This window comes from Pecten maximus, chromosome 2, assembly GCF_902652985.1.
Source record: "Pecten maximus chromosome 2, xPecMax1.1, whole genome shotgun sequence".
NCBI classification, from domain to species: domain Eukaryota; kingdom Metazoa; phylum Mollusca; class Bivalvia; order Pectinida; family Pectinidae; genus Pecten; species Pecten maximus.
In genome coordinates, this window is record NC_047016.1 from 34,336,876 (window position 1) to 34,621,170 (window position 284,295).

Genomic DNA, 284,295 nt, shown 5'->3' on the forward strand with positions numbered 1-284,295 from the left:
ATCCCTAGATTATCATCCATTTACATTATCAGGCCTGGGCGGGGGGAGGAGGCTTTTACTTTATATTTTTTACTAAGAATTTCCTGTAATTGTAAATATGTCTAAATTAATGCATAAAAGCATGTGAAGTGTCCTTATTCCTTCACTGTTTACATTATTTTGGTCATAAATGTTACAGTGAATCCCATTTAGTATGCTACTCTCCCGGAAATGTCGATATTCGCAATGACATGTGATACTCTTTGCAAAATAGGAATATTTCTTTAATCAATACTTGGGGTGGGACATAATAATTCAACCAGCACAGTTTCAAGCTCTGGTTTTCAGCTTTGCATTCAAGTCAAATGCAGTTGCATTTATTTCCACAAAAAGTAAGTAAATTCATAGATATTTGCGTGGTAAAGACAGTACTATGTAATATTACCATAACTTGCTACCAAACATATACTGGAAGACGTGGTCAAAGAAGGTCTACTGTAAAAAAACCTTCTATTATGGTTTATATTTCACATTGATCAGTTGTACCATTTAAAACCAACAGGTTACTTCCCTCATCACTACAGCTAATTTCGATAAAATTGTTTACATTCTATCTTTATATTAATTGCCGAGCATTTGTTTCAACTGTGGACACCTCCATGAAATTCGTGTCTCGGGCGACATTTGTCGGTTATAATTTATTTATCTATTTATTTACGGGTTTTACGTCCGCTATTACGGCCTTACGGCCTTTCAGCTGACGAGTCGCTCGGTTACAAGAATAACACGAGGTAATATAGAAGCCGCCATATTGTTTACGTATCGCTAGGGCAAACTGCGACAGTATGCATGATTTGATTGGTCGATACGAAATTGATAGAACTTCGCCCATTGGTCGACCAATCATTGTACTTCATTTTGGACCAGTCGAAAAAATTACTTCGGTAGGTGAATTTCTTGTTGGAAACCGCTTCATTTTTAAGTGCAAATAATTTTTTTGACACTTAAGTGCAAATCTTTTGCACTTAAGTGTCAAAAGAACATAATGGCCATTTGGCTTTTTTTGCACTTAAGTAGTGTCTGTATTTTATCCTAAAACGGCCGCCCATAGGATCATGCATCTGGTTGAAAACTACTTTACATTAAAATTGGCCGATAATATATCTATGGGGGACAACTCACAGAATTCAAATAGCACATTTCAACCAATTTTATTGCACAAATAAATACAAGAGAATAAGACAAAAGCAGATAAGCCTATCTAAGTTGATTCCTATAAACCGACGAATACATGCATGTATATTGAATTTGAAATAAATCAGGTTTTAATTATGTGATTAAACTTTGGTTAAAATATATTCATTATCATCAAATGATATTATGGGTTACCAGTTGAATGTAATTCTACATTTAAATATCCAAAATAGATAGAAATATCATTTAAAAAGTGTCCCAAAGCAGTATAGATTACCCATAAATAGAAATAATGATTACAATTTTCATAAGGCGCCCCACAGGAACTAGTTGGATCTAGAATAAGATAATAATTACATTTATCACTATTCGAATCGCAGGCATTGTTACGTAATTGACTTAATAATATATTTAATTTTCTGGGATTACAGGTAATGAAAAATTCAGAGATATTTCTTAAAGGTATTTGTATATTTTAAGTCTTTTCTTTAAGGTGCCGAGAAAAGGCGAAGAAGTGATAGAAGGATCAAAGGTTATTCCAAAGGCGCATGACATCCGGAAAGAAACTGAGATCATAAATACGAGTTCTAGATTGAGGAATGTTAAAAATTCTGTTAGTGCGTAGACGAGGGATATCTTGTGTAATAATGAAGGGTTTGATAATATTATACAAATATTCAGGAGTTAAGTGGTCAATCTTTTTGTACATCAGAATTAATTGATATTTAATGCGCCTTACTTTTAATTTTCCAAAACGTGTACGTATCATTATATAATTTAAAATGTGATGTTTCACTTCTTAATTAGACCAGTTATGTTTTTCAAATAAAAGGTCAATGTAGAATATATGGAGAAATACCAGAAAAGAATCTTACAAACCTCAGCGGCCATACATTTAATACGAGTAACATGTACAAAATCAAACTTATATTTTCTTTAAATATCACAGACTGGAGAAGAGCTTGCTTGTAAGAATTGTCTCCCCTGAACTGATGTGCGTAATGTCTGTGTAGTTGAAGACGAAACTTGGCATGCCATAAACCTTATAATCTATTACAATTATTTTGATGGCAAATATTACCCAATGGGATTTTATGGTGAAAAGGGTACCGTATGTGTTTTATCTTTGCTATTCTTGACCCTGTTCACTATATAAACAAGGAGTTATCACTCGAGGTAGAGTTAGTATGATATACACGGGATACATATATAATATAATTATACAGAAGAAAGGTTAAGTGGAAGGTCTCTTTGACTAAAGAAGAAGGTTTGTCAAGAGTGAGAGGAACATTTGATAAAGAGAAAGGAATGTATATAACTGGGGTCAACTTTGTTATATGTTTGTCGGCTATACATATATATAGTAATACAGTTGTCTTCGTATATGTCTGTGTTATATATGCATTATGTGTTGGTGATCCGAAGGTAAAGATTTGCATTTTCTGTCGTAGTTGGACTGTGGTGAAACCATGTATGTAAATGCATTGCGATCCAGGTATTCATATCATCTTATAGACGACTTCCACAATGATCACGTCAGGGTATCGGGCCGACCATCACTGCGCCATTGAAACGTTCGTTTTTCAGAACGCCGATGTGGCTCAGTGGTATAAGCTGCGGGTATTTCTGGCTAGGCGATTGGGTGCCGTAGATCGTGCGTTCGAAGGCCCGGGTTAGGGCACGAGTGAAAAAGTTGTCTTCCTTCGTCATTTGTGTTACTATGTTATATAATATATATGGGATCGATGAAACCCTCTCTCTCTCTCTCTCTCTCTCTCTCTCTCTCTCTCTCTCTCTCTCTGACGGCTATTGTGATATTGTGACGTCATTGATTTCATATCGACTAAGCTGATTTTGCTGAACCTCGTGAGGTAGACTATGTCTTGCGTTTCTTTTTCGGCATAGCTCATGTAAACAGCATCACTGTTAAAACGGCAATTTTAGTGCCCACCATTATATAACGTTATCATCAATTAATTTATATTTATGCAGATTTTTATATAAGCAGTTGTTATTGATAAGTATATATACAAGAGTTATATTATTTGTAGAATTATAAAAGTCGAATTCCAGTGACTCTGACAAAATAAACGTCTGTTAACAGTTTTTTTAGAAGTACCATTTATATAATGTTCTAAGATGAGATATAAATATGTCCACGTGATAACTATCATTATAAAAGTGCATAGGAATATTGCTTTGACTTTGGTGAACAAAATCAACAAAGAGTGCTGTTTTGATGATGATTTACTTATTTATTATTCAAGTGGGAAATAGAGCAGATGTTGGGTTTGTTTAATTAACAGCACAAAAAACACGGACACTTGATTGATAGAGCACTCGGACTGGATTGTGAGTCTATGAGAATACTGGCTTAATACATGTACCTGCCTGGCTCCATAATGGAATGGTTATGTAATGGAACATTCCGCAGATAACTAGCATCGCATTGACTTTTGAAAAAACAGCTGCTTCGATTGCATTTGTTGCACTTCCTGTCTATCAAACAGGATATGGGAAGTAGTTGGTAATTCTGAATAACGAACAATCTATTATACCACCTATGGTATTAGTACAAAATCTCTTATATCACAATATGGTATTACTACAAAATCTCTTATATCACAATATGGTATTAGTACAAAATATCTTATCCCAAAATATGGTATTAGTACAAAATATCTTATACCACAATATGTTAATAGTGCAAAATATCTCATACCACAATATGGTAAAAGTACAAAATATCTTATACCACAATATGGTAATAGTACAAAATATCTTATACCACAATATGGTAATAGTGCAAAATATCTTATACCGCAATATGGTAATAGTACAAAATATCTTATACCACAATATGGTAATAGTGCAAAATATCTTATACCACAATATGGTAATAGTGCAAAAATGCCTTATACCACAACATGGTAATAGTGCAAAAATTCCTTATACCACAATATGGTAATAGTACAAAATATCTTATACCACAATATGGTAATAGTACAAATATCTCATACCACAATATGGTAATAGTGCACAGATCTCTCATACCGCAATATGGTAATAGTACAAAATATCTTATACCACAATATGATAATAGTACAAAATATCTTATACCACAATATGATAATAGTACAAAATATTTTATACCACAATATGGTAATAGTGCAAAATATCTTATACCACAATATGGTAATAGTACAAAATATCTTATACCACAATATGATAATAGTACAAAATATCTTATACCACAATATGATAATAGTACAAAATATTTTATACCACAATATGGTAATAGTGCAAAATATCTTATACCACAATATGGTAATAGTACAAAATATCTTATACCGCAATATGGTAATAGTGCAAAATATCTTATACCGCAATATGGTAATAGTACAAAATATCTTATACCACAATATGGTAATAGTGCAAAATATCTTATACCACAATATGGTAATAGTGCAAAATATCTTATACCACAATATGGTAATAGTACAAAATATCTTATACCGCAATATGGTAATAGTGCAAAATATCTTATAACGCAATATGGTAATAGTGCAAAATATCTTATACCACAATATGGTAATAGTGCAAAATATCTTATACCGCAATATGGTAATAGTACAAAATATCTTATACCGCAATATGGTAATAGTACAAATATCTCATACCACAACATGGTAATAGTGAACAGATCTCTTTTACCACAATATCGTACAGTGCAAAAACCCTTATGCCACAATATGGTAAAAGTGAACAATCTCTTATACAACAATATAGTAATTTTAATATTGTGTTGCATGGTGATAATGATGACGATGATGATGATGATGATGATGACGATGATGACGATGATGATGGCGACGACGACGACGACGACGATGATGCTGATGATGATGATGATGATGATGATGATGATGATGATGATGAGTAAAATATAGTAAAAGTGCAAAAATCCCTTATACCACAATATGGTAATAGTACACGATCTCTTATACCACAATATGGTAACAGTATACAATCTCGTATACCTCAATGTATTATCCGTAACACCATCATTTATTATTCGTAACACCGTCATTTATTGTCCGTAACGCCATCATTTATTATTCGTAACACCATCATTGATTATCCTTTTTTTTCAGAAGATATCTTATAACAAGTTTATAATGTATCGTATATATTTTATAAGAAGTCTGATATAATATAAACTATATAGGATATCTCGAACGACATATCAGATACAAGTGTATATCAACATTTTACTTTATAAGCTCTATTATATACCTTGTATTGTATAAAATCTATCATATATAATAGTTCATACATTTTCAAATAAGATTTGTACATTATGATAGAAAGTTGTTCAGTTATTATTTTGTTTGTTTGGTTTATTGCCACGAGAACAGCCAGATTCATTATGAGACGGAGTCTCTTTGTGGTAGTTGGTGACTACCTCACGGGACAGCATACGGGAGACCCGTTGTATGTCATCCAAAGCAATTAGGGTAAAGTGTCTTGCCCAAGGACACAACCACGACAGCACAGACTGACTCTTTTCTCAGCTTCACTAGAAACACAAACATACACGGGTAAGGAACGTCTTACCACGCACCTCTTCACCTGATCTTACATTTGTTTGATCATAATAAAAAAAAAAAAGAAAAAAAAATTACATTGGATTTCTTTTTTATATAAATCAGAGCAAATCTGAAGGTCATACTCGGTACAAAACTTTAAAAGTGCACATTTCTCTACAACCAAAACTATATTACTGTCTCAAACAATTCTGGTTCTGGTTTCATAACGACAAGCAATTGGGCTCTATAGGGGAGATAAGAGATGGCATTAAGATTATATCATAACACTTTAATAACCACGACCAGATTTACAACATGATCTTTATACAGCATTTGATAAGTAAACAAATATCAACTAAATACTCCAACTAGATCATGTAGGCTGTATTTGTAAGCTAACCAGCGTTGTTTAGCCAATTGCGTAACCTTACAACATCTTAAACTTATTATTATGGACCATAAGATTAACACATGTCCTCCATCTTTATATAAAAAATCTCCATATTAGATTTATCAGTTTTTCTAACCGTCTTATAGTAGGGTCTTTCATTTCTTAATTAATTTGATTACTCTATCCGAACTGTAACAACTAGTTATACAGCTCTACTGAGCGGGGTTGACCTTTTTATTGACATATCTGACATTTTTTGTTTGATCTTTGCAGCTGCGAGTACTAAGTATATTTGTGTTTAATATTTTTATAAACGCTTTTTTCCGACCTTACTGTTTTATATCAGTAACGAGCCATCGTCCAATTACATCCTGCTGTGAAGTGTGATGGGGAGAATTTAATAATTTGTTGATTAAAGGTGGTTTTTATTTCATAAAAAAATCTCTGACATAATTCACTGTCATTATCATATATAGCGATGCATTAGATTAAGGCTCAGTATGATATCGCAGCATTCCTTCAAATATTACAAGTCTACAATCATGAGAATTATTTAATGGGGCGAGTAAAATTTTACTAAAAACTCGTACTACATATCAAATTACAACTCATCAGTAAATCAGCATACTATATATAGGACTTTGGGGACAGACATCTTGACCATTTTTATATCCACGATAGCCAACAATATATTCTTTGTTATTTCTTAACGTTTAAAATGCATTATGGGAGCGAGAAAAAACTTGTCTCTTTAATTAAGATTAACTACCGCTGAGCTCGGTGTTAACCGAGTTTTCTCTGTGGGTTTCACTGAAGACATTTTTGCCAAACAAGACATATTCCCGGTATTTGCCAAAATGCACATGCCGTACGTCCGGTGTTGGGGGGCAGAGGAAACTCGGGTTTAACTCTGTACAGCAAAAAAGCCCAAACCTTTTGGTGCCCAGACGCATCAATTTATTTAGCCACGACTATGCATTGTGGAAATTTTAACTGATTACAATAATGCATGGGATGATTAGTTGATATCACAGTGCTTGAACATTTTACCGAAGGACGATATTGATAAATATGTAACCATGGTAACGTCACGTTAACAGAAACATTGGCCAGTCTTTGGCGGGAGATGAAGGAGTCTTCCATGCCTCCATTGTTTCTTGGCATAACAGTGCGTCATACTTTTTGTGTCAATACATATTTTTGTTGTCGATGATCAAAACAGATTGATATTTTTGTAACCATAAAGCGAGGCGTTGGCTCTTAACTGTATTTTTTTCTTTCCCTTTCTACCAGAACTTTACCCAACATAGCGAATAAATCATTATAATCTGGCCGCTGGTTTGCTTAGAGCCTTTGACCAAATTGGCTAAAATGTGCATATAATTTTAGGATAATACGTCAGCAACCTTGGATACAGGAGCTTACAAGAGAGAAGATGCCGCGGTGGCCGAGTGGTCAATGTGTTTAACACTAGCCCTTCACCTCTGGGTTGCGAGTTTGAAACCCACGAGGGGCAGTTGCCAGGTACTGACCGTAGGCCGGTGGTTTTTCTCCGGGTACTCCGGCTTTCCTCTACCTCCAAAACCTGGCATGTCCTTAAATGACCCTAGCTGTTTATTGGCCGTTAAACAAAATTAACCAAACACTTGCAAGTTATAGATCCATATAATTTCTTTAGACGACGATGTGGCGACAGGCTATCTTAAAAGCGGTATGGAACCGGATATTTGCTGAATTGTCAATTTGAGAACATTTTACCTAATCAGAACGTTGAACCGACAAAATCTTCTTTTTTCAGTAAGTTAATTAGTTTCCCTGGTTAATGCTTGTCAGAATGACCGAATTAAACGTGTCATTGACAACTACAAGTACACTACCATACTGGAATTCTTAAAGACTTTGTACATTTAAATCTTTACTTCTTATCTTAGATTCACTTATCTTCAATTTAAATGTACGCCAACCAGGAGGCCGGAAATTATATCGGTATAAGTTAATTGCAGAAATATAACCATATTTAACTTATAAAGAACAAAAAAATCAGAATTAGTAATGAAAATCTTAATTTTTCGTTTATATGCTGGTATTTCGGAAGTGAGTACAAAAGGACATAACTTTATCAACTTTCTATTTTCTTCGAACAAAATTACTGTCAAATTAAGTTACCAACAGTTACATTTCTGTCTTTATCGAAATCGTTTTGCTTTTTCTTATTTTTCATTTATGTCATTTCTAATAATGAATAGTAGAACGATTTGTCATTTTTAATATATAAGAAAACCATTGAATAAAACAGTAAAACAAACTTGAAGCAGATGGTCAAACTGGAAATGATTAGAGATTTAAGAGGATGTGTGACATTTTATTTGGGCTGCTGTCACGCCTCTATGGTGACATCAACATAACACGCCGACGGAGAGTAACCACTCGTACCAATTACAAATTCACGAGACGACTTCCTAAATAACCTTTATAATGGACAATTTTAAAATAATATTTGTCTTTCGACCAAATTAATTTAAAGCTCACAAAGTTGTCAGTTTCTCGTCACATTGTATGACATCAACGTAACGGGATGCCTGATCATGTACAGCCCATTGTCTGGATTTCCTTCTCACTTCGGTTTCAATACCATTGATACCGGGGTCTTTGTTTAACTCTCATTTAATGCCGGGGAACTACTCAGGAACAACACATAATTACGGAACATTAAATCCCAAACATCTCAATGTAATGGGAAACAAAACAGAACCTGATAACTACCAGCATTACTTAATTTTGTATGAAGAACAAAAATCAGAATTAATAATGAAAATGTTCATTTTTCGTTTATATGCTGGTATTTCGGAAGTGAGTAGGAAAGGGACATAAAAATTTCACGGTACGTTGAGAGAAATTACTGTCTGTAACAGTTTTAATATGAACTAAGGTGTTGGACGATTATTGTCCATCTGTCTGGCAGATTTCGCTCACAGAACGTCTCAATTTTCCTACTTCAATAAAAACAGGAATGTTATTTCACATGATGTCAAATCAGGGAGTATCACCTTCAATTGGCCAATCGTTATATCATAAAAATGACGGCTGTGTTGGAAAATATGACAGTGTTTTAATACTTAGGTCATATTGTTATTCCAAAACAGACAATGTTCTACCGAGAAATACGAACAATCAATCGAATACAAGACATTTGATAAGGGAAATGGAACCTTGCAAATGGCCGTTTTGGTCACAAAGGAAGGCATACAATGGACATGAAATACATGTTTGATAAAACAGCTATTGAGTGGTTTTAAGTTTTTCCTTTGTTTTCTTTCGTTTCGTTTTGTTTGTTTGTTTGTTTGTTGTTGTTGTTGTTGTTGTTGTTGTTTAGAGAATTATTGAAGAAATCGAAAAAGGTAGATAAAAATGATATACGTACATATAGTGCGTATAATTGACATTTTCAACAATATCTTGATAATCTAATTCTATATCGTTAGTAAGTCTGCCATTCGTTCAATGGTGAAAATAAAACAATGAGGCAGGTAATTTTAAAATGGTGAACATTTTTTGTTTTACGATATATATTGGAAACAATTCGTGTTTAGTGTTTATAGAACCAGTTATTTTTAGACAATGCTACTCAATTAGGATAGGAAGACTAATGGATGTGTATGTTTTGAGGCTTTGCAGTCTTATATCTTAAACAAGTAGGGTTCGGTCCGTGGCGATAACAATACAGACTCCTACTGCCTGGCACTGATAAGGACAGGGAGGGGCTATATAATGTCTTATATTAAAAACTACACCTCTCAAGGCTTTAGCTATCAGAAATAAATTTTCTTGATAAACTCTTTTATGTGGAATTTTGAAATGTAGTTTCCTTTCAATTATACATTAAATGTAGCCATAAGGTGATAAATTATTTTACCTAGACGTATACAGGAAGAAATTCTTTGTGCTCGACGCAGAGTAAAGTTTTCAGATATATTGCTCATTTATTGCTCAACTAATTTGCGCATGATATCTTCCTTTTTCACAGAGTTAAAACACCCAATGCTGTTCTAATCATGGATCAACCTTGTGATAAATCTATCAACAAATACCATGTGTTTCTCAATTGTACGATAAAACATGGCCAATATTTTAAGATACAACACTTCAATGTCTATTGTTCTTCTAAACCTATTGTCGGTAAACACACAACACATATGCGATCTTGTAGACAGTTTGAATCAGGCTTCACCAGATATTGCATGGACACCTGCCCAACCGTCTGATAACATAAATCACAAAGTTCATGTTTAATGTCGGTAAAACCATAAACTTGCACTGTTTATAATCTTATACAAATCCGCTTTCCCCCAAAATGGATTTAAAACTAAATCAAAACTGTTGATGTAGACAAAATAAAAACTATATATAACCATTAAAATGGTAATTGATTTGAAGCAAAATATGGTGTTTGATTGGATAACGAAGAATGACTAGACAACAGTGCGAGAAGTTTATTAAATCCTACAAAGAGTGGGTCACGCTGGTTTCAACTGTATTTCACTATATTTAAAACAAATAAAGAATAAAAGTTGCTTTCCAAGTAATTTTGACCTTTACATTAAAACAAATTGGTAAATATAAACATCTAAGGATAAGCGCCAAAATATTTTCAGAATTTTGAGTTTGAGTCCCATCATGATTTTTATGCATTGGCATGAACAAGGATATGCCTTCACGCGGTCGTGGAAATTAAAAACGAAACACACACAAAAAACCTCTAGCTTTACGATATAGTAACTGTACAACGCTAGTATATACTGGGGATTTATCTCCCGTGGACTACTATTTTCTACTTGTACGTACCATACAACTACGATTATGATTAATAGCTAAAAATAATTACTCGTTTTCGTATTTCGAGAAATGTCGTGGTTGAATTGTCAATGCTAAATGCACCCCATTGCTGATTCGTGGGTCCAATACATGTATGTTAGTGTAATAGATTATATCAGATCTTTGTATGAAATTCTACAGTTCCAACCTATCATAACTAAGATATTGACTCATTATTTCTCAAATTTTACCCGAGATTGAACTGTAAAAGTAGACATTAGAATTTGCAAATGCAATAACCGACCTGTACAATTGTGCAGACATAATAAATGATCGAAAATGATATTGTAATTTTACAGTTGGTATAATATATTTGAGAGTGAATCGATATCAAAATTCAACACAAAAATAAGCATAACTGCTCTTGTATTTTAGGAAGCGCCGCCTGTGACACCCAAAAGCTTTGGTCGCATACGATTACAAGTACAGGAAGACATTGTGTAGTCATGGTAGATTAGATGGGAATGGCGTTTGTGTAGATTGACATATCTCTTGCGTATTTTACACGTCAGTAGGATCAATCTGTCAAGAGTATGGCGAAATAACATGTCAACTCCAAATACACATGGCGTATCCTCAGTAGCTGTATGATATCCCTAACAACAATGACGAGTCCTAGAAGGACGAAACAGTTGCATTATGTCCCTAGCGTCACTGACGAATCTTAGAAGGACGAAACAGCTGTATGATGTTCCTAACAACACTAACGAGTCCTAGAAAGACGAAACATCTGTATGATGCAGTTAAATCCATGTTTGGCTCTATTGTATCTAAATATCAATTCTTACTAAAAGTGATAATAACTTGTGTGTTTTTTTGCAATTTTTACAATCATTTGAACGATGTTGTGTTATTTCAACTGTACATCTGTTGGTAAAAAAATAATGAATGACGATGTGTTTTTAATCTGAATTGGTGAAGTGATGAAGCGTGCTATGCTATTTGACCTAGATTGGTAATTTTACACAATGTTACACATTTAGATCAATAATTAGCCATGGTGTTATATGTTATCAACGATGTTTAATAAATTGAGAAGGATGTTTGCTAGTCGGTTTCGTGTTAAAGTTCCAACGTAATGAACGGCATGTGGTTTATTATACAGACATCTGTGGTGTATTATTTTCTCCATATTTGCTAATCAGTGAAATATACACCTTATTATCAGGGAAATGTGGAAAGATCAAAGGGAATTATGATGTGTTAATTTAATCATATGTGCATTCTTTCCTCAAATAACTTGGCTTGTAACGAAAGCAAAATATTTCAAATTCTGGCAATATCGACAAGAATATTCATTCATTTATTCATATCAAAGCAGTACTTTTTCGTTACTTTGTGAAGGATTTGTTTATCGTAATTTATATAATCAAGTGTGATTTATCGCAAAGGAAAAAATGGTGAATTTTATAGTATATATTACACAAGAATATTTTTAAGCAAGACGCAAATATGCCATGATATGGCAAAATAGAAGCGATGTTGGTTCAGAATTATGAGTGCATGTAGTTCATTTTTAAAAATTTAATTCAAGAAATATTTATATTGACCAAACAATGCCATACTATTTTTTCACGTTTGACTCGTTTTTACTTTTGGTTTCCGTAAGTCCCTCCTGCATATCTTGCACACTTTAGGTCCTTTTCACCACTGACGAGTCTTAGAACGACGAAAATGCTGTATGGTGCATATTTCCGTATTCGGCATGTTTGCAATACTTTATATCAATGAATTCTCATGTTAAAGTGTCAATCCACTCTTTTGCCCTTTGTCCACTTCTTCTTAAAGATACTACAAAGTCATGATATTTTTTTTTTTTTATTGAATGTACACAGCTAATGACAGACGTGATATCAATGACGACATTCAAACAGTTCTAGGAAATGTTGATAACTTAAAGACGGAAGAGTCATGGCGACATTTTTACAATTTTGGTACAGAAGTATCTAAAATTAGATGAAAACAGTGATGACAAATACATAGATTGTACGATTAGTTTAATAAAATCACCATCTTCCTTCAATAATATGATTGATTCCGTGCCAAGTTTACAAGGGCATTCACATTTCTATAATATCCTCTCAGCCAAACAAAAACAGCCCCTCCCCCCAGCCTTCGTTTATCTCAGTTAAAAACCCTTAAAAGTATTAATACAGTGACGTCAAGAAGTAAACCTTCATTGTCTATGTTGTAACATAACTTTCAATTTCTTTTCTTGTTGGAAATCTAAAATGTAAACAAATATTGTACAAACAAATGGGTACGGGCACGTAAAAAGTATTTTCTTTGAAAATTCCGACAAAAATATCCTGATGACATTCGCACACGCGAAACTATCACAAAAGCAACCACAGCTCTATGAAATATAACCAGTATTACTCACAACACAAAGTATATCATTCTTGTCCATTACAATTGTTGTGCGATCATGTCATCATCAGCTATCTGACACGTGTTGGTAGGAGTCGAACTCGCTTCTGTCGCTACGACCAGCACTTTTAAAGTACCTGAGAGAACACGAACGGTGCAGTCAGGTTTGTATGCATTACAAGAGTATAAATCACATGGAGTGTAAGTCGTAACAATACAAATGTTTTGAACGCCCCCATACTTAAGTGCAAAGGAGAAATCAAATCTGCTTCTCTTGCACTTCAAAAAGTGGATTGATGTTTTCCACCGTCATATGTAATTGTTCCTTGCCATGTGGGTAGTAGAAGTTGTAGGGTGATATGTAACATTTGGCGATATACAATGGGCACACCTCTTTGTAACAGGCACGTTGAGAGTCTGGTTTATTTTATACTTTCCAAACTTCAACATTATCGTACTCAAAAGTTACTATTGAAACAATTACAGAAAACTTCTTTGATTTTGTTTTTAACTTTCGCAACTATGTTCTTGAGGAACTATCAATTGTTCGATCACAAAAAGAACAATGGCGATAGTTAGAGGGGATATACGCACATCAAATCAAACTAACAAAGATTGGTGATTGTTTGAACTTTCTTTGAGAGGACAATTTGACACTCCTCAGAAACCTAACAGAGTGATTCCTCAGAATTAAGGGAAAGTCAAGTGCGGTATGTACGTAGAAAATCAACTTCAAAAGCACTTTTGTACTTCAAATAGTTATATTCAATGTCTTTGTATTTTTACATTATCTTCGGACAAGCCTGTCGTTGAAGTTTAAGTGTTGGTGCATGAGCTGCCTGGCTACTGTTCCGATGACATGATCAAGTATAGTGGGCGTTTTCCCATATTGTTAATATATCGTTCTCCTTTAGACCTATGCTTCAGTCCACCGATGTTCTTCTTGTTTGATATCCGTTAAGTCATCAATACACCGCCAATATGTTTTTGTTTTCTTTAATATTCCGTTTAAAAATTAAGTTGCGAAATTTGCATCCTTTTTCTTTCAAGGCAGTGGAAAAATTGTCGATGAATTATCGATTAATAATGGATTTTAGTTCAAATATAATTCGACGTGACAATTATCAATCGTGATCTGCCTGTTGACTACAAGCATTAGATCAGCATATTTTTTGTCCAAAGTATAGCTTGGTAATGTATATAACACTAACAAGCCGATCACTCTATAAATATTGGTCTTGTGATGCTTGTAAACAAGTATGGATAAGTTACAGCTATAACATTTTACTAGAGGACCATTGGCCTCAACGGTTACATATTCAAATCAGATTGACCCATTTTGACCCCGCCCATCAGCCCCTTGGGCCAGCCAAGGGCCAATATATGCTTATCAAACTGCCATCCAAAACTGATCAATCTAATCAAGTTTGAATGATTTCCAATTCAACAAAAGTGATTTTCCTCCTCCACAGGGGGAACATGAGATCCCAGGGTCATGAAATTTAGAATTTTAGTAAAACACATTTAGATCCCTCCATATCTTAAGAATACAAAAATGTACATTGTATCTGATTCTACCATATCTGCGCCTTGAGAGGAAGGTTAGGGTTAGGGTTAGGGTTAGGGTTAGGTGATTCACAAATATTGATTGACGTCAGGCCAGGGAAGATTTCTCTGCCAAATTTCATTGAAATTAGTTCATTGGTTTCTGAGAAGAAGTCGAAAATGCAAATTGTTAAGTAGGGACGATCACAATAGGTCACTTAAGACTTCGTCTCAAGTGGCCGAAAAATGCAGATCAACGTCATATCATATGCTTATAGAAAGACTGGTTGATTTTGAATTGTTCCTTTAAATTAAGTTTACTACCAGTTCAGGATCAAAGATCTTCTACACCAGAATTAAATTTATAACATTAATACCAATAAGAAACACGAATTGTGACAACGGTTTCATTTCTTCAGAGTTTCTGATTTATAATTATGTAAAAGTTCGTGATCCACCCAATGCCGGTCTAGTCTATTTTTGACAGAATTAACAGTTGGTGCCGATATTACTTCCTCTGGCAATTTATTCCATATTTTGACTACACGCAGCTCACATGTTATGGGAATAGCATTTTTGAGTTGGCCCCTTGTCCTTTGTTTTTGGACATTGTTGTTACACTGTTGCTGAAATAAATCTCCGCGTTGTGTTATTCAATTGTACACAGTAATAATCCATATCATGTCTGCAGTATAATGCTCAAAAGTAGTAGCTTTGAAAATCCGATTTGTAATAGATTGTGTTGTTAACACTCCTAAACTACCATCGCAAAGTAGAGTCTAATGCAAAACGACGGAAAACTCAAAGCCCACAAAAGGCAATTAAAATTTAAATTGTCATATTTATTTTCATATTCCATACGGAAATTGATATTTGAGACCATGGTTGCTACTTTAAATATATCATAGCAAACCTGCATTGCATGGTTGTCGATGTGTATGATGGGACTTGTGATATTGGGAACAAGCCATTGACCTTAACGAGTATCAAGCAGGATTCTGTAGATAGGAAATTGCCAGATATAATTAAAGACTTTTATTTTGTACTGGGCTAATCTAGAATAAAAAGGCTTACCAAATGTTAAAAAAAGTGATACCATTAATAAGATATTGGGTTACAAGTATCATTATAATCAAAACGTCCGTGTCATAAGATGCTCATTATAATGTCAGATAATGATTAGGCATACAAAAAAAGATCAACTCTATATTGTTTCAACAACATTAAGACTACCGCTCATCGCTCCACTTCCTTAGTGAGAAAATAGTACTACTATTTCACGCCAATATGATCCATCGCCATCAATTCATTCATAACTTGACAGCGGTGAGATACTTGACAAAACATTGAAACAGAACCTTCTTGGTATTGAAGGAGAAACGAGGAACTCTGTGGGTGTAGGGTTACTGCCAGAGACGACCCCCCAAACATGAAGGAAAACACGTCAAAGGAAGTAGGGACTTCTTGTCCCAGGAAACCACACTTCACTTGATTTTCCTGTTTTCAAGGAGGTCAATGTAAAATTGGTTTCAGAAAGATCACGTCAGGATTTCGTCATTCATAAAACAACAATATTCCCCGATTCAATCAGATAGGTATTAAACACTACACACATGATGTCATTACGCCCGCTGTAAGTGGTTGACCAATCAAATTGCAGAAAAAAAACTTTGATCGACATGTATCCATTTATTCGGTCAATGGTAAGCCTCCCACACAATATTAACATGACCATATCATTGATCTCACTATTAACACATATTACGTTCCAAAATAATTTATTTGAAATAGTTGCAGTTAACATGTACCGATAATAACGGAAATATACTTTTATTAAATTTGGAAAAAACAATTGAAATTTGTGATCAGAAAAGTCCTGCTAGGATTCTTCAGTAATATTGGGACAGTGTGGAATCCCATAAGATGGGAAAATTAAAATGGATCTAACATAAATCACATTTCTAAATTTTACTAGCATTAATTGAAGTCTCATTATATCAAAAAATCGTTGAAACATAATGCATATTGCTCTTTTCTGAAGACGGAAATATGAACTACACATACTACTATAAGATTGTGGGATTGATACGAGAGAATTGCTGGCTGTTCTCGCGGGTTTTCTGACGTATTACGTGGATAAAATCACAGCTACGCCATTCATCGTTTGTCTGCGTACACATTATGTGCAGATGTAACAGTCAGATGCAAGGAAATGTGTTTTGTATGCCACATACTCTGCCTGACGGATGTGGATATAGCAATAACCCTCTGATGATGTACTCTGCTTACCCGATGTGATTACATCACAGTGTCTCCGTGACACACTAAATTACAGACGAGATTCAGTACACCACTGTATAATTGTACACTGAAAACTGTCGCCTACTTGCTATTTAACAACTTTTTGTCAGATTGGCTAATCTACACACGCTGTCAAAACATTGGAAAGTTGATAAGACATTTATAGCTAATAATTACTTTAATATTGGGTTAATTTGTATAAAAATAACTGAGAGCGGAAAATTAACGTGTGAAATGGTGCATGTGAACAACGTATTTGAGCTCCGTTCATTATCACAATATCAATGTTATAAAATGTCAGCTTACCGATTAACTATCAATATATTTGTCGTTCATTACACCAGTAAATATTAATGTTAAAAATATCACGAAGTCCTGCTGTAAACGTATTTTTGCGCACTCAAATTTGAGTGCATAACCGACTGTAAACACATAAGCCCATGGATGAATTGATGCACCCACAATGAATAAAAAATAAAGAATATGTAAGAAATGCAAATAATGTAATCATAATTAAATCGAAATGCTTTCAGAAATAAAATCGTTAAAATAAGACTACCGCTAAAATACGTCCATTTACAGTATAAAGCTGGTTTGACAGGAGACGACAGGACACGTTACTATTGCGCAGTTGAGAAACAGGTTGATGAAGATCATGAGAAAGTTTTATGATGACACCATGATCATTTGGAAATATTATTTTCCTCGTGCGATATGAAGTCAGACGTGTTTGTGATTGTGACGTAACCCGAATTTGACTTAGATTTGCATGGCGGGTGTCGTTGTGACCTAGATTTATATGGCGGGTGTCGTCGTGACCTAGATTAATATGACGGGTGTCGTCGTGACCTAGATTTATATTGCGGGTGTCGTCATGACCTAGATTTATATGTCGGGTGTCGTCGTGACCTAGATTTATATGGCGGGTGTCGTCTATGAAGCAGAAGTTGCTTACTCTTCCGGAACACCTGGTTCTATTTTCCTTGTAAGTTTGTAATGGTCATCAAGCAAATCTTCAGTGTTAGTCTGGTATTTACATTTGCCCACGTTTAATAGATTTTGTGTTATAATATATGGTTTCGTTATTTTCTCAGTATTCTCTGCCGTTTTAGATCTTTCTTCCTGTGGGATCTTATGCCATTTTACTTACTAGGACTTGGCACGAATCCCAACCCACGGTCCATAAACAAGTTATATGTATCATATAATACATATATGGATCGTGGGTTTGGAATTTATGCCAGGACCATGTGGTTGTAATCACGTTTTCGTTTTTATTTCCGTTGTTTGCATTTTGGTGTCAGCATCGAGTCTTTATGTGCTGATATTGTGAGATTTACCTACAAAATTTATCACGAATAAGACAATCAAGGATTGAAGATTTGTAGAGAAATCCTAGTTCATTTCAATTGTTTTCTCTCTTCGCTGTTACTTATTTTTATTATAGAAAATAAAGTAATTTTGCTCTTACATATATCCTGTGTACATTCACAATGCAATTTATACTTTTCAATTGTTAAACATAAAGCTAGACAATACGAATGATTCAGCATCGGGCTTCAACTTCAACTTCAACTAATCTTTTATTCCAAAATCACAAAGCAATCCACGAAGTAATTCCATTTGTGAAATCTGCGAAATCAAACTCGTGAACATTACCTACATTGAAGTGATAGATTATATCACGACATCTGCAGAATAACACGGTATGTAAGAGAAAGCTCCTAAAACATGTGTGGTACTCTGTCTGCAAAATGGAATACGGGTAATCAAATGTTTCTTTCTCTTGGCCCTCCTGGGTTCTGGTAATGTAACCTCTGTCTGGGCGGCCATTAGCTAGCTCTGCTGGAAAAAGATGCTGAGCCGGATTATGTAGTTATGTGACAATAAACACGGCCGGTTGTTAGTCTACCACTTGAGACAATGGTATACTATGCATGTATATTTAGCTGTGGGTAATTATAAAGAGATTTGTTGCCCAGTGTTACCTGCCCACTATCTCTCTGTGTGGAGGTAGATCAGAGGATAGGTAAGGGTGAGACACAGCTGATGGGGAACAGATTACAATATCTACATAATATACTACACATATAGACCAATATTTACCTACATGCTAACATCAGTCTACACTAGAACAATGTCCCGTGTTATGACGGAGTTTCAACAAAAAATGTAGTTGTCACGTGATTATTTCAACACAGTTGGTATGTTCTATATCCAAAACTAAATCTATGTTGAAAGATGCGATTTACCTATGGTGGTATGATTTGTACTGTCGTTTGACAAGGCTCTCGAGCTTTGACTTTGCCCTCAACTATTGCACGCCTGATTTGCATGGATCGTTTCACCCTTTCATAATAACAATTAAGAAACATCCCACGCATACCTATTAGGTAGATTGCATTTTCCTTGTTTTTATTTTTTCACACTTCTTATCTCCAGGATTGTGCTAAACATACAGATGAACAGTTTGTAGTATATTTAATATAAATCTTATACATCTGTTTCGCCATTCTCAGTGACGTTGGGGCCAAATTTGGTAAATCTAGAAGGGAAATCATAAACATGAAAATGGGCCTTAAAATGTTAAATGTAAAATGGGGTCATTAATCCAGTCATCTAATCAATGTTGCAAAATGTATATTTTGGATGATTTTAATTCGCAGGTTTACAAGTGTATATTATAGTCTTAACCGTGCCACTGTCCAAAAGACTTGGCATGCAGGGAAGCGGCAAACATCGGGGACGTAGAGTTCACCAGCAGTGTCTGCAACAGCGCTATCTATAATGATGGTACAAAACATATCTAATTGAATAGAACATTTGATTATCAATTTGGAAACCTAACATCAAATAAGAGGCTTATATGATGTACAGAGGCGCGGTGTTCTAGTAGTAGAACGCAGGGCTACTTGGCCAATTTCGAGTTCCGGAACTTTCGCTGCGTTGTATCCTTGAACAAGACACTTTACTCAAGCTCACCAGCAGTGTCTGCCAACGTGCTATCTAAAAGGATGGCACAAGATTTAAAACTGAATAGAGCATTTGAATATCAATTTGGTATAATAACATCACTTCAGAGGCTTAAAAGGATGAAATATCGGTGTTATGTACTTTTATTTATCATACACTTTTCTTTTTTAGTTTCTATCACTATCTTAATATCAACGATCGTATTCAATTGTCTACATATTCCTTTTATTTCAACCAAACACTGTTTCAGTGTAGGCAATATGATTGTTACTTGTTTATACATGTATGTATATAATGTATATCAATATATATTATAAATGCCAGTCTTAAAATCAATGTTATATAAATATCAGACTTAAAATCAATGTTTAACAAGCTTTTAAGAAAAGAAATTAAGGAGCTCCATGGGAGCGTAGAGAAAGGTCCAGAAACGTGCAGCTTATACAAATGGATATAGCATACCGACCAGAGTTCATGGCGGTCTTATGAATGCGACAATGCCATTATAGTTACATATGAAGTCAACAAAGTGGTTGTCATATTATGATAACAATAATAATGCTGACATGAGAGGTTTTGGTAGGATGTATTTATCTGAAACACTTCAACTTCAAGCTGCCCGGATCGTTGACACTGCCACACGAATGAAAGAAGATCTCTATGACCTACTTTGTAGACGGGCCGGGCTAATTATAAAATGGCATTTCCCTAAATTTGCGATTTCCCGGGTCCAATACATTCTCAAAAGTGCGTTACCATTAAATTATTTATGAAAATATTGAAACCACATACGATATAGAAGATTCGTATTGACAATAAAGGATACTTATTAAGTCGGATTTACACATTCGTTGCCTTTTCTATTGGACCATTTGGCCAATAGGTTATATCAATGAGTCCATTCCCCCTGATAGAAGTGTCATTATAAGCTCGGTAGTAGAGGCTAACGTGTGTTTAGTGAGGAGGATGGAAGACCTGTGACTATCTATTTACCGATACTTACGTGACGAGATACATATTACACCCCTTCCCTACTATCCCCTTACTATTTATACCCTATAACAGGCTGTTTACGGGTTTTTGTACCGCGGTTTCCTATCACCTGGTAACCAGGCACGTCTCCCGATCAGGCCGTATATCACAAGTGCCCAGCTCTGAAGACATCTGTCTTTGTACAGAATCAGTATAACACCCCGTAAAATCCGTGTCTCATTTCACAGAAATTACTTAAACCTAAAATTTGTAAGATTTATAAGTCATCCGGAAACACAGTCATTAGGAAATCCTTAACCAGGGATCAGCGGTACATAAGATATACACTGTATGTAATTTCTGAATAAATTCTTATATATCATCAAGAAACGTCGTTGTCACATTGTTCAGGTGAAACAAAATGATTAAAAAATGGCAACTATTCTTAATCCTACTTAACAACAATTGTTTCACAAATAAAAATTAGCAGTATGATGATTTATAACTAGTGCGGCGATAACCAGGCGCTTTCCGAATTACAGCGAAAAAAACTATTTAATTTAACTGATCAAAATCTGTTTAAACATTCTGACTTCACCCAAAAGGACAGTAGAAATTTGAAAGTATCACTGAATGAAATTTAGTGTGAATATTGAGAATCCAGGAATAAAATTTTTGAACATATGATTAATTAAAACTTTTCTTAATAGTGAAGATTTCATAAAATAAAGGCTCGGTTGGTTGTTTTGTTAGAAATGTGTAGCTATTTAGGAATTTTAACAAAACAAGATTGTGGAGCTAAGGGCATAACACACTAGGCAACGACTATACCGAAAACAGTCTGGTTTACAATGGTATACCGAAAAACAGCCTGGTTAACAATGGTATACCGAAAAACAGCCTGGTTAACAATGGTATACCGAAAAACAGCCTGGTTTACAATGGTATACCGAAAAACAGCCTGGTTTACAATGGTATACCGAAAACAGCCTGGTTTACAATGGTATACCGAATATAGTCTGGTTTACAATGGTATACCGGAAACAACCTGGTTTACAATGGTATACCGAAAACAGCCTGGTTTACAATGGTATACCGAATATAGTCTGGTTTACAATGGTATACCGAAAACAGCCTAGTTTACAATGGTATACCGAATATAGTCTGGTTTACAATGGTATACCGAATATAGTCTGGTTTACAATGGTATACCGAAAACAACCTGGTTTACAATGGTTTGGTGAGAATGCCAGTTACCATACTGTAAGAAGATATAGAAATGTGAATTATACTTCCCACTTATGAACAGATGTCTAACGAATCTCTTCACCACTACAGAAAGTTAAAATGTGAGTGAAACAAAGTATGAAATATATGATGTATCAATTATCCGGATTGGTCTCTCCGAAGGAGGATGTGTCTACGAGTGTCCACGAACTCCCTTAATGAGCGTGCTTAAAAAGCACTGTTTGTTTGTATTGTTCTTAACGCCCTCGGAACAGTGAGGATCATGATAGGACTTCGTAATACACAAAACAATGTTAAAACATATACTAAAGCAAAGGACATTCGTCATTTGATACCAAGGATGTATGTTACATAAAACGTGAAACATCTAAATGTTAACTCAGTACAAGCAAATGCTTCAAAAACATCTTGCAATTCCTTAACGAAGCATTAAAACACGTCGTTAAAATCGTCAGTAATTCAAGTAAATTAATCAAATCTTTAAAAGTTCAATGACCCATATTCAAGGCAGAGGTTGCCACAGACATCTAACGAAGACTCGGTATTGACGATAATTGAACACGATACTGGATTTTGTGTTAAATACATATGACACATTTATCTCCTTCTTCTAGGACCATCTACACCCATTCTGGCATTATATCACGCGTCCCAATTTGTTTTATCTATATAACTCTCCTAAAATGATAATTCAGAAAATATTTAATATGTTCCGATGATAAGATGTTCGAGTTATAGCATTGAAACTGACGTTTCGAGATAATACTCAATGCAGACTTCATATTAAAAAAATATATTTTAAAATTATCATGATAAGTTAATCAATTAGACCATCATTTGATGAACATCACTTTTTTTTATCAAAATGTACTTTAACAAGAAAAATGTAAACATTACTGTAACATTGTATATCAACCTTGAACACCTTCATCTTTCTTCTTTCTACTTTCTTTCTTTCTTTCTTTCTTTCTTTCTGCTCCGTCTCTCTGTCTTTTCCACTGTATGTGTTTCCTTGAAACCCGTCCTCATATGGCACTGCTTTTTGCGAGGACGTTAATCCCTGAAAGTCAGTCATGAAAACTAAACAATGTCATCTTTTGAGTATATTAATTGATAGTCATGGCTGATCAGTGTAAAGTGTTATGATATCGTTCATTGTACATCAATCTAACTATCTAACAGTCCCAAACAGATTACCGTAATTGTTCTAAAATTAAAAAAAAATGTATTGCCCCAGTGTTATCATTTTACTTTAACCTAAGGGAATTCCTTTACATAAATTTTCCATATAACATTATTACATTTAAGGGAAGTTTTCCTTACTTAGACTTACTAAGATTCTTACTTAAATCACTCAATAATGCTTTCCTATGGAGCATTCTAAGTAACGGAATTCCGTTAAGAAACTTTGATGAAACCTTGGTCTGATAATAACAACGTTAAACCTTACTAGTATCACAATAAATGGTATATAGAGTCGTATTACTTATACTGTAATCAGGACAACACTATAAATCTATGTCGTACAGGAATACACAAAATGTTATATAACAGTATAGACAGTATGGATCTAGTTTCACTTCCGTCGTGGGATCGTTAATTTATATCCCCATAAATTATTGTAAATGTCCTCAGATAACAAAGAATTTGGAGTGTTACAAATGCTCAGCTGAAATATACACAACTGTACAGACAGATACAAATAATGTCTTCAACTTCAAATATAGATTGGATACTTTAAAATATTAACCTTATAACGACTTTGACGGAGCATGCATTTGGGTGGTACGCAGTATATGGTTTTTATATTATAATTCCAGGCTGTGTGAAGTTAGCTCAACCAAAAATGCATATCACGTGCTTTCACTGGCCACCGAGGGAACTTTTGAATGTTCAGCAGCTCGACATACGACATGCGCGTGACATTCATATTTTGAATGTTCAGTGGCTAGACATACGACATACTGAATCTAAATGTCGTATGTCGTATGTCGTATGTCGAGCCGCTGAACATTCAAAAGTTCATTCGTTGGCCAGTGAAAACACATGATATGAATTTTTTTAATGTTGATTGTCGTATGTCGTATGTTGAGCTAACTTCACACAGCCATAATTTCATGGGAATTGTACAAAAGACGCAAAATATATTAGTATCTAGAATTATATATCCAAAATTAAACTGCGACATAAAGCTGTCTCGTCCTTCTAGGGTTCATCAGTGAGTCTTAGGGCCTAAAGTGTTAATGTCAAGGAGAGGCGACTGAGAGAACTCAAAATGTGTCACAAGAAATGTCAAAGTATGGATAAAAAGATGAAATATCCCCATAATAATAAATTTCCTAACTTTTGATATTGGATTTCGAAAGAACATCAATCATATGTATATATTCCGAGCCGTGTCATTGTTAAAATGAATGAAAACATGAGATGCAGGTTTCATATGCCAATGGGATTATTTCTATAGGAATAGCGTTTTGTCTTTTTTATACAACTAGGGATTCTAGGAGGGCGATTTTAAATGCAGGTCAATCTCTAAGTGAGAAGTTTGCCACTAGTTGGGACACTAAAGAGCTATAAAGGTCAATGTCTCCAAGTTCTTATACCACTCAAAGAATAGGTCTGCACTTTAACGTTGTGCTAACTGTCAAAAGTATTTACAGCGTGACACCATTTTCTTCCTTGTGACATTTAGGAGACGGGAACAACTTGGAATACCTCTACTCTGTTCCAGGTCTGGTCAGATAGGGAACTGATGTACTCGTATCTATGAACACCCCCTGGGAATATTCTAATTCCCTCGGTACTCATTCCCTAATAAAAGCCAATATTTATAATGAGAATACAAAATAGGTATCCATAGGTAATTACAATGCTAACAAATAGCATGAATTTCGACAAACATAAACCCGGCGATAAAGCTGGTCGTGACTGACAGATATGGCTGATTATATAGAGACACGTGTTTTGTTGCAGAAACCGATTCCCTCCTCTCGATGACCAGATCCGTGGAATCCTATACCCGTTTATACCTGTACAGGTAAGGCTTAGATTTACCAGGTGAGAATCTATTTCTCCCTTTACCTGTACTATTGTACTTTTTGTGGTGAAGTGGGCGGTTATGTGATGAGGAATTTGATTGTTTGTCAACAAAATGAATGTGTTTTCCTAAGGTAAATAATCACAAGTAAACGATACCAGTGAACTGGTTTTGTAACATTTAGAGCTGGCTTTTGATGTGTGTGCTTGTGTGGTTAACCTATAGTTAGATTGGCACCTGAATTTAAACGCGTGTGTCGCTATTAGATTGCTATTACGTTGTCTGTTCACAGGAAATGTCAACAGATTATCTATTACCCGCGCGTACATAACCGCTGAGTACACAACCGTCTTTTAGGTTAAGAGTAGGTATGATTGCCTGTCAACCTCGCCAAAAGGTAACAACTGTATTATGTCCATACTCGTCCGACTAAGATCTTAGTGATGTTTATTTCTTTGTCGTCCCTTTGAGGAAGGGGACGCAATCTACCTGTATGTCGTATACTTTGATATTAATCTGACTGAAGTATTGTAAACTGTATACACCTACTGTAGATCTCCGTATTATCACTATTAATAATTAGTGTACTTTAAGGGAAAGTTGTCTTGTCCTTTTCTGTTTTCAAGTACATTGTATATGACAGTGTATCTTGTAAACGTGATTGGTTCTTTATTTTGTATTGTTTAACGTCTTATCAACAGCCATGATTATTTAAGGACGGCTACTCATGAGTACCAGATGCATGCGTGCGGTGAGTGCGTGTGTATCTTAATCTAAACCATATCATTTTATTACATTTCTTTGAATTTCATACATGATATATACATATATGTACATATGAGTATGGACAGGATTCAGAAAAAAATATGCTGGTGTGTATTTTGTGAGGCTGTGGTATGTGTTTGTGTCTTTGTGATTGTGCTGAACTGATATATAGACTGTAAAGTGTTACCTCACTGAAGCATACTGTCGAAGATACCCAGCAGGGCACTCTACCTTAAAGATCCCTGCCCCTGCCCCCTCCGCCCCCCCCCCCCCCCCCCCCCCTACATAGATTTCGTTACTCACCTGATCAACATTACGACAATTTGTTTACCGTACTTACCTTAAATATTTTACTGTTAATCATGTTTAACATAAATACGGTGCAAAAAGTTGCTTCTTTTCAAGAAAGATTTATCATAGCTGTAGTCATTTCGAACAGAAGTTTCAATGCACAGCTTTTGGTAATGGTAATGGGATCTTTAATATCTGTCATCATCGCCAACAGGTTTCGTGCAAGCTATATAAACAATCTACCTGCCCAGGTATACATTTCCATTGTTGTCATATGCAAATTGTATGCTAGCGCTCAATACATGTGCACGTCTTTGTTAAACCCAAAGGTTTAAAGTAATAAAGAATTGAATCGTGCCTGTTAACGACGTTGTTTACCCGTATTTAAAAAGTACTTCGCCGGTATCGTATAATTACGAATCTGTACCGCCTATAGTGAGAATAGTCACACCAAACAGATATACCAGAACACGTGGTGTGGGTATCCGTTGTTGATTTCACACCTCTTTGTGTCTCAGAACCTTGTTAACGTTTTATGACCATTTTATTTCCTTTTCTATAGCTCCTGAAATTAGAAAGTTTGACAGCAAGTGTTGATCGCTGTGAAATATGCCCTGGTTGACCGAAAACCAATATCTTAAATTTCCTTTAATAATTCCGAAACGAAGCAGTTGTTGAGATTTTCAGTCGAAAACCATTGAACAGGAACTTTATTTTCGATTGCATCTTTATGATAATTTTCAAACAGAGATTTGTCTTTGATTGTGTTAAGTAATTACGAGTTCGGCAGTTTTATGAAGAAATCTTTACGTGTTCACGTTGGCAGCCTTATACAGAATATATATAACAGTGTCAAAGCAGAGCGGACAAATTAAATCGTAACCCAAACTGAAAATGGAACAGTAAGATGATCACTCTGAAACAAAAGGAAAGGCAACATTAGGGAGTAGCGAGATATCGACACAAAACGAAACCCAAATTGACCAAGCAGACACCAAACAAACAGCAACATCAAAAACACCGAACCAACAGCAACTCGGTAAACATCAAAACAACAGCAACTCATGAGACGTCAAAACAACAGTAACTCTGGATTTACAAACCAACCGCAACATTGGACACACCGAACCAACAGTAACTCGGGAAACACCAAAACAACAGCAACTCAGCAGACGTCAAAACAAAAGTTACTTATGAGACACCAAGCAACAGAAGCTCGGGAGACGTCAAAACAGCAGTAACTCAGGATACACAAAAATAACAGTAACTCTTGAGACGCCAAATCAACAGCAATTATGGAAAGATCGAAACAACAGTAACTCTGAAAACACCGAAACAAGCATAACTAACCCGAGAGACACCAAAACAACAGCAACAAAATCCAGGAGAAACCATCGATACATAAAGGATACAAACCTTAAACAAACAATAAACTGCTCCTTCTGCAACTTCGCTAGCCAAGGGTGTTCATTACGATACTCTCCTTTTACGAAAAGGATAGTATTGTATTGAACACCCTTGGCTAGCGAATTTGCTCCTTCTGTAAACGATCAGATAAAAGTCATGACAAAATCCATTTTTTTTTTTATATTTACATGTCTCCCTTCGTCAGCTTAGTATATACGCAGCACGGGAATCGGTAACATAATTATGTCGTCGTCTATTTGTGACGTTATCGGAACATCAATTAGACGGCGCAATTTTCTCCTGTTACTCGGTGATCACTGCACAAAAATTTAACTTCAAGTGAGTATTTTGTCAAAAACTAAACTGAATATTGCGGAAATTGGCACATATTTAACTTCTACACGAGGTAAGCTAACAACAAATGGCTGAAGCGTACAGTTCTAAGAGAACATTTGACCACGTCACTACTAAATCTGTGTCAATACACGCTGTAGTTAATCTGAGACGGAAATTTTGGATGGTGAATATATCAATTAATTAAAAACGTAAAAGGTATTTAACAAAAATTTTGAGTTGTTTCTTTTAATGTTGTTAACAATATTAGTGTGTTTACGTAGATTCACTGGAACTAAATTATCTTAGTAACCACGACTGCCGTAGTTACCAACGTCGAAACAAACCATGAATGGTATTTTCTTCGTACTGTATTTGAACGATTTGTTTAATGTAAATATAAGGATGGTACCTCCTTTTGACTGCGTATACGGTAGTATGCCCGTAGTTGACGCGCTAACCATAGGAAATGTTCGTTCGTTGCCAACTGCGGTCATACTACCATATACGCAGTCAAAAGGAGGTACGACCCTTAAGTATCTAAAAAAATAATAATAATAATAAGCTCGTGTCAACAGAAGGGACCTGCGCTACTGATAATCAACTCATAATTTTCACTTAATATTTTAAACCCAATGTCAATTTCTCCAAAATATTTAAGGTATTTTTCTTAAACAGGATGGAACACACCGTTCGGGATGATACACAGGTAACCACCGTGTGTTGTTTTATCTTAATTACATCAAACCACTGTGCTCCTCTCTGTTTTGGGAGTTCAAAATATCAAAAGATGGTAAACAATTGAGCTCATATTTTTCATCTTCGTAAGACGAGAATCTTAGTATATACAGGTACAAAACTGATAAGGTATCTAGGCTAGGATAGACAGCCACATGTTGTATAAACGCTACATATTACAGCACATGCCCGGATTTTCATATTTAAATTACGATAATTTTCTATCTCTTAGAGATAAGCATCAAAACATCTTACACGGGACAGCCTGTTGCTAACTCTAGGGGAGCGTCTCAAAGTCCATTCCCAATGTGTAGCTATGGAAATAGAGCAAGACGAGAATGGACGTTTTTAGAACGTGTTGATAATTCGCACAAGTCGGTTCAAAGGGTAATATTTACTTTTCATATAGCGCGGGGAAGCTTAGAACTGTAACGTATGTTGTTAGTGTGAATCATATCTAGCTCAAGCAGCTGTAGAATGTACGCTCAGGGGTCGCTAGTTCGAGCCAGTGCCGAGAGAATATTTCAGCCTACGGATTCCTATTGCATCGTTAATCGTTGGAGGCGCCTAATGTGAGAGACCATGCATATCGGAGAATTTCTTCCGTGCTATTCGCCTATTGACACTGAAAAGACCAAAATCAACCATTGTAGCACATGTTACATACGTCACTTACTGTTTTGCATACTAAAGGCCGTCGTCGTCATTTGACATCAGACCCCAATTAATATGTTTCATTTAATGTTAAAGTTGAGGGATTTTATTGGGGAATATTGATAAAACCGGGATCTGGTAACCACGAAGAAAATGCATTGTCTAAAACGAGAACAGTCATTACAGAATACGTTTGTAGTATGTCTGTAGTATGTCTGTAGTATGTTTGTAGTATGTTTGTAGAGAAACGACACTTACGAATCGTTTTGTTCCAATTCCTTGCAACGGGAAATGACAGCTTAATCAATACGCATACCTGGTCTTTATATTTCACTACAGTTTACTATGATACATCTCCATATCTATAATTAAATCCAATATTCTCTTAACAATCCAATCTATCTACCGTCTGTCTGGATAGTTTAATTTTATTAAGATTTCAATCTCTGATTTTAAAAACTATTCTTGAAATACAATGTATGTTAGGATCGCGCTTTACTCCTGAGAAGTCGTTCATGATCCTTGACATTCTATGACAACAATACAATCTTACATGTTTCTTTACGTAAGCTATTTTGTGGTATCCATTGTACCGTGTAAGCTATTAGTCGACAAAACTGATGTTTAGCTATTTTCAGAGATCGTACGCACTTGTTCATAAACGATTTGCGTACTGAGATATCCCCCGTAATATATGCTAACGATCATACCATCCACTTCCTCACTGACTCTGTATCCGCTGATGGCCGGCCCCTGATAAGTTGCTACCCTGTAAAAACATCATTTGTGGGACACCCCATCTTATATCAGAACCTTAATGTCACCGCATGCAGAGAGATCACCTGTATTCAGTCAGCTTTTCTGTTCGTTTTATTTCTCAAAATAGTTTTTATAAGATAAGTATTGCAGCTTCCAAACGTTGTTTAAGATTTGAAATTCGTGTTTGACCTATATCCTGTTCCCGACCTGTTTCTGCCATATTAACAGGTGTTATCACTACCAAACCAGCCGTACGAATGAAGATGTAATTTCATGCTAAGAACCACGATTTTTTTTTTTATAAAAAGAACCCCAAAAATTAAACTTTTTAACAAAGATACTCACTGGTAAACAAAGCACTATATCTGGTAGACCATGCAGTGTTCGCCTGGTGTCCCACCTGTTGTCCCACCTGTTGACCCGCCTGGTGTCCCCCATGTAGGCCAGCCTGGTGTCTCACCTGTTGGTCCACCTGATGCCCCACATGTAGGCCCGCCTGGTTTCCCGCCTGGCGTCTCACCTGTTGGCCCGCCTGGTGCCCCCCATGTAGGCCCGCCTGGCGTCTCACCAGTTGGCCCGCCTGGTGCCCCCCATGTAGGCCCGCCTGGTGTCTCATCTGTTGGTCCAACTGGTGTCTCACCTGATGCCCCGCCTGATGCCCCACATGTAGGCCCGCCTGTTATCCCACCTTTTGGCCCACCTGGTGTCTCACCTGATGCCCCGCCTGATGCCCCACATGTAGGCCCGCCTGATGTCTCACCTGTTGGTCCACCTGATGCCCCACATGTAGGTCCGCCTGGTGTCCGGCCTAATGACTTCATAGAAAGGACCTAGGAATCAGTTACCTGTTTGTTCGGTCTATCATCCCGTGAACAACCAGGGTCATTTTGAGGTGGAATATATTTGTAGCAGCTGGTGGCTACCTCAATGAACATCATACGGGACGCTCGTCGCATGCCATCCAGAGTAATTAGGGTAACGCGTCTTTGCTCAAGGAAAAAATTATGACAGCATAGACCGGTACGTTTTTAGCTTCCAGAGAACAGGTAAGAAACGTCGAACCAAGCACCTCGCATCCTTAATCTGAGGTTACGTATAGTAAGTCGACGCCCCAGCCGACTGATGTGTATCGCAGCCCCATTAGTTAAACTGAAGTAATTTGGACCACAGGGACATGTAAACTAGACAAATAATCTAGAAAAAGCATATAGGATGCAAAGTATGTTGCATGCATGTCCCTGTGGATGCATCTTTCGCTAGCCAAAGCTTCTGACTACGTTGAGTGTAAGGTGATCAGAAGCCTTGGATAGCGAAGATACTGTGGTTGTGTAATAATGTGTCTTGTTAGAGATAGGCTTTGTCACCACGCAATTTGTAATAACGACGCAATCTGCAATAAAAATAATCCGTCTTTTTGTTCTGGATGAAATCGGCACCAGACTGAAGATAATTTTTCCTCTGTACATGTTTCAACCTAATTTTAACAAAATTCTTGTATATTACTTAAAATGACATTTGAAAAAAAAAATCACTCTTTGATCATCCTTCTCAATGTATGTATAATATTTTCAGACGTGTTAGGGCTAATCGAAACATCTCGCGGAAATTTCAGACAATTTTAGAAAATCTGTCAAATTCTCCGAGATGTAGCATTGGTTTTACTGCTTTTTAAAACGTTTTAGGGAAAGTGTCGACGATTCCCGTGTGCGATTGTATATCTTATAGGGAACTATTGTGTGATTATGGCTATTTCAAGTCATCTGCCAACAAAGCTAATTACCAATTCGCAAACTTGAATACGAAACTACTTATCGTGTTACGTTTCAGTTAATGGTAAAATTATCTTGGAAACAATTTGAAAATTTCTTATCTTACTTACTTTATTTTATTTTTAATTAGTTTGCTGAACCGCGTCACTTTGAGAAACGGAAATACCTCTGTGATAGGACGCAAATTGAATAAACAAATTGATTAATTTTCACAGGAGGACGGTATAGACACATACATGTAGATGTAGAAGTATTATTCTGTAAACCTAACAAAACTGTTCATATCTGCGTCCATTTAAAACAAATAGTGTTGTCGGTATACTACGTCGAGATTTTTTATTTTTCTTATTTGACATGAGAACTGGGGGCCAATGAAATTCAATGTACGTTTAATGTTATCCATTTTTGACACCAAAACAGAACGCATGGTCAATTGACAGCTAGGTAAAAGTTCAACATGAGGGTGTACTATACCATAAACTTTGAATTACTCCTAGTGTTTCTAAAATCACCCAAAACCAAAATTCTATACTTAATCAATGCATTGCCTATGTGGGTAAAATTTCTCCCGAGTACCTAAAGAGTGGCCACGCCCAGGGGTAAACATTTAAAATACAGTGATAAATATTTACATATCTACTGAGAAGTGTGGTAATATCTGAAACTTGATAACCTATCTTTTGCATGGTAAATATAATGAATATTTATAATTACTTAATATAAATATTTCCTCATCGGGTGATACCTGGGGTCAAAGTTCAGTTATGGTCTGGAATAACCACTTGGAAATGTTAAGCTTTTACATTTGAATTATATCAAGTATTTGTGGATAGACTTTAAATTTAATAATAATAATAATAATAAATACCTAGACTAGTACAGTCTTAAATCTTAAAAAAAAAAAACCTTCTAGGTATTCTATTATTCTACAAATAATTGTGATAATCAATTATAGATATGTGAGCTGGAACAGATATCGCAGTGAAATAACGTCAAATATTTCACTTAAAAAAAATCCATTTGAACTTTGAACTGAAAACCGGGGATATTTTTTGCCATGTGCACGTGATCATACCGTCGTCTTCAGGTAGCTGTGCATTGCAACGCGCAGCCGCGGAAACCGGGTCATCAGCGATTTTCCAGTTCTAGGTTGGTAACTTACATTTCAGGACCAGACAGTGAACAAACAAGGGCCTCTTCTTATTTACATTTAGGACATCAAATTTTGAATTCGCAGGTTTTCTTCTCCTTTGAAGACCATAGTTCCCTTTGCTTTACGTACCGACGAGGTCACTTTCTGTCTGGGCTATGTACAGTACACTGGACGGACGGACGGACTGATACAGTATACTGTGGTCGTCAAGATAACTATGAAATCTCCCGAGTTCATTTCCGGTAACAAAACATCCTCTTTTCTCATCTTCCTTTTAAACAGTATAGGATGTCTTAAGTTCTCTAGAAGTTACTGATTCCACTATAACTGATGTCAAACACCTAATATCGGTCAAAATCATAAGCCAATTACTGATCTGCAGCCTACATGAGGTCATTTCAAGTCTGTGTATTGATAGCCTGCATGAGGTCATTTCAAGTCTGTGTATTGATAGCCTGCATGAGGTCATTTCAAGTCTGTGTATTGATAGCTTGTTTTTCACTCCCCCCCCCCCCCCCGAGATTAATCTCTCGCCTCCTAATATTCCCCCATCCTTTGTATACCTTGATCAAATTCCCACAGGGCTTGGTTCTGCTTGTGATAAAGAGATTCAGGTAAATTTGGATGGCACCCATGGCAGTGTAACAATTTCAAGATGGCTATCTCAATCGTGTTCCAAACCCTCCGACTTGCATTAGATGCTTACACCAATCTATATATATTAACCAACAGCGGATTAGCTGTATTATCTTAAACTTCTGATACTTCAAAGGAAAGTTGATTTTCCAATAGAGCTTGCTGTTTACAATGCCAAAATCCAGGATTTTTGAAAGGGAATATATTTTTTTTTCAGGTGAGTGGGTTGGAGTGGCACTATAATTAATACAGAACTTAACTTTGTGTATTCCTGTCTCTATGAGATGGTAGATGGGGAAGACTGTTTTATTGAAAACAATTTTTCACTGACAGTTAAAGGCAGGGGTTGCTGTTAGCATCCTAATTCACGTCTCTTGAGCAGGAGGGACATACATACATGTATTTCAGCAGCAGTAAAATTGTAAAAATAATTAGTTCCAATTAAACTAGAATGTCTAGCTTTATCTATACAATGTATATGTGTCAACCCAATCATACCATATAGCATGATGGAAGGTTTGTGGTGAAAACTTTTTATTTAAAAAGGACTTGAGGAAATGGATTTGATTGGTTTTGGTCAACAAGAAAAACAAAAATAAACCAGTAGGTAACTATCCTCAACAGAATTGGCAGATCATTAGATATATGTCGCTTAATTCTGGTGAAATTTCAGTCACACAATTACTAAGTATACATATAGGTCACCCCAGGTGAAAGGTCACTTAATTAAGCATATACGTGTAATTATGGCCTATCATAATGGAGGAGTACAAGAATGAAAGAAGGCTACTGACCTCTGATGAAAGGTTAGGCAATCAAATATAGGTCACTAATCTCTGGTAAATGGTCATAAATATAGGTCACTGGCCTCTTAGAAAAAGTGGAGGCAGTTAAATATAGGTCCCTGATCTCTGGTGAAAAGTAAGGCAACTTAGGTCAACAACTTCTAGTGTGGGCCACAGTTGAATATAGGTCACTGTCTCTGGTAAAAGATTATTTAAATCTAGGTCACAGTCTTCTAGTTAAAGGTCAGACAGTTGAATATAGGTCACTGATCTCTTGTAAAAAGTCATAAATCTAGGTCACTGTCATCTATAAAAAAAAAATGCAATTTAATTTATTATAGGTCATTGATCTCTGGTGAAATATTATGCCATTGAATAGAGGTCACCAATCTCTGGTAAAAGGTCATATACATCTAGGTCACTGTCATCTAATTAAAGGTCAGACAATTAAATATAGTTCATTGATCTCTGGTGAAAAGTCAATAGACTACAGCCATTGATATCAAATTGGTTACTTTGGAATTATGAAAGTTATCCATCCATAATGGATACCAGTGAAACATCCATGTCTTTCTATGAGGACTTCCAATTAGTAACTTTTATAAACTGGTTGATAATATACTGTACAGTTTATATGTAGTGGTGACAGCATGGCTCAAAGTGGATATTTTTACCAGCTGGCCTCTTTGGCTACCAAGTCATAAAATCTAGGTGCCAATTGGAAAAGTTAGTTGCCTGGCCTAGTCGTCTTAAATTAAAAAAAAAAGAATTAATTCTTTAGACCAGTATAACATCTCTCTGTAACTTTATCAATTGTACACATCATTTTATCATTGAATGCAATCTTTGAAAGATTAACCAAATCACAAATTTTCCCCTTTTTGTTTGGTGGCCATGCAGGTGCCTTATAGGTCAATAACTGGTCGCCAATGGTGAATTTAAGGTGCATGGCAACTAATATGGGTGCCACCTTGAGCCCTGTGTAACAGGCATTCTATATGGACAGGTGGTCTTTTTAGAGAGTTATCCTGTACATATAGAAAACACCTTTTTGGATATTTTTAGATGGTTGTTTTCAATATTTTGTTGTTATGCGCAGGTGGTGTATTTAGAGAAATGTGTCATTTCTGTTTATAAAAACTCCTTGGATGTTTGTTAGATGGTTGTTATCAGCAGGTGGTCATTGTAGACAGATGGTCTTTATATTAAGGTGATGAAACTGAGTGCTATAATCGGCTTTCATTGACATCAAATCTGCACATCTTTCATCATAAATGTTATCTTGTTTTCCCAGTATATGTATGTTATAAACATCTTCTGATTTTGAATTTAGATGTATTTACAAATTACATCTCACAGAATTGGTAAACCATTGGATTAGTGATGAGAACTACCACAATATAATATTATTTGATATACATGTAGATGATGGCTGATGCAGTATTTCCAGCAAGATAGGCCACATTTCTTGAGCTGTATTTAAAAAAACTGAAGCTCTCGGACAAATGTTTCATGGAAAGTTGTTTGGTAAGATAAAGGTTCTAGTATGTATTTCATAGTTTCCACATTTGTGTAGCTTGGTTACATTAACCTCCGTGGGGTACCGTAGATATGATGGACTCGGCAACATTTCACGGACCATTTCTTGTTCCCAGTCAAACATGCCAACACTGTTGGTAACCACGTTAAATAGAAATGCAGAAAAAATCAAGACTCAGCTTGAAAACATGTTTCTTGTTGGTTTCCAAATGTTTATCATATAGCCGGTGTTTACTGCTTGTGTGTATGAGAGAAAGAGAATGCACGATGCATGTAGTTTAATGTATACAACTGGTGCTCTGATTCGACAGTAGGTAATGTAGTGTGGTCATGTGGTTAGACCCATTAGGACTTCCAATTGACCATTAAATTGGACAGGACAGCGAACTGATTTTTTTTGCTGGACCTTGCTGGACAATACATAAGCTTAAACATTGATATGTTTATCAAAGTTCTGTAGCCTGTGATTATATATACAATGTACATGTTATACAGAAAGGCAGAGTTTGTGTGAAATGTATCATCACATGGTGGCTGGCCCGCCGGAGCAGCATTATTTGTAATCAAGCCTGTCAAACAAAAAATATAACAAACATTTGGAAGGAAATAGAGTAATAAACCTCCAATATTTATCTTGTTTAATGGAGAGGAAAGTTCTAGCATTTTATATAAAAGGGATAGAAAATAAACACCCTTTCTACCCTCTGCCCAAAGCACCATGTTGAAATACCTGTGATATAGATATATATAAAAATACAACAACAAACCAAAACAAAAAGCAAAACAAGTTCTCCTGGGATGCCCTGTGCTAAATATTTCGCACAAAAACAATATGCTGAGATGAAAATCAAATACTATGAAGTTTGTTCCAATGAAATCCAGAGGCCCAGGTTCATATAGTTTTGGACCAGTAGCTTGTCCACATATACATACAATGTGTTCAAAATAATGACTTTGAGGCACTGTCAAGGATGCAAGGGACAAGTGGATTCAAAAGACCCATGGTAATGATGTTACTGCAATGGGTGAGCATCAAGTTTGTGATCACTGTAACCTAACCCAATTTGCAAAGTCAGAAAAATGAAATTTCATCTTCATGAGCTGCAGAATATAACATATTCTTAGAAAAGACCCTATTATGTCATTCCTACTTAGAAGGTTTTACTTATGCTAGATTTATTCTGATTAGTAACAAAGGTGAGTGATACATGCACATTTGACCTTTTGTTTTGCCCTAACCAATCCATTAACATTGAAACGAAACACAACTGATTTAATAAGCTTGAACTCGGTGATGTTTAATTCCTAATGATGAAATTGAGACATTAATAGTTTGGCTATTTTCTATATGTTTGTTTACACTGTTGTATATATGTTTGAACTAATGTGCACTGAAACAAAATCAGACAAAATATAGTTCCATGTTTTTTCTTATTTTGCCAGTATTTCTTTGAACATGGCAGACAGCTTGCCCTTCAGATGGTATAAGAGGCCCAAAGCCCGTCAATTTACTTCTCATTTTTCCGGTGCATAAACCACCTAATATGAGTGCTTTGAAGAGCACCTGTTGTGAGGGTATGTATATATAAATTACATTAATTATACAAAGTAATTAGAATTCTCTGTATCTAGGCTCTTGATCACACATTTGTTAAAGGCATAAATAACAAGAGTTTGATTGAGCCTGATTTATAGGTTTATAGGTGCCTGAGAGAGTCTACTTCTGGGGTTCAAAGAAGTTTTTGATTTTTCAGCAAAGTAAGGATTTATGTGAAACAATATAATCTGGTATAGCCTAAATCTAAACAAGACCAATTGTAACATACCGTATTTGACCTAATAAGGGCGCAGGGCGCGGGTAAATGACAGTGGGGGCGCCCTTATTAAGATTAGTTATTCTGAAGTTTTATGAAACAGACTATACCTTATAGCAGAATACCCAAGGTTGTGGAAACGGTAAAATATTCAGTCATAAAAATATTCCAGATGAAGATATCTATTCATTATCATATATTAAGCTTAAACATCACTTGAACACTCCTGTAAACTTGTAAACCATGCCAGCTGATCTTTAGACCAGAGAACGTGTGTTCCACCATTTATGTTCAAATGGAACTCTTTTGTGTTCTATTTATAGAAACAGGTGATTTCCCAGATCATATCAGACATCGTTTTCTTTGACCAAATAATTGATTTACAATGTCTTTTACTAGCTTTCTGTTCTGAACAAAAGTTATTTATCAACAAGAATGAAGTCTTTACTTTATCTTCAAATAAAGATGGTAAGTTATTATTTGTATGTGTGTTTAGTTTAGGGTGCTGAGAACTTTGCACTGACATGTCATATGTAGCCTGTAGGAATACACAAAATGTGGCAAAAACATGTGTTCCAGTTAGTTAATTTGCTGAAGAAAATTGAACACATAAGTAGTAAAATATTTCACATGAATTATTACTTTTTAACACCATTTTGACACTCAGTCATAGATTTATTTCCTTGAAAAAAGGTAGGGGCGCCCTTATTAGGGTAGGCGCCCTTATTAGGTCAAATACGGTATTTCTTCTTTTAAAAGAACTATTGAAGACATACATGATTACGTTAAAAAGTTACTTTGTTTTTGTTTTGTCCTTTTTTTCCCTTCATACAAATAACATTATCAAAGGTTTTCAGAGGTGAATATTTCTTTTGCAAATGTAATTCTGTTGATTGATAACAACAACACTAGAACTTTGAAATACATGAAACTTGTGCTTGTGCATGGCTTTGTTTTCCTCTAAACACCATTTAAATCTACTACTGTATTGCTACCACAAAAAAAGCTATCAAATATCACCTATGTATTATGATATCCCGTTTAATCTGTACTATATGTTTGTGTCAAAGGAGCCGTATACAGTGTATCTGTATCTATGTAACAGGAAAGGGAAGATACACTGACCAGACCAGGACTCGAACCCTGGACCTTGTGCAGATGTCTAGATGGACACTCACCATTTGAACTACCTGGTCACTGCCATTCAGTCCAGTTCAGTTCTGCTACATTCCTTTCTCCTTCAACAAAATCTTCAACACATTGACCCAAAACCACATCTATGGGTATTTAGTTCAGGCCACCAGATGTAACAGAAGAGGAGAAATCAATAACCAGACTGGGATTTGAACCCGGGACCTCAGATCTCTAGACTCTAACCATTTGTGCTACCTGGCCACTGACACTCAGCCCATTCCAGTTCCACTACATTGTGTATATATATATTATATATATATATATATATACCTAGAAGAGTCCAGCAATGGGAAGAAGCTGCTAGTAAGTTGGTTGTCAAACTTTGTTATTTTTTCCAATATTTACCCACTCCATGTGGATACAAACTTTTTCTCATTATATATATATATTTACATCTCTCCCTTCTTCAGCTTAGTAACATCTGACTGCGAATAAATCAGTGTATAGGCATGAAAATGACAGGCTCAGCGGATTAATAAGTGTTGGAATCAGTAACATATTCATTACGTTGTCTCTTTGTAACGTTATGGAACGTCAGCTATCTAGACGGCACCATTTTGAACGGACTGATCAACACAATTTTAGAGTTTTCTCCTGTTACCCAATGATCTCTTTACAAAAAGCTGACACGCTAACCATAGGAAATGTTTGTTGCCAACTGCGGGCTAACTACTGTATACTCAGTCAAAATGAGGTACAATCGTTAAATGTACATTTTGATGTCAAGGTAATATGCTGCCTTAAGTTAACTTAAATTAATACAAATTTAAAATTGAAGTCCCTAAATTCGGTTCACTATATTTCTTTTAAAGCCTATAACAAATTCCATATACATATACAATAAACTATTTCCTCTGGTTCCATCATTAAAAACAAAATTTGCTGTAGATTGTTTTAAATAAGGATTTGTACTCTTAGTTGTTATTGAAACTGTTTCAATGAAACTAAATAGCATTGTCATATGTCATATGTATTGTATTATTTATTTAATTGGATGAATTATGAGTTTATTTTGTTGTACTGACAAGAATGTCCGACTGAACACTTGTAAACAGAATCAGATGGAGAAGATATCAAAGGAATTTCTACCGATAGGAGTTCCCACCTAGATAGATTTGCAGGACGCTCAGATTAATGGGCTGGTATGGTTAAGTCATTAAATGAATTTAAAAAGAGTGGGGTTTTGGTTTTGTTTATTTGAATTTTCACGGAGGAAACATGTTGCAACTTTAAAAAATCCTTTTCTAAAGTGACAACATGTTAGCAGGGTAGAGTCTTGGCCCTACACTGTGCTGTGCGGTAGGACTAATAGAGATGAATGGCGTAGGAGGAAGCTAAGGGTCAAACTGATAAGAAATGTTTCAATCCAGGCGTGAATTGAATCGCTAACTGTTGTTAGGTCTTCTGTCTCCGGTAGCAATGGATGAAGTAATTTCTATATACATGTAACTCATTGCAATTTTAATTAGTTTGATTTATTTTCCTACGATGGGAAAATTCTGGTCTGCATACATTTGATGGCCATGGAATAATCAGTTTCCTTGATAAATAGCTCAATATATAAGCTGTTTGAAAAAAATAGATAAGCAAAATTGTCTTGAAAAATCATAATTGGTAGATTGTAATGTCCAAACAGTGTAATTTCAAGGCTTCCTGGGATCGATTTATGATTTTACTGCATTTTTAATGTTTTTGAGTCATGATAACAGATTAAAGATATAAAATGAAAAAAATAATTGAGGAGTATTTTATCTCAAGTTTTCACAAATTGGTAACAAACATGAAATGCTCAAACAAAAGATAATAAAAAATATGTGAAAAATATGGCATTTGGTTAACTGTGTGATATAAAGCCTCAACAACTGTTTTTGGTTTGGCCTTGTAGCTTGGTCTCTTTAACAAAATATTAGATATAAGCAGTTTTATTTAAGTGGTATGGTTACATCCGTCCTCTTACAAGGATGTCAAATTATACCGTGACATCCCAACACAAACAAATTATCATTCATCCTCAGCCACTTGTAACCCAAGACATGCTGTTTGTAGTGTGAACAATTTCATAAATTTGACACATAATATGAAACTTATAATGGTTTGGGTGAGGCCAAAACTTGTTAAATCTTTGTGTATCCTCTCTATCTATCAGTTTAATTATCAATAAACAAGTATATTTTTTTATGCATGTATTTTTTTTTCTGGTCTCGTTTTTCTTCCTAGGTTCACAAAACAAGAAGTTTGGTAATCAATGCTTATGGATTATAAAAAAATGATTTAAAAAAAAAATTAAGTATGTTCAAAAGCAGAAAACATATAAGTATTATAGCCTTGGCCTTACTCTAGATAAAACCAAACTTACGATGCACTGTAGCCAGCAATGAAATTGATTATTTATCATTGAGATGAGATTTGACCAGAAGCAAACATCAACATAAATAATTAAGTTGTTGACGGATTTGAAGTACAATGTAACAATATAAAGATGTCCAATGGTACATTTATTTAGTTCCCTCCCTCCCCTTCATCCCTTTTGTCCCCAGCCATTACAGTCCGTGATTAACAAAGGAAATGGGAGCAACAATGGGTTAAACAGCTTCAATTAGTAGGTAGTTAAGTATAATTTGGCTTGTCTGTTTGCTGTTTTGAACATCCTATTGAACTACTGTTGTACGTAATGATACATGTCAATTAGCGTCTGGTATGTATACAACAATTGTTGAATACCCTCTCAAATTTGGACGACCGGATGTCTAATCCTTGTACGGAATTCCTTTGGTACATCTCTCTCCAATGATAAGTGTTATTCTTTTCATGAGAATATTATCATAGGCGTTGTGTTCTCAGTAGAAATTGCAACACAATGCAAAATTTTAGCGAAATCAATTTTTTTCAAATAGAAATATTGGAGATTGCTGTCCAATCTCCATTTAATAGGTCATTTATGATGGCTTTTTTAATGACTTTGTGAAGGAGTTGCTCAATTTTTCATTTTTCTTAAAATGCAAACTTTTCCCACATTTTAAGGTTTATTTAAGTTCTTATTGTTTGAAATGAATATATAAACTTCAAAATGGATAATGTTTTCATGAAAAATTCGATAAAAAAGGAAACTGAAAGTACACAGGTAATTTTCAGAAAAATAATTGTAAATGTTTAGAAAAATAATTGTAAATGTTTTATTTGATTTTCCAGTTCTTTTTAAACAAACTATTAATTTTCATTTTTTAGCACATCAATTAAATACAGTATCCTGGGAGTTGTTGGATTGCCCTGAATTGTAGAACTCTCAATCATGCAGCCTAATGGAAACTTCAGACCATTTTGGTAAGTCTATTTGTTTCATGGTGTCTGCAGTGTTTTCATCAGTTCCTTTTCTTATCCTTTCATGTTATGTAATAATTTTGCCTTGTGAGTTGTTTCCAGATTAGATATTGTTCTTTGTCATTTCATCAGATTGTGGGCTATTCAAATCACCCCTGCATCCGTGGTCTGTCCATCCCTCTGTAGGTCGGCCCCTCCTTCCGTCCCTCTGTAAACAATTCTTGTTATCGTATTTCTCAGAAAGTACTGAAGGGATCTTTCTGATATTTCCTATGTAGGTTCCCCTTGGTCCCTTGTTATGCAAATTTTAGTTTTGGACCAGTCAGAAAGCAACATGGCCGACAGGCAGCCATCTTGGGTTTTGACAAATGAAGTTTGTTATTGCTATTTCTCAGAAAGTACTGAAGGGATCTTGCTCAAATTTCATATGTAGGTTCCCCTTGGTCCCTAGTATTGCATTTTTGTGACCAATCTGAAAACACATGCGCGTTTTTATCCTTAATGAAAGTGATTGCAGGATAGTGATTAAAACGGATTTATCAGTATTTGTTTTTGATTGGATAGCAAGGAAAAGTGACATTTTGCCATTACTGCTAGTAATGTCTGAATAACCAATGCTCTTTATCAGGATGAAATCATAGGTGAAGTTTAGTCCAAGTACCTTTTCTAGAAGTTATTGAAACTATCGTTTAGCTTGGCATAATATTGACAATTGTTATCAACTTGATGAATTTTTCATCGATAAATGAATTGAGAGGTATACAATCGCAATCCATCGATAGTGTGATATGTTGTTGCACCCTTAATTCTAACCAAACTTGCTTAGCATGACCTCTGATTGGCTAATCGACCTTAACATAACTGGCCACCTTTTACTTAACGACAGACAGGCTTTATTGCATAATTCATTAATTCAGATTTTACATTGAATGATCTCACTGCATTTTAATAGGTTTCAAATATTTCTCAATGTAATATAATTTAGACCTGTGCTTTAACGAATTATGATTCTGACAAAACTCTGATCAGCTCCTCCTCCTTCCTTTAGAGCTGTTAATTAGGTTGAGATCTGCACATGAATGAAACTGTAAGACAGCACATTTTATAGTCACCATCCTAAAGATCCCTGCCTTGTTCATCACCATTTCCTTAATTCACTTATCTCTAAAGCCAAAGGAGTACGGTGAATGTTTAAAAGGTCAAAGCATGAAAGGTCATAGGTCAAAGGTCAAAACAAATTGACTTGGTTATGCTGGTGTGATGTTAATACCCGGATATTTAGTGCCTTACTCTTAAAGTCATTACCAAGTTGTGAAAGATATATGGTTAATTTGACAGAATTAAGGAGTTATTTTCGGCTAGAGTAATTTGTACAAGCTGTGAGCTTATTACGATTGACTTATCTGCCCCTGACGTAGCCAGAGGTATTCTGGTACCTCAGGATACCTGACGGCTCACAAGATAAAAAATCGACCTGTGACGTTACAAACATACTGTTAAGCTTAACACAGCTTTAAAAAAAGTCTTACAGGGTATTTATAGTGAATGCAAGAAATGGCAGTTTCCGATATTTTGAAAGGATGGGCAATGAAGTCCTGACAGGAAAAGGTAAATGTTTAAAAAATGTTCCGGAGACGTGTAAGAAAATTGAATTATTTGAAGTTCATTGCTAAATGATCATAATACCCTGGAAATGTAGATTTTCAATTTCAACACATGTTTCCAATTACTTATTTGTATACGATTTGTAAACTGAGAAGGTAATAAAAATAGAATTTGAGCCAAATACATCTCAGATAAGATAATTGTGTCTTTTAGTGAAGATGTATGACCTCTATATAGTCTGAAAACATATTAAAACTCCCAGGAATGCAAAACAAATATTATTTAAAAGCACTTATCTAAAAAACATAGTTCAGGTTTGATGTCTAAGCAAAGTTCACATCATGTCCTAGCATTTTATTAGCCCACCATCATCAGATGATGGGCTATTCCAATGGCCCTGTGTCTGTGGTCCGTGATCTGTCCGTCAGTCCGTCAGTCTGTCAGTCCTTCAGTCTGTTAGTCTGTTGTCAGTCTGTTAGTCAATCCCTTTGTCCATCAATCCATCCATCCCTCCATCGTACGTACCATAAACAATTCTTGTTTTCGCTATTTCTCAAAGTATTAAAGGGATCTTTCTCTAATTTCAATATAATGTAGGTTAATTCCCCTTGGTCCTTAGTTATGCATATTGCATTTTGGGACCGATGGAAAAACAACATGGATGACAGGTGGGTTTCTTACCTTTTGACAATTGAAACTTTTAATCACTATTTCTCAGAAAGTACTAAAGGGATCTTACTCAAATTTCATATGTATGTTTCTCTTAGTTTTTAGTTGTGCATATTGCACTTTGGGACCGATTAGAAAACAACATGGCCGACAGGTGGCCTTCTTGGATTTCGACAATCAAAGTTTGTAACTGCTAGTTCTTCAGTTTCATATTTAAAAGGGAGATTCACAATTTTTGATTTGATTTAGAAGAAAATTTGCAGTAAAACTGCTTAACTACCGCCCCTGACTGGAATCAATGGCTGGGGACTATAAGATTGTGTTGTGTTTGTCCTGACCCCAGCTCCTTTCCCCCTTTAGCTTGTTTGGGCTATATCTCCTCAACTCTAACTTATGTCACTGGAACTTTATACTTGGGGCATATAGTTCACAGGGTCTTCCCCGTAATTTGGTTAAGCTGGGTTCCAGGGACACTCCGATGTGAAAGCTGTGGAGTCCCATTTTATAATCCACTGGAGCCCCATGACATTTCAAAATTGACAAAATCATGGTAAAGCAGTTCAAGTATCTAAGTTGGTCATCAGATATAAAAATGTTGCCTCATGTAATAAAATATAAACAATAAACTCCCAGTGTCAATTGAAATCAACTGTTATTAGCTCACCTGGTCCAAAGGACCAAGGTGAGCTTATGCCATACCGTAGCGTCCGTCGTCTGTCCGTCAACAATTGACTTCTTCTTCATAACCACAGATCAGAATTTGACCAAATTTGGTCAGAAGCATCCCTATGGGGTGGGGACTCAAAATTGTACAAATGGTGGGGCTGACCCCCCCAGGGGTATCAGAGGCAGGGCCAAAAGGGGTCAATTTGGCTCTATTAATATAAACGACTTCTTCTCTGTAACCAAGCAAGGATATTGCTCCTATTTGCCTGATAGCATCACTATGGGTCGGGGATTCAAAATTGTACAAATAGTGGGGCTGACCCCCTGGGGGCCTGAGGGGCGTGCCAAAATGGGTCAATATAGCTATATTGATATCAATGACTTCTTTGAAACCGAGCAATGAATATTGCTCATATTTGCCTGGTACCATCACTATGGGGTGGGGTTTCAAAATTGTACAAATGATGGGGCTAACCCCCAAGGGACCTGAGGGGAGGGGCCAAATGTGGTCATTTGGGCTATATTGATATAAACGACTTCTTCTCTGAAACCGAGCAATGGATATTGCTGTCCGATATTTGCCTGGTAGCATCACTATTGGGTGAGGATTCAAAATTGTACAAATGATGGGGCCCGTGCCAAATATGGTCTATTGGGCTATATTGATATAAATGTCTTCCTCTCTGAAACTGAGCAATGGATATTGCTCATATTAGCCTGGTACTATCACTATTGGGTGGGGATTCAAAATTGTACAAATGATGGGGCTGACCCCCAAGGGGCCTGAGGGGCGGGGCCAAATGTGGTTAATTGGGCTATATTGATATAAACAACTTCTTCTCTGAAACCGAGCAATGGATATACAAATTTTGGGGTCCCCCCCCCCCCCACACAGGGGGCTGAGGGGTGGGGCCAAAAGGGGTCAATTTGGCTAGATTGATATGAACAACTTCTGTGAAACAGCTCATATTTGACTGGTAGCATCCTTTTGGGTAGGGATTCAAAATTTTATAAAGGAAGGAACTGACCCCCGGAGTGCAGAAGGCGGGTCAAAAGGGGTCAATTGGTTTAAACAACTTCTTTTCTGAAACTAAGCAATGGATATCACTCACATGTGTGGTAGCATCCCTATGGGGTTGCACCAAAAGTAAATTTCATTTCATGGATTAATGCATCTTTTGGCATAAAAACCTCATGTACCCATATAAAATGCCTATGATATATACTGACATAGCAATACCAGTGACAAATATACTTAATCATCATTCTTGTTTCATATCTCATGAAATCCAGGTGAGCGATACAGGCCCTCTGGGCCTCTTGTTTCTTCATTGTATGGCAGATTTTGGAATTACAATGCATCCCAAGGATGCACAGACATTTAATTTTGGTGTACTTTATGTTTTTTCTGTGTTTAAGATGCAGGAAACCTGCGTCAGGGAAAACCCTGTGTTCACTAAGGTGAATGAAGTAAACGTTGTCTGACGTACCAAAAAGGTCACTCTGACCTACATTTTGACCTGTAGAAAGTAGGTAGTATATAGATATAAATGTATTTTTATGAGGCATGGAATTCTGAACATTCTATCCTCCGAAGAATTCTTTAAAAAGTTGACGTCTATGAATTAGACCGAAGTTATGGGCCTATACTGCTTCATATTTAGAAGTGTTTCAGTTACATTATAACTGCCTCTTTGTGGAAGAATGTGATTAGAGATTGTTTAACCTTACTTGCATGAGAATCAGGGACCTTTTAATCAAGTTCAGCAAGAGGGTGTAGGATTTCACTAACTTTGTCATTGACAAATTTTGGGTATTTAATCATATATCAGTAATATAATCATTCTTACAATAAAAAGTGATATTATATAATGCAAAAATGATGCATTTCATCAAAGAATTTAAATGTTGCAAAAAATGTATATCTCTCATTGCAGAGTTTGATAGGCGAAAAAGGTGTTTTCATCTTAAAAATATTGTGTCTAGATTTCTTGCTAAAATCTCAATTGTTCACCAGCTGTGTTTTGTACAGAATGGATAAATTATTACCTGTGTTGCATATTTGATTACATGTCACATGCCTGTGCGCCATTGTTAAGCTTGCTACAATGATTGTGAGAAGTTTAAGGGAACACAAGTTGCGTTTTCCAGTCCTGATAAAATTGATAGAAATGTACTGGCACTGCAAGGGTTTGTAGAGAAAACTGGTGTGGGTTCTCACCAGCCTTCTCTAGAAGACTTATGAATGCTCACATATCCCAAACCCCAAACAATGCAGCGAGTACTCACGATTCGTGGTCTGGTTCTGTGGAGGTTCAAGATGAAAGAGGGCGCTCTCCGTCACCACGCGGGACTATATACGAGAGCGCACCTCCAGCTCGTGCACCGAGCGAGTTCCAACCAGGGGAGATCACTCTCCCTGGATTTTCACTACAAGTTCACCATAAGTGTCTATGCCATATGTTCTGTACATAAGGTATAATCAAAATAATTAATTATAGATAGTCAGTTTGTGATGAGCTTCGGTGCCCAGCTATTCATCAGGAAGTTTATGAGAATATATGAGAGCAAATATGCATTGACCAGGCCTGAGGACTTGAACCTGGAACCTCCAAACTGTAGACAGATTAATAAAACCATTTGTGCTACCACAGAGAACTACCGGTGTTCAGCCAGTCCAATGCTACTTACACATGGTCCTAATATAATACTAGGTGTAACGTCTATCTTTGAAATTGCTTTGTTAAGTACACCTCCTGGCCTCTAGGTTGTTGTTTTCTAAAGTTTCGTTCACAGCATTATTTGTAATATTAGATTCTTCAAAAGTAGTAATACAAATTTTTCAAAACTGAATCAATTACTGTTGCTTAAGCTTGCCTGGCCCTCTGCTTGTAGTACTATAAAATGGATTTGATCAGAAAAGCAAAATGGCCGACGGATGGCCATCTTGGATTTTGAGAAGTATTATTGTTTCAGTTTACCAAGCCAACCCCGAGAAAATGTGAAACACCATGTCCTAATAGAGAAATATATCAACTCTTCTAAATAATGGCCCCATGATGCAATTCACAGCCAGATATTAGATTAGATTCTGGCTCTCCTGGCCAGTAAGAACCAGATGACTTTAATTTTTGTTTGATATTTCTCCTGTTTCAGACATCATGCTACCAAGACTTAATTATTTCAACCTAGTTTATTTTTTTCTTGACTTATTAACCGATATAATATGTTGAGGCTTTATCTATAATCTACTCCAATATCCTGAATTACTAAATGACCCAAGTTTTGGTTTGGTGAGAACAAAATGAAGAAAAAACTTTTACTTCCGCAAGTATCTCACGTCAGTCTACAAGTTATTTTGTAACAGAATATCAAATTTCATATATATATTTATATTTTTCTTGAGAAAAATAGTTGATGTGAATTTGAGAAAATATGGTTATAGTTGTGTTTTTGAGTGCCAGGATGTCTCTTAGCTCCCCGATACTGCTGTGTGTACTCCAGCCGATCACCATTGTGTTATATATGACGTAACCAAATATTACAGTTTCAAACTTGCATACAGCCTGAGAATGTTTTGATAAAATCAGTGTCTACACTTTTTCACGCGAGCATGATCTGAGAAATGACATATGGAATAAGCCATCAATTTTGAAAGCTTTTATTTTCCATTTTATATAAAATATCGTAAATCTGCGTATAAAATATGATATTATCCAAAGTATCCAGGGCTTACAGGTCACATGTGATAATTATTATTGTTGACATTCAATTTATGTGGTTATAAGTTAAAACTCCACAGAACTTTAAGATATGACGTGCGATAACCGCTGGGGTTGTGAAGTTTGACAACATACAGGTATTCATTAACGATTAATGCCATAACTCTGGCTGTTTATATATGAACATGTAAAGGAATCGAAAAAATATACTTGTGAGAACTAGGTCTGACTGTGAAGGAAATCATTAAGTAAACTGAAAACTGTGCCAGAAGTTATTTCATGTCTGGGAGATTTTTAATCGCTACCATAGCAAAAATTGAAGAAAAAAATAATAAAATAAAGAAAATGGGTTAATTGCAAAAGATATCATGAAATAATTTCAGCAACAGACCAATAATTCACTGTTTAGTCTAGTATTTAAGTGTGCTACCGGTGAAACTGGGCCGGGACTTTAGGTTTCCTCTCCATCCTCTGGTACAAATGCAAAAGTTTGTCAGCACTCTAGTGAGCGATTCTAGGTTTCCTCTCCATCCTCTGGTACAAATGCAAAAGTTTGTCAGCACTCTAGTGAGCGATTCTGGTCACACTTCACAAAATGGTAAATTATCATAATATCTTGATAGACTTGAGTTTCAGGGTTTCAGGGTTTCTGAGTAAACGTGAAGGTCAAGGACATATGCTTGTTGGTCCTGCCTATATATTCAGGTTCAATTCTTAGCTGACAGATTGCCTTGCGACTTTATCCATGCAGGTACAAAATCTATATTTGAAAAATTTTAGGTTTGATCTTGAACACTCCGTCTGTTGGTACGTACTGCACAAATTGTATTACTTCTGTCTGGAGATCTGACTATAGAGCTATTGGCCAATAGTTTCTCTGGGAATGTGATTGATTATTTATTCACTTTTAATTGACTTCAGTATTTTATTTTAAATTAATTATGATTTTAATAAGATCTTCTAGTGTTTTAAACCTTAAAACTGAAAGCATATTTTTGCCATAATATTCCAACTGTACACAGGTATACTCAGGTGATACAAACTTTTAAGAAGCAGATAAAAATTTCAAAAATTAAGAAATTATCACCCAAGTAAAATTTACTTTGATGTTTTGTGTTAAGCTGATTAGGCTCAGATGAACCAAGTAAACTTTGGAAGAAGATTTATTGATGTAATCAAACATGAGTGGTTTAAACATAGACTTGGATTTGGATATCTGTAGAGATTCTTACCAGTACCTCTTGTAAGTTACGTAATTTTGCTTGGATCATCCGGTTATGAATTACGTAATTTTACCAGAATTGTTATCTCAGGTTGAAGTGTGGGCTTTTTCAGTCTTTTTCTTTGAATTCATAATGTCTGCCAAACAGTTTACAAGGGAAATAATTGCTATGTTGAATCTAATTGGTCACTGACTGATATATCTGCTCCAATCAGGGACACTAAATACAGTTACACTTCTACAGATAGCGGATCTCAAGGCCATGTATTTCAACAGCCAGAGTTTGTAGGCAGGCTTCTCAGCTTTTTGTGGCTGGGTTGATACTGTCAACCTACCAGAAAACATTTCACAAATTGAGGTAAAGTGCATCTTGCCCAGGACACAATCAAAACAGCACAGGAGGGTCTATGATCTCCGCTCTGGTTCTATGCCTGAGGTTATATTATAAACCACTTCCAACTAGCCACTAGCACTTGTTCTTCCATTGTTAGAAAAGTTTTTTTTTTGACAAGTTTTGTATTAATAATTCATTTTCATAAATCCATTTAATTTCACCCAAACAGTCATGGGAATTGGAAGTCGACTATAGATATGTAAACCAGTACAGCAGACATATTTTGTGTAATGAGAATGCCATTATAGCATGTGGGATATTTAAATTTGCTGTTTACATCCATGAAACACTTGTAGTTAAAGAGTTACGAAGCACATATTGCATAATCCAAAATATCCTTAACAGTCAGTTTGAAGGAAGATGAATTAAGAAAGTAATGCTATGTTACATTGATGCAAATCTCTACCATATCTTAATCAGAAAGCGTCAGGCTAATGGACTTTGGGTCGGGTCAGTAAGCGTTGGGCTAATGGACCTCAGGTGACGATTCAAGGTGTGTGGTTCGCACCTTACCCTGGGTGATCTGTGTTTCTCAGGATAGACTGGAGTCTATTGTGGTTATGATTGTGTCTGTGGACCCACTAACCCATGACATGCAATATGCCTCCCATATGTTGTTCAATGAGGTAGTCACCAGCTACTACAAAAGAATTTGCTTCAAAACAGCTCTTGCTGCTCAGCAGCTGGTAAACACAAAAAGCAAACAAATAAACAAAAGCGGAAAGAATCCTTGTTACAGATTGTATCGTGAGTAGTATTAATTTAGCTATCCTTCCCTAATTTCTTGTTTTATATCATTCCCATTTTTTATAGACCTGCTTTGGAAAAAGGTCTTCTTAACAACTTGATTGGTTTATCAGAAACAAGAAATAGAAAAAAAAAAAAAAAAAAAAAATTAATTAAAGCGTCCAAAAACAGAAATCAGGGCAATAATTCAAGCCCCTTGGGCCTCTTGCAATAAACAAAAATCTAATAGGAGACAAATACGAGATAATTTCTATCAGAACTGATAGACATTTACCATATGTTTAATAATAATATGTTTATCAGAAAATTTATCAAAAAGTTTTCCACGCTGTGGTCACTAATGAGACTTGGAGTCGTTAACGTAGGCTCTAACATGTATGTGTTAATATGTATATATAGCACACAGGAAGCTTTGAGTGAGAAAATTTGTGTTTATTAATAAAAACTTACGATAAACAAATTGTTGAGACTAATTGTGTGTGAACAACTCGACCCGTACAAGAGGTCGAGTGACACGATATCACCTCATTCTAGCCATTATGTCACTGAAAATAACTATGTACAGGAGCGGTTTTGTTAGATATGCTTGGGTCTAGTACATGTAGGTCTAGTCAAGGTTGTGATCTATACTTATATATTAATACAATGTACTTTTAATTCACTTGTCATTAACAGATTATGTTCCTGTTAATTGGTGTTATCTAAAAATTGTTTATGATAAACATGTAATGTAAATGTATGTATATATCAATTATTGTAATCCAATTTTTTCCCCAAAACGCCTTTGGTAGTAATGTACATGTAAATATATATATATATATCGTAGTCCCATTCTTTTCTGTTGATGTATTTGGTTGATTGGAAATGATTTTCTTGACTTTAAAAGACCCTCCACCACCACCCACCCCTCTTCATGTCTTCCCAATACAGGGTATCATAACCTTTTCAGCATGAGTATCATTGACATTTCACAAGCATGACAAAACACTTTATCTTAATAAGCAAAAAAATATGAAGTCAAACAAAGTTTGCAGAAAGAAATGACCTTGACACATATTAAAATCCACAGGGGTCATATTTGTTAAAACACTTGAGCAAATTCTTCTGAATAACCAAAAGGCTTAGAATTGCCACGTATTTGAGTGGTATAGGTTTCTTGGATAAATTCTGACATAGTGTGTGGAAAGATAGGATCTTGGCCAATTCTTTGAGCACTCCAACAACTTTTGTTTAACTTGAAAGCTATAAAATCACCAAAGCAGTGAATACATATGAGTGATACAGGTCCATTGGAACTTTACAAGGAAGACAAATGCTGATGTATTGCTCCAAATTATAAATATCTTATGGTCATAAGGAATTAATTTGGTCTTTGATGTCACTTTCCTATGACGTCTCAACCAAGCACAACACTTAACAGTTGTTGATTTCTAACTTTTTGATTGGTTATCATATTCATTAAATTTGTCTGTACACTTGGTTAAACCTAAGAAAAACTTTTTTTTACTGATGCAAAAAAATAATTTCGATATCTTTGTCATTATCTCTAATAAAAAGTAATTCCTATTTATCAAAATTTTTGACTAATTGGAAAGCTTTGATATATTTTACCACAGGTTCACCAATCCTGTCATGGTGTAAGTGCTGAGTACTTAGAAGGTGGCAAGTGTGTGATTATAAGGGGGATCAACGAAGTTCTCTCCGTTTTCATGTTTATGAGACATCTCTGGGAGGTTTCCTGAAGTTGGCCCATCCTATATGTAGTCGTGATCCTTTCCATCACAGTATGGACGATTCTTATGAGAATCAGCCCAGAAAAAGAAACCAAAACTATACACCAAGTGCACACATACTGTTTGAAACATATGTTACATGGTTTGGTTACATGCTACACATCAACAGGAATTAACAGACAACTTGGCCAGATTGGATTTTAAATTTATTTGTATGCTGAAAAAAATAAGTATCTGGATATTTTAAATGAAGGTTAAGCCTCTTCTACTTCTTCTTCTTTAACAATACCCACTATGAAAATCTGGGTGAAATCCTCGTTAAATCAAATCATCAAAATGGTAACTAGGATGGTGACAACCGAACCACTAAGCATTATCAACAAGTATCGAACAAATCTACATGACTTCACATTGTACAAAGAAAGAGAATATTTTCCCACTGACATTATGATGTCGACCATAACACTTACCATGGTTTTCATCTGCCTACATCTCCATCATTAGTCAAAATCTATGATGGAAATTGTGATTATGATAACAAACCCTTGAATACTCTATCAATTAACTTGGACATGTTAACACTGTAGGTAGGGAAGCAGGGATGTTACTATCAAGAAATGGAAAATTAACAATTGTGAAATTGAAATCATGATGCATCATACATACATGTATATACACATGATCTGAATTAATAGCTTGAAATTTGTATTAAATACTTTCATATTTCCAAGCAGCCTGTTACAAGCCCATTTAAATGTAATGTACATGTACATTCACCAACATTCTCAATTTGCCTACAATTCTGCAATAATTCGCCTAGAGGTGGATGTGAATTTGGAGGTTGGGATTTATATATTGTATACATGTACCAAGTATGAAGTTACACAATCTGTATATTTATTTTTAGCATAATCTTAGCAGACCATAACTGTACTTATAAGTTGTGTTTGACATTGGACATCGCTGTTATGATTAGCTAGCTCTGCATGTTAGATATTAAAAGCTAATATGGCCACGGTAGGTACCATGGCCAATATACCCCTGCGTCCTTGTTTATTGGTATTGATTATGATGTCATAGGTTAGCTTTAATAACTGTTTGTGTACCATAAATCCAAAAAGTGTGAAGATTATACCGAGCTTGGCCCAGTAATCCTCCAACACCTAACATGATGATGTAACTGTCCTAAGTCTTTTACCTTTGATCTGCCATTTACAATTGGACCAAGTTAATCATAATGGTCGCCAACACAACTATGGTGTGTCCACTCAGTGTGTCCACTCGGTAAACTGGTAAACAAGAAATCTGACATCACAAACTTGACACACACAATCAAGTTCTGAAAATCTGGCATAGATTTGATGTTTCATTATGGGTAACATCTTCATCGTTCAAGAATTAAATTTTTTAATTGTTATGAAAACCAGTAAGTAGATTTTTAGTGAAATGCAAGTAATAATTTCTGACATATTTTATCTCATGTTCATTTTTGTTCATGTTATGCTTGAAAAATATCTGAGAAAAAAGTTTTTTGAAGCATAATTATAAAACTCAATATATTCATGAAACTAGGATGTCAATAATGAAATATATTGTTGCTACATATGTTTTTTCCTAATTTACTTTGATCAAAGATGAGTGCCAATCAGTGGATTGGTACACTGTCCTGTTGGTAGCTAGTGCATAAAAAATATACCTGCTAACCTATTGCATGATTTGTAAGAGGCGACTACATTTGGGATCTGTTTGCTGCCTAAGACATCCTAAAGTTCTAAAATTGGTAGCTGCTACTCCTGCTTTTAAAACACAGTTTTTGGAGGGACATTATCGGATGAGGTCACCTATTAGATGTCTGTGGCAGTATAATTCAGTGAGGTAGCACTATAGATTCGGCATCTGTTTCACGCTATCACAAGGAGGCAAACATACTATACTGCAGCCTCAAAGGTATGCAGCTCATACACAGCGGAGGTACATGTTAATGAAATATGAACTTTATTTGACAACAGTTGCAAAAAAGTTATTTCAGCTGAAACTGATGACTCTTGTTGGCCTGTAGGATGTAAGTACCCTCATGTGAGTGTCTTACTGTGGGAGGAAACGTCATTGGAAAACCTACATGGTCAGGCAGGTGACCTCCTACCTTTTCATGTCCATTCAGGGAATCAGATCCTGTAGGCTAAGGTGAAAGGCGTGTCTGTTACCTGACTGCCCCCCCCAATCACCCACTATAGCTGTTTATAAGATGTTAAACAATGCCAACTAAACCAATTAAATCCAACTAAAAAGCAGGTCAGACGTATAACAATCTGAATGTTATAAAACTTAAGACTTGGTAGTTTATGTAACTTGTCCAAATATCTTGGTCACTGTGACCTAGTTTATGTAACTTATCCAAATATCTTGGTCACTGTAACCAAAATGTTCTATTTCATTGATTTTTTTTCTGTAAACATGGAAATTTATGCTAATTACGCTGAGTCCTTTTGATCGCCCAAATTTCCCCCACATGTATTATTATGATATAAATTTGCCTAATCTCAAAATTCAAATGGGTGGATTGATTGCGAAAATTACCCCCCACACATATAGTCTAGATATCGAAATCGCAAATTTATCCCCCCCCCCCCCCCCCCCCCCAAAAAAAAATAACCATGTTTACAATATTATTTTGCATTGGTTCTATTTCTTTTTTTGTGAATCTAGATTAGATTGCATGGTCAGCATATAAGTCAAGAATAAATCTGATGTAAATGGTATATGATGAATTTCAGAATTTTGAGGAAAGTGAATGGGGTTTTCCAATATAACATGCTTTCTGAAAAATTTCAATGAGGTTTTCAGCACAAATATTGGATGCTACCTATTTCAATGTGAACTTTCACTCTTTACCTTGTATCTGTATGAGATAATTAACAAAACATGATTAATTATGGAACAGATAAAGATAAGCATGCACCTGATCCATCACTGTTATAGATCATATAGGTAACAATTAACATCAATTTAAGTAGTAGCTGTAGGCTTCATGTACAGTCATTATTGCTATGATTGAGTAATGGATCCGTACTGATATTTTTTCTTTCATTTACTGCTAAAATCATCAATAATACTGAGTAAATTCTTTTGAAATGAGATAAAACTTCCTCATAATGTGTCATAAATTATTATCTTAAAATATAAAATATAAAAATTTGTCATTATCATAATTCTGTCAAAAATAATGTGTAAAATTTGCATAAAACATATCAAATGACAGAGTTCTTGAATATTTGTATGAAAAAGCTTAAAACTGAAGTGTGATTTTGCTGAGAGTTATAAGTGTCTTGTCAAAGAGGTCTTAAATATTCAAGGAAAGCCCTGGATTGCACCTTTATCATATACTTTGTGAATACATTGCAGTTTGATTCAGAAGGACGTTTCACTGAATGAATTTAACAATAATGCAATATTTTTGTTGTAAAGATATCTGAGACATCGAAATTATAATCTAGGATAATGTGAAGGTATTGAAAATAGCATACTTACAACTGACTTATAGAAATATGAAAAGGTAATTAAGGATGTATGTTACCTTAATGAATGTTACCTTATTCTGACTGACATGGGCATTTGGAATGTTGTCATGTTTCAGATGTCAAGGTCATGCAAGATCACCATTACAATATATACTTAAAGAAGTTTTGTCAAACAATGAGACAAAGCTACATCAGGGAGTGCAGTATATGCATTAATATGTGACATTTTCTAGTCTAGTATTTGTTTGTTTGTCTGGCTTATGATCCCATGAACAGCCAGGGTCATTTTGAGACAGGGTCTCATTGTAGTAGTTGGTGACTACCTCACTGAACATCATACAGGGAGGTCTGTTGTATGCCATCCAGAGCAATAAGGGAAAGGTGTCTTGTCCATGGACACATTCTCAGCTTCCCAAGAATCACAGATCTCCATAGGTAGGGATTGTCAAATCATCTGCCTGATCTTCTAATGTTATATAAGACGACACCCTAACCGACGAAGCTATTGTAACCAAGGGAGACTACTCCTACACAGGTATGATGTATCTGCTAGTATTTATCATTCAGAGAATATAAGTATAAGTATAAGTTTATATATTATGTTTTATTATAGGTGAAATTTAACATTCTAGACATTTTGAATTCAGGTTGTGAAATAAAAAGAATTCCTTGCTACTGCCATTTTAGTTTTATTGATAACCTCATTTATATGGTCTGAGTAACAATTAAAGCAAAGTGTTTTTAGTTCAAATCATTCACTTACACTTGTTAATATTGCAAGCACCTGTTATCGCCCGACAACAAGATTACTCACAATGGATTGTGTGAAAGAGATTTAAGAAAGATATGTATATAAGAGATTTATATCTCTGGGGAAATTGTATGCAGTGGATGTTTTTCAATCATAAAAGTGCAATATAATATTTTGCCTCCAGCTGGAGTCTCGGAAACATTTCAATCAAATGGTAGATTTGTGAAGCTTTTATTAATGGACAGATATTGATAATTTAAAACTTATCTGAAAAAAAATTCACATCAATTCTTCAATGGATTCTGAAATAGAATTTAGTTTTTGACTGAAATACTATATTACATCAACTATTGTGATGTAATCTTCAAAGGAAAGTTGGTTTGTGTTATTAACGCTTTTACGATTATTTTATGGTACCAATATAGATTAAAAAGGATGTTTAATCCAAACTGAAATTTAAAAAGCGTAGTTTAATTGGTATAGTATACAAGTGTACATGTATTCAAATCTACGATTTGTGGTAATCTGTCTATCCCAGACAAAACCTTAGATTTGTTGTTAATTCTACCAAATATTTTTTTTGCCAAGTACAATTTTAATGATACATCGATTTTTAATAAGTTGTTCACCATAATTATAACATGATTTATTTGCAGTTGAATTTTTTTTCAAAAAAAAAAAAAAAAAATTAGAATAATTTTATAATTAAATCTCGGAGTGAGACACATTCTCTTCAGGTCAATATTTTAAAAACTAGTTTCTCTTGGTTAAAATTTGTAGTCTTTCCTACCCGTAAGCATTTTAATGTTGTAGCAGGCCTCCATTCACAGTTGGAAGTCCAGGAGTAGGACCCCTGCATATGAAGGATTTTCTACCAGGGCATATCTCACAAATATAATATTTCATTCTCAGTGAAATTATGAAATTTAAAGTCAATTTAACTACTGTATGAAATTTCAGAGATGAATGAATATGTTAATTTCTCCTGGGAGGTTTGTAAATGGATTGGCAAATTTAGAATGTGCCTTAATAGTTACGCAATTTCTCAACAACAGTTCAGAAAAAGACACAAAATATCTAAAGAGTTCTAGTACTATAGGCAAAAATGAGTTCAGCGATGTCTCGTGTTCAGCCATTTTCAGTAAAAATTCAGCAAATAATACTAAACTGTTTATCACTCAAATGATTGTTTAATGTGTTTTCCTTGAATGAAATTCTTTTTAGTGAGGGGTAAATACCTGTGGATTTATTATTTTGTAAAGATTTTTCATAATGTGAATTAACCATTCACCGACTCCTGTAGCGAGATATAGGGAGTAATTGTATTCAGTCCCTGAATCGACAGCATTCAATACTCGTGAATCGACAGCATTCAATATTCGGTTAAATGTCTACATAATAAATAATATTTGATAATGTTGCTGATGTCAAATAACCAAAATGTACTAGATTGCTGTGTGGCAAATATTCATCCCTATTTTCTGAAAGAAGGCAGTTATGAAACTCGATCAATAGAGCAGGCTTTTTGTTGATACAGCTGTGAGAGTTGATATCTCTATTTTGTAAATGTTGAAAATGAAAAAGCAGATTGAGATAAGATGTTTGAATTTAAACTCGGTCACCTTATAGCATGGTATATGTGCTACATCTTTGAAAATTATGAAGATTCATCTATAGAGAAACTAGACTGGTCTGAAGCGAGTGACCAGGTATATAGCTCCACTGGTTAGTGTGTCCATTTACAGATCAAGGTCCTAAGTCTACAGATCAACGGTCCTGAGTCTACAGATGAGAGGTCCCGAGTCTACAGATCAGGGGTCCTGAGTCTACAGATGAGAGGTCCCGAGTCTACAGATCAGAGGTCCTGAGTCTACAGATCAGAGGTCCTGAGTCTACAGATCCGGTCCTGAGTCTACAGATGAGAGGTCCCGAGTCTACAGATGAGAGGTCCCGAGTCTACAGATGAGAGGTCCTGAGTCTACAGATCAGGGGTCCTGAGTCTACAGATGAGAGGTCCCGAGTCTACAGATGAGAGGTCCCGAGTCTACAGATGAGAGGTCCCGAGTCTACAGATGAGAGGTCCCGAGTCTACAGATGAGAGGTCCTGAGTCTACAGATCAGGGGTCCTGAGTCTACAGATCAGAGGTCCCGAGTCTACAGATGAGAGGTCCCGAGTCTACAGATCAGGGGTCCTGAGTCTACAGATGAGAGGTACTGAGTCTACAGATGAGAGGTCCCGAGTCTACAGATGAGAGGTCCCGAGTCTACAGATGAGAGGTCCCAAATCTACAGATGAGAGGTCCTGAGTCTACAGATGAGAGGTCCCGAGTCTACAGATGAGAGGTCCCGAGTCTACAGGTCAGAGGTCCTGAGTCTACAGATCCGGTCCTGAGTCTACAGATGAGAGGTCCCGAGTCTACAGATGAGAGGTCCCGAGTCTAAAGATCAGAGGTCCTGAGTCTACAGATCAGTGGTCCTGAGTCTACAGGTCAGAGATCCCGAGTCTACAGATCAGGGGTCCCGAGTCTACAGATCAGAGGTCCTGAGTCTACAGATCAGAGGTCGTGAGTCTACAGATCAGAGGTCCTGAGTCTACAGATCAGAGGTCCGGAGTCTACAGATGAGAGGTCCCGAGTCTACAGATGAGAGGTCCCGAGTCTACAGATGAGAGGTCCCGAGTCTACAGATGAGAGGTCCCGAGTCTACAGATCAGAGGTCCTGAGTCTACAGATCAGAGGTCCTGAGTCTACAGATCAGAGGTCCCGAGTCTACAGATGAGAGGTCCCGAGTCTACAGATCAGGGGTCCTGAGTCTACAGATGAGAGGTCCCGAGTCTACAGATGAGAGGTCCCAAATCTACAGATGAGAGGTCCTGAGTCTACAGATGAGAGGTCCCGAGTCTACAGATGAAAAGTCCCGAGTCTACAGGTCAGAGGTCCTGAGTCTACAGATCCGGTCCTGAGTCTACAGATGAGAGGTCCCGAGTCTACCGATGAGAGGTCCCGAGTCTACAGATCAGAGGTCCTGAGTCTACAGATCAGGGGTCCTGAGTCTACAGGTCAGAGATCCCGAGTCTACAGATCAGGGGTCCTGAGTCTACAAATGAGAGGTCCTGAGTCTACAGATGAGAGGTCCCGAGTCTACAGATCAGAGGTCCTGAGTCTACAGATCAGGGGTCCTGAGTCTACAGATCAGAGGTCCTGAGTCTACAGATCAGAGGTCCTGAGTCTACAGATCCGGTCCTGAGTCTACAGATCAGAGGTCCCGAGTCTACAGATCAGAGGTCCCGAGTCTACAGATCAGAGGTCCCGAGTCTACAGATCAGAGGTCCCGAGTCTACAGATCAGAGGTCCCGAGTCTACAGATCAGAGGTCCCGAGTCTACAGATCAGAGGTCCCGAGTCTACAGATCAGGGGTCCTGAGTCTACAGATCAGAGGTCCTGAGTCTACAGATCAGAGGTCCTGAGTCTACAGATCAGAGGTCGTGAGTCTACAGATCAGGGGTCCTGAGTCTACAGATCAGAGGTCCGGAGTTCTGGTCTGGTCATCATTCCTTACCTTCTAAAAATGTTTGCAAGTACTTTCTTTCACGGTTTGGAGCTTTCAAATTATTTTGTTGGGACAAACTTTCATGGTTAGCCCATGCAATAATAATATCACAATAATACATACAACAATATTCTCTGCATTTATACTTGTGGTTCTAATTAGCAACCACAAAAATAACGGAAGCTTTATGCCTTAAAACAGAAAGTGGTGTGGGTCTTGTGCGTGTCTTCAGGGTCAAGACTTTTGAAGAAGGCAGAAGTGTAGTGGAGCTGGATTGAACTCCAGTGGCCTGGATGAAGACAAAGTCTGACCTTTACAATTTTCCTGTGACATATCAATACTTCCAGTACTTGTGTAAAGAGGGGACATTTGAATTTTGTTTTAATTCTTATATAAATTATATAAAGCAACATCATTGAGAATTAAAATCATATTGCAAAATGAAAATATTTCAACTATAAGGAAATCAAATGTTTTACTTTGCTTTTGTTCATCAGAGGTCAATTCAAGTTCACAAAAATAAACTGAAATATGAATTTCTCATGTCATTTTTTCATAGAATTCATTAAGTCATTATTTTAGGAGAAAATTCATAGATTCTAGTGTTAAACATGTATGTGTTTTGTCACGATGTTTTAGGGCACATTGAAACAATGTCAAAGGTCAATCATTCCATTCTTAGAACAGCTGCCCATTAGTCTTGTGAGCTTACTTTCTTTTGTTTTGTTTTTATTGGTTCACCAGATGTCACTAGTCTGTTGTTTGCTGGTCAGTATTTGATGTCCAGGTGAGGCAATAAACTTTGTGCTGTTATGCAACAGCACCAAGTCATAAAATTAAAATGTTCAGTCTGGGCTTTGGTCAAGATATTATCAGCAAAATTACTGGATACATGTACTGTACATGTCACTGTGAATAAAGTTATCTGGCAGAGAAGTGACTATCAATATGGTGCTATACAGTTCAAACTTATACAAAGCACAAGGAACCATGGTATATACAAATCACTATGTACATGTAAAATATAAAGTAGTGGTCTGTTTACACAGGTATGATATATACTAGTGGTCTCTCTACACAGGTATGATATATACTAGTGGTCTCTCTACACAGGTATGATATATACTAGTGGTCTGTTTACACAGGTAGGATATATACTAGTGGTCTCTCTACACAGGTATGATATATACTAGTGGTTTCTCTACACAGGTATGATATATACTAGTGGTCTCTCTACACAGGTATGATATATACTAGTGGTCTCTATACACAGGTATGATATATACTAGTGGTCTCTCTACACAGGTATGATATATACTAGTGGTCTCTCTACACAGGTATTATATATACTAGTGGTCTGTTTACACAGGTAGGATATATACTAGTGGTCTGTTTACACAGGTATGATATATACTAGTGGTCTCTCTACCAAGGTATAATATAAACCATTGGTCTTTCTACCAAGGTAAAGTATAAAATTGTGATGTCTCTACACAGGTATGCTACACAGGTCTCTACACAGATAAAGCCTAAACTAGTGGTCTGTTTACACAGGTATGATGTATACTAGTGGTCTGTTTACACAGGTAGAATATGTACTAGTGGTCTCTCTACACAGGTGTGATATATACTAGTGGTCTCTCTACACAGGTATGATATATACTAGTGGTCTCTACACAGGTATGATATATACTAGTGGTCTTTCTACACAGGTATGATGTATACTAGTGGTCTCTCTACACAGGTATGATATATACTAGTGGTCTCTCTACACAGGTAGAATATATACTAGTGGTCTGTTTACACAGGTATGATATATACTAGTGGTCTCTCTACACAGGTATGATGTATACTAGTGGTCTCTCTACACAGGTATGATTTATACTAGTGGTCTCTCTACACAGGTAGAATATATACTAGTGGTCTGTTTACACAGGTATAATATATACTAGTGGTCTCTCTACACAGGTACGATATATACGAGTGGTCTCTACACAGGTATGATATTTACTAGTGGTCTCTCTACACAGGTATGATATATATATACTAGTGGTCTCTCTACACAGGTATGATGTATACTAGTGGTCTCTCTACCCAGGTATGATATATACTAGTGGTCTCTACACAGGTATGATATATACTAGTGGTCTCTACACAGGTATGATATATACTAGTGGTCTGTTTACACAGGTGTGATATATACTAGTGGTCTCTCTACACAGGTGTGATATATACTAGTGGTCTCTCTACACAGGTGTGATATATACTAGTGGTCTCTCTACACAGGTATGATATATACTACTGGTCTCTCTACACAGGTATGATATATACTAGTGGTCTGTTTACACAGGTATGATATATACTTGTGGTCTCTCTACACAGGTATGATGTATACTAGTGGTCTGTTTACACAGGTGTGATATATACTAGTGGTCTCTCTACACAGGTATAAGATACTAGTGGTCTCACTAACCAGGTAAAATATATACAGGTTGAACTCTCTGTCCAGGTAGAATATAAACTAGTGGTTTCTCTACCCAAGTAAATATATACAGATGGTGTCTCAACCCAGGTTAAATAAATAAAAGTGGTTTCTCTAACCAGGTGAAATACATATAAGTTGAATCTCTACCCAGGTAAAATATATACAGGTTGAATCTTTACCCAGGTAAAATACATAGAGGTTGTATCTCTACTATGGCAAAAATATAGAATAGTGGTTTCTCTAGCCAGGTAAAATATATACAGGATGAATATGTTGCCAGGTAAAATACAGGTTGTCTCTCTACCCAGGTAAAATATATGGAAGTAATCACTCTACTGGTCAAATATAAACTGGTGACATTACAAGATAAACTATATATTGGTCACTCTACACAGGTATTCTATACTGATTGCTCTATACAGGTTAACTTTAACTGGTTACTCTATATAGGTAAAAACTATAACTGGTTACTCTACACAGGTAAAACATGTCTACACAGGTAAAACCTGTAACTGGTCACTCAACACAGGTAAAACCTGTAACTAGTCATTCTACACAGGTAAAAACTATAACTGGTTACTCTACACAGGTAAAACATGTCTACACAGGTAAAACCTGTAACTGGTCATTCTACACAGGTAAAAACTTTACTTGTCACTATACACAGGTTATCTATATAATGATAGCTCTATACAGATTAACTATAACTGGTCATTATATAGGTAAAACATTTTAACTGGTCACTCTTCACAGGTAAACTAAATGTTAGTCATTCAGAAAATATTAATTATATATATGCAGGTCACTGAACAATGATCATTTAAAACAATTTCTAACTAGGATATATAATGACTAAGATACAGATGCATGTAAACTTATACTGACCCCTATTCAGTTAAACATAGGCTCCCATACACCTGTATTTTCACAGGTCCCTGTGCACAAGTAGAGCTCTGTATAGCGTCAATCCCCTGTGTGTACTACAATTCAACCTGTCTATAAATGCCACTCAAGGAGTAGAGAAAAGTGACCTTGGTAGGCAGGTATCCTTTATATAAAGTTTATATTTATATACAGGGAACACATGGTACATTGGGAAACAAAACAGGTGACCTTTATATAGAGTTTATATTTATATACAGGGAACACATGGTACATTGGGAAACAAAACAGGTGACCTTTATATAGAGTTTAATATAAATTGTGTCACTGATAGCCAAATTAAATTCTTTGTAAAAATATAACACAGCCAGACTGCATGGTTCCTCTGTACAGGTGCAAAATGGCAAGAGATGAAGTCAGTGAAAATACCTATTGGTCCTGATGTACAGGTAGATAATGAATATACTCTTAATATATAAAAGATCCATTCCTTTGTACACAGGTAACTTTTACATCTTGACCTCTGTAAACAGTTCAAGTCCAGAGTTATACACTGGTTTTTTTTATACATAAGTGAAATATATTATATATCCTGGCCTTTATGTACAGGTATAGGGTCTCCACAGACAAAAACACTACAGAGAATGGAATACTGGTTTCTGTGTGCAGGTAAACTGTTTAGATACATTTTTCTTGTCTATTAATACAGGTAAAGTTTATTGATATGAAGTGGTCTTTATATTCAGAAAAAAAACTATATGAATACATTCTGGCCTCTATATAGAGGTATAAGGTCTGTTCTCATAAATTGACATATACAGGGTAACACATGCTCCCTCCAGTACTAAACTCCCAGCAACACTTTAGAACAGACATGTCATTCAAACTAACAGTACTGCCTACCTCTAACTTGACTCCCCTTTCTTTAAAGGGCCAACAAACTATCAGTGGGAGCACAGACCTAGTTCAGTCTTGTGTGCAGCCTTCGTCAGCCAGTCTGGCACTTTATATGAGCTAATAGTGGAGAAGTTTAATAGTTAGCTGCCTTGGCATGGGAGCCCATCACAGTGTTTAGGGACAGATGGAATAGTTTAAGGCTCTGCTTTTCAGCTGGTGTGTATGTGTGTGCTTTTTTTTTGATTGAATTGATCTGCATAATGATCGTAAATATTTTTTGCCACAAAATCTTACTGTTGGGAAAATTTGTATGCAGTCCAGGAATACACCTGAGTTAAATATATAGTGTCTGGGTGTCGTAGGGCAGCAAGGTTGGAGAAAATTCAGACTTTGGATATACTGAATACTTGACCAGTGGACAAGCAAAGGAGATTACGGCCCATTATACTTGTCCACAAGTGGATCTATGAAGTTTGGGAGCTGATGAAAAAGTGTTACAACTTCAAATACTCAAGGAGATTTGTGATATCTAAATTCTTACAACCCTATCTTCTGTAGGTGAAGACAAGCACACGACAGGATCAAAGTAGCTTTAGTTTAAATCTCCGTGTTTTAATACACTTTTCTGGAGCATGGTGACCTCTGTGGAAATATGAATATAAGTTAAATATAGTTGTGGTCAGTTTTTTCTTTACCTGGGTTAAAATTGAGACAGAGTGTTGCGACTAAATTGGCGTGGAGAATAATAATTTTTATTACCGAGTGTTATCAGGGATCAATTTGACTGCAAGTTGGATTTATATTCAAGTTAAATTGAAAAAAACAACTTGTTATCACTGAGATTTACCTTACAGGAATTTTAACGTGTTATCTGAGGATAGTGTTTTCCTGGTGTTTACCTACAGAAAACAGGTGTTGGATGTGATCGGCGAAAGGAGACCAGGTAAGAATGGCTAATGAGTTGAGTGTTTTTGCGACAGTATTTGTTCTGTGGGAGTGAACTAGGGCAAGTGTAGGTTTTATATACCATATACTCTCTGCTTCTGACATTCGTGTCTTGCATAATGCATTTACCTGTGGTCTAGGGCAGGTAAGAGGTGTTGAAACGGTGTCTGGAGTTGAGCTCTGGTCTGTTGGAGTTTGACGACAGATGCATCGGCTTATTGAATCTTAAGGGTATATCGTTTGTGTCAGCAGTGCATCATGGCTATCACACTGAACTTGACATCTTAACATACAAGTGTATATGTGTAGATGTGACAGAGAATAGCACATGTATTTAAGTATGAAATCATCATAGGTAGAGAAAGTGTCAAATTAATTAATAAAACAGCATCATACATAATAACTGTTTTTGTCCTGGGCTTGTCAATGGGACTTAGGGGCCAAAAAGTGTGAAATCCAGAAGCAAATTACATTTATTTAAGTTAGGAAAATATCAAAACTTGCCTAGAAATATCAAAACTTGCCTTGTCAGGAAATATCAAAACTAGTCTTCCCAGGAAATATCAAAACTTGCCAAGATATATCAAACTTGCCTTTTCGGGAAATATAAAAACTTGCCAAGATATATCAAAACCTGCCTTGTCGGCAAACATCAAAACTTGACAGGAAATATCAAAACTTCTCTGAACAATTAAGATAAAGGAGGGGTGTGCAATAACCCGATAATTTGAATCAAATTATTAGTCACAAAACATTAATGATGCAATACACTTTATATCTCATGGAGTTAATTATTCAAATTAAAACAGTTTAAACTGGTGTTAAATTTGTATCACATTTCTATTTTAAATTGTTTTGAGACATAATAATAATGAATGTGTCAATTGTTCAGACAGCTTGATGTAACACCATCAAAGTTCAATGTGGATTCTTAATGCTGTATTCTCGTTCAGGAAAACGTTAATTATTTTTTGACATGTTGGGTTACAATTTGAAATTGGATGCTGAGAGTAGCTGAGATTTAGTGCTGGATACAGTTGTAGATTTCCCCGATAGTACTTTTTAAGTAATTTTAATTTGTATGGAGACTGCTCACTGAATTGAGACATTAATTGAAGAGATGGGCCAGTAAAGTTGTTGCTGTATCAGTTTACTTTAGCGATAGCTTTCGGGGGAACTAATTTGGTGAAGACTATCAATATAATCGACAGATAACGAATCATTTGGGTGCTTTTGTTTGGGACTTATCTGGTCAAATGTTTGAGGTTTGCATAATTAGCTTTTGGAAGAAATCTGTGTATTTTTGTCTGCTAATCTCAGTCTGACGTTCACACTGACGTGGCAGCCGAGTGAGTGCATTTAGTCCACATCTGTTTGCTGTATATACGAAAAAAGTTAATTACTAACTGTTTTCTGTTCTTCGACTAACCATGTAGTTACCTAACTCTACTGGGAGAACACAGCTTTGTCTCTCTGTCTTTCGCTTTTCTAGTCCTAGGAAAACACCTGCTAGGATACTTCCAGGTACTTCAAGTCTTCAGTACCAAACTGCAAGATGCTTTTCATAATCGGCTAACTTAATTGTACCAAAGAGCCAGAATATCAAGTTCAAATAATGTTATGGATATGATTAGTACCAAATTAATAAGACAGTGAATCTTTACTTAAGTTGAATAAGCAAGAGGCAATAAGGCTTGATGTTAGATTATTACACAATATTCCAATCTGACAGGATTCCAGTGTCAGTGAAGTAAAGACAATAAAGATTTACGTAAGTTGAATAAACAAAAGGCAATAAGTGTTGGATGTTATTTTATTACACAATGGTACCAAAGTAATAAGAGAATAAGTATTTGCATATGTGCTTAATAAGTAATTTAAGTCTGGCAGGACTCTGCGATTGGTAATAAGTGGTAAAAAGTAGTAAGGAAATAAGGCTTTAATGAACCAAATAAGTGATATTCATTGTACAAATAAAAATCTATACAATGATGAATTTTAGCTTTATATGTACCAGCAGCTAAATAAATCTTAGCTCCACAAATATAGACACGAGAAGCGTACAGATATTGACACAATTAGCTTACAACTATGGACTCAAATTTAAATAATAACTCAGAAATAATAAGACATTATTAAAGCTTGTATAAGCTAAATAAGCATTCTATACTAAGCAGTATGGATGTGATGAGACATTTATCTTTAATACGTGTGGTTCTTGTAGAAGGTTTTTTGTGCAGCCACACTATATACAATGTCATTGATGTGAAGTCTCGTTATATTTCTGTGTGTGTAAGATTAAAGACTTCATTACATAGTGTTGTATTGTAGAGATTCTACACTACTCTTCATTCATGTGTTACTCAGACTGAGGTACGGTAGTTGTATTTGAATGCCTGTGGCAGTATTCATTCACAGCTGCACACTGACGTTTGTAAGCTGCACACATTTCCAAGGTTTTTCGGTGATGTGTGTTCCGTTTCAGAGAACATGGAGGCTTTTTGAGCTCCGAGTATAAAATGTAAAATATAGAATATGTTTAAATACTTTTAAATCAAAGAACGTACAAATCGCCAGACTACATGATGTATTAGAATGGAAATTATTGTGTTGTAATTCGAGACAAGTTCATTTCCTCACCTACTTGAGAATGTGAAGATAAGTAAACCAAGTGGTCTCCCCTTCTGGAAGTCTTGTTTTAAGTATAGCGAAAGAAAATGTAATGAGGTCAACTAAGTCATTGGAATAAACAGAAACAATAAATTTTGTTTAAAGAAACCGGATTTGTTTGTATTTATACACATCATTTAGTAATCGCCTTTGGGATGTTGAAGTGCAAGATTTTATATATCTGGGTTTGTAAAAGGGCAACTTTTATTATTAGTTGTACTTAACTAGAACTAGATTGTCTATAGAAGTTGAATTCCTCATGTTTAAGTTGAATTGATCAATGAAGAATTTCCAATTCAAGATAACCCTTATTTTGAACAAGGGGAGATAAGCCAAGTCTTTACCTTAGTAATATAAAGAAGAAATTCAACTAAAAAGTTAGATTTCCTTGGATATATATCTGATTTTAGATATCCTACCTTTCAAGCTAGAAGTCGATCAGCTGGTAGAACATGGACAATTCTAGGCAAAAACACTGACGCTTTTAACCAGTGTTATTACCAGAACCCTGCTACCATTTGGTTTACAGTTGTAACGGTGTTGCAGCTTTAAGATTTTCTTGTTGCTGCAATAACAAACATTGCTGGAAACCTGCCACTAATGTATGTCTGCTGCACCTGGAATAATAACAGTTTATTTACTATAGAGTTTTTTTATCTGCCTACTCTTGTCTTGTGATGGGTATTGTAGTATTCCCAGTGTTACGTTTGTACCAAGTGATACACCTTAGATACTCCATACTTATCACTGGCTTGACATGCAAATCTGACAATTCTGTGACTCCCTGAGTAATAGCATATACAAATTACATACATATTGAATACATCGTGTAGTCTTTTAATTGGTCCCTGAGTTTAGTCTCATCAAAATCTGTTTGTTAATTGGTCCCCGAGTTTGGTCTCATCAAAATCTGTTTGATCCAGTCCCATGGTTGTTCAGGACTCATTGTCCAAGTTTGTCACCCATTGATGCCCTCGAGTCTGGTTCCAGAATGTTCTAGACATGTTTTGAATCTAAATGTCCAAACAAGGTGATCCACACATTGTTCTGCTCCTCATGGTTTTTTTTTGGTCTGGTCTCCAAAATGTTTTAGTTCCTGTATTCGCATTTTGGATCCAGTACCCAACGTTTGGTGAGATCAGTAAAATTTTTGTCTATGCAGAAATAATTTGTCTTTAGTAAAATTGCTCAAAAGTCTATTACCGGTTAGCTTAAATTAATCATTGGTTATTTTAGTTAAACCATATGCAACTATGAGAGAAAGTTATCAATGGACAACATACCTTCTCAGTTCTCAAGAGGATAAAATTACTGAATTAAAGCGCTATTTCTGAGCAATTTACACCACTAAGTAATCTTATAACTTAATATGTTGACAGTTTAATACATGTACAAGGTCAAGCGTTACCAAACCATCCCCTGGCCTCTGTTGGTCGCGTTAATCACCACACCTTTCTGGTGTACAGGTGAGACACTTTGACATTAAAGAGTCGTTACAATTTTCCTCTCCTACCTTATCACACCTACCATCAACACTTCCCTGAATGAAACCCAAACCTGATCAAATTTTCACAGTATACTGCAGATATTTTGATTTTTTGTTTTTTTTTCTGGCCAGTGCTTTACAAAATGGCCAGAATTAAAATCATTCAAGGAACTTGTTCAATTGTGTCTTAATATCTGTTCTGCAGATGAAATTATACAGCAAATTGTTGAAAAAACAAATGCTGAAAATGGTTGATTTTATAGTGTAATGATATTTTTTAGACCTGTCCTTATTTTGCTGTGTCAGACTCAACTAAAATATTCTGTAATTAACATAATGATATATCTAAACATAAACTTAGTTAGAAGCAAGCAGAAACTCTTCTTGGCGACCATATAACAATCAGACTTAATATGACAAGACTTGAAAAACATCATCACCAGACTCCGAAAATTATTGGAGCCAAAAAAGACACCAATGAGACATGGAAACCTTCAGACTGTAATGACTCGGTGACCCGAAACCAGTGAGGCTCAGAAACCAGACCATGGAAACTCAGGAGACCTGACCTGAAGGGTTCAGTTTGAAACCTAAGAGCAATGAGGCTTCATCAAAGACCTGAGAGATATTGGGGCTCAGTTGGAGACAGGAGACCAATGACACACTAACTGGAACCAAAGACATTATAAAACACTTGAGACTATCCAAAGATTTGGACCAGATCAAAGAAATAAGAAAAAAGCGAAGTAACGTTACCAAGTAACATGACCATTAGGGACCTGAGATAAGATCTCGATTAATGACATATTTGACCATGAGATCAAACCATTGGGACTGAATCTGAATGGTAGACTATTGAGAGCAAGTCTCACCATGAAGCTAGAGCAAATGTACCCTGACTTCACTAGATCGCGGAGACGAATCTAGACCATGTTTGAGAATCTGCCCAACATACTAAGCCTGTTACATTTCAGACATAATAAGTATATAAACTCTCATAATATTGACAGAAAGACCTTCTTCAGTGTATATTGGCTGTAGAGAGGGGGTGACAGGTCAGGCCCAAATTGTGATGTATCTGGTATCTCGGCCTTTCATCTTCTCTAAGCTGAATCTCCGGCTTGTGTTTTGAAGAGTTAATGATGTGTATAGGAAATAGACTGTCCTGCACCCCTACATAGTAAAGTGGACCATGCTATTTCAAAAATATTGGGAAATCTGAAAACATGAAAGGGGAGGATTAGATTGTATTTCAGTACAAAAATATGTCATATGTACTATATGTATATTTATATACCTACCGATAATTATACATGTTTACTTATATAAACATTTGAAACTCTATACTTTCAAGGTAGCTTAAGATATCTATTACAAGGAAACCCTGAAAGTTGTAATTTGATATATCATCATTTATAACTCCAGACATTACTTTTACATGTACTTTCCATTTCAAATACATCTGATGTAATGGATTTTAAACTGCAATCAGAATTTGATGAAAATGCACAAGGAATCTGATACTGTTGATGCCTGAACCGTTTTTTTTTTTCTTTTCTTACCACTTTTTCTTGGAATATACTATAATTGAAAATGCAGTTTGGAAATTGATATGGAAATTTTTTTTTTTCAATTGCTGAATTGTCTTACAAGAAATTATATTGAATTTTAATAAGGAATACTTAAACTGTTAGATGTGAAGATGGTTTTATGGTGCATGTTTTCACATTTTTACACAAAAGTCTGTAATAAAAGGAAAAAGAACGGTAATGCTTTCCCAAAAAATTATAATATCAGCCTTTACTTTTATTTCTTCATTTTTTTTTTCAAAATTTCTTGTAATTTCTTAGGGTAATTTTCTTCTATCTAAAACTAATGATAAATTAGACCCTTTGAAAATAACCATTTGTACAGTAAAGTTAAATTCTCTTAAATTCAAAGATCAGGATGTGTTTAAATGTAAAAGATTTAAGACTATCAAAGTTTCGTTGATTTAAACTGATAAGTCATGACCAGGGTGCATGCTCAAGATTTATTGTAACAAGGTAGATATAATGATATAGAAGGGTTACTATCTGGCCTGGTGGTCTGTACACAAAACACTGGCTAATACCTCTGTACATAGACACAACATTACATAAACCTGACTTATGGTAGTCACAGGATGTGGGGCAACACAGAGTTTTATTGAACTATAACTCAAACGTTAAAGGTTTCTGTTCGATGGCTTTTCTATACCTCCAATAAGTCAAATATGTCTTCATAGAACTGCAAACAAACTGCTCAAACAGGCCCGATAGGAAACCCAAATATTGCTTTTGTGGAATTTGTTTTTGATTGGTCAGTATAGGAAATGATTTAGCTCGTTGAATGTGAGTACCGTAGTGTAAATACAGGATATATAACATACAGTACTATTGTATGATGTCATTATGGGAGTCCTAATCATTTTCTAGTCCTATTGATATATGTGTGTTGTGTACTGACAGGCATTGTAAACTTTGTGTCTGGAGGGGGGTATCACATTGGGTTGTTCCCCCACCCTGCTATGGTAATGTCACTAGTGTTGTTTTCGAGCTGGCATTTTGAGGATCGCTGTCTTATAGACATTGTGTGTAATGTTTTAGGATATAAAAGAGCTCACTGAGTTCCCCTGGCAGTCTCCTATAGTTCACTTCACACCACTGATAAAAGGATATATATAAAAATCAGAGTTTTTTTGTCTGTTGATTCATTTGTCCTTCTGTCTGCGAGGCTATAGAGAATTCATTATGTCATCATCATGTTATATAAAAATATCAACAGATATTACCAACATTGAAATAGAATTGTAATTCTAAATCAAAATCAATAAAAGGGTTTACAAGTAGAAACAAAATATAGATTTTCATCGAGACCCTTGAAACGGTGCAGGGAGACAGAGACCAGGAGTTCCAGGGGGCAGAGCGTCTTCTGCTTCATCCACAACATCTGTCACACAAATGCACCACGGTAGATCCGATCTGGGGTAAATCATATTTTCAAAATGAGAACTTTTTTCCAAATAAGAACTTATTATGGTAGTAACATAAACCAGCCTAGTTCTCATTTGATAACCACTTTATTTATTCTGTTATAAGACAAAGATCCCGGCCTTTTAACGCACACATATCATTTAACTATGAGTATTTTTACAGAACTGTCAAGAAATATAGCTGGGCTCGTTATCAGGCATGGACTTGTGTCCAGATATATATTGGTATACCATTCATTTTTCAATAGAAATTATATTTGTCTATACTGTATAGCCAAAATATAGCAAAAGAATGGTGTTTTGGGATACGATATGTGACCAGAAATAGAGAATATCAGTCAGCCCGCAGGTTACGTTAATGTTTTTGAGCTGTGTGTCATAAAACTTCTAATTACCTGATGTAAATTAAACAAACAGGAAGGCACACACATAAATATAACCTAGAGTCAAGGTGTCAGTGTCTTACCTGACATACGACTGACACTATATATAGACTGTTCCTTTATAAAGGTTTTGGCCATGTTAATTGTCTGATTGCATGATGTATAGCTGTGTATATTTATATGTGTTCAATGGCTACAACATTTGTTAGATTAGTGTCAAAGCCGTATAGACCTCACTTTATATTCCGTTGCTCTTTATATAAAAAAACGTTTTATTATTTTATTCCTATTTCACTCAGTTTATAGTTATTTGATGCAATCATGAAGGAATTTGAATCACAATGCTAGGTTTTGTTGCTTGATTTAGGTTTGAATAGAAGAGATATTTTAATTAACAAATTAAAATAATTTGTGAATTAGTGTTGATTTCCCAGGCAAATTAATACAGAGAGTCTTTGTTTACCATAAAGTGTTTGAAATGTATTATTGTCATTATCACAATAATGAATTGTTTGTTTCTAGAAAAACAGTGGAATAGCTTGCATAATTAAATAACATCCTGAGATACAGTTGAGATATCAATCATGTTCAAATTTGTTTGTAAAAAGGAATGTAATTATGTACAGGTAAAAATGTTTGTCAACTTTTGGGTCTATATATAAAATATTCAAATCGCTGTAATCCTACAGTGTACAGATGATGCTCGTTAGGAATTGATGATTATTAATTGATATGAATAATTGATGAATACCATAATAGGAAATTTGTAGGCAGATAAGCTCCTTTTTACCAGTAACTTCAAAACATATATGGGAGATAACTCCATACAGAAAAACTAAAAGTGGAACTCTTCATTATAATTACAGCTGGTGCAGCAGTACATCTTACCTTAATACAATAATTTCTGTGTAGTATTCAAATGTGCGTATTTTGATTGAACTAAAATACCGCCTTAAAGTTTAAATATGTCATATGTAATTAAATTCATTTGAAGACAAAAAACATCTGTCATATATCTTTTAATTCAACAGTATGTTTAATGTATTTGAATGTTTTGATAGATTTACAAATGAGGACTATAAGTGTATCAATTTCAACCATTGTAATATTTCCCAGGACAGAGTATATCCATGTCGAGGATGGTGTCGTACATCAGTGTATCTGTTACAGGATAGATGTCAGGTTTCCTAATTGTCAATAAATACCTGTCCAAGCTACACAGGTGTGATTGGTGTCTCTGTTACACTGCTGTACCTTAACGGTCTGATTAAAATACCAATTAACATACCTATACCAGGTACGAATGCCATTAACCCATTAAAACTTAACTATACTTTTATGGAATTTAATGAAATATTTCAGTTCTTTCCTTTGATCTCTCTTACTGAACTGATCACTATGAAAGAAATTTGAGGAAAAATGAATTTGTATATATATCAGTACTAGCTACTTAAGTAAATACACATACTTAACCCAGGTCAGATGTATTGTACAGTGGTGTCAATTTCACTGAGAGACTTAAAATCAATATTGATTTGAAGTGTAATATCAAATAATCTTCATACAGATATAACTGTCTGTGAGAACCTTAAATAAAGCTTATTATAAATTTTGGACAAAAAGATAGTGATTATCAAACATCTGAGAGTAAATAGACTTTGATCAAAGGTTTCAAATTTCGTGTTACACACTGACCATTCAATTCCATCTCCTCATTATCGCAGGCAGGTGTAAGGGTGGGAGTGGTCAGTGAAGGTAAAGTGATGAGCTACAGATTCCCAGTGGTCAGTTTTAAAGCTAAAACTGACCTCAGGGGGCTATAATCCTTGACAATTAGGACAAAATAAATGGCAAGAAATTTTCAAAAGACCATTGACTATGACCATGTTAGTGGAAGAGAGTGTGTATGTCAGCCATGGGTGGGTTTAAAGGACTTGATAATCCCTTCCCTACCAGAGATTATAATCTGTGTAAAGCTGATATGACTGCCGTCAAAACACCACATGTCATTATGAGGTGTAAATATTGATATCCTGAGTTTCTCACAGAACTCGGAGGACCTGCTGTTTTAGGGGACTAATCATGATGATACCATGTAATTTTCTGGTATAATCTTGTAAAGACCATACTACTCTTACCTTATATACTGTAAATAAAATCTTAATTCTTGAACATCTTGGATTTCTCCATGTTAAAATCTCCATACTATCTCTATGATTTAATTACGACTGAAGTTCAGTTAATATTCAACTATTTCAAATGCTCCCCGTTTGACCCATGCACAATTCAACTCAATTGAAATGTTAACTTGGTAAAACTTAACTGGTTTAATTACACTGATATCTGACCTGATAAGACATAAACCATGCACCAGTTAAAAAGTTAACCAAGTTTGATTATTTTGTTGGGTAGTTGATGTCCTTAATGGCCAGGGACATTACATCTCTATAACCTAGTTACTGGAAATACTGACCTGATCACTACCTGAGCATTTCTAGTATAACTTCATTAACCTTTAACCTGGTTATTAAAGATCACCTTAACCTTTGACCTGGGTGGACTGCCTTAACCTTTAACCTGTTAGGAATACCTTAACCTTTAAACTGGATAAGACTACCTTAACCTTTGACCTGGTAGGACTACCTTAACATTTAACCTGGTAAGACTACATTAACCTTTAACCTGGTAAAACTACCACCTGTATACAACGCAGTTAAAAGTTCTGACTCCACATGGACATTGATTAAGCCCCACACCCTGTACCCTGTCCCTTACCAAACCTTCCCCTGACATTGATTAAGCCCCACACCCTGTACCCTGCCCCTTACCAAACCTTCCCCTGACATTGATTAAGCCCCACACCCTGTACCCTGCCCCTTACCAAACCTTCCCCTGACATTGATTAACCCTTACACCCTGTACCCTGCCCCTTACCAAACCTTCCCCTGACATTGATTAACCCCCACACCCAGTACCCTGTCCCTTACCAAACCTTCCCCTGACATTGATTAAGCCCCACGCCCTGTACCCTGCCCCTTACCAAACCTTCCCCTGACATTGATTAACCCCCACACCTTGTACCCTGCCCCTTACCAAACCTTCCCTTGACATTGATTAAGCCCCACGCCCTGTACCCTGCCCCTTACCAAACCTTCCCCTGACATTGATTAACCCCCACACCTTGTACCCTGTCCCTTACCAAACCTTCCCCTGACATTGATTAAGCCCCACGCCCTGTACCCTGCCCCTTACCAAACCTTCCCCTGACATTGATTAACCCCCACACCTTGTACCCTGCCCCTTACCAAACCTTCCCCTGACATTGATTAACCCCCACACCCTGTACCCTGCCCCTTACCAAACTTTCCCCTGACATTGATTAAGCCCCACACCCAGTACCCTGCCCCTTACCAAACCTTTCCCTGACATTGATTAACCCTTACACCCTGTACCCTGCCCCTTACCAAACCTTCCCCTGACATTGATTAACCCTTACACCCTGTACCCTGCCCCTTACCAAACCTTCCCCTGACATTGATTAACCCCACACCCTGTACCCTGCCCCTTACCAAACCTTCCCCTGACATTGATTAAGCCCCACACCCTGTACCCTGCCCCTTACCAAACCTTCCCCTGACATTGATTAAGCCCCACACCCTGTACCCTGCCCCTTACCAAACCTTCCCCTGACATTGATTAAGCCCCCCACCCTGTACCCTGCCCCTTACCAAACCTTCCCCTGACATTGATTAACCCTTACACCCTGTACCCTGCCCCTTACCAAACCTTCCCCTGACATTGATTAAGCCCCACACCCTGTACCCTGCCCCTTACCAAACCTTCCCCTGACATTGATTAAGCCCCACACCCTGTACCCTGCCCCTTACCAAACCTTCCCCTGACATTGATTAAGCCCCACACCCTGTACCCTGCCCCTTACCAAACCTTCCCCTGACATTGATTATCCCTTACACCCTGTACCCTGCCCCTTACCAAACCTTTCCCTGACATTGATTAACCCTTACACCCTGTACCCTGCCCCTTACCAAACCTTCCCCTGACATTGATTAACCCCCACACCCTGTACCCTGCCCCTTACCAAACCTTCCCCTGACATTGATTAAGCCCCCACACCCTGTACCCTGCCCCTTACCAAACCTTCCCCTGACATTGATTAACCCCTTACACCCTGTACCCTGCCCCTTACCAAACCTTCCCCTGACATTGATTAACCCCCACACCCTGTACCCTGCCCCTTACCAAACCTTCCCCTGACATTGATTAACCCCCACACCCTGTACCCTGCCCCTTACCAAACCTTCCCCTGACATTGATTAAGCCCCCACACCCTGTACCCTGCCCCTTACCAAACCTTCCCCTGACATTGATTAACCCCCACACCCTGTACCCTGCCCCTTACCAAACCTTCCCCTGACATTGATTAAGCCCCACACCCTGTACCCTGCCCCTTACCAAACCTTCCCCTGACATTGATTAACCCCCACACCCTGTACCCTGCCCCTTACCAAACCTTCCCCTGACATTGATTAAGCCCCCACACCCTGTACCCTGCCCCTTACCAAACCTTCCCCTGACATTGATTAAGCCCCACACCCTGTACCCTGCCCCTTACCAAACCTTCCCCTGACATTGATTAACCCCCACACCCTGTACCCTGCCCCTTACCAAACCTTCCCCTGACATTGATTAAGCCCCCCCACCCTGTACCCTGCCCCTTACCAAACCTTCCCCTGACATTGATTAAGCCCCCACACCCTGTACCCTGCCCCTTACCAAACCTTCCCCTGACATTGATTAAGCCCCACACCCTGTACCCTGCCCCTTACCAAACCTTCCCCTGACATTGATTAAGCCCCACACCCTGTACCCTGCCCCTTACCAAACCTTCCCCTGACATTGATTAACCCCCACACCCTGTACCCTGCCCCTTACCAAACCTTCCCCTGACATTGATTAACCCCCACACCCTGTACCCTGCCCCTTACCAAACCTTCCCCTGACATTGATTAAGCCCCCACACCCTGTACCCTGCCCCTTACCAAACCTTCCCCTGACATTGATTAAGCCCCACACCCTGTACCCTGCCCCCTTACCAAACCTTCCCCTGACATTGATTAAGCCCCACACCCTGTACCCTGCCCCTTACCAAACCTTCCCCTGACATTGATTAACCCCCACACCCTGTACCCTGCCCCTTACCAAACCTTCCCCTGACCTTATATCGTTACTAGGTATTTCTACAGATACATCCTCTACCTGTCTCCCTGTTACCTCCCCGTAGATATGTTTGTACAGTTGTTGTCTGGGCACGGTTGGTGTGGTGGACACTGTCTGATGTCCCTGGAGATAGTAGTGTTGGTACGATGGTGTAACAGCCATGTAATCTGCAGTACGTATCACACCAGGGTTTAAGTACCTGTATGTAATAAATACGAGGACAATGATAATGGGATTAGTAACCTGGTGTAATACGAGGGTTATCACTACAAAGACAGATTTTATCAACCCAAACTTTCTCTCAAGTAGTGGATAACTAAGATCAACATGGCAGAGCTTGTTAGGCCAAAACATATAAACATGTGTTTCAGAAATATACCTATCAATCAAAACTGCTTTGAGAATCTACTCTTAAAATTGAAAGAAATTTGACAGATGTTCTTGGAATTTAGAGGTGTCCTTCAAAAACGATACTGAGGGAAAACTAATATCATATATTGAAGATATTACATAGTGTACGAATCTTAGAATTTTATTAAATTTGAAATGTGAAACAATATTTTGTTTGTTTGGCCTTAAGAATGTTTGAAACTAATTTGATTAGGCCAGTAAAACACTATCAGATTGTAGAGATAGTATTGGGGTGTTGTCTTACTAAAGGCCAATAGCTGCTATCGGGAACCTTACAGCAATCTGCTCCTCCAATCACGCAATCATGCTGGCTTTTTTTTAGGAGATATCGGTGACTGTCTGATTTTTTGTGTTTTTCATGTCGGGATGAAAATTGACCCAATGTTTTCATTAAAATTCAAAATATCTGTGTTTGTGATTGAATTCACATCAAAGCACAAATGTAAACAAATAGTCCAGATGTCCTCGTGTCTCGGCAGTTTCTTTATAAGTATATTCCCAGAGTGTTTTTGTTCACATTGAGTTACATGGACTTCATAAACAGAACATTTTTATAATTGCTTTAAATTGCCAAGTAAATAAATGGGTATCAAAAAGGGATCATTTCTGGAACCTGGGGAAACTGATAGGATCCTGGGAATTTCCTGGTAGCATTATAACACAGGAGAAGTAGTTTGTATTTCTGTATTGACTGAGTAAATTTCCCCTTCATAGAGGGATGCCATTCACTGAGAATGACTTACTACATGCATTTTTGCATTAAATAAGTCTTGTGGGTGGTTGGGTGGCACAGTGGTAACACACTTGCCTTTTGCCAAGGCGGCTAGGGTTCGATTCCCCGATCGAATGTGAAAAGGTATGGGGGTCACCTGGCTGACGAGGTTGGTTTTCGCGGGGTACTCCGGTTTCCTCCCACGGTAAGACCCCTTACACATTCCCATTCTGGCCAACAAGCGTGATTTTATTAAGTTGGTATAACTTGTTTCGTAATTGTTGTAAAATAGATAATGTTTACATTAAAGTGTTACTTTCAATATAATAGTGGTTTAACTGGCTGGAGTCTGAATTAATGATGATTTGGTTCTGTTTATGCCGAACATCAAAGTTATAATACTCTAAACAATAGTGCATTTCATGGAATTGAAACAGATCAAGATTAAATGCCGTAAGAAGGTGTCAGTAAAGTCAGGTTTCACTCAGATGAAAAAAATATTAGATAGTACCTTGCTATGTTTCCACCATATGTCCCAAAGAAATTTGGATTCAGGATGGGATTTGGCAGTACACCAAAGAAGATATAACATAAAGCTATGGTGATGATGAAAAAAGGGAACTCGGATCTTGTCCATGGTGGTAATTGAGGTATCATGTGAACTGGGGTATTCTATCAAAGGATTAACTGTATATAAACGAGGGACATTATATATCATGGTTTCACTCTATATGAGAAATTGTTTCTTTCAAGATCTTAATGAAAGTTTCTTTGAGTATGTAAATGCCTCTAATTTGACATATCACCTCTGTACTTGGCAGGTTGTATTCTAGAGTTATTGGATCGGCCCGGTTCCATTGCTATATTTTTTGTTTTCACTGTAAGGTTGGTACACTATATATATAAAGGGGCTCAACATTTTATGCAAAGTGTGCCCCACCAGACGGCTTTATGACAGTGTATTTTTTACACAAACATATTACATAAGGTGCTGTGTGTATACGATAGCAGCCTAACCATTAAATGTCCTCCCGAATTCAACACAATACACACGTATAACATGCTTAAAGCCGACAATGTGGAAACCAGGGTGTGCTGTGTTTACGACTACTGACATATGGTTTAGTTGTGTTTGGGCACACACACGGAGATTTTACAGCTTAACAATGATTGTTAGCCAACAGTTACATATTCTACCTTAGTCTGAACTGAGATCAACCTAACCCACATTCTCAATATCAATATACTTCATTATTAAAGCATATGATAACACGTGGAATAAAAACACATTTTTATGTATGTTAAGCCAGATATATTTAATATTAAAGTTGTGCATGGCATTCCATTCCTAAAAAAAAGTAGATTTGAGCACAGGATAAAAAGGACAGACACATACACAACGCTAGTGTGACTTGCAATTATAGGTAGTAGGATTTGACTGGAACAGTTATAGATATAGGGGCAGTCACCCTGAAATTGAAAATGCAAATGCTTGTAAGATTGTCTTTCCTTGATACTTATCAAGTAAGGTAGATCGACTTACTGTTTATTTGAAATTCAATATTGCACAGAAAGCCGGTGGTATATAGTATGTGTTCTCACAAGGATCCCCCGATGAATGTGTGGGTAATACTACCCCTTACCTATTAAGACATCCGAAGGGGCCGATATTGGACTCCTGTCTACATGGTCCCGGTGTTCGTCCTAATGTGTTCCGTTGTTTATGACCCTTACTGTAGTCTCTTTGCTGTCGTTTAATGACAAAGCAACAAATATTCTTGTTTTGATTTGAAAAGAAAATTTCAGTTGAATGAACAATATATTACATCCTAAATTAGTATATTAAGTTTCTGTATGAATTTATTATTTCAAAACTTAGTTTCTTACTTATTTGCATTGTTCTTGAGTTTGTTACTGTAAATTGCTACATTCAGAATTTTTGTCAATCCTCCGCCTTTTAAAACTGGGCCATGGAAGTTGATTGTGCCTGGGTATCAAGTGGGAAACAGACAGGGCCATTTTGAGGTGGGGTATCAAATTGTAGTAGTAAGTGGCTAGCTCACCGGACAACTTGGATGATGCCTGTATGTCATCTAGAGCAATCCGGGCAAACTTTTTTAGCTTCATGAGAAAGGGTCAAGCCATACACCTCAATTCTTCACCGGATCACACAGGATCATTATAGTCTTAATGTTTTACTGACTGAGCAATAACAATGTTCATGAGAGAAAATGCAATAGGTCAAAGGTCAATGCTATAAGTCAAAGGTAACATGCATATCAATGAGATGTAATACACATTGTACTTAAATGCCAAAAGAAGTGATAATGGGTACAATATGGCAACTAATATCAAAGATATTGGACAAAAAAGGTTAAGACATTGAAATGGGGTGCTACCTGTTAAAAGTCAAGTGAGATAAGCATTGTGAGTCAAAGGTCAAATGCATTGAGATAAAGCAACATAAGTCAAAGGTCAAAGTGCATAAGAGATATCAATGTAATTATTCCACTATTGAAAACAATCAACGGTGATGCAGGCTTTATGATGTGTTAGGATCTTCAGTTGAGAAGATGACACCCAGACGACTATAATGACAGGCTACAATGATACCTAAGGACAGTGATTTAAGATGCTTGTCTATGTTTAGGGCTGTAAGGAACACCTTCGTAAGTGTTTCCGTCAATATCAGATTTTTAATGAGTGTTACATTGGGATACCAGGGATGTTTTAAATCTTTATGAACAGAAACACCAGCTTGCACTGTCAACATCAAAGTGAAATACTTTCTCTGCTCTCTAAGAAATATATATTAAGTACTCTTATCAGTCAATGTTCCTCTACATTTCAAAATAGTACCCCAAGGTTTTGAACCATAAACAGACATAATTGATAATATTACTAACGAGCTGACTTGACTGAAATTTAAAATGCTGCTTCAATGCCCAAACAATTGTTAGGTTGTTTGTACATCTCTAATTAGGTCGACCCTGAAACGGAGATGAATTGGGCCAACACTTATATCAATGGGAGGAAGTGGTTGAAAAAAGGTCTGATCTTTACAGCTCTGAGACTGCTCTCTGTGGTTTACCATGATCTGGATTTAAAAACCATGTCCCTTCCTTCCAGCTCTCAATGCTCACAAAATGTGTCGGTGACAACAATCAGGGCCTGTACTCTTTCTGATTGTGAACAATAAACTCTGCTCATCTCATGTTTACATGTTTGCTAAATGGCATTTCTCATTTGCCTGATATATTTAATGAAGTTGGAGGTCACTTGCATATTTGATGAAATTTAATTACATGCCATTTTGATATTTAATTAGGTGACAAAAAGGGATTGGGATGGGTTTTAATCAATTCACGAATTTTCTCCTGCATCTGTACTCATCACACATCTTACATCTCAGAGGGACACAACTCCAACTGACACCAGCTGAACCCCATTAATTTCAAGTTGAATTAGAACTTTTAAATAATAAAAAAAAATAATTCAATGTTAGATGGATAGGTTTGCTTTTAAGCTGAAGAAAACTGATGAGTCAAGGAACATTCAAACCTTGTATAAATCACTGTGTTCTCTAGTTGTGAGTCAGAAAGAGCTCGGATAGTTCAGTCAATTAGAGTTTAATCCTTCGTAACCTCGGGTGAATTCAAGTCACTGGGACTGTAGTTCGAAGCTTTCTACCCATGTCAGTTTGAGTTTCTTGGTAAACGAAGAAATGGATTAGACTGTGCTATTTTGGCTGTTACCTAGGGGAAGACACTTAACCCTTTAATTGCTTTGGATGGCATGTGCCTGGTCTCGTGTATGTTGTTCAGTGAGGTAGCTACCAGCTACTACTAGAAGCCTTGTCTCAGAATGACCCTGGATGTTCATGGGGGCGATTAACCCAAAAGGTTGAGTCAGAAGCTATATCATATACTGAAAGAGAATGAATTTTATTTTCTTAATATGGAAGTTATTAATCAATTAATATGATTTTAGTGAATATTTTGTTCCACAGCTGTTCAGAAATGAGGTTTTTTCCCCCTAACCATGATAAAATTATACATGTAATTTCCAAATGGTACTACTAAATATTGTTTAAAATTTTGTGAAGAAAATTGTCTCTAATAAGGTATTACAGTGGCAAAATGCAATAAAAGCATCTGGGACGTTGATTGCTTTTTCAACTGCTGACACCTTTCCTGTTCCATGTGTAACAGTATGAATATTAAAACGTCTCTTACAGTATGTTACAAAGAAGCGATATACACCTGGTATTATATATTTCTATAACAATAAGTTCCAGATTTTTAATGAATAAGGTAGGTGCATTGTATCACGTTTCCTGTACCTATATATGGATCTCATATAGACAACGGTTTAATTCTCCCAGTTTTAGAGATATTCCGTGGCACAATTTACCCGCAGTATGTGTTTTGTCATTCTCAGACACATTCCATTTGTCATCACCGATTTAAGTAGGCTTGGAGCGTTATGAATATTTATCAAGGGCAAGTTCTCTAGGTCATATACCCCAGGTTGCTTAATGCATACTGAGTGACATACAGAAGCTTGGGGATTTGGATCTTAACTTTATACAAATATCTTGTGTCCATTAAGTGAATATCTAGAGTGTGCTATATGTCTATACACTGGCTGGGGTATTCTCCAGCTATACTGTCCATGTTACTAAACGTGTAATGATCTTACATGTGTCTCGTTAGTCCAGATGTAACGAACATCTGTCTCCTGCCATCCGCTGACGAACATCTTCTTCCCAGGATCGCCTTGGTTTCAGATGTTTTCCCTGCAGGTTCTAGATCAGATGAACTGATAAGGTTTTTGTGTACCTTGATTTATTTCTTCATCTTCTAGATCTGATAAATTCAATTTGATTCTTCTAGTATAATATTCATATGTACAAAGTATCTCAAATCCAGGCAGTCACTGATGAAATTTAATGTGTTTCTCAGGTCACTGATGAAATTAAATCTTGTTATTAATTCTCCAGTCAGTAATGAAATTTCATCTGTTTCTCCATTCACTGATGAAATTTCATCTGCTTCTCCAGTCAATGATGAAATCAAATCTGTTTCTCTAGTCAATGATGAAATCAAATCTGTTTCTCCAGTCACTGATGAAATTTCATCTGTTTCTCCAGTCACTGATGAAATTTCATCTGTTTCTCCAGTCACTGATGAAATTAAATCTGTTTCTCCAGTCACTGATGAAATTTCATCTGTTTCTCCTATCACTGATGAAATTTTATCTGTTTCTCCATTCACTTATAAAATTTCATCTGTTTCACCAGTCACTGATGAAATTTCATCTGTTTCTCCAGTCATCTGTTTCTCCAGTCAGTGATTGAATTTCAGCCTGTTTCTCCAGTCACTGATGAAATTTCATCTGTTTCTCCTATCACTGATGAAATTTCATCTGTTTCTCCTATCACTGATGAAATTTCATCTGTTTCTCCTATCACTGATGAAATTTTATCTGTTTCTCCAGTCACTGATGAAATCAAATCTGTTTCTCTAGTCAATGATGAAATCAAATCTGTTTCTCCAGTCACTGATGAAATTTCATCTGTTTCTCCAGTCACTGATGAAATTTTATCTGTTTCTCCAGTCACTGATGAAATCAAATCTGTTTCTCTAGTCAATGATGAAATCAAATCTGTTTCTCCAGTCACTGATGAAATTTCATCTGTTTCTCCTATCACTGATGAAATTTCATCTGTTTCTCCTATCAATGCTGAAATTTCATCTGTTTCTCCAGTCAGTGATGAAATTTCACCTGTTTCACCAGTCACTGATGAAATTTCAGTCTGTTTCTCCAATCACTGATGAATTTCATCTGTTTCTCCATTAAATTGGTTTCTCCAGTCAATGATGAAATTCCATTTAATTGTCTTCAGCCTTGATGAACATCTATCTATGTTTCTCCGGCCATTGATGGTTTCCATTGGTCTTTCCAAACATTGACAAACCATCATTGGCCTATAGCTACTGACATCATCTGCCTGTTCATCGTCTGATGAATCCCCAACTGTCTCAGTAGCCACTGATGTAATTACAGCTGTCTTATTATTGATGAAATTCCATCTGTCGCAATAGCCACTGATGAACTTAAACCTGTCTCATCATACCACTGATGAACTTAAACCTGTCTCATCATACCACTGATGAACTTAAGCTTAAACCCGTCTTTTCATTAATGAAATTCTATTTGTTTCATCAGCCTCTGATGAACTTGCACATCTTTTTTTTGATGAAAATCCTGCTGCCTCTTCAGCTATATTTGTTCTTCAACTTGTACCACTGGAGTTCTGTAATGTCGATTAAACTTGCTTTAAAATCATCAGAAATATGTTTATGAATAAAAATGATGTTTATAATATATCAGTCTCAGAGTTAGCTACCACAATAAATCCTACTCCTCTAATTGTCTTATGAGTGCAGTAAGACAATTGTTTAATTAGCATGCTGCTACACCTAGGGAAAATGCTCAGCTGTAAGTGTCCCGAGGAACTTCAGTGAATGTAGAAGATGTTTGTATAAACGAGATAACTCTCTCTCTCAGTTTATCCTTTATCATTGGGATGTCATCACATTATTTACAGTAAACTGGCTCTTGTGTAAATTGTGATCTGTACTTTAAGATGATTGCATACTTGGATGTGTGCCATAACAGTAAATAAAAAGTCCTATCTTGATTAGTAGATCTAATACCAGTTTGGCCTTCACACTCTGGGAGTCCTAAATCTCAACATGGATGCATAAATGATCAGGGGCTTTGATTGTAAATTGCAGTAATCATGCATTTCTCAAAATTGTAAATTGTAGTAATCATTTCTTAAAATGATGTATAAGTTATAATTATTATTTTAAATTGGTTAAGAGGAAGTGAATCTGAGGATCAGTTAGCTATTAGTTGTGAACAGCTGATCTTTTAACACCATCATATACTTACACTGCTATACAGTGCAATAACACCATCATATGGACTGTTATAGATACAGTGTAATAACACCATCATATACTCAGACTGTTATAGATACAGTGTAATAACACCATCATATACTCAGACTGCTATAGATACAGTACAATAACACCATCATATACTGTATAACATGTGTATAAACTTTCATTGTTTTTGTGGTTGCTATGGAACCACAAATATAAATACAATGAATATTGTTGTATGTATTATTGTTATATTGTTGTATGTATTATTGTTATATTGTTGTATGTATTATTGTTATATCATTGTTGCATGGGCTTACCGCAAAAGTTTGTAGCGATGAAATATTCTGAAAGCTCCAAACCATGAAAGAAAATACACACAAACATTTCATGCCATACAGTACTGGGGCTACATTGTGCAGTGTATATGTATATGAATGCCGTACTCCATCATATTTGCCAATGGGTCTGGCTGTTAAGCATGCAGTGCAATAATTCATATGCCACAAAAAATTGTGAAGATAAAGCTAAAATTTCCACAAAACATAATTCTTTATTTTATTTACTGTCAGTATGTTATCTAAAGAATTCTGCAAGTGATTTTTCCAGAATTTAAGCATGACTTTATCAGTTATTAACCAGAACATGCATATGATGAAGCCGACAGCTGAGGGTACGTGCAGCTTGTATCTGTAGGATAGAGCACACTCTGTCACACATTGGCCAATACAGAAAGGGAATGCACAGATACGAAAAATTCATATGATTTACGCAAATATTACTGCGAATAGTTGTCGTGATTAATGGTCCAATACGAATGTCTGTTTAGAAGAGTTTAAATGTTGGCGTGGAAAATGTCTATTCAGGAGAGTTCAGATGGCGGTGCAGTAGATTTTTACACCATGTTGAACCAGACAGATAAAAAAAAGTCAAAATAAATAATGTCAGAGTGAGCGAAAAACATATTCGCATCATTGCATATCATTTAATATATACGAGGCATGTACAATTGTAATGCTCTTCTTAAAGATGAAAGAAAATGATAAACAGCGCTATAGTGGATCGTGCGAGATTAGACACAATTCTCATCGGCAAGTGACAAAAATTAGTCAACTGCACTGATGCAGATGTTCGGATGAACAACTTGTGAATCCCACTTTTGACTGGTGGTATAATTTCCATTTGATATTACCCTGAATCAGCCTGATGGGAGCTAAGGGAGGTCTAGTGGGAATGTTGAGTAATCGTTACCCTGCCACCACAATATATACTGCAGTAGTTTATGATGAGGCTGTGTTCACTAACATGCATGCTGATTTGGGATTCATTTGGCTCATTTTGAGAAAACTGATTTGATTATATAATCAATTCAGGAGACTTTTAAGTGGTGAGAAAGTTGTAATATTTTGTAAGACTGTAGTTTGCAGAATTGTAATATTTTGAGAAAGCATCGGGTAATTACAAGCCACATGTAAGACTGGATTGATATCTACGTTTAGGTAAGTATATATCTATATTCTCATTACTTTATTATCCTTAGTAGTGTACATGTAATATATGAGTACATAGTTATATGACCAATCCTGTATATAATTATAGTTACTTCAGGGGTACAATATATCTGGGTCACCCGGAGGATATACATGTATATAATTTCACAGGTAGGTTACCTGGAGATCTATAACAATATATATATTTTGTTACCTGGAGGATTATACCTGTCTATATGGGTGGTTACCTCGAGGATTATATCTATATACAAATGAGTGGTTACCTGGAGGATTATACCTATATATATGGTAGGTTACCTGGAGGATTATACCTATATATATGGTAGGTTACCTGGAGGATTATACCTATATATAATATGGGTGGCTACCTGGGGAATTATACCGATCTATATGGGTGGTTACCTGGAGGATTACACCTATATATATGGTAGATTAACTGAAGGATTACACCTATATATATGGTAGATTACCTGGATGATTATATCTATATATATGGGTGGTTACCTGGAGGATTATACCTGTCTATATGGGTGGTTACCTGGAGGACTATACCTGTTTTTATGGTAGGTTACCTGGAGGATTATACCTATATAGGTGGTTACCTGGAGGATTACACCTATATATATAGGTTGTTACCTGGAGGATTACACCTATCTATATTGGTGGTTACCTGGAAGATTACACCTATCTATATAGGTGGTCACCTGGAGGATTATACCTATATATATGGGTGGTTACCTGGAAGATTATACCTATCTATATGGGCGGTTACCTGGAAGATTACACTTATTTATATGGGTGATCACCTTGAGGAAATTATACCTATATATATGGGTGGTTACCTGGAGGATATGGGCAGTTACCTTGAGGATTATACCTATATATATAGGTGGTTACCTGGAGGATTATACCCGTTTATATGGGCAGTTACCTGGAGGAGAATACCTATATATATATTGGTGGTTACCTGCAGGATTACACCCATCTGTATGGGTGGTTACCTGCAGGATTATACCTTTTTATATAGGTGGTTACCTGGAGGATTATACCTATTTATATGGGTTGTTACCTGGAGGATTACACCTATATATGGGTGGTTACCTGCAGGATTATACATATATATGGGTGGTTACCTGGAGGATTATACCTATATATGGGTGGTTACCTGGAGGATTATACCTATATATGGGTGGTTACCTCGAGGATTATACCTATATATATGGGTGGTTACCTGGAGGATTATACCTATATATGGGTGGTTACCTGGAGGATTATACCTATATATGGGTGGTTACCTGGAGGATTATACCTATACATATGGGTGGTTACCTGGAGGATTATACCTATATATATATATGGTTGGTTACCTGGAGGACTATACCTGTACATATGGGTGGGTTACCTGGAGGACTACCTGTACATATGGGTGGGTTACCTGGAGGACTATACCGGTATATATAGGTGGTTACCTGGAGGACTATATCTGTACATATGGGTGGGCTACCTGGAGGACTGTACCTGTACATATGGGTGGGTTACCTGGAGGACTATACCGGTATATATAGGTGGTTACCTGGAGGACTATACCTGTACATATGGGTGGGTTACCTGGAGGACTGTACCTGTATATATAGGTGGGTTACCTGGAGGACTGTACCTGTATATATAGGTGGGCTACCTGGAGGACTATACCTGTATACATAGGTGGGTTACCTGTATGTATAGGATGATAACCCAGGCGGAACTCTACCTGTATATAGGGGTGGGTCACTGGGAGAACTACACCTGTGTATTGTGGGGTTTCCTATACAGCTATGTTTAAAATATATATTTATATAAGTAACCAGTAGGATTTCTACCTATCAATAACAAATTATCCAATGTTTGATGTGCAAACCCTGATTGGCTGACTTAGTAACTTTGATGATCTCTTTTGAAATCAACACAAGGTATCCAGACAGTATTGATCGTTTCTTTACAATTTCTGCCAAGTTTACTTCGGATCTTGATCCTATACAGATTTTCACTTTCAAAGTTGTTCTTTTGAAAGATATCTTCTGAGTTCTTGGAAGTGTTTAGAATATTCATTTTTTTAAATATATGTTTTTACTTTTATGTATTGGTTATGTGGTTGGGATTAGAACTGCTTGTATTAATCTGTGGCAGGCGAGTTAGAATAAGATAAGATCGTTACAGGTTTATAAAGTCTATTTTTATATTAAGTTTGTAATTAACATACCTTAAAGCATGTCATACCTGGAATTTTGATTCTATCTTGACTTACCTGTAGAGAAGGATCACATTTAAGTGTAGAAAACAGTTCAGCATCAGAAATTTTGATCATGATGTTTATGTCTCTCTTCAGGTATAGACTGTTTGTTATGTAATGAATGAATATTTCAGTTTTCATGAAAAATAATCACCAATTTAGAAGTATCAAAACAATTAAAATCATTTTTCGACCTATTGCAAAATTATGATAAATATCCATATCTAATTTTCTGGCAAAAAAATTTACACAAAGTTTGTAAAGCAAGTAATTATAGAACACATCACCTGATGCATACCATGAGAATGTTTTGAGAAGCTGTTTCCATTCGACAATTTCCCATCCCCACCCCCGAGGACCCGTAATTTATTGCTACGAATTAGAATACACCAAAGAAAAAAGAGAGAGTTGAATACATCATAAATTGAAAAGATTGGCACTTTTTTGAAAATTTACTGTCCACGCTTCAATAGGTTTATATAAGACATGGATTATAATATTCAAACTTGTACCTATAAGGTTATGAAAGAGTGCACTCAAGTCGCAATATGTACCCGAGATGAAAGTTATAATTTCACTCTTGAGTAGAATTCCATACACTTTCATTTTTTGCTCAGATTAATTGATAATAATTAAAACTGATTAAACAGCGGCATTTTTTTCCAAATTTATTTTCTTACTTTAATATTATATACAGATCATTTTTAGAGAGTTCTAACTTTGCTGTCAATGGGAATCTTATAGTAAAAGGTTGCTGAAAAGCCTGAGCCGCAGGTTTTGGCCCCCTGTGTTTGTGATACAATAGTAATGTTGTACCTTATAGTTGTGTATTTGCATAAGCAGAGTGTATATTGCACTGAACACTACTTGAGTGACCATTTCATGGTTCAGTAGAAATCAAGCACCTTTTCTAATCTCATAAGTATTATATAACGTTGAATACCCTTGTTGATTTTATCGGTGAGAAGTGAATGGAGTTGTTCACTCTCAGCTTTAAGCCGCGGAAGTCTTTAGACTTATAATAAGTACTTCTAGATTTCTTATCGTAGAGTTTTGTGAGAATTGCATTTCATTCTTATTTGGTATATATATATGTGTGTGTATGTGTATAAAAGCATGTCCTGAGAGATCATGCCATTTTGTCTACTTATTAAACCTCTCCGTCTAATTGATCCTAATGAGATAAGGCAGTGTACTTATATTTACCTGTAAAACAATGCAGGGAGTATATACCTGGCTTACTCTGGAAGTGAAACCGACGCCAAAATCTGTTAGCTCTTGTAAAACACTTCATTAATAAACTGGATAGGAACAGCAGTAATGATACAACCACTTTATCCTACGTGTATTGGAGATTCATCTGTTTTGAATTATCAATGCATGAGTTTTTAGGTTATGGGCAGATTAATTAAACGAAGAAAAATTATAAAAATTACCAACACATGAAGCTGTGGCTAGATGCATGAGAACTCAGCTGTAGGGCTTTGTATAACAGACAGAGAGTACAATGTATCCTAGCATATGGAATGTATTGGACAACATCTGGTACAGCGAGATTTATACCCATCTTAATATAAGAGGATTTTTAATGCTTTACAGAACTCTGGAGAAAAATGAGCATGAAAACTTGAGTATTTCACATGCTGACTTTTGTATTCTGTCTGGTCAGAAAAGAATTTTGTTCTTAAATTCTTCAGTTTATTTGTCTGTACTCATTACACTTCCAATTTTACCTTCAATAAATCAACCCAAAATAAACACACAGTTCAATATTGACATGTTTTGAAATTCATATCACAAAATTTTCTACACCACAATATTTCTAAAATCAAAGCTTGCCACTTTGCTTACTTGACTTTTTACCTTCAGACATATGTTTCCTATTTATAGATCTTTCTTTATGTATGTCTCAAGTCTGTTTGATGTAAAAGCTTTATTTCAAGCAATTTTTGTTTCATTTTAATGATAGATATGCTGTATATCTAATATAAACCTTATAATTCACGATGAGGAAACAAAAGTCAAACTCCTGCTTGCATAATATTTAACATTGCCAGTTTGTAGTCCTTTATCTGTAAACCTGCATGTGCTTGTATTCAAAGTGACAAGTTTAGAATAAGAAGAGTGTCAAATGTAAAAATGTCAGGATAGTGTGCATAGGTGTCATGAATCAAGCCACATGTATTTATTTAGGCGGCTCAGAGATTACGCTAAATATGTAGCAGGTTCGGTATGTTTTGCATAAAAATGCTTCAACTTGTTTATTTATGTATTAGGGTAGTGCGAAAACTTGTGACAGTGTTTACTTTACCATCAAGATTTATATACCTGCACTTCTATGGCGGTAACTTTCAAATATTTAACCTTTTTTCAGGCATAGCAGTCAAACAATTCATTATTCATAGTTTTCAAATTCCAATTAGTCAATATAATTACTTTCAATTATTTCAGGAGTAAGTTTGTTATTTGAAGACCAATATTTCTTGTCATTTTGGATGTGAGAAACATTATAAGCAACCTCAAGTGCTTCCCTCTGTCTTCCAAATTGAAAATTCCAAATACATTTACAAGTCTGATATTGAAACTTGTAACTACACATATTTATGCATTGACTGATATGTGTAACTACACACATATATATATATGCATGCATTGACTGTTCTTAGATCTGAACCCTTTTTAAGTAACTCGGATCAGTAATGTGAATAACGGGAGAGCACCTTAACAGCAACATGTACCCTTATCGTCAACACGTACCCTTATCGTCAACATGTACCCTTCTTATCAACATGTACCTTTATTGTCAACACGTACCCTTATCGTCAACATGTACCCTTATCGTCAACACGTACCCTTATCGTCAACATGTACCCTTATCGTCAACATGTACCCTTATCGTCAACATGTACCCTTATCGTCAACATGTACCCTTATTGTCAACATGTACCCTTATTGTCAACATGTACCCTTATTGTCAACATGTACCCTTATTGTCAACACCTACCCTTATCGTCAACACCTACCCTTATCGTCAACACGTACCCTTATCGTCAACATGTACCCTTATTGTCAACACGTACCCTTATCGTCAACACCTACCCTTATCGTCAACATGTACCCTTATAGTCAACACGTACCCTTATCGTCAACACATACCCTTATCGTCAACATGTACCCTTATCGTCAACACATACCCTTATCGTCAACATGTACTCTTATCATCAACATGTACCCTTATTGTCAACATGTACTCTTATCGTCAACACGTACCCTTATTGTCAACATGTACCCTTATTGTCAACACATACCCTTATCGTCAACACGTACCCTTATAGTCAACATGTACCCTTATAGTTAACATGTACCCTTATCGTCAACATGTACCCTTATCAACAGTACTATCGGTGTGAACTCTATCACAGATATTATCTGATTTCCTTCCCTAATTAATGTTCTGTGTAATGCGTGATTTCAGAACATTTATTTCTGGCACCTCAGATTATTACTTAAAATTATCTTTAGTTAAGATGTGGAAATAATAACTAATTTGACATGCATGTTAAATTATAACACCTGCCAATCCACCTGTATACCTGTTGTAGTTATAAACACCTCATTAACAGGTGGGCTTGTCATAGGCAAGGTACACTTTGACCTCCGACCTCCATGAAACAAATTTTTTTGTCAAATATCATGTCACACAAGCATGCTACAAAACCTCACCTGACTAGCTCAGTCAATCACTTGTTTACACTTGAATGCATTTTCTTGTCAAGCACGCTTATTTGCTTCGTCGAAATCAATTAACACGCATGTAATATTTACCTGGAGTCGCATAGAGTTTCAAGGGTATTGTGACCACGTTTAGGAAAAGAATGCTAATGATTTCTGAAGCAAAACGTATGTTATATTAGACCAATTGTATTGTATGTTATAGGATCATATGATGATGTATAGAAAAAATCCTGAATGCCACAAGCTGTAAGGGTTTCAAATTCAAATATTTCAAGAGAAATATATGGTTTATTAAAACTTAAATTACTCTATTTGTTAACATCAGAAGTCTGTGTGTAGTATTTAAATAGCCAGCAATTGTTCACCTGTAGAGGAAATAGATTTATTGTAAAAACATTTCAAATATATTATATAAAACTGTCTTTGATTTTCAGTATGTTCTGAAACGTAATCTGACGCTAAACAAATATTTCACTGGTTAAAAAAAGTCTGACTTTTATCCAATGTAATAATGATATAAGATTTTGTGATGCTTTGAAATATGTTTTCTCGTGTATATAATGTTGGTATCGTAAATAAGTTTGGTGGTATATCAGTAGGTTCACAAACGAAAAGAAGTAAGAAAACATTACCTTCCGGCTTGACATTACTGCTGCAGCAGCTGTAACACAAGTGTGAAGATTGTGGCTCATGTGTAGATGATAAAGTAATGAAAAAGACTTGCTTCCCATTTTAAAGAATTCATCTTTCATTTTGATGCTGTGCATTTACTTAATTCCAGAAACGGACATCAATGTAGTAGGATTAGTACTTAGGTGAATCCATATTGTTTTGGTATTCATTTTTGTTTTTTTGTCAAATATGTTAATTTTGGACAACTGTAATTCTACTACATTAAGTGCAAGGCCTGCTTCATTTAATTATAATGACAGTGATCGATTTTATATACTGTCATCCAGGTGAGCTGGCAATAACACAGTTGGAATTACAACAGTGTTTTAGAGTATTGATTGACTTGTATCTGTGCCATTGTGTCAGAATTTGAAAAATAGTTAAAAAAGTTAAATCTATTTCAAAATAATGACTAGATAATGAGAGCTTCATATTAGTGGTGTCTAGATTAACAAGGCACGACTGTAGGTATGTTATTTAAATATTTGTCCATGAGTCCTCATCGGAGGTCATCAATAAAGAACAGGTAATAAAATCGGAAATCGGAAATTTGAACTTATTGTTCTGTTGTAAATTCAAAAGTGGGCAATAAATCTGTTATAGACATATTGTATATTCGTACATACTGACGCAGCTAGTACATAATTATTTGACAGAAATCGATAAAAATCTTTGCATGGGAAGATTTTGTAGTTCTACCTTTGTAACGGTTTAAATAACTTCTATGAGTAAATTGTAACAACAAATTATGTATAATTAAGTATTCGGTAAGTTGACTTGTACTATTACAATGACTTGGAAAATATTATGGTAAATCGTGGATGGACACTTATAAACACCAACATTTTACGTCACATTCTCCTGGACGAACAACAATATGCCATTAAGTAACCATCAAGTATTCACTAAAGCGATACATTGTAACATTACAAACACTTTCTACGGGAAATTGAGTAAATGAGTAACATTCTTTTGTGCGAAAAAAGGCCCATTTTTTTTTCGAGGATGATTTGTCAAAAGATGTGCTGATTATTTCCCCTTGTTGTGTCCTGATTGGAATGATTTATCGTGCCCAGAGGTGGTTTTTTTTAATGTCAGAGTGTCATTCGCTACATTCCATAACTGTTCTTTAAACAAAATTATAATATGGATACACATATTTACAGTGTAGGGTTAAAATTAAGATTTTTAATTTATTTCTCATTCCTTAAGTATATTATATGAAATTTAAGTAGTCATTTCTTTATCATTTGCAGTGATTAGGAATGATAAGAATATTATTCAAACAGTGTAAACCTATACACAGTTAAAGACATCAGAAAGGTCTCTATGTCATATCGAGGATAGACTTCGTTAATCCTTCATAGAGGGATCATCTGAATTCAGGAACATCAATTCAGAAGAAGTTTTAAAATTTGATAGTCATATATATATTACATTACAACATATTGATATTAACCAAATGATTGAATAGAGGTTCTTTGAAATTTAAGAAATATTTTACCGACATGAATTCATCAATCAGACCATTTACCATAGCGGGTGTTGGTGGTGATTGACACGTTCAGGTGATGGCCATTCACAGCTCTACCTGAGATTTTAGCTGGAAGCTAACATGTTTAATTAGGCTGAACGAGACAGATCAATTTGTACTAACATAGTATATAACCAGACCATACAACTATCTATGTACATACAGAAGTTGACAGCCTAAAGGATGAGACACTACAGTAACTTACTGGTATAACATATAAAGATCTGGTGCGATACTATAACTATTTCAGTACGATGACACAAACACACTACAGTATACCTACATTGGCTGACCTATACACATTTTACACTATTGTACCTTGAAATTAGATTTTATTATAGCAGAATTGGACCCGTGTTGAACACCGGTGGCAAGGTTCGATTATTGCTCAAATGATTAGAATTAGAGTCTGTTCTTGTTCATAGTTTTTCTCTCCTGTTTCATTTGTATCAAATATATTTGTAGCAGTTACCTCAGGCAATGCTGATGTCCCTCTAGAGCTCAGAGGTCCAGCTACCTCAAGCAATGCTGATGTCCCTCTAGAGCTCAAAGGTCCAGCTACCTCAGGTAATGCTGACGTCCCTCTAGAGCTCAAAGGTCCAGCTACCTCAGGTAATGCTGATGTCCCTATAGAGCTCAGAGGTCCAGCTACCTCAGGTAATGCTGATGTCCCTCTAGAGCTCAGAGGTCCAGCTACCTCAGGTAATGCTGATGTCCCTCTAGAGATCAAAGGTCCTGGGCTACCTCAGGTAATGCTGATGTCCCTCTAGAGCTCAGAGGTCCAGCTACCTCAAGCAATGCTGATGTCCCTCTAGAGCGAAAAGGTCCAGCTACCTCAGGTAATGCTGATGTCCCTCTAGAGCTCAAAGGTCCTGGGCTACTTCAGGTAATGCTGATGTCCCTCTAGAGCTCAAAGGTCCTGGGCTACCTCAGGTAATGCTGATGTCCCTCTAGAGCTCAAAGGTCCTGGGCTACCTCAGGTAATGCTGATGTCCCTATAGAGCTCAGAGGTCCAGCTACCTCAGGCAATGCTTATCTCATCCATTTGTCTGTCATCTACTTGTGTCTTTGGAATCTGTATTGCAGTATTTCACAACTATACAACAAATGAGGTTGTATTTCAGAGTCTCTTGGATTCAAGGTGAAGGTCACCGTTTCTTTAAATGGATAGTCTCAGATCCTTTAAATTCTATACAGACTATTCAAAACACTAGCACTTTTTAACAAGTTTTATATAACAAGCAGAACAGCTAACTACCATTGATCGATGGCATTGACTATTTATTAAGGAATGACCATTAATTTTCTAGTCTCCAATATCTGGTCCATTTCCAGGATAAGTGGACCGATCCGTTTAGCACTATCAAATCAAGAGGATATAGTATTAGCTTCAAAGCATATTTATTCAATTTATGTACCAAAAGGGTCCTCAGCTGGACCAGTTTTAATACTATAAGTACTTGGAGTTCTATGGCTGATATACCTGGTATATCATTTATACTAGCTCTTAAATCTGTTCAGCTTGAATGATCATGGATTCCAGCAATTTCAACTTTGTTTCTATCATATGATTAAGTTATCTTAGATTATCATTAGTTGTTTTCAGATAAAAATTCATAACTTTTCCATGATTGACATGTTTCTTGAATTATATACATACACAGATCAGAAAGCAATGATCTGAAGTATCAAAATACTGACCATACAGTCTCGTCTTTAAAAAGCTTGCTATGGTCAGCCTTTTAGTGGTCTTACTGACCATGACAGGACAGGACTGTGACAATATTGACCAGTAAGGAGCTGGACTAAAGTGTGGTCAGTTTCACTTTTCACATTATGACCCTTTAGCTCAATGATTGGGTCAGCACACTGTACCAACATTGACCAAGTAGGCCAAGAGGTGACATGTATATGTTTGTTCAGTCATTGTCCTCAAATATCTTATAGGTATGCGACATTTTTTTCTGTTTGACATTGTTTATTTACATAGAAAGCCTGCGGACATGCAATTGGTTATTGTTTACTTGTCAAAATCAGAATTTCGAAGAATGTAATCAACATATCTAGTTACTGATTTAAATTAACAGTTTTTTATATATGTCGCGAGTATTTTTTTGTTAGACGTGAAATATCTTCAGTCTGTTAAAGTGCCAGTTTTGGATTCAGGATTGTTGATTGTATCTAAAGGTACTTTATTAAAATGGAAGTCATAATGTTGAATTCCAGGTCATTGTACTAATCTACTACCCCTGTATGGTGTGTGTATGTGTGTGACCTTGATTATCTATAAATACCTATAATGACCTTGTCTATATTGATATATCCCTTTATGGTGTGTATGTGTGTGACCTTGATTATCTATAAATTCCTATAATGACCTTGTCTATATTGATATATCCCTTTATGGTGTGTATGTGTGTGACCTTGATTATCTATAAATACCTATAATGACCTTGTCTATATTGATATATCCCTTTATGGTGTGTATGTGTGTGACCTTGATTATCTATAAATACCTATAATGACCTTTTCTATATTGATATATCCCTTTATGTTGTGTATGTGTGTGACCTTGATTATCTATAAATACCTATAATGACCTTGTCTATATTGATATATCCCTTTATGGTGTGTATGTGTGTGACCTTGATTATCTATAAATACCTATAATGACCTTGTCTATATTGATATATCCCTTTATGGTGTGTATGTGTGTGACCTTGATTATCTATAAATACCTATAATGACCTTGTCTATATTGATATATCCCTTTATGGTGTGTATGTGTGTGACCTTGATTATCTATAAATACCTATAATGACCTTGTCTATATTGATATATCCCTTTATGGTGTGTATGTGTGTGACCTTGATTGTACTGGCAAGAAACACCTGAAACCATAATTAAACAAGAGTCATACAGGTATTTTTTGTTACACCTGCATGATTGATGGCATGTCACACATATAAATCCCACACAGGTCACCTTGACTCCTGGGTAGGTTCTCAAGTAGGTTGTTGTTGTATATAGATATGTAATAGAATTTCTCTCGTTTTGTTGCGATCATAGTCTGGAAGAAGGATTCCTAATTACAGAGTACCTGTCTGTCTCGATTCAAATTTTGTTACATTATCTGTGAGTCTTTCTCTTGTGTAAGTGATCTGCTTTTACAAACATAGCTTTCACCTGTGAAGTTTACACCTGTTTAAATTTTACTGAATGAAGTCAAAACAGATACACTCCTTTTATTTAAACCCCATCAATTTGTCTCGCTGTCTGTGATTATGGTAGATGCATGAAATCAATTTCTTATTACAGACAGTTATTTTCAATATTTATGTTGTTGAATAAAAGATATATAGCTGAAAAAACTTAAAGCTGAATGAAACGCTGAAATTAATGTATGAAGAAGTTGTATCTTATTTATCTCAACACTAAAAAGATGCACATGTGGAAGGTGTCTTAATCTATGGAAGAACTGATTCGACTATAACTCTCTCTAGCTGTAAGCTTTGAAAAGAAAATTTGTTTGTAATATTGTTAAATATAATCTGATAACGTTTTCAACTAAAGTTCTATTATTTTATGACATGATACAATAGGATACACCATCACTGATGATTCTTTTGAAAGTCTCACTAGAACTTATGCTACACGTGAAAGCTAGTGCACAAGAATTGACAGTGTATTTGAGAAATTCACAATTATTCATATTTGAAAGCTGCACAAAGAGTTAGTAACATGTTTGAAAGCTGCACAAGAATTGGTGACATATTTGAAAGCTTTGATACATGCATTTCTATTGCATAAACAATTCAGAATCATAACATTTCAAAATTAATTTAAGTCAAAGTAAGGGAGATAACTCAAATACTAAATTACATTTATTGTAATTCATAAGCATAGTGAGACCACTTATCTATATTCTTTTGTCACATAAATGATTATTAAGTTGATGTGTTTGGAAAAAAGATTTAAACTAGATCACCCAGGAAAAGGGTCGTATTTCAAATTGATATATCCTTATTTCTGGGATATCAGGGGCCAATATTTACATATCATTCCACTTTGTATCTATAGGGCCATTGACCATATATATCACCTGTAAAGTAGGGTAATTATTACAGTATTATGAGAACTACATTATGTATAATGACTGCTATCTATCATTGGTAAACATCTCCAGAGGATAATGGACTGGCACCTGTAGGATATATCATATGATGTACTATATATACAGGATGGGGAGCACTCCCCGGGGAAGGGGGAGTCTCCCCGGACCAGATGGAGATATTTAGGTATAACCATGTAAAACATAAAACAGCGGTAAGGAGGGCCTAATGAGCTGTAAACACTGTACACAACAACCCAGTCTCCTCCTCAGCAACACGCCTGTATAGGTCGAATGTATAGCTGCTGCCTTACACCTGTGTCACTTCACCAGCCAAATTAATGGTTCCCTCGTTCCACCTGTGTTGGTGGAGCTAATGAAGAACTCTTCTCTGTCACCTGTATTAACAGGCGGAATGAAGAGCTCCCATCAACTCAAGTTCCATTCCATACCAGTGTCAACTGGACTTATGGAAAACTTTTCTTTCTCCCAACCACCTGTGTCGTTACAGGGAAACTTTTCTTTCTCTCTACCACCTCTGTCGGTATAGGGAAACTTTTCTTTCTCTCTACCACCTGTGTCAGTACCTTTCTCCCAACCACCTGTGTCATTACAGGGAAACTTTTCTTTCTTTTCTTTCTCTCTACCACCTCTGTCAGTACCTTTCTCCCAACCACCTGTGTCGTTACAGGGAAACTTTTCTTTCTCTCAGCTATCTCTGTCATGATGGGACTTAATGGGGAGTTCCCTTTATGTTTTGACTGGGTAGTAGAAACATACTGAAAAGGTTTAACCTCATTCCTATCAATCAAGTAATAACTTTGTCCTGTGGTAAATAGATTCTCTCCTGAACGTTAAACTCCTTAAACTCGACAACAAATTACACCAATACTGATCTTATTTCTGTAGCCTACTGTGATTTCTGTCAGTTACTGGTACTAACAAAGTCTATATGTATAGTTGTGGAGTCAGTCAGTCAGTCTGTATTTCAGTTTATACAGGGGTACCTGATGTATAACGAAGTTGTGATCTGCCTCTGCCAAATAGTGTATGTCACTATACCTCATGGAATGTTACCAGTGATAAAATTGGCTCTTGTGCTTGGTTTTAACAGAGTTACTTTATTTACAGTTCACTTTATCAGGACATATGTCATATGTACTCTGTCAAACATAATTGCCAAATTGTTCACAAGTGCTGTCTTGTGTACTTTTATATACAAAGTTATGGTCCCTTGTTCTCAATTAGTGACTTTTCAAGGACATATATCATTTATTCTGTAACCAACAATGTCAAATCTTGAATATACTTTTCATGGCAGAGACTTGCATCCTGAAATTAGAGTATTTTGATCCACTCTTCACAGAGTTATGGCCCTTTGTTCTCAATTAGTCAATTTTCAAGGACATATATTTATTCATTTATTCTGTAACCAACAATGTCAGATCTTGAATATACTTTTCATGGCAGAGACTTGCATCCTGAAATTAGAGTATTTTGATCAACTTGCAGAGTTATAACAGAGTTATGGCCCTTTATTAAGTTTTGATATCAATGCTTTTCCATAGATGGGAATTATTATTATTAAAAAGTCACCCAAATTATTCTCAAAACTTCTCTAGATAAAATTTATTATAGCCGGATATTGTTGTGGGAAGATTAATCTTAGGAAGCTGTCAATCCAGTTCTTCTGGTCTGTTGTGAAGTGATAACTCAATTAAAACAATTTAAAAAAAACTTAATATACAGCGAAGGGTAATTCTGAGTATATAGGATTTATCAATGAGAAAAAATGTCAAAATTGGAGTGACTTTTTAATAGGGATAATAGTTATGGTCTTGAAGTGGCTGATAAAACCAGCAAATTTCAGTACGGACTTCATTTAGGAGGGACTGGATGGACATGAGAGTAAGTCAGTGTTGTTTACAGAACAGAAGTGTATTTGAACTAGGCAATGTTAAGCTAAAAAAATATACATGTATATATATATGTTTTTGATAAATATAAAACTTCAGTTGTTATGAAAGAGATTTTGTGTACTACTGCCTTATTAATGAGTATACTAAAACAGTTGAGATAACTATCATTTGTACTCCTCCCTCGTGTCTTACAGAAGCTATAGGACATCACATGTATTAAGGGGGATGATAAACAGTGAGAGATGATCGCTGTAACCACTGCCTGTACCTACTCACCTCCTGTATCAGTATAGGGCAAAAAAAAAAAACAAGTTCGAGGATAAATTATCATATAACAGGTGATATCAGCCATAACTAAAATATGAAAAGTTCCCATAAGAATATTTTTACACTGATAGAGAGGGACTGGGATGGAGTGCTTCTGATTATAGATTAAACACATTTAGTATTATACATGTAATGGTAGTCACCTTCTACCATCTATAATCAGGGTTCATTTTCAATTCTGGATTAAATCTCGGATTCCGGTAGGCAGCTATCAGATTACAGGTGTGTTTTTAAAAGATTTTGTGTTTTTTCCCTTCAAATCCAAGAGAATTATATTCTGTTGATATCAATCTTCAATATTCTATAGAAACATTTCTTGGTGTTTTATCTTCTGATTTCAGATTCTAGAGTGAAGTTTAGATTTAACATTTTTAACATTTATTTCCCTCTTAATTTTCATCTCAAACTTTAAAACTTGACATGAATTGCTTTTTTTGCATGGAATTTATATTAAAAAATTGAATTAATTTGAAATATCACATTTATTATCATGAGAAGAAAGATCATAGTGAACTCATTAAATCTTCAAATAAGGTAAAACCGCAAAATTACCACCACAAAATGGTTTCTTTCTTTGCTCAAATTGATAAGTCCTATCTTCTTTAGTGACAAGCCAATTGTTGTTTTAAAATACTAGATAGTCTAGTTAGCTTTGAGTCCTTCAAATAGACCATAATTATTACACTGATTACAGTGTTTCAGCCCAAAAGAACTCTATGGTTGACTGAAGGGGTAATCATACTTATGACAATTATTAATTTCATGGATTGACTCAAGCGAGAATTGAACCCCTGAGCCATCTGCGTGGGAGGCCAGTACTATCTAACTTCATGGCCATAGGTGACCAACACTGAACATTTGTTACAGTGACCATCTGCAAGTCTCTGTGGTGTGTTGGTTAGAAATTCGGTGGCTTTTCCTTCAGGATTGACCATAATAGTCTGTGCGTTTTTAGGATTACAGTACATGGTAATATATCCTTGTGGTTGGCCTGACCACAGGGGCATTTAAACAGCTCAGAATGGCCTGGTCAGTATAAGTACTGACCACTGGACATTAATGGCCAGTTCTGTCACCAATGGTCATTGTGGGCCAGTAGGTGTTGATGTACAGCCACCCAGACCTATAAATAAAACAAATTGACCACTTGTCATGTGAATGTCCATTTCCAGGCTCCGTCTGCCTTTTCATTTACCTATATACACCTATCAATTAATACTGTGTATGTCCACTGTATCATGTTTGTTTACTATTTGTTTATGTGCACAATATGTACATATATGGTACACCCAACAAGATGTGCCTGGTTCAGATTATTTTTGTCTTGACCATCAAGAGAACTGTATGTTATAGGATGGTATGATACATTACTGTATATATGGCTTATCATTGAAATCTTCATAGAAATCATAGCAAATTATCACTGAAAGAATATTGTGCAAATCTTTCCAATGATTTTATTGATCATTTTGTGAAATTTCGGTGAAAACTTCAGAAAATCTGTGAAATTGAATTGAGACCCCTGGTGAGATGGGATGAGGTTGATGTTTGTCCTATCTGGAAGTCCCTATGTGAAATGGATATTACTAGGAAATCAAATGTCTGCTTAATTGAAAACTAAGATGTGGAAAGTGGAGAAAGGAAGGTGGATTTAAGTTTGTAATGGAGGATTATTCCAATTTGGATCTAATTTCATATCTTAATTTAATGTTTACAAGTAAGTATGATATCCTTTTACTAAATATCAATTTGAAAACTTAATTACACGAATGAAATAACTTTCATATAATTATGCGCACGAAAAGTTCTTATTTTTTTTGTGGTTATTACTTTATAAACTTAAGGTTAAATTCATTCTACATACCATAATGTTCATGATGAGATTAATTTCATGAAAGTTAATGTTTCAATGCTTTCAAAAGAATTGCAATGTCTATAAAATTTAAAGGTCATAGGTCAACAGGAAGTAGTAGGTACACATGGACTCCATGTTGAAATATCATTAAATGAAAGATAATGTTCTCCATCTAACAATAAATAACAGCAGGCGATTCAGATCTTAGTCAGGTTCTTTATGGGAGAGAAGGTAGATATACAAACCTGCCTGTTGTATACAGCCCAGCTGTCACATAAACTAGGACAGCCCCTACATGTATCACACACACATGAACACATAATGTCAAGATTGTCCGGATTATGGGGAAATTTAACCGAATTACCAGTGGGAGAAGTGGCACTTTTTTAACCATTAATGGTCATTTAAACCACTGGAAGTGTAAATATGCTATTGAAGGCTAATGTAAAGACTTGCTCATGTATAAGTAGATTTATTTAGAATGCTTTGACCAGTGTGCCATGTACAGGTTCAAATATTAATACTAGAATGTGTGTACAGTGTTGTACATTACTGTTTTCTACAAGAATGTGCTGAATCACATAGAATACTAAATTAAAGTTGTGCTGCATCATTCAAACTTTATACAAATCCTGCTGAGTCTGTGTAAATAGTCTAGCTGTTTGTATATGACCAATAGGGATGGTAATACCCCCTCTCCCACCGAGCTGTTTAATTTAACATGACATTTTGAGAATTTTCCATTTGTGAAATTACCATTTCTTGATAGTAGCATCCTTGCTTTCCCCACATACAGCATTAAGTTATTAGATATTAGAGGGCTTGCTTCTAATGTAACTATTTCTGACAACAAATACTTTTATGCAGACTGATAAAAAAGATGGGTTAGTTTTATAGTTAATATCTTACTTGAAATGTTCATCTTCCTTTTTTAACGTGGTGATTCCATTGTCACTACCTGCTGCTTATTTTGCCCTAGACTTACAAAATCAATGAATCAGAAGACGCTGGTTCTGTTGGAACACCTGGTCCTATTGTAGTATTTTTTTAAGGTCTTTTTTTTTGTTTGAATTTTTCTCTTGTTCATTATCTGCCTTAAATTGTTTCAAATTGATTATCTATATGGATGAAAATTTTTGTCTTGTGTATCAAACTGTTTAGCTCTGCTAACCTTTTCAAACGAATTAACTTATGCTCATAAGATCATTACCTTCAGGATGTGTGCCTGTAACTTATTTTTCATTTAAATGATTTCAGAAGAGTTATGTCCCTTTAACGATTTCCTTATGCAAATTTAATGTGGAAGTTAGGCATTTCAAGTTAAAAATTTAAATCATTTCTTTATCTTCAATATAAATTCCATATATATATGGAATTTATGTTAAAAGATCTAGAAATACTTTAACTATATATATATATATATATATATATGGATTTTTTTGATGGAAGAGATCTAGGATAAGACTATTAATATTTAAATGTGATATAAGAGGCTTTATTGATAAAATTGTCAGTAAGATTTATTTAAATTACAAAAATATTTCCTTGATGGTAGATGAAATATATGTAAATTATCAAATCTGCATAAAATTTACATCAGGCAAAAATCCCCAAATAGCAGATTAATGGCAATAAAATGTATTGATCCAATAAGAAATGTATCACTACAACAATCTATAAAGCCCAGAGCCTTTAGACTATTATCACAGTTTTATTACTATTTATTACTACACATATACTAATAATTGTATTAAAAAGAAAATCAAAATATTCAGAAAATTTCAATTTTTGTTATATGAATGGGCAATAATCTTTCTGAATTTCAATGGATCTATTTCGTTTTTGTTGAATAATTTTTGCAATGCATTCCTTTTTTTCTTTTCTTTTCTTTTTTTTGTTGAAAATATCCCTCCGATAGGTCTTTCTGTTAATTTACATAAAAAGGTATACGATCAAATTTGGGATATAATTAACCGAGGGTTAAGACTTAATTCAGTAGTCAAGGCATGTTAATACAACACTGGATGTCAAAACAACCCTACAAGTTAGTGGAATTCAAACATCAACAAATGCTATACAAAGCATTAAAAATCATTTGATCCAAATTCTCACGTTTTATTAATGTAATGAAGCTTGAAAACAACAGAGTCCAGAAATATTTCAGAAACCATGTACATCAGTGACACTAATTCTTATGGCTTAAAGAAGTTTTGAGGCCAAAGAAAATTTTGGATCTTTCCTTCATATTCATGCCACAGGCCTAAAGTTAATATTCACATACGACAGAGTTTATTTTGTCCCCTATAAGACCAGGAATTTATGGAAAGTAAGCAGTGGACATAATTTGGCTGAAGAATTTTTACATTAAGTGAATGTGTTGGAGTTTGTTCAATGATGCGTGTCAAAGCTTTTGATCAAACTACATAACGAGTCGTCGATATACTTATGGAAAAACAAATATTTTCATACCTAGTTTTACATGTTAATATCGCATATAAACGGGGACAAAGATTTTCAAGTGTTGAAGTATTAAATTGATTATAAATATAAAAATAGTAAGTCTTCAACCGTGTTGATATTTCGTACTATTTCTCCAAAGATTAAGTATGAAAGGTGATCAAAACACTGTTATTGTAATGTAGAAGTGTGGTTGTTACCACATTCTCAAAATATTGTCTGACCAGACGCACTGACCATGAAATGACCAGATCAACAGAGGACTGACACCATTCTGTGTGTATATGACCATATCCTATAATGTAGGATCATGGAGGTGCATGTATAAACACAGGTAGCATCCATGTAAAGTAATTCAGTTTATAGTTATCTCCCTTGATTCTGGCTCCCCTTTCTTACAATACAGTAAACAGGAGATTACTCCTGGATATATTTAGTAAAAAGCACCAAAGATATCAATAACTTAAAAAAAATAGCTAAAATCATAGAGAGCATAACTATTTTAGAATGATTTTGCCAAAAATGTTTTTAAACAAAACTTATAGATGAAGGGTCTTTCAAAGTCTGGAAGGATTGTGAATGAATTTGTCTGTTAACTGTTAAGGGGATTGATTATACTAATGTACATGTTATCCCCATAACAAGTAGGACGTCCCCTAAAACACCAATCTTCATACAATCTGAGGTAATGAGAGGACATCAAACCTTGGACAAAGGTCAAAGAAATCCTGAATTCAAATGGGGTAATCAATCATTGAAACCTGATGAATCTGACAGAAGATGTAGAGTAATGAGGTTAATGTTGGATCCTGTTAGAGAAGGTCTCGGCACAGTTAACTACAATCCTCCGCTCTCATCTCCCAACAGCTCCTGTCCTATCACCCACTGTAGGTTCTATCCCTGACGAGTTTGTGTCAGTGTCACCTCAGAGTGAGGTCAAAGTAATATTTCATAACTTAAGTGTAACTGTTTCATTTATAAGGTGTTAAACTGCCTATATGGAGAGGGTTATAAGTACCCTTTAGGCAGTATTAGGATGGGGAGGGTGTTACAGGTCAGGCTCAGGACGGTGTTGGTGTTACAGGTCAGGCTCAGGACGGTGTTGGTGTTACAGGTCGGGCCTGTTTCAGGTGTTGTGTAAACATGACGTAAGTGAAAGAGCTTTTATTGTGACATGTTCCCTGCGGGTCAAGAGGGTATAAAAAACGTAGCTTTAAAAAAATATTAAGTGCTTGTATGCTGTTCTAAATGTCACCAAAGATTAGGAAAATGTTTCTAGAGCTTTATAGTCTCACCGACGATTAACATAGAAAATACTGATCAAGTTTGTGGAATATTCATTGTTTGTGCAAGTTGTTGCATATTGACCTTATACCTTTATCAAGAAAACTGAAACTATCACTTAGGTTCTCGCTGTCATGATAAGGACCTGGTGGCTCGAGTGGTTAAGGTACGCGTCCCGACACTTTAATCACTAGCCCTCCACCTCTGGGTAGCAAGTTCGAAACCCACGTGGGGCAGTTGCCTTGTACTGACCATAGGCCGGTTGTTTTTTTTCCGGGTACTCTCCTCCACTTCCAAACCAGGCACGTCCTTAAATGACCCTGGCTATTAGGACATTTACAAAAATAAACCCAACCAAGCACATAGTAGGGTTTTCAACTGTCTTTCACAGCAGAAACATAGACATATAAGGATAGATATGTAAACCCTTATTTGCTCATTACTAGGTTTTACTGCCCAAGGGAGATAAACAGCCTTTGTTCCTGGATTTTAAACTGAAATCTCATGTTAATATTTCAAAGGGAGATAACTCTTACTCAGACACATTCATGATCAATAAAATACCATGCATCCTTAACAATAAGATTGAGAGACTGAGATTTTACATTTGTAACGTTTTGTATTTTTAGATCAACTTGTACTAAATAGATTTTTATACCTTACAGGTTTGGTGTTGAAGGTAACACGGAGCTGACCGGATGGTTTAGGACGAGGATGCGGTATTGGACACTAGTTTTGGATTATATGTGTGTGTAAGACATGTTCCTGGCGAACTCCGCTATCCAGTATGTGTGAGGTGGGGCAGTTTGGCCTGACCCTGTCCAGTCTATTGGTACTGGTCATCCTTTGTACCTCCTGGTCAGATTCTGCCCACCACCATGTCCAGTCCTTCCCCAGGGAATTTGACTTCAGATATACTTCTTATGAAGGTAAGTTTTTCTATTTATTCTTTCACTTCTTCATTTGAAACATAATTAATTTCCTCTTACTTTCATACCAGTGGATCAGTACGGTCAGTACAGGTATTGGTTTCAAATGCTGTCTTATATTTCTAACTACCCTAGAATTCATGTTTGATACATGAAACTACAAGAAATGTACTGCCTACATAAAACACCATTTCAAGTGTTCTTGAGATATGGTCGTTGTAAACAGAAAGTATTTTTTTAGAGAGATGGTTTATATAGACAGTTAGCCTTTATAGACAGGTGACAGATGTAATCAGTATAATGGCTTCTGTCAAAAAAAAGCTCTTTATAGATCGATAGTTGACTACTGTATAGAGATGGTCTTTATAGACAGTTAGATGACCTTTATGGAGAGTTGACAAGGCAAGTGACCTAACAGTCAAGGGGCTGCGATGGTCGGGTGGTTAAGGTGTCCCGACACTTTATCACTTGCCCTCCACCTCTGGGTTGCGAGTTCGAAACCTACATTGGGCAGTTGCCTGGTCCTGACTGTAGGCCGGTGGTTTTTCTCCAGGTACTCCGGTTTTCCTCTACCTCCAAAACCAGGCACGACCTTAAATGACCCTGGCTGTTAATAGGACATTAAACAAAAAACAAACCTAACAGGCAGGTTTCACTGTACACTGACTAATACAAGAAAATAGTTCATTCTAGTGAAGATAACAAACAATTACCATTGGACAAAAATTTGGTTTCGTTAGAATCAAGTGTGTTGATGTATAGTATAGCGTGTTTTACTGTTCAGACAGATTTTGAGAGCAAGAAAAAGCTAGGCATACCGGATGCATACTCAACACTAATGGACAGAACTTTGGTTTTAAAGTGTATAAATGCCTTGAAGATTTGAAGTCTGAGCAGTTTTTACTTTCTGAAAATACTGACAAGAAAAAAAAATTAGCAGTTGCACACATGAAATAGAAATAGCGTGCCGAAAGGTGTTAGGAATTCTACAAAAAATAACCCTAAAAAAGCTTTTATTGTAAAGGTTAAAAAAACTAACCATAAAAATGGAAAATACCTGCACAAGGTTTAACTGTATCTAGTGTAAGGGTGCAATGTTTATGTGACTGTCAAAAATTGAACACTGCCTGCCACCTCCATAACAAATATATTGCCCCTCCGTTTGGCCCTAATAATAGCCTGCTTAAAATTTTAATGAGTGCACCAGGGATATAGTGATGGTTGGTCCGACAGGTGTAGAAGTCTGTACCTCAGCACACGGCTAATTAGTGGTGGCCCATACAACGTACAGGGAACACACCTTTTTATCGTCATGATTTAGGTATTAGTCTGCACAACGCCAAAAAGGAAAACTTTTTCTTGAGAATTGATTCTGGTTAGACTATGCCATACAGCTACCATTAACAGGAAACTCTTTCTACAGACCTGATATAGGGATTCAAAAACACAAAAGGTACATACATTTCAACAGAATTGATTTGAGACAGAGAAGAAAACCCTTCATCAGAACTGATTTAGTGGAAGTCTGTATATCAGATGTTTATGGTCTGTAGCCAGTTCACCAGTCTTGTGCAATAAATCATCTTCCAACTCACAATAAATCTGCAAAAACATCTCAAAAAGTTCTTGTTGTAGGCCAACATACCATAGCTCCTTGGCTTTCTACTGATATTAACTATATAGACCTTTATAGAGATTCTCAGGTGGTTGGCAGACAGGTGTTCAAAAGTTCAAAACAGCTACATGCACCTTTATCCGGGCTAATAAAACTTGTAAATAACATGTTGGCTGGCCTGTCTGCGGAGGAAATATTTTACTGATATCAGCTGGTTAAAGGTTCAACAAATATTTGTCCGGAAACATCATCAGTGTATGTTTTAAGTATACACGTATTTGATTATTAGTTGAATATGTAGAAATTTGTTATGCTTGCTATCCAGTTTGACATATATTACTTTGGGCCAACCTTAAGATATACATTCAACCTTTTGATGGGGAAAGATATGTTGTGATTGTCTATGATATCCGTTTTGACACAACTTTTCGTCACATAGTTTTTTGTTTTGCATTAAAGTTTAATATATTTGGTGATCAGGAACATAAATAATATCTAAACGGAGGAAGAATAATGTTAATTACGTAGATTAGATCAAGTTTGTCAAACACAACCCCCAGTATAGTGCTCAAAGTAATTTCAAGGTACGTTGAGCTGTTTATTAATTGTTTATTAATCCCTCCAGTAAACACGAAAAGGTGTTTTAAATAAGGAAAAGAAATCAAATATTCAATTCTTTTTTGTTGGTAGCAAAATTATGTGAAATTTTGAAAAAGTCACATCATGCATTCTGCTGACTTGTACTTTTGTGTGACAATAGAGCGATCTTTAGTTCAAAGAATGTTGTGGAATATGGGCTGGTGAAGAAAGACTAAAAAATTGATGAAAATGATAAGACGAAAGATGCTTATATATAGGGTACTTTTTATGTAAGTTTTAAAAAATCATCTTTTCACAAAACCCATTGCAGTTTCTGAATGTCCTTAATGTGAATGGAATTCTACAGCTAATTATTCAAAGTAATTTGATCTAAAAAAAATGTATTATGCTCAGGGTCATTGCACAAAGATTATAAGTTCTTGTCAGTTATGTGTATTAAAAGATTTTTTAAACTGGATTATCTCGAAAGAATGATCAGTAGTTCTTGTAACATAAGGAATAATTGTAGACACTCTTTTCAGGCCCAAGGTCAAAGGTTAAGGTCATTAAGTGGTTAATGTGTCTGTCATATTAAACTAACAACCCTTTTTCTTCACAATGTTATAAATGGAAAGCTGACCCCGTAAAGTACATTTGATTTCAATGGATTATGTCAATTACTTGTGAGGAAATATTCATCACATAATTTGCAATTGGCTTTCAACTTTTCAGCCACCATGATGAGTCCTGTGTATATAGTGTTTGCAATGTGAATTTTGAACTTAATGCTGGCTAAATAAAATCAATTTCAAAATCAAGCTTCAGATCTTTGTCTTTAAGGTTATCATGGGGACTATAATCTGTGAATACTTGCTAAGAGTAAATTAAAAAAACTTGAACGGTTTACCACTGTCAAGTGTAGAAGTGTCGACCAATCATGAAAGGTTTGGGCAAAGAATATGTTTGCAAAAAAGAACTTATGAATGTGTGGTGTTATAGTGTGAATGGTGTTGTTGGGGCCCATCTCGGAAAGATTAAGTGAATCCTGTGACAAAAAACCTGGTACTGACCCGGATGTATGTGGGTCATTATTAACATATGGTGGCCGTACATCTGTCACCATCATCATCATCTTCCCATCAGGATTTCTGGATTTAATAGGACTGTTTATCTGTCAGCCTAATGGGGCCTGGGGTCTATTATAAAACAAGTGTTTTGACAGAAGAACATGTCTAATCATTGTCATCGAAAGACATGGAGGCAGCCATGTGTCCCAAACTCTCACTGGCCTATCACTCAAACGACCTTGTGATTAGACTAGCGTGACCTTGGGGTCATGATATCTCTATTGTGGGATGGGTGATGACACTAGAACTGTGGTTGGACTGGTCAGTTGGTGGTCAAGGGGTTGAGTAATGAAGGGTACACTGCCAATAACAACAAAACCTGATCTTACCAAACCATCGGTGTAAACTTGTATGTACCAGATGGTCTCAAGTCCTTTTATCTCGGTGAAATATATTTACCACAATAACATCACAATTATGAAAAACAAAAATCACTTTCCCTTATAAAACTTCATGTTTACAGTGCTTATTCATTGTCTGATATGAAAAAAGGGTCAAAACATCAAAAATTTCCAGATGTCAGGTTCGTGTTTTAAAAATTGGAGTTGGTTAATTCTATTAAGTTGACATAACTTGAACAATTAGGCACCGATTCACTAAGATGATTTAACACATCCCCCACCATCAGAAGGGAAATTTAATTTTGAACGTTTGAATTTGTTCACCTTTCATGCTGGTAGCTAATCTTCGTGAATCCCTCATGTAGTGAATTGCTGAATGTTCCATAATCGTAATTTGGATACAACAACCCGTGAGAAACAGAATATGATAGTTAATTAAGTCATTCCTCAGAAGGCCACAGGTTGCACCGATATTGCCCGTATTTTAAAATTGATTTCAATCAAAGTGTCTAAATATTCTGAATTTCTGCACTAGAACATAGTCTCCTAAAGTAACCTTTTAATTAGAGGCCAATGTACTCGGCTTGTCTTAACACCTAGATACCAGCAGGGCGGACCAGACACATATTGCTCTGTCTCACAGCGGGTAACCATTCCTCATAATCTACTTATGTGGTCAAGTGCCAAATGAAATTTGTTTTCATTGGAGGGTCTGATTCGACTCTGACTTGGTGATTTTCACTGAAAATATGTATATTCTGTAAAAGAGAGATTTAAGGGGGTTTATTAACCTTCAAAATTTAGTTCCCTGGAAAGTAGAACTTCCAAAGAAAATTTTATATCCTGTTTAACAATTTCCATGAAAAATATGTTTCTTTTGCTTCAAATTGATACTGATGTACAGATTTGTGTGTATGGCCTGGTCCCAGTTTCATCAATATTCCTCAACTTGAGGAGATTCCTGACCTTAAAACTTCCCATAGAAAAGCATTATTGGACTTCAGGAAAGCTCTGAGGATGTTTTTCATCAATTTAATGTTAAGAAATTCTTTAGGTTAAAGGAAGTTGACGAATCTGTGGTTTGTTCTGTGACATGGTTCTTGATAGACAGATACAATTTAATGGAAAAAAAATTGTCTGCCTGACAAGAATACCTTTCCAGGTATTAACATACATTTTTGTCGTTTGCTCAGGATTTTTCAGGTAACCTATATTTGGTTGTTCAGGTAAGTCCAGGTTTGATAGTACTGGTCACAGCAGTGTCGAGACTGTCTGACTGCCACTGTCCAGTAAAACCCTGACCAATCCACAACTGTTTACCTTGTCTGCCATGTCCATCTGTCTTAAGTGGTCAATTTATTTTTTCCTGTCAAGACAGTGGTCAAATTGTTTTTACTGACCATTAGGTATAATGTAGCAGACCCAACTGACCAGTGAATCAAATGTGTCCACTTTGATTATTTCTGCTAAGATTTATTTGTCCAGACTTTCTGTATCCAAATCTAATTGATCCATTTATTTCTCTGTCTGTTTCTGGACAGAAACATGTCCTATATATATGTAACATTTCTGTATATCAGTGGTCAAGTAATTTCCTACCAAATTTTTGTACTTGACAGTCTATTTGCTAACTGGAGATTGGCTTAGATGACAAATCTGTAGCATTGGACCACTGGGTGCTGTGAGAATCCCATGTGTTTGTCTGTAAAGACAGTTTGATAGATTTGGTTTATATGCACTTTTCCCATTGACCAGACAGTACACTATTGACCATTACTGGTCAGTACCCAGGAGGGCACTGGAGTCCTAAATGGCCAGTATCTCTAGCTATATTGTTTATTTGTCCAGTGATGATCTGAGATTTTCTGGTAATCCTAGTGACCACCATATGGTCAGTATAGGATACACATTTATTATATATAGCTCACACGTCTGAAGGGTCAGATGTCCACTGTGATTTGACCATTAAGATTCAGAGGGGTTTGTTTACCTTGCTCTCTCTGATAATCCTCACCCCACCTCCACCGGTCATTAGTTAATGGACCAAGAATGTTTATAAAACTGTTTAATATGGAGACACCTATCGGTCAATTGGTCTTGGTGATGGTCAGCTGACAGGCAGGAATAATTAAGTGAAGGTCATTGCCTCAGAAGTACATCGTTATCACAGAATATTGATACATCTCAGTCTTTGAAATATTTTCATAGGTCAGTTCTTTAACAAATTTCAATTAAATTAAATTAAAATCAGATTTCTTTTTATAATTCCAACAAGTCCTTCTGTTAAGGAACTACGTCATTTATGATTAGTTTAGTTTATTTCATTGAAGTTATCTAGGAAATAGGGTCTGTGACCCTGGTAAGATGTAAGCTGCTTCCCACTGGCAGGACAAGGCAGAAAATTCCCAGGAGTGTTAGTCGCAGTAAGTCAGAGGTCTGGTTCCATATAGCACAGGAATAAAAAAAAAATCCCTGTTTCATTAGCCCCCATGAAGGGGGCTCAATACCTCAAGCTCAGGAAGTATTGATAAAAATATATACTAAGCATCACTCAACAAGCCTGGCTGTTCAACCTGGAAAACAAAGTTAATTCTTTCTAGAAGGGAGAGCATGTCACCCTTGTAGGGGCTGTACTATCTCCTAACACCGTCGTAGGTAGAATTTCTCTTTAGGTCATTTCCGTAGATCATCAGACTAGTGAACCAGAGGTCCTGGGTTCGATCCCGAGAGGAGGCATGCTGACCTCAGGTTCACTAGGATATCTATGGTATTAGAGGTTACAGCCTTTCCCATTAGAGTATGTCTGGTACTTAAGCTGGATATATATTTTTACATCTGTATATATAAAGTTTATTGATTGTTATGAACTTTTGAGAAAAGATTCAATCTTAACAGTGTGTGATAAGTCGATACTATCTTCACTAGAGGATAAATGAGTTTCGAGAGGGAGCTCAGAAATCGGTGATGTATTTTTGTAAAAAAAAAGTTATATACCTGTGTCAGAAACCGTTGGTTGGAAAATGAATACATCTTACCACTAGTGACATAGACAAATGTATATCTCTGTCGGTCGATGTAACAGTAGATTGGAGGGCAGGAATTACAAGATTGTGTAGCCTAGCATTAGAACCCGTGATGGAGTAGAGCCTTTATTGTGGAATCTTTAACGCCTGCAATGACTGAATGTCTCTCCCAAAACTCCATCCTCCATCCCCGAACTTCATCCTTCCAAGGTTTAATGTTCTTGGACATAGAACACACAGAAATGGATTATCAAATAAAGTAATGAGTACTCAAGGTTGAAATTATGTATGAAATATGTACCTGTTGACTTGACAAACCTCAGCCTGCCTGCAGGCCGCACCTCTTATATATAATTACCTAGCTGTGAAACTTTTAATAGCCAGAGAGCTCTACCTGACTATTGTATGAACGCAGAATCAAAGCTAATATCTCTTTTTTCCCTCCGCTATTGAGGAAGAAAATGTGTCGCATCTTGTTAAATCCATTTTTTAATACGGATGGTCGCTTCAACAGAATTGAGAGTAAAAAAATATGTACTTAAAATGTAGTGTGGAGCATTTTGCCTTTAGGGAGCGAGAATGCATCCCCGATCTCGACACATGTAACACCTTCATAAGACAAGCCAGGTGTAAAAGTGTCTCTATGTATTTCTAATCAGGTCTTTGGGTCAGTCGACCAGGTATGAACAGAATTTGAGCATGGTCATTTGAGCCAGAGAATCGGCCATTGAAATGATAATAGATCCCTTCTAAACAGTACACTGAATCAGCTGTGTTTACCGAAGCCTGCCGTTTAAACAAACTCGTGTCTGTAGGTAGGTGTCTGGTCATAGCGAATTGGTTTTCCTCCGTTGGAGGTTTCGTACCCTGCTGGTCCTTTCTTCGTGTTCACATTCTTACGACCCCGTACCTGTACCCTCTAAACGCTATGTCGGATATGTCTTATTAAAGTTTAGAGTAAATACAATTTAAGGTAGATAATGTAATATTGAGGCATATTGAGACCCACAAAAAAAGTTGGAAAATTAAAATATGATCAAATATGACCTATTGTGATTTTTTGGCACTAATTGATTTGTGGTTTAAAAGAACAAAACTTTTTTTTATATTTATAGACCCTTTATTTCGTATGTTTCAGGTGTCATACTACACTTGAAGGTATCTAGTCCGGTAGTTCTTGTGTTATGAAATATTTGTACAGATTAAGGTGCCATGTTCTGCCACGTTGACCCAAAATATTGCGAACATTTTTAGCCTACAATGTAGCTATTATAGTATCACTGGAAAAATCATACTTTAGCTATACTTATAATAGAAAATTCACGGTAAATGTTTAGTAATTGTTTCCCTAAATAGATTAGTATATATATATATATATATATATTTAAAAAGCCTTATTGTTTACACTGTTTGAATTACTTCTTTGCCCCATATATATATATATATATATATTTCCGTACATTGCACTTTAAACTAAATATAAATGTCAGCTATTTACATTCATACCAGTACAATACAAAAAATGCCATTCAGTCCCGATTTACATCTTGAATTTCTATATATACATGTATTTGTCAATTTGAAATGGAAGAGTTCTCACCTTACAGTCTTTGTGTACAACTTCAATAAAACAATATTGACAGAACAGCACTCCGATGATCTTAATCATAGGAGTGATTGAATCAAAGCTTCATTCTCATGGTATTCAGCAGTTATTTGAAGCGGACTGCCAAATGTCATGTTTTAAAGTATAAAAGCGACAGTAAAAAGCAGCACTATAATCCTTTGACACAACTTGGAGTTCATCCGTGAGAGAAGTATTGAATTGAAAATGCAACATGACTATTGTAAATGTCAGTAGACAGATTTCATGTTGATATAAGCATTCCTCACATCATGTCGCAAAGCGCTGAAAAACCAAGGAATTTGAAATGAAAAATAAATCAAAAGTTTTATATTTAAATAAATATCTATGAAGATGTATATGCTTACATATTATATTATGTTTCTGGCTCAACAATTGACACTTTTTATTAAATACATGCTATTTATCCAATTTCAGGTTGAGGTGACCATGCTAGAGAGAATAATAACATAAATACCTAATAAATGACAACACAAATTACTACAGGCCATCATTTCTTTGCACAAGTTACATAATTATAAAATTGTAAGTTAATAAGCATTGTCATTATTTAATTATGCTGTAATTTAAACTTTAATCATGGCACACCTACTACTACAAAATTTACATGTAGAAACATAAAAACATTCTGCTACAAACCTATGATTATATTTTTTCCTGAAAGAAAGTTTTTTTTTAACAATTTATTGTTCACAAATCTCAATGAGTCTTATGTAGGTATGGAGCGCAGAACTTGCTGACGAACTTGAACAATAGTTCCACATGGAGTCTTAATGTATATTGTTTTATAATGACAACTTACAGTTCTAGTACGGGAAAGCTTGGTCTGATGAAAACTTATATTCAGTGACAGTTCTAGTGAAAGCTTGGTCTGATGAAAGCTTAAACTCAGTGACAGTTCTAGTAAAAGCTTGGTCTGATGAAAGCTTATACTCACTGACAGTTATAGTGAAAGCTTGGTCTGATGAAAGCTTATATGCAGTGAAAGTTCTAGTAAAAGTTTGGTCTGATGAAAGCTTATTCTCAGTGGCTCAGGTATTAACAGAGCCATCTTTAATGATTTGATGCAATAAAAGTAGATTTTTTCTGCTCGGAGGTAGATTTGAAGCAGTGGCACCTCACTCTGTCATTTATAGGGAGATAAATGTTGGTGAGATTGACACTCGTGACGGGATAGACCACACACTGGCTAAGATAATCCCGCAAATACCACAGGGTCACGCCTCTCAAGTGCTCCCGTTTCACTGGATTTAATTTGTTCTGTTGTTTTTTCATGTTAAATAAAAACATATGTCAGATGAGTTGCTGTGACGAGTGGCATTATTCTTCATGCCTAATGATATAGGTCTTTTTAGCTGTAAAGGAAATATATTCTTCATTTAATTGAAGATATACAATTTCTTAAAATATATGTTTTGTTAAACCTAACCAATCATAAATCATTTTGCCATACATATACAGAAGTAGAGAAAACCAAAACATAATGATTATCTTTCTTTAGAGTAAATGATGGAACAAATGTCTTATCAAACTGTCAGAATTTGTATACGTCTGGATTTTATGCTGTCATTTCTATATCAAAATCCCATATATCTAGATAGCTCTGGATGTGTTTTTCGTATTATTTTAGTGAAAATTGGTTGCCTTGTATATGATCCCAGACTCTTGAGAATACGATAAACGTTGACCTTTTCTAAGTGGGTCTCTCTGATAAATATAGGTATGTCTATATCTCCTGGTAAATATTTACCTGGTTTAAGTGGGGCTATCGTAGGGTATGGATATAGGGTATACTTGTCGGGGCTGACTTGTAGGTACAAACATACATGTAGAGCGTGTAGTTTGTCACACCTTGCCCCGTTAGAGGTATATAATTGATGTTAATGTTTATGTGGCATTGTTTAATTACATGCAGTTACACTAAGCTATTCAAGATTCTTTGTTATAATAGCTTTTTAGAATACGATATGATTTAATGGTGTTTGTGTCAGAAATGATAGATAGCATTCCTTTTATACATGAAGTTCACACATTCTTTTGATTTTGGTGTTAATAGCTAATATTCAGATGTATCGTTCATTACTTAAAGCAATTTATGCCTGATACCTACAAAAAAAACACGGCATAAAATTATTTCCGATTTGCATAAAATTTGTATTTGTGTGCTGTACAAAAAATATTTTTGAAAAAGAAAATCTGTTTTTAAAGTTGTGTGAATTTTAAATATCAAAGAATATTTAGAGTTCCTGTGGTTTTTGAGACAAATTTGGTCACACTATTCTGCCACATCTAGGAATGACCTTGACTATATTGACATTGAATGATGACCCAATCAAATCTACTTTGGGATGTTCAAAGGCAACTGCTTTAATTGTAGAATGATGATGTCATACACAATTGGCCAATTTGAAGATTATTTCTGTATGATAAAAGATTCCAAAAGCGTATGAACGTCAGTGAGATGGTCGGGAGATACTTGGTCTAACAATTCGTAGGCTTTGTTTGTATACATGAAGTATAATTGGATTAAGTTCCTGCCAGTTTCCACTTTGTCTAGACTGCAGAAACTATTGAATATTAAATTCATGTGAAAATAATGAGTGTTTGAATGTGTGTGTATCCCCTCTCGGTAACACAAAGAGAAGGGATAACCACCGAGATCAGATCGGGATTATCTGTGTAGTTAGAACTCTGCCTCATACTGGCAATGGAACAATTATAGCTTTCAGTCCATTGGCTATATGTTCTAGGCTATACAGCCGAGTATAAAGTGTTCTTATACCATCTCTTATTCCATCTGTCTGCCTCTTCATCTTAAACTCTTTTGCATGCATGTATCTATAATCATATTTTTAAAAAAGACCAAGGTATAAAAACAACAGAATACAGATTGCCAGTCAGGACTTTGGTAATTTCCTTGGTGTAACGCAATCTGGTTCAATTAGACAGGAAGTTTCACTTTTTTCACTGGCATTGTATGCTCAGAGCTTCCTTCCCATCTGGTCTGCTAACAATCCCCCATCTAATAGCTGTACTCTTGTTCCCACAGTCTGGAGATCTGGAACCTTGTTTTAAGTCTTTTATATAGTCTTACATGTCTCACCCACTAAATTTGGCAAGTAATTGTGTTCATTGTTCCGAAGTTTATCTCTTTTATCAAGGGCAAGGTCACAGCAGAAAGTGGAAGATCAGCTGTTAAATACGAAACATGAAAGTCATTGTTGGAAACAATGGTCAAACTTGTCCAAATGTAAATTCCCAAAGGTGAAAGGCAGTGTTAAGGGTTAAAGTTTAGGGCTTAAATTGATAATCATTTTTTCTCTGGAGCTCAGTTTCATTGTTTTTATGAATTCTTTAAAATCTGTTTATTTCCAATGCTTTGGAGAATTTCTTGGTCAGGCACACAAACAGCTGAGACATTAGAGCAAAAGAAAATTCCAACCTCAGGTGAGGTGAGTGACTCCAACCCAACTCTAAACAGTTTGTGTTCCTCAGGAAGCTGAACTCATGGGCAGTCCTCATGCTGTTGTTGTATCCTTGGGGAAGGCTAGAAAAAGGAAAGACACTTTACAGTTATGTTCCTGGTTATCATGGAGTTCTTGGTTTCTCATCTGTTATTTAATGAGGTTACCACCAGCTACTACAAGGAGACCCTACCTCAGAATGAATCTGGTTGTTAAAGAGATATTTAGCCCAGTCATATAGTGAACTAATTAAAAGAACTTGAAGATTTTAAGCAAATGTTCCATTCTCAAGGTCAAGACTTTTTATAATGTGTTAAGATTTCATTTATTTAAATGATTTTGCCATGTATGAATTTTGCAATTCTTAATTGAACACAGTCCTACACATTTAAGTCTTTACATTTACTGAAGATAACTTGATGAAATGTTACACGTTGTGTAGTATGACTTGTTCAGGATCGGACGTCTCCAATTATACTTGATACAGTAGTCAAACAAGCAGTTGTTCATTGTATCTACCAACACTAACATTTACGGTAACTGATATTCAAAGATAAATGTTCCCCATCACCATGTGGTCTATCAAAGAATTCCTTTGGTACAATACAATGTCAGTTTCTGCAACTGACAAATGTCAAGTGACAACCATGCATGCTTGGCTCATTTACCCACGGTTCCCTGTTTTAAATTGTGACTTCCTGTTTAAAGGTCCTTTGTCTTTCATGTACACTTTAAAAATATGTTGTGTAAAAGAAAGTTCCCAGTGTATGTTTTTGTTAAATCAACCTTTTGCTGGTTTGCCTAAGTAGGAATATAAAATATTGGGAGTTCCCAATCGGCTGTAAAATTCACACATCCTCAACTCGTTTGTTTATGGGGCCCTTCTGAAAAGGCAGGAAGATTCCATAGATATTAATATAAATCAACATTATGTAATTATGAAAAAATATGAAAATAAATCATGGCTTGAAGCATATGTTAAAAGTGTTTTTGACTTACTTCAGAAAGATCCTCTTAAAACAAATTTTAAGTATATTTCGTAGAACAATGGTTCAGTGTCTGTCACCTGAGAATCGTGTTACAGAGGCTGGGATATTTTTTTCCCCATCAGTGATTTCCTAGGTTGAAACAGACGTGACATGTCTGTCAAGAGTTAGTGGTACACTAGTACAGGAGATTAACTACAGAGTATCTGACAGGAGCCTGATAATTCCCTACCAGGTTGACAGGCCCTGCACTTAGATATGTATGTGCATTACACATGTCTACACTTACAGGTCTGCTGTGTTTGTCTCCGATAAATCCCACATAATGGATTCTGTGTCTGCCGGCTATTTTATAGCCACATTTGATTTCATTGCTTTTTATATCATTTATTTTTTGTTAAGTGTGTAATATTGAAATGTTTTTGAGTTGTTTACAATTTTGTGCTAATCTGACCTTGTATAATGTAAAATGTCTACTGATGATATATATATATATATACTGAAACGAAAAAGAAACGCAACATGGAAAATTGTGATTAATTTTGTATTAAATATACATATCTGTATAAAAATCGCGGAAATAAACATGCACCCTGCCTAACACCCATACCAATCTTCAAAATCACCCAAGTGTGACTAGAGACCTATGCACTTCCGGCGCGGTAAAAACATCAAAAACCGTGCCTGTACAAACATATGCGTTCTTTTTTCATTCAAACCAGTATCAATTCATCACTAACATTGAGCCACATCATCGCCAATACTTTTGCAAACAATAATTCCTTTTACAATTATGCCACGGTTATCAAAGGTTGATAGAGGACGTGCTATAGCGATGCTTCTGGCAGGGAACACGCAACTTCACGTCGCTCGACAATTCAGAGTTCACAAATCGACTATTAGTCGATTAGTTTCACGTCTTAACGCAACAGGAAGAGTCGATGACCAGCCGAGATCAGGACGTCCACGCGTAACGTCGCGACGTCAAGACCGGGTTCTTAGGTTGGCACACCTGCGTAACAGGAGATTAACGGCCGCTGAAACGGCAAGGAATACGATTGGTAATCATAACCGTCGAATTCATCCCCAAACAGTGATCAACAGACTGCGTGAGGCTAATTTGCGTGCAAGGCGACAGTACGTTGGTTTACCACTAACACCGCAACGTCGAGTACGTCGTATGCAATGGGCAACGGCACATATGCCCAGACGTTTTCCTATGAGACGTTGGAGGTCTATGCTCTTCACCGATGAATCTCGATTCACGTTATTTCGAGCAGATGGCCGTCAACGTGTGTACCGGCGTCGAGGCGAACGTTTTGCTGACGCCTGTGTTTTGGAACACGACCGATTTGGGGGTGGATCAGTTATGGTTTGGGCGGGAATCTCCCATGGTTTGAAGACGCCTTTGGTGATAGTCAATGGGAATTTAACGGCCGTACGCTATCGGGATGAGATCCTTAGGCCCCATGTTGTGCCGTTTGTTAGGCAGCATCATCTAACCTTTCAGCAAGATAACGCGAGACCACACGTTGCAAGAGTCTGTAGAGACTTTCTTGCGACACAGAACATTGTTCCTATAGATTGGCCTCCATATAGCCCCGACCTGTCCCCAATCGAGCATTTGTGGGATGAATTAGACAGAAGAATTCGAAATCGCCGTAACCCCCCAAATACCCTCCCTCAGTTAGCAAATGCACTCGTCCAAGAATGGAATAACATTCCAATACGGAAAGTCAATGCCCTGATGAACTCAATGCAACAAAGAATTAGAGATGTGATAACTGTTCGAGGAGGACACACACGATATTAGGGCACGGTTTCAAAACTGCTGCCATTTCAACTTGGATTCACGTAGGGTACTACCAATCATGACCTTCTAGCAAAGTGACCTGTTCTTAAAAGGTTCCCTGTTTTAAAATTGTGACTTCCTGTTTAAAGGTCCTTTGCCCTTTCATGTACACTTTAAAAATATGTTGTGTAAAAGAAAGTTCCCAGTGTATGTTTTTGTTAAATCAACCTTTTGCTGGTTTGCCTAAGTAGGAATATAAAATATTGGGAGTTCCCAATCAGCTGTAAAATTCACACATCCTCAACTCATCTGTTTATGGGGCCCTTCTGAAAAGGCAGGAAGATTCCATAGATATTAATATAAATCAACATTATGTAATTATGAAAAAATATGAAAATAAATCATGGCTTGAAGCATATGTTAAAAGTGTTTTTGACTTACTTCAGAAAGATCCTCTTAAAACAAATTTTAAGTATATTTCGTAGAACAATGGTTTAGTGTCTGTCACCTGAGAATCGTGTTACAGAGGCTGGGATCTTGATATTTTTTTCCCCATCAGTGATTTCCTAGGTTGAAACAGACCTGACATGTCTAAGGATGTTACATCAATATTCAATATTAACTATTACATATGAAATTTAAACATAATGCTCACAAGTATTATTTTATTAAACCTACAATTTGAAGTTGCGTTTCTTTTTCGTTTCAGTATATATACTACCATGTCCATAACATTCAGGAACACATTTTCTATCTTTACCATGTTTGACGTAATAAGCACCTAAGCTCCTAAGAATTGTAAAAACCTGGCAGTTAATTTGTGCATCTGTGTAATTTCTGCAGGTACTTTTTGGGGCTGAAAACATTCATGCCTTTTTCTGACGTTGGGCCATTAATGGGCCTCATCCCAAACCAGTGGTAAAAAGCCCCAACATCCCTACCTTACTGGCTCTGGGAAAGAAGATGTTGTTTACTCAATTATAACTCTGTAAATCTAACAATAACAAAAATTACCTATTAATGACCTTTTCCACACCAAGAAATGAAAAATCACTCAAAAAATATATTCCCCTCCCCCTCCCAAAACTGCAAATTTCGACTGATGCTTCCCTAAATGTTTAAAAAGTACACTTATCTCTTGTGATATTGTATGGTTTTTAGGTACCGTTTAATGCAGTAGCAGTTGCTTTGAAAATTAATGCAAAAATCTTTAGAATGTTGTGGTTTATGCTTTTGAATTAAACAGAGACCCTGTTTAAGGGTCGGCATGCCTATATTCAAACCCAGTCCTATAATCACTGGTCAACTTACTGTAGGATTTTAATCTGACAAGCTCATCAGATATTGAGATAGCTGTTGAGCTGGGTATCTGTAGAATACTGGTAATCTGGCAAGATCTGCATCGATAACTGTCAGACAGACCACATACAGGATCATGGCCACAGGAAATACAAAAAATCTCAAAGTTTAATCTGGATATAGACATTTTAAGTTAAATACATGTGTCAAGAATTGCCAAAACAATTAAAGAAATATTGATGGTTTTCAGCATGCAAATTTTCAAGCTTTAGGAACAGCTAAACAGATAAAAATTCAGAAGTCTAGATCCTGCAGGTTTTCTGGCAAGATGGAAAGATTTGCAAATGAAATTGTACTGTTTTTCGGGTTATAAAGAATTGCTTGAACTGGAATCAGTTTGTCTCTATACATTGGTTTACCTTGATTTTATTTGCATCAAAACAATTGATTGTAACCAATGACAGTCCTCAGTGTCCCACACAGAATAACAATAGTCACATATTACTATTTAAGTAGAATTTAATACTATAAATGTAGACCGGAACTTTCGTACCATAATTCATTTGTTCAGATATGTAAAACAATTGCTACATTGGTGATTCATGCAGGCTTTATAATGACCTCATATTTTTGAATGACACTCCAATTATGGAAACTTGTAGACATAGCCTGTATTTTAGCTACTACTTACATGCATTTTCCATTCTGAATTAATTTGTAAGTCTCTGTAATAAATTAACATGAAATTCAAAAATACACTGCAACTAAATGTAACACAATAATCTTGATGGCAGATAGGGTCAAAGGTCAATGTCATGGGTCAAAGTAGACATGGGGTTTGACACTGCAGACAGCACATCTCGTTTTATTCTGATAGAAACTTTAGCCTGGCATTTTATAATGTTTTCAGTGTCCTAGCTATATAGTTGCTTTTAACAAACAGGTGTCTAATAAAAAAAGTTGCTTCAGAAATCAACACTTTATTTGTATCAGGGGGGAAAAACGCGAAGTCATTAAGATGTGTAACAATTAATGATTTATATTGGGGAGACATTGTACAGGTGTCGCCTTTAAATATAATTGTGTAGGTCACTATACCTGTTACTGGGTACACAGGTGTTCCATCACTTGTATACAGACAGGTGAGCATTCCTGTTGATTAGCATTTGTATGCTCACCTTGTTGACACAGACTATATTTATGTGGTTGGTTGGGTCGGAGAATTTCTAGCGCAATAGACTAAATAGGATTTGCTTGTAAAGTAAAAGTGTTTTTATCCATTTTTTATCCATCTCTCAAAAAATATGTTAAAGTTGGCCGCTATCTTGCAATTTGCCATTTAGAATGAAATAATGTACAAGTTGCAGAATTGGATCAAGATAGGAATACAATATGGGGACAGCTCTGCATGGGGTCCCACTTATAAATATGTCCCTGGGATATTTCTGTGGAAGTCCCCACTAATATGTCCCTTGACTGCTCTACATGGGGTCCCTTCATATGTCCCTGATGCTCTGTTCAGGTAGTTTTTTATCTATAGTTACTTATACCTGTGCAATCCATTGCAAGGCCATGTGTCAAATCAGTGTGTAATATATGTGTGTGCATACATCAGAAACCTGTAGTCTTCCTAGTGTCACCTGTCACCTGCAGAATTGGTAATGTTGTTCTGCAAGTCATGATTAGCATCCTTATTTACATGTGTAATGATTCAGTGACAAAATGTCCTTAAATGTGTCCCTTACCTGTCCCTTACCTGTCCCTTACCTGTCCCTTACCTGGTCCTTACCTGTCCCTTATCTGGTCCTTACCTGTCCCTTATCTGTCCCTTACCTGTCCCTTACCTGGTCCTTACCTGTCCCTTACCTGTCCCTTACCTGGTCCTTACCTGGTCCTTACCTGTCCCTTATCTGGCCCTTACCTGTCCCTTACCTGTCCCTTACCTGGTCCTTACCTGGTCCTTATCTGGTCCTTACCTGTTCCTTACCTGGTCCTTACCTGTTCATTACCTGGTCCTTACATGCCCCTTACCTGTCCCTTTAACTCGTCCCTTACCTGCTCCTTTTAACCTGTCCCAAAATAATGTCCCTTACATGACCCTTACCTGTTCCCTACCTGTCCCTTAAGCTTCCCTACCTGATACATACCTGTCTCTGAACTGTTTGGTACATTCACGCTTCTAGATCATCCTACACATGGTTATAATCGAATAATGTAAAATGAAATTGCATGTAGAGGTCATGCATATTAAAACCAGTGTTTCAGAGCTCACGCACCTGAGTTTGTTAGGTCCATTGGACATCTTGTTGTCCATGTGTATCAGTGAAATAACCTCCACCCTAGAGAGTTCAGGTTTCCTATGTCAAGGGTTTGTGATTTCCTTCAAATCAAATATTGGTTAAGTTTATTAAGGATCAATAAATTGGCCATATGGTTCGATTCAAAGCTGGGAAATCATTTGATAGGTAGTTTCAAAATATAAATGTTATCATAGCTGAACTATATAACTCACCTACACAATTCCAAAAATATGTTTAAGGATTCAGGTAAAATGCAATTAGTTTAGAAGTCATACTTGTTTAATTTTAATTTTATTCTGACTATGCATGGACAGCATTGATACCATCTAAGAGTTGGTCATTTGAATTGCAAATCAGACAGAAAATGACTTCAAGAATGATTCAGGCCCATGTGGCCTCTTTTTTTCTACTTGTGAAGCACTTAATATTTATTCAGGGCCCATTCCTGCCACCTGCTGCTTTTGTAATGAAAAGGCAAACATTTTTGTAAATTATGTTGTTAAATTGCTTTTAAATGATAAAAAAATCCCTATTTAGCCACACACACTAAGAAAATGTATCTTTTAATAACAATTTTAGAGTTCCCATATGTTTTGTGATTGACCTACTTATTTTTATGTAACCTACTTTTTCATAAAAAATGATAAAATATTGTCACATGTGTTAAACATTTTTAAACTGTTAAAATAAATCGAGAGCTCCGTGTATATATTAACAGTGAATACTTGAATGAAATGACGAAAAAAATTATCAAACACCTGGCAAGAAAAAAAATCTTTTATGGTTCACAAAAACTTCCTAGAATGATGTTGTAATTGTATGTTAACTTGAGTGTGACAGTCATGCCGTTAGCCCCAGAACTGAAAACACACACGGACATGTGGAGGGAAGGAGGGGGATGTTTCTCTGTTAGGTATCAAATTCTGGGTTAAGTATTCATTGAGCTATGGACTAATTGCTGCCTTTGAAAAAAGAATTTACAGCAAATTGGCTGTATTAGAAGAGTACATTCAGCCTTAATCTAATTTATATACCGTATATGTTCGTTGTTACAACTATTTTGATGTTTTTGGTAAGTAGAAATTGTCAGAAATACATATTTAGAGCTCTTCGAATATTAAAATCACAAAATGACTTAAATATTGTTGCAGGTTTATCGAGATAGCCTTTTTTATTTTCAAATTCCAAAACTTTTAAATTCTAATATTTTTTTTGTGACAATACAAAATCTAGCAATCTGAATGCTCCCTACTTCCTCTCTAATTCTATACTCTTCCTGGTGGTTATTTCCTAACATGGCCAGGAAAAAACTAGACATTGAAAATCACATTAAAATTATACCAGTTTGAACTGACCAGAGGTTTAACAAACTAATATGTCCCTAAGATTAGCTATGAATGGTATGCCATTTTAAGTTATTTCAAAGTGCAGAACGCTTTTTGGATATGAAGATGAATTTCTCAGTTAGTTTGTATGTTTAGCCAGAAGGTCATGTCGGAATGGTACGTACTTCATACCGTCATACTGGAATGTATTCATTACGAAACTTCCGAAGATTGCACTCAGTCCGTGAAATGATTCACACCGCAGATACTTTAACTGACGACAAATGATTGCTGAGGTTACACACTTAATTACACAGTGATGTCATTATGGGTTAAATAAGGATGACGGATAGAACCATTGGTACAGATGTAGGGCTCGTAGAGATAGCCGAAACTTCAAACGGCCCAGCGAAAACACGGGCGCGACCAAACAGGTGCCACCAGTTACATCAGTAATGAACAAATGCATGGAAGCATCACAGCAACTTCTCTGATATAATCAAAATATGATTACTTGATATGCACATTCTACAAAATTAAGACCAAGAACTGGTCATAAAGTTGGAGTCATTTCATAATAGAGCAAGTGCAGTTCCTATTTTTTAATCACACTACACCTAGTATTCCGATAGTTTCCTACCTGGATTGATGGTTAGATGAATTATTATAATGATGCGATTTTCTGTTTTAATGCGTCCCCAGATGTTTGCTTGGCTGACTTAACCTGCACCCCCATAATTAACATGTCTTGACATTTCTTTGGTAAAGTTACTTGGTTTTTGCACCGAAACACAGATTAAATTTTTCAATTTTGGTTTTAAATCAGATTCAGGTTCCAATTTATAGGCATATTAGTGGCCTGAACCAGATCAGCCTTTTCAAGTTTTTGAATTAGCTGGTAATACAGTTAGATAGTAATCTTATTCCCTGTTTATATGGCCGAGTAAATGGCCTATTATAGCCACCATCACCTGCACACATGTGCATATGCAGGTGTTTGTCGCTGAATGCTGTTGCACATTTTGTTTGTTGTTAATAGCTTTCTGTTTTGTTGTCTAATCTCCATGACGAAACTTTTAACAGTAAATATCAACTGAAACATTAACATTTAATGATAATGTAAACTTTCTTTACTAACAGATGTTAAAAAACAATTGCTTTCTTAATCTGCAACTTAAATTTCAACATTAATGCCTTTCTGTTTTATTGTGCTTTGCTGTCTCAGTCCACACATCATGAGAAGGAACAGACAAGTTTTTCTTCAGATGTTTTATCAACATGCTGAAGTATTCATTGACATATTGTTTATTTTTTACAGGAGTTATTGCCCTTCATTATCATAAAAAATCATACAGTTGTAAATTGTCCATGCCACTCCTTTAACATTAAATATACTTTTTATTGTTCTGTTTGCTAACAAAAATGATCTTCTGGTTTTAATTAATTATTTGATAAATATTTCATGTATTTATAAAGGAGTTATTGCCCCTTTTTAACTTAAATTTAACATTTTAACAGATTCAGATTAAGGTGCTTCTAGCTATATATATATATATATATCAAATACTTAAAATATTTACGCAACAATTAAAGAGTTAAAACTTTAAAGCCAATTAGGCACACATGTGTAACCTCAATCCCACTGATTTACTTCTAGTTTAGTTGACAGATTTAAGATGTACAGTTTAGGGGAAGGACACAAATCCCCACCCCTTGGTCTGTATAATGAGGCTCTCTCCGGGATTTTGAGTCTTGAATCAATGACAGATAGACACACAGCTCATTCTTGCTAAAACATCAATCTTCAGAAACAAGATCTGTTCAATCCACTGGTGTTGCTTTAAATCAGCCCACCAGGCCGAGTTAGGCCCCATCCAATGTATATCTGTATCTTGTAACCAGTGATCTACCATAAATACTCTAAAAATAACACAATCTGTACCATAAATACTCTAAAAATAACACAATCTGTACCATAAATACTCTAAAAATAACACAATCTATACCATAAATACTCTAAAAATAACACAATCTGTACCATAAATACTGTAAGAGTAACAGTCTATCTTTACACCAGTTTTACCGTTAATACTGAATAGAAAATTATAGACTCTTCAAACTCTGATCCTCCACTTTGAAGTCCGAGTGTAATAAAGTGTTTTTTTCTAAATAAACCCACATAAAAATAAATTTCCTGTCATTGGTTGTATCCCCTAGTTGTGTGTCTGATGAACTCCAGTAAATAATGTGATGTATATATGTGTCATTCTTGTTCCTAATTTAGTAGTTTGTTTCGAAATGATCACCATCATTATGGTATTTGGCTATTTTGACAATGTCTAATATTTCTATTTTTCCTGTATAAAAGCATCATTATTATAAATATTGTAATTGTGCAGTATCATGTGACAGGAATTACGACCAGTTATTTAGATCAAATACTTGTGGATTTTGGAGAATTTTCTTCTCACAAAGAATAGTCTTCTATGCGGTATATACATCAAAACTCTTGGTTTACAAATATCTTGTAGATAAAAAATGTCTTTCAAATTTGACAAGATTAAGGTTCATGGGAAATAATTAAAAATTCAACTTCTAGTTGCAAATATTGACAGTCAAAAAGAAATTTAATATAACTGTAATTATATTCAGTTAGAAAGCTTACATTATAATGTGTACTTGTTATGCAGTGAAAGTGAGAATAGGCAAATATTGCTGATTTTTTACAGTTAAATTGGCCCGACAAACACGACTGGGGTAAAATTGTTATTACTCTTACATTGATATTAGCTTTACAAACATTTATGCACGTTGTTCTTTTAGGAAAAAAAGTAAAAGCGGACCAAAGAATAAAACTTTTTTGTATCCCTTTAAAACGTCATTGAACAGTCCATATGAATGAAAGGTTGCAACCATTCAGAAAATTGGGGATGACAGGATTGTTGCACACCTATGTGGGTTTACCTGTAATTATATAAGATATGGTGCACGGTGGTCTGGTGAGTCATTTGAGAATATACCTACAGATATGATCCCACCTGATTGAAAACTGGAAATTGTCTGACATTTAATAAGCAATATGAGAGAGAGATTTGATTTACATTTGTATAACTACTTGTATTTGCACTAGAGTGGCTATTGGAGTAGTGAATTGGCCCCTGTTTGGCCTGTTGTACAACCTCTGTATTGAATCTATTAAGTTCTGTATTTGAAAGCTTTTCATTCCAATTCCTTGATCCCTAAACTCTGCTCAACACTTTTCTGATAACTAAAATCTTTATAGGCTAGACATGTTCTCTGTGCAGTAGAATGCCTCACACATGAGCTATACAACCTTAATTAATTCTCAGTGTGAGATCTGTACAATATTAGACAGCTTTTGAATCTTCTACAACAGTGTTAATTTGATTAAAGATGAAACTATTTTTTGTTTTTGTACATTAATCTCAATAGGTCTGTGACTGCATGCACTATATCATAAGACATCACTTTATTGTGTTTATTGGATTTTAATTTTGTTCGTTCAATTAAAATAATCAAAATATATCTGATAACCAACCATTATTTTTATATAGCTGAAGTTTTCTATTTTCAAATTCCAAACAAAAACAAAAAACAAAAAAACATGAAAGCATATGACATCACAATAATATTTATTTTCCTGACCTCATTATGATGTCAAATTGACATCACCATACAAATATATTTCCATGACATTATTATAACATGGCAATATAGAAATATATTTTGATGACATCATTATAATATCGTTTTAATTACCTCAGTATTACACAATCAAAGATCAAAGGTTATGTGCGTTGTTGAATTAATTGAGAAATGAAAATGCTCCCGACCTGTTTATCACATGTGGTGTAGTTCATTAACGAAAAACATATCTTCATTGGTGGGGCTGGGTATATTACACAGTTTGGGAGTGGTGGAGCTATCATATGTTTCTGTAGAAATAAGGGTGTTACCTCACGTATGTAACTTAATAATTAGATTTTACTGGTCCCACATGGTGTAGGAACGAAAAATCATCTGTTATACGGTTACCGAGAAATAGAACTCTATCAGCTGAGCCTTGGTTTCATTAAATGTGGTATGTCAGTTTCAGAAAGAAAACAAAAGTCTGAAAGATACTGGGAGGTTGTTTTCTACATCATGCAGTCATAAGTGTATGTATTATATACCTAGGACAGTGTTACATGACAGTGTCTTCACTGCCTTCAACAAAACCGGTTATCTTCCAAATTATGCATGTGTATGTCTTAATTTGGAAGGAAATATATCAGAGAAGAACAGAAAATAATGATCATTTAAAAAAAGAAAAATCAGAAAATGGAAAAATGTTGCGTCTCCTACGTATATATATATGTGTAAGATGTTTGTGCTGATCGTGATGATGATGTCTGTCAGCTTTCCAATCGGAACTTTTAAGTGTTTGTTATACTTCGGAATGCCACACTTTACCTGCTTGAGTGCACGACTCTCCAATTTATGATAAAGCTATGGATATACTTGTGAAATGTCTGCCCTTTTAAACATTTACAATCTTCCATTACAGTCAAACATGTAGGTGATAGCCGCACAATAGGTCAGCTTTTATAGCTAGAGGAACAATTTAAAGATAAGGGGAGGCAATTTAAAGATATAGCATCGCATAATATCAGACATTAACGTTTTTATCGGCAAATAAAAAAGACAACTGTAGCTTTCTTCTGCACTTCACTGATAGGTAATTCTGACTTTAACGACAAACAATTTTAATTTCTTATCCATAAATCAGAATTCAAGTGAAGATGTTGTGTTTCGGAATACTGATTACTGCATCACCCATATTGACATTCATAGAAAATCCCGGGAGGAATTTTACTATAAAAAAACAGTGCAATACATTTTCTAGAGATTCCATCAAGTATTTTCTGACAAATGTATGTAAAAAATATTTTATTGCAAAATAATTGTGCTATAAATCAATTTATGTATTTTTTTCTTATTTAAATTGATAAATGATTTAGATAAAGAGCGATTGTTGTTATAGGTTTTAGTGTATTATGCAAACGCTTAATAGCAAGTCATGTATCTCTCTATAAAGTTAAGACCCATCAGCAAATGATTTCTACTTTTATATGGAGATCGACGACAATGGAAAAAAAGGAAGTAAATTATTCCAGTCATATATGTTCATTTAAAACTGCCTTTCAAACCTTCTGATGAAATATCAATTTATATGGAAGGTATTTTTCAGAACATAATAGAAAAAATATTGACATTGACAATGTTCTGTTTAGCAGGAGAAGGCAACTCTGTATAGAAATTAATAATTATGGAAATTTCATTGGTGGTCCTTAACATATGACATCAGTTTTGAGTGTATCTATCAGTAATGACCTGTTCTAACCTATCACATATTTCAGACCATGTGTCTTTCCCCTTATAATTTATGTCTGGAGTTGTACCAGAAGGTCTATGTGTGTGTTTTGTATTTGATAAGATGATGAATGTGTAGCCACTTACCAGTGTTGAAAATGTATTTTATTTGCAACAAAATTGTTTTCTAATGTATATGTATGTGTTGTAGATAATAAGATCAAATATTTTGAATGTGAGGTAATAGAAAACGTAAATAGCTGATGTTTAGACGATGTCATTTGAAAGATAAAACGTCCATTAAAGAATATTAATGAAAGAATCAAAATATGTTTGATCAGCAGTTTTTGAAGTGTCGTTAGATACGGTTCTATTTCACTTAAAAAATATAGGGAATGTATACCTTGTATATATGTTGCTTTATACAAAACAACAAAGTCCAGTAGTAAGGTTAATTGGATTTATTAATGAACCGAAACTAACTAACTATATTTTGGCATTCTTAGGGGCTACTCTGTAAAAACTAACATTCTGCCTGGGGTTTATAGTACCAGCACTATAGGTTAGCCCAGGAGGTCCGATGTAGCACCTGGGGAGAGCCCGGCAGGTGTATCCATAAAAGTTAAATAATGAAAAAGAACATGATAACTTAAATTAACCCTCAAAAATGAATTGGGGGATAAAAATTCAGCAAATATTGAATTTTAAAGGCCTAAATTAAAGAATTCCGTAAATATCAATAAGGCAGTCAAAAAGAACTTATGATAAAATTCATCTTACAGAGTAGCCCAATGATGGTAAGTGACATGATATACACAAACAATGTAATAGAGTATGCGTAAAACCAGCAGGAATACACAAACATACATACACTCATTCATAAAGAAACTGTTAAAGCAATCTCTGCCATGCAAGTACATATTTTCATAACCTTGTCTTAAAACAATCGATTATATGTATAACCATATACAATCATGTAACGATGAGCATATGACAGTTGTAACTGTACTGATACAAAATAGAATCACTTCGCACCTAAAATTAAACTAAGCATTGCAATTAAATAAAACATGACAATAACTTGCATTGTCTGTGACTGACTAACACCACTGCTCACACCAATTATATGAGATGCAAAATGCTGTCAATAAAAAGATGACACCTGGCAGGTGTGTAAGCAAATATAACCAAACTCTCAGAGATTGACACCCGGGGGGAGCCCGGCAGGTGTGTAGCTAATATAACCACAATCTAAGAGATTGACACCCGGGGGGGAGCCCGGCAGGTGTACATGTATAAACTAATTATGTATACCTTGTATATATGTTGCTTGCTTGCTGGGTCTATAGCTTGGCTATGGTCACTTTGAGGCAGGATTCTCCTTGTAGCAGCTGGTGGCTAGCTCACTGAGCATCATAGACAGAACCTGATGTCCAATAGATCTAGTCGAAATATTGACAGGGTTTCAGAATTGACAGGTCATCAAGTGTTTTCCAGAAGATCGGTGTCAGGAAAGTTAAATTAGAGCTCAAATGAAATGCTTAATATTTCAAGAACTCGATAGATATATGGGCTGCATTTCACAAGTATGTAATCTAATTTGGGACATCTTGTTAACAAAGATTATCTTGCGTTTTAGGGGATAAGGTCAATAGATGAAATGCTCTCCTGAAAGAAGTTCAGACTGAAATAATTTAGAAGAATATCAAATAACGTTTGACCATAGATGGCCATACTAGGTTGCAACAGATAAAACTGTCGATGTCATAAGTTTGTTTATCGATCATTTTATTTCTTTGATCTTTTGAAGATTTGAAGTTGTAATTGGAATTATTGTACAAAAAAAGGACTTATCAGGTTTGTAAGTATATCATGCTATTAAGAAAAAGATGGATGAGTCTGATTTTTATCTGTCTTCACTCTTTCAAGAGATGTTGATCTTCGTGTCTGTCGGTTGTCTCCTTGCTACCAATTATGTTATTTTTAATTGGAAAAAACATTTGCACCCTTGCAGTATAATGCCCACTTTTTCCTGTCTATACAAAAATACCATTGTGATCAAAGTCATGGATGAGCTTTGAAAGTGAAATTTGTCCTTGTCAAATAAACTCTTTGAAATTGATATGTGTTCTTGGTTCCTTTTGATGGAGTTTAATGTCTAAATTTTGTACATTTTGAACTTATCCATCCTGAAAAGTATTTCTCCCTCAACTTGTCGCATATTAAAACTGCCAAATCTGATGAGACTTAGATTATGAATAAAATTGCTAATGGAATCTTTTCTGTATAGGTTTGAAGTGTGTTTGGTGAAATATTGGACAAAAAACACCACTTATTTATTGAAATATCTATGTTATTGATTGCTACTGCATGAAATATTTTCACCCTTTTTTCACCTATCCTTGAAGTACCTACTTCAGAAATGTTTCAAAAGCTAGAAGTTTGTGTCATTATGTCTCAGTACTTTTAAAACCACTCACCAGAATTTATGCAATTTTTTGCTTGCTCAGACATATTTTTAACTCGCAATGGCCATTTTAGAACCCCCATTCATTTTAAGATTCTGAGACTTTTCAATACGGCCAAATTTAGTCATTCACAAAATAGGGGTATACATGTATTAAGTTGGCCAATGCCTTATATTTCTATAGTCAATAGCTTGTTTCATCGGAAATTTAAAGCCCATCTTGTCATAACTGGTAAATTTGTCCGAAAAGATTAAAGGTTGGTATTGTTGATTCTGTACATACACTAGGTCTTAGGAATGCAGGAAAGTTTGTATAGGTATTTTATCAGCAGTGTTCAGAGTTCAAGTTTAATTTAATCATAAAGGATTTTTTATCTTTAAAAATCATGTTAAACAATGAAAATCGTTTTTTATAGACAAGTAGGATATAATACAATACTGATGGCTTTCATAGAGTATACCTCAAGTTCATCTTGATGAACACAAAATTGATTCTCCTGTTACAGAGAATTAATTATACAAATTTGAAACTTTGGAAATGTCTATGTAGATCATCACAGCTCAGTGATTTGAGAAGAGATAAGTATCATATGATAAAGGACTAGTATCTATCTGGGTAATACTGATTTTCTGCCAGGTTAGAAATATAGAAAAGAGGTTATTTATGATGAAACTGTATAAACGTTTATGAAAAATGATAAAAGAATGACTCTTTAATTTGATACCTCTCAAACAGTTTATTTGTCTGAATGGCCCTTTAAGGACCTACAAAGTCCATTGGGGGTCGGTGATGTTATCAATGGCTGCAGTGTTGAAACAGTTATTGGAATGACAGCGATTGTAATCGCTGAGACTGATAATTACTGAGACTGTGAACTTTGACCTAGTGGTGCAAATCACTGTTAAGGTATACCTGTGTTTTTTTCAGTGATGCAATTCATTTTATAGGTCAACCTGCCTGGTTTATCCGACTGGTATTTTAAAGGTACGCCTTGTAGACAGAAGGATTTTGCTTTCAACTGATACATTCGTATTTCGTATAGATTGAATTTTAATACCTCTGTGTTTACCTGATGTTTACAGATGTAGGTAAGGTAATTGGGCATTATATCCGCTGTACTAACATCCCCCTCCCCGGTGTATAACACATCAAAGAGGGAAAACTGATGAAAGTCAAAGATTATAGACAGATCTCAGTTCGAAAGTCGGTCTGGCATGAAATGATACTGTCTTCGCACATACTTGTTTTCCGGGACATGGATTGTGCATAATTCGATAAATCACATTTTATGTCGGAGTAAATGTCTATCTATCTGAATTTATGGGACAATTTCATATCCCAGCTTTCTACCTAATGTACTATCCAGCCATTGTCAATAATTTGTTTCAGTGAACAGTGCGTATTTTTTCAGACATTTATTTAGAGTTTGTCATATCTTCCTGTATACAATGCGTACACCATCGCATCCTTGCACTATACCGTGTGTAATATATCCTACAAGTATTATATGGGATATACAACATGTGCATATCCCTAGAGCTCAATAATAGACTGTAGTCTATACATTATGGCAAAATTTTATATTCTAACATATAACAAACTGGTAATAACCAAATCAAACCTGACAAAAAAGTATGACTTTACAGTAGATTCTAATTGTTTATTTAATAATTGATAATGCGACACTGAGGACAACTTGACCTAACACTTATGACACCTCAATATGCATCGTGACATTTTTGAAAGAAAATGGTATTCAGTTCAAAGTTCATTAATTTGAATTTCAAGCCAACATCATGAAATGTTGTTGTTTCTGTTCTCGTCTTATTGTATCTGTATTAAAAGCTTTGAAAAATAAAACAATTATAAAGAATAAAAAAGAAATGTTGTTTTCACTATCTTACCAAGTCTTTGTTATACTATTGTGATAAACAGATTCTTCCATTTGTTTCCATTTCGTATGAGATTCATTAGATAATTCACAACTATTTTATTTTAGTTAGGCAGGGTCGTGCTTCCTAATTGTATACCAGGCCTCAGTTTCGTCAGTGTTCATTAATTCTAGGTTTTCGTATGAAAGTAATATTGTATTTAAGGGTAAACTCTTAGTAGAGGACTTTTACCTAAAGTCATGTAATGCTTTCCAATGGAAAATTTAAAGTTAATACATGCAGATATTGATGAAACAGAAGCCAGATTATCCAATTCCAACACCTTCACTTTTGACATAAATTGTTATTTCTGAATTCATATCAAGTCTCAAGGTTTTTTGTCAGTTTATGACGATTTTATCATCAGTATCCCTAATCTGGTACATCATTGGGATAAATTTTGGCCACATTATAGTTTTAATATTTCACACCTGTTCCATGTTTTCCTATCTGTATATTAGGCCACAGGGTGCTACTGTGTTAGGTTACTACTTTAAAGCTTAGGTACAGCAATGTTGTTTTCTTGTTAAACTTCCCGACCCTTCAGAGACTCAGGAATTGCATAATGATATGTTGTCATTGGGAATTGTTGTCAGTCTAGGGGAGATAATTGGCTTCAGTCAGCCTTATGATGACAGTTTAATTGTGGTGAAACTTTTACAACATTGTATTAATATGTGATGGGACCCCCGCATACAGATGTGCAGAAACTTGGTTAATGGCTGGTGATGATATGGGTAGCGTGGAGTGGAGGGTCTAGAGAGGGGGGAGGACTGGTGAAAACATGGGTAACACACCCAGAGGAGGGGCTAGAGAGGGGGGAGGACTGGTGACAATATAGGTAACACACCCAGAGGAGGGGCTAGAGAGGGGGGAGGACTGGTGACAGTATGGGTAACACACCCAGTGGAGGGTCTAGAGAGGGGGGAGGACTGGTGAATACATGGGTAACACACCCAGTGGAGAGGCTAGAGAGGGAGAGGACTGGTGACAATATAGGTAACACACCCAGAGGAGGGGCTAGAGAGGGGGGAGGACTGGTGTCGGTATGGGTAACACACCCAGTGGAGGGTCTAGAGAGGGGGGGGGGGACTGGTGAATACATGGGTAACACACCCAGTGGAGAGGCTAGAGAGGGAGAGGACTGGTGACAATATAGGTAACACACCCAGAGGAGGGGCTAGAGAGGGGGGAGGACTGGTGTCGGTATGGGTAACACACCCAGTGGAGGGTCTAGAGAGGGGGGGGGGGGGGCTGGTGAATACATGGGTAACACACCCAGTGGAGGGGCTAGAGAGGGGGGAGGACTGGTGACAATATAGGTAACATACCCAGAGGAGGGTCTAGAGAGGGGAGAGGACTGGTGACAATATAGGTAACACACCCAGTGGAGGGTCTAGAGAGGAGGGAGGACTGGTGACAATATAGGTAACACACCCAGTGGAGGGGCTAGAGAGGGGGGAGAACTGGTGACAATATGGGTAACACACCCAGTGGAGGGTCTAGAGAGGGGGGAGGGCTGGGGAAAATATGAGTAACACACCCAGTGTAGGGGCTAGAGAGGGGGGGAGAACTGATAAGAATATAGGAAACACTGAGTCGAGGGGCTAGAGAGGGTGAGTTTCAGCTGTAGGGATTGCCTCAAGCTATTTGATGTTTGTATACAATATTTCAGAACACTATAAAAGCACATGCTCTTACTGAGCAATCTCGAAAACTTGCAGTATCGTAATTTATATATTTTTTGTAATTACTTATCTTTTGAATTAATGAAACTATGGCATGATAAGTAACTAAGGCAACACCTAACCAATTTTCTGGTTTTTATTGATTTTTCCTTAAAAGAAGTTAATTGTTTATTGGGTTTTTATTCTATTTTACATGATTATATAATATTTAGGCTGAAAGAAATCAGCCAATTATTTTCTTACAATTATTTTTTGTATTCTTGCCACATCTGCCGGGTTTGATACTATATAATCTAATTTACACATATCTTAGTAAGTAATGCATTTCCTTGTATATGAAATGAGAATTATTTTTATCAGTTAGAATACGAAAAAGGATTCTTGCAAAAACTATTATGGAAATCATTTTACATGCCTTTTACATGCGTATAATCTGGATTAAATTGCACCAAAGTGCCACAAGTTGTTATTCTGATATAAAGGTCAAGGGCATTACCCTGTAATCTGAAGTATCCTTAGAGAATACGTCTTACTTCTTCATAACACTCAACATGTTTACAAAAAAGGAAAGATGAAAACATGTATTAGAATCACTAAAAGGATCTAATGATGATGTAGGAAGATGAGATTTGAATTTTAAGCAGAAATATTCGAAAAGGAAAATTACAAAAAAAAAATAGTGTCTGCAAATGTGAACTTGAATAGGGCAATATTTTTTTTTAAATTAAAGTTTTATTTAAAAAAAATGATGAGTTGAATTCCTAATAACATGAAATTATTTTGGCCTGGCCTTAAATAATTGCCGAGTGATATTGAGGGTACTTTGCTGATAAGAATTATTAGCAAACAGAACTTGTCACAATTACTGCCAAAGTTACATAACAGAACTTGAGGGAAAAAAATACCTCAAACATGAAAATCTTCAATGTTTTTCTTGTTGGGTTGTTGAGGTTTGATGTACAAGTTTACTTGATACAGACCAAACTTTTACATATCAGCCTATATGTTTGTGTGTGTAGATCAGAGTAGATGGTTTTCCAGCTGTACATATTGAAGCCGACATGCCATAAATAATATTTATTAGACATTTGCAATATGTTATGGATGATGCTGAAAAGTCGTGTACTAGTATCCTTCCCGCTGAAGCCTGTATTACATGATTGTTTGATAAAAACAGTACTTCACCTGAACCAGCAGAGGACGAAGTTTCTGTCTTTTTTTCAAATCACTTCCTTAAAATTGAATTTTTAATTTCTTTTGTTAGACATACATGAATACGTTCAAGACTTCCCAAAGGTTAGATTTTGTTGTGATGTTTTAAGTTGGTTAGTCATTACCACAGATGTTGTTTATGATGACAGGAAATTCTCTTTACCACTACAAAGGGGATGGAAATGTGTTTGACTCCCATAGGGACTATAGAGAAGTTACTATGATGGTTGATAGATAAAGGGTCTGTCAGGTCTACACTCCTGACTCCCAAAGGGACTGGAGAAGTTACCCGATGGTTTCGAGATAAAGGATATGTTGGTCCTAGGCTCCAAACACAGGTGTACAAATTTTACATAGTGTGAAAGGTCTTTATAAAGGGCAATATGTTAGCAAACATTTTTAGATTTCTTTTAAGGTAAAAGCTCTAGATCATAATATCTTAATACTATTGGCACTGATGTGAAATATATTCAAATATTTCTACAAATCTATACTCCATCTGAAATGAATCTGTGGCAGAATAAATAATTAAAAGAAATGTTATTGTTAATATGAGTATTTGATATAAAAAAAAAATGAGAGAAAATGAATCATCCTCTAGACCTATAAACCTATACATTGACACTCCTTTACTTGATATTAATGTTGATACATTCATGACAGAAATTTTGTTATGTTAATGCAATGCTAATACATTATATTCAGTAATTACGGATGCACAACATCAAATTTAAAGGATAATTATATGTAACATTGAAAAGGAAATACCTGTTTCATATGCTATGTATATAATACACGATGGTGAACTCTTCTGTATAATTATATCTGATAGTCACAGTAAAACTTACTGGTATAAGGGGAGATAACTGACATTTAAAGGGAGATAACTTCTCATTAGATCGCATCTATTGGGAGATTAGTCATAACTCTTACATATATATATAATAGGTCACATTTATTGGAAGAAAGCTCTTCTGTAGATCACATCTAAGGGAGATAATCTATCTATTAGAATGCATCTAATGGGAGATTACTCTTCTCTAAGTCTTATCTGATGGGAAATAACTCTTCTTTAGATCACATTTAATAGGAAATAACTCATGACAGTTTTCATCATTATCACAGGTCAATGAAATGAGTCAATGACCTTGGTCAGTTTGACCTCTAACTGGTCAAAATTGATAAGGTGTAACTATAGTAACCCCCAATATTCATGCCTACCAAATCCTAATCAAATATGCCAAACATGTTTTTTTTTCATACGATATTCCAGGATATCTGTGACAATTTTATTTTCATATCTAGAACTGTGAAATTTAAATGTATCCGGCTAATGAATACCCATTAATCAAGATCACAGAAGTGTTTGACAGCTAGGGATTAAAACTTTACAAAATCTTTTGATAGTTGAAGTTTCAGATCAGTTGAAATTAAATAAATAAAGCTTTTTCCCACATTAATTTAGTGATACACTATACAGATAGCATGTAATTCTATAGAAAACATTCTCGGTTGATGGTACACTTTACAGATAGCATGTAATTCTATAGAAAACATTCTCGGTTGATGGTACACTTTACAGATAGCATGTAATTCTATAGAAAACATTCTCAGTTGATGGTAATTTGCTGATGAGGCTATACATCTATTGAGTTTTACTGAGAATTATATCAACTTAAAAATTTAAGTAAAATTAGGCTATAGAGATCTGGTGTGTACAATATGAACATCATTATTCATAACACAACCCAGACAAGTGTGAATAGCTCTATACTGAAAAGTGCAAATTTTCTGGTTTATAATCACCTGATTTTATCTAAAAGGAAGGCTAATTATAGTAAAAAGTAAAAAGGCGTGAACACTGCGATACAACTGGTACTGATCTGAGAAATGAGAAAATTGTCCCATTTTAGAATGAGGACCTAGACCAAGATGTACCAAGCACGGCCTTTCAATATGATTTCAAAATGTCTTTTTAGGTACATAACTTTATTATAATGATTCAAGGGCATGTATCCAAGGAAAGCAGTACTGTCTCCATGGACATATATAGTGTATATAGATAATAGACTTTGAATTTTATGAGTATTTAAAATCTGGATATACTTATAGATGATAATTTAAATAACTTAACATTTTATTTTTAATCAGCACAATAACACCCTGAATGATTAAAAATATGTAAAAAAAATATGTGATGCAAAATCATGTGCTATACAATATTTATCCTCAAATAAGCCCTCCTCCCTTGTGTAAAAGTTTAGTGTTAAAGTTTGAAGAGGACTTGTTTATTGACCATCTTCAGCTTACTATTATATAATTGATGATCTCATAAAAATGAAGAAGGGTACTTATTTTCAGGGTAGGGGGGTGGGGGCTTATTTTTGGATAGGGACTCATTTTCAGAATTTTGATATTTGCCTCAGCTTAGTATATCTGGCAACAGTCTACAGCTGATTGGGTCATTGGATCTCTACCTACAGTGTTGTCAAACTGAATTGACAAAGTTTGAAACCATGGAGTGACAATCCCTCCCTAGTTTAATTTCCAGGATTTTTTTTTGTGGCTACAAAATGAAAGTGAGCAGAGTAAAGAAGTGCAGAGATGCTGTTTTAGTTTTACAATGGTCTCTGTCTCAGCCAAGAAAATTATACTGAACGAAATCTTTACGCTACAGATTGGGTCACCTATTAGTCATATCTAGCTTGTATTGGACAGCAGTGTGAGGCCTATTTTAGTTCTTTCCTGACTCACAAGGTGCACATCTGGACTTTTATATATATCATCATTAAGACAATTTTAATGCAGCAATAAACTATTTTTATGCCCTGATATTCATTATATAAATATATAAGGATATATGTCTATTTCGGTATTTTACATTAATTATTATACACCAATATCAACTTTAAAATGAGTCACACTTCAACTCCAAAGATAAAATTATGATATCATACAAGATTTGCTTTGAATTACAAATTTTCCAGTGCTATAGAGCTCTTCATGGTTTTAGAACCAATTGACTGATTTAGAAAGAAAACTTATTGTATGTGCCAAGCTCTTCATTATGCTGTAAGGATTTTGGGAGGAAACATCTTAATGGTTGTAGATGTGTCTATATCTATAAAGACCAATATAAAAACAGAGATTACACAGCCAGCTGACCCCCACCTGTGACTTGTATAGTCTGGAAATCGACAATGGCATGTTGTTTCTTCAAATAACCAGCACATTTCTTGATTCATCTGTATCAGTGGGACAAGTTTCCCGATGACTGTACTGCTTGTAACAATAGAAAGGGATTAGGCTTATCACAAGTTCTGTTTCCTCTAACTCGGAAAGGGAAGGTAATTCTGAATGAAATTTTAGGTTTAATTCAAACTTTAGGTTTAATGAAAGGAAGGGAAGAAAACTCTTAATCAAACTTTAGATTTATATTAAGGAAATATTGTTGAGTTAATGATACTCTAAAATTATTTAAGGCATCACTTCTTAGATCTTAATTACCATTTAGAATTGATATCACATAATCAAATTCTTGATCTTGATCATTCAAATGATGATTAGTGAAGAAATTATAACCAAGAATAGTGAAGTAAAAATCTGGTATAACTAATTAATTGAAAGTCCTCAAATTTCTTGCTAATAAGTAGTTATGTAAGTCAGCTGAAAAGTAGATCTACAGTGGAACTTCGTTAACTCGAACTCGGATAACTCGAATACCCCGCTTAACTCGAAGTACCTCGCCGGTCCCGGCCGAATTCTCTCTTTATCGTAGTAAAAAAAACTCGGAAAAATTCGAATTCGGATAACTTGAAAAACTCGGATAATACGAAGTAAAAATTTGGTCCCAACAATAAAAATCCTACTTGAAATGTTCGAATAACTCGAAGTATAATTTTCGTCGATCGGTGGCAAACGCCGACATTTTTTAAGAGCTAAATTCCGTTTACATGCTATTATAAGTGTTTCATAAATTCATAAAAGAAATTGTCGGTTGAATCTTATAACAACAAGTCTTGGTGATAAAAAGTACTGCTTTACTTACATCAGGTAATTTCCCAAGGCGGTCGCCGATATCAGTACACACGATAGTCAACAACTCATCTACCCGTTCGCTCAAGCGGAACTAATCTCTGACACACCGGTAGATCTACCCGGCTGATGTTTTTACAGGTGTAGAAATGACACAGTCACCGGCGCCTATTAAATCTTTAAACTGCTGAAACAATAGCGTAATTACTGCCGAGGTGTTCAGAGTACAACTGTAACGGTCAGTGCTGTCTATTAAATCGGATAAAACGCCAACTCAGTTACAGTAACATTTTATACGCACATGCGCAGCCCAACTTCCGGTGCTAATACACATGGAAATGGCGTGGTTATCAATAAAAAGTAAGTAGGCCGATCAAACAGTATTTTATATATGTCCAATAAAAGGTAATGGTTCTGTTACGTTTTGTATGCAATCTGTGTTAAACTTAAACGGTTATTTGTTTTGACATTAATAACTTGTTATTTTGTCGAATTCCGTTTTATCGTTTACCTTTTGCAAACATGACTTGCACATCAGATCGTTATTGAAGTGACTAAGTGAAAGAAACTTTATCGTGACTGTATATCGGCAAAACTACACCAAATTACAAGTGACATAACGAAACATTACATATATATTTACATGTATTGACCAGTCTTCACACTAAACTGATGAGCGACAGAGCGAAGTTATAATGATTATATAATGTTGACAAATATTGACCAAACTTTTCACCAAAAACGATAACTCGCTTAATTCGAACACTCGGATAACTCGAAGTTTTTTCGTGGTCCCGTCGACTTCGAGTTAACGAAGTTCCACTGTATATGTAAAAACTGAGAAGTACTGAATCTCGTCCCAGAAAATAAAATCACACAATTTATTCATTCAAATGTTGTAAGGGAACGTACACGGCTGATTATCAAATTCAGATTATTTTTTAAAATTTTGCTTGTCTTTCATCCATCCTTATTAATTAACCAACTTCATACCATCCCCACAGTCAGAGAACAGGAATCGGTGTCCTTATCCAAGTGTTATCTCTGGAAACAACATTTATGTATTTCATTAAAAAAATCAACCCTGACCCTGTGTCTGTGTTAAACTCTCTGTCCAGTTACTGTCAGTCTAGACCCGTATCAACATTGACTACGAGGTAGGATAGATGTGGGATACCAATCTAACTGACTTTTATAAACTATAACATGGGACTCCCATAGCGTTTACACAGCTATCTGCCAGTAATCCACTTATCTTTGTAAACCATGACGTTTTTGTTTTGTAAAACCACCACACTATTTGGGAAACTTGAACGATAATCTTTTTACCAATCAGAGTTTCCCTGCGGGCTTCAGTTCTGAGGAGCGGAGGAAGAATTCTGGAGAATTTCTTTGATATCAAACTAGGATGATAAAAGGTATCTTAATATTTGATGTTTAAAAAACACCAGGTTGGCCTAGCTAGCTGTCCATCTTTAAATGTTGGAGATGGCTTATCTTAATCTCCCAATGGAGCTCAGACTGACTCTATAGATACTAATAGTTATGATTGCTCATATGGATTTTAAAAGGTCAGTCTGGTTTACCCTGAGGATGCATCTTTTTTCAAAATATTGTTGTAACATTTATTTGAAGATCAAAATAAAACAAAATGATGATATGATGAGTTCATATTTACATTCAAAATTTGGTTAATTCTCTAGATCAAAAAAGTCAATATTTGAGAAAATTTTGTGGAAATTTATTTATTGTATATTAAGTCTCCTGTGGTTGACTATAATCATATTTGACAACATTAAGAGAACCTATCCTTTCACTTACATCTTAATAGGTATTCAGGGATTGGTCGTAACCAACTTTATTTGACCCTAAAGGACTTTGTAATAGCTTACAAAATTATTTTCTATGTAAATAAGGCAATAGGTATTGTAAACACTGTTAAAAGAGGTTCATCAGAAAAACGCCATCTGCATTTTATGTGTAGAAAAAAACCCATGAATTTATGTCATTAGAATTGAAAACATCAATCGCATTTCGTCCTAATCTGTCATTTACCTTAAGTCCGCTTTGTGACAATTTATGATGTGATTCTCTTAAATGGACACATCTTAAACCTCACCACACCATTAACCTGGCACCCTATCCAGGAATGTAGGTTTTTCGTTGTCATAAAAATATTTTGTCGAGTAATCTATGGAAGTTTGTTGTTGAACATATCATTATGACTGTCAGCCTCTACTTAATACCCCATACTCATGTGATGGGATGGTGTTGGGAGGTTTACTTGGACAGTAAGGTGGATAGAAGATTTACTGAACCTGTGGTAGGAGGAATGTCCATAAGTGTTCAAGGAGTTGATACTGTTAAGGGGCTAGAATGGCCCTGTTGTCTAAAATATTATAAATCTATTAAAGATTATCAATAAAATTGAGCTTGATAATTTTGTTCTGTTTAATATGTTGGATTCTAAGTTTCAAACTAAGGGGAGACAATCTAGTGTTGGAATTTTTCTGGACAAATATTTTCTTTTTAGTTAGGGGGTTATCTCATGCTGACATGACATTTCTATAACATTTGATAGTTTGATATTAAGTTTTATTTGTATATTTTACTGCTGTAACAGGCATCGATGTGTGAATCACGTTTGTGACATTCCATCACTATTATAGTGTACTTTTATACAACAGTGAACATTTACGGATGTATGTTTTATTTGAACTTTATTGTTCATGAATTCCATCACTTTTCTACAATAAAAAGACACTGAAAACTTTACATCTGAGATTTATGTTACTTTCTCTTTATTCATAAAAGTTTACTTTCACTCACATTAAGGGGCAGAGCTAGTGGTTAAAGTTTCCCCACACTTTATCTGTGACCCTCCACCTCTGGGTCGCGATTTCAAAACCCATCTGGGGCAGTTGCCAGGTACTGACCGTAGGCTGGTGGTTTTTCTCCAGGTTTTCTGACTTTCCTCCACCTCCAAAAACCTGGCACGTCCTGAAATGACCCTGGCTGTAAAGAGGACGTTAAACAAAATAAACCAACCGATATCACTCGCATATGAGTTATAGGTGTTTAAGGGAATCTTGTTTAAGGTTTAAGCCTTTATTGGAACTATTCCCAATGATGTTGTAGAAAAGTGTTCATACATACAACTGTTTGGAAATGCATTAACTTAGAAAACGAAATCATGTATTCTTCTGTGGTAGATAGAATATATTCTTCATCTTTCCTAAAGAAAGTCATGCCAGATAAATTTGGAACTCTTCTCTGTTGGCGAAAGAACAGAGATTATTGGCAGTCTTACCACTTTAAAGACTGCATTAATATGGGATTCTGAGGTAGATTATATAATTCTGAAATAACAAAAATATGTTGGAAAAAAGAATTGGCTTCCTTCTTGTTAGATACAATTAATGGTACCATCCCAGACAAATGTTATATATGAGTTCATTAAAATGTGATACATATGATATCAATAGAACTTTGTGTTAGGAAACCCTGGGTTCTGGAAAACATAAGATTATCAAAATATTCATAAATATTTTAATGATTCATTGAAAATCAGTCTTTTTTAATAGAAAATAAATATAAAACTTTAGTATAAAAATTACAGTAACTATTAAAAGCAAAGATCTTGGCATGATTGATGTTCAAGAAGAAGGCCATGCAATGGCTTTTAAAATGTACATGTAAACTATGGAAGTTGAATTAGTCTTTAATCTCTTTATAGGTATTTGCCAGGTGTTAGTGATTCCTACTTTCATTAACGTGTCTTTTATCTTTCCAGAACTGTCAATCATGCAGCAGGTATTCCATATTTTCCACAATGATAACCTGGAAGGTTACGTCCAGCTGACTGTGGACATTCCAAGGGACCAACTCCTAGTCGGAGCCAGGTACTTATCACAACAATAGGTTTATATGACAAAGAAAATGATGAGATAATGAGTATAGGAATAAAATAATGAGTACAGGTAAATAAAGTGATGAGTAGAGGTTAATAAAATGATATACAGATAAATAGCATGATGTACAGGTAAATAAAATGATGAGTACTGGTAAATAAAATAATGAGTACAGGTAAATAAAATAATGAGTACAGGTAAATAAGATAATGAGTACAGGTAAATAAAATAATAAGTATGGGTAAATAAGATAATAAGTATGGGTAAATAAGATAATGAGTACAGGTAAATAAAATAATAAGTATGGGTAAATAAAATAATAAGTATGGGTAAATAAGATAATGAGTACAGGTAAATAAAATAATAAGTATGGGTAAATAAAATAATAAGTATGGGTAAATAAAATAATAAGTATGGGTAAATAAGATAATAAGTATGGGTAAATAAGATAATGAGTACAGGTAAATAAGATAATGAGTACAGGTAAATAAGATAATGAGTACAGGTAAATAAAATAATGAGTACAGGTAAATAAAATAATAAGTATGGGTAAATAAGATAATGAGTACAGGTAAATAAAATAATAAGTATGGGTAAACAATGTACTAAGTACAGGTAAATGATGAAATAATGAGTACAGGTAAATAAAATGATGAAATAATGAATACAAGTAAATAAAATTATGAGTACAGGTAAATGAAATAATGAGTTAATAAAATTAATATAATCAGGCCAGAAAAATAAAATTGTTTATATATAGAAGAATCCCTTGAAAGATGATGATATTACTTGACACAGGGGCTTGTTATACATAGAACTGCTTGACAACTCTTTAAGCTGATATTATTTGACACAGGGGCATGTTGTTCTGCTTGTTATACATAAATGGTCTGACAACACTTTTTTGACACAGGGGCATGTTGTTTCGGATGAGTCTGGATAATCTGACAGTTATACAATCCGTAGAGTGGAGATCTACAGAAGAAACACGTATGCTCTGTAACAACAAGGGAGTGGATCCGGTAAGTTACACAACTCAAGCTCAAACATATGTCGGTACCACTTCACCTCAGAATCCATCAGTTGTATATGTATACACTTATTTTTAAATCGATGTTCAAAAAGTAGCTAAAGTTTCAACATAGATGAAGGAAAATCCTGTTGGCACTCAACACCTGTAGATAATGAATGCTCCCCACGGAGTCAAATACTGATTACTCCCCACAGTGGTTTGATATTTTTCCTGATCTGGTGGTTATCGGGTTAGTATCAGAGTTTGTACCTGATAAGCACACCATCCTGTATCTGTGGAGCAGTTCCTGTCCAGGATTCTGCTTTATCTTTTAAATCAACACCAACTTACGAAGGTGGTAAATATATGATTTCCTTTACGTCACCTGTACCAAAGCCTCTGAGATTATGTTTTCCGATAGAAAAAAAAAATTCCAAAATAAAACCTGACATTCCAACCATTTGCTGCCCCTTCCTGTGGCGAGGTTGAAGCAAAAGACTTAGTTTGTCCTTCTTTTGATCTGTCCATCCATTTATCCATAAATCTGAAGAAGAAAAAATTGATTATATCTATGAATTTTAATACACCAATCTTTTGGCTACCACATAGGCTTCCTATAAATTTCTGGGTTAAATTACTCTTTGGATTTACAGATGACAGTTCAAGGTTATTCAGATGATGGACCAGGAAGATTTATTTTCAAACTAATACAGAATTGTTTTTTGGAAGCAAGTAACATTTCAAGGTCAAATGATGATATATAGAGATGACTTTCAAGAAACTAATGAAGAAATATTACCCAATTTACCCCATATTACATAAGTTGAAGGTTTGGGCTGAAAGTATTTCATTTTTGTTACTAATTACATCGTAAACTTGCTGATCTTTATCTTTGTTGAGAGACCATTTGTAAAAAAATGTAATTTTTTTTTTGTAAATTGTTCAACCTGAGATGCAGTTACTGGTAGGTATGTGAGGTAAATGTGAAATACTTGCCAAAAGTTTATCTGTTCAAATAAAACATAATTCCAAATTTTAGTGCTACCGTATCGTCAGTACGTGATCTTACCAGCGTCTGACGTTACACCATCATAATACTTATGTTTCAGAGTCAGTGCTATAACTTTGTTCGGGTACTTCTGGTTCACGAGGACCAAGTGATCACATGTGGGACCAACTCATACAAACCGATCTGTACCTGGCGACAGGTGAGTTGAGTGTAGTGACACCTGTGATAGGCGAGTAGGGGTATTGTATAACAACACCTCATAGAAGACACCCTAGAAATTTTGATCTTCAGCGTCAAGTGTCACAGTCTATAACTGTATGGGAAGGAGTTGTGTATTCATGATTATTTGGATTCAAAATTGACACAATTACCTGTTTATTAATAAAAATATGATTTTGGAATTGAAAGGATTTTGCTTTTTCTAAATCAATAAATATACAGAATGTAATAATGATACAAAATAATAATAATATTTTTGGGATAATAAGTATTGATGAACAAAGGGAAATAACTCTCATAAGTATATTTATCAATTCTCGTCTGTGCAGCCTGAAGATCTCAGTAACATAACCCAAGAAGAAGGAGGCATTGGATTCTGTCCATTTAATCCAAACGAAAACTCAACAGCTCTGATGACTACAGATGGCAACTTTTACAGTTCAACACCAGCGGACATCACCAGACGGGAGTCTCTTATTTATAGAATCTACGGTGACCGTCCACAGCTTAGAACTTTGAAAAATTCTAAATGGCTCAACGGTAAGACACACAATATCAATAGTGTGTTAAAGGAAAATGTCAGGTCTATATATAAAGTTTAAGTGTTTTTCAGGATTTGAGGATTTATAGATATGTAGGACCTACCTGAAGTGCAGATTCCAATAGACAGGGTATATATAGTGTTAATCAGAAATGCACAGGATTGAGTTTGTAGTCTGAATAATTATATATATATATATCTCTTACAGTTTATTATACAGTGTTTCTAGATTGAAAAATAATGTTTTCAATTTTATTTATGGACAAAGAGGTTCTTTTAATCCTAATGTTGAGTATAATATCCATGGCATTGTATTAGGAAAGGCTATATTAATGATGCAGAATAAAGAACATTTTTTTTATGGTGGGTGACCATTTCTGATGTAAGTTTTTGTTTTTCTGCCTGTTTCAGAGCCTGATTTTATAAGCTCCTATGAAATAGGAGATTTTGTTTACTTTTTCTTCCGAGAAGTTGCGGTAGAGTATATAAATTGTGGTAAAGTAAGTATCTTATTGGTGTAATTGTAATAAAGGAAATCTATATTCAAAGAATGACATGTCTAATATTGCAAGGGAAATTTAAATTTTCACTGTTGTGGTAAACATTATAGAGTGCTAATTGTGTATAATTTTGATCTACACTTAATTGCCCATATTATATCTACCACTTTAATCAAGGTGAAACAACATGTTTTTTCTCGATTTTGAATTGTTTTTCATTCTGTTGTAATATTGTTTTCCTATATTTTTTTTCCAGAGAATTTATTCCAGAGTAGCCAGAGTCTGTAAGGTAAGCACCAGAATTTACTTTTAACTATAACTTATATATAATACAATATGTATATTAGGTAATCATTTAAATAATTAAATGGACATATATTCCTTTAAGAAATCATATTGATTAACATTAATTTGTTCTGTCAGTATTAGATGAGAAGGTAAGATTGTGAGTATTCAAAATTTCCTACCACAAATTATTTCTAATTTAAAAAATTACTAAACCTGATTTTGAAACTGGCCCCTATTATTCATGAATAATTCCTAATTAGATCAAAGTGATAAAACAATATTGATTGATATGTTAAAAATTTCAGTTATATTTTATAATTTAAGATTGATTGTAATTGATTTTCAGACGGATCAGGGTGGATATGTGGTGCTGGAGAATAAATTTACCACGTACCATAAGGCCCGGATGAACTGTTCCCTGTCCGGAGACTACCCGTTCTATTTTGATGAAATTCAGGCCACTTATTTATTAACAACGAGCAATGATGATAAATTCCTTTATGCTATTTTTACTACCCCAATGTAAGTTATTTTTCAATCATTTTATAACTACAATAAAAAAGTATAAATACTTTGACAAATTCAAGGTTAAAAATAAAGGAAGATACTGAGAAATATTCCTGACATACAGGTTTATCGGGGGAGTTTTACATGTCAAAAATTGAAGCTTTCCAGAAAATGAGACCAGATTATCTATTTTTGCACAGGGGTGATAATTGAAGATGGTGCATTGAAAATACTTTAGTATCAACTTGATATTCAAAATAAATTTCTTGTTTAAATGTCAAATTAAATTGGAATGAAAATGGAAGTACCTGTTTCATTTCATGTCAAAAATATTATTTGGCAGCTTATAGGCCTGATATACTCCTGTCTGCTAATGAGTTGAAAAGCTGAAAGCTTGATAAAAAACGTTGAGCATTAATCTATCACAATCTACTGTTTTTCTCATCAATATTTCAGGAACAGCATAGCAGGATCAGCTATTTGTACCTTTAATATGACGGCATTCCACACGGCCCTGACAGGGCCTTATAAATACCAACATAGTGACAGATCTGTGTGGGAACCTTACGAAAATCAAAACCCTTTATCAGAGGTAAGTTTTCTACCCATAGGGTATTTCCATAGTCACTTTAATCCATTTTGTGGTGAAGCAGCAGTGTCATTTCGCCTTCATGCGTTAACTCCAGTTTATGTACTGTTTCTATAGAAAATAATGTCTGTACAACATCGTCGTGGTGCATTTTGAGTCTGTTAAACTTTGATGATATCCTAAAATTAAATGTTGTACTCTTCATTTAGAAAATTATGGTTATGGGCCGCCATAATGGTGCTCGTCTGTAAAATTTTGGTATTGTCCTTAAATTTGAATGCACAAAAATTTAGTACATTTGCAATATTGTTAAGAAATTGAATTTATCCTGATTTCTGTTACAGTGTCCAGTTGATGAAACAACAAATAAAAGGACGGCAGATGATAGTCTACTTAACAAAGCTGAACAACAGATAATGAATGCCCAGGAGTTCCAGATGATGGACCTCGCTGTACAGCCCACCACTATACAGCCTGCCCTGGTAGGGCAGAATGAAAGGTAGGGATTCATATAGCTCCTCCAGGTCAGGAGAAGTGGGATCAGGACGTCCCTTTGGTGGGGCATGTCTGTTTGTTTGCTGGGTTTATTGCGCCATGAACAGTCTGAGATATATTGAGATATGGTATCATTGTAGTAGTTGGTGACTACCTCACTGAACAACATAGGGGATGCCCGTCGCATGACATGCAGAGCAATTTGGATCACGTGTCTTGCCCAAGGACAACCATGATAGCACCAAGAAACATGAGCTGATATTGGTAGAGAGCGCCAAACCATGCACCTCAGATCTTCATATGGGGTTACTTGGGCAGCTCTCTAACCAACTGAGCTATCGCAAAATGAATGATACGAAAGGTATAGGGCTCAGCTCCTCTAGAGAGTCCAGTGAGATGTAGGGGTCAGCCCAACACTAAACAGCCTGTACTGGTGGGGCAGAATGACAGGTAGGGCTTAACAGCTCTTCTAGGGAGCTGATTCCGGGGGATGGGTTATCCAGGTCACAGGTCAGAGATCACTCGTGGGCCATCTCACTGCCTCTTTTAGTATGAAATAAAACATTGGGAAACATATTTGTCAATAACTGTTGGACTTCCCTGTTGTTAAGGCAAAAGAAAGCTAAAGGGTGTATATCTCCCTCGTAGAAAAAATAAATAATGAAAGTTAAGGAGTCGTTTTGCAGCTTCCTTGGATGAGAAAGGTTAAAGGTGGGGTTGGAGTGTTGATACTACAGCTTTGTTATAATTACCTGACCTGACTATTGTTATAATTACATCACCTGACTATTGTTATAATTACATCACCTGACTATTGTTATAATTACCTGACCTGACTATTGTTATAATTACATCACCTGACTATTGTTTTAATTACATCACCTGACTATTGTTTTAATTACATCACCTGACTATTGTTTTAATTACATCACCTGACTATTGTTATAATTACATCACCTGACTATTGTTTTAATTACATCACCTGACTATTGTTATAATTACATCACCTGACTATTGTTATAATTACCTGACCTGACTATTGTTTTAATTACCTGACCTGACTATTGTTATAATTACATCACCTGACTATTGTTATAATTACATCACCTGACTATTGTTTTAATTACATCACCTGACTATTGTTATAATTACATCACCTGACTATTGTTATAATTACATCACCTGACTATTGTTTTAATTACATCACCTGACTAGTTTTAATTACCTGACCTGACCATTGTTTTAATTACATCACCTGACTATTGTTTTAATTACATCACCTGACTATTGTTATAATTACATCACCTGACTATTGTTTTAATTACATCACCTGACTATTGTTATAATTACATCACCTGACTATTGTTTTAATTACATCACCTGACTAGTTTTAATTACCTGACCTGACTATTGTTTTAATTACATCACCTGACTATTGTTATAATTACATCACCTGACTAGTTATAATTACATCACCTGACTAGTTTTAATAACCTGACCTGACCATTGTTTTAATTACATCACCTGACTATTGTTTTAATTACATCACCTGACTAGTTTTAATTACATCACCTGACTGTTGTTTTAATTACCTGACCTGACTATTGTTTAAATTACATCACCTGACTATTGTTTTAATTACATCACCTGACTATTGTTTTAATTACCTCACCTGACAATTGTTGCTATGTACACGTAGGTGGACACATGTGGTGGTGGACGATGTGGAGGGGAAGCACCACTCGTACAAGGTCATGTTCCTGGCCACAGACACTGGCAGCATACGCAAAATCACAACCATCCCCGACATCAAGGATACCTGTCTTCTCGAAGAGATCAAGGTGGTTCCTAATGGCCACCACAAACCAGTGAAGTCACTAGAGATAGACAGAAGGGTTGTAAGTTTTACTCAAATGCCTATTTTTTGTTGCCTGAGTTTCCATGCATTCAAGTTTCCTTGAGCCAATCAAATTAAACTTCATGCAGATTTTCTTTACCAAAAGTGCTTGCATGGGATTGCTTTTCATGTCCAAATGTCGAAGGACAAGTTCATTTACAATTTATGCTTACTGATTTCTTGAAGTGAAAATGTATACCTTTTCCTTGTAATCACCCTACTTGCTATGCAGGAAACACATCCACTTCTTTGGAATTCTTCTATTTTTAATCAGACGTATTACAAACAATTTTAGAAGATATCTTTTGGTGGTTTTTTTTTGTATTTTTATTTCTATTTTTTAAATTTTTTTAAGGGAGCTATCTTTGTTGTAACCCATGGCAGCCTTATCAGAATTCCCCTTCACAGATGTGAACGGTTTACAACAAGAGAGTGAGTACATGGCTTCATAATAATGATATTGGTAAATCAATTGACACTCAATCACTTACTGTTATGATCAATTACATACTGCAGTTGATATTGGGGTGAGGTCAATGATTAAAGGAACTATGAAAAACGAATTAACAATTTCATAAGCATTATATTGAATTTATATTTATATGTAAGGATCTGATTATCTCCCTTAGTCTATATAAAGATAATGTTATGATTATCTCCCTTAGTCTATATAAGGATACTGATCTGGTTATCTCCCTTAGTCTATATAAAGATAATGTTATGATTATCTCCCTTAGTCTATATAAGGATACTGATCTGATTATCTCCCTTAGCCTATACAAAGATAATGTTATGATTATCTCCCCTAGTCTGTATAAGGATACTGAACTGATTATCTCCCTTAGTCTATATAAGGATACTGATCTGATTATCTCCCTTAGTCTATATAAAGATAATGTTATGATTCCCTTAGTCTATATAAGGATACTGATCTGATTATCTCCCTTAGTCTATATTAAGATAATGTTATGATTATCTCCCTTAGTCTATATAAAGATAATGTTATGATTATCTCCCTTAGTCTATATAAGGATACTGATCTGATTATCTCCCTTAGTCTATATAAAGATAATGTTATGATTATCTCCCTTAGTCTATATAAGGATACTGATCTGATTATCTCCCCTAGCCTATACAAAGATAATGTTATGATTATTTCCCCTAGTCTGTATAAGGATACTGAACTGATTATCTCCCTTAGTCTATATAAGGATACTGATCTGATTATCTCCCTTAGTCTATATAAAGATAATGTTATGATTATCTCCCTTAGTCTATATAAGGATACTGATCTGATTATCTCCCTTAGCCTATACAAATATAATGTTATGATTATCTCCCTTAGTCTATATAAGGATACTGAACTGATTATCTCCCTTAGACTATATAAGGATACTGATCTGATTATCTCCCTTAGTCTATATAAAGATAATGTTATGATTATCTCCCTTAGTCTATATAAGGATACTGATCTAATTATCTCCCTTAGTCTATGCTTGAATGCCATGGATCCATACTGTGGTTGGAATCAGGCGATTGACCAGTGTACCACAGCCCCAGACGGGATGCCTTCCCTCCACTACTGGGAACAGGCCATGACTTCCTGCCCAGTCGTCGAACACCCAGGTAAACCTTCGCAAATCCACTGAAGTCGAACGTATAGGAGGTATCGGGATCCAATAGTGTGTTTATGATATAGATTAGAGTTTATTTTCCTTACAAACTTGTCAGCTTATTAACATTAGTTTAGTAATTTGGAATTATTGAATGGTAGAAATACATTTGTAACTGTTTATTCATGAAATTTTCATTTGGATGTCTTTTGGATAAAGATTGAGATACCCAACAGAAATGTAGCAAATGTCCTTAAGTCTGATTTTTGGGGAAGGATATATCAAAATTTAAGCAAAAAGTAGAAAATTTATATTTGAAATTTTACTGATTGATAAAAGGAACAGATTTAGTACAAATATCTCTAACATGGCCATGTCTGATAACTTGTTTTTCCAGTTGATGGTTGGTGGTCTGTTTGGAGTGTCTGGTCATCCTGCCAGCAAATGGTGAATGATCCCTCAGCAGGCACCTGTCTCTGTCGTATAAGGTCATGTGACAATCCTAAGCCCTTATATGGCGGAGCAGACTGTCCAGGGCAGAATGTAGAGGTGCTCAACTGTACCAGTAAGTATTTTGGGCAAAGTTCAATTTGGTAAAATTATCATCGGATCTACTTATAACATCTTTTGGTAAATTTTATGTTTCTCTCTTTGCGAAAATCCACACCTGCTTCCTAAAAGTTGTTATTATACCTCATGTTTATAACGGTGCCTGTGATTAGCCGAAACGTATCACATGGAAGGGAGACAAAACATCATATCTCCCTGAGGCACGTGAGCCAGGGAGACAAATATCATATCTCCCTGGACCGCGTGCCCCCATGGCGACCCCCACATTCCGTTGCGAGGAGTTGTCTCCCTTCCAGTTATTTACAAATGGCAGACGAACAAAAACGCAAATGTTTTCGTGCAGTCGAAGAAGCAGAAATAGACAAAATTCTGCAAAACAATATTGCTCAGAACACGAAAATATCAACAAATGTACACGCCAACTGTTTCCAAGAGTTTCTAAAAGAAACTGTCAATAACACCTTGACTTGGAATCGTATCAATTGAGCTTCTGGGATCACAGGGGTTTTGTGATAAAAATGATATTTCATATCTTCAGTTTATTTTTGAGTATCATCATTACTGATTCTTTTTCGGTATAACAATTTATGGCCCTGGATGCATATTATCAGAGGATGTGTTTGTCTTTCAGTGCATGGTCAGTGGACAGACTGGACGGAGTGGTCAGTTTGTTCCATCACCTGTGGGTTTAATGGAACCAGGACACGCCAACGTTACTGTAGCAACCCACCACCTAAGTATGGCGGTAATCCCTGTGTAGGTTCTACCACTGACGAGGGGTACTGCCCTGGTAACCCGAGCTGTCCAGGTATGGGACTTTATAATATCTACTGACATGGTATCATAGATAGTATCTAGTTATGGGAGCTGTATTTGACAAGGCAAAGTAAAACTTCCAAATCCCAATTTATCCTACAGCTGGTTGTTGTAATGAAATCTCACTTCTGTAGAGTTACACCAGACCTCATGTTCAGACATAAGCCTAATTAAGTCCTCCAAACAAACTTTGATTCTATTCTGTAATTCTATAAACAGATATATAGATCAGTATTTTATTTAATGATCATTCCCATTTGTAGAGATCTTTATTGTTATTTGTATGAAAATGTTTGGATTAAATTAAATTGTGTGTAAATTGTGCTGGCCAAACTTTCATGGAAAAATACACTTGAGAGTATCCCTCCAGTAGCACTGAAGGTGACATTTTAAGTTTGTCTCTAGGCTATCTATTCCCATTTTCTGCTGAGTGATATCTTATATATCTAACTGCCTATCATATGATTAATTGACCTGGTCATGTTTAATACAACAGAGCCCCCAATAGACGGGGACTGGGCCCAATGGACAGAGTGGGCCGAGTGTTCCGCCAGGTGTAATGGTGGAATCCAGTCACGGCGCCGGGCGTGCAGCAGTCCCGAACCCCAGCGGGGTGGTTCCCCTTGCGAAGGAAACACAGATGAGTGGAGGATGTGCAATACGTATGTGTGTGATGGTATGTACATTATTTTTATCTCGCATAACAAAAAATATAGGAAAATTGTCACATTGTATACTGATGTTAATTTTGACAGTTTGGAGTTATGAGATTTATTGAAGCCATTATTTCCTACTTTTGAAAGCAAAAGCATAGGCATCTTGAACAGTAGGTGCCATGTATTTCCCTCAACAGTGCTGGATATCGTATAGTCCTGTACCCAGGCCTTCATCCTGAAACCCTACATAGATTTATATCTATATAGTTTCTTTTAAGAATTGTATCATTTTGTAACACTGGAAGAATCATTAAATTTAATACTCCAGTAATGTTCTAGTACTGTAAGAGGGAAAGTGGTCCTTTAGCAAGGATATAATTTAAGAACTTGAATGTGAATAAATTGTCGAGGTCCCTATTCCCTATAAAGATAATGAGTAATGTTTTGAAGTGACTCTGAAGAGTAGTTAATAACCATGCTCTCTAGTTTTCACTGCCTCTCACCTACTACTGCATCATGGGATTGGTCACAATTGGCTTATTGCCCCCATCTCACTGCTTTCTTTAGGATTCAAGATCACAGCTCATCATGTCACAGCAAAAGCTTTGTTCGATACACAGCTTAGATCCGAAAGTATCTTTCAATTACAATAATAAAGATCAAAATGGTCCTTTTCTTTCCTGTGAGAATTACAATTTCAACCAGTCATCAATTAACAATAGAACTTCAAATCCAGAACTGGTTGTGAGTGTATCATTAGAATAAAAAACTTGATGCAGACTTGTTTTCCAGATGGATCTCTTGTGGTCGTCATGCCAACCAGTCTGTTCTTTTTTGTTACAGAGCTTCAGCGCATGACACCGTGGAGCCCATGGTTCCGTATAAATTCCACACAAACAGGGGCATTTGAGGAACGATTCCAATTTACGTGTATTGCAAATGTGCCTGATATAAAGCAGATAAAGGCTTCATATGCTAAAACTCACATGCGATACTGTGACTACAATAGTGGGGACTGTTATCGGCCAGGTGAGATAATACGCAGTCCCATAGACACACACTCACCTGTCGATAGAGTGATTCGCAAATATTGCAAACATCGAAGGAAGTATTTCAAAAATTACTGCAAATGTAGGACGTTAGGTGTTTTCCTTATATGCACTCGGTGTCGTAATTCAGGTTGAAGCGCCTTCCGCATCAAAGAATTTTCAGCCTCACTTTGAATTTCATATGGAAAAATATTGTCTCATCAGGTTAATTGCACTGTCACTTGTAGAAATCTCTAAACCAGGACAATGGGCAGACAACTCCAATATATACACTCAAATCCCTTCTCCTTCCAAACTACTGCATTTATGGCAAATATAGGAAAATTGCACCAATTGTTATGGGAACCGGTTGTCATGGATACTGGTTGTCATGCACTTACACTGGAATGTGACCTTTAATGACCTCACCAGTAGTGTAGCTAAGGAAGAATGCTGGTTCATTCTGTTACCGTAGCAATGGAATTGTTTCTTAGCAACTAAGCATGTGTTACTTTTTTTCACTGCAAGCAATGATTAAATTTCCTTTCATTTTGAATGAAATGGTCGATGATTATTACAGCAATGTGATCAAGTGTACGGTTTGTTTGAGGCTGGATCCTCAACCCTAATTCTGTGAGATACAGGAGTTTTCAAGAACATTCATTTTCCATCAACTTGCATGATAAGATGGAACGCTGATAGATAAAATAACTGCAATAGATATTTAGTATTTCTGTTTCGATTGCAATGAGACTGTTGTTCCTGAATTAAGTACCTGTATATAAACCTTTGGTGCTGATTTTGGGACATTTTCCGTCATGAAAAAGAATGTGTTGTACATACTTGAAGTGAAATGGAAAAACAATTTATGGCATTTACATAAAAATATTGAAATTTATTTGCATGTGTAAAACTGTAATTTCAATTTTCACATTACACGGTAGATGTATGCCAGAGTTTACTCTATAGAAACTCTTTATTTTTCTTCATTCCCAATTAAAAAATATGACAGTTAGGCCATCTATATACCTGAAAGATGTACCAAAATAATTTCCTGATTTTAGAATTATAAGAAGTGGATGAATAATATTTTGATTGATAACATAAAACTTTAAAAAGTAAATACTATATTGAAATCAAAATGCAAAATATCACATTCAATTGCAATATTTTTATAAAGGAAATCAGCAATTTTTTTACTTGAATTGTCATTTTTAGAACATTTTTCATTTAGTAGATAACATAATACTTTTGAAAACTTATTATCCATTTCATAAAATGTTTTAGCTATTTATAGTATATCTTTATCAAAAAGTAATGCTTCTAATAGAAAAAAAAATACGAGCTATTGGGACATTTTTAACTAAAACATATTCACATGTACAATATATTTGTTTAAATTATATTACAATAACTACAAATTTGAATATTGCTGTCTTGTATGTGTTGTGACGTTTAATGTATAGATGAGAAAATGGGAAACTGAAGAATGAATGTCAGTATGTTGTATGTTGAGTGAAAGATGGAATTCATTTTGAAAAAATGGACATTTCAAAAGTGAATGTAATGCATCGCCGTCATGAATCTCAGTTTAGTCAGAAGTCATCCAGTTCAATGGGCACCACTTTTGTTCCACGATTTGTTTTCTTAACATGATGACAATATGAAAACTGTCTGAAGCAAGTTGCTACAGTTTTTCCTCATGAAAATAATTGACATGTTTTTTAGAAATAGAAAGTGCTGTCTTTATATAAAAAAATAATTGGCACACATAGTTTAAAAATAACTTTTTCCTTTTTAATTCTTGCCCAAATGAATGTTGTATTTCATGAAATTACCAACACAATAGGTACCATTTTCATATATTCATAATCAGATCACATACGTCTATGCAAAAATGAAAGTGCCTGAAAATCTGGAAGAGTTTTCATAAGAGGTTTTAAATGTTGGCTGTTTTGTGTCTATTGTTTGTATTTTGAATGAGTATGAAAGCAAATGATGTAGTCGTCATATCATAAAATATAGACAATATATGTATTGATGATGATTCACAAAAAAAGTAAGTTGTCTTCCATGATGTGTGTAATATACAGGTGTCGTGTTGACAGTATTTTGTATCAGTACCATTGTGATATTTTATAAGGAACATTTCCCCACCAATACCGGTGCTTGGTGTACATAGGCCAGTCAGCCAATCGTCTGTAGTGTCCAATCAGTTTACTCCATACAAAAAAATGTACATTAGTCAGCCAATCGTCTGTAGTGTCCAATCAGAACACTTAATTAGTTAACCAATCGTATGTAGCGTTCGATCAGATCCCGCCACATATTAGTCAACATATCCCCTGTAGTGTCCAATCAAATCACTTGCATTACAATACATCAGTCAACCAATCATTCGTAGTGTCAGATCAGAGCAGCTTATATAGAAAGTCAGTCAGTGATTTTAAGGTACATGCAATTCTACTTATTTTAAGTAATTCACGATCTTTTGAAGAATGATGCATGTATACTGATAACATATGAATTAGATTTCGAAGTAATGTTTGATTATTCATCACATTTTATAGCTGCCTTTATCAATTCTTCTACAATTAATTGGGAAGGTCATTTTGTCATTGATGATATAAAGATTTTATAACTGGTTTGTTAAAAATATAATCATCATAAATATATCATTGTTTAAAATGTCAAAAACTAAGTTACATTTAAGATTTAAAAAAAAGTTTAAATGGGAACGCATCAAGTTAAAAAAAACTTGGATACAGAATGGTTAGTCAAATAATATTGATTGGTTAGTACAGCATTTACTGATATATTTTTTTCTTTTTCTTTTTAATTGACAATATACATAATTTTTACACCATGTAACAAATACAGTTAAAGGGCTTATTTTGGCTATATTAGGTATGTGATTGCCAAACATATTGATTCTGGAAACAAGATATTTTATTCGTCCCACCTGTTACTCAAATATGTAATGTGACGTTTGTATGTCAAGGAAACATGTTTGCGCAAACTATTTAGAAGAGACCTCTGGAGCTATATAGACAGCGCTTCTTCCTTTCGTATACCTAGGTATGCTGTATAAACTTTCAGTGTAGTGTTTATTGTGTTGAGCCATGACTAACCGTTATATCATGATATTTTAGTGCAATATTTAGAACCAGTTACTACTAAAATGGCACACGAACAACATATTTCCATAGTAACCGCTGTAGGTTGCCATGGCGACTAAGTTTGAATGTGTTCAGTGCTATGCAGATAATAATTTACAAAATACATGTAGATAGATCTTATTTATTCTTCATGCCATTTTTATTTTCATTTTCATCACTCTTTATTTGATTTGCATCATTTTGTTTTATTTCATTACTCACTGTATATTGAGATAGTACGATGTATCCCGTGGAGCCACGATGTCATTATGACAGCAGTCTAGTGCTTGGTGCCGATATTTAACTCATGTTGTCGTCTATAGCGTTCTAGAAGAGTGGTCGTCAAGCCATCCTGTTTGTTGAATGTAGATATCAAAATAAAAATACGTATGCTTAATTTAAATTGGCATATTTAGGTTTTAATTCAGCAAACATTGGCGAATTTGGCGACCATGACTTTTGCCAGAAATGAACATGATACATATATCAAATGGGTCATTCTAAAAAAAACAATTTATGTTTAGAACAGAATCGTGACCAAACAATTTTGCTGATGTTTTAGAATCATTTCTTCATATTTTTATACCAAAAAGGTATCTTTACACAAGGTATTTAAGCATTTTTGGCTTTACAGTATCATTGTAAGAAAATTTTCTACGTAAGTTATACTTTTTAACAATTCTAATGTGAAGCACAAGTTAATGTTCAAATTAGATAATTAAATGCTTAATTAAGAGTGATCATTAATATTAATAAAATATTCAAACTTGATTATAATAATAATGATGATATAGTGAAGTATCTTCATAGATTTGTTTTGGCCAATTGTGAATGGTTAGCGTTCGTTAAACATAGTCATTGTAAACAATTAGATTTATTTAATTGTAATACACAGATCTATTAAATATTTAATCTTACTAATTTGAATTAATATCTATTTATATTAGGCAAATTAATTCCGAAAACTATTTGATTGTTAATATCCTTAAATACTTCCCCCAAGATTTTCACAAACGGCAAAGGAAATCATCAAACGTTGCCATACAACCTCATCACAGGTCATGGATGTTGTTATCTTTAAAACTCAATTTACCTGTTTAACTTTAATACAATCATCCATTCAGAATCAATATTATTGACATTCGTCATAATAGTACGTTGCCATTTGATATAACACATGTTCAGAACTATAACTTAACTTTAAGACACAAAGATTTAGATGCTTTCTTCTTTCTATATGAACAGATATTTGTTATGTCATAGGTAGGAATGTATATATTAGGTCCACTGTCGTTAGCTGTTTATGGGCACATCACGTCCAACCTAGACTGGGCGGAGTGCTGGTATAGATATCATGGAGCCATGCTTAAATCAAAGACTGACACGTATCGTGAATCTTGTACATTGTTACGATGTATGTTTTATGAATAACATGAATTGACTTAGTAACTACAAACAATTGCATATGAATAAACTATTAAAACATTATCTTCTCCTTTAGTCTTGTTCTTTCTCTATTTCGATGCATTTTACAATTCTTGATGCTGTGAAATACTTACATTTTCGTGAAAAAAATGCTATTTTGTTTCAAATGACAACTTGAATTCTTAATTAAGATGTTCTTAAGACAGCGAAATTGTAGGAACGATTACAAAATAATACTCACGAAAATGGAAGTGATTTACAGTAAGTTGGCATGCCTGCATCTTGACCAAACCTAAACATGCTCGTCTTATTTACTATCCTCTGTGTAATCAAAATAATAACACTGTTATGCTGTCTCTAACCATTTCATACTCGTCACACGTCCAACGTCCTGGTGTCAACCGGCACGGCTACGTCCCCTGTCAATGGAAGTCACGCGGCATTCATGGAAAACATCAAACTGTAAATAGAAGATAGTGGGTGACAATCGGTTATGAGTCGCTCGATAATGGTTTTGTTTAGTATTGACTAACGTCAGTGATAGTTAGGAAAGAACCCGTGGAATATCCAATCTGATTAAAGTCATACCTAGATCTGCGGTCCCGTTTTGTATCGGGATGTAGTTTACAGAACTGGAGCGAAGATCAAGATATGATTTTAATCAGGTTGTGAAATATCTATAATACATGTTCATGTGTGAACTAAAGTTTGGATTATTTTCCTCCGACAACACATTAGGTTTTCCAACACTGAAATTATCTAACGAATAACCATGTACTAGAAGTGATGGATACTGTAATTGATGTAAAATTGCATAACATGTTAACAAATACTTAGATTCAACGCTTATCAAGATACATCTTCTATTTATCATCTCAAGCATTTACTATTTGACTATTTACTAGCTCGATATCGTAATGTTTAACAACCGATTAGATTACATCAAAACGTTTGAATATAAAATATTATTATATAGTTAAAGAATTGGTTATACGACAACAATAGAGATCTGTTAGCCTGGAGATATTTAAATCACCACACTTTCTATATTAGATTTTGTACAACTTTAGTCATGTTTTCTGCTTGGCAGCCAATTTGCCTCCGCGTTTTTTTTTGTTTTTTTTTTTTGTTTTTTGTTGTTTTTTTTTGGTGTTTTTTTTTACATATATATATTTCTGATTTCGTTCGTGCGTATACTTTAAACGATGTCTCGTTATGTTTTCTATTTTACAATAGATTATCTCATAACGACATTTTAAACCAATTCTGTGAATGTATATATTTAGCCGGAAGTCTTATTTTCGTGCTGAAAGTGTTGCGCTAAATTATTTTTGCACTTATTATATTCTCTCCTATAGCAATAACGTGGATGTCCCTATTTCTCTTATGTGCTTATTTGTTTAAATTGAAGTTGACATAAAATAATTACGTTTATAGTAGATTCTTAGCGAGGAAAAAAATGATATCAACCACTCACTTCTCGTTTTCCACTGTCATAACTGAAGCGATAAGCATGCATTCACTTAATAAAATTTCAGATCACTGAAATACATGTTGAATATACAAAATGTATCATTCAAATGAAAACCAATTTTACAAATGTAGATGATTTATAACAATGCCATGACTTTATCTGATAAAGGACACACTTACAATACGACATAAACACAAAGAAAGGTCCCTTACCACAGGCTCGAAAACCACTGTAGGATGACATAAAAACGCAAAATATGTCACAAATACATTTCAATTTATAAGATGTTCATGTCGTAATACACAAAGTTTACACAATGTGACACAAATACATATCAATTCATAAGATGTTTATGACGTAACACACAAAGTTTACAAAATGAGACACAAATACAAAGTGTACATATCAGTCATAAGGTGTTCATGACGTTATACATAAAGTTTACAAAATGAGACACAAATATATATCAATTATAAGATGTTCATGACGTAATACACAAAGTTTACAAACAGTGACACAAATACATATCAATTATAAGATGTTAATGACGTAATACACAACGTTTACAAAATATATCAATAATAAGATGTTCATGACGTAACACACAAAGTTTACAAAGAACATGTTCATGACGAAATACACAAAGTTAACAAAGTGTGACAAATACATAAGGCAGGGTGTAAAATGTTTCTAAAATAACGTTTAATATTATGTGGTAATTCTGTATCAATAGAATTAAAATCATCAACGGATATTCATTGTGATCCATAAGATATGACATCTGATTTTACCAAAGACACACACGATATCAGGACCCATCAAAACACATTTACGGTTATATACTGTAGAGTCAAATAAAACTACATCGTACAACTGTTTCGTCCTTCTAGGACTCGTTTTCAGTTTTTACCGTAGGTCGAAAAGAAAGAAATCTGGATTAGAAGATGCAAATGTATAATTCAATAAGTTTCATAATTTTCGATAATAGATTTCAAAAGAACGTAAAGTATGCATATCTTTATTCTGAACCGTGTTACTATTCGAATGATTTAATTGTTTTAACTTCAAAGTACAAGAAAATGTAGTACATATCTTATATTTTGACAAAGAAACAATTAACACCTTGGCAAAAATCTAAACAAACATAACAACAGCATGTATTCTTTACCTTGTCTCGCGATTTTAACCGATTGTTTATGTACTTTTTAAATGTTAACTCTGTCCAAATTGATACACATTGCTTGAATTGAAAGCTGTATACAGACATGTAACGTAGGAATGTTTTAAAACATTCGTGAAATGGGAGCAAAGCTTACTTTTACACGATCACATTTCGAGGTAAATACCAAAAGATTAAAACGTTTATATAAATAATATATACTTTCATTTCTATATGTAGTAAAATTATAACACATGAAGTATATATGTAACCAAACAAATATATACGATAAATGTTTGCATGTTTAAGAGAGAAACACACCACAAAGTCAATCTAAATACACATGTTCTTACAAGTAAAATTATATTACACATGCATACTAATTCAAATGTATATCATTTTATGACTAATTCTGTGAAAGCTGTATAACATAATTAAAAATTCCGGAATTGCTAAACCTTGCATGTCGATGAAGAGTATACTACACATTCGTGTCTAACGTAACAGATGATATCCGAAATTTAACCCAACACGGAGAATGGTCGCCATGGACTACCTTCACCAAGTGTACTGCATACTGTGGGGGCGGTACCCAGCAACGTCACAGGTCATGTGACAGTCCTCAGCCATTCGGATTTGGACAGGACTGCATTGGAGAGGGGCGGGAAACCAGGACTTGCAACACGCATTCGTGCGAGGGTAAATTGTGATAAACCTGTGAATATATATGATATATTATATATGAATTGAATTTTTTGTGCAAATCGATGCTATTTTTATGCTGGTCTAAATTGACGGAATTTCTGGCATAATGATCAGGCATTGTCTGTTCGTCCGGTTATTTTTTTTTTGTTTATCGACTTTTCAACCGATCATTGAAACGAGGTTGAAAAATGGTACATGTATATGAATTTGACAGTATTTTTATTTAATCCAAAGATCCTCTGATTTTTAAATCTGAGATGATATGGTTTGTTGAGCAGCATTTCACCTTGTCTAAGTTTCAGATTTGATATATTTCAGTTTAAAAGAATACTTGTCACATTGATACCGAATCTTTTTTTGATTACACCCAATTCAAATTGGTCATTTAATTAATACATGAGAAGAGATTAAATTAAATGAAACCTAACAAAAATATCTATATTAAAATAAGAAGTGACTGTATGTTACTTAACACAGTTGCGAACATTAGTTCCAGACATTTTAATATATTATCAGACAAATTACAAATGGACAACCCACAAAATTAATTTTGCCTCTGTAAATTCTAGTAACAGAATGGAATAATTCCTCGCATTTTTTTCGTGGTTATTACAGGTGAGTGGAGTTGCTGGTCTGAATACTCCGCGTGTTCCGTAAGTTGTGGGCGTGGCACGAGAGTAAAGGTACGGAAGTGTCAGAGTGAGGTACCAGGTACCACATACACCTTACCATGCCCAGGTACACACGAAAACGTCGTTCTGTGCTACATGGACCCATGTAATGGTGAGTATAAAATTATTGTTTTCTGTAAATCTCAATCGTGCAAGTCATCTGAGAAAAAACATTCATATTTTATTATTTCGCTGTGTAATCATATCACGACTTTGTCTTTTGTGATATACTGAACTGGTTGTCTTCCCTTTTGGTTGTGTTGCCTCTTTCCTGTTTTTGTTATTTATTCATTTTTTCTTTTTCGTTTCGCATCTATTTGGGCATTCAGGTTGTCTTGTGGATATAACTTCTTATTTTATGATGATTTTTCAAAAGACACACTTTAAGGTATTATCAACGTTCAATACGGAGATTGAGATCAATACGATGCAGCTATCCAACGACTCAGAGAGGCTTCCAAATGGCTAAGATAGGCATTCAAATGGCTCAGAGAGGCTCTCAAGCCTAATTGAAGAGTTTGGTGACAAGTAACTGTATCATAATTATACAGCAGTTTTGTCCTAGGACTTGTGATGGCCTAAAGTGTTGATACTTGGGAGTTAACAAACCGTTCTCGGGAATGGAAATATCATTATTTTCTTTGAAAGCATCACTATGTTAATTTTTATACAGATACATATGGCTGGGACGAATGGTCACAGTGGACCTCGTGTAGTGATGAAGGAATTCGGTTCCGACATCGAACGTGTCATGTGATTTATCCAAAACCTGACCAATGTCAAGGTGAACGAATCGACTCCATGTCCTGTCTTAACGGCGACCGTGGTAAGTCTTTACCATATGTTTACCCAACGAAGTGATATTCCCTTGCTTCATGCGATATCCATTTACCTGATAAATATCTATAACGGCATTTTTGTATCTTAAAAGGATTCCTTAAGAATACCCGCTTCTGAAAAAAATCCAACAAACAATTGTATGAATATACTCAGTCAAAATACTTTCAAATATCAAATAAATAAAACTTCTTTTTACAGCTATTTAACTTGTCTGTTCAGATCGAACACGTCCCCATCCCATACTAACGTAGTACATTCTTACATTTAAAGCAGAATTAATTATACATTTGTCTATACACGTATTCACCTTTATGCTCAGATACTTTAAAATGTGTCATTTTCAGAAGTGAAAGTCCAGTCGGTGATCGACCGTTCAAGCAATGAAGGACCAACTTACAAGATCTTCCATCTGATAGTTGTCGGATCCACGGCCTTTCTGTTTGGGATAATGTGTACTGTCGGCCTCTACTTGTGTGTGAAGAGCTGTCGCAGCTTCAGAAAACTGGATCTCGAAAAAGAAAGAAGGAAAAATGAAACCAAAAATAACAAAAGTCGAAAATCTTCTTTTGCATCTCAATTGAGTTTAGACTTCCTAACGGTAAATAACAAGATTTACGATTGTAGTACATTGCCGTTACCCAAAGAAAGATACATGAAAAGAGACAACTCATTCAAGAAGACTAGTAGTCACACGATGTTACGAACGGATTTCTCTAACTTTGAGATGTGATCTGTTATACTAAGTAATGCTATATTCCACCCATTCCAATGGGCAGCTAAATTCTACTTAACTGGTCATTTTCTAGCAGTGATATTGCAAATTGATTGAATTATTTCTATGTCCCTCCCTCATAGAATTCATAGAGTTATATATTATATACTCATTGCAACTTATGTAAGAATACAATGTAAACAGACTATAAAGACATCCCGGTTGTGTTCAAATATTTGGTAGTGCTTTGAGTTTTCAATTGGATTATATTTCAATTTCTTATACAATTTGAAATCAATTGAACTTTATCAACTTTTTATACAAATAACTATAAAGACGTTTTATGAAAATTCGTCAACTCTGTTGCTGTCACGTTTACATTTATGGTAATATTTACAGTTTGTCAATAGGGTTCGCTATATTATAACTAATGTACAGGGTCAAAGGTGTTTCCTTATAATTGGTGTTTTGACTTTGTTGATCAGTAATATTGTCATATCCCGACTTTGTTGAGTGTCACCTATGGTAATATGTATTTCAGATGAAAGTGTGCTATCAAGGTAACACGTCCTTATATACTGTGAATCACTTCTATTTCGCGTGGGGATGATTTTCGCGTTAATACGCGAGGAGAGTCGATCGCGAATTCAAATCCTTCGCAATCAAACACCTTTGCATGGCTACTAAGCTTTCGGCTACCGATATAGGAGTCTTGTGGAGTCCATGGCTCTAATAGTTAGGCGTTCGCGAAATCATATGTTCGCGAATTTGTCTGAAGAAGTAAGTTTGCAAAATAACATTCTTGCGAAATATAAGAGATTTACAGTAAACAGTCTCGTATGTTATGTTTTATGGATCATGGAAAGCAGCGATTTTTCCGCCGGGTCTTTCTCTCGAGCCTAGTGTCTTTAGGAATTAATTACTTTTTGTTTATTTTATTTATTATGATATATAAATGTTAGGATATAGATTGTGTTATCTTGTATAAAGTTAACGGTCAGAGAGGAAATAGATAAAAAAAAAATGAAGAAACATTTTCAAAATAATGAAATCATTGTGTCTGATGTGTTGATTTTAAAGTCATTAACACGCTTGCTCAATCATGATATGGTGTGGAGTTAGCAGGAGGTTATAACAGGTGTTTGTGATATCGTGGTTTATAAGTTGTATTGAATTCATTTTCATTCCACGAATGTATTCTCATGATTGGATAAATGGTGTACGTGTTGTGTGCGTGGTCATGTTTACAGTGAAAAGGCCTGACTTGGATATGTACATCATGCGTAATACTGATGAAGTCGAGCATTATCATAGATGAGTATTCGTTACTGTTAATACGCAGGTTTTTGTTTTGGATATAAGCAAAAACTTAGACTTATTGTCATATAAAACTAAGGGTTATAACCACAATTCTGGAGGGGAGGGTTCTATGAAAACTGATGTTGAGCGGAAACTAGTAAGGAATGTATGAATGGAAGAAAACTGGTAAGGAATGTATGAATGGAAGGAAACTAGTAAGGAATGTATGAATGTGTCATATATAACATGATAAAGGATTTTGTTTATATCAAAAACGAAAAGCTGTGTGTAATGATAAGTCAGTCGTCGTATCGTGCGGTAAACACCCGGATGTCACCAGTCGAATTGTCGGAAACGGAAAGTGAGGAAGGTTCCTGAATGTTCTTTTTATGATTTAGTCATTTGGAACAAAACAGTTACAGGTTTTTGGATAATGTGTAGTTGTATTTTTATCTCCATATACCGAGACTAAAATATGTCCAATATTACATCAATCGGAGAAATATTGTGATGTAAACTCCCTGGTACGTTTGGTGCCACGTGTCGTGTACAACAAATACACAATTGTATCGCCAGCGGTTATGGAATATTGTTGTTAATTACGATTGATAAGATATGTTATATACCTAACGTTAGTGAAGGAAGTATTTGGTATCATGATTATGTTATTTAAAGAAAAACATTGAAATGTTTGTATATATTGTTATTATTAGGTTATTTATACTTTGTACATAATAATTTCACGTTACTGATGAAAAACATACATTATCTGCATATATTTATAAATGACTTTATATATCACTAAATTAGAAAGGCATTTTACAATTTTATATAACTGTCCTTCTCACGTCACCAATATGGTATATTAATCATGGATCATTAAAATTATCATAATGTTGCCAGAAATAAAATAGCTATTCTAGATTTAATGATCTGTATGGAATTCATTAGAAGTCTAGTTATAAAATAATACATTTGTATTTCTGAACCTACTGTACATACGTATTAAGCGGGGACCATTTAGCTCAATCGTCTGTTTCGGATCCAATCTCATTATAATCATGTGTTCACTAAACTACACTTGGTTACGTCAAGATCTGGACGTCCGGAATGAAACGGAAACGACAGATTTTAAGCAGATTGTTTCTGAAGAAAACTCGATCGCTAGGGTATAAATAGACTGGCCCCTAATAGTTTTGTTTTATTTATTATTTTTAATGTTCTAAATGTCGTAAAATCAAGGCTGGGGGGGGGGGGGGGGGGGGGGGGGGGGGGGGGGGAGCATACCTCGGTGTTTATGGTTAACCGGGCTCAAATTAACTCATCTTTTTAATTGATGTTTTGCATTTACTATTTAACCATGTTTTATTATAAATACATTCAGCATTAATCATTTCTAAAGTACATAACGAATCTAAAATGTCCATTTGTAAGTATAAACATAACTGGTATGTTGTAACTTTTATATAATTATTCTAATACATTACGTCAGTGGGTTGTGTTTTTTAAACAGATCACTTGACACAACTACAAACTTTAAGTATGCAGCACAAGGTGTCATTACTGTCGCTTGGGTATTGCCAGCCATTTTTTGCAGTGACTCTTTATGGTACATTTTGTATATTCAATCATAATGCAGATCATGATGTAAAAACAATATGACAAACCAGGCAAAATCTCGGACCATGATGAGAATGTGCGATTTGTTCAAATGAATATAAAACTAAATATAAAAGGACTGTTAGAAAGCTATAAATTGACGCTCAATTTGTAAACTTTCTTTGAGTTGTGAGAACTGAAATGTGCTGATACTTATGGTTTAGGGCAGTGTGATCAAATAAATGCATCATTGAAAATAAAGAATGTAAAGTAAAACTTTTTTTTTCTCATTTTGTTTATTTGCTCGCATTTCGTGTTGGACAATATCAGGGACTTGGAAATCCCTTGAAGCGCGCCATGATTGAAGACTTTTATGAAACACCCTTAAGTTACAGGACGCATCTAGAACGGATCCTGGATTCAGGAATCATTTTTGACATGCAGCAATTGACAACAAAGTATGAAACTTCTTCTTCGTGTAAACACACACAGACGACTGTGGTCTTAATCATGGAGTCAAGCTAGAGCAATATACGAGGGATGATTGATATGTTGTGAGCCTCGAATTGAAGGAGGTACTCAAGAATGTTCCTTTTAAGTCCTACTATTCTCTGACGTTATATAGGGTCATGTACCCAAGGACTGGTCTCATTTGGTTAGTTTATATCGACGAGGTAGCACTCTGAAGTAAACAAGGCAAGCGGCTTTTGCAAATTGGACAAAATCGGTGAAAGAGCAGTGATCCAATATTTGTATAAAAAAAAAGGTTTAACACCTAACGATATCCATAATGAAATGGTAGCAACACTAGGGAAAGATGTCCCGTCATTTGCTACAGTGAAAATGTTGGTTGCGGAATTTAAGCTCGGCCGACAGAGCTTTGAGGATGACCCCAGTGGAAGACCTGTCAATATTGCAACCCCAGCAATTATTAATAAAGTTCATGATATTGTTATGACTGACAGATGAGTCATAGAAAGATATAAAGACAATAGAGTTGGCTTTTCACAGGAAAGAGTACATACATTCCATTCTGACCGAGGATCTTACAATGAGTAAGCTTTCGACCCGATGGGTACCAAGACTTCTGACAGTTGATCAGATGAACACCATGCGCACGCTAACCTTTTTGATGAAGATCCTGCCATTTTTCTTCAGAAATTGGGTCCATCATTTTAACCGAGGGGCCAAACAATAATCAAAACAATGGAAGCACCCTGGTTCTCCCCACCAAAGAAGACAAAGCCTGTTCCATCAGCTGGGAAGGTTATGGCCTCGGTTTTCTTGGATTCAGATGGTATTCCGCCGATAGATTATCTCCAAAAGGGACAAACAATCAATGGCACATACTATGCTTCACTTCTGAGGCTGTTACGGGGAAACCTAGCGGAAAGCTCACTAAAGGTGTGTTATTCCATCGGGACATGCTCGTGTTCACAAGTCTGTCATTACATTGCCATGGCTGCCATGGTTCACGATTGTGGCTTTAAATTGATGGAGCTACCGCCCTATTCACCTATCTCGCTACATCAGGCTTTCATTTTTTTTTTCCAAAACTGAAAATAGCTATTTCAGGCAACCCATTTCAGTCCGATGATGACGTCATACATGTATTGGGTGACTTTCTGAACAGCTAGGAAAAGGAGTTCTATAAAAGTGTCATTGAGGTCCTTAAACACCGCTGGCAAAAGTGTGTAGATACTGAAAGGAATTATATTTTTAAAAATAATACAATATGTCCGGCAAAATTCAAATCCTTCAATTCAATCAGCTCTCGTAAACCATACATGGCGCTAGATAAAGCGGAGTCAAGAGTGAGTTAGTAAAATGTAAAGGATGAAAAAGCATCTCAAAAACCTACAACAAACGACGATAACTTTGTGTTGTCATACAGTACTTTTCTACGGCCTTCCGAATCAATTCGGTAGTTGAATGAACTTTTTTTTAAATTCATCATAGATTTGTTTCTCATAAAGCACAAGCTTCAATTTAGTGAACATCATGAAATGGTATGCAAACCAATTTGTAAGGAAATGCTTCAAATGTTCAGACTGACGACAGTATATTTCCATTGCTTAGTTCTCAACAACTGGTTAAGCTAACAATGCACGCTGAATGAACTGGCCATGTCGCTACAGTTAAATCATGTGCATTTCATGTTCTTTTACAAGCTTTGTTTGTACAATGGGATTGCAGTGTCACTGTCGTCATTATAGACATTGGAAACATTTCTCGATAACACACCCGTCCTGTATACTTTAGGAGGACAGGTATGTATTTATTATTTCATAATTATATTGTAACACTTTATGACTTAGTTTTATTTAAATTTCTCCCCGTTTTCCAATATTGGAAAATGCATGACCACTAAGGTTTGATCAGATATCGCTTTTCAGGCAAATAGAAGTATTTCAACAGTTCGCACATGGATACTGGAATCCGTGGCGTCCGTCCGCCGCAAGGTCACTGTAAACGTCGTAATCATGGTTAGCGTCGTTTACAATTGAATGAGTTTACCCGATTTTTCTCCATTTTATGACGTTTTTATCAGTTTGTTTGTTTGCCGGCTTTATCATCCCGTGAACAGCCAGGGTCATTTGGAGATAGGGTCTCCTTGTAGTAGTTGATGACTACCTCACTGAACAACATACGAGAGCATGCCATACAAAACAATTATTGTAAAGTATTTTGCACAAGGACACAATACTGACGGACCGGTCCGTTTCACAACTTCCTGAGGAACACAAACTCACCTCGGCCTACCGTTAACGAACATTCTCCATGATTGGCGCGGGGATTGTTATGGCCACCGAGTTTTCAGTCGGGCATGTTTAAGATTTTTTTTCAATTTGATATACAATAATAATAGGTTAGTTTTTATAACTAACATTTATTCCAGAGTTTTATGTGGTACAGGCAATGTTAAATTCACTAGCTTGCCTCTCATACGTCTCTGGATAACTTCTTTGTTCCAACGTTTGTCTTCTTTTGTCCAAAGGTACTTGTGGAGTGATTAATATATTTTTTTTTTTACAAATTAAGCATGCGATTGTAATACAATAATTTACTCGTCTATAATATAACATTTTGATTAAAAACGCCATAAGCATGTCCACAAGTACCTGTGCTTTTGTTAATTATAATGAGTTCGTGTGTTGTGGGAGGATACGATATTAAACCATACAGTACGCCTTTGATATTCTGAAAAGCCTGACATGAAATGTAATATTTAAAAAAACTCTGATTTCTCCAAGCGATAGATGGTCCGAATGTTTTGATTTCGTGTCTGTTGGATTTTAATTCGTTACAGTTCTAGTTTAAATGATTTTGTCCGTAAAAGCACAGGAGATAGGCGCGAACCTACGTCACAAAAATAATTGTCGGATAAAAAAAATAGCCTCTCCCGAGTATGACCGGTCCCACGACTACATATCCTTGATCGAGAAAAAAAAAGATAATCACTTTTTATTTAATTTCATCAATTTCTCCTTTATTCAGCTGTTTAAACATGATATATACAAACCTTAGGACATACAAGTAAAACATTTTATCAGTGACTGTCCTTACTAAAGTGGACTGTGCAAAACCTCTACTGTTCAAAACGTCACCACAGAATCACATTGTAAACATAACTATTATGCATGTTGAAGAACAGTTCCTGGCGCGAGGGTTATCTCCCTTCTCCCGCCTTTCCGACCACTAAGTTCCAGAGTCGAATTTTAAACAGTGCACTGCATGCAAAAAATAAATGAATTTATTTCATACAAGCTAAAGTATAGCAATATTTCTAATTTATACATTTTGTGTAAGGAATTCAGAAAATAAAATCGTGATTGTACATACTAATATTACGTTGGTTGTGAAAATATTGAGCAATATATCAACAAAATAAATAACTTTCAACCTGTACACTAGATCCTCCTGTGACCATAATAATCATGGTCTCATTCATTGAAACTACTTCTATAATCCCAATCTCTCCATCCAAATCTAGAAAAACAGAATACAATGGAACCATGTAAAGATATCTTTAAATACATGTAAACTAGACAGTATATGAACATTTTTAGATGTACAATTCTTGTATACAAACAAGATCATTCTGAATGACAGTTTCACGTTCTGATAATGAACATATTACCCTGTACAAGTTAAATGATATGACAGACCCTACATCAAGAAGATATGGTTATAATCCTTAAACAATTCCAGAAAAAAAATTCAAATCTTCCCGAAAAGTTAGGCAATATCATATGGGTAGTAATACATTTGTCTCAATGTGATGCTGTTCTTCAAATTACTGAATTGTATTTATAAATAGCATTGATATTTACAAACTATTTAAAACTGTACATCATAGATGTTACACACTATACCTTGAGATATAAGAAAGCTGCATACATTTGGTACAGCTGCTGTTTTGTTTAAAAAGGTGCTGTCAGAGTGTCAATTGCTTGTCTTAGTCATTGAGAGCTGTGTTTAATGGCAGTCAGAGTGTCTTGCTTGTCTTAGTCATTGAGAGCCGTGTTTAATGGCAGTCAGAGTGTCTTGCTTGTATTAGTCATCGAGAGCAGTGTTAAATGGTACCCGAGCTTCATATAGTTCCCAACAATTGAGAATTTCCATGAGGGCTGAATACTGACCTCCCTTTGACCAGATTAATACACATACCATTTCTGATATTTTCAGGTCAAAATTTAAGAGTTTCCTTTCAAAATTATAAGGTTTAGCAAGTATGGGTGTAGTCATTGCTGTTTTAGGTAAAGAACTGGGGAAAGAGTTTCTCAATTGTAGTCAGAGTTACAAAATTTGAGTGAGGGGTGTCCTGAATTTGAATTTCGGGTTACTGTCGATGTGATTTTTGGTTTCTGAATCCTAGCTTATTGAGTCACAACACTGCCGCCTGGGCTACTGTCGCCATGGCGTTAATGTTAACTTGCAGACAGAGTTTCTCAGGAGAAAAACACAAAGCTTTAGAAATTAAAGCAGGAGCAAAAAAAAGAGACAGAAGGTCACAGTTGAAATGATATGGAAAGACAGAAGAAATAAAGGTGCATGCTGGATGTACAAGACTGAGTCAGGGAGACTCTTTTAGTCACAAACAGACATCACCGCTCAATGAGATGGAGAATGGATATTGAATATTTTATATACAGCGTATCACAGTCATGCTTTGACAAGCAACACCCTCATCACAAGGGTTGGTTCAACAAATTGAAAAAAAATATTTTGGCAGTGTTTCAAGATAAATTTAGTCTAAACTTAGAAGACATCTATCAAATAAAAAACACTCAAACAGGTTAAATTCAAACAACTACAGAAATATGTTAATATCACCATCATAAATCCACAAAATCAACTCTCTACCAGAATTTACTAGCAACAAAAAGTAACCAAATCAAGATATGAAAAACCTAAATCTTTGGTATCTAAAAAAAATTTAAAAAAAAAAAAAAAAAAATTAATAATTTTTTTTAAGATAAGTTTGATTATGGAAATTTAGATGCGATTCTGTAATAAAATTCTTTGTATGATTTTGATTCTGTGAAAAAAGATGGCTAAGAAAGCACTACTAATTCTAAACAGAACAAACTAATATATGTATCTCCAGGTGGGTAAAAAGCACTCGTGTGTTTTGTGTTGTACATGTCCACCCTGGACACACAGCAAAATAAAAGAACAAGCAAGCAAACTCTAGAAAGCCAATTCACCATTCACTATCGTATTACTGATGTTCCACCATCGTGTAGTTCTAAATCAACACCCTTGAATATATTCACTTCCAAATTGGTGAGAGGGAGGGGTAAGAATCTATTAAGGAGTAACCACAACAAAAACAAAAAAACAAATATCGTATTACAATTATTACCAAGTTGAAAATGCATTCAATAATGAAATGATTATAAATACAAATGGAAATTTTTCACAGAAAATGTTATTGAATATCTTGTTATGGTAATGAAAAGACAGCTAAAACTGAATTTGGCATCAGAATCGTGAATTGACCAAAAGTTGACAAATGAAAAATGGAACACAAGAAAATCAACCCATCACACTTACATTGGACATATATCAGCCGGCAACATTCTATGTATACATACTAGCTGTCAACTACATATTCGGATATATCCTCCAACGACTAATAACCTACTGGTGCAAACTAGACAGGTCGGCAATGGCGGTAAAACTGGGTCCCAGTGACCTACTTAATATCACAGACTGAACTGCATGCATGGAATCCCCAGCACACAAACACTACATCCGTCACCAGGACCAAGTTTTCTTGACAACTCCACTTTAGCAGCAACCCAACCATCAAATTACTAATATTCAAACATCTATATATCACCTCATTATCAAAGGATTTTCTTATTGCACAATTTGTTTAGATGAATTGTATCCAATGAGATGAATTATAATTTCGAATCACCAGTGACCTGCGAATCCATTGACAGAAAACATTACGAGGCTGCAGCGACGCATCCACGACAAAATTCCATCTCTAGACGAAGAAGAAATGAAGCACTAACAAAATTTTGTCGACAGAATCCACAGCATGGTTCTGTATATCAGACAAGCACTTAAGAAAGGGTTATACTAAAACATAAGCACTTGAAAAATGGAGTAAACATAAAAAAGATATAGATAAGGAGAGAAAATCTGTCTGCAAGTTTGAATTAGCCAGGTTGTTATAGCTTGCATTCTATATAACTACAACCTCATGGTAGATTTGAATGTCAAATGTCAAGGAAAGGTCAGAATTTTCAGTTGTATGTAAGTCTGCTAAAATGCTGTACTGCCAAAATGGTACTCCATGTTCTGATCATATGAGTAAAAATAGAATATATATAAACCAGACAATAGCAATGATCTATCACCCTTGGACACCTTTAGCACTCATAAACAGTAAAATACTTTTTATTTGATTGTCACATTTCTTAAAGTACCATATAATTTTAATAATACTCTGTTTTTATAAGATGTTGAAAACTGATCGTTTTACAACTGAAGTCCAGTTGGAATTAATAGCCTTTGTTGAATGGAATCATAAAATAACTTGTGATCAAAAAAATATTTACACAGAAATTAACTTCGGATTATACTGTCAGCTACAAGTGATTGCATACAAACTATCCAACATTTCAGTAAATTTATCGTTACATTTAACATTGATCAACAATGTTAATCTCCTATAGACAGTAGCGAGTCAATAAATTAAAGGTATTTACAAAAAAATCCTTTTGATTCTTCGTTCCATAAAAAAAGAACCTCAGTAATATGGTTTAAAGAAATAAAAATATCTTAAAAAGGAATGGTTTTGTTCAGGATGTATAGATACAGTGGTAACTTAATCTGATATATGTAACAAAAAAATAAAATAAATAAAAATTGACAAGTTCATCAAACAAGAATTAATGTATAGGTAGTATAAGATATGTTTAAAATAAACTATTCAAAAAATTGTCATGGTGTAGAAAGTTGGAATAATCATATTGAGAACAATGTTTGAACTGAAACCATCAAGTTCTAGATAAGGTGTTTACAAATGATCATTTAATTGTCCCACGCCATCATAATGTCTGTTAGATAATACGTTATGTATGAAAAGTCGTTACTGTGTGAAATCTCGACAGTGCTATATACACATGTATATTTTATCTTCTGAACAAAGATTCTGAAAAACAAATTGCCACAAGACTACGAAAATGATGACTACATGATTCTTATATACATCTTCTTCAGTTTAAGTACTGTATAATATTTACAATAGTCCCGACTGGTGGTTAGTGCTACGGCACCTATATATTTCTTCCATCAGTATATGTAGGTATAGTGAAATACAATACAACAAAGTATCAATCATCAGTACAAGAATCCCATTACAAAATCCACGTCATTCCCTCATGTCAAGGTCAATCCCAAAGGTCAAGGACAATCCCCAAAGGTCAAGGACAGTCTTAAAGGCCAAGGTGATCAGTTTTTTTCCAAACAACACCCTGACCTTGATCATTGATATGTGTAACAACCAACAACTTGTAATGCTATCATATAAACAATCATAAAAACAATTTAGGATAAAAAATCATCAAATCTGATTAAAGATGTCACTTTATATAATTTTAAAGAGTACCAAGGCAGTTTGTTGAATAAGAAAACAAATCCCATCCAATTATCTCTCTATGAAGTGTTTTCCTAATAAACCTTATAAAACAAAACAACTTGATATTGGCATAACAGCATTTTGGCCATTTATACCTAATAAAAACTTGGTGTAAAATTGATCAAAACATAACTCTAATAGAATTTTACAGAAAATATATATCATAAAAAAAAAAGTCAGTACTTTAATCAAAACCATTAAAAATGGTGCATGTATATGTGGTAGCTGATATGAAAACAAGTAAATTAGAATTAATTCCATAAAGATTAGAGATGGGACTAGATTGATGTACCTGGTATTAAGATATATACGTCAGAGTGTCAAACCTTAAAAGAACGGGATTTAAAATGTTTACAGTAATATACATGTAGACGATTTCTTCCCATCTTTTTTCACAATTGGTATTTTACCCTTAGTATTTTGCCGAACTAATTTTGACTGATTTTTCGAAGCTGTTTTCTCCTGTTGTTTTGCAGCAACTTTTGCAGCCTTTCGTTTCCTCTTTTCTTCCTTCCTCTTTGCTTTTTCTGGATCTTTCTTCTTTTCTGAATCACTATCACTATCGCTGCTAGAACTACTATCACTGCTGCTGCTGTCACCTTTGTCCTTCTTTCCGTTCTTTTTATCTCCAGCAACTACTGGGGCTACTGAGGGACTGGCCTCATCTTCATCATCGTCATCTAAACAAATTAAAATTAATATTCCATACTTTTGTTTTTTTCAGTGATTCATACTATCAAATAAATTAAATCTAAACTTCATTATATGTTTAGACTATCAATTCATTAAAACCAAAAGAAACCCTGGAGTAACGTGGAAAGAAAAGTGAAAAGTAAAAGTGTATTTTCCTTCTCACAGAGCAGTTCCTTTGGACTGCTGTAGGTTTCCCTCACAAAATTATAAAATGAAAATTGAAATACAGTGGAACTTCATGAACTCGAACTCCGAAAACTTGAATACCCCGCCTAACTGGAAGTACTTCCTCTGTCTCTGGCAAATTCTCTCTTAATCTTAGTAAAATGAAATTTGAAAACTTGAAAACTTGGTTAATGCGAAGTGAAAATTTGGTCCCAACAATAAAAATGCTACTTTAAATGATTGAATAACGCAAAGTATCGTCTTTGAGTCCAACCACAATTGGTGATAAGCTCCAACATTTCTTTTAACATCAAATTTCCTGTTGTAATACTGAATGTATCACACTACAAACCTACTGATTGTTAAAATATGTTATTAAAAGTGTTTTCTGAAAAAAATAAATGTACACACTGCTATAAAAAAAACAAGAATTCCCCTGCTATAAAGAAATTTAAGAAATTTCTATAAATAGTAATAGTTACCTTCACCTTAGAACTGTGAAAAACAAATTTCCCTTACCCCAGGTATGTGCTTTCATACTTTATTTACTTTAACTAAATTTCAATAAAAATGCTAGAGCAATAACATTTCGGAACGTGTCAAAGATGTTCTATAATTAGAAACTATGGCCTTGACCTAAAATGCTGATACACTAATCTAACCTCGATATTTTCATCCTTGACTAAAATTTGATCAAGATTGCTAAAGGAAAGAACTTGTTATAAGGGATTAAAAACAGGACAGGATGGTATGGATGTGAGAAATACTAGATGTTACGCTCCCTAAACCCCCAGTAAAATTGGGTTGGTATATGTAAAATAGTAACGGATGACCTTGACATTGAAATCCGGAAACACCAACTCATTTAATGTATTTTGATCTTAACCTTCAAAACAAAATTTCATATCAGTTTTACTGAAGCCTTTTTCTCTATGAGAATATTACTGTACACAGGTATTTTAGTCAAAATTTTAAAATCAATTAGAGTGAACGTGTTCTAGTATAATCTCTGAAAGGGTTATGGTATTCCAGGTAAAAAGCCTAACACTATAAACACACAAGCTGCTATTGTTAAGCTGATTGCCGGTTGATGATGTTGGATTAACCCCCTTTGTGGGCCACCTGCAGACGTACCTACCAATTATTTACCTTTCTCCTGAGGAATGAGGGCAATGCACTTGTCAGCAGCATCAGCTGTCGAGGCGTTGTAGATCTGCTTGATAAGGCTGATAGAGATTTTCTTTTTGTTGTGCTTCTCTGCCTCGTCCAACATCTTCTTCATGGCATGCTATGGAAGATCAAAAATATCAAAAATGATATATTGTGTTTGATACGGTACAGTCAGAAATTAAAGTTTCATTTGCATCTTGAAAGTGGAAGTTAAATAAAGTTTAAAACTTCTTTTTTTTTAAATTTCATATGAGGTGAAGTCACTAGAAGTTGCAATCCTCATTTTTCAGGGCTCTTTTGATCAAGAGATCCTACTATTTTGGTAATTATTTTTTTTTTTTTTTAATTCTCACAGGAGTTAAACAAGGCTATCCAATTTTGGCCTTACTGTTTTTGTGAAAATATATGCCAATTAAGTTGCCATAACTTAACAAATAATAAACTGACTATAACCAAATCAGAACAAAACCTGAATATTATAATTACACGATTGTAAACCAAATTACAGTTCCACATAAAAATGTATGTCTATCTGTTAAAGAGAAATTTAGCGGAAACAAATTTATAATGAAATGACTGTTTGATAACACTACATGCCCCAGACCATGAATGTGAGCATCAGTACATCACTGCATAGTTTAATTGGCTAGTATCACCATATATTATTTATGTACTTACAAGTTTCTGTTCGAGCCGTTCTTGTCTCTTTCTAAGGAAGGCGGCTTCCATCATGTACTTCATCTTGTCTGTGTCGATAGCCTGTGAATATCAAATTTGTATGTCTTCAATGTTATAGCATTTAAATTCAATCAAAATGGCTGGCCTATCTTCTGAAATGTCACTACCAAATTGCCAGAGTTGTAGAATATTTCAATCCATAGACACAATCTATTGAAATTGCAAATCTCAGTTTCTAAAAAAATTTCTACATCCCAATTTCAGCTGAGCCGATATCAAGTTACCTGGAATTGTATAATGAGTATTGTATCCAGAAACAATTACAAGGAAGATTAATCCAACTTGTAACTGATAAAGTATGTCCTGAAATAAAATTCCACCTCTGCTTCCCTTGGGTTTCAACGCCCCAATCTGACCCCTACCCAACATTGCCTGATTAATTTGTGGTACAGAATTGTCCATGTCTGCTTACCTTGGACTTTCCAGCGCCCATCTGGCCTTTGGTCAGGGCTGAGGACAGTAAAGCATCCTTAGTATTGATGTGTTTCTTCGGTTTATGGATTTTCTGTTTTCCCCAGATTTGGATCATGATGGCACCTTCTTTGAGGTAGTCCAAGAACTGAAATAGGAGTAACACACAGATTTAAAATACTTAATCTAATAATCACGCGAGAATTGGTTCACATCTCATTGAGTACCAGGTAAATTTCTGGTATGTGTTGTCAACATTTCTAATAATATACATACAAATTCTATGCATGAAACTACTAGAAAATATCTGTAAGACATAAATGCCCCGCTGCCGCTTAAAGCCCCGAAACACAGTTTGGTGATCGAGGACGGGACGGGACGGGACGGGACGGGACGGGACGGGACGGGACGGGACGGGACGGGACGGGACGGGACGGGACGGGACAGATATGGGTACCACATGGCGTGGGGGCATAACAAAAAGATCACTTTCAAAATTTGAGTAGACTTTGGTATAAATGTTTCATACTGTAAATTCAAACTTTTACATAACTTATTTTAGTTTTCGTTTCCCTCTGATATATTGACAAGCTATACATACAGGCAGTGTGACCTCGTCCTGGTCTTGTTTCATCTCAAACTTCCAGTCCGGGTTATTTGTAGCGGGTATCCGCTTGGTCTCGTACACCTTGTCTCCATTGAAAAACGTATATTTTGCATATACATCCTGTCGAGAGAAAAATATATCATAATTCTAACAAAAAATGGCAAAAATATAAAGGTAAAATTAGAAACTTTGATTTAGGTGAAATATTCAAAGGACAAGTAACAGCCTTAGAATTACGTGAGTGTTTGTATGTCAACTGGTAACTTCTATCAAAACGATAACCATGAGATATTCATCTTGCCACAACATTCTCGTAAGTGTCATAATCATAATCTTTAATACTGTATACATGTCAAATCAAAATCTATCAAATGACTTCAATAAATGCCATGAAGCCTATAGCGACTCATGTAAGATCCAGTATGGCTACCAAGGATAACACCCTTGGATTTTGGAGGTGACTATCAATTTTGATATATTATATACCTACCACAAATCTCATAGGAAGGCCTCTTGCACTGGTAATTTTAAGCTTGAAATGTACACCATCTGGTCGTCCCAGTAATTCTTCTGGAACTTCCACAAAGATATCATCGGCATCCGTATACTCCTTCCCTTTACTGTCACACGGAATTATCTCGTACTGAAATAATATGGCATTTGTCACCTATCTTGCTTTATGCAATAAATATTATCAAGTTTTCATGAATTTTAAAATATTATGAAACCAAAAGAAGTCATGAATATGTATGATATGCCAATAATGGAATAATTTCCTTCTTCAAAGATGACTTTCCGTCAATAATTTGTCAATAATTTGTCATTATTTTCAATTTCCTCTTAATACAAATTAAGATTGCAGACATCAAACTACACAATTTTAAATGGATTTTGCAAAACTTCTGCATCTGCAAAATTAGTTTTATACTACCATATATTTGTACTGTGAAAGTCAACTTAGGATTGAATCAAAGAGTACCTTTGCCAGTTTCTTTAGTATTGTTATAAAAAATATGTTAATAATTTCAGGTATTGATAGACCTTATGCTATTACCGGTACATTGTCATATTTACATTATCATAAAACGAACACAGGTATTGGAGAATGTATACCATATTTATCTGTAAATAAGACCTTGTCCAAAATAACTCCCTTATTCAATTTGCAGAATTATGAATTTTAATCAGTAAGCCCAATTCATTCAAAGTTGTTCATGAATAAGTCCACCCCAAACTGTATTACTAAATTTTAACAGCAGGGGTGGGGGCTTGTTTGAGGATAAAATACGATATCACAGCTGAAATGTCAACCAATGGATATATTGGTAATTAAATTTTGGAAATAATTTGAAATCAATGTTAAACTTCAAAGACAAAAAAAAAGACTTGTGTAACTTGTATACCATGAAACCTTACATCATAAGTTATATACTTACATTGAGAACGCCCACTTCCTTGCCCTGGTAGTCACATACACTTAGCTGGTCTTTAGATTCTATCTGGAAGACATAGGACAAATCAAATTATTTAACAAAATACAAAAAATATCCCTCATCAATGCACAGAATTCATGCTTATATCCATTAAAATTCAACAGATAAAATTAAGATGCTTACCAGATAGGCCATAGATTTCAGCCAGAGTTTCACACTGCCGACGTAGAAATCACATTTCATATCATCAAAGAATGGGTCCTCTTCCTGTAAATAATAAACAAACCATGTAAACTAATTAAAAATGTATCCTTTATTCCTCAACATTTATTCTAAGAACTATGGAACCTCTTAATCAAATTGTGTCATAACCATTCTAGAGGAGTAGTCTTATATTTTTCACCTTTCCCCCCTCTTAGGTTCTCCTCTCCTAACACAAGTGTGTGACAACACTTTCAATAAAATAAAAATTACTTATTAACCTTAAATAATTCAGACCCAGATGTGTAATTGAGGATAATTTAGCAGTGCTTGAAAGGAATCTCAAGGAAGATTTTAATAAGAATGATAATAGGACCGTGTTCTATGTTACTATTTAAGATTGGGTTACGTTATGATACGGTACTCACTCAGACCTTGAATAAAAAAAAGTTGGTTAAGGGACTTAGTTGCAAGACACCCCAACCCCAACTCCTCACTTGTTCACAAGCAAACAGAACAGTTTTTATGATCCTTATTTTGGGGACTTTCCAAATAGGGTTCGGTTTTGGTAACATATTGATTAACATCCCATCAACAGTTTTTGTCCAATAAGGGAGATAATTCTGTACTGACCTCAGTCCTCTTGACATCCTCCCCCTCGAGAAGTTCATCGTACATTTCCTGCATGACATACATTCTGTTTAGAAGTTTCTGGAAGGGCCACATCCACTCAAACTTAGTTTCTAGGTTGGTGACCTTCACCATGACGATGCTACGTCCCTTTGTTTCACCGCGTCCCTCAGGGGAAACAACAATAATCTCAAACTTGAGTTTCTTGTCGAGCTCTTCACTGATGGAGTTAGCTTGTTGCACTGCAGGCACTGCCTTAACCATTTCCTCCTGCAGTAACTTTTCATCTTTTCAGGAAATTAAGAAGAAATTATGTTATTTAAAATTTGATGGTAGAGAAAAGTGAATTATCTTTTAATTTCACATTAAAGGTTGAATTTTAAGTTTCTTCAAATTCACAACAGTTACGAATACATGATGAAAACTTTACGTACCTCTAGATTTAGCCTCCTTGTCCATGCCGAGACCTGACTTTCGGGCAACCTCCTGCTGGGCGTCATCGTAAGAGATATCTGGGTAGTTAATTTTGCTACTATCTCTTTCTTTAGGGTTGAAGTACACGAAGAACTGGGTAGTACCAAACTGGAGTCTGTAATAGTGGTAATATTGAATAATCATATTGTATTTGAAATTTAGATATCCTGAGAATAAAAGTTTCTTTTCTATGGTTTCTTTTGTTTTCTATGAAATTACAAAGGGAAAGGCTTATAATAGTATACATATTCAATGCCTCTTTACTTAACAAAAGGTCCATGGTTTGTGGGAACAAAATAAAAACAAATCATATACATGTACAAAAATGATTTTTTTTTTTTTTACAATTAAATAGCTGGCTATTATTTGGAACAAAATAGTTGAACTTTGAACAGATACAGAAAATAATACATTGTCATAAAACCCTAACCTGTCGTTATGACATAGCTCTTCTTTGTTTCCGACGGCTTTTCCGTTGTGGAGTATACGGCTATGTGGGGCTGTAGGCTCGATGCTCCATTTGTTCTCAGCCAAGGTGAAGGATGCATGTTTCATTTGAATGCTGAAAAAAGAATATATACAAATTACTGTTGTTATCCTCTTAAAAGCCACCTCCCCTCATGTAGAAGTTTAGTACCATATTTATCCTCCCCTACTGTAAAAGTTTAGTACTGTATTTATCCTCAAATATGCTCAATCTTCTGGTGTAAAAAGTTTAGCACAATATTTATTCTCAAATAAGCCCCCTCCCCTAGCGTAAATCTTAAGTATAATATTTATCCTCAAACAAGCCCCCTCCCCTAGCATAAATCTTAAGTATAATATTCATCCTAAAATAAGCCCCCTCCCCTAGTGTAAATCTTAAGTATAATATTTATCCTCAAACAAGCCCCCTCCCCTAGCGTAAATCTTAAGTATAATATTTATCCTCAAACAAGCCCCCTCCCCTAGTGTAAATCTTAAGTATAATATTTATCCTCAAATAAGCCCCCTCCCCTAGTGTAAATCTTACGTATAATATTTATCCTCAAATAAGCCCCCTCCCCTAGTGTAAATCTTAAGTATAATATTTATCCTCAAATAAGCCCCCTCCCCTAGTGTAAATCTTACGTATAATATTTATCCTCAAACAAGCCCCCTCCCCTAGTGTAAATCTTACGTATAATATTTATCCTCAAACAAGCCCCCTCCCCTAGTGTAAAATAACCTTTTCTGTCCAGTATTTGATAGTTTCACACTATAGACTACCTGGGTCAGTGTTTACTTTATGGCTTATAGTACATAATAAACTTCCTTGTATATTTATGTATATATGAAATATGAATATCATTATCTTCATGTGTCCTGGATGTGTGTGAAGTGTGGATGAATATTTATGTTATTCCTTTTAATTAAACACTGAGTTGCCTCCCTTTATTCATATAATAATGTATATATGTTATGTTCTTTCTTTTTTCTTTCCTTGTAATTTTTCATTTCAAATATACCGGTAAATATAAAATAATTAACATATAAAATTGATATCTTTAAATTTCATATAATTACATTGTCCATTTATCCTGTCATCTATATTATGGAGAGAATTTACATAGGCATAGCCTGTTATTCAATCCAATTGACTATATTCCATCATTTTTGTCAATAAAATTTGTTGAAATGAAAAATAGACTACCTACCTTGGCCCAACGATCCTAATACCAACATCGCCCTCAGCAGCACTACTACCAATGATAATATTCTCCCCCTCCAGGAAGTGAACAATCCTCCCAGACAGTTGAGGGTCCTGGTTCAGGTTGTAAAGATGGGGTATAGTTTTCTTCTTCTCATCTACAGCATTAAAGTCCGTATCCTGGAACATACATAGTATGACAGATCATTTAAATATTCTCCAATGATACAAAATCTGATGGGGTTTTGTTAGTAGCTTGACTGTAACAGTCTCTGAAATACTGAATGAGTTAATGGCCAATCAGTTAATGTTGTACAACAGATAACCAATCAAAACTAAGGTCACAACCAGGGTAGGAATTATTTGAAATCTCAAAACTATATATTCATAGCCCGCATAACTTCATTCTGCCTTGCTTATCCTCCAATAATCTACCATATATTGTTGTCAGTTTTGCTATGCATTCATAAGAAGGGATCCTCAATGATATCATCGATATAAATAATTCTTAAATAAGATGGTGACTGTGTGGGTCACTTGGGTGATTGGGTGGGTCACTTTGGTGACTGGGTGGGTCACTTGGGTGACTGGGTGGGTCGGTGGTGACAGTAAGACTGTGGGTCACTAATAACAATTACTAATTGTAACGGCGGCCGTTACTATAATGTCCCCCAAACTACCCCAACAGTTGTAAGGCCAATCAGAAGCTCCCATTTCTTTACCATGACAACAGATATTTTTGAAAGTGATACCATGTACCAGTTTTTGCCGAAATCAAACAATATTTAAATTTCGACCAATCAGAAACCTTCATTTCGTTACCATGGCAATAGACGGTTTCAAAGGGTCAGTTTGGTGACTGTCAGACTGTGGGTCAGTTCGGTGACCTTGTTACTGTGCGTTAAATGGATGAATGTATGACCATGTATAACAAATATGGAACATTGATTTTATTCGTTAACAAATAGATAAATATTTGTACTTACAGATTCGCCACGCTCTGCTAGCTTCTGTTCAAACGTTTTCTTCATCTCCTCCATCTCGTGCTTGTTTTTCTCCAACATACTGGCATACTCTGATTCACGGTCTTCCTTTTCCTGTTTCTTCTCTGAAAACAACACAAACTTTTTGTTGTTTTTATTTCTACATAAATATGTTAAGTGGAAAAACACTGTTTAAAATCTACAAAAACAGAAAATCGAAAATTTGAAGAGCACAAAATTCCCTATGACCATTCAGTTCAAATGATTTAATGTAAAAAAACATTTGACCAAACAAACTTTCAATTACATGGCATAATAGTGTTGTTAACCCAAAGCCAAAATCATATCTTGAAAATGATGGGAGAAAAAGTTACCTTCATCTGTCAAATCATCGTCATCGTCATCTTGTTTAATCATTTCGTAGTTCCCTGATTCTATCATCAGTTTAAGTTTGTCGTTTTCCTCCTGAAGTTCCCTGATCAGCTTGTCTGTGGCACTCTCGTTTACAGAGGCAGTGGTCTTGATCTGTTTGGCACGATCCGCTGTAAAGGAGGAAAGAGAAAAGACAATTAATTGCCATTTAAAGTGTAGAAGGGTTGGGAGTAGGGTTCAATAACTATAACAATAATAAATTAACGCAGAACCATACAAAACTGTTTACACGGACGTTGGATCTCCCACCTTCCGTATATTACAATAATTGATCAGAGACGACACAAAATCAAAGCATGGAGTGGGCTTATCATTTTCAACTGGACTGCAATTGATACTGGTGGTCTTTATTGCTTAAAAGCGTAATTTTATCCTCCAAAAAATTTAAACTTTGAAAATATCAGCATTTACAGTATACAGATTGAGAGAAAAGTCTAACCGTAACGAAGTGTAGATAGATTGAGAGAAAAGTCTAACCGTAACGAAGTGTAGATAGATTGAGAGAAAAGTCTAACCGTAACGAAGTGTAGATAGAGTTTCATCAAAGTTTACGTCAGCCGGACTAAGAGCTGCAATCTGTAAATAAACAGAACCATTAGTAACAACATTTAATATTAGTCTTTGGTTTGACATAATATAACACTCATCCCAATAAACCCTATCAGATATACCAGGAAAACAAACATTATTGAGCAATGCTGAAGCAAGTATACATATCCTTGACTGACCCCCTCCCCAGGACAGACTGATAGATGGATCGATGGACAGACTGATGGATGGCCGGACGGACTGATGGACATGTCTTTTACTTTTTGAATAGTCAATGATTCATTATAATATTACTCTTTTTACAACACGATCTATCAGACACTTACCATGATTGTTTTGCTGTTTCCTCCCAGGGCATTCTTGAGCAGTTTGGTTAGGACTGAATCTCTGTATGGTACTGAAAAGTAGACAAACATACAAGGTCAATATCGTGTCATGTACTGATGATGATGTACCATCAATATCGCAATTTGTTTTAGAACTATCTTATTAAATCTATTTTTTTTTTTTTTTTGTGATCATTATGTCGACAATCATAGAGACAACAATATAATGTTTAGTGTTACTACTGTTTTGTACATACCTCGGGTATTCTTTCCTGAGGATTTTTCTGCCAGGGCAGCAATACAGTTGCCCAAGCATGATAGGGACTGGTTGATAGCGGCGCCCTCTTTCAGGCGGTCTCCTGTAGCACCCGTGCTCTCAGCTCGCTCACTATGGAAAACAATGGATGTATTGTCACCACAGAAAATACGGTCAAGTTAATTGTACTCCTACCTCACTTAGAGAAAAACAACTGGTAAAATGTACTGCACATGGAAGCTTAATTATGTTTAAAGCTGGTCTTAAGGACATTCAAGTGAAAATTTCCTTCCAATATGAATGTAAGGTCAAGGTCATTTATTTGAATGTGTTACAGACTCAAAATAATTTTACCCATGTGACCTTTAAAGTAGGTCAAGGGTATTCATTTGAACAAACTAATTGTTAGCCCTTCATCTCAGGATGTTACTGACTCTGAATATCATCATCCTTGGCCTCTTGGATAATGAGAAAGCTTGATTTTAAAATCTGACAAAGTGACCTTGAACATAGATGAAGGTCATTCATTTGAACAAAGATTGCTCTTGATTCCAGCATGCTATTGACAAAATACCATGACCTTGGGCCTTTTGAGTGACTGAGAAATTCTTTCAAGATTTTAATATATTTGACTCCTGTGACTTTGAAATTATGTTGGCGAATCGTTTACAGATGCCATACCACAAAGCCTAACCTCACTTGCCCTTCATGCTATTGAGCTAGGAAAAACAGTATATATATAAGTAGCTTAAGGAGAAAGTAATCTCAGAACATAAAATAAATATTTATTGGTTATTAAAGTTCAGAGCTAAATTATTACCAAGAACTGATAAGATATGTAGCTGAATTTACCTTCCAGCCAAGTCCACGAGATTGACAACAGCTGTTTTGGCAGTCTCCTCTCCAGCCGCATTGATGAATTTCTGTTGAAATGTGATCCCAACAATTGTGTGAGCTCGACTGTAAGTATAAATGGAAAGAAATTTTATTTTCCAACAAAAGCTTGTAAATAATCAGTAAACATCGTTGCTCCCTTAATCAGCGAAGCTTTAACAATTCATGTGTCATTTAGAATCAAACCTCAAAGTTTGTGATTTATAACTTTATATTCCGAAGAAATTGCTGGTAACTTATAGAATCTATGACAAGAAAGAACCCTTTATGTAAGTCACTGTTTGGTGACACTGGTTTAGTTAGCAGTCAAGTATTAAAACTTTCCAATAACAGTCAATGCCTTGTGGTGAGACTTTTTGATTTAGATTGATTTAAATCAAGAAATGAGATTTTATAGGTTTTTAAGTAAACAAACAAATATACATGTTAATTGTATCTATTTTATCATATTCAAAATGTACTGGAGTGCTTTTGTGTGTAACCCTATTTGAGAATGTGAACTATCAAATTATTCTAATTACCAGTTCATTCTTTTTGCTTCAAACTATGAACATTTGAACCATCAGAAGATTCAACTTTAATATAATAACTACATGTGTATTTTTTCCAATCATAACATCTCTACCAATTCTGTATCAAACATCCAATGTATGTCACTACAGTATATAGTGTAGTTGATGTAAAACCTTTGAGGCGTTCTGTTAGAAATAAATTATGCCTTCTATTGAAATGCCAAAAATGTTATAGAATCTATAGTACTGAGAAACTTTCAATTGTTTATACACCAAAAAGCATGTCATCTTACTAAGGTCAAACTGGTGTGCATGGTCATTTAGTATAGGGATGATATGCTTTACAGAGTCAGGGGTCTAGACTATTACAAGTTATGAGGGGTCTAGACTATTACAAGTTATGAGGAGTCTAGACTATTACAAGTTATGAGGGGTCTAGACTATTACAAGTTATGAGGAGTCTAGACTATTACAAGTTATGAGGGGTCTAGACTATTACAAGTTATGAGGGGTCTAGACTATTACAAGTTATGAGGGGTCTAGACTATTACAAGTTATGAGGAGTCTAGACTATTACAAGTTATGAGGGGTCTAGACTATTACAAGTTATGAGGGGTCTAGACAATTACAAGTTATGAGGGGTCTAGACTATTACAAGTTATGAGGGGTCTAGACTATTACGGGGTCTAGACTATTACAAGTTATGAGGGGTCTAGACTATTACAAGTTATGAGGGGTCTAGACTATTACAAGTTATGAGGGGTCTAGACTATTACAAGTTATGAGGGGTCTAGACTATTACAAGTTATGAGGGGTCTAGACTATTACAAGTTATGAGGGGTCTAGACTATTACAAGTTATGAGGGGTCTAGACTATTACAAGTTTGAACTCCAGCGTGAACTTCATATTTTTTCATGATATATGCAACTGGTTAACTCACAGATATAATAAGACAGTGGAATGATTTCGACAAAGGAAATGTAATAATGTTAACTTGTTCATATCAATTGTCAACACACATTTGAGGTTGATTACGAATAAAACAGTATTGGATGAGATGTTCTAACCAAAATATAGAATTTCATAAATGTTGCACAATGAATTAAATTATATCTCAGTTTTGTCTCAATAACAATCTTTGTGGAGCCAATATACATGTACAATTGTATTTGGTGGATAAACAACAATCTTATCCTAACCACAGGGACTTGGCATAGATTAATTCCCATCTCCAGGCATTATATATATGGACCATGGGTGGGAAATATATGTCAAATCCCTGTGATCCTGACAGACAGACCTAAATATAGGTAAAATTTTTAATTACAGGTAAGGACCAGTGTTGCTAAGGCAACAAACATCTCTAACAACAATGGTTCAATTGTTTACATTGTGTTCAAGATACATTTTATCAATTCATCTGCATAATGTGGAAAAAAATAAATAAAAATCAATATCTTTTTTTGTATTTGTATGTACTCATTGAGAGGTGTCACAATATCTGATTTTCATGAACCAGTCCTATTGTAAACAGGGCAGTATTGAAACAGAAGAGTGGAAAGAACTCTGGTTACCTATGTCAATATTTAAACAGGGAATTGTTCTGACCTGGTCGTTAACGACCAGCCATTTCAATTCAAGATGGATGACACAAATAGATTTGATGATGAAATGGTGGATTAAAACCCACATTGGTACCAGCCATCAACTCTTATATATAACTTTTAAGAGCTAATTAAATATTTGTCCATGCTGAAACATAAATTAACATAACACAGGCATATATATTAACCTTTTATCATAAGTACTGCATGTCACCAATATTGCCATTCATAATAATCCTTTCAGGTATTGAATCATTCAAAACTAACAGATAAATACTGCAGATAAGTCTAATGGAAGGCTGTTACGGCTAGGTATGGTAGATAATTTGTTCACACAGATTTTAGAATATTTTTAGTTACAAGTCAAACTGTTAAGATTTCTACTTGTATATAATATGATTTAAAATTTGGACAGAATTATGGGGTAATATCCAGTTTTACAAAGCAGGATTATTACACTGCATTATTAATTCCACTAAGTCCAAGGCCGAAAGTTATACACCTTCAGAGTGGCCTACACATGGACATAATATAGATTTTCATCCAATTTAAAGTCTAAGGAGAAATGTCAATAAAAGATCGGTAGATTATCGGTGTATTAGTTTTTTGTAGAGCACTTTGTGGGTAATGAATGTCGTGAGCCAGGGTTCCAAATATTTGGATTCTGCCATGGCAGCCGTATACAACCTACGTACGGGCCTTTAGTCTGGCGTGACGATATTGGCAATGTGACCGAGCTGAGTGAAAGTCGTGGATGTATAGAATACCTGCACTAATGCCTTTCCTCATTCATCTATACACAAGGACATTGATCAGTTCAAATGAAAGAAATCAGCTTATGATTTTGTAATATTGGAATTTTGTGTTGGTGTTTTGCAATACATTATGAATTGCTAACATATACCCCTGGCCGGTCTCAGGTACAGACTTCTCTGTAAAACTTAGTTAATTAATTACTGGACTGGAATAACATTACAAACCATTAATACGTCACACATAGTCACCATATTACAAAGGTTTTTACTGTAAAAATTGTGGCAGTTCAACGAGGTTTAACTGTACAAAAGGTAGCAGTAAAACAAGTAATAGACAAAAGGTGGCATTATAACAAGGTTTTACTAACAAAAGGTGGCATTATAACAAGGTTTTACTAACAAATGGTGGCATTATAACAAGGTTTTACTAACAAATGGTGGCAGTATAGCATGGTTTTACTAACAAATGGTGGCATTATAACAAGGTTTTACTAACAAAAGGTGGCAGTATAGCATGGTTTTACTAACAAATGGTGGCAGTATAACAAGGTTTTACTAACAAAAGGTGGCATTATAACAAGGTTTTACTAACAAAAGGTGGCATTATAACAAGGTTTTACTAACAAATGGTGGCAGTATAGCATGGTTTTACTAACAAATGGTGGCAATATAACATGGTTTTACTAACAAAGGTGGCATTATAACAAGGTTTTACTAACAAATGGTGGCAGTATAGCATGGTTTTACTAACAAATGGTGGCAGTATAACAAGGTTTTACTAACAAAAGGTGGCATTATAACAAGGTTTTACTAACAAATGGTGGCAATATAACATGGTTTTACTAACAAAAGGTGGCATTATAACAAGGTTTTACTAACAAATGGTGGCAATATAACATGGTTTTACTGACAAATAATAGCATTTTGACAAAGTTTTACTGTTAATATTATGACAGTTTAACAAGGTTTTACTGGCAAATAGTGACAGTATAACAAGGTTTTACTCTACAAATGGTGACAGTGTAACAAGTTTTTATTGTACAAATGGTGACAGTATAACAAGTTTTTATTGTACAAATGGTGGCAGCGTAGGAGCTTTTTGATAATATTTTACAGTGCAAATGGTGGCAATATAAATTTTATATGAAAAATGGTGTTAGTTTGACAAGGTTTTACTGTATAAATGGTGGCAGTATAACAAGGTCTATGGGGAAAATGGTGACAGTATTGTAGTATGACTTTTATGGACAAGTGGTGGCAATTTAACAAGATTTTAATTGACAAGTTTAGGCATTTTAACAAGGTCATGGTCTAAGTTGCAGGAAAGCAATTAAGATTCATTTTTACAGGTCAAAAAGTGGCAGAATAGCAAGATCCATTTTTACAAGTTAAATAGTGGCAGCATAAGAATATGTTTTACAGGAAAAGCATTACAATCTTAAATCTTAATCAATGCCTAGATTATATTTGTTTTTCTGGGGCATCAAACTAATTCCATTATCCATTTATATACAGAGAGTACAGAGGTATTGATTATACTTCTACACTGGTCACAGGTGACTGATTACAAACATACCTTGTTAATAGGTACATTAGCACCAGTAGAACATATTAGCTCTTAAAGCTCAAAGGGACCAATATTTATACACCTAAGAAATTGAACATGGCTCGAAATATTTTAAATCTACTAAATACTTGGGTATAACGAATGGCAATTTTAGAGGTCTAAAAGTGGCCAAATTCAAGGCTGAAAACTTTATGCTTCTTTATCAGACCAATTAAACTTTAACAGATCAGATATCAATCCTATTACTAAATTACTTAACACCACAATACACATGCCTTTCTGTAGGTCAAGTTTGATAGGTCAATAAAATACCTACATAGTATAACTGTAAAAGTCCAAAGTCATCAGCTAATTAAATTCATACTATACAAACAGGTAGATATAGAGACACCCTTGACAAGTCTTGTCAAGTAAGCAGACTCAATTTATTCAGTATTTCTAAAAGTATGAAAAATATGTATTTAGTGAACTATGAGTAAAAACAGTAAAAGGCCACACAGAGGTGGCTTAATAGTTCTAGGCCCAGTGTGCAGAGGATGTATTTCTTCACTCTATCCATGCAATTACAGATTTGTATATACATGTATATATACAAATGTATTATACTTCGAGGCCAGGTCAGGGCACAAGTCACATTTGTGTTGCTAAGTTATATATATTTGTATATATATATATGATATAGTACCATCCATGCTTACCTAGCCAATGCACTCTAAGTATAAGCTATAGGATATTGAGTTGGTTCCTTGGAGCTTCGCGGTGAAGACTTTGTGAAGGTAGAGTAGTATAAATGTAGAGAGTTTAACATCACCTTACAAGCTCAGACTAGCAGAAAAATCTATTTAGCCTAGTGGTCAAAGAGCGAGAGGTCACTTAATTTAGTTCATAACTTCTTCCACTGACATACGTATATGCATACTACTTGTCTTTAGGTGCTGGTTTCAATTTTTCTGCACAAACTTAAGGATACATGCTACCTTTGATAATACAGTGCATTCCGCTTAATCGGGTTGCCTATTTGCGGGGACTTTTTACCCGATTAACCGACTTATGCAATAAGCCGAAATGCACGTCGCCATCTTGGATTTGGTCCGTAATGGTTGTCAGACTTGGAAGAAAATATTTGCGTTATTATTGTTAATTAACGGTGTTTTTGTTTGTGCTTTTACTGATGTCAAATTGTCAGATTACTATTACTAATTGTATAAAAATACATGTATTAAAATAAAAACACCTTAAAAATTGTTTCTTATTCGCGACACAGTACAATCGTAGCACCTCAAATCGGGAGTCATACATCCCTGTTTCATCCACGTGTTCCTAATTTGACATACGATCTATTAGGACTCGCCGACAATTACAGCTAAAATCATTTATGTTAATCATAGAGACATTCTTATGTTCCCTATGAAATTTAAAATATTCCATATTATTTTCAATTGCCAAAGCACAAAGATCCCAGAAACCGAGTTTATTTAGGTCGTTCCTGTGGTAAATATTTATACGACCTTGACACTGGCAGTCACTGATAAAACAAAACGAAATCCAATGTAATGTTTTTATTAATCAGTTCTAATCCTTACCTGAATAGGAATTATAAGCTAACGTCGGGCGTCTGTCCTTTTACTGCTCGCTACTGTTTTTTTAATAACTCACCTGTGTACCGGTGTCGTCACATTTCCCTGTGGCGAACCCTTCACTTTGGATTCGCCACATACAGTGATATCAATCGATCTGTAGCAATGGCAGACCCAGGTCAAACCCTATTGTTTTGGTTTCTGCTTCGAAGATTTTACATCTCAGAAGTAAAAGTTTAAATTGTCTAGTAGCTTAATTATGCTTTTAAACCCCCATTACGTTTGGCCTGCAGCTGACTCTAAAAATAACATTTAATTTTACCCACAATTCTTAATCGACTTCCTGTTGGGGAAAAACCCCACGAGGCAGAATTATCAACAACACAGTTCTGAACATGACAAAACCCCGACATAACATTATCATTTAAGGTAATATTTTACCGTTTTTTGACATTTTAACCATCTAAATTACCCTATTTGTTGATAAATGTCCAAAACTTAAAGAAATACGTAATGACTTTCGTGAAAATTGGAGCATTTCTATTTTTTTGTCCTGATTGTTCTATTCGAATAACCGAAAAATGCGACTTTTTCAACCCAATTAAACGAATTTTTTTAACATGATTTAAGAGAAAATGGTTTTGGTTTTTGAAATTTTACCCACTTAAACGAAATACCCGATTAAGCGTTACCCGATTAACTGGAATGTACTGTATGTATATTTTATTAGTTTATGAGTTTTGTCCCCTTAAAAAATTCACATTACTTAGGTTGTTTTAATATTGGGAAACCATGTGAGTGTCACACATACATTTGAATGTAACCCTGAAATACATATTTCAGGCTTCTATAGAGCACTGCTTGCTTGGAAAAAAATGTGTTTGAGGTAGCATATACCCTTAACTTGACACGTTAATACATTTTTTTTTTAATATAGCTTTCCTTACCTGCTGGTAGCATTCATGTTTGTAGAAGCCACAGTCCTGTTGGTGGTCCCTTCTGCCATTCTTTTAGAGATCTCCTCGTAACTGTCTACAGGAACGACTATCAGGCCATGAGCTGTTGACAAAGGTCTACCATCAATACCGAGTAACCATATATACTTTTTAATCACCTTCTGACAACAAAATATCATATAATACATTATTTCATATATCGATATATGATCATGAAGTGTGTATTAACTAGTGGTGTAACGTTTCACCGATGCATCTGATCGTAGAGTGGTGCATCGATGCATCGTCTATCCTTAATTTGTATCGCAATACTTGAAAATTTGAAGTTATCTCCCTTGACCAATGTTAGCTTACGTTTTGTAGTAAACAAAATGGCTGACAAGGCCTTTCAAGCAGATTATAAAGCTGTCTGTTGGAGTTCTTTCAAACCTAAAGTATCTAAATTCGAAAACGCCTTTTCAAATATTATTTTATACGATAAAACATAAAGAGATTTAACTGATAATGACAATTCAATGTTAATTCAGGAGTTTTTCTTCTTAAACAAGGAATGTTGGTGAGTATGACAGCAATGGGCACTTAAATATATTAGTTATTACTTACCATAGAAACCCTGTTTAGGGTGCTGTCGAACTTTCAGTCCTCCGCGACTCGACTTTTTGGAGAGTAAATCTCTGACTTGTTCATTGTAGATCTCGAGCATACTGAAGGTTACCTGAGAAATAGAATATCATATGTTTTATCATAATATACCTAAAAGTTCAAAAGACATATGTAACAAGTATTTATATATCACTTTTGTCTCGTGAGATTTAGTGTTATGTATCTGGCGTCGACAGTAAATATGGGGTGACAGTCACAGCGATGTCATTGTCATTTCACTTGAAAGTTTTGCGATTTGATCCAATGCTCAAAATATTTAAGTCCAACTTTAATCAAATTTGGTATAAAGATAGATCACGTAATGGCCATCTAAACACAGCTTTATGGAATATCATCCTAAAATGATGGTCCATTGCCTCTGGGATGCTGGAGTCTGGACTATAAAGTTTTAGCTTAGCTCAGTTTCTCAAAAAGTATCAAGTGCTATTTCAACCAAACATTGAATATAGTTGTATGTACATCTCAACATACCCAACAGATCCCATGATTTTTTTTGTTTTAATATTTTTAATATTTATTGCTTTTCCAATTGATTTATAAATTAATTCATAGCCATCATTTCAGATGCATTTTCATCTCACTTTATCACATATTAATTCAACTGAATTTCGAGAAACAGTGATATTGCCACACTTGATATTTGTTTGCAATGCATCAATTTTTACACATCTGTAATGTATTCAGACTGTTCGGAAAGTGAATTTTGGAGTTTGATTTAAACTTACTATACTGACAATGCAGGACAGTCGTGATAATTAGTTATTTATTTATAAATGAATAAATAATTACATGAAATTTTATTTTAATTTATTTCTATTTTAAATGTTTTATATGGTTGCAGAAAATTAGTGAACAGAAACCATGGACCAGTTTCTACAATTTATATCGTGGTGCTGTCTAACCTGATCTAATGACCAACACCTGATCTAATGACTAACACCTGATCTAACAACTAACACCTGATCTAACGACTCACACCTGATCTAATGACTAACACCTGATCTAACGACTAACACCTGATCTAACGACTAACACCTGATCTAACGACTGATCTAATGACTGACACCTGATCTAACGACTGACACCTGATCTAACGACTAACACCTGATCTAACGACTAACACCTGATCTAACGACTAACACCTGATCTAACGACTAACACCTGATCTAACGACTAACACCTGATCTAACGACTGACATCTGATATAACGACTAACACCTGATCTAACGACTCACACCTGATCTAATGACTGACACCTGATCTAACGACTCACACCTGATCTAATGACTGACACCTGATCTAACGACTAACACCTGATCTAACGACTGACAGCTGATATAACGACTAACACCTGATCTAACGACTGACATCTGATCAAACGACTAACACCTGATCTAACGACTAACACCTGATCTAACGACTGATATAACGACTGACACCTGATCTAACGACTCACACCTGATCTAACGACTAACACCTGATCTAACGACTAACACCTGATCTAACGACTGACACCTGATCTAACGACTCACACCTGATCTAACGACTAACACCTGATCTAACGACTGACACCTGATCTAATGACTCACACCTGATCTAACGACTACACCTGATCTAACGACTAACACCAGATCTAACGACTAACACCTGATCTAATGACTGACACCTGATCTAACGACTAACACCTGATCTAATGACTAACACCTGATCTAACGACTGATCTAACGACTAACACCTGATCTAATGACTAACACCAGATCTAACGACTAACACCTGATCTAACGACTGACACCTGATCTAACGACTAACACCTGATCTAACGACTGACACCTGATATAACGACTAACACCTGATATAACGACTAACATCTGATATAAAGACTAACACCTGATCTAACGACTAACACCTGATCTAACGACTGATCTAATGACTGACACCTGATCTAACGACTGACACCTGATCTAACGACTAACACCTGATCTAACGACTAACACCTGATCTAACGACTAACACCTGATCTAACGACTAACACCTGATCTAACGACTGACACCTGATCTAACAACTAACACCTGATCTAACGACTAACACCTGATCTAACGACTGACACCTGATCTAACGACTGACACCTGATCTAACGACTGACACCTGATATAACGACTGACACCTGATCTAACGACTAACACCTGATATAACGACTAACACCTGATATAACGACTAACATCTGATATAACGACTAACACCTGATCTATCGACTCACACCTGATCTAATGACTGACACCTCGAGTTTTGGAGTTTGATTTAAACTTACTATACTGACAATGCAGGACAGTCGTGATAATTAGTTATTTATAAATGAATAAATAATTACATGAAATTTTATTTTAATTTATTTCTATTTTAAATGTTTTATATGGTTGCAGAAAATTAGTGAACAGAAACCATGGACCAGTTTCTACAATTTATATCGTGGTGCTGTCTAACCTGATCTAATGACTAACACCTGATCTAACGACTAACACCTGATCTAACGACTCACACCTGATCTAATGACTAACACCTGATCTAACGACTCACACCTGATCTAATGACTGACACCTGGAGTTTTGGAGTTTGATTTAAACTTACTATACTGACAATGCAGGACAGTCGTGATAATTAGTTATTTATTTATAAATGAATAAATAATTACATGAAATTTTATTTTAATTTATTTCTATTTTAAATGTTTTATATGGTTGCAGAAAATTAGTGAACAGAAACCATGGACCAGTTTCTACAATTTATATCGTGGTGCTGTCTAACCTGATCTAATGACTAACACCTGATCTAACGACTAACACCTGATCTAACGACTCACACCTGATCTAATGACTAACACCTGATCTAACGACTAACACCTGATCTAATGACTGACACCTGGTCTAATGACTAACACCTGATCTAACGACTAACACCTGATCTAACGACTAACACCTGATCTAATGACTGACACCTGATCTAACGACTCACACCTGATCTAACGACTCACACCTGATCTAACGACTAACACCTGATCTAACGACTAACACCTGATCTAACGACTGACACCTGATCTAACGACTAACACCTGATCTAACGACTAACACCTGATCTAACAACTAACACCTGATCTAACGACTGATCTAATGACTGACACCTGATCTAATGACTGACACCTGATCTAACGACTGACACCTGATCTAACGACTGACACCTGATCTAACGACTAACACCTGATCTAACGACTAACACCTGATCTAACGACTAACACCTGATCTAACGACTAACACCTGATCTAGCGACTGACATCTGATATAACGACTGACACCTGATCTAACGACTGACACCTGATCTAACGACTGACACCTGATATAACGACTGACACCTGATCTAACGACTAACACGTGATATAATGACTGACACCTGATCTAATGACTAACACCTGATCTAACGACTGACACCTGATCTAACGACTAACACCTGATCTAATGACTCACACCTGATCTAATGACTCACACCTGATCTAACGACTAACACCTGATTTAACGACTAACACCTGGGCCCAGTTGTTCAAAAGGTGATTAGCTTAATCACCTGATTAGTGCAAATTTCTTCTATCATTTGTTGCAAAACCTGCGAGTATATCATTTTTAAAGTATGCCAAATGGAAGAGAATTAAGAATTACAGAATTTCATAAAGTTTTGTCAAGCTAGTTCTACCAGATATTATTATATCTGGATTTGAAAAATGTTGTTAAAATGTGATTAGCCTAATCAACTTTTGAACAACTGGGCCCAGTTGTTCAAAAGTTGATTAGCTTAATCACCTGATCAGTGAAAATTTTATTTCGCCTTTACTTCAGAACCTCTGTGTGTTTGTTCCTTAAAATAGGCAAATAGGAAGAAACTGAGGTGTGTTATAGTTTCACAAAATTTTGTGATGTTAGTTGTACCAGAATTTTTTTTATCACAATTTTAAGATTGTTGTTAAATTGTGATTAGCTTAATCACCTTTTGAACAACTGGGCCCTGATCTAACAACTAACACCTGATCTAATGACTAACACCTGATCTAATGACTAACACCTGATCTAACGACTGACACCTGATCTAACGACTGACACCTGATCTAACGACTAACACCTGATATAACGACTAACACCTGATCTAACGACTAACACCTGATCTAATGACTAACACCTGATCTAACGACTAACACCTGATCTAACGACTAACACCTGATCTAACGACTAACACCTGATCTAACGACTCACACCTGATCTAACGACTAACACCTGATCTAACGACTAACAGTATTTACCAACCCCCTGTCCTGTTGGACAAAATCAACACCAAATTTGAGCTTAATATAGCCCTGATTTTAAGATAATTTGCATGCTAAGGGTTGTATAAAATGAATATTCCAACACAGTACAAAACATTGTTTGGATAAAGGTTAGTATCAATGATATGATTACCAACAATAGACAGATTGATGAAAACATTTTAAAACTTACCTCAAATTCAGTTTTATCTCCGGCTTTCTTTTTTTCGTTAATCTGTTGGAAGATGTTGTCACAGAAAAGTGGTACAATTCCTGAAATCAAAACAACACAACTGGTATTTGGCCTGACCTGTCCAAATAACATCACCACATAGCAATGGCTACTGTACTCAAACTTTACTATCATGGAAATTCAGCTAAATGAATTTTTTTTTTCTTTCCAGTTTTTTCGGCATAGCCGTCTAATTTTGTTTTGGCCCCGGATATGACGCTACAGGTGGCGTTACAGGTCAAGATGAAGTATATGATTGGTCAATGTAGCGGTCAATGCAAAATGCAGATATGCAGTTAAAAACGAAACAAAGTTAAGATTAAATGACACATTAATAAAATCATATTCCTGATTCAAATGCAGTCTTATTATTACCAAAAATGATTCAAACTGATCTAATTTTGTTATCCGTGCTGAATTTGCATTAGTTTGTTGATTTATTTCACCAGCAGTATTACATTATAACCACCAGCATTAAAACTATGTCGTTTATCTTTTTTAAAGATATTTCTTGTTTTGTTTTGTTTTATTTTCATTTTTTTTTTCACGTTTTTTTTTGGTATTTTTTTCTATTTTTTGTTTCTGCAGGTGTTGTTTTTATTTTTTTACGCATTTATTTGTTATGCCAATGAACTTGTTTACTAATTACTTCATTACAAGACATATGCAGTATAAGTATATACCTGAAAGTAAGACACTAATGTGATCTGTGTAATCTGATTATGAGAGCCAATCTACATAATTCAAAATCAAATCATGATAAAATTGATAGAATATATGAGTTTGTAAGTTTGGATAAAGTCACACATACTGAACCAAGGGCCATAACTTTGTAGTTAGCAAAGAAATGAGACCTAATTTTGTTATGTGTAAAGTTCCTATAGTGTATGATTCAAGGATACACTCAACCATGAAATGTCTGAATTTATTTGAACTTCCCCACTTCACATCCATGAGTATATATATATACACGTAAATGATCTCACCTTTGTTGACACCATATCCAACCATGGACCAACTTTTCCCAGAGCCTGTCTGTCCGTAGGCAAACAGTGTTGAGTTGTAGCCGCCCCAAGCGTTGTCCAATACACCCACTCCCAAATCATTATACACACTTTTCTGAAACAAAATATACAGGTACCATAGCTTAAAAAGCCATATATTTGCAAAATAAATTTAAACAGTTTAACTTTCCACATTCCCAATCAAATGACTCGATTAGTAACCTAAGATTTTTTTGATTTTTTTTTTCGTAACACCTTTATTTGTTAACTTAAAGGTGTAAATTGCATAAAGACCATTTAAAAAGTTCAGAGAGAATATTAAGAGAAGGAACTAGGAAGCATAACAGCATGCCTAATACAACGCTGGATACCCACTGTCAATTGCATTAGGTTACGCTAAACTAATCATTGTGGGTCAGCTCAAAAAATCCTTTGTTTTAATGATGACACTCTATAAATAGAAACCAATCAACATAATCCTTTCTGAATAAGAACTCTTCAGTTTTAAGGTGAAATTAGAATATTAAAATGTGATAAGTGTAGTGTAGCGTATCGCAATCAACCATGGGTAGCCAACAATGGCCGAACATCCACCATTGAATACAGGTAATATCCATGTAATTATTAAGGTTCTCAAAATTAATATCAGGGTAATCATAACGACATTATCATTTCTGTAACGACTTTCCTCAGTAGTAACGATGATTTTACAGAGCTCGTTAGTAGATACATTGTAATCCCTCCAACTGTATTCAGACTGATCAATTCGTAATATGACACAATCGTATATTAATAGGGTCTGTAAGTCTCGTCTTGAGTGACGCTTTTTTCCGGGTACCAAACACAGTTTATGTTAGTAGTCTCACAGAAGAAAAAAATGTCGTTAACATATACAAGTCAACGAAATACACATTTTCAAAATGAGTCTTGAATACTTTATCAACTAGCAATTTTGTGTTTTTGATATAGTTGCTATTTTTCAAATAATTGCGATTTTCAGTTTTCCCATGTTAACGTTATGGCAAAGTACTCGGAAGTAGTATTATCTCGCAAAATCTTGGGACTTAAATGGCGAGACTTACAGACCCTATACAGATTTGGTCAAATATGAGTCTTATTTAGACAGTTTTAAATGAATAAAACAAAAATTGGACATGTACATCCAACCATCTTTCTCAGAAAAATTGATTGTTATTATCTGGAGTATAATGTTGCTAAGTTCATTACCTGATCAGCAAATTTTTTGCCATTTGGTTGTGATGAATCTGGTTCGAAGTAGCCATTGTTTTCCTTGCAGCCATCGTGTGACCAGTAACTGAAGTCAAAGGTGAACTTTCGAGGTTCGTCACTACCTGAAGGGTCTGTTATCTGTGTGGTATTGCCATTCATATCAATGATAAGCGAAGAGTTGAGAGTTTTTTCTCGAGAGTTGTACGCAGTGTTAAGGAAAACAAAAACAAAACCATCTTTCAGAACTGTTTTTTTGCAAAACACTTGAATAATCATTCAACATCAATTATTAATAATCATCAGTCAGAAAATGTTTGGAAAACATAGCCTGACCTTCAAATTCATCTTCCTTTATGTCATTATTTTTATAATGATCATTAGCTTTAGATTGACCAAAAGATGTGATCATGATTTCAGTGCTGCAAGCAATATTGAGCGAAATTCAACTGACCAAAACCAATATTGATATGTCATACACGGGCATTGAAGGTTTTTTCACATAGAAACATTCTACATACTTCTGATTTAAATAATGAAAAAAAAATTGCAATCATATCTGAAAGTAATTAAATACCCCATTTACCTGCCCAAAACCAACAATATCAAAGCTATCAAACCTAAGTTAGCTAGTTCGTTTACTTGTACACCGTGCATTTGTGGGGTATATCAAGATATATTTTCTTATCCTCATAAATAAAGACTAGCAGATGAAATAAACAGCATTAAAATTTTACACTTCCAGTTGGATCAGTGTTATTTTGAAGCTTTTTCCCTTATTTTTTGCATAATGTATGTGAGACTTCCTAAGATACAAACATTCAGATGACTCTACAATAATTCATCATCAAACAACCCCCTTTACCTAGTGTAAAAGTTCAAAGCTTGAGGAGGGCTTGTTTGTGATTCACTTAAAGCTTACAATTTCTAAACTGATGATTCTGCAAAAATAAAAGAAGCAGGCTCATTTTTGGACAGCTGGCTAATTTGTGGATAGGAATAAGTTCATGTATCTCAGAGAAATATCTTGCCCTCCTTGGAGTTACATTGTACCTTGGATCAGGGATCAATCAATTCAATACTTTAAGTGACAGTTACAGTTATATCACTCATTCTAAAGCCACATTCTCCAAAAGAAATATACATAAACGTTTACATTTTGACCTCTTTACAGATTTCAGACTTGATATATACCTAACAAATTATCGTGAATCAAAAACCTGAGGAAAATGTGCTTTTATGAAAGTATAGGGGAAATTCCCAAAAATAATACTGACAGACCAAGTTTCTATCCAAATAAGTCCCACAATGCAGCGGCCGGGTTATCGGTCAATCACAACAATGGCAGAACACTGAAAGCATGTACCCGCCAAAACGCAGAGAGAATCTGCCAAAAGAAACGTAAAATGGACTGGAATCGGAAAAACCTCAGGATTTCCTTAGGAGAAGAATTGATTCGTTGGAGCAAGAGAAGAAAAGGGAATAAACTTGAATTCCGATATTTTGCTGGATGCCTGTTGGACTGATGGTCACCTCTTTCTGTATTCCTTGTACATTGTCAACTTTACCGATCTGATTTTATCGATATTGTGTTGTATTGATATTGCTATATTTTGAAATAAGTATTTAGTTGTATGTTTGTTTATATTGATCAGTTATTATGAGAAAATTTTGTTAATGTGTTCAAATGAAAGCATTGATAGGCGAGTTCATTCATACTTGATATGTAAACAACGGCCTTGTGTGTAGTTCATGTGTAGTGTACGTTGTTATAGCCTCGTCCTCGGCTCTGAGACAAATCTCTCAATAAAAATAAATGTGGCGAGTTATTTTGATACTCTGATGTACCTATGAAATATGTCGTTTTAATGTCAGGGTGGAGCATTTTTTATTGAAATAAAAACTTTGCAGGCTATGAAATCATTTTTGGTGCAATGGTATTAAAATATCTGTATACAAGCATCTATATCTATTTCTGTCGATTGTTGAAATGCTTTGAGCAGAATTTCAATTCTGCAGGAAGTCTGGTACAGTATATAAAGTTAACTTTGGGATATGATATATTGGGTTAAAGCAGGTTAATTGTTGGGGGTCTTAAGATCAATCGTATCGTAAGAGTTGATTTTAAAACTGTGGTCCAATAAATCAGTGTTAACAAGGCAACACAATGTTTGAATATAAGCTAGTTTGCAAAGGATAACAGATGAATGGTGGCGTTTACAGAAATACCAGGTAGATAAATTAAAATACATTGGATGGAGAAAAGGTCATTGAATAATCACACTCTTATACCAAAAACCAGGTTTTAGATTTAGGAATAGCCCGAGTTTCTGCTACACCTACACCAGACATGGTGTCAGGGCCAGAGGAAACTCTGGCTAATTTAGGAAATGAGTGTACCTATAGGCTAGTTATCAGCTGCTGCATGGCCTTTTAGCTACATATTGATACAAGCATATCTGTCTTGGGTTTAGAGTGGTACGTCCCAAGTTAGAGTCCTCAAGGTCTTCAACATTGTACACAGGATCTCTCCTGCTTTATAAACAGGATAAACTGATATTTATCATTACCAAGAATCAGTTACACAGTGCGTTCATTCGCATAGTATATTGGTAACCCATTAAATTTCCGTGTACATGTATATGGGAAACCTATTGAGTAACCAAGTATATGGGAAACCCATTAAGTTTCCGGGTCTATGAGTAACCCATTGAGTTTCCGAGTATATGGGTACCCATTGAGTAACCAAGTATATGGGTAACCCATTAAGTTTCCGGGTCTATGAGTAACCCATTGAGTTTCCGAGTATATGGGTACCCATTGAGTAACCAAGTATATGGTTAACCCATTAAGTTTCTGAGTATATGAGTAACCCATTAAGTTTCTGAGTATATGAGTAACCCATACAGTTTCCGAGTATATGAGTAACCCATTAAGTTTCCGAATATATGGGTAGCCTACTAGCCCATTGAGAGTCGTCTTGTCCTATACAAGACATCTACCTGTCCACAGGGACATGTATAGTCTTATAATAACCAGATGTTAGACTAGATCCTGTCCGATCCTTGTCTGATTGGGCTAATTAAATCTGGATATGAGAACCTCCACAGCATTACAAAGATAATATGCTCATATCAGTATAAAACTTATATATGCGTACCTCTCAAATATATACTGTATGTTACATTACATGAACAGCACTTATAAATACAATGTAGCACGGTTTGATTCGCCGTAAGGAAATGCATCATAAAATACAATTTACATTACATCTTAAATGAAATATAAAACAAACATTAGCAAACTATCAGATTTTAACACATTGAAACACCTTACATTTTACTGCAAACTCCATACCGTAAGATTTTAGCTTTTTGACAGCACCTGTCAAAGCTGTCGCAATCAGTTAAATGGTTCTGATAAAAAGGATATGAATGGCCGAACTCTAACGGCAACTCTCACGTTTTCCTCCGACATGTTGAAAGTTTGTTCAAGTTACCCCCGTATGATTTGATGGCTGCTATCAATCACATGAAATAATCGCCGATGCAAAATCCAGAAGTCAGCCGGCTAAAAGATCCGCCATGTTTATACCGCCTGTGTTTGTAAACGCGATTGGTTGCTAAGGCGCTTGTCAATAGCGTGCATGACGCTGGAATCTCGACGACCAGTTAAATATAGAACGGGGCCCCGTGATGGGGGAATTATAAACGGGCACCTGTCGGCCAATTAAGACAGTTTAGCGTTAGTAATATAACAGAACTTAGCCCTTGCAGTGACGTAAATATCATGGTATCTGTCCCTGGTGGGTTTTGCCATCATAAATCACAAATCATGCAATTTCAAATGGTTAAGCCAACCTTGATGACCGAATGTTACAATATATGTAGAATAGAAAGAAAAATATATGATATTGTTTATTTATTAACTTATTTTTTCATTTATTTATTTATGTTCAATTTCCACTGTAGTTCTGTCTGTCCTACATTGAGTTCAACCGTATTGAAGATAGATAACGGAGATTTAGTTAGTTACAAACATGTAAGTTAATGGTTTATGGATATATATATATTCCTTAGTTATCCATGACGACCGGTTCTTTTACACGACAAGCCAGTCCTCATTCAGTCTTGCGAAATTACATATGGGTATCTAATTACATAAACCTATCGATCTCGCGATCAAACAGGGTCGACCTAAATACGTCCCCGGTATCAGACGATCAAAATATATACAAAATATACGGCTTTACTCTAAATAGGAATCGTTTTATCTACAGTGATATCAATGAATTGTTTGGAACTTAAATGACTTTAAAGGGACAATTCGTTATATAAGCATTGTTTATTAAATACATTCAAGCAGATATAAGTATAAACAAATAAAACTTGTCAAAATTAAACAAACATTATAAATGTACACTCTGTAATTTATTGGTTTACATCTCCGTCCCCTATGTTGGCCTCGGTTATTTCAATTTGTTGATCTGAGCGGTTGTGGTAACAAACTTCGTCTGCCGCACGCCCACCCAATTACGCATATTACTTATCTATGTACATTGCATACACCAGGTATTTCAAAATATATGTACGAACGCTATTGTTATTTGTCCCTGATATCAGCCCGGTTGTTGAACTATACTGATCAGCTGGCAATCAGCACTCGGTATTCCACGTGCTCCAGTACACCTGTCAACCTAATACACAAAGGAATATTTAGATAGCTGACATTTATGTTGAACATATCTTAAATGTATCATTGCTATCAAATTATTATAGCCTGGGTATAATAATATTATTTTATGTTTGCATATAACGCATGTTTGTATTGGAATTCTGACCGGTTAACCAGATTTTGTTTATAAGGTGAAGAAACGATCTCAATTCCACCTCTCGGATTTAAATATTGTTTCGTTGCTAAAATTTTCTTACGATCACGAATTGTTTGAGCTGAAAATAATCCAGATTTTGAAACAAAAACATATATATATCCTTTTTTTATTTTTTTTTTTTTCACTTCATTCATTCTGTACCTTTACTTTGTACATCCACACTTCATTTATTCAGTTTCATTGCCACTTTGCCACAAAATGTTCATTCAAGTGCAAATCAACATGACATGCTTGCCTGTGTTCATCCTTATAAATCTGACAAAATTACACACTATGTCTGAAGATTGATAACATATACATGTATGTGACGAGTAAAGTAGGCGAGGACAACCCCCAAAGTGGAGCCAAGGATTGTATTTTATATATTACTTCCAAAAAGGAAATGAATATACTTTATTCAAAAAGTTCTACATTTTCTTTCTGTTTTTTTCCCCTAATAAGAAGTCAATATTATTCAAAGATTGTTCAAATATACCCCATTTATTCCAGAAGGGCTGAAAAGATGTGTTCTTTTTCCCGTTGCGTCTCTCTAATTTCATAGTTTTAGCAAAACTAGTCTTACATATTCTAAAATTTGGAATGGAGTCATTCATGCGACAATAATATATATGATGCTTTATTAATATTAGAAAATGGTTTAATAATTTTCCAAGCTGTGGATTTCCTAGAATGATATCTGCATCTTTAAAGTTATTAAATTGATGTATATCTTCATGTTCAGTATGTCAAACATTAAACTGTTCAAATAATCTTTCTCCATAGCAACGACGAACAAAAATATTTTTTTAAAGTTTCTGATTCCCTATTACAGAATGTACCAATTCTAGGAGTACATTATTTGATTTTCACTAACAAATCGTTTGTTGGAAGAATCCTATGATTAATTGTATACTGAAAAGTACATAGTGTTACTCTGCCGCGGGTACTGGGTGAAGGGACATAACTCTGTCGTCACGATTTGCAATTTGCTGGAACTCGAAGCATTCTCCAAATAATATTTCATTTTCGCCGAGTTGTATGTATTTTTATTTGTTTATTTTGTTGATTTCATTTGGATTTCATTTTCAAACTTTAGGTACGTTTGTCAAATCAGTTTTATTTTTGTTTAATTTTTCAACTGTTTACATCTATTTTGATTTTCTTTGCCTTTGCTGAGATTTCAATTATGTGGTAATGCTTTAAAGGTATTCAAAATGTGTATGACATTAAAAATACTAATTATAAATAGAGTGAAATGTCTGAAGAAGGTATTTGCGGGTACGCGGTGATAAGGGATATCCCTGGAATATCACACACAGTTGATTTAACTCCAGCGTTTATATAACACAACTACAGCTAGTAGAACTACTGAATATCTTTGTACCCGTAGGTCAACATACACAATAAAAAAGAAATATCTTTAAAAAAGATAAACGGCATAGTTTTAATGCCTGTGGTTATAATATAAATCTGCTGGTGAAATAAATGAACGAACTAATGTGCTTCAGCACTGATAACAAAATTATATCAGTTTGAATCATTTTTCGTGATACCAAGACTGCATTTGAATCAGGAATATAATTGTTTTCATGTGTCATTTGAAAAGATACATCCCCTAATTCAGCTTGCAATCAATCTAAACTTTGTTTTGTTTTTAACTACATATCTGCAGTTTTAATTGACCGCTACATTGACCAATCACATACTTCATCTTGACCAGTAATGCCACCTGTCGCGTCATATCCGTGCCAAAAGAATATTGTACGGCTATGCCGAAAATACGCGTATACTTCACTAATATTATGAAACTTATGGTTTAACATGGAGAGACGGAACTCAACGAAATCTTCCTTCTAGCCTAACCGTCGTTATTACGTCAATTAAATCATCGTTAATCATCGTTATTACGTCAATTCAACCGTCGTTATAACATCCCTTCAATTATCGTTATTACGTCCCTTCAATTATCGTTATTACGTCCAAAATCATCGTTATTACGTCAATTCAACCGTCGTTATTACGTCCATGTCCTACACCAGACACGGTGTCAGGGCCAGAGGAAACTCGGGCTACACATATCGCAGCTTTAGTGTTTGACTAAAAGCATATATCTCCCATATATTTCTAAGTATATCAGAACAATGAAGTGTGTACAGCTGACATCACATAACTGTGAATGTCATGATTGTCGATATTAAACCCATCATTACGGATGGTATACTACAATGGACCCCGCCTACAACGTATCTGATAAAAACGAGTAAGGACGAAATGGTGTGCAAGTTATGTAGGTTATCGAAGTGATATTAGATTTTCATCACATGTATCCACATTTCCTTTTCCAGTTTTAAATATATCAAAGTATTAATATTTTAATATTATCATGCTTTATATTGATAAAATGAACTATTTCAAGTAAAAAAAAAATGCTTTGGCTTGAATAACATATATATTTATTTTTGATACGTTTGTTTTTCCCTCAGTCTGGTATAGGGGCATAACGTTACATTTCCCGTTGTTTAAAAAAGATTATGCCAATGATAAACAAATCTGTCAAACAATCGCAAGCACTATTGTTGTTTTCATGAGTATCGCTAAGATTTAATAGAAATACATGTTTTTAAGCGTTTTCATAATGGACATCTTCCTTTTTTTCCTACTAGAAAGCTTTTTTTGCGAGGGTTGTCTCCCTTCCTTTGCTCCATGTACACGTGAACGACTTAAAAAATAACTTAATGTATTTTATGAGATTTTTTCCTTATTCCTCCTGATGTATGCAGATGATACTACCCTTTTCTCCGAATCTGGCTCTGGCTTACAGGAAAAGTTGGACTTCCTTAAACAATATAGCGACAAGTGGCAGTTGACAGCAAATTAAAGAAAGAAAGAAACAAAAACAAAACAAAATTATTTACACTTATTTCACTTTAATTAGAAGTTTACAAAAATCAAGCTACAATTGCTAGTAGAACATGTATGATTCGTCACTATTTAGAATCTAAACTGAATGTATTTAACGTCTATGTTTCATACGTTCTTAATTATGGCTGCGAAACGTGAGGTTTTCATGCTGCCGACAAAGTAGAAACAGTTCATGTCGATTTTTAAGAAGAATTCTAATGAGAAAACCAGTACGCCATCTTTATAGTTTACTGGGCGTCACCTTTCCACATTACCAGGGACTATGGTATACCCAATATTGGTTGATATTAACCATGTATGATATTTGTACCCAGGTTCAAGAGTTATAAACCACTCATAAAGACTTCCGAAAATAATTAAGTTGATGAAGTAATGGATGAATGTAACCATAGTAACTGTAATGGCGTTGTCAAGTTAGACAACTGCTGGTGATGACTGGTTTGGTAATGTCCAGTTACTCCGGTCTGTGAAATTTAAGCAGCGTTTGATAGACAATTTCATTAAAACAAGGAATAGTTTGGGTTTGTTTTTTTGAGTATATCCTGAAAGTGTAACTTAAATTCATCTCGATATTTTGGCTTTCGTCGCATCAGTTATGTTAAGAGGAAGGTCGTTCACAAATTTGGTAAAAATGACACCCGGTGTTCACTACAACGTACACCCCTGAACAACAAGGGATGCAATTTTTACCGTATTTTAATCTAGCCCTCCAAAATTTCTGAAAATGTGCTACACACACTATGGAAAGTCCAGTTACACATAGACTCTATTAAATTAGCAGTTCTCGTGGTAAAAAAAACCTGAACTCTCGATGATTTTTGCACTGCAATCATTAATTTATCACACACTAGAAAAGAAGAAACTGTTGTATTTTTGTTTTATAGGCGACACAAATTTGATTTGTTAATCGTCGGCATTTATGGTATCAGCTAGCAAAAGAGGGAATTGACGGGGAAATGCTGAACATTATCAAATCTTTATGTACCAGTTTGTTAAATGCTGCGTAGTAACCTGACAAACTGACGGATTCCTTCAAGGGGATATGTTGTCATCGCTTTCTTTATTAACTAATTGTGGGATGAAGTTTTTAACAGATAACTGTACTTCAATAAAGACACAATTTATTAACATATTTTTTATCATTGTTTACTCACGATATGGTAATTCTACCAGAAACACACGAATGGCTACAAGGAATGCTCGACCCTCTAGAAAACTATACAGATAGGTCGGACCTCGTATTGGTTGACACCTCTTAAACTAAAATTGTTATTTAACGAGGAATAATTTGAGACAATGAATCAAGAAATTACCAAAGTAACACAATAGAGTTTGTTTAATTAACCAGGGGGGTTATTGAGACAAATTGAAAACTTTTAAAAGTATTGCTGCGCAAGGAAGAAAGCTGTTTTATCATTGCCATTGTCTTAAGAAAACAATTTTAATTTTCAAACTCAACTACAAGTATCTGTTTTGTATAGGTATGTGATCAGTATTTTAAGTTATGGTTAGGAGATATGGGTTTTTCACAAAGCAACTGATATTGAGAAACTGCATGTTAAATTTTGTAAAATGCTTCCCAGTACACGGGAAAACACCCCAAATTCCATGGTTTATCATGAGTTAGAAAGATTACTATTAGCTAAGACTAGAGAAAAGTAAAAATGTTCAAATATCTATTAAAATGATGAACTCAGATAATTGTAAAATGCGAGCTTGTTACATAGATATGATTGAAATAATACCATATGATTAAATAATTATAGGACTTAGACAGGTTAGGTTTTATATGGGAAGCATATCGGCGAGAAACGAGATTACGAAATTATAAGCAAAGAATTGTTAATATTTTTGTTCAGGATTTTAAGAAAAACTAAGATTCTCGCCAAAAGGAAATCTCTGATACAACAGTATCTACGTTAGCCAATTGATTTTAAAAACCTGAAACAAATATCGCAAATTCGACTTTCATCACAATTTAAAGTCGAGACGGCGTTAATAATGAATGTAATCAAAGATAAGGTAGTTTTTGTGACTTTGAAGATATTGAAGACGAGTTTCATTTGATCTGAGAAGTAAATTATTAAAAGAGATCTCATAACATCAGCAACTTTACTACGTCAGAATATACAAAATAATTAGCAACATTCCAAAACAATTTTGCTTCTAAGAGACGTATGCCCTGTAGTGATTAACGTTATACCAAGAGGTGTAATGTGTAAAACGAAAGCAGAAACAATCCTGAAAACCCAACACGTTTTAGTTACGTTGGAAGGTGAGATATTTCTATTTATATACATACCACAACCATACAATTTATTTTACAACCGGGTGACGAATTTGGTTTATAAACAAACACTTACATCACTCAAAATTTAGATATGTTATTACATGAATGCCTGCTATCCTCACAGTTAATACAAATCATTACACGGAGTTCCTCTCAATAATATGACGTTATTACTATACATAATTATTCACCTCAATAAACAAGCACCAAAGGGAGGACGATTGGAAACGTAGTTGACCTATTATTACCTGTAAGGTCAATTTTTTTTCAGTTTCATAAAATTTTATTCAATATTTACAGATAAAAACGTCATATGACATTCTCCCAAGACGCCTTGTTTCACTGGACAGCCGGTAGCCCCGGTATAGTGCAATTACACCTAACAACTGGATGGACATATTGTCATTTATTGAATAGACAGTTATAATGAATCGATATTCAATTCATTATAACTGTCTATTCAATAAATGAAAAGTAATATGGAATCAACATTGTAATTATTATCAATGCGTAAGTCCTTTAAAAAGAAACAATTTAAATAAATGAAGCACAAAACCAACGATGTAATTATAAAGGAAACAGATCGGATACCAGTTTACCCTCTTGGATGGAGCAAAATATATTTGTAGTACACCAGTACTCAGAAAGAAATCATCTGGGGAAAACGGGAAAAATCAGACTGCATACGCATACAGACGTTGTTAAGAAAATGGCAGACAAGAGAATTAGAAGTAGGTGACTTTTGGTACAATTTATTGGAACAACGGATAAACCAAATCGATGATAGGGATTCTGCCATTAAATACAGAACAAGAGACTTTACTTTTAGAGTGAGACCCACAGGGGCATGAAAACGCCAAAGCTCTGAATCAGTAGGGACCTTTCCATCTGAAATCTGGTGTACAAGAATTAACTAATGCAACTAAAGGTTGAATAAAGGAACATTCATAAAATAAGTGCGAAATGGTTTCAAAACCATCACAAAATGTACAATTTTTCGACGCATCGACACCTAATTTATACATGCGAAAATTAACAGGTAATATTTCATGAACAGTTTTAATAACTACATCCCTAGAGCGGGTATCCAAAAACTTGTTGCATACATTCAGAAAAACAGACTTGAAGTCAACTAATGGAAAAAGTCTAATAACACGTGGTGCCTTAACAATGCCAGGCAAAATTTGTAAATAAAAATCTTTAGTCGACGATGACTCAAAATTACTATCCGGAAAATCCGTTTTATACTTTTTGAACTGTTCATACATACAAGTATAAAAAGGGGGACACCACTCACTATGAGGGAAATTATTATCAAAAGAATAAAAATCACGAAACTGAATAGAGAGCCAATACATAGTGAAAAATCTCCACTTGGCTTCAGACTGTTCACAAACAAATTTTTGACAGTGCCTCAGCCGAATAGCTTGTAGTTTTACATTAATATTAACAATAGAGAGTCCACCACTAGCAGGATAACCATAAGCCACGGAGCGCGCAAGTGGCTCCGCCTTGGAATTCCACAGAAATCTAAACAGCGTTCTCTGATAAAGTGCCAAATAATGCCTAGGCATTGTGACAATAGTACCAACATACCAAATTTTACTGCACGCCATGACCTTAATATTAATTGATTTTTGTGTCAAAGATAAATTTCGCATTTTCCATAAATATAAGGTCCTTGAAAATTTCTTAAAAACCGGCTGCCAAATCTCGTCAGGGGTAATATTATTACCTACCAAAACCCCACAAATTCCACTTCCCCAACCAAATTCCCTTAGATTTTAGCCTATCCAATTTAGCCCCTGACGCCTTGCCGTACAAATCACAGCAGAAGAATTAATTATTATACCATGGTTTGAAATTTATTGTGTTGGCAATGCATTGTTAACTTTTGATATACTTCTGTGTAAGTTTTTCTTGATATATTTTCTATATTGCTATTGTGTGGAATATGCCGCTATTGATTTGTACTTGTTTCATATTCTTGCTGAAATTTCCAAATTCATTGTTTTATTCATATTTAGTCTTTTAATACATGTTGTCATTTTAATATGTTATGTAAAGCTGACATCTGGTGAGTGTTTGCTGAGCCAATGGGACAAAATTTTCCGTTCCATACCTGTGTTCCGGCTCAGTTGTCACCACTGTCACAAGGTCAACCGTTGTATAGTCGATGGTATTGTGTAGTTTACCCTATCAAGTTCAAGTTCTTTATTTACCAAAAGCCCTAAGGCCTATAGGTATACAATATATATATCATTAAACAATTACATATGTGTACAGGAGAGTGTTTCATACTCTATATAAAATTATCCACACTAATCAATTTTGTCTTTTGCTAGAAAGTATCGATATTTTCCTAAATTTGACAACTCTCTAACATTATTAACAGATAATAGTTGAATTAATTTAAAAACAGATGGTCTTTTGTAGTAATATTGTTTTATATATTTTACCCTCAGTTCTGTATATAATGGACATATCAAAATAAAATGAAACTCATCCTCGATGTCACCCAAATCACAATTGTTACAGCTTCTATTTCTTCCAGTAATATTACTATGTCTACCTATTTCTATATTTAATTTGTGGGGAAATAGAGATATCTATACCTGTGACATGTAACATTAATATTACATTAATTTCATTTTATGGAAAATATTATAATACAAATGCGTTCATTCATTTAAGACACATTTTACATAACATTACAATATGTTACTTTAAATACATTATGCGATACATAACTACAGTTACATATCAATACATTTTAATTAAAAATTATTTTTTTTAGAAAGAATACATGTAATGAGTACTAATGACATAAAACTAAATTATACAACGAGACATACAAATTGTATATAGATCATACATTTCAATCAGCAACATATATCACCAAGAAAGCACTAAATACATTAATTTCATTTTTTTATGGAAGATATTACACTACAAATCCCTTCATTCATTTAAGACATATTTTAGATATCATTACAATATGTTACTTTAAATACATTATGCGATACATATCGACTACAGTTTCATATCAATACATTTTAATTAAACATTATTTTACCATATACATGTAAATTTCATGAGATGGAAACAATTCATTTAACTTTTTTTTATATAAAAACATATCTACATTTGTACAACATCTAAGATACAGTATATATGGCAATATTATTAATGTCATTACAGTTCATACGCAGGTTTCTTACCTGATTTTTATCTTTACTCAAGTGAAGAAGGTGTGATGCTGCGTCGGCGGGCTGAAGGGGAGGTTGTAGTTCGTCATGGTTATCTTCAGAAGGGAGAGGAATCGGGTGTAGGTCTGCTGAGTCTTGCTAGGCAATAAAGTGTAGACTAGTGGGTACATCTGTCCGTCTATGTCTGCATGGATGGTATAAATCTGGTAGAAAAGCTTGGGCAGGTTTCAGAAGTTTCAGAAGTTTTTTATTTGACACTAAGATCATATATATACGGAAGCCGAATAGGACCAATGAAAAAAATAAACTTAGTTGGTATCATTAAAAAATAAATAAAAAATCTCGTATATACGAGTTTATTTCTCGTATATACGAGATTATTTCTCGTAATAACGAGATTATTTCTCGTATATACGAGTTTATTTCTCATATATACGAGTTTATTTCTCGTAATAACGAGATTATTTCTCGTATATACGAGTTTCTTTCTCGTATATACGAGATTATTTCTCGTATATACGAGATTATTTCTCGTATATACGAGATTTTTTCTCGTATATACGGGATTATTTCTCGTATATACGGGATTATTTCTCGTATATACGGGATTATTTCTCGTATATACGAGTTTCTTTCTCGTATATATGCGAGTTTATTTCTCGTGTAGAATTTTTTCTTGTTTTTCGAGTTTTTTTTCTTGTTTTTTCGAGATTTTTTTTCTTGTTACGACAATCCCACGGTTTTCGGCACGTAATGGTAAAGGCTGAGAATGACGGAAGACTCGTTTTACGATTATGTGGACTCGCTTGGGGTTGCAAGTGATATATTACGGGATCAGATTATGTACATAGGCCTATTTTATTTTCCCTCTAATGAATAGGTCTAGTGAAATGTCACATGCGGATCATGAGTGATGTAAATGACATAATCATGTAGCTAGGCCTACATCCCGTCATCCCCGAAATGGCGGCGGACCTACACGCTTCAAATGATATATGATGCTGCTACTTTTTATTACTCATTGATTGCCCTCAAAATTCGAAATAAGAAGCACCGAGATATATCTCCGAAAACTGTTAGCACTCGTGTAAACATTATCCACGTGTGTGGCGATGTTATTGTTATTGTATGGCGACGTTAGTCGTTAACTTGAAATGTGTATGTTCAATATACATGTGTGACAATGACAATTGTTTTATTCTCAGTGAACCTAAATTGTATACGTTCACGCGACTTCCGACAGATGGATAATAATAATAATAATAACTAGATTTGGTCAGGATCAAAGCACGAGATTTCCAGCTAGGAAAAGATCGCAGACATGCTTTCGTTCTGACGGACGCTTTTGTACGTTTTACCTACGATTTCTATTCGTTTTCTCTTCGCTTCCCTTCTTTAACTGATCATTTGACTTTTAACCGTACCTGTAACTATTTTTTTCATCTCAAAAAATGAAAAAGCATGGACCACTGAGAAGGAGAGTGTAAATATTTTGGTAATCGGATAAAAAATTACGGAGATATGGCACTTTGAAAATTTCAAAGTTTTTCCCGCCAAAATTCAAAATTCAGGCAAAAATGCTTCTCTTCCGTCATCTATACACCTATAGACTTGATTTTTGGCACAACAATAGCATATGCGAGAAAAAAATCTTTCTATCGTTTTTTCCCTTAAACTATCAGTGCATCTTGTAGTTCATAGTCAGGACATACTTTTCTCTCTAACATGTATGTCAATGTCCCAGAAAGAGTTCAAATCGAGGTAAAACTTTTAAAATTCAAAATGAGTTTTTTTTAATTGCATTTTAAAGTGTGTGATTGATGAAGATGAACTGTGCAAGTTTTATGGTCGTGCGATGAAAAATGAAGAAGAAATAATGGCACTTTGAAAAATTTTCGTTTTCGTTTTTACGAAATACACGGTATTTGGTACGAGCTGCACGGTACGGTATGCATGATACATGATACACGATACACTGTATGGTATACACGATACTTGGTACGAGATACACAGTACAGTATACACAATACACGGTACGGGAGAGACGATACGCTGTATGGAATACAAGATATACGGTTCAGTAAACTCGTATATACGAGAAATAATCTCGTTATTACGAGAAATAATCTCGTATATACGAGAAATAAACTCGTTATTACGAGAAATAAACTCGTATATACGAGAAATAATCTCGTTATTACGAGAAATAAACTCGTATATACGAGAAAGAAACTCGTATATACGAGAAATAAACTCGTATATACGAGAAATAATCTCGTTATTACGAGAAATAAACTCGTATATACGAGAAAGAAACTCGTATATACGAGAAATAAACTCGTATATACGAGAAAGAAACTCGTATATACGAGAAATAATCTCGTTATTACGAGAAATAAACTCGTATATACGAGAAATAATCTCGTTATTACGAGAAATAATCTCGTATATACGAGAAATAAACTCGTATATACGAGAAATAATCTCGTTATTACGAGAAATAAACTCGTATATACGAGAAAGAAACTCGTATATACGAGAAATAATCTCGTTATTACGAGAAATAATCTCGTATATACGAGAAATAAACTCGTTATTACGAGAAATAAACTCGTATATACGAAAAAGAAACTCGTATATACGAGAAATAATCTCGTTATTACGAGAAACAATCTCGTATATATGAGAAATAATCTCGTTATTACGAGAAATAATCTCGTATATACGAGAAATAATCTCGTTATTACGAGAAATAAACTCGTATATACGAGAAATAATCTCGTTATTACGAGAAATAAACTCGTATATACGAGATTTTTTATTTATTTTTTAATGATACCAACTAAGTCTATTTTTTTCATTGATCCTATTCGGCTTCCGTATTTATATATACGATACATGAGCAACACCAGAATATACACTAATAATTAACATTAAACAATAAATCGCACTGGTATAGTTAACATGGAGACCGAAATGTTTGCATAATAAAGGTGAAGAATGTTCCGTCGCAGTAGATGGTGTCGGCGTTGGCGAGGTCAAATAAGCTGTCCGTGGTTGGAAAGCTGATGATCCGCGAGTCATCTCCATCATTCAGTCATTAATATTATTGGACATTGTTTCATATGATCATTGAAAATTGGTGAAATTTTATTGTTATTATAAATAATGATAAAATGATTATTAAAAAATCTTTGATTTTAGATAATTAGTTCATTATAGTCTATAAATGCAATTAATATATATATTTTGTAATTTATTGCATTTTTTTTCAATTAATAAGTTTTTCTTGATATGTACATCCTATAGGTATAAGTTACCATCATGATATAATCAGGTAACAGGTGAAAAACACAGGTAAAAAACACAGGTAATGTTAGGTTAACTACTCTGAAATAGACTATAATTCTTGTCACAACACTTCCCTCGTTATAGGATTTTAAAAAGTGGGCAAATGGAGATACAGCCACCCTGATGACTTACACACATCAATAAGCTTACGACCAAAAGTATTAACCTCTTTATCCATATTATTACGACTAATAATTTCAGGTTCAACATTGTAGTCAATCAAATTATTTTATTAATTACCTTTTGTATAATCAAAATAGTAGACCAGCGGACAATATAATAACCTTGGTAGTTTACTAATATGACATGTCATCTTTTTATTTATTTTTTTATTTTAAAAACTCAAACAATGGCATATACACTATAGGTCTACTCAGAGATGTAAATATCACATATGTGATATATACATCTCTGGTCTACTATACAGTGAGGTGACAAAATTATCTCACTTGTGCAGTCTTTTTACGGTGATTAATTTTCCTAGCCTTGTTAACTATTTTATTCTTGGCATAATTTGATAAGATTTTGTGCACTTTTAAGAACATGTTTTACCCTTTCCTGACGTAATATTAACATAAAAATATCCATTTCTTAATTTTGCAAGATAAAGATTTGATAAAAATGCAGTAGTTTGAAATACAGTTGTCTCATCCTGATGTAATTTAATTAGATAGTACGTAATCACAGAACTGATTTCTTTTTTATCTGAGACGATACATGGGTTTTTTGTACATTGAACTTTGAGGATTTCCTTTGTACATATTAAATCAAGAATTTTTAAATATTGGTTGAAATTAAAGCGTCCAGATAATTTTTTACTCAAAGCATGTTATGATGACATGTTGGAAACTAAAGATCCTTGGATTCTTTATTTAAATCAGTAACTTTGAACTGTCAGTCTTGGGTAAATGTTTGAAGAAATCAGTTACTGTTCTGATCAATTTTACAGTAATGTATTCAAACAACGTCCTTTTTTGACAATTTCCTTAAAGAATGTTTTATGAAGGTTATGAAGGAAATGTATTTGTTGTGGTGAAAATGTTACGCAGACATTCGTATTGATTTGATTAAAACATATCATTTTAAATACTACGTATTCAGTTACCGTAAATATTCGCGTATAGTGCGCACTTTTTTTTCAAAAATTGACAAGTGAAAAAGACCACTGCGCACTATACGTAAGTACAAGCCTTTTCCCAGTCAGAATGAATGTAATTTGACGGAGATTTGTGATCGTTTCCTTCCACAGCAGGATTGATTTAATACTTGTATATATATATATATAACATATATAAAGCATTTAGAAAGTAATAGTTAACAAATAATCAAAGAAATGAATAGTTATTTTAATGTTTAATTCCTTGAAATTGTGTATTTATCGTGGATATCTAAGTCGATCGTCAGCCACACGTTCCGTACACATACGATCTCACTTGAGCATGTTCCCGTATATAGGTCCAAAACGATGTATAACATCTCAATTAACATCAAACAAAACTTGAAATGATATAGCAGTACTTAGTTATTTCATACTTCTAAATGAATCACCTTATAAATCCAGAGTACTGCCAGAAACTGATAACGTTCAACTTGTTTATTTACGGAAGCTGTATAGCACGCATGCGCAATTAGGCAAGGGTAACACTAATGCCTTGATCTCGTGCGGCAGTCACTGACCAACTGGCCATATAAAATACGATCTGACTGTGAAAACTACCGGGGTACTCTTATTTATCGTCTACACTGTAGATTTATCAATTACACATGTTAATTCATTGATATAAAAGTTGTTACCACCACGACAACAGCAGACTTGTTTCCGTACTGTATACAACATGGCGGCCTGTGTTACATTACGTAGCAGTCAGCTTACTAATCAATCGTGTTATAATTGAGCTTAAAGCTGACAGTGCAAGTTAAAAAGCATCCAATTGAGATTAAAAAAAAATAATACAAGTACAGATTTCCAAAAATCGTTTCCGAGACATTCCCCAGTTATGGTAGAGTCGTATCTAAGGACGGGCAGACATTTTTCTTTTTTGTTATGCGTGGATACAACCAGGCTGCCGCTGCTATAAAAGGAAGGTGCTTCGTCACACTTGCATTCACTCTAACCTCAGGTGTTCACGGTGACACACCTGTATCGCCTTCTATGCTACGTACACCACGTGACCTACAACTGTATTCGCGAACGACACCAAAAAGAAGAAGCACTTACCTGTAACCTGAGCAGGAAGATGGTCAGTGTCTCTCAATATTCTTTTAAATCTTGTTCAAAATAAAGTGTCCAAATAAATGCTGAAAAATGCATAACGAATTGATCCCAAATACTCCATCCATTTTCTCACGTGTTTTTCGTGGGTGCATCCATTTTGATAAACTGCGAGCAGTCCGAGGAGTTCCGATTTGTACTCGCGTCAACACTAACACTCGGAACTCCTCGGATGTATCCCAATTGTCTTCACTAGGATTTGGACCCGAATTCTAACATTTCAAATATATTGGAAGTTTTTAGATTTTTAACCAAAATAGTAATAACTAAATATTTTAAAACTGAAATAGGGTTAAAATAGGATTTTGTTAGATTTTGATCAAATATCTAATAAAAACTCAATTTGCAAAACGTTTCAGAAATTTCAATTATTAAAAGTTACATGTACACAGACTTTTATGAAATATATTTTCATCATTTCTTTTTACCATGATTATTTTTTTTTTTATTTCTTGCCCCAGGATTGAATAAAGAATAGACATAAAAATGTTCAGTCTTCAACAGCATAACTATTACAACTTTTATGAGCACTGTATCTGTTTATAATTTTTGTGCAGGCAACAAATTCTACAGTTGAGCCATGCTGCAAATGCAGAAACCAAGGCAAATGCAAAAGCTGTGTCTGTGCCAGAACTGGGTGCAGTTCTAACTGCCTAAATCCTAACTGCCAATATAAGCATGTGGTAGGTATTCTAACAAAATGCACTATCAGCAGTGCTAGCGGTTATTCTTGGAAAATAATCATATACACTGTTTTCAACATTCAAATTAAATTATTATTTTGGCGCTGCAGTTTGTAAATGAAAAGCAAGTCAATTGATGGAAGTTAAAATGTATGTAATCATGTTTGATGTATAGTCAATTTCTGAAAACTGTTACTTCAATATATCCAGTTTCAAACTAGAAATGTATGTATGCAGTTGCTGGAAACAAAACAAAAACACAGAAATGTTTTAAACAAATTTATATACATATAGTTATGTATACTTATAGACATTATCAAGAGCGAGGATTCAAAACCATCCATATGCTGCCACTAGCTCCCGCAATCGGAGCCCGAATCTGCCACAGCCATCATCTGTCCAACATCAACCATCACCAAATGCAGCATTGGACACCAGACTAGCTCCTGTTATACAAGAAGAAGATGCCATGAGACATTTTTTAAGAGTGAGCACAAACATATTCATCAAATAATTTCACTACTTTACCAATGTGCTGAATGTTTTACTTGAAATAAACTAGTAATGTCTGTAAGACATAAATGTCCTCACCTCCACATGTAGTTCAATTGTTTACATGCAGTACATCAAAGAACATTTCCTTTCATTTTCTATATGTTTTAAAAACAACAATATTTTTCATTCTTCTAGAATTCATTCCAAACCATGAACCCTGACCAAATGAGGCAGACATTAAATACCATGGCTGAAACTATCCCCAGAGATGTGTGGCAGGTCCTGTCAAGAGGCATACATGGGACCCAATGTACCATGGTGCATTTGTGGTAATTGTCAAGACATGGGATAGAGGCGGCAAAACATTTGTTGTGGGCAGACAACATGCATTACATCGCACAGAACCTTTTTAACATTTGTGCTCGGGTAGATGTTTTGGAGGTGGCTAATATTTTGAACTGGGCTTTTCAGTTCAATGATGAGCCCTCTTTTTCAAACAGCACTTTCCGCAGCCAAGCATACTTTGTTTTGTGGCAGTGGGGAAGACTCGGGGCTGGCAACAGGAGGGTTATTCCCTCCTGTGCTGTACTTTCCATCAGACGAGGTTTTCCAAACCCTGATGGACAGTACACTGGTTACCAGTCTTCTGAAGAGTTGTAGCTTGTTTGCTGAAAATGCATATTTATGATTGCCACTGAATTAACCAAGGACAATAACTCTTACAACAGCAACAAACCAGAACACAATAGCAAGGGCAATAACTCTTACAACATCAAACATGCTTGTTTTTGTAAACAAAATCGTGTATTATTGTGTGCATGCATGACTTACCAAATAAAGATATAATCGCTCTACTAGCATCGGTCACCACCTCTACCACATTCAAACCATTCGTCTGGAGATAGGCCATTCCTCTGGAAATGATGAAAGATTCCAGTTTGTTGGAATTTCTGCCAACTTCCCTTGAATCCCCTATTTCCATATGGATTATATCCCCGCTTATGTACTCCATGAATATGGCAGTTGCTTTATTGGCAGAAAAACCTGAAAATACAAAGATGAAAACAATCTGTTCAAAAGTACAATGATTATGAAAATTCAGTTTTCATCCCAAAATAATGAGAAACAAATTCTCCAAAAAATAGTTACAGTGTAACTGTTCAATTTGATAGTATCAGTAACCTCGCGCTCCGTAAATCCAAGTTAAAATGTTAAAAATTATAAGAAAACAACAAACACACACAACATCAAAAAATCATTATATTTACAGAGTAAACATACCTGGCGTATCATATCTGACGTCAATAGCAACACATACGCTCCTGTCCCTATACTTGTCAAGCATTCCTCTCATTTTTGTATGATAACAGTTTGAAATACAGTTTCTGTATATTCTCTGGTATCTGAAAATAAAGGAAGTATTAGTAAAGCATTGGAAAAATATCATAATCATGCTGGATTTGTATACCTTTTAAGAACTTTGGGGATAGTTTTTATAACCCTATCACTATTTTTTGTTTGTTTCTTCAGCGAACTTTGTCGATTTTTTTTTTTTTTTTAGGGGTAGCTGCGTGCGCCACGTATGTGACGTCATATCCCCTGCAGCATTGTCTTCCGGTTTTTCGGCAGATATGTAAACAAACATCCCCACGTGTTTCTAAATTGATACTTAGGTTTGATTTGTTGGTTTAATATATCAACCTGATTTTGTGAGCAGCTCTCATCGGAAGACACTGTGTGTTACTTTGTTTGTGTGTTCATTTATTAATTTTGTGGCCGGTTGCTGGCTAGAATTTTGATACATCATTTCAATACACAGGTGTCAACTGTGTGTTACATTGTTTGTGTGTTCATTTATTAATTTTGTAGCCGGTTGCTGGCTAGAATTTTGATACATTATTTTAATACACAGGTGTCAACTGTGTGTTACATTGTTGACCGGTCTCGGTTTACAATTTATGTACCAAGATAATATCTTACCAAGATTTAATATTGTTTTCCGGTTTTCGGAGATATTTAATGTTGACCCAATTACATGTCCAGGTTCTTGGATATGTGTTATGTTGATGCTGTTATAATTATTTGGGGATTTAATTCATTTCTACTTGCCTCACGTCTGCATCTCCAATAATATTAAGATTCCCAGCTGCATTTACGTTTCCTTCAGTACCTTACCTTATTTGCCCTGGTACAGCAAATATGGCTCTTAAGATCAATTGGTGTAAGGAACGTGAATTACTTTCATTGCCGGATGTTGGAAAGAAAGTAGCTGCCAATATCATGGACTACCGGTATACATACGGTAATATTACCAGCCATAATATTGGGGATATACCTAGAATCCGTCTCACGGACAGGTTAATGGAAGCGATTGATTTGGCCCCCAATCCACATTTGTCCAATGACCAGGATTCAGGTCAACCATCAAGTAATGTAGGGAGGGATCCGTGCAAGACTGTTGAGCAGCAGCCTGCAGACCAAGCGGCATGTACTCAGGAAGCTATTAAGGAAGTGCTTCGGCTGATAGAGGAACGACAAGGTGCCCTCTTACCTGAGTCATTCCGAGCGCAGGGAGCTAGTGCTCAACCGGATTACAGGGAGTCAGAGGAGGAATGTGTTACTCCACGCCGGTCAATGAGGAAAACTGAGCCCAAACATAGGTACGGTACACGGTCCCGAGGTCGCCTTAGTGAGGATTCAGATGAGGACTATGCCCACACCCGGCGAAGGCGTGGCAGGCAATCCCGACCCCCAAGTAAACACCGTAAATACTTTCGCGATGAGGAAAGTGACGACGATTTGTCATTTACTGCCCCATTACGAAGCAGCAAGGGGAGACCACCCATCCTGCCCAAACATCTGGAGTTTGATGGTCGGTCAAACTGGTCCCTTTTTAAGCAAAAATTTACACGGTATGCTGATGCGGCGGGCTGGACGATTGAGGAACGGAGAGATGCCTTATGCTGGGGGTTGACAGGGAAGGCTGGTGATTTCTACCACCTGTTGACGGAGATGAATTCCTCAATGTCCTATCGCAAACTGATTGCTGAGTTCGACAAGCGCTTCCAGGCCTCAGAGCTTCAGGAAACTTTGCAAGCCAAGTTTCAAATGGCTAACCAGGACCTGGATGAGACACTGCACGATTGGGCAGACCGGGTACTCGGTCTAGCTGTTAAGGCTTACAAGGACTTACCAGAATCCTGGATTAGGAAGCATGCCATAATGCGGTTTTGTCTGGGCTGTAAGGAGAGGGAAGCCGGAAAGCATGCCTGCATGCAAAAACACAAAACCCTTGAAGATGCTATTGAAGAGATCGAGTGGTATAGGTGTATCCATCATCCACAAGATTCTAAAAAGAAGTCCCGCTCGGAAGCACTACCAATATATAGGACGCAGCATTATGAAGACTCGTCAGCGTCATCGGATGAGGAAATAGATGTACGGGAGGTGCGCCGGTTTGCGGGTGCACCACGTAAGGAAAAGAGGACTCCCTCACAGACAAAAACGCCTCCGATCTCTTCCATCTTGAAGAAATCAAGCAATTCTCCTACGCTGGAGCAGAGGGTAGCTTCTTTGGAGGGAGGTGTTTCATCCTTGCAGTCTCAACTATCCCAGCTCACCCTCAGGATGGATGCACAAAACAAGGACATTGGAAGCAAGTTTGACATGCTTCTCACGGAATTCAAATCCCGGGGACGGAGTCGTAGCCCATCACCTAAGCATAGCAATTGCTTCAAGTGCAATCAACCTGGGCATTATATGCGAGACTGTCCAGAGGCTAAGAAGGAGGTTACCTTTAAAGAGGAGGGATCTTTAAACATTGTGGGGTTGGAGAAGAAGGACGATTCCTCAACCCAATAAAGCACCAAAGTCCTTCCAGCACTGTCCCAACTCAACAGCCAGATACAACAGTCTCTTGGGCTCAGGAGAATCTACCCATACAAGGGGTGCAGTCCATGGAGTCAGCTGTCTCATCGGATAAAGAGGACAACGGCAGAGATGAAGATTTGGATGTCATGAGAATAAACAAGGTTAAGTCCAATTCCCTGTACCATACCACAGTGCGGGTAGGAAATGTGACGGTGGATGCTATTGTGGATACAGCAGCAGAGTCAACCATCCTTTCAGACAGGATTTATCAAATGATGGACCCCAAGCCTCCAACACTGTGCAAAATGAAATTCCTCACGGCAGCGCGGGATATGTCTATGACAGGACTTAAGATAGGACCGGTAAAACTCCAGATTGGGGCTTCTGTGTATAATGAGGTCATTCACGTTGCTCCTATTGAGGATGATATGCTCCTAGGGTTTGACTTTCTAATTCGTCAAGGAGCTCATATTGACATGGAGAATCATTTGTTAAAGGTTGGTTCCACCACTACCTCTCTCAGGGTTGGTAACAGCGAGGGTTTACCCAGAGTGAGTAGGGTCTCTGTAGCAAAGAGACGTATGATACCCCCACGTTCAGTGGCACGGATAAAATGCCAGCTGGATAAGGTCCTCCCAGATTATGTTGTGGAGGCAGAGGAAAATCCCCGATGGGTTATTCCCAGGTCAGTGCACCGGAGCTCGGATAGCCCAACAATCTGTGTGGTTAACTTCTCGGATAAATTTACTGTGCTCAAGAAGGGTAACGTAGTCGGAATGGCTACAGGAGTAGATATTCTCCCGGAATATGACGCGGAGAAACCCACTCTGGACATTAGTGAGGTGGAGGACCCTAAAGGCCATGATGACAAAGCAATTCCGGAGCATGTGAAGGATATGTTGACCCGGTCGCGGGAAAACTTATCTGAGGAGCAATGTCAGAAATTGACATCGGTAATCTGCGAGTTCCAGGATGTGTTCGCTTCCCACATGTTCGACATAGGGACCTTTAAGGAAATTGAACATCGAATCGATACCCAGGGAGCACCGTCGGTGAAACAGCGGATGAGGAGGACCCCTATCCACTTTGTGAAAGAGGAGGAGGAGGAGTTAAACAAGATGCTGCAGGCAGGGGTTATCCAACCATCTGTCTCTGAATGGGCGTCAGCTCCAGTCTTAGTCCGGAAACGTGATGGGTCGGTTCGGTATTGCATCGACTACAGAGCTCTAAATAATTTGACGTTGAAAGATGTATACCCTTTGCCTCTAGTTGAAGACTGTGTGGATACACTATCCGGAAATCGGTGGTTCTCCAAGCTCGATGCAGTATGGGGCTATTGGCAAGTGAAAATTGCAGAGGAAGACCGAAAGAAAACTGCCTTTATTACCAAATATGGACTGTTTGAATTTGTGAAGATGCCATTCGGTCTATGTAACTCACCAGCAACTTTCTCTAGAGTCATCAACTTAGTGCTGTGTGGCCTTAATTGGAAGACTGCCCTGGCCTTTCTAGATGACATAGTGATTCTAGGCAAAGATTTCGGAGATCATCTTAAGAATTTGGTAGAGGCTTTGAGCAGGTTCCGGTATTACGGAATAAAACTCAAACCCAAGAAGTGTGTCTTCTGTCAGAGAAAGGTGGAATTTCTTGGCCGGATTGTTGGGGAGGACACCTTAGCCATGTCTGAGAGCGACATAGAGGCCATTAAGAACTGGCCAGTACCCTCTACTACCAAAGAAGTAGAGAGATTTCTGGGTTTGGCGAATTACCACCGGTTGTTTATACAGAGTTTCGCAGCGGTTGCTATTCCCTTGTATAACATAACGGGAAAGAAGCCTTTCAGATGGGAGAGGGAACAACAGCAGGCATTCGAGACGCTAAAGGCTAAGCTAATGCAACCACCAGTACTAGCCTTGCCCAACCAGAATGATGATTTCGTATTGGATACCGATGCATCGGACGAGGCTATAGGAGGGGAACTTCTGCAAATAGTAGATGGGGAGGAAAGAGTGATAGCATATGCCAGCTTTGCTTTAACCCCGGAACAGAAGCGGTACTGTACTACACGGAAAGAGCTGCTGGCCATTGTCCGGTTAACACGGCAATTTCGACATTACCTCTTAGGCAGACCTTTTAAGGTAAGAACCGATCATAATAGTCTTACTTGGCTGTTACGGTTTAAGCAGCCTCAGGGTCAGTTGGCACGATGGATAGAGGAGTTGAGCCAGTACAACATGGTTCTGGAACACAGAAAAGGTAGTTTGCACACAAATGCAGATGCATTGTCCAGGATATCTGCAGAGGTCAGCCATTACATCCATGGGTCCTGGCTTGAGGATCTGCCTTGTGGTGGTTGCCTTTATTGCCAACGAGCTCATGATCGATGGGGCGAATTTATAGAAAATGTGGATGATGTGGTCCCCATTGCAGCAAAGGGTCCGGTAAATCAAGGCCAGGAAAAGATTTCCCCGTCAAAGACCTGGGACCCTGGTGGAACAGAAGATAAAACTCCCATATACATTGAGGTGTGCTCACGGTTGTGTCAGGTGCACACACTGACCGAAGAGGGGGAGGTGGTGTCCTTTGTGCAATCCGCGGAGGATAGAGAGATGTGCTGGGGTTTTTCCCGAGAGGAAATCAGACGGGAACAAAGCACGGATCCTGATTTGACGCTGGTGCTGAATTGGATCCTAAAACAGGCGACACCGGCTAACGAAGAGCTATTTCTTTCGAGCCCTGCGTCCAAGTTTTATTGGATAAACAAGGAACGATTGAGAGTGAGGGAAGACATCTTATTTTTGAAAGAAAAGGATTGCGGGATCCAGAAGCTTGTAGTGCCAAAAGGTCTGCGGGGTACTGTGCTGCATCTTCACCATGATCTGCCATCTGCCGGGCACCAAGGTATCACACGGACACGAGAAAGAGTGAAGGAGAAGTTCGCCTGGTATGGTCTTAGTCAGGATGTTGAGAGGTTTGTTACTACCTGTGAGGTCTGTAATAGGAGTAAGAAGCCAAATCGACATGGCCGATATCCTCTAGTGAGACACCATGCGGGAGCTCCGATGGAAAGGGTTCATATCGACTTCCTGGGGCCGTTACCAAGAACAGAAAATGGGAACGAGAACATTTTGATGATGGTGGACCAGTTTACGAAATGGGTGGAAATTATTCCTACGTCCTCTCAGACAGCTGAAGTCACAGCCAAAGCGGCGGTAAACTCTTTCTTCTCAAGGTTTGGGATGCCATTCCAGTTGTTTTCTGACCAAGGACGAAATTTCGAAAGTGATCTTTTTACTGCCATATGCGATATTCTGCGCATCCATAAGGCCCGAACCACTCCATATCGACCATCCTCCAACGGACAAGTCGAACGTTACAATCGGACTCTGATGGACGCAGTCAGGTGTTTCGTTGGTAACCGACAAAAAGACTGGGACGTCTTACTTCCTCAGCTTGCGGGAGCAATGAGATCGACAGTAAACCGGAGCACGGGGCAGACACCAAATATGATGATGTTGGGCAGGGAGGTTAATCTCCCAGCAGATCTTATGTTCGAGTCCTGTAATACTCCCCTTCAACAGGGGGTTGCACCCTATATTCATCGATTAGTAGGCGCTTTGCAGGAAGCTCATCATATAGCTAGACAGAAATTGAAGGAGACACAGCGCCGGATGAAGAGGAACTATGACCTCAGGGTATTGAAGCGGTCTTATCAGAAAGGAGATATTGTCTACATCCTGGATAGTGGGGCAACTAAAGGCAGATGCAAGAAGTTGTGCCCTCCCTGGAAAGGGCCCGGTATAATTGTGGAAAAGATCACACCATACTTGTTTCGGGTTCAGCTTAACAACAAGGTCTTGGTCTTAAACCACGATAAGCTCAAGCCTTGCAGGGACCGCCAAATGCCTGCATGGATAAACAATTTCACATCCAATCTTCTGGTGGGTAACGAGGCAGAGGGTGAAGTTGATACGGAGGCAGATGATGAGGCTTATTGTATTTGTAGAAAGCCATGGAATGGTCAATTTATGATACAGTGCGACTACTGCGGGGAATGGTACCATGGGTCATGCATCAATATAGCCCCTTCCGATGCCCTGGATATTGACCGGTTCAAGTGTTCTTCTTGTAAGAACAATGTGGTCACTCAAGCATAGTTTCTCTCTTTCTGTTCTTCACAGGTGAAGGCATGGCGTACGGAGGCAGATGGACTGAGGTGATGTCTAAACACCTCAAGACAGTAGAGGATGCCACCCGAAAAGGTGACACCCTGGACCCTCGAGATGTCATGAGCCACCTGTATAGGACCAACATCTCCGATCGTAGGATGAAGGAAGCGGTAATGGGGCAGGTCAAGATCGCCATCAAGAAAGGCAGGCGGGGTTGGCTAAGGCGCATGGCAGAGGAGGCTCGCAGCGCTGGATTGTTTACAGACGAATGGATTGAAGGTAACATCTTCAAATTACAGGGTCGCCATCATCGTCGTGACAATCGCCGAGAATCCATCGCGGAGCAGGCGGTGTTCGAGCCTGTGAGGGACTATCGGCTTCAACAGGACCCGACACTCCCAAAATATGTCGAAGAGGTTAGCGCTCAAGATGGCCCGACTAGGTTGGATCAGCGCTCCTACAGAGATGCCTTAATGGACTGCCCTAGAGAAGAGAAGAGATCGTCTCCGGAAAAGTATTCGTCGGACGTGTCCAATCATTCGGGAGGGGAATACCAGGAGGAGTTGGCCGGCGAATCTTCAAGGGAGGACCTTTATGTTGACAATCAGTCAACCGGTGAGGGTCAGGATTCCCAGTTACGGGGAGGAAGCTCGGAAGGCAAGGATTCCCGGTTCTCGGGAAACACAGACACGCAACGTGTCGTTGTATTAATGCCTGCAGAGAGGGACATGCCGGATCAGGGCAAGTCGCAGAGGGGTAGCCCCCGTTATCAGCGACAGTCTAGCTCACGGCTGAGGGGCTCGGATTCGAGCAGGGGGAGGAGTATGGCACGTTTCTCACAAAAACGGAGACCCTCCCCGAGGAGTTATCAACGGAACAAAGGAACCTATTCTACAAGAGAGGCAAGGTCTCCGACCCCACGTATACAGAGTACGAGGGGAGCCGGACCAAAGGTTCATTCAGTCCGGGTACGGACAGATCATCAGCAAAGTTCGGGGGTTGGACAAGTACCAGTACGAACTAGGGAAATATGGAATTCGTCTTATTCCCGTAAGAAGGAGTCTTCCAAGCCGGAAGAACAGCCCACTCCAACAAGGCACCGGAAACGGAAAGCTAAGTTGCAAGGTCAGGAGGGTCAGCCACCTGAGAAGAAGTCTCACAGAGGTCATCGGAAGGGGGAGATTTGCAAGATAGGCGGTTGTGGCAAGGAAACTTGGTATCCCAAGCGTCATCTAGTCGAGGCTCACCTCCCCAATGTCTTAGAAGAGCGTCATCCGTTGACAGTGGACCTACACCGGACCCGGTATTCGTGTCTGGCCATGTTTGCTGTATGCACTGTGGGGCCAACAGCAGGGCTGCAAGACCTCTGTGATTGGATCAACCGATACAGGTTCATTGAGCCAGGTTGGAAGATCACCGATAGACAGAGGGAGTTGATGGTAGGACTGTGTGAGGAGCAAGGCTGGGAAGTTCCACAGGATTTCAGCTTGTCCCCAATAAACTCTCCCGCTGCACTCCTGCATTGGAGGTGCCTGAAAGCTATTGCCAATCAGATAGCTAGGGGGACGATGAACGAGCTGAGGGAAAGGTTCACCTTTACCTCTGAACAGGTTCTTGTGGAGCCGGAAGCTGAGGTCCAGGATACGGCTGGTGTCGACGTGAAGGATCCGATAGAGGCCATGGAGACGTCATCAGGACTTCGGGTATCCACCGGTAGATCGGCAGAGGACCCGGGGTTAGAGCATCAGAATCCTGCTGGGGATTCGTTGGAGGACATATCAGTACCAGAGTCCAAGCGAATGGAGGAGTCCAAACCGGTGATGAGCGCTTTCGATAGCCATTTCCATCTGGATAGGATACGAAGGTACCTGAAGCTTCACCATGATACGTCAGTGCATGATGTACTAGCAGCGGTGCCAACAACACCAGGGGAGTACCAGCTAGAAGTCTCGGGAGGTGTCGCGGTATACTGCGACCCCGAAACCTACCCATCAGTCGACGAAATATCTCGATTAGTGGAGGGAGGCTTTAAGGCGGTGATTGGAGTCCATCCTAAGCACTGCATTTCCAAGGTTGACAAACAACGCCTGGTGGACTTGCTGGTGGTACCTGGAGTGGCTGGACTCGGTGAGGTCGGTCTCGATCACACCTGTCGGCCTGATACTTGGTATCCTCAGGAGCAGCTACTCAAGGATCTCCTGTCCTATCTGTGTCCAGGCATGGTACTGGTGCTGCACATCAGGGGAATGAAGAGGGATGCTGCAGGAGTGGAGGCCTTCATGCGCTGCCTGGATATCCTGCAATTGCAGGGAGTATCATCACGCCAGAAGATTCAACTCCACTGTTTCTCCGGTACAGCGAGAGTAGTGGAAAGTTGGTTGGAAGTCTATCCAAACACCTACTTTAGTGTGTCGGGCCTGGTGTTTCACTTCAATGATGCCCAGAGAAAGGCTATCAAGTCAATTCCCCTAGATCGGCTCCTTTTAGAGACAGATGCCCCTTACTTTCCGGTAAGTGCGGAAAGTTCGTGCAGTGCCCCCCACTTAATTGATATCACAGCCAGGAAAGTGGCAGAGATACGGGGAGGCATTACCGTCAGAGAGGTCCTTGGAGCCACAGAGGAGAACGCCTGGACCTTCTTCTGTTAAGCTTGAGTGTGAACCGGTAGCAGGGCCCCCATCTTGATTAGGCCATGCCGGTGTGAGGGTTAGTGCCCGTTCGGAGATGGCTATGGACTTTCCCAAAAAGAAAACGGGGGGGAATGTAGTGAAAACGGACTCAAGCGCGCCGGTGACACGGGTCAGCGTGCGCGAGCGGCTCACGTGCGCACTGAAAAAGAAGAGACTAGAAATTAGACAACGCAATCTACACCACGAGGTAAATTCGTAAACAGAAAAGCTTATCTAGCAAGACATCCCGGTAAAACGGTGCATACGTCGCTGGAACCCCCCTACCCACGGTTAACCCCGGTATAGGAAGTAGGGAACTGACCACCTGTAACAAGGTAAACGGTAAGCTGTCCTCGTGAACCACGCGTTGACACTTCACCTGCATATCACTGACAAGTGTATCAATGTAGATTCATTACATCAATCGATCATATCCATAACGTAAAAGTCTTGTTAAATGAATAACCAACTTTTACACACACATACCTGTCAAATGTTGGGATAGGGTCGTCGTCGTCGATTTCCTCCTCCTCCTCACCATGTTCGGAATCGGTGTCGTCTTCCATGACCATGTCAATACCGAAGATATCCTCAACCATTTCCTGATCATCCCCTGCCTCGTCATCCTGGATGCTATCGTCGATCCAATCCTGTTGGTTTAAAATAACAAAATAAAATATTATTTGCAATATATATCTACGCGTGTGTGCAATGAAACACAAATAAATGTGTTACATTGCACATTGAAATCGAATAAAAACAAAATGACTGTGTCAGTTGAGCGCTTGTAAAATGTAGTATCACACGCGAGTATCGTTATGACACGTGCACAAATGATACGAACACACGGAAAATATTTCGATGGAAACTATGGATGTAATTACTGTAACAGTTGTAAAGTTATTCTTGCTGCATATCCCACTGGAAAGACTCAGGTAGGAGTTTACTCATATTTACTCTGTTTATAATTTTATCAGGTGCATGTTTTTGTTGAGGCCCAAATATTTTGTATTGTCAATATTTTCTTTTCTTTCTTTTATTGTAAAATAAAATATATATGTATATATATATGTATATAATTACCTCTTCAAATTCCATATCCAAGTTCTGCAGTTGCGTTTAATGAAAACAAAAACCCGTTGGCGTGTGTATTGAGAACGTATAATATATTATTGAGAGCTGTGTCGCTTTGCGCATGTATCGAGAGACTGATACTTGTCTCAATGAATGCACGCGCTTTTATAGCGGTTCGTATCCACGCATAACAAAAAAGAAAAATGTCTGCCCGTCCTTAGATACGACACTACCATAACTGGGGAATGTCTCGGAAACGATTTTTGGAAATATGTACTTGTATTATTTTTTTTTAATCTCAATTGGATGCTTTTTAACTTGCACTGTCAGCTTTAATAACTTTCTTTGTTCGTGGACAGATACCACAAGAGATCATACCTGCGTGAAAATCACAAGGTAATTGAGGGTAGGATTAATTATTTTGTTTGAACAACAGCGTAGATTCGGGACCGCTACAATTTGCAAGCTGACTACAGTAGGCCTGTCGCGGTATAATGTAAACAACCTTTCAATCCAATGTGTCAAATCTGACCGATGATTCCAATTAAAGGTGGTAAATAAGCTTTCATAAGTTACAAATTCCTATCAGCTTATGCTTCAGAATTCATCTACCGCTCAGTTGAATATTGAATTTTTTTTTTTTTTTTTTTTTTAAACGGACCTCAAAAACGTACCTGCGCACTATACGCGAGTGCGCACTATACCCGAATATTTACGGTACTCAAAGTAGAAAATATAAAAGAACTTAACAATTTAGGAAAATATTTATCACTAGTGTCTAAAACCCTTTTTAAATAGGACAATGCTATAATGTAACACATACCTGAATCTAGTTTTAATAGATCATGATTTTGTATGAGCATATATACACGTTACGTCATTAAGTAGAAAATGATTTTTTACACGCACAGCAATTATACACAGGATTTGGGCCAATTGATTGATTGATTGATGGGGCTTAACGTCCTTGTTCCGGTTATAACCGAGCCTAGGAATATAGTTTACCATTACGACGCAGGGACTAAACGATTCATCATCCATGGCAAGTAAGTATATTTGAGCCGCCGATATTTGTGGATATCATCATTATTTAGTCACTTTAGAGATCTTGTATTGATATTGTGCATATTGTTCTCATAAAATGAAGTAAATCATCAAAAGAAATAATAATGTCTTGGTGTTTCTCTGATGGTGCATTCCTTGTGGTGATTAGTATGGTTACGATTGTCATATACGCAGAAGGTAAAGTTAGTGAGGAGGACGATGTAGACAGTTAACATTATAGTAAACGTTTGTCATGTACTTATAGTGCTAAGATTAGTCAGATGGTCGATATAGACAGTTTACACTATAGTAAAGGGTTGTCATATACTCACAATGTTAGGGTTAGAGAGGTGGTCGGTATAGACAGTTTACACTATAGTAAAGGGTTGTCATATACTCACAATGTTAGAATTAGAGAGGTGGTCGATATAGACAAATATAAAGCAAATAGCTTTTCGTTTGTGTTTACTTTATATTTCATTTTTGTAATAATGTAGCGGAACTGGACCAGGTCGATCATCAGTGACCAGGTAGCTCAATCGGTAGAGCATCCGGCTAGTGTTCGAACCCCGGTCTGGCCGTGCATTTTTCCACTCCTGTTACATTTGGTGCCTGTGACCAAACCTTGTTTCAAGTGAGGTGAATACTTGACAAGGGGATACCCAAACCTGGGTTGTGAGTTGTGGAGTCTTCGGGGTGGTCGGTCATGAGGTGGTCGGTATAGACAGTTTACACTATAGTAAAGGGTTGTCATATACTCACAATGTTAGAATTAGAGAGGTGGTCGATATAGACAGTTTACAATGTAGTAAAGGGTTGTCATATACTCAAAGTGTTAGGATTAGTGAGCCGGTCGGTATAGACAGTTTATCAGTGTGAATATAAAGTCTGTGTCTGTTATAAAGAGTTGTCTGCATTTTCCATACGCAATCAATTTGCATGATTGTTATTCTGGATCTGAAAAGTTGACTGACGTGCTCCATTGAACTATAGTGTATGTTTAAACGTATTCAGTTACTCAAAGTAGAAAATATAAAAGAACTTAACAATTTAGGAAAATATTTATCACTAGTGTCCAAAACCCTTTTTAAATAGGACAATGCTATAATGTAACACATACCTGAAATCTAGTTTAATAGATCATGATTTTGTATGAGCATATATAAACGTTACAACAGTAAATAGATTGATTTTGACAAGCACAAATTGTACACAGAAATCTACAAAGAATTTGGCCCAATGCCAAAAATTATTTAAAAAATATAAATAACGAATATAAAGTGTTAAAAATTGAAATGTTTTATTCTACAGCAGATAAAAAATAATGATAATTTTCAATGCCGTAATAAAATAAATGTTATTAACTTAACATTCTAAAATTTAAAAAAAAAATCAATCATGAATACGGTAAATAAATATTATATTATAATGGTAAGAAACCACACTATAAAAAAAAAACACTCTTATCATTTTTACAAGATTTACCTCCCTTATTACAATAGTTTACCATTACGACGCAGGGACTAAACGATTCATCATCCATGGCAAGTAAGTATATTTGAGCCGCCGATATTTGTGGATATCATCATTATTTAGTCACTTTAGAGATCTTGTATTGATATTGTGCATATTGTTCTCATAAAATGAAGTAAATCATCAAAAGAAATAATAATGTCTTGGTGTTTCTCTGATGGTGCATTCCTTGTGGTGATTAGTATGGTTACGATTGTCATATACGCAGAAGGTAAAGTTAGTGAGGAGGACGATGTAGACAGTTAACATTATAGTAAACGTTTGTCATGTACTTATAGTGCTAAGATTAGTCAGATGGTCGATATAGACAGTTTACACTATAGTAAAGGGTTGTCATATACTCACAATGTTAGGGTTAGAGAGGTGGTCGGTATAGACAGTTTACACTATAGTAAAGGGTTGTCATATACTCACAATGTTAGAATTAGAGAGGTGGTCGATATAGACAGTTTACAATGTAGTAAAGGGTTGTCATATACTCACAATGTTAGAATTAGAAATGTGGTCGGTATAGACAGTTTACACTATAGTAAAGGGTTGTCATATACTCACAATGTTAGAATTAGAGAGGTGGTCGATATAGACAGTTTACAATGTAGTAAAGGGTTGTCATATACTCAAAGTGTTAGGATTAGTGAGCCGGTCGGTATAGACAGTTTATCAGTGTGAATATAAAGTCTGTGTCTGTTATAAAGAGTTGTCTGCATTTTCCATACGCAATCAATTTGCATGATTGTTATTCTGGATCTGAAAAGTTGACTGACGTGCTCCATTGAACTGTTTGTTAACAAAATGTACAGTAGTTATTTACCGTAGAGACTTCTGTACTTTCACTATTACCTATATATGTATATCGAAGTCCATGGTACTATCATCTATAGTATTTTGGTTAACCTGGTATAAATACACCCCTCCCTAAATGTACTATGATACTAAAGATTTAACGACACATACTGGTCCCACAGTAAACTGACTCCTGATTTTACAATCATTTTAAAATCACGAACAAAATTTAGTTCCGCGATTTTGTCTCCGAGATAAGGTTGTTTCTTTAGATTTCAGCTGGATATTTCTTTAAAATAATTCTACGGGTGATGGTAAGTCTATGTCCCCACACAGGGACGCAGAAATCTCTTCCACGGTCCGAATATAGGTACTAAACTGATATAATACGAAAGTATATAAAGTGGTACTATAATTGATAATTCCTCACTCAGATCAAGGTCCCGGTTCTATGGATGTGGTTACAAATGTTATTTTTTTCCTGCAGATACAGGCCGTTATGTCCACACCTCTGGCGAGGACCAGTTGACCCTAATTGGTCATCCATCCGTGTGCCCACCCCCCTACAACGTACAATTCATCATAGCACGTCTCCGGGGAGAGGTTGACGATATCCGTCCTGGAACCTTGTCTACTGTACAGTGGTGGCAGCTACTCAAAGAGAAGCCAGAATTGTTTGAGCAACTGTTTAAAGGGATTCCCATACAGGAAGGAATGGAGAGTCCCTAAAAATCACGATGGTGATTGGATATAACCCATTATCATTAACATTCCTCCGTTTCACCTGCTTTTTTTCCATTAACGATATAAACTAGTTTTTAGGACTCATTTCAACATCATACTCTGAGTATAATAATGTGTTTTAGAACCCTCAAGGTGTAAAATACAATTTTATGATACTAAAGTGTGTGTGCAACCGGAAGGAAGTTGCGAAAGATAAGTTCCATTTATGGGAAAATGCCACCATACATCACAGAAGTCACTCAAGACTTATTATATAGATTCTACAAGTTTTTTTTCACACTTGATATTGACATGACATCATTATGTGGAGGGACTACTTACCATCACGGGAGTTTAAACCTAAATTAAACGGTTGACTGTAGTATGTTTAAACGTATTCAGTTACTCAAAGTAGAAAATATAAAAGAACTTAACAATTTAGGAAAATATTTATCACTAGTGTCCAAAACCCTTTTTAAATAGGACAATGCTATAATGTAACACATACCTGAAATCTAGTTTAATAGATCATGATTTTGTATGAGCATATATAAACGTTACAACAGTAAATAGATTGATTTTGACAAGCACAAATTGTACACAGAAATCTACAAAGAATTTGGCCCAATGCCAAAAATTATTTAAAAAATATAAATAACGAATATAAAGTGTTAAAAATTGAAATGTTTTATTCTACAGCAGATAAAAAATAATGATAATTTTCAATGCCGTAATAAAATAAATGTTATTAACTTAACATTCTAAAATTTAAAAAAAAAATCAATCATGAATACGGTAAATAAATATTATATTATAATGGTAAGAAACCACACTATAAAAAAAAAAACACTCTTATCATTTTTACAAGATTTACCTCCCTTATTACAATAGTTTACCATTACGACGCAGGGACTAAACGATTCATCATCCATGGCAAGTAAGTATATTTGAGCCGCCGATATTTGTGGATATCATCATTATTTAGTCACTTTAGAGATCTTGTATTGATATTGTGCATATTGTTCTCATAAAATGAAGTAAATCATCAAAAGAAATAATAATGTCTTGGTGTTTCTCTGATGGTGCATTCCTTGTGGTGATTAGTATGGTTACGATTGTCATATACGCAGAAGGTAAAGTTAGTGAGGAGGACGATATAGACAGTTAACATTATAGTAAACGTTTGTCATGTACTTATAGTGCTAAGATTAGTCAGATGGTCGATATAGACAGTTTACACTATAGTAAAGGGTTGTCATATACTCACAATGTTAGGGTTAGAGAGGTGGTCGGTATAGACAGTTTACACTATAGTAAAGGGTTGTCATATACTCACAATGTTAGAATTAGAGAGGTGGTCGATATAGACAGTTTACAATGTAGTAAAGGGTTGTCATATACTCACAATGTTAGAATTAGAAATGTGGTCGGTATAGACAGTTTACACTATAGTAAAGAGTTGTCATATACTCACAATGTTAGGGTTAGAGAGGTGGTCGGTATAGACAGTTTACACTATAGTAAAGAGTTGTCATATACTCACAATGTTAGAATTAGAGAGGTGGTCGATATAGACAGTTTAAAATGTAGTAAAGGGTTGTCATATACACACAATGTTAGAATTAGAGAGGTGGTCGGTATAGACAGTTTACACTATAGTAAAGGGTTGTCATATACTCACAATGTTAGAATTAGAGAGGTGGTCGGTATAGACAGTTTACACTATAGTAAAGGGTTGTCATATACTCACAATGTTAGAATTAGAGAGGTGGTCGATATAGACAGTTTACAATGTAGTAAAGGGTTGTCATATACTCAAAGTGTTAGGATTAGTGAGCCGGTCGGTATAGACAGTTTATCAGTGTGAATATAAAGTCTGTGTCTGTTATAAAGAGTTGTCTGCATTTTCCATACGCAATCAATTTGCATGATTGTTATTCTGGATCTGAAAAGTTGACTGACGTGCTCCATTGAACTGTTTGTTAACAAAATGTACAGTAGTTATTTACCGTAGAGACTTCTGTACTTTCACTATTACCTATATATGTATATCGAAGTCCATGGTACTATCATCTATAGTATTTTGGTTAACCTGGTATAAATACACCCCTCCCTAAATGTACTATGATACTAAAGATTTAACGACACATACTGGTCCCACAGTAAACTGACTCCTGATTTTACAATCATTTTAAAATCACGAACAAAATTTAGTTCCGCGATTTTGTCTCCGAGATAAGGTTGTTTCTTTAGATTTCAGCTGGATATTTCTTTAAAATAATTCTACGGGTGATGGTAAGTCTATGTCCCCCCACAGGGACGCAGAAATCTCTTCCACGGTCCGAATATAGGTACTAAACTGATATAATACGAAAGTATATAAAGTGGTACTATAATTGATAATTCCTCACTCAGATCAAGGTCCCGGTTCTATGGATGTGGTTACAAATGTTATTTTTTTCCTGCAGATACAGGCCGTTATGTCCACACCTCTGGCGAGGACCAGTTGACCATAATTGGTCATCCATCCATTACCGCACCTCCCTACAACGTACACTTCATCATCGCACGTCTCCGGGGAGAGGTTGACGATATCCGTCCTGGAGCCTTGTCTACTGTACAGTGGTGGCAGCTACTCAAAGAGAAGCCAGAAATGTTTGAGCAGCTGTTTAAAGGGATTCCCATACAGGAAGGAATGGAGAGTCCCTAAAAATCACGATGGTGATTGGATATAACCCATTATCATTAACATTCCTCTGTTTCACCTGCTTTTTTTCCATTAACGATATAAACTAGTTTTTAGGACTCATTTCAACATCATACTCTGAGTATAATAATGTGTTTTAGAACCCTCAAGGTGTAAAATACAATTTTATGATACTAAAGTGTGTGTGCAACCGGAAGGAAGTTGCGAAAGATAAGTTCCATTTATGGGAAAATGCCACCATACATCACAGAAGTCACTCAAGACTTATTATATAGATTCTACAAGTTTTTTTTCACACTTGATATTGACATGACATCATTATGTGGAGGGACTACTTACCATCACGGGTGTTTAAACCTAAATTAAACGGTTGATTGATTCCGTCATATTTTAGAATTCGAATCTTATATAAAGTGTTTTGTGATGGTATCAAACTTAAAGCAGTGACAATGTATCTAGAGACATCCCGAGTGTGAAACCCCGGCCCGGAGAGATGAAAGAATTTAAGGACATTTTGTATTGTGTTGTAAATAATGCTAGTGGATACCCTCGGAGAGATGAAAAAATGGACAGGACGTTTTGTATTGTGTTGTAAATAATGATAGCGGACTTTGATTCATATAATGAGGATGAATGTACGACGCAGCCTATCTCATTCTGACCAGCTGATCTGGGACCAAAATGACCAATCGACATAGTCCCATTAATGAGATTTCTTGAGTGCCATATTTTTTATAACTACTTGTATCAATCACTTCTTCGCCGTTTATCTTTTTCACTGCATTCCAAAGAAATATTGTAAATAAAACGAGATAGATAACATTGTATTGTCTGTTTATACTATGTACAGATGGTTAAACAAAGGATCAAATCATACGTCAATGAAGGGTTTAGATTAAGTACGGACTTTAGAAATGAATCTTTAACGATAATTTATCGGGTGAATAGAGATGATCGCTGGGACGAAATAATGATGAACAAAAAGACAAAATAACGATAACTGTTGGGGTGAAATACCGATGAATGAACGGACGAAATAACGATAACTGAAAGGACGAATAATGATAATTGAAGAGAGGAAATTAACATGTTTGAAGGTAGGAAATAACGATATTTGAAATGACGGAATAACTATAATTGATGGGACGAAATGACGGCCATTGGCATCGTGAGAAGATTTCCATGTCGGTCCCGTTTCGCTCCGTAAATGTTTGATATTTCAGGGTCTTTGGCCTCGATCTCCTGTAAACAGTCTTTATCCTCTAAAAAACATTGTCTAGATAATCCTATCTCCATTATTTGTCTAGGTTTCTCATTTATCGAATAGTTTATTTTATTTTATTTTATTTTATTTTTTAAATATAAAAATTCACTTTGCTCTGAAATAACCACATGGTTGAACGCTGCACGAAATAAATTTAGAATGGGACACAAATTGGAAATTCAAAAAAAAAAAGTATTTTACATGCATATATTGAAATAGAAAAGTCACTTATTCACAAAAAAATGAAGACGTAGAAACATTAAACAAAAATTATCAAACAAAAAATAAAAGAAACCTAAAATATAAGGTTTTGGTGACTAATAACCTTCCATACGTTTATAGCTTATGAAGGTAAGTAGGCAACGCAGCCGTGCTTACTTCGACCGTTACCGAGGATATGCGACAGCAGTTTTACATTAGGTTACTTCCCTTTGATCTACTTTTCATTCATGTCATGGCTTCGACAGGAAAAAGGTACCCTAATTTATTAAAAATAAGCAAAGATTAAAATTGCACAATCTTATATTAAATTTAATAATTTTGTGAATATGTCTTTTACATCTTTAAATATTATTTTAACTGAAATAATTAAATATCATAATAAAATTATAATTTTAAATAATTATGTTTCTGTATGTTTTCTTAGACACTTTATTGTATCTACAGTTATTCGTATATAGTAAAATAATTTATCATCATCTTTACTCTGGTTTCTCTTCAAACCACGCATAAATCTTTCGCCTTTTACTAAAGATTTCCGTGGAGAGGAACATTTAACGAGTCTATAGACTATTTTTTCAACCCTGCTTATCGCAGGGTAACAAAATCACTGAAATGAGACCACATCAGTTCACTAGACTCTGATTCTGATTTATTGCTTCAAAAACTATTTTTTCACGAATCTATTTCCAAGTTATTTGTATATATACTGAAACGAAAAAGAAACGCAACATGGAAAATTGTGATTAATTTTGTATTAAATATACATATCTGTATAAAAATCGCGGAAATAAACATGCACCCTGCCTAACACCCATACCAATCTTCAAAATCACCCAAGTGTGACTAGAGACCTATGCACTTCCGGCGCGGTAAAAACATCAAAAACCGTGCCTGTACAAACATATGCGTTCTTTTTTCATTCAAACCAGTATCAATTCATCACTAACATTGAGCCACATCATCGCCAATACTTTTGCAAACAATAATTCTTTTTACAATTATGCCACGGTTATCAAAGGTTGATAGAGGACGTGCTATAGCGATGCTTCTGGCAGGGAACACGCAACTTCACGTCGCTCGACAATTCAGAGTTCACAAATCGACTATTAGTCGATTAGTTTCACGTCTTAACGCAACAGGAAGAGTCGATGACCAGCCGAGATCAGGACGTCCACGCGTAACGTCGCGACGTCAAGACCGGGTTCTTAGGTTGGCACACCTGCGTAACAGGAGATTAACGGCCGCTGAAACGGCAAGGAATACGATTGGTAATCATAACCGTCGAATTCATCCCCAAACAGTGATCAACAGACTGCGTGAGGCTAATTTGCGTGCAAGGCGACAGTACGTTGGTTTACCACTAACACCGCAACGTCGAGCACGTCGTATGCAATGGGCAACGGCACATATGCCCAGACGTTTTCCTATGAGACGTTGGAGGTCTATGCTCTTCACCGATGAATCTCGATTCACGTTATTTCGAGCAGATGGCCGTCAACGTGTGTACCGGCGTCGAGGCGAACGTTTTGCTGACGCCTGTGTTTTGGAACACGACCGATTTGGGGGTGGATCAGTTATGGTTTGGGCGGGAATCTCCCATGGTTTGAAGACGCCTTTGGTGATAGTCAATGGGAATTTAACGGCCGTACGCTATCGGGATGAGATCCTTAGGCCCCATGTTGTGCCGTTTGTTAGGCAGCATCATCTAACCTTTCAGCAAGATAACGCGAGACCACACGTTGCAAGAGTCTGTAGAGACTTTCTTGCGACACAGAACATTGTTCCTGTAGATTGGCCTCCATATAGCCCCGACCTGTCCCCAATCGAGCATTTGTGGGATGAATTAGACAGAAGAATTCGAAATCGCCGTAACCCCCCAAATACCCTCCCTCAGTTAGCAAATGCACTCGTCCAAGAATGGAATAACATTCCAATACGGAAAGTCAATGCCCTGATGAACTCAATGCAACAAAGAATTAGAGATGTGATAACTGTTCGAGGAGGACACACACGATATTAGGGCACGGTTTCAAAACTGCTGCCATTTCAACTTGGATTCACGTAGGGTACTACCAATCATGACCTTCTAGCAAAGTGACCTGTTCTTAAAAATCTCTAAACATTTAAAGGATGTTACATCAATATTCAATATTAACTATTACATATGAAATTTAAACATAATGCTCACAAGTATTATTTTATTAAACCTACAATTTGAAGTTGCGTTTCTTTTTCGTTTCAGTATATATTCAGTCTCTTTGTTCTTACTCTCACTGATGTTATAAGTGTATATATGTCACGCATATCTTAGAAAGTTCATTTTTGAGAACCCCTGGTAAGCAAGATTTAGACTTTGAGACGAATTTCATATACGATGAAAACAAAATCAGGATATTATTTTATAACAAGGTTGATAAAACTGTATTGACATAGTTTAAGTGGAGATAGGGTGGCAAACTTAGATGGAGATAGCCATTGTATTGCATGATTTCATTGTCCGTATTAAGACGTCACAATCGATTTCTGTTTGCCGTAGCCAATGAAAAATAAACGCAATTTTGCAATGGGAACATTACAGAAGCATTTTCCTTTTTTCATTTGTCTTTTTTAGCTTCAAGTAATATTATGATATGTAATATTCCCCATTCAATGTTTTTTTTTTCTAAAGTCGCTGTTAAACCACAGGTTTATGCCTAAGAATATACATAAATCCAGAAATAGCTTATCGGTGCATGCAGCGTTACTTAATTACAAATACATGTTTGTCCACTGTTGTTGTGTGGTCAAATGACAGCCATTAGAATATATAACACTTAGTCAACTTCAAGTCTGAAAACTCGTACTTAACGACATCATCTATTTTTGAGCTACTGCGAACAACAAAAACAACAACAATATGATTTACAAGTCTTTTGATAGGGTTCCTTGCGCCCAGTTGCAGGTTTTAAATATCTCATACAAACACCCCAAGGTATTAAAATATTGGACGAATCGCATGTTAAATATTGTGTACGATAGCACATACTATACTTATATATGAAATACTGAGTAAATGTACATTTCGAATTTAAATCATTTTTATGGCGTAAATAAATATTACACAAAAGTATCGGACGCAAGCTATCAATGCCGTCTCCATAATTCAAGTATCCAAACAAAAACCTCGTCAATGGCCTAATGATCAGTAGATGATGTTTGAAGTGAAAATGAACGTATATATAGATGTTTGTAATAAACTTGTGTCTTGATAAAGGGGCAGATTGCCCGACAATTCACTTGCCATTATAACTGCATGACCAGTTATCTATTTTTAGTAATACTCATCCAGCGAACACCCGTTTGTTAGAATCCAGTACATATACAGTGGAACTTCGTTAACTCGAACTCGGATAACTCGAATACCCCGCTTAACTCGAAGTACCTCGCCGGTCCCGGCCGAATTCTCTCTTTATCTTAGTAAAATAAACTCGGATAATTCGAATTCGGATAACTCGAAAAACTCGGATAATACGAAGTAAAAATTTGGTCCCAACAATAAAAATCCTACTTGAAATGTTCGAATAACTCGAAGTATAATTTTCGTCGATCGGTGGCAAACGCCGACATTTTTTAAGAGCTAAATTCCGTTTGTAATACTGAACATATCGGCACTACTAACCTACATGCTATTATAAGTGTTTCATAAATTCATAAAAGAAATTGTCGGTTGAATCTTATAACAACAAGTCTTGGTGATAAAAAGTACTGCTTTACTTACATCAGGTAATTTCCCAAGGCGGTCGCCGATATCAGTACACACGATAGTCAACAACTCATCTACCCGTTCGCTCAAGCGGAACTAATCTCTGACACACCGGTAGATCTACCCGGCTGATGTTTTTACAGGTGTAGAAATGACACAGTCACGGCGCCTATTAAATCTTTAAACTGCTGAAACAATAGCGTAATTACTGCCGAGGTGTTCAGAGTACAACTGTAACGGTCAGTGCTGTCTATTAAATCGGATAAAACGCCAGCTCAGTTACAGTAACATTTTATACGCACATGCGCAGCCCAACTTCCGGTGCTAATACACATGGAAATGGCGTGGTTATCAATAAAAAGTAAGTAGGCCGATCAAACAGTATTTTATATATGTCCAATAAAAGGTTATGGTTCTGTTACGTTTTGTATGCAATCTGTGTTAAACTTAAACGGTTATTTGTTTTGACATTAATAACTTGTTATTTTGTCGAATTCCGTTTTATCGTTTACCTTTTGCAAACATGACTTGCACATCAGATCGTTATTGAAGTGACTAAGTGAAAGAAACTTTATCGTGACTGTATATCGGCAAAACTACACCAAATTACAAGTGACATAACGAAACATTACATATATATTTACATGTATTGACCAGTCTTCATACTAAACTGATGAGCGACAGAGCGAAGTTATAATGATTATATAATGTTGACAAATATTGACCAAACTTTTCACCAAAAACGATAACTCGCTTAATTCGAACACTCGGATAACTCGAAGTTTTTTCGTGGTCCCGTCGACTTCGAGTTAACGAAGTTCCACTGTATTGTTAAAAAAAACACACTCAGTAACACAAATCACGAAGGAGGACTAGTGCCCTGGCCGGGCCTCGAACTCACAATCTACGTCACCCTAATCTATACGCGTTACAAGCTGCGGGTATTTCTGGCTAGGCGATTAGGTGCCGTAGTTCGTGAATTCGAGACCCGGTCACGAGTCATAAAGTTGTTTTCTTCGTCAGTTGTATTACTATATATAAACATACAGTACATGTATGATTCACTCGTCAGCTGAAAGGCCACAAGGCCGTAATAGCGGACGTAAAACCCGTTAAATAAATTAAATAAATTATATGATTCCTTCCTGTGCCCATTAAATCAGTTTCGGTGAACTTTGTTTTTCATTCATATTATAACATGATCATCCCGCCGTTTATTAGCCATAAATAGATATTTCTCTGAGCTGTTTAATTTAGATAAATTGGTAGAACACATGAGCAGTGTGAATTTATATACGTTTGGCTTACTTCTTAAATATGATTTAATTATTTTTGTCGAATATCTTGATATTACGGACAAACAATTACAAAATGGTATTCGTCTTCAATCTCGTCGAGTTTGTACCAATCAACAACTTTCTATAAACTAAGTGTTTTAGCAACTGTGGTTGACTTTTATTGTATATTAAGTAAATCATTGAGAAAAAGCTGTGGATTTCCTAGAATGATATCTGCATCTTTAAGTTATTAAATTGATGTATATCTTCATGTTCAGTATGTCAAACATTAAACTGTTCAAATAATCTTTCTATATAGTAACGATGAACAAAAATAATTTTTAAAGTTTCTGATTCCCTATTACAGAATGTACCAATTTTCATAGTACATAATTGATTTTCACTAACAAATCGTTTGTTTGAAGAATTCTATGATTAATTGTATACCGAAAAGTACATTGTGTGATTTTGGAAATTATCGGTGATGTAACTTATGTACGGAACAGCATTAGGGCCATGAAGCAAAAAAAATAAATCCATTTTTTCGTGTTAATAACTCGAAATTTCGAGATAATAACTCGAAATTTCGACTTAATAACTTGAAATTTCGAGAAAATAACTCGAAATTTCGACATACTAACTCGAAATTTGGAGATAATAACTCGAAATTTCGAGATAATTTCGAGTTATTATCTCGAAATTTCGAGTTATTAAGTCGAAATTTCGAGTTATTATCTCGAAATTTCGAGTTATTATCTCGAAATTTCGAGTTATTAACACGAAAAAATGAATTGATTTTTTTTGCTTCATGGCCCTAATGCTCTTCCGTACTTATGGCCTTTTCAACTGTCAACTTTACTTATTTAATCAAATTTTAAAATATATGTATATATATACATGCTTGCAAATATCTCTACGGAGCTAAAATTACATTGTTAAAAATACCCAGGTGTTACGCTGCGGCGGGTACTGGGTGAAGGGTCATAACTCTTTCAATTGATTTGCTTATTTTTCCGGTAAAACCCCCGACAATATTACTTGGACTAAGACCACAATTAGCTTCGCTATATGTTTCATTGTAACATTAAAATTCATAATAAATTCCCAACATCTCATATGCAACTTTCCATCTCACCTGGCCAAGACCAACATCTGAGAAGCAAAATATAAAAGTTTCAACCCAGCATGTTGGGCATTTTCTGGAGATAGCTGTCAAAATGTGTCACCAACGTGGATTATATACATCCGGGTCAGGGGTAGAGGTCAAATCAGGACTCATCACACAGGGTCCTGGAGCACATAATAAATGATCAATATTATTATTTTACATCACAAAACATAGATTGACATCTCTGCTATAAATCCACATTAAATTCATCAACAGAAATCAAGTTCAAAGAGGCATTTGATTGGTTTTCCTGAGATACATACATTTTTGAGGGGACTTCATTCGTGGGGCCTGAACCCGGAAGTACTTAATTGTGGTCTTAGTCCTATTATAGGACACTATTTTTGTCAAAAACTTAAAATAATTATTTTCATAAACTTTGAGCTATTTGAAATCATGCTGTGAAAACAGAATTACTCTATGACACATAAAACAGGAATTACAGAGATCTAAAAACACCCTATTGACACTGAAAATCAAGACACAATTCTACACACAGCTACTATGTATATTTCTGATATCATGTGATAGATAAAATGAAACAGTTTTTTCAATAATTGAGATATTTCAATTCTGTAAACTGGTTTAGAAACTTTGATATTCACTGCATATAACTATATATAGTTTGCTCCCAATTTCAAATTTTAACTTTAATTTTTAAAGAATTTAAAATTTTGCTTCAAAATATTTTAATTTTGTTGTCAGACTGATATCATAACTGTTTCAAAGCATTAATCAGGTCTCATAAGGACATGAAATAATCTAAATGCAACAATAAAGACTTGCAGTGACCAACCACAGTGAGTTACCACCAATAGACACACTAGCCAGCACTTGTTTACAATTACTGTTATGCTGTCCACCCATAGGCAGAGAAGAGGGGTGGAGGGAAGTGAAGCATAAGCTGGTTCAACTGAGCTCAGAGAACTATACAGCAAAGTATAAACCTAAAATGAAAAAGAGAACTCTATCGCTACCAGTAGAACAGTGCAAAGATCATGCGAGAGGTCCAAGTCTGCTCGGAAGTCTAACTACAGGAGAGGACAGCTAGATCCAGCAAATGCAGGGGAGACAATCAGCTTCAGGATCATCTATGTTGAGAAGCCAAAACAAACTGTTTAAGATACAGTGGGAAACCTGAAAATAAGACATTGAATTCAAAATTCAAAAACAAATGTGTAACAACAACAAAAAAGTTACATATACAAATATATATGACTACCTAAAGAGGGAGCCTCCCCGTGGCGGTGGTCGGGAATGTTGTGTCTCTGGATACAATAGCTAATACCCTCAAATCAATTAAAAAAATTAAAATAAATATGTTTTAAATTTTCAAATCTAACAATCAGTCCCTATAGAATACATGACCATGTCAAATATTTAAATAAAAAACAATACAAAAATAATTAAAAAATTCTAAAAAAATAACATAAAAAATCATTTTAAAATTTAATTTGAAGTTAAATTCATGTTAAATTTGAAAAATAGCTTTCCTAACTAATCACAAATATAACTGTCAACAAGCATGTCAAATTTTAAGAGAATCGGCCGAAAAATGTGGATTTGTCAAATAAAAACATGTATTTCAGGGCCTATCATATTATAGGACACTATTTTTGTCAAAAACTTAAAATAATTATTTTCATAAACTTTGAGCTATTTGAAATCATGCTGTGAAAACAGAATTACTCTATGACACATACAACAGGAATTACAGAGATCTAAAAACACCCTATTGACACTGAAAATCAAGACACAATTCTACACACAGCTACTATGTATATTTCTGATATCATGTGATAGATAAAATGAAACAGTTTTTTCAATAATTGAGATATTTCAATTCTGTAAACTGGTTTAGAAACTTTGATATTCACTGCATATAACTATATATAGTTTGCTCCCAATTTCAAATTTTAACTTTAATTTTTAAAGAATTTAAAATTTTGCTTCAAAATATTTTAATTTTGTTGTCAGACTGATATCATAACTGTTTCAAAGCATTAATCAGGTCTCATAAGGACATGAAATAATCTAAATGCAACAATAAAGACTTGCAGTGACCAACCACAGTGAGTTACCACCAATAGACACACTAGCCAGCACTTGTTTACAATTACTGTTATGCTGTCCACCCATAGGCAGAGAAGAGGGGTGGAGGGAAGTGAAGCATAAGCTGGTTCAACTGAGCTCAGAGAACTATACAGCAAAGTATAAACCTAAAATGAAAAAGAGAACTCTATCGCTACCAGTAGAACAGCACAAAGATCATGCGAGAGGTCCAAGTCTGCTCGGAAGTCTAACTACAGGAGAGGACAGCTAGATCCAGCAAATGCAGGGGAGACAATCAGCTTCAGGATCATCTATGTTGAGAAGCCAAAACAAACTGTTTAAGATACAGTGGGAAACCTGAAAATAAGACATTGAATTCAAAATTCAAAAACAAATGTGTAACAACAACAAAAAAGTTACACATACAAATATATATGACTACCTAAAGAGGGAGCCTCCCCGTGGCGGTGGTCGGGAATGTTGTGTCTCTGGATACAATAGCTAATACCCTCAAATCAATTAAAAAAATTAAAATAAATATGTTTTAAATTTTCAAATCTAACAATCAGTCCCTATAGAATACATGACCATGTCAAATATTTATATAAAAAAAAACACAAAAATAATTAAAAAATTCTAAAAAAATAACATAAAAAATCATTTTAAAATTTAATTTGAAGTTAAATTCATGTTAAATTTGAAAAATAGCTTTCCTAACTAATCACAAATATAACTGTCAACAAGCATGTCAAATTTTAAGAGAATCGGCCAAAAAATGTGGATTTGTCAAATAAAAACATGTATTTCAGGGCCTATCATATTATAGGACACTATTTTTGTCAAAAACTTAAAATAATTATTTTCATAAACTTTGAGCTATTTGAAATCATGCTGTGAAAACAGAATTACTCTATGACACATAAAACAGGAATTACAGAGATCTAAAAACACCCTATTGACACTGAAAATCAAGACACAATTCTACACACAGCTACTATGTATATTTCTGATATCATGTGATAGATAAAATGAAACAGTTTTTTCAATAATTGAGATATTTCAATTCTGTAAACTGGTTTAGAAACTTTGATATTCACTGCATATAACTATATATAGTTTGCTCCCAATTTCAAATTTTAACTTTAATTTTTAAAGAATTTAAAATTTTGCTTCAAAATATTTTAATTTTGTTATCAGACTGATATCATAACTGTTTCAAAGCATTAATCAGGTCTCATAAGGACATGAAATAATCTAAATGCAACAATAAAGACTTGCAGTGACCAACCACAGTGAGTTACCACCAATAGACACACTAGCCAGCACTTGTTTACAATTACTGTTATGCTGTCCACCCATAGGCAGAGAAGAGGGGTGGAGGGAAGTGAAGCATAAGCTGGTTCAACTGAGCTCAGAGAACTATACAGCAAAGTATAAACCTAAAATGAAAAAGAGAACTCTATCGCTACCAGTAGAACAGCACAAAGATCATGCGAGAGGTCCAAGTCTGCTCGGAAGTCTAACTACAGGAGAGGACAGCTAGATCCAGCAAATGCAGGGGAGACAATCAGCTTCAGGATCATCTATGTTGAGAAGCCAAAACAAACTGTTTAAGATACAGTGGGAAACCTGAAAATAAGACATTGAATTCAAAATTCAAAAACAAATGTGTAACAACAACAAAAAAGTTACATATACAAATATATATGACTACCTAAAGAGGGAGCCTCCCCGTGGCGGTGGTCGGGAATGTTGTGTCTCTGGATACAATAGCTAATACCCTCAAATCAATTAAAAAAATTAAAATAAATATGTTTTAAATTTTCAAATCTAACAATCAGTCCCTATAGAATACATGACCATGTCAAATATTTAAATAAAAAACAATACAAAAATAATTAAAAAATTCTAAAAAAATAACATAAAAAATCATTTTAAAATTTAATTTGAAGTTAAATTCATGTTAAATTTGAAAAATAGCTTTCCTAACTAATCACAAATATAACTGTCAACAAGCATGTCAAATTTTAAGAGAATCGGCCAAAAAATGTGGATTTGTCAAATAAAAACATGTATTTCAGGGCCTATCATATTATAGGACACTATTTTTGTCAAAAACTTAAAATAATTATTTTCATAAACTTTGAGCTATTTGAAATCATGCTGTGAAAACAGAATTACTCTATGACACATACAACAGGAATTACAGAGATCTAAAAACACCCTATTGACACTGAAAATCAAGACACAATTCTACACACAGCTACTATGTATATTTCTGATATCATGTGATAGATAAAATGAAACAGTTTTTTCAATAATTGAGATATTTCAATTCTGTAAACTGGTTTAGAAACTTTGATATTCACTGCATATAACTATATATAGTTTGCTCCCAATTTCAAATTTTAACTTTAATTTTTAAAGAATTTAAAATTTTGCTTCAAAATATTTTAATTTTGTTGTCAGACTGATATCATAACTGTTTCAAAGCATTAATCAGGTCTCATAAGGACATGAAATAATCTAAATGCAACAATAAAGACTTGCAGTGACCAACCACAGTGAGTTACCACCAATAGACACACTAGCCAGCACTTGTTTACAATTACTGTTATGCTGTCCACCCATAGGCAGAGAAGAGGGGTGGAGGGAAGTGAAGCATAAGCTGGTTCAACTGAGCTCAGAGAACTATACAGCAAAGTATAAACCTAAAATGAAAAAGAGAACTCTATCGCTACCAGTAGAACAGCACAAAGATCATGCGAGAGGTCCAAGTCTGCTCGGAAGTCTAACTACAGGAGAGGACAGCTAGATCCAGCAAATGCAGGGGAGACAATCAGCTTCAGGATCATCTATGTTGAGAAGCCAAAACAAACTGTTTAAGATACAGTGGGAAACCTGAAAATAAGACATTGAATTCAAAATTCAAAAACAAATGTGTAACAACAACAAAAAAGTTACATATACAAATATATATGACTACCTAAAGAGGGAGCCTCCCCGTGGCGGTGGTCGGGAATGTTGTGTCTCTGGATACAATAGCTAATACCCTCAAATCAATTAAAAAAATTAAAATAAATATGTTTTAAATTTTCAAATCTAACAATCAGTCCCTATAGAATACATGACCATGTCAAATATTTAAATAAAAAACAATACAAAAATAATTAAAAAATTCTAAAAAAATAACATAAAAAATCATTTTAAAATTTAATTTGAAGTTAAATTCATGTTAAATTTGAAAAATAGCTGTCCTAACTAATCACAAATATAACTGTCAACAAGCATGTCAAATTTTAAGAGAATCGGCCAAAAAATGTGGATTTGTCAAATAAAAACATGTATTTCAGGGCCTATCATATTATAGGACACTATTTTTGTCAAAAACTTAAAATAATTATTTTCATAAACTTTGAGCTATTTGAAATCATGCTGTGAAAACAGAATTACTCTATGACACATAAAACAGGAATTACAGAGATCTAAAAACACCCTATTGACACTGAAAATCAAGACACAATTCTACACACAGCTACTATGTATATTTCTGATATCATGTGATAGATAAAATGAAACAGTTTTTTCAATAATTGAGATATTTCAATTCTGTAAACTGGTTTAGAAACTTTGATATTCACTGCATATAACTATATATAGTTTGCTCCCAATTTCAAATTTTAACTTTAATTTTTAAAGAATTTAAAATTTTGCTTCAAAATATTTTAATTTTGTTATCAGACTGATATCATAACTGTTTCAAAGCATTAATCAGGTCTCATAAGGACATGAAATAATCTAAATGCAACAATAAAGACTTGCAGTGACCAACCACAGTGAGTTACCACCAATAGACACACTAGCCAGCACTTGTTTACAATTACTGTTATGCTGTCCACCCATAGGCAGAGAAGAGGGGTGGAGGGAAGTGAAGCATAAGCTGGTTCAACTGAGCTCAGAGAACTATACAGCAAAGTATAAACCTAAAATGAAAAAGAGAACTCTATCGCTACCAGTAGAACAGCACAAAGATCATGCGAGAGGTCCAAGTCTGCTCGGAAGTCTAACTACAGGAGAGGACAGCTAGATCCAGCAAATGCAGGGGAGACAATCAGCTTCAGGATCATCTATGTTGAGAAGCCAAAACAAACTGTTTAAGATACAGTGGGAAACCTGAAAATAAGACATTGAATTCAAAATTCAAAAACAAATGTGTAACAACAACAAAAAAGTTACATATACAAATATATATGACTACCTAAAGAGGGAGCCTCCCCGTGGCGGTGGTCGGGAATGTTGTGTCTCTGGATACAATAGCTAATACCCTCAAATCAATTAAAAAAATTAAAATAAATATGTTTTAAATTTTCAAATCTAACAATCAGTCCCTATAGAATACATGACCATGTCAAATATTTAAATAAAAAACAATACAAAAATAATTAAAAAATTCTAAAAAAATAACATAAAAAATCATTTTAAAATTTAATTTGAAGTTAAATTCATGTTAAATTTGAAAAATAGCTGTCCTAACTAATCACAAATATAACTGTCAACAAGCATGTCAAATTTTAAGAGAATCGGCCAAAAAATGTGGATTTGTCAAATAAAAACATGTATTTCAGGGCCTATCATATTATAGGACACTATTTTTGTCAAAAACTTAAAATAATTATTTTCATAAACTTTGAGCTATTTGAAATCATGCTGTGAAAACAGAATTACTCTATGACACATAAAACAGGAATTACAGAGATCTAAAAACACCCTATTGACACTGAAAATCAAGACACAATTCTACACACAGCTACTATGTATATTTCTGATATCATGTGATAGATAAAATGAAACAGTTTTTTCAATAATTGAGATATTTCAATTCTGTAAACTGGTTTAGAAACTTTGATATTCACTGCATATAACTATATATAGTTTGCTCCCAATTTCAAATTTTAACTTTAATTTTTAAAGAATTTAAAATTTTGCTTCAAAATATTTTAATTTTGTTATCAGACTGATATCATAACTGTTTCAAAGCATTAATCAGGTCTCATAAGGACATGAAATAATCTAAATGCAACAATAAAGACTTGCAGTGACCAACCACAGTGAGTTACCACCAATAGACACACTAGCCAGCACTTGTTTACAATTACTGTTATGCTGTCCACCCATAGGCAGAGAAGAGGGGTGGAGGGAAGTGAAGCATAAGCTGGTTCAACTGAGCTCAGAGAACTATACAGCAAAGTATAAACCTAAAATGAAAAAGAGAACTCTATCGCTACCAGTAGAACAGCACAAAGATCATGCGAGAGGTCCAAGTCTGCTCGGAAGTCTAACTACAGGAGAGGACAGCTAGATCCAGCAAATGCAGGGGAGACAATCAGCTTCAGGATCATCTATGTTGAGAAGCCAAAACAAACTGTTTAAGATACAGTGGGAAACCTGAAAATAAGACATTGAATTCAAAATTCAAAAACAAATGTGTAACAACAACAAAAAAGTTACATATACAAATATATATGACTACCTAAAGAGGGAGCCTCCCCGTGGCGGTGGTCGGGAATGTTGTGTCTCTGGATACAATAGCTAATACCCTCAAATCAATTAAAAAAATTAAAATAAATATGTTTTAAATTTTCAAATCTAACAATCAGTCCCTATAGAATACATGACCATGTCAAATATTTAAATAAAAAACAATACAAAAATAATTAAAAAATTCTAAAAAAATAACATAAAAAATCATTTTAAAATTTAATTTGAAGTTAAATTCATGTTAAATTTGAAAAATAGCTGTCCTAACTAATCACAAATATAACTGTCAACAAGCATGTCAAATTTTAAGAGAATCGGCCAAAAAATGTGGATTTGTCAAATAAAAACATGTATTTCAGGGCCTATCATATTATAGGACACTATTTTTGTCAAAAACTTAAAATAATTATTTTCATAAACTTTGAGCTATTTGAAATCATGCTGTGAAAACAGAATTACTCTATGACACATAAAACAGGAATTACAGAGATCTAAAAACACCCTATTGACACTGAAAATCAAGACACAATTCTACACACAGCTACTATGTATATTTCTGATATCATGTGATAGATAAAATGAAACAGTTTTTTCAATAATTGAGATATTTCAATTCTGTAAACTGGTTTAGAAACTTTGATATTCACTGCATATAACTATATATAGTTTGCTCCCAATTTCAAATTTTAACTTTAATTTTTAAAGAATTTAAAATTTTGCTTCAAAATATTTTAATTTTGTTGTCAGACTGATATCATAACTGTTTCAAAGCATTAATCAGGTCTCATAAGGACATGAAATAATCTAAATGCAACAATAAAGACTTGCAGTGACCAACCACAGTGAGTTACCACCAATAGACACACTAGCCAGCACTTGTTTACAATTACTGTTATGCTGTCCACCCATAGGCAGAGAAGAGGGGTGGAGGGAAGTGAAGCATAACTGTATGTCTAGTCTTGGCACAATTGAACAATGACAGAAATATATATATACACATATATAAATAACGAATATAAAGTGTTCAAAATTAAAATGTTTTATTTTACAGCAGATAAAATATTGATAATTTTCAATGCCGTAATAAAATAAATGTTATAAACTTTACATTCTAAAATTTAAAAAAAAATCAATCATGAATACGGTAAGTAAATAGTATATTATGTAAGAAACCACACTATCATTTTTACAAGATTTACCTCCCTTATTACAAGAGTTTGTCATAACAACAGGGACAGGGACTACAAGATCCATCTATGGCAAGTAAGTATATTTGAGCTGCCGATATTTGTGGATATCATCATTATTTAGTCACTTTAGAGATCGTGTATTGATATTGTGCATATTGTTCTCATAAAATGAAGTAACTCATCAAAAGAAATAATAATGTCTTGGTCTTTCTCTGATGGTGCATTCCTGGTGGTGAGTAGTATGGTTACGATTGTCATATACGCAGAAGGTAAAGTTAGTGAGGAGGACGATATAGACAGTTAACATTCCTTGTGGTGAGTAGTATGGTTACGATTTTCATATACTGAGAGTGTAAAGTTAGTGAGGAGGACGATATAGACAGTTAACATTCCTTGTGGTGAGTAGTATAGTAACGATTGTCATATACTGAGAATGTAAAGTTAGTGAGGAGGACGATATAGACAGTTAACATTCCTTGTGGTGAGTAGTATGGTTACGATTGTCATATACTGAGAATGTAAAGTTAGTGAGGAGGACGATATAGACAGTTAACATTCCTTGTGGTGAGTAGTATAGTAACGATTGTCATATACTGAGAATGTAAAGTTAGTGAGGAGGACGATATAGACAGTTAACATTAAAGTTAACGTTTGCCATGTACTTATAGTGTTAGGATTAGTCAGATGGTCGATATAGACAGTTTACACTATAGTAAAGGGTTGTCATATACTCACAATGTTAGAATTAGTGAGGCGGTCTGTATAGACAGTTTACACTGTAGTAAAGGGTTGTCATATACTCACAATGTTAGGATTAGTACGGCGGTCGGTATAGACAGTTTACACTATAGTAAAGGGTTGTCATATACTCACAATGATAGAATTAGTGAGGTGGTCGATATAGACAGTTTACACTATAGTAAAGGGTTGTCATATACTCACAATGTTAGAATTAGTGAGGCGGTCGATATAGTCATTGTGAATTTAGTGTTTGTGTCCGTTATAAAGAGTTGTCTGCATTTTCTATACACAATCAATTTGCATGAAAGCGTTAGCACTGATTATGTCCTCCGAACTAGTAAGATTGTTATTCTGACATGGATCTGAAAAGTTGACTGACGTGCTCCATTGAACTGTTTGTTAACAAAATGTACAGTAGTTATTTACCGCGGAGACTTCTGTATTTTCACTATTACCTATATATGTATATCGAAGTCCATGGTACTATCATCTATAGTATTTTGGTTAACCTGGTATAAATACACCCCTCCCTAAATGTACTATGATACTAAAGATGTAACGACACATACTGGATATTTCTTTAAAATAAATCTACGGGTGATGGTTGGTCTATGTCCGCCCACAGGGACGCAGAAATCTCTCCCACGGTCCGAATATAGGTACTAAACTGATATAATACGAAAATATATACTATAATTGATAATTCCTCACTCAGATCCAGGTCCCGGTTCTATGGATGTGGGTACAAATGGGTTTTTTTTCTGCAGATACAGGCCGTTATGTCCACACCTCTGGCGAGGACCAGTTGACCATAATTGGTCATCCATCCGTGTCTCCACCCCCCTACAACGTACACTTCATCATCGCACGTCTCCGGGGAGAGGTTGACGATATCCGTCCTGGAGCCTTGTCTACTGTACAGTGGTGGCAGCTACTCAGAGAGAAGCCAGAAATGTTTGAGCAGCTGTTTAAAGGAATTCCCATACAGGAAGGAATGGAGAGTCCCTAAAAATCGCAGTGGTGATATAACCTATTATCATCAACATTCCTCTGTTTCTTTCATTAACGACATAAACTAGTTTTTAGGACTCATTTCAACATCATACTCTGAGTATATTCAAGGTGTAAATACAATTTTATTATACTAAAGTGTGTGTGCAACCTGAAGGAAGTCGCGAAAGATAAGTTCCATTTAAGAGAAAATGCCACCATACATCACAGAAGTCACTCAAGACTTATTATATAGATTCTACAAGGTTTTTTTCACACTTTATATTGACATGACGTCATTATGTGGAGGGACTACTTACCATCACGGGAGTTTAAACCTAAATTAAACGGTTGATTGATTCCGTCATATTTCAGAATTCGAATCTTATATAAAGTGTTTTGTGATGGTTTCAGTGAGAATGTATCCAGAGACATTCCGAGTGTGAAACCCCCGGAGAGATGAAAGAATTTCAGGACGTTTTGTATTGTGTTCTAAATAATGCTAGCGGACTTTAGTCTCGCCGCGTTTCCCCAGACTCTCGCTCCTCGCTCGAGACTGCCTCAAGTTTGAGGCAGTCTCGAGCGAGGACGAGAGTCTGGGGAATGCGAGACTAAGCGGACTTTGATTCATATAATGAGGATGAATGTACGACGCAGCCTATCTCATTCTGACCAGCTGATCTGGGACCAAAATGACCAATCGACATAGTCCCATTAATGAGATTTCTTGAGTGCCATATTTTTATAACAACTTGTATCAATCACTTCTTCGCCGTTTATCTTTTTACTCCATTCGTTGTAAATTCAACGTTGTATATTACAATATATTCACTGATACATCGATGTCATTCCAAATATATATTGTAAATAAAACGAGATAAATAACATTGTATTGTCTGTTTATACTATGTACAGATGGTTAAGAAAAGGATCAAATCATACGTCAAGGAAGGGTTTAGATTAAGTACGGACTTTAGAAATGAATCTTTAACGATAATTTATCGGGTGAATAGAGATGATCGCTGGGACGAAATAATGATGAACAAAAAGACAAAATAACGATAACTGCTGGGGTGAAATACCGATGAATGAACGGACGAAATAACGATAACTGAAAGGACGAATAATGATAATTGAAGAGAGGAAATTAACATGTTTCAAGGTAGGAAATAACGATATTTGAAATGACGGAATAACTATAATTGATGGGACGAAATGACGGCCATTGGCATCGTGAGAAGATTTCCATGTCGGTCCCGTTTCGCTCCGTAAATGTTTGATATTTCAGGGTCTTTGGCCTCGATCTCCTGTAAACAGTCTTTATCCTCTAAAAAACATTGTCTAGATAATCCTATCTCCATTATTTGTCTAGGTTTCTCATTTATCGAATAGTTTATTTTATTTTATTTTATTTTATTTTATTTTTTAAATATAAAAACTTCAATTCACTTTGCTCTGAAATAACCACATGGTTGAACGCTGCACGAAATAAATTTAGAATGGGACACAAATTGGAAATTCAAAAAAAAAAAAGTATTTTACATGCATATATTGAAATAGAAAAGTCACTTATTCACAAAGATCAAGATGTAGAAACATTAAACAAAAATAATCAAGCAAAAAAATAAAAGAAACCTAAAATATAAGATTTTGCTGACTAATAGCCTTCCATACGTTTATAGCTTATGAAGGTAAGTAGGCAACGCAGTCGTGCTTACTTCGACCGTAACCGAGGATATGCGACAGCAGTTTTACATTAGGTTACTTCCCTTTGATCTACTTTTCATTCATGTCATGGCTTCGACAGAAAAAAGTAACTTAAATAACTAAAAATTAGCAACGATTATAATTGGCACAATCTTATATTAAATTCAATTATTTTTTAAATATGTCTTTTACATTTTTAAATATTATTTTAGCTGAAATAATTAAATAACATTATGAATTATAATTCAAAATAATTATGTTTCTGTCTGTTTTCTTAGACACTTTATTGTATCTACAGTTATTCGTATATAGTAAAATATTTTTTAATTATTAATTACTCTGGTTTCTCTTCAAACCACGCATAAATCTTTCGCCTTTTACTAAAGATTTCCGTGGAGAGGAACATTTAACGAGTCTATAGACTATTTTTTCAACCCTGCCTAGCGCAGGGTAACAAAATCACTGAAATGAGAATATATCCGGTAACTTCATTTCTTGCCTTAAAAAATGTTTTTCCAAATATATTTCTAAATAATTTATATATATATTCCAGTCTCTTTGTTCTTACTCTCACTTACGTTATAAGTTATGGCACGCATATCTTAGAAATTTCATTTTTGAGAACCTTGGCGAGCATAATTTAAACTTTGAGACGAATTTCATATACAATGAAAACAAAATCAGGATATTATTTTATAACAAGGTTGATAAAACTGTATTGACATAGTTTAAGTGGAGATAGGGTGGCAAACTTAGATGGAGATAGCCATTTTATTGCATTATTTCATTGTCCGTATTAAGACGTCACAATCGATTTCTGTTTGCCGTAGCCAATGAAAAATAAACGCAATTTTGCAATGGGAACATTACAGAAGCATTTTCCTTTTTTCCTTTTTCTTTTTTAGCTTTAAGTAATTTTATGATATGTAATATTCCCCATTCAATGTTGTTTTTTTTCTAAAGTCGCTGTTAAACCACAAGTTTATGCGTAAGAATATACATAAATCCAGAAATAGCTTATCGGTGCATGCAACGTTACTTATAATTACAAATACCTGTATGTCAATTGTTGTTGTGTGGTCAAAATACAGCCATTAGAATATATAACACTTAGTCAACTTCAAGTCTGAAAAGTCGTACTTAACGACATAATCTATTTTGGAGCTACTGCGAACAACAAAAACAACAACAATATGATTTACAAGTCTTTTGATAGGTTCCTTTCGGCCAGTTGCAGGTTTTAAATATCTCATACAAACACCCCAAGGTATCAAAATATTGGACGAATCGCATGTTAAATATTGTGTACGATAGCACATACTATACTTATAAATGAAATACTGAGTAAATATACATTTCGAATTTAAATCATTTTTATGGCGTAAATAAATATTACACAAAAGTATCGGACGCAAGCTATCAATGCCGTCTCCATAATTCAAGTATCCAAACAAAAACCTCGTCAATGGCCTAATGATCAGTAGATGATGTTTGAAGTGAAAATGAACGTATATATAGATGTTTGTAATAAACTTGTGTCTTGATAAAGGGGCAGATTGCCCGACAATTCACTTGCCATTATAACTGCATGACCAGTTATCTATTTTTAGTAATACTCATCCAGCGAACACCCGTTTGTTAGAATCCAGTACATATATTGTTAAAAAAAAACACACTCAGTAACACAAATCACGAAGGAGGACTAGTGCCCTGGCCGGGCCTCGAACTCACAATCTACGTCACCCTAATCTATACGCGTTACAAGCTGCGGGTATTTCTGGCTAGGCGATTAGGTGCCGTAGTTCGTGAATTCGAGACCCGGTCACGAGTCATAAAGTTGTTTTCTTCGTCAGTTGTATTACTATATATAAACATACAGTACATGTATGATTCACTAGTCAGCTGAAAGGCCACAAGGCCGTAATAGCGGACGTAAAACCCGTTAAATAAATTAAATAAATGATATGATTCCTTCCTGTGCCCATTAAATCAGTTTCAGTGAACTTTGTTTTTCATTCATATTATAACATGATCATCCCGCCGTTTATTAGCCATAAATAGATATTTCTCTGAACTGTTTAATTTACATAAATTGGTAGAACACATGAGCAGTGTGAATTTACATGTATATACGTTTGACTTACTTCTTAAATATGATTTAATTATTTTTGTCGAATATCTTGATATTACGGACAAACAATTACAAAATGGTATTCGTCTTCAATCTCGTCGAGTTTGTTCCAATCAACAACTTTCTATAAATTAAGTGTTTAAGTAACTGTGGTTGACTTTTATTGTATATCAAGTAAATCATTTTAAATGACATACTGTCGACTACTTTTGATGCCCTGATACTTCCAGGGCCAATATGATATTATTCTTGTCTTACAATCAGTAACACGTATCACTGTCTTTCAACACATTATCGTAACAGAATTTTAGAACAGAATTGTCTGCAAGCCTTAATTTTTATGCATTTATTTATTTAGAAATTCTTAATTCTCTTGCAATCTCTATAGCCCGATTTCTCGAGATTGGTGGAATCCCCAAATTTCAGAAGCATAATTTACAACGCTACGTTCATATATGTTAAAAACACGAATACCTAGTTTCATTATCTAACCCGATAAGATATAAGGACTGAGGATGAAGACATTATCTAACCCGATAAGATATAAGGAGTGAGGATGGAGACATTATCTAACCCGATAAGATATAAGGACTGAGGATGGAGACATTATCTAACCCGATAAGATATAACGACTGAGGATGGAGACATTATATAACCCGATAAGATATAACGACTGAGGATGATGACATTATCTAACCCGATAAGATATAACGACTGAGGATGGAGACATTATCTAACCCGATAAGATATAACGACTGAGGATGGAGACATTATCTAACCCGATAAGATATAAGGACTGAGGATGGAGACATTATCTAACCCGATAAGATATAACGACTGAGGATGGAGACATTATCTAACCCGATAAGATATAAGGACTTAGGATGAAGACATTATCTAACCCGATAAGATATAACGACTTAGGATGAAGACATTATCTAACCCGATAAGATATAACGACTGAGGATGAAGACATTATCTAACCCGATAAGATATAACGACTTAGGATGGAGACATTATCTAACCCGATAAGATATAACGACTTAGGATGAAGACATTATCTAACCCGATAAGATATAACGACTGAGGATGAAGACATTATCTAACCCGATAAGATATAACGACTGAGGATGAAGACATTATCTAACCCGATAAGATATAACGACTGAGGATGGAGACATTATCTAACCCGATAAGATATATATAAGGACTGAGGATGAAGACATTATCTAACCCGATAAGATATAACGACTTAGGATGAAGACATTATCTAACCCGATAAGATATAACGACTTAGGATGGAGACATTATCTAACCCGATAAGATATAACGTCTGAGGATGAAGACATTATCTAACCCGATAAGATATAACGACTTAGGATGAAGACGATAAGATATAAGGACTGAGGATGATGACATTATCTAACCCGATAAGATATAACGACTTAGGATGATGACATTATATAACCCGATAAGATATAAGGACTGAGGATGAAGACATTATCTAACCCGATAAGATATAACGACTGAGGACATTATCTAACCCGATAAGATATAACGACTGAGGATGAAGACATTATCTAACCCGATAAGATATAACGACTGAGGATGATGACATTATCTAACCCGATAAGATATAACGACTTAGGATGGAGACATTATCTAACCCGATAAGCTATAACGACTGAGGACATTATCTAACCCGATAAGATATAAGGACTGAGGATGGAGACATTATCTAACCCGATAAGATATAACGACTTAGGATGATGACATTATCTAACCCGATAAGATATAACGACTTAGGATGAAGACATTATCTAACCCGATAAGCTATAACGACTGAGGATGAAGACATTATCTAACCCGATAAGATATAACGACTGAGGATGGAGACATTACCTAACCCGATAAGATATAACGACTTAGGATGATGACATTATATAACCCGATAAGATATAAGGACTGAGGATGGAGACATTACCTAACCCGATAAGATATAACGACTGAGGATGGAGACATTACCTAACCCGATAAGATATAACGACTTAGGATGATGACATTATATAACCCGATAAGATATAACGACTTAGGATGATGACATTATATAACCCGATAAGATATAACGACTGAGGATGGAGACATTATCTAACCCGATAAGATATAACGACTGAGGATGGAGACATTATCTAACCCGATAAGATATAAGGACTGAGGATGGAGACATTATCTAACCCGATAAGATATAAGGACTTAGGATGAAGACATTATCTAACCCGATAAGATATAACGACTGAGGATGGAGACATTATCTAACCCGATAAGATATAACGACTGAGGATGATGACATTATCTAACCCGATAAGATATAAGGACTGAGGATGGAGACATTATCTAACCCGATAAGATATAACGACTTAGGATGATGACATTATCTAACCCGATAAGATATAACGACTGAGGATGAAGACATTATCTAACCCGATAAGATATAACGACTGAGGATGGAGACATTATCTAACCCGATAAGATATAACGACTGAGGATGAAGACATTATCTAACCCGATAAGATATAAGGACTGAGGATGGAGACATTATCTAACCCGATAAGATATAAGGACTTAGGATGAAGACATTATCTAACCCGATAAGATATAACGACTGAGGATGGAGACATTATCTAACCCGATAAGATATAACGACTGAGGATGGAGACATTATCTAACCCGATAAGATATAACGACTGAGGATGATGACATTATATAACCCGATAAGATATAACGACTGAGGATGATGACATTATCTAACCCGATAAGATATAACGACTGAGGATGATGACATTATATAACCCGATAAGATATAACGACTGAGGATGGAGACATTATCTAACCCGATAAGATATAACGACTGAGGATGATGACATTATCTAACCCGATAAGATATAACGACTGAGGATGGAGACATTATCTAACCCGATAAGATATAACGACTGAGGATGATGACATTATCTAACCCGATAAGATATAACGACTTAGGATGGAGACATTATCTAACCCGATAAGATATAACGACTGAGGATGATGACATTATCTAACCCGTTAAGATATTAGGACTGAGGATGATGACATTATCTAACCCGATAAGATATAACGACTTAGGATGATGACATTATCTAACCCGATAAGATATAAGGACTGAGGATGATGACATTATCTAACCCGATAAGATATAAGGACTGAGGATGAAGACATTATCTAACCCGATAAGATATAAGGACTGAGGATGATGACATTATCTAACCCGATAAGATATAAGGACTGAGGATGAAGACATTATCTAACCCGATAAGATATAAGGACTGAGGATGATGACATTATCTAACCCGATAAGATATAACGACTTAGGATGAAGACATTATCTAACCCGATAAGATATAAGGACTTAGGATGGAGACATTATCTAACCCGATAAGATATAACGACTTAGGATGAAGACATTATCTAACCCGATAAGATATAAGGACTTAGGATGATGACATTATCTAACCCGATAAGATATAACGACTGAGGATGAAGACATTATCTAACCCGATAAGATATAAGGACTGAGGATGGAGACATTATCTAACCCGATAAGATATAAGGACTGAGGATGGAGACATTATCTAACCCGATAAGATATAAGGACTGAGGATGGAGACATTATCTAACCCGATAAGATATAAGGACTGAGGATGAAGACATTATCTAACCCGATAAGATATAACGACTGAGGATGATGACATTATCTAACCCGATAAGATATAAGGACTTAGGATGATGACATTATCTAACCCGATAAGATATAACGACTGAGGATGGAGACATTATCTAACCCGATAAGATATAACGACTGAGGATGGAGACATTATCTAACCCGATAAGATATAACGACTGAGGATGGAGACATTATCTAACCCGATAAGATATAACGACTGAGGATGATGACATTATCTAACCCGATAAGATATAAGGACTGAGGATGATGACATTATCTAACCCGATAAGATATAACGACTTAGGATGGAGACATTATCTAACCCGATAAGATATAAGGACTGAGGATGATGACATTATATAACCCGATAAGATATAACGACTGAGGACATTATCTAACCCGATAAGATATAAGGACTGAGGATGATGACATTATCTAACCCGATAAGATATAACGACTGAGGATGGAGACATTATCTAACCCGATAAGATATAAGGACTGAGGATGAAGACATTATCTAACCCGATAAGATATAACGACTTAGGATGATGACATTATCTAACCCGATAAGATATAAGGACTGAGGATGGAGACATTATCTAACCCGATAAGATATAACGACTTAGGATGATGACATTATCTAACCCGATAAGATATAAGGACTGAGGATGATGACATTATCTAACCCGATAAGATATAACGACTGAGGATGATGACATTATCTAACCCGATAAGATATAAGGACTGAGGATGATGACATTATCTAACCCGATAAGATATAACGACTTAGGATGATGACATTATCTAACCCGATAAGATATAACGACTGAGGATGATGACATTATCTAACCCGATAAGATATAAGGACTGAGGATGATGACATTATCTAACCCGATAAGATATAACGACTGAGGATGATGACATTATCTAACCCGATAAGATATAAGGACTGAGGATGAAGACATTATCTAACCCGATAAGATATAACGACTGAGGATGGAGACATTATCTAACCCGATAAGATATAACGACTGAGGATGATGACATTATCTAACCCGATAAGATATAACGACTGAGGATGGAGACATTATCTAACCCGATAAGATATAAGGACTGAGGATGAAGACATTATCTAACCCGATAAGATATAAGGACTGAGGATGAAGACATTATCTAACCCGATAAGATATAACGACTTAGGATGAAGACATTATCTTACCCGATAAGATATAAGGACTGAGGATGAAGACATTATCTAACCCGATAAGATATAACGACTTAGGATGGAGACATTATCTAACCCGATAAGATATAACGACTGAGGATGGAGACATTATCTAACCCGATAAGCTATAACGACTGAGGATGAAGACATTATCTAACCCGATAAGATATAAGGACTGAGGATGGAGACATTATCTAACCCGATAAGATATAACGACTTAGGATGGAGACATTATCTAACCCGATAAGATATAAGGACTGAGGATGGAGACATTATCTAACCCGATAAGATATAACGACTGAGGATGATGACATTATCTAACCCGATAAGATATAAGGACTGAGGATGATGACATTATCTAACCCGATAAGATATAAGGACTGAGGATGGAGACATTATCTAACCCGATAAGATATAACGACTGAGGATGGAGACATTATCTAACCCGATAAGATATAACGACTGAGGATGGAGACATTATCTAACCCGATAAGATATAAGGACTGAGGATGATGACATTATCTAACCCGATAAGATATAAGGACTGAGGATGGAGACATTATCTAACCCGATAAGATATAACGACTGAGGATGGAGACATTATCTAACCCGATAAGATATAACGACTGAGGATGGAGACATTATCTAACCCGATAAGATATAAGGACTTAGGATGGAGACATTATCTAACCCGATAAGATATAAGGACTGAGGATGGAGACATTATCTAACCCGATAAGATATAACGACTGAGGATGGAGACATTATCTAACCCGATAAGATATAACGACTGAGGATGGAGACATTATCTAACCCGATAAGATATAACGACTGAGGATGGAGACATTATCTAACCCGATAAGATATAAGGACTTAGGATGATGACATTATCTAACCCGATAAGATATAAGGACTGAGGATGATGACATTATCTAACCCGATAAGATATAACGACTGAGGATGATGACATTATCTAACCCGATAAGATATAACGACTGAGGATGGAGACATTATCTAACCCGATAAGATATAACGACTGAGGATGATGACATTATCTAACCCGATAAGATATAACGACTGAGGATGGAGACATTATCTAACCCGATAAGATATAACGACTGAGGATGAAGACATTATCTAACCCGATAAGATATAAGGACTGAGGATGGAGACATTATCTAACCCGATAAGATATAACGACTGAGGATGGAGACATTATCTAACCCGATAAGATATAACGACTTAGGACATTATCTAACCCGATAAGATATAAGGACTGAGGATGAAGACATTATCTAACCCGATAAGATATAACGACTGAGGATGAAGACATTATCTAACCCGATAAGATATAACGACTGAGGATGATGACATTATCTAACCCGATAAGATATAACGACTGAGGATGAAGACATTATCTAACCCGATAAGATATAACGACTGAGGATGGAGACATTATCTAACCCGATAAGATATAACGACTGAGGATGGAGACATTATCTAACCCGATAAGATATAACGACTGAGGATGGAGACATTATCTAACCCGATAAGATATAACGACTGAGGATGATGACATTATCTAACCCGATAAGATATAAGGACTGAGGATGGAGACATTATCTAACCCGATAAGATATAAGGACTGAGGATGATGACATTATCTAACCCGATAAGATATAACGACTGAGGATGATGACATTATCTAACCCGATAAGATATAACGACTTAGGATGATGACATTATCTAACCCGATAAGATATAACGACTGAGGATGATGACATTATCTAACCCGATAAGATATAACGACTGAGGATGATGACATTATCTAACCCGATAAGATATAACGACTTAGGATGATGACATTATCTAACCCGATAAGATATAAGGACTGAGGATGATGACATTATCTAACCCGATAAGATATAAGGACTTAGGATGATGACATTATCTAACCCGATAAGATATAAGGACTGAGGATGATGACATTATCTAACCCGATAAGATATAACGACTGAGGATGATGACATTATCTAACCCGATAAGATATAACGACTGAGGATGAGGACATTATCTAACCCGATAAGATATAAGGACTGAGGATGAAGACATTATCTAACCCGATAAGATATAAGGACTGAGGATGGAGACATTATCTAACCCGATAAGATATAACGACTGAGGATGAAGACATTATCTAACCCGATAAGATATAACGACTTAGGATGATGACATTATCTAACCCGATAAGATATAAGGACTGAGGATGGAGACATTATCTAACCCGATAAGATATAACGACTGAGGATGGAGACATTATATAACCCGATAAGATATAAGGACTGAGGATGAAGACATTATCTAACCCGATAAGATATAAGGAGTGAGGATGAAGACATTATCTAACCCGATAAGATATAACGACTGAGGACATTATCTAACCCGATAAGATATAAGGACTGAGGATGAAGACATTATATAACCCGATAAGATATAAGGACTGAGGATGAAGACATTATCTAACCCGATAAGATATAACGACTGAGGACATTATCTAACCCGATAAGATATAAGGACTGAGGATGAAGACATTATCTAACCCGATAAGATATAACGACTGAGGATGATGACATTATCTAACCCAATAAGATATAAGGACTGAGGATGATGACATTATCTAACCCGATAAGATATAAGGACTGAGGATGGAGACATTATCTAACCCGATAAGATATAAGGACTGAGGATGATGACATTATCTAACCCGATAAGATATAACGACTGAGGATGAAGACATTATCTAACCCGATAAGATATAAGGACTGAGGATGGAGACATTATCTAACCCGATAAGATATAAGGACTGAGGATGATGACATTATCTAACCCGATAAGATATAACGACTTAGGATGATGACATTATCTAACCCGATAAGATATAAGGACTGAGGATGATGACATTATCTAACCCGATAAGATATAAGGACTTAGGATGATGACATTATCTAACCCGATAAGATATAAGGACTGAGGATGAAGACATTATCTAACCCGATAAGATATAAGGACTGAGGATGATGACATTATCTAACCCGATAAGATATAACGACTGAGGATGGAGACATTATCTAACCCGATAAGATATAACGACTGAGGATGATGACATTATCTAACCCGATAAGATATAACGACTGAGGATGATGACATTATCTAACCCGATAAGATATAAGGACTTAGGATGAAGACGATAAGATATAACGACTGAGGATGGAGACATTATCTAACCCGATAAGATATAAGGACTGAGGATGATGACATTATCTAATCCGATAAGATATAACGACTTAGGATGAAGACATTATCTAACCCGATAAGATATAAGGACTGAGGATGATGACATTATCTAACCCGATAAGATATAACGACTGAGGATGGAGACATTATCTAACCCGATAAGATATAAGGACTGAGGATGATGACATTATCTAACCCGATAAGATATAAGGACTTAGGATGATGAAATTATCTAACCCGATAAGATATAACGACTGAGGATGAAGACATTATCTAACCCGATAAGATATAACGACTTAGGATGAAGACATTATCTAACCCGATAAGATATAAGGACTGAGGATGGAGACATTATCTAACCCGATAAGATATAACGACTGAGGATGAAGACATTATCTAACCCGATAAGATATAACGACTGAGGATGGAGACATTATCTAACCCGATAAGATATAACGACTGAGGATGAAGACATTATCTAACCCGATAAGATATAAGGACTGAGGATGGAGACATTATCTAACCCGATAAGATATAACGACTGAGGATGAAGACATTATCTAACCCGATAAGATATAACGACTGAGGATGGAGACATTATCTAACCCGATAAGATATAACGACTGAGGATGGAGACATTATCTAACCCGATAAGATATAACGACTGAGGATGGAGACATTATCTAACCCGATAAGATATAACGACTTAGGATGAAGACATTATCTAACCCGATAAGATATAACGACTGAGGATGGAGACATTATCTAACCCGATAAGATATAAGGACTGAGGACATTATCTAACCCGATAAGATATAACGACTGAGGATGAAGACATTATCTAACCCGATAAGATATAACGACTGAGGATGATGACATTATCTAACCCGATAAGATATAACGACTGAGGATGGAGACATTATCTAACCCGATAAGATATAAGGACTGAGGATGATGACATTATCTAACCCGATAAGATATAACGACTGAGGATGAAGACATTATCTAACCCGATAAGATATAACGACTTAGGATGATGACATTATCTAACCCGATAAGATATAACGACTGAGGATGATGACATTATCTAACCCGATAAGATATAACGACTGAGGATGATGACATTATCTAACCCGATAAGATATAAGGACTTAGGATGAAGACATTATCTAACCCGATCAGATATAAGGACTGAGGATGGAGACATTATCTAACACGATAAGATATAACGACTGAGGATGATGACATTATCTAACCCGATAAGATATAAGGACTGAGGATGAAGACATTATCTAACCCGATAAGATATAAGGACTTAGGATGATGACATTATCTAACCCGATAAGATATAAGGACTTAGGATGAAGACCAGATTTATCCATCACCATAGGGATTTCCTTAGGAGACTTAATTGGTTTGATAACCTGTCAATATCTATTTCAAATTGACAGCTTGCATTCTCTATTTTGCCTGTCTTTCATCCTTTTATCGATCGGTATATCTAAGAATACCTGCATTCTCTTCCATTTTTCTTCTTTTATTTTCGTATTTCATGCCTTCCATCTTTCTATTAATTATTTCAATGTAATTCTTTTTAATTCAAGTACGATTGTAAGTCGTTTTGTTTCTAACTTCCAAACTTCTGATTGGTAAAAATATACATTTCAAAGATTTATTCGATCAGTATATCACACTTTGTTTTCAACTGTAAGTTCTGCTGTACTTCTTCTAACGAAACTACAGTGGATACATGGGATGTGGATAGTTGTATTTATGGCTCCCGGGAAGTCATTCTACCAATATAAAACTGTCCTCTTGTTACTCCGTGCTCTGGCTAAAATGATCATTCATTATAGTTAATGTTAACGGATATTATCTAAAATATTTACAGTAACCTTGAAAAGTATCCAGTATATCATGTGATCAAGACTAATAATTTATTCTGTTTACGTGTTCCTGGAAATTTTACAACGTACACTACGTATAGTCTGCAAACAGTAATATTAATTGATATAATCATTTTCCGAAATATGTGCAGTTGATTGCAATATTAATTGCTTACATTTTGCGATATAAAAGTGCTCTCGTGTAATTTCATTCGTTTGTATAAGAAATCAAAGGTTCCGCCATAGAGCTAGTTATGCTTAGTATTCACCAAAAAATGTTCTGATCAGTACAAATTAATCATATACATTGTACATGTATTTGAGCGTTCAATATCGTAAGATTTGTTTTATTTTCATTTTTTTCTTCATAATGTAAGATATGTTGATCCAGTTCCCACTGATTTAGACACTGTAATAAACTAAATTAAATGTAGTCTGAACCCTATACACTTCATATGGTAATATTGTAAGGCTATCAATGTCATTACTAACTGTACGTATACCACGGTATGTGAAATATTTGAGTTATCTTCCATGTGCTCAGTTAGAAGTTCTGGCGGAGGTTCGTCTCAATTGTGCTTAAGTTCGTTATCATAGTAATCATTATTCACTTAAAGAGGCAAGTGTGATAAAACGTCACAAAAAAACATTCAACAATAATAGAAATTCAACATTGTTTAATTATCCATATTTGGATGTTATGTTTCGATTGCATTCGATTTTCAAACGAAACTGTCCTACATCTGAAGTAATATAATATTTTTGATTGTTTGCTATCCATAAATTTGTCAATATTTCACACATAGTACATGTACATATATGTAATTTATTATCGAATATTGATATGTACATATGTAATTTATTATCGAATATTGATATGTCCATATGTAATTTATTATCGAATATTATGTACATATATGTATTACCAAAGTTTCTGGCATCATTCACACAAGATTATCGATCGGAACAGAGACATATATATATCGATCGGAATCATAATTTTGTAACTTTAAATATTTCTCATTTTCCATGATACTGATCTTTGTGCACCATCTATCAATTCTTCGTTATCAATTTAAGTACTCGAGTCTAATGAATTATGAAGAGATTTTTGACATTGATGGATTTTAGTGTTTATCATTTTTCGAGTTTGGTTTAATCTTAAAACTCCAATATTCATCCCGCGGATGTCATCCATAGCCTTATGTTGATGTTGCTGGTTTAAAGTCTCGATTTAGGTTACAACCTCTACTCGCCACTCTAGGTTAGAACATTAGTCCGGGGTGACTGTTAGATGTTGTCAGTTGGTGATCCCCTCCTGAGGCTCCTCCTTTCTCAACGCGGGCTTGGGACCGGCTTCGGCGGAGCTTCATCCATAGCCTTCAAGCTCAGCTACTGGACATCGCCAGGCTTGACCAGAGACTTGTATATCAGGTATATACGTCTCTGGCTAGACCAATAGCCACATGTTGGGCTATGTCCGTAAATCACATGTTATTTAGATTACCTATAACGTAATCCCAGTATGATACCCTGACCAGACGCAGTGCTGACAAGTATATGACACAAGCCCTGTAGTCGCTTACGTATAACACACAGCGGTACCTTATATACCGGTAATATACATTAGTATACCTTTACCTATATACGTAGGAGTTGTACAGGTAAACACAGGTGAGTTAATCACAATCAACGAGACGTACACCGAATTGTGAATTACAGCCATGCAAACTACGAGATGCATATATGGACCAAAAACAACCCGCCAACTCATTCTCACTCAGACATAAACAGCGCAAAGACGCGTTCTATGGAGAAAATGTTAGGTAATTAAATATTGAGTAAGGAGACTCCTATTAACAAAACGCCATTTAAGACGTAAAGAATCAATATCTTTTATCTGTTTATAATTTAAAACTCCAATCAGTAGATCAGACAGAACATCTTGACATAATAATATAATTTGTTTTTGTTCGTCAAACCAGAGACCAGTAATGAATAGTTATAAAGGTCTCTGGTTAATCGGACGCTATATAAAGTACTTTTCTGGGACATGAAAATTTCAACATAGATATATAGTTTGACTGTCTCATTGGCCCCGAAATATAGATCTGGCGTCAGTGACGGTTTTTTTTACCCTCAAAGACAAAATATAAGACAGAAACTACAAGAAATAATATGTAGGATAATGATCACTAGAATATACTATTGAGTATATTTTTATTGCTCTAGTTTTAAACTTTAGTTTTGAAATATCATAGTAAAAGGTACATTCACACTTATGTTTCGTTTCTGAATTTCAGATATGGTTTCCTTATTTATTAATACAAACTGTGTATAAACTTACTAATTCAAGCACAGACTTGTACATTACATATAATCTAATATAAGTCCGTGATTCAAGGAAACGGTCCCGATGTCATATTAAATTGTATTCGTCTTTACAATCTATTTACTACATGCAACATCAACCCTTGTTCTGCTTTGTCATTGAGGGCTAACAGCATGCAATGAGTCCTTTTGGCGTTCATAAACATTTCTGTCCCATCCCCTCTGGTGTGTGTGTGCGTTTTTTCTTTTATCTGACGAAAACGTACTTTGACATTTAGGTCTAATTTTTATAAGTATGAGCCTTTCCTGTGCCAATCTCTCTCAGATTGCATTGTGGAAAACCACTCGGGCCTTTCCGTCATACTTTGGGAAACACGACGGAAAGGTCCGAGTGGTTTTCCAATCGAATATGTTCCTGGCCACAACCTTCACGAAAAGGGGATTTTTTTTAAATGTACGGTAAATAAATCTATCGTGCCATATTGAGAATGAACAGAAGCTCACTGAATGATCATTTATTTAAAGAAACTTAATTCCCTCACCTCTGTGTACCTGTGGTCCGATGGAGGAAACTTATCATTTTCTCTTAACATGAGATAAGTTTTCCTATCTACAACATAAGTAAAGTCACACCTTGCTATATAACATAATACCAGTTTGTTACTGTCTGGAGATGCTTCTCTTGCCATCAACGGTAACACGAGGATATTACTTGCTGTGCAAAATTTCCTTGTAAAATCAAACAGATCATCCATGCTAACGTAGTATTACATATTATGTACGTCTATCATTTTAGATTAATACAACATGAAATATATACCATGTAAAAAAAAAAAAATGTATCTACAAAAAGATGGAAGCAGCAAATACCATTTTGAGGTTTTTCTCCCTTTTTATTAACTAAAATATAACTAATCATTTGATCAAATTCCAACTGATGTTTTCACATTAGACTGTATTGTCATTATGATACGATGTTGTGTATTATAATGTCTATGCTGTTATTTAACGTCAATCTAATATATATATTTAGGTGTTAGATTTATACAAGTGTCTTGACACATGTTTCCGATTCCTTTTTGTATCATTTGTATATATTGAATATATATTGTTAATGGAAATTGACAAATACAACACAGTTTAAACAAATTACAAATTTCTAAGAAGGTTTTTATACTCTATATAGTGATACATTCCTACGAATTTTAAGGAACGTTCAAACAACTTTATCTAAGAGAGAGAATTTTAAGGAACGTTCAAAAAACTTTATCTAAGAGATAAAATTTGAAGGAGGTTGAAAAAAAACTGTATCTAAGAGTGTATAATTGTGTTGACTGGGACCATTCATGACCACAACTAATCATACTTGATATGTATGTGTAGAATTGATAAACATGTATCACCATAAAACCCGTTTAAACAACCTTATGTGTTTTACAAGCATATTTGTATGGTAACAATATTAAAGGGAGGTTATAACGTTTAAGTAATTTGTGCCTAATCATTTTGCCTTCTTGACAATAAAATACTTTCAAAGTGGCTGGACCGGATATAATATTAGACAGAAAATCGGGAGAATCCGGAAATCATGGCCGACGACAATGTCTACACGCGGTGAGGCACTTTAGTTTTCAGGACTTCATTTATAATATAGTAACATTACCGTGTCAAAATGGTTTCTTATGTTTGTAACATATCAAGTTAGAACTGGAAACATACTAATGTCATCAACTATATTCATAAAGTTTTATTTTCGTAATTTTCTATTTTCCTAGTTAATTTTCGTGCTTAAAAGCTTATATATTAGCATTATGTCATATACGCTCCTTGATTTTCAACACACATCTATTTATGTATTTAAAAAAATATGCATTTTATGTTATGTATTTGATGATAGATGTGTCTCTATATTGACGTTTTCATGAATAAGTATGTTGATTATTGTTATTTTTTCAGTTAGTGAATGGCGAAGCGGTCATTTGCATGGGATTCCGTCACAATCTAACTGAAATACAGATGCTCATTCTCACTACGTAATATGAACATCTAACGACATCGCATAAGGGGTCACGTCAGGGTGACCTTTGTTATTACAATATTTCAC

At 35.6% G+C, this 284,295-nt stretch overlaps 4 protein-coding genes, 2 long non-coding RNA genes and 2 other non-coding genes across 11 annotated transcripts; 5 read left to right on the forward strand and 3 right to left on the reverse strand.

Moving 5' to 3' along the window:
• Nucleotides 1–30,793: 30,793 nt before the first annotated feature.
• Nucleotides 30,794–31,252, forward strand: LOC117342660 (non-classical arabinogalactan protein 31-like). Its single transcript, XM_033904861.1, has one exon. The coding sequence runs from the start codon at nt 30,794–30,796 to the stop codon at nt 31,250–31,252; it is 459 nt and encodes a 152-aa protein (XP_033760752.1).
• A 2,036-nt stretch (nt 31,253–33,288) lies between these two features.
• Nucleotides 33,289–39,553, forward strand: LOC117341560. Its single transcript, XR_004535668.1, has 3 exons — nt 33,289–33,336; nt 37,744–37,875; nt 39,220–39,553. It is a non-coding gene; the product is annotated as an uncharacterized LOC117341560 (long non-coding RNA).
• Nucleotides 39,554–65,571: 26,018 nt separating this feature from the next.
• Nucleotides 65,572–174,184, forward strand: LOC117321876 (semaphorin-5A-like). 2 transcript variants are annotated; one of them, XM_033876484.1, is made up of 22 exons: nt 65,572–66,409; nt 109,620–109,883; nt 149,880–149,988; nt 150,911–151,019; nt 152,119–152,217; nt 152,567–152,777; nt 153,190–153,278; nt 153,535–153,567; nt 153,913–154,088; nt 154,530–154,665; nt 155,007–155,161; nt 156,857–157,055; nt 157,410–157,486; nt 158,544–158,680; nt 159,065–159,232; nt 159,869–160,045; nt 160,550–160,729; nt 161,553–161,738; nt 169,461–169,652; nt 170,274–170,441; nt 171,003–171,155; nt 171,514–174,184. In XM_033876484.1, the coding sequence occupies exons 2-22, from the start codon at nt 109,742–109,744 to the stop codon at nt 171,897–171,899; spliced, it is 3,282 nt and encodes a 1,093-aa protein (XP_033732375.1). In that variant the 5' UTR covers nt 65,572–66,409; nt 109,620–109,741; the 3' UTR covers nt 171,900–174,184. The 2 variants fall into 2 exon arrangements, with proteins under 2 accessions (XP_033732375.1, XP_033732376.1); XM_033876485.1 differs by lacking the exon at nt 65,572–66,409 and adding an exon at nt 104,658–105,075.
• Nucleotides 169,558–174,220, reverse strand: LOC117321877. Its single transcript, XR_004531428.1, has 3 exons — nt 174,183–174,220; nt 171,567–171,671; nt 169,558–169,668 (listed from the first exon to the last, which is right to left on the reverse strand). It is a non-coding gene; the product is annotated as an uncharacterized LOC117321877 (long non-coding RNA).
• Nucleotides 174,221–178,241: 4,021 nt separating this feature from the next.
• Nucleotides 178,242–212,622, reverse strand: LOC117321878 (kinesin-like protein KIF28P). Of its 3 annotated transcripts, none has more exons than XM_033876487.1 (24): nt 212,445–212,621; nt 209,013–209,216; nt 207,768–207,900; nt 206,743–206,822; nt 202,147–202,258; nt 201,535–201,646; nt 194,530–194,637; nt 193,679–193,809; nt 193,422–193,492; nt 193,062–193,122; nt 192,489–192,656; nt 192,118–192,239; nt 191,139–191,311; nt 189,893–190,024; nt 189,423–189,577; nt 188,992–189,275; nt 188,341–188,424; nt 188,161–188,223; nt 187,215–187,367; nt 186,719–186,844; nt 186,119–186,265; nt 185,647–185,727; nt 184,948–185,086; nt 178,242–183,620 (listed from the first exon to the last, which is right to left on the reverse strand). In XM_033876487.1, exons 1-24 carry the CDS (start codon nt 212,487–212,489, stop codon nt 183,292–183,294), a joined length of 3,213 nt encoding a protein of 1,070 aa, XP_033732378.1. In that variant the 5' UTR covers nt 212,490–212,621; the 3' UTR covers nt 178,242–183,291. The 3 variants fall into 3 exon arrangements, with proteins under 3 accessions (XP_033732378.1, XP_033732379.1, XP_033732380.1); XM_033876488.1 differs by having other exon boundaries at nt 183,458–183,620; nt 184,937–185,086; nt 212,445–212,622; XM_033876489.1 differs by having other exon boundaries at nt 183,509–183,620; nt 184,933–185,086; nt 212,445–212,622.
• A 17,237-nt stretch (nt 212,623–229,859) lies between these two features.
• LOC117341413 lies at nt 229,860–230,513 on the reverse strand. Its single transcript, XM_033903265.1, has 2 exons — nt 230,386–230,513; nt 229,860–230,148 (listed from the first exon to the last, which is right to left on the reverse strand). Exons 1-2 carry the CDS (start codon nt 230,456–230,458, stop codon nt 229,877–229,879), a joined length of 345 nt encoding a protein of 114 aa, XP_033759156.1. The 5' UTR covers nt 230,459–230,513; the 3' UTR covers nt 229,860–229,876.
• A 19,128-nt stretch (nt 230,514–249,641) lies between these two features.
• LOC117322548 lies at nt 249,642–249,759 on the forward strand. The gene has a single exon (XR_004531570.1). It is a non-coding gene; the product is annotated as a U5 spliceosomal RNA (small nuclear RNA).
• An 18,142-nt stretch (nt 249,760–267,901) lies between these two features.
• On the forward strand, nt 267,902–268,019 carry LOC117322550. Its single transcript, XR_004531572.1, has one exon. It is a non-coding gene; the product is annotated as a U5 spliceosomal RNA (small nuclear RNA).
• Nucleotides 268,020–284,295: the final 16,276 nt, after the last annotated feature.

Coding starts and splice junctions, on each gene's coding strand:
- LOC117342660 (XM_033904861.1), top strand. CDS start 30,794: ATGCAGTGTTCGCCTGGTGTCCCACCTGTTGTCCCACCTGTTGACCCG.
- LOC117321876 (XM_033876484.1), top strand. CDS start 109,742: ATGTGTGAGGTGGGGCAGTTTGGCCTGACCCTGTCCAGTCTATTGGTA. Junction 152,218..152,566: donor CGATCTGTACCTGGCGACAG/GTGAGTTGAGTG, acceptor TCGTCTGTGCAG/CCTGAAGATCTCAGTAACAT. Junction 153,279..153,534: donor AGTATATAAATTGTGGTAAA/GTAAGTATCTTA, acceptor TTTTTTTTCCAG/AGAATTTATTCCAGAGTAGC.
- LOC117321878 (XM_033876487.1), bottom strand. CDS start 212,489: ATGTCGGAGGAAAACGTGAGAGTTGCCGTTAGAGTTCGGCCATTC. Junction 206,823..207,767: donor TGGATATGGTGTCAACAAAG/GTGAGATCATTT, acceptor TTTTGATTTCAG/GAATTGTACCACTTTTCTGT. Junction 183,621..184,947: donor CCTCATTCCTCAGGAGAAAG/GTAAATAATTGG, acceptor TAATTTGTTTAG/ATGACGATGATGAAGATGAG.
- LOC117341413 (XM_033903265.1), bottom strand. CDS start 230,458: ATGAGAGGAATGCTTGACAAGTATAGGGACAGGAGCGTATGTGTTGCT. Junction 230,149..230,385: donor CGTCAGATATGATACGCCAG/GTATGTTTACTC, acceptor TTGTATTTTCAG/GTTTTTCTGCCAATAAAGCA.